Source organism: Arvicanthis niloticus, chromosome 6, assembly GCF_011762505.2.
Source record: "Arvicanthis niloticus isolate mArvNil1 chromosome 6, mArvNil1.pat.X, whole genome shotgun sequence".
Classification (NCBI taxonomy): Eukaryota; Metazoa; Chordata; class Mammalia; order Rodentia; family Muridae; genus Arvicanthis; species Arvicanthis niloticus.
In genome coordinates, this window is record NC_047663.1 from 17,833,297 (window position 1) to 18,121,654 (window position 288,358).

Genomic DNA, 288,358 nt, shown 5'->3' on the forward strand with positions numbered 1-288,358 from the left:
CTCCCAACAGACTAAGATCACTCAGGGCAATCAAGAAGAGTTTTCAGAGTTTGTTGCTAGCCTCCTGGAGGCAGCTGAGAAGTCCTTGGGACCTGGCCAGGGAGAAAATAAACTTCTCCAATAGCTTGCTTATGAGAATGCTAACTCTGCCTGTAGGACTGCCCTTCGAGGAGAATATAAAAATAAAGATTTAGATGAGATGATCCATATTTGCAAGGATGTAGATCCCTTTGCTCAGAAGGTCTCACACACCATCAATCTGGCTGTAGGAGCAGCCACTAGTGGTGGAGCGACCGGATCCGCTAGTTTCAGATGTGGTCAACTGGGTCATTTTGCTAAACAGTGCCCTCAGGGTAGACCCATGGCTCAGCCCCCACCTCAACTGAGGGGAGAGCTTCCACTTCCAACGACCCCTTGCCCTCGCTGCAAGCGAGGCAAACACTGGGCTAATACCTGCCGTTCCAAAACTGATATTCTGGGCAACCCCCTCCCTCCCCTTCAGGGAAACGGGATGTGGGGCCAGCCCCAAACCCCTCAGCCAGTCTCCTTCCTGCCAGCCTTGGGGAACAGCCAGGCAGGGCCACACCAAACCCTCCATCAACAGCTCCCAAACCAGCCTCAGCCCTCCATAAGGCTACCCCAGGGAGCACAGGATTGGACCTCTGTGCCTCCTCCAATACAATATTAGAAGCTGGAGGAGGAGTTCAGATAATCCCTACTGGTGTTTTTGCCCCCACCCCCCAACCCAGACTTACTATCTTATCTTGGGCAGAGTGTCTGCCACACTCCAAGGCATTACCATCTTCCCTTCAATTGTTGATAACGACTACTCTGGAGAAATTAAAGTGTTGGCCACTAGTTCCAGAGGGCCCCTTCACATCCGCCAGGGACAGCGCCTTGCATAGGCCCTCCCCCTTCCGCTGGACACCTCAACACCCTCCTTGGGCCCATCCCGGGGTGCTTCTACCCCAGGGTCCTCTGATGTCTATTGGGTCCAAAGACTCTCACAAGATCGCCCACAGCTAAAACTTAAACTCAATGGCAAAACTTTTGAGGGCATTCTTGATTCAGGAGCGGACTCCACAGTTATCTCACAGGCCTTCTGGCCCCCCTCTTGGCCCTGTCAGCCTTCTTTAACCCACCTTCAGGGCATTGGCCAGTCCACCAACACCCTTCAAAGCTCCCAATTGCTCACTTGGGAGGATCCTGAGGGCAATACTGGACATGTTAGACCATTCATTCTACCTGGCCTCTCTATAAACTTATGGGGTTGAGATATATTGAGTCAAATGGGAGTCCTTATGTTTAGCCCCTCTGCGGCTGTCACCCACCAGATGCTGGACCAGGATTTATCCCTGGACAAGGCTTGTGCAGACGCAACCAAGGGATCCCCACCCCAATTGCTGTTACACCAAAGACCTCACGCTCAGGACTAGGTTATGATTCAAATTTTTCTTAAGGGCCATTGCTCCTCTTGCACGCCAGGCAGATAAAATCACCTGGAAGTCAGATTTCCCTGTCTGGATCGATCAATGGCCCCTCCCCCAACATAAACTTTCAGCGGCCATGCAGTTAGTGCAGGAACAATTAGATGCTGGCCACATTGAACCCTCCATCTCCCCTTGGAATACACCCATTTTGTGATACAAAAGAAAGGAGGCAGATGGAGACTGCTCCAGGACCTCAGAGAAATTAATAAGACTATGGTTCCAATGGGAGCCCTCCAGCCTGGCCTCCCCTCCCCCGTGGCAATACCTAAGGGTTACAACAAGATGGTTATTGATTTGAAAGATTGTTTTTTCTGTATCTCCCTACATCTAGAGGATAGTAGGTGCTTTGCCTTTAGCCTCTCCATTGTTAATTGCATTGGGCCATCTCCACGATTTCAGTGGAGGGTCCTGCCTCAAGGCATGGCCAATAGTCCCACCCTTTGCCAAAAGTTTGTGGCCCAGGCCATTGACCCTTTTTGCCTTAAATACCCTGAGCTGTATATTGTCCACTATATGGATGACATCCTTTTGGCTGGCCTTGATGAGACCACCTTGCTCAGGGTTGGCCAGGAGTTGGTAACTGCCCTTCAAGACCTCGGGTTACAGATTGCTCCCGAGAAGGTCCAGCTACAGCCCCCACATTTATTCTTGGGTTTTGAACTTTACCCCTTTAAGGTTCTTTCTCAAAAAATTGAACTCAGAAAAGATTCCTTACAAACATTTAATGACTTTCAACGCCTTTTGGGGGACATAAATTGGTTAGTCCCTATCTAAAATTAACAACTGGAGAGCTCAAGCCTCTATTTGATATTCTTCAAGGAGACTCTGACCCTTCCTCCCCCCTCCCCCCCCTGTGCCTTAATCCCTGAGGCCACCTCCGCCCTTAAGCTTGTGGAGAAAGCCATTCAACAACAGACTGTTACCTATTATTCTCCTACCTCCCTCTTGTGGCTATTGGTTCTTCCCACCGTGTTTGCCCCCACGGGACTGTTATGGCAGACTAAACCTTTGTATTGGCTTCATTTGCCCGCCACCCCTCCTAAAGTACTACCTGTTTATCCCTCCTTGGTGGCACAAATCATAAGGATGGGAAGAGAAACCTCCCTGAGACTCTTTGGTAAAGACCCTGACCTTGTCAGCGTTCCCTACGATGCTGCCCAAGTCTGATGGCTACTCTAGACCTCTGACAAATGGGCCGTTAACTGTATTTCCTTTCAGGGAAAGATAGACAACCACTATCCCTCTGACAAACTCATACAGTTCCTTGAACATCAAGCGGTGGTCTTCCCTAAAATGACTAAGAATTCCCCCATTCCTCAAGCACCATTGATCTTTACAGATGGATCCTCCTGTGGGGTTGCAGCTTTTAATATAGGTGGGCAGGTTTCTAAGTTTCAGACCAAATTTTTCTCAGCACAGTTGGTAGAATTGGTTGCTGTTATTCAAGTTTTTAAGATTCTTCCAGATTGTGCTTTTAATCTTTTTACTGATAGTGCATATCTGGCTCAATCAGTACCTTTGTTAGAGACAAAGGTATTATATGGCCGCCTACCAATGCTTCCCCCCTCTTTTCTGAGCTCCAAGAGATAATTTTAGCTAGATCCCATCCATTCTTTGTGGGTCACATACCTGCCCACTCTGGTCTTCCTGGACCCCTGAGCTAGGGAAATGACCTCGTTGACAGGGCCACCCGAGGGTCTCCATCCAGCCTGGTGATCTTGGCCCTACCCTCTGATCCTATACAACAAGCACAAAAGGCCCACCAACTACATCATCTAAATGCCCAGACCCTCCGACAGATGTTCTCTATTACCCAAGAACAGGCACGCCAGATAGTGCGTCAGTGTCAAGGATGTCTCACCCTCCTACATCTGGGTCTCACCCCAGGAGAGATATGGCAAATGGATGTTACTCACTTTGCCCCTTTTGGCAAGCTTAAGTATATACATGTTTCTATCGATACCTTCACTGGTTTTCTCTGCGCCTCACTTCAATCTGAAGAAGCTACCAAAAATGTTATTAGTCATATGATTTCTTGCCTTGCCTTTATGCCCATACCTAAGATGATCAAGACTGATAACGGCCCTGGATATACCAGTACCTCCTTCAAACAGTTTTGTGCCCAGCTCAACATTAAACATGTTACTGGTATCCCATATAAACCCCAAGGACAGGGCATTGTAGAAAGGTCACATCAGACCTTAAAGAATATGCTCTTAAAATTATAACATTCAGGGGCATTTTATACCCCCAAAAGGGGAATCATAAAATCTTGTTAAATCATGTATTATTCTTTCTCAATTTTTTGACCCTTGATGAAAGAGGAAAGTCTGCAGCAGACAGATTTTGGCACCCTACTACAGCAGACTCCTATGCCAAAGCCATGTGGAAAGATCCATTGACATACAAATGGAACGGTCCTGACCCAGTCCTTATCTGGGGGAAAGGACACGCGTGCATATATGATTCCAAGGAACAAAACGCCAGATGGCTACCAGAAAGACTGGTGAAATTGGCTAACTCCACCCCAGGGATACCCCCTGAGAATGGTTCTTAACTGTGCTTCCTTTCAGAAAAATGCATCCAGTCGCTTTGCTCCTCCTGCTCACGCTCCAGATTTACCCGACTGTGAGTATTAAGCCCCAACATTCCCTATACCAGATTTATAATTTTACTTGGGTCATAATAAACCAAGCAGGAGACATTGTTAATTCCAGCTCTTCTCTTGGAACTCAGCCTTCATGGCCCTCTCTAGAGGTGAACCTTTGTGCTCTTGCTCTGGGAGCCAGTGCAGACTGGGGAACCCCCTCCCATTATTGGCCCCAAAGTCGGCCAGTTGATACAAATAACCCCAACTATGATGGCCACCTTACAGGATGTAACTCCTATGACAGGAGAGTCTCCTTGACGAATGATCTGTGTGGCCTCTATGTATGCCCTGGGCCCTCCCACCACGATTGTTCTCAAAATTATAAATGTGGCTATGGCTCTGATTATTATTGTGCATCCTGGGGCTGTGAAACCACGGGAGATGCATATTGGAGACCCCATTCCTCCTGGGATTATATCACCCTAAGGAGAAAGTTTCTATCTACATATATACAGAAGAAACTAGGTATCACAACCGGCCGACCATTAAAATCCCAGTGTGAGTCCAAGTGGTGTGTCCCTCTTCTTATATCCTTTACGGAAAAAGGAAAAAATAAAGACTGGATGGGCCATGGATATGAGTTGGGCCTACGTCTGAGAGAGTGCACGACCTGGTCACCCAGCTGCTCGGACCCGGGACTCACCTTTAAAATCAAACTCCTTAAGAGCATCCCTAATAAAAATGTTGCTGCTGTGGGACCTAACCCCGCCCTACAGCGCCCACTACCACCAGCTAATTCCGCTCCCAAACATACGGTCATCATTCCGGCCATCTCACCTCTCTCCACCTCCCCCCAGCCTACCCTATTTCAACCCACCATGCCTGCAGGCCCCCCAGCTCTGCTGATCTTATTGTTTCACTGGTAAATGCCTCCCTTGAAGCTATTCATAATACCAGTGAACATCAGTATCAAGAGTGTTGGATTTGTTTTTCACCTACTCCTCCTTTTTTATGAAGGAATAGTCGTTTTTACCCCCCTCCTTTTCCGATAATAGCAATTTGTTATTGTGGGCTACTTCACCTGAGGGAGGTCTCACTCTTAGTTTCATCTCGGGCATAGGCCTCTGCCTTTTGGGGCCCTCCATGCTTCCCCCCCCCCCCCGAGATCTAGTTCCTGTCTGCAACCAGATATTGATTTTAAATAATACCTTTTAATATACCATAGCACCCAATGGTACCTATTTTGCCTGTGCCACTGGATTGACACCACATATCTCTAATTCTGAATTTTTAAAAACCAGAGACTATTGTGTGGTTGTTACCATCCTCCCCCGATTTTTCATTCATGATCCCGAATCCTTTCTTAATATTTTAGATCGGGGCCCCTCCCTTAAGATCAAATGTGAGCCTTTGACAGCCCTTACACTGTCCGTCATATTAGGAATCAGCGCTGTTGGCGCAGGAACCGGCATTGCCTCCCTAATCACCTCTAATAATCATTATGCCCATCTTCAGTCTCTCATTGATAAAGATTTAAATAATTTGAGAAAAGGAATACAAGACCTCAAGGACTCTGTGGCCTCATTCTCTGAGGTGGTTCTACAGAACCGCAGAGGACTAGATCTAGTCTTCCTAAAAGATGGAGGTCTGTGTGTGGCACTTAAAGAAGAATGCTGTTTTTATTCTGATAAGACTGGCCTTGTCCAAAATAGTTTAAACAAGGTCAAAAAGAATTTAGAAGAAAGAGAGTCAGAGAACAACAAGAATCATGGTACCAAAATTGGTTCTCTACTTCACCTTGGCTTACCACCCTATTACCCAATTTATTAGGACCCCTTGTTGGTATTTTATTGCTTTTGTCTTTTGGCCCTTGGGCCTTTAATTGTCTTACAAGTTTTGATAAGAACCAGATTGATGCTGCCATCAAACCTGTTGGAGTCCATTATCATCAGCTGAAGACCGAGGACAACCCCGAAGTGTTGTTGCTGGGATTTGAACTCAGGACCTCTGGAAGAGCAGTCAGTGCTCTTAACTGCTGAGCCATCTCTCCAGCCAGTCCAAAGACCTTCCAAGTCTGTGTGACCTGGATGGAATATAGACACTCCACTTAGCACACACTTTAATTCCAAACAATGACTCCTAATTGAGGGACAGACAAAGTGATGAATCAAAGACTTGATAGAATTAGTTATAGATAGGATACGCCCAAATCTCAGGAGAACAGCACAGGGAAAGTGAAGGCGGTTCAGTCATTTCGGTCAGTCATTGGGAGTCAGCACAGTGAGTGCAGTGCAGTTGAGTTTGTGAGTTCATGCAGTTCAGAGCAGGTCAGCAGAGGCCGTTGAAGCCAGAGAATAAGAAGCCAGAAGATTAGAACAAATTGCCAGAGTTAGTTTGAAGCCAAGCAGAGTAAATTTAGTGAGAAGCTTAGAGAAACCAGATTGAACCTGTCAGCTTGCGGAAGAGTTTGAGCCAGAACAGTCGAGTTGAACCAGCCAGCCAGAGTTCAGAAAGAACTAGAAAGGGTGAGCTTACTCAACAATAAGCCTCCAAGAAGACAATTCTATCAGGTGGACAAAAGAGATACTTACAGGCTTCTGCTTCCCTTTAGCTTGATCTCACCTCATTGGACTGATAGCTTTTGCTCGGGTTTTTTTTTTTTTTTTTTTTCCTTTCTGTCTTCCACTCCGCCTCATACACTGGTAGACAGATTGATGGGTCTCTGTGACCACTGAGGCTAGCAGAATAACAACCCAAAGTAGGCAAGAAGGCAACTCAGTTCAGTATGACTAAATAGCTGGTGTTGGCTTAAACTTCTGGAATCTGACTCTGAGTCGTTTATTTTAGGCACATTTAAGCACAGCACAATTTGGTGACAACTTTTTTTTTGATGATAATTAACTCAATCTCACGTACAATAAAGCATACAAAACTTTACATGTGACACTTTCCATAAAGTCAATCTACAGACTGACTGAGAAAAACAAGCTTATGATTAGGGTCTTGGGGAGAATCTAGTGCAGTTACACAGATATTGCAAGAGTCGCCAGCCTTCTGGGTGGATAAAAGGTTAATGCATTCCTCCCTTTGAAGGCATAGCCCACATATTTAACACGAGTGCTTGTTTGTGATCGCAATGCCCTTGGCGCCTCCTGGAAAGCACCTCATTCAGTTTTCAGTTTACTAGATCATAGCAGGTGCTCAACTATTGTTTTCACAAAGAACCATGTGCTGCAGATGGACAGAAACCTAACAGCTGATGTCAGGTGACCACTAATGGCTGGGATTCTTGAAGCACTGGGTAAGTTGTGCTATAACCCAGGAGTAAATAGAATCACTCTACTTGTGTGCTTTTACTCCAGCACTACTGAATAGCTATCTCTGTGTAATAATATCTTAATCTCTCTCTCTCTCTCTCTCTCTCTCTCTCTCTCTCTCTCTCTCTCTCTCTCTCTCTCAGATCCACCTGTTCCTGCCTCCTGAATGCTGGAATTAAAGGCGTGCACCATCATGCCAAGTTGCACAATGGTCTCTTAATTAAATCCATGACAGCAGGGATAGAGGAAATGATAAACATGATATTATAAAGGAAAGTAAATACAAATGAATGGGCTTTATCATGCATAATTCAGAAACACATCTTTTCATTTCTTTCTATACATACCTATGTGCATTGTGTACGTGGAGACCAGAGGTCAACACGGTGTGTCTTCTTCAACTGTTCTACACCTTATTGAGACAGAGTCTTTCTGGAGCTCACTGATTCAGCTAGACTGACTGGCTAGTGAGTCCCAAGACTCCTGGCTCCACTTCCTGGTGCTTGATGCCTGCATAGCAAGCACTTGACAGACTGAGCCATCTCCTTATGCTTTAACCCATAAGACACTACATCATGCCAGGATCCTTTCTTTATGCTAATAGTTTTTTTTTTTTTTTTTAAGCAAAAGTGCCTGGCAGTGATGGCGCACACCTTTAATCCCAGCACTTGGGAGGCAGAGAGGTAGGTGGATTCCTGAGTTCGAGGCCAGCCTGGTCTACAGAGTGAGTTCCAGGACAGCCAGGGCTACACAGTCTCGAAAAACCAAAATCGAAAAAACCCAAAAGCATTTATTATTGCTGGACAGTGGTGGTGCATGCCTTTAATCCTAGTGCTTAGGAGGCAGAGGCAGGTGTATGTGGGGTGTGTGTATGCTGTTTGAGGCCAGCCTTGTCTACAGAGTGAGATCCAGGACAGCCAAGGCTACATGGAGAAACCTGAGAGAGAGAGACAGAGAGAGAGAGAGAGAGAGAGAGAGAGAGAGATTGGCCTTGGGCCATGTCTGTGAGGCATTTCTTTGCTGCTCCTTGACGTCTTAGGTCCTAGCCTACAGTAGGCAGTGCCATCCCTTGGAAGGTGGGCCTGGGCTATATAGGAAAGGCAAGCAGGTCAGCAGTGTTCTATGATCTCTGCTTTAGTTCCTGGCTCTAGGTTTCTACCATGAGCTCTGGCTTCCCCGGATGACGGACTGTGTGTAACATGTATTCCAAATAAACCCTTTCCTCCCCATGCTGCCTTTGGTCATGGTGTTTATCACAGCAACAGAGAAAAACAAACTAGGATGCAATGTAAACATGAAGTGAACACTCAATAATTCATTCTTCATGAATTTTTCATGAAATATTTATAAAATATTTTAAAAGGATCAACTCTTGCAAGTTGTCTTCTGATTGCTACACATGCTCTGTGATACCCTCATGCCTGGATCCACACACATAAATATTACACACACACACATACCCCACATACCACACATACCCCCACATACACCACATACACATACCACACATACAACCTCCCATATCACACACATATGCACCCCACATATACCCCACATACACACATACAACCCACACACACACACATAAACAGTTTAAGAAATGTCTAGTGTACTGGAGAGAGTGCTGCAGAAGAGTGTTGCTGTTCAATTATGAGGAACTGAATTCAAATCTCTAGCTGTTGTGCTCGGTGTCTGTGACCCAGTGCTGTGGGGGCAGAGACAGCAGGATTATTTGGGTCTGCTGTCCACCAGCCTAACCCAAGGCTCAGTATGAGATTCTGTATCAAGGGAGAACAAAGCTGACAATAAGAGGACAGAATACATATTCTTATAATGTGTACACCACACACAATTAATTAGAATTAAAACATTTCTGTAGCCCAGGCTAGCCTCGAACTCACTCTGTAGACCAGGCCAGGCTAGCCCCAAACTTAGAGATCCACCTGTCTCTGAGTGATGTAATTAAAGGCATGTACCACCACACACAGCTGGCCTTGTCTCAAAATAAACAAAAACAAACAATCACACAAAAAGAGCTGCAAAAACACAAAGAACTATTACATTTTGAGAGCTAATGATCACATGACACATGGCTATAGTCTCAGTTCTTGGAAGCCAAGACAGTAGAATCACAATCTTGAGCAGTAAAATTATGTCCAGAGGCCAGCCTGGGCTAGCCTAGATTCTTTCAAAACAAAACAAAGAAACAACGATAAAACAAACAAATTGGACTTGATCGATGGCTCTGTGGCTAAGGGCACTGGCTGCTTAGTAAAGGACCCATCATCCTCTGATCCCCGTGTTGAGTGACTCACAATCACCTGTAACTCCAGCTCCAAGAGATCAGGGGCCCTTCTCTAACCTTCTAGGGAATCCATATTCAAGTGTGAATATCCACACAGACACAGACACAGAACCAAAGACTAAAACAAATCTTTAAAAGAAAATAACATAAAACCAGATCCTCTTTTCTTGCTCAGAGATCACTGATATCATGAAAGGCATAAGGACCATGAAGTACATGACCAGCCATCCAGTTCAGAGACAACAAATGATTGTCTATGTTCCTAATCTTAGGGAGACAACAGTGCCAAACACAGAACTTTGGGAAAAACTGGGCAAAATGTTAAAAACAAAACAAATAAACACCAGATGTTACCTCTGAATTTAGATCCAGATCCCATTTTTGTGGTGAAAAGGCAACTGGCTTCTAAGTTATTTTATGATTCCTTGGCTTATGCAAATACAAATGAAGCTCGTAAGATATGGTCCTGTAGGAGAAGAAAAAGACCTCAAGAAAACAACAAAAGGAACCTAAGGACAGAGTGAACTAGAAGAGGAACTAGAAGAGCCAACAGTGAAACTGGCAAAGGGGAACTGGAGAGTGAGTGACCGGAGGGAGGGGAGGGGAGATACTGGGGTGACCTCACCTGCTCAGTGATGGTCCATTTCCTTTCTGTTTTGCTTTTATGTCTTTCTTCCCCCCCCCCCCCCTTTTTTCAACTCTTTGAAAATTTCCACATACATTGCTGTTTTGCCTACGTGCGTGTCTGTATGAGAATGTCAGATACCCTAGAACTGGAGGTACGTACAGACAGTTGTGAGCTGCCGCGTGGGTGCTGTGACTTGAACCCGAGTGCTCTGGAAGAGCGGCAGTGCTCATAACTGCTGAGCCATCTCCCCAGCCCCACGTTTTCCATTTAAAAAAAAAATTATTTATTTTTATTTTTTTATTTAAGTGCATTGTGTGCGTGCATGAGTTTTTATACACACCACAGGTATGCAGGTCCCCCACGTAGGCTAGAGGAACTGGAATTATGGGTGTTTGTGAGCCACCTGATGTGAGTGCTGGCAACTGAAATCTGCCCCTCTGCAAGAACACTAAGTTCGTTTTAACTGCCCATCCAGCTTTCTAGCCCCAAGACAGTGCAAATTTCTAAGGAGGGGACTAATAAAATTTACACACACACACGTACACGTGCACACACGTGCATACACACACACCACAAAACAGAGAAAAGTTATGGGGCACTCTGTTAGAGTTTCCTGTTCCGTAGTCCTGCTGGTTTGTGTGGAAAGCATGTCTCGAATTCAGGGCTGGCTTCTCAGTCCCACAGACAACACATCTTATGTACCCCGTCTGAGTTTTGCCAAACTCCTATCCATTACAGATCTTTTAAATTTTGTTCTTATGGACTAGACTATCACAAGTCTGTATGGAAGTGGGACACTAACTGTCCTATTCCTTTGCTAGGTCTTTCTTCACTGGCCCATCAGATTTAGCAATTAAGGGCACTGGTTGTTTTTGCTGATGACTCGAGTTCAATTCCCTGCACTCACATCATAGTTATAATATTCTGTTATCCCAGTTTCTGGGAATCTGAGGCCCTCTTCTGGTCTCCATAGGCACATATGGTACAGACATACATGCAGGTAAACCACCCATACACATAACATAATAAAATATTTTTTTAAAATTTAAAAGACTTATCTTTATTTCCTGCCTGCCTACAGGTCTGTGCAACATGTGCCTGGTGCCTGTGGAGGCCAGAAGGGACTTCAGATCCCCTATAACTGGAGTTACAGACAGTTGTGAGCTGCTACTACGTGGTTGCTAGGAACTGAACCCAGGTCGTCTGCAGAAGCAACCAGTGCTTTCAAGTGCTGAGTATCTCTGGCCCCAAAGCAATTTTGAAGTGGAAACTTAAGGGTTCTTTGGTCAGATGGTATTTTGCTGGGGCAAACATATGAAAGGAACATTTAGCTGAAGCAGACACAGGAGAGGATGTTCTGCTAAAGCAAGCACATGAAAGGACACGTGATGAAGGATTCTTCGCTAATGACACCCATGTATTGGTCTTGCTTACATTGTGTACATGAGCTATATTCATTAGCACTCCATAGAGAGAAAAGCACCAAAAAACTTCTGATGGTGTGCTGCACTTCCCTGGACTCAGGCTGATTGGCAGAGTGATGTCAGCTGAGGCAGACTCACTGTTGAGGCAAGACCGGTGTGGAGGACACATGATATTTGGAGGGTATAAATATGACTTGACCAATAGTAGAGGTGGCTGAGCTAGGCTTGCTGGTATAGCTAGCTGTGCAATGCTTGTTGGTCTCGAGTCTTCTCTGATCTTTGCTTCCCTGAGAGAGGCACATACCTTGTCCATTTTTCAATAGGGGTTTTTAAATTTTTAAAAATTTATTTTTATTGTTAAACATAACACGTAAAAATGTATGACTTGTTTGTATGTTTCTTTTTAATTAGATCTTTCTGGGGTGGAGGAGTGTTGAGACAAGGTTTCTCCCTGTCACCCTGACTGTCCTCGAACTCACAGAGATCTGCTTGCCTCTGCCTCCCCAGTGCTGGGTGGGATTAAGGCTTGTGCCACCACTGCCCAGCTTAATTAAAAAAATTTGTTTATCAGTGTGTGTGCACGATTAGCCCACCTCTGGAGGTTAGGAGACAACTTTGGGTTGGATGTCTCCTGTCACCCTCAAGTGGGCTCTAGGGATTGGACTCGGGTTGCTAAACTCAGCTCCTGAAGGTTTTCCACACAAGTGCTATAGCCTCCACTCATACACGGTAATGATAAAAGCAAGCAAGCAAGCAAGCAAGCAAACAAACAAATAAAACAAAACCATAATTTAAAGCTGGGTGCTAGGGAAGTTGATGAAGGAAGGTCACTCGGATCTGAGCCAGCTGGGACTATGTAATGAATTCCTAACTAACCTAAGTTACTTATGAAGAGCTTGTCTCAAAACAAACAAACAACAGCAAACCTCAAACCAAAATCAAACAAACCCCCAAACAACAACCAAATGCCAAAATCAACCAACCAACCAAATCAAACTAAACCAAACCAAACAGGATAGCCCAACAAAACCCACAATTTACCACGCTATGGTCAGACAGCTGAGATTTTTCCAGTTGGAGGCTGTGGGGCACACTGCTTCTGTGAATATTCTTGTAGGCAACACTGCTAACATGACTCTGTATTTTTTATAAAGCTAGTAGTGGGGCTGCTGGCCCCGGAGTATGTGCAGCTTCACTTTCATGAGATTGTATCCCAGTTTTCTAAGGGGGCCCTTCTGGCAGCGACAGGGGTTGGTGGTCTTTAGTCATTAGCATCGACTTGTGCACTGCCTTTGAGAATTAGTCTCTCCTGATTAGAGCAGCCTCCTCATCCCACTGAGTGAGTTTACAAGGCTTTTAAAGAGATAGTGGTCTTCCTTCCCAGAGGAATGGAAAAACATAATTGGAAAAAAAAATGGAATAGTCTAACTTTGAAATTTTTAAGTGAGAAACAAGAGTTAAGGTAAACATTATTATTATTTTATTATTATTCATCGAACTTGCTGTCTTGCATAACATTAATACAGATAATCATCGATGAATTTTTATGGACTGGCCCCCGGAACATAAGATGCCCCAAAAATATGATAAAAATGATATTTAAGCATTGAGTGTGTTGTCTGTATCAGGCTTTTTTTTTTTTTTCAACACTAGAGAGGAGATGTGGGACCTCATGCTTGCTAGCTAAATGCTGTACTCCTGAACTAAATAATTTATCTCTTTGGGATTTTAAAACCCCATTGCAAACAGGACAGTGGTGGTGCACGCCTTAATCCCAACTTTGGGGAGGTGGAAGCAGGCGGATCTCTGTGAGTTTGAGGCCAGCCTGGTCTACAGAGTGAGTTCCAGGACAGCCAGGACTACACAGAGGAAACTCTGTCTTGAAAAAATAAAATAACTAAAGAAACAACAACGACAACAAAAATCCAAATGAAAAATACCCAAACCCATTACATGTATTACATAACTTAATCCTCATACTGGCCCTAACAGGAAATCACCACCACCACTGCCGCTGCCATCATCATCATCATCATCATCATTATTGACCTTCCCATTTCTGGACAAGGTTCTCCAGACTTGCCAGGAATTTTCAATGTAGATGAGGATACCCTCCTTCCTCCACCTCCCAGTACAGAGATTATAGGCAAATGTCACCATCTTTGACTCTTTTTATGTGGGGTTTCTGACAAAGCTTCACTCTGAAGTCCATTCTAGCCTGAAACTCACTAGGTAGACAAGACTCATCTTAAATTTGGAGTTATCCTTCTGTCTCCAGAGTGCTAAGATTACAGATGTGAGCCACCATACCTGATTTAGAAGTGAGCAAAGAAGTAAGGGAGCACGTATGTATGCGTGTATGTGTGGGTGTGTTAGTTCTGGGGACTGAACCTAGGTATACTCGGCCACTCAGTACTAAACCAGTAAATTAAAAAAAAAAAGTTTTATTTAGTTTTATTTTATGTGTATGAGTTTGTGCCTACATGTAGGTATGTGCATGCCTGTGGAAGTCAGGCAAAGGCATCAGATCCCCTGGAACTGGAGTTACAGATGATAGTGAGCCACCACGTGGGTGCTGGAGATTGAACCCAGGTCCTCTGCAGGAACAGCTGCTACTTAAACCACAGAGGCACCTCGCTATTCCCTGCTCTGCTCCACTTTGTAGACAGCAGTCAGGCAGCTGCACAGATGATGATCTAAGAAGAATTAACCAACTGAGGAAATATTGACAGAGAACTTTTTATTTTTATCTTAAAAGTTATTTCAGACATGTGAATTATATTTACATCACTTCCATCCCTATGTTCAATTCCTTCTGTCCATCCCTTACGTCCATCCTTCCTCCAATTCTTTCTGTGTTCCTTCTTAATTCCTCTCGGATTCACAACCTCCTCTGTAATTAAAAGGCAGGATCAAGAATAAGGCAAGATAAAGACAGGTCTTGCTATGTAGCCCAAGGTAGTTTCCAATTGGGATCTTCCTGTGTCAGCCTCTCAAGTCCTGGGATTTCAACACCACCATACCTGGCTCAGGTTATCGTTATTCTTGGGAATTAATGACATCCCATGGAAGCCTCTATTTCCTCATGGTTATAGATCTGCAACATGCCTGGTGTCCTGTCTCCCTCGGTCCTTGGGCATGCTAGAAAACCTCCTCCTGAGCCGCTCCCCCAGCCCTTTCTTTTTGTTTGCAGAAAGACAAGATGCACATACATCCTTTCTTCAGCTCTCATCTGTTACCATGTTTCTTTGTGTCACACGGATGTCAGACATCTGTGGGTTGGAGTGGGAGACAGAAAGTATTTGGAGGCAGGGGAGAGAAGACATAGAAGGAGGAGCCACTGTGTGTGGAGGTTGGGGAGGATAATTTTTGTTTGTTTGTTTGTGTTTGTTTTTTGTTTTTTTTTTTGTTTTTTTCTTATTCAGATTTTCTAAGATTTATATATTTTTAACTGATACATACATGCCACAATTTTACATATTAATGCAGTAATGGGATGTTTATGTACATTGTATATATTTGTGCATGTTTGAATTGGATTAACTATTTCTATCACCCCAAGCATTTATTTTTTAAGTTAAATATTTTATTTATTCACAGTACAGATGTCATCCTCTTTCTCCATTTCCCCTCTCTAGAACCCCCTATCCTATACCCTCTCTTTCTTTATGAGGATAATTTTTTTACATTAGGTTGTACGTGTGTTTCTGTGGTCCACAGAGTAGGAATTTCATGAAGTTTTGCTCTAATGTAAGAGAATATGTACATTTCCTCCAACTGTGAATGGAGACAACAAACCCTAGTAGTTTTAGCAGAACTCATGGCTCTGTCATCTAATATGTTATAGTTTCACAGTGTATGACAGTTGTTTCAGGTTTTTCTTTTAAAAAAAGACTCAATTATTATATTAATCATTCAATTAATTATTACTTATTTTTAAAAGCACCTATATTGCTATATATACTTTTAGAAATATTTTTGAAAACTTGGTTCTTTTTGTAACAGCTTTCTGGGTTCTTGGTTAATGGCCATTCATGGCATGCTTGTCCTAAAACTGTATTTTAGGGGCTGGAGAGATAGCTTGACATTTGCTTGCTCTTTCATGGGACAAAGGTTTGGTTTCCAGCACCCACACAGGGGCTCCAGCAGTTGTAATTTTAGTTACTTCAGGGCTCAGGGCTCTCTTCTGGTCTGCAAGGCACCAGGCCTGCACATCGTGAGCTTTATGTACATGCAGGTAGAACGCTCACACACATAAAAATAAACATTTTATAAAACATTATATTTTAGCATAAGCAGTGTTCTCTGTAGCCCAGATGATCCTCTAGAGTAAATCTGGTCTGCTTCTTCTGGTTTCCTATATGCATTTAATATGATGGAAAACATTCTGGGAAAGAGAGTCCTTATGTGTCACTAAGACTGATTTATGGATATTTTCTTTTTAGTTCTGTCACATGTCTACCATGGCCTAAAGGCGGTCCTTTAAGTGTGACCTCAAGACCTAAGGCTCTCTCATAGTTTTGGTATTCTGTTTTGCAATAGACGCTTGCTTCTCTGCCTTCATGCTGTTTCGCCATTATTTTAGCTGTTTTTTTTGTTTATTTTTTGTTTTCGATTTGAGAAAGTCAATCGTTTAGTTCGTTGACTCTTCATCTGTGGATTGTTTAGTCTCTCCTGTGTTTTCTCAGAACACAATCACTTATTTCTGGTATTTGAAACTAAACAAATTAAAAAGTAAGGCTCCCCAGCATATGTGGATGTTGTCCTGGTTTTCTTAGATGACCATTTAGTTCCTGATTCAAAATTAAAAAAAAAAAAAAAAAATTTTTTTTTAAAAATAGTCTCTTTGTAGCCCAAGCTGGCTCTTGAATAATTTTCTACATTAGTCTCTTGTGCTAGAATCACAAGTGTATGGCACCATGCTCTGTTAATATTATTTTAGTTGGAATGTTTATGGATGGCACGAAAATCAGTATCTATAAAGGATGTGCCTGAGATATTAAGTCTTCCTCTTCCTTGGTCTGCTGAGAACTCCGTGTCATCCCAGGAGGCAACTACTGTTACCACCTCTGAGAGTGATTTTTAACTCAGCTTTCTCTCAAATCCCTTCCTGGTCTGCGAGATGTATGGCCTTTCCAGGCCCTCAGGACCTCAAATCTGGTTGATTTTAAAAATAAACATTTATATATGTGTATATTTTATGTATATATACAAAATCTCTCCCTATGGCCTTCCCGGCCGGGTTCTCATCACATCGCTTCCTGGATGAAGAACCTGGAAGGGTGAGGTGAGGGGCAGGGGTTGGGGGTGACAGAGAAGAGGACCTGAGGGACTGAGGCCAGGGGTTGAGTGGTGGACTGCGGTGAAGCACTGTAGGGATTCCTATTCTTATTTCTCCCACTAGGCCCCCTTCCAGCTCTGTCCAGCCCAAGCCTTTCCTTTCCTAGGGCCGAGACAGAGACACAGAGAGATACAGAGACAGAGACGCCGAGGCACCAGCATCTCTCTCCCCCCCCATCCCGCCCCACAGCTCTGACGGACGTCCACTCTCAGCCAATGGTGCTCGCGAATTGCCCTCAGCGAGCCAATGGGAGACAGAGGAGGGCGGAAGCTTGCCCGCCCCCCACTCTAGGCTTGGTTGAGCCGTGCAGGTAGGTCTGGGGCCGGGGGAGCTGCCGTTGGCACTGCTGCCCTGGGGGGTGGGGGCGCCGCGGGTCGGGGTGATGGTGGCGCAGAGTGGCGCGTCTCCGCCCGTGGACGCCGCGGGGGTCGCCGCCGCGGGGCGGCGGGAGGTTGAGGGGTCGCGGGAGCGGGCGCCGCCGAGGGCCCTGAAGGCGGCCGGTCTGAGGACGCGGGGACGCGTGTGGGGCGCGGGGACCCCCGGCCGGCGCCCACCCTCAAGGCCTCGGCCTCGGGCCGTGGGCCGCGGCTTGCCGGACGACGGGTGGCCACAGGGCCGGGGGGGGGGGCGCCGAGCAGAGCCCGGGGGCGCCAGGCCGAGCGAGGTGGGACGGACCGTGGCGGGCAGGACGGGAAGCGGCATCCCGCGGGCCGCCCCCTCCTGAGGCGAGTCGGTCAACGGCCACGGGCTCCGGGTAGCGAGCCCGGGGCACCGCCGCCCCCTCCTAACAATGGGGACCGGGCCGGAGGAGTCGTGGGCCGCGGGGGTGGGGGAGGCTCCGGGACGAGGGTCCGAGGCGGGGGAGGGGCGCGGACTCGAGCCCGCTGGGATCTCGGCCCCGCGGTCCGGTAGAACTGGGGGTCGCATCTCGGGTGGGGTGGGGGGGCGCCCAGGCTTGCCTGAGAGTTGGGTCAAAAGTCAACTCCTCCCGTCCCCACCCCCCAAATCCAATGAGCGCTAGGCAAAGTGATGCCAAGTGTCCCTAACCGAAGTGACAAACGTGGAGACAGCAAACCCACTCCAGAGCTTTATTTTTAAAACGGGGACGTCGACTCTGATTTTAAGAAATTATTTTTAAAGAGGTGAGTGTGTTATTTTTGTGTTTCTACTCGGGCAAGCCTCCATTTTAAGTGAAGCAGTAACTGGTTAAGCTGGAATTTTCATTCAGGCCTAGGACCTAAGACTCCTTTACAAGGGGTCATTTAGTCCATCCTGAGTTTCTGCAAACTTAACACCCTCCATCTTCAAAATTAATTCCTCTGGTCTGCCTTTAAAAATCTCTGGAAAAAAAAAATCACTGGAAAAGAAGTGTCTTTTCTTTTTGCTTGTAGTGCTTCAGTGAGGAATAGATGTTACTTATTTTTTAAATGTAGTATCAGCTCTGAAACAATTTTAAGAAAAGTTAAAATATTGAAATTGTCAGAGAGGTTTTTTAGTTTACTAAATAAAATAGTTGTACATCTTTTTAGATAGTTAATCATTTTCAGTGGTGTTTATAAATTACTTGAGATTTTAATTTTCTGAATCTTTGATAAGTAATTTTCAGTTAAGATTTTATATTTTCTTTGATGTAAAATACATTTCTACACACATAGAGATATGCATATGCCCTTTACAAAGGGAATTTTATATTGTACCTTTTTTGGGGTGGGGGTGGGGCAGGTTGAGACCATCTCAGTAAGTAGCTCTTACCTGGCCCAGAAGTCACTATGTATACCAGGCTGGTGTTGGACTCACAGATAACAGCCTGCCTCAGCCTCCTCTGAGTGCTAGGATTAAAGAGCACCACACCCAGCACTTGCACACTTTTTAGGCAACTAGTATTGAACATCCTTCCCAGATAGAATAAGCTGTTTACATATGCTATACTATTTTTCCATCTAAATAAAAAAAATTCTTCCTTTTCAGGTCTTCCTACTTCCTTACCCGAGGTAGCTGGGGAATTACTTAGTCTCCTCCTGCTTATTTCTGAGTTGTCTGAACTATCCTGACACTATGTATGCTATTTGGATGCCTCTTAAGGTAAGATTTGCTTTTTTTGCCTTTTTTATTTTGTCATTTTGTATTTGTATTTTAGAATCAAGAATATTTGTTCACTTGCTTGTGTTTTGAGTCAGGGCCTCAGAGTCCAAGCTGCCCTGGAACTTTGTAGGTTGCCGAGCACGGCCTTAACTTTATGAATTTGCTGCCTCTACATTCATTCCAAATGCTAAGATTATAGGTGTTTGCCACTATGTCTAGATCTGTCTAGAATGTTCTTGAATTTGTTACTCTTCCATTACCTTACAGGATACTCCTCCTCAGAACTATTAGCTTCTTAGGGTTTATGTTATTGCTGTTCCATTGTTGCTATTCAGATATTAATGAAATTCTTAAACTATTCTCATTATAAGGATGAGTTTTACTTTTTACTTTATTATAGCTTACATACTTTTTATAAAATTTTGTTCTAAACCTGGTAGAATCTAAACCTCAGATTTTGAGGTCCATTTTCAAACAGGTACTTCAGAGTCATATGAACTTGGGTGTGCCCCACTTTTGCAAATCAGTAGCTGATTCATGTGTTACAAAAGATGTGTCATTAACCATTTGTTTACTCTGACATTTCATATAGTATATTAAGGATATGTGTATAATTTTCAAATGTTCCGCTGCTCCTCAGGCCAATTCGTGAGTCCTTAAACTATTTTTTTTTTCAACAGGTGGCCATTGTGCCCTTTCCTTTCACAGGGTGCACTTCATTTGGGCAATGTGGACATGTGACCATATGATAAAAAATGATAGTTGTTCTTTAAATCTCTTGTGATTCTTTCTGTTCAGAGATGGCTAAAGAACTCTCTCTCCAGTAGGACTGTGAAAAGTGAGGAGGTGAGAGGAAGGGCCAAGACATGATCAATAGTGAAGTCTCTGTCAGCCTTGCCTTCCTTGATAGTTAGATAATGGTGTAGCTAAGATTGTGTTGTGGTGATTCCAGCATAGCATAGTGGGTGAATCAGAACAGTACAGTCTGTGTAACCTAAATATTTGGACTTCTGAGAAATCTTTAGGTAATGTAGACCGAATCTTATCCTCATTATGTTCTGGCTGCTATTGTTGGATAATGGGTGCTTATATTAATATGAAGGGATCCAAAGTAACACATTTTTTTCCCCAGCCTTTTCCTCACAGTACATTTGGAAGGGTTGAATGGAGAAACACAGCCAGAAGTTCTGAGTGCCTAGGAACTGGAGGACCTTGTATAATTGTTTCCACTTGTTAACAGTTGTTTTGTGCCAGGACTTACTGGCCTTTATGATCAAGTTTTCTTGGTTTTAAGGTATTAGATATATTGAGGCATACTTTTTAAAGATAATGTATAGTGTTTAAGGTTTTACTTCTAATTCTTGGCAAATCTGGGATATTATAATACTGTAACTTCTATTATTGGACCAGAGTCCTTTGGCATGGTAGGAATACACACCAAAAGTCTGTCTTAGCGTGTATGTGAATTATCTGTTAACTACTTGAGAATGTAGTTATATGGCTGTATAGTTTTGTGTTCCTACGAATCGTTTGATTGGTGTAAAAATGTGCAAAGTCTAAAGTTTGTTGTTTTGAGATAGAATCTTACTATGTAGCCTAAACTGGCCTAGAACTCAAATGAGTCAGGTTCCCAAAATGTTGGGATTATAGGCATATGTCATGAATAATTTTTCCTTCACATTTTCTGCCCATTTTTATACTTAAGAACATTTCAAAATTACAGTGTTTAATTTGGGAGAAATGGAATTTTTTTTCTGTATTTTCATCAGTTTGGAGTTGTCTGTCAGTTATCTAATCTTATCTTTCTTTCCTTTTCTTTTCTTTTCTTTTCTTTTCTTTCTTTTCTTTCTTTCTATCTACCTATCTTGGGTTTTTCTAGACAGGGTTTCTTTGTGTAGTCCTGGCTGTCTTAGAACTCACATCCAGAGATCCAACTGCTTCTCTGCCTCCCAAGTGCTGGGAGGCAGCAGGTTTTTATTTTTTGGAGCCAGAGTCTTACTCTGTAGCTCTAACTGGCCTAGAACTCAGAGATCCACCTGCCTCTGCCTTTCAAGTTCTGGAATTAAGGACATGCACCACCATGTCTGGTGGGAAATAATTTAAAAAAATAAAAACGATTTTTAATTTTATTTATGTATGTGTCTGGTATGTTTGTGCCACATTTATGGGGGTATCCCTGAAGGCCAGAAGTGGATGTCAGATCTGGAGCTGCAGTTACAGGTGGTTGTGAGTGCTGGGTATCAAACTTGAGTCCTCTGTAAGAGCAGTAGGTGCTCTTGACTGCTGCTGTATCTCTCGATACTGAAGAAATTTTTTAAAAAGATTTATTCATTTTATGTATATGAATACACTGTAGCTGTCTCAGACTCACCAGAAACGGCCGTTGGATTTCATTATGGTTGTGAGCCACTGTGTGGATGTTGGGAATTGAACTCAGGATCTCTGGAAGAGCAGTTGGCTCTTAACCACTGAGCCATCTCTCCAGCTCCTGGAATTTTTTTTTCTTTTTTTAAAGATAGGGTATCATATAGCTCAAGCTGGCTTCAAACTCATGATATAGCTGAGTATGACCTTTAACTCCCCCTACCTCCACCTCCTGAGTGCTGGGATTAAAGATACATATGAGCTACCATACCATGCCTGGTTATTAACATGGTGCTAGTGAGCCCAACCCAGCATCTCCTGTACCCTAGGTAGCATCTTTCCAATTGAGCTACATTCTAGTCCTGAGGGTTGCACCCCTCCCACCCCCTGGCCCAGGTTCCTGGTATATAACTATGGCAACTATGGCTGCTTGGAACTCACTAGGTAGACCATACTGGTCTTGAACGCATGGTGATTCTCTTGTCTCAGTCTCTTGATCATTGAGATCATTAGCATTCCTGGCCAGTGATTTGAGTTTATTGATGTTATCTTTTTAGGAGAGAACTGTAAGGCCAAGCACTAAAAAACTTAGGTTAGGTGTGGTAGGTAGTACACATGTTTAATAACAACACTTGGGAGGCAGAGGCAGAGGCAGAGGCAGAGGCAGAGGCAGGCAGGTCTTTTGTGAATTTAAGGCCAGCCTGGTCTATGTAGTGAGTTCCAGGTCAGCTAGGGCGACATAGCAACATCTTGTTTCAAAAGTCAAAAAACCAGCTAACAAAAAGAATGTTTGTTATGTAGTACAGTATATAATGTGATGGCTGATCCTGTTATTAGGCCATTTCTTTTTTTTTTTTTTGGTTTAGATTTTTTTTTTTTTTTTTTTTTGGTTTTTGGTTTTTCGAGACAGGGTTTCTCTGTATAGCCCTGGCTGTCCTGAAGCTCACTCTGTAGACCAGGCTGGCCTCAAACTCAGGCCATTTCTTGATAGTCTTTGCCAGTTGTCTTTGTAGATGTTTTCCTTTTTTTGCTCCCAAAAGTTAACTGCCTTGCCTTGATTCTCTTGTCTCATTCTGTCTAGGAGCTCAGAGTCTGCAGTAAGTTGTAAATCACTTACTGTTTGTATGCTGATGAGTTGCAAATATGTGTTTTCTGATCTCCAATTACAATTACTTCTTTGATATTTCCCATTAGGTATCTCTTTATATTTTAATTTTAAAAAATCAGTGTATGTTGTATTAGATACCATTATGACATATTGGAACAAAGTGGACTCTTAAAAAGTTCTCATTACTTCGGCAAGTCCAACCTCTTCCTGTCTTCATACCCTGATGATGGTACCATTATCCATTCAGTCACTCAGATCAGGGGTTGGGAAGGCCTCCAGAGCATTTATTGTGCCATCTTAACCACAACTTTATTTTTTTAAGCATGAAGCTTATGTTTGAATTATTCATTTTAAGTTGCTAATTATATTGTGTATGTGTGTGCATGTGCACACCTGCCATAGTGCACATAGGGAGGTCAGAGGACAACTTTTAGGGATCAGATCAGTTCTCTATTTTCACCATGTGGGTCCCCATGATTGAACCTGGGTTGTCAGCTTGGCAGCAAACACCTTTACCTGTTGAGCCTATTACCTTCTTTATAAATGCTTTCCTGCTCATTTTCACGTCCCTTCTGAGTTCAGAGCATCACCTTCTTGCCTGCATGACATTTGAGTCACCTCCTCATTCTCTTTACCTTCTCTCCAAGCTTCTTGTAAATGTAGATCTTATTGAATGATTATATCCTTTATTATTATTATTATTATATTGTGGCTCTTTTAGCTTTTGAGGTACATTGTAGTTGCTTTATCCAAGCACCCATGCTCTGATAGCCTGGCCTCCAATCATTTTACACTCATCTGTGTAATGTGTTGGCAGTTTCTTTTGTGTACTCTGTACCTGCCCTCTGGGCCTTCACAGGGGTGGTTATCTTTATTAAAGGGCTTTTACTATCTTCTGGGAACTTATTCCTTTTCCCGTTGTTTTTAATGTTTGTGTGTGTCTGTGAATGTATGCCATGTGTGTGAATGGAGGCCAGGAGAAGGTATCAGTTCCTTTGAAGAGCTCTGTGAGACATGCACAGTAGGTGTTAACTAAATGGATCTTAGCCACTGAGCCATCTCTCTAGCTGTCTCCTATTTCTTAGTAACGGTTATCACCATAATATTAACAACAACAGAAACTACCACTGAATGTATCCTGAGGACCTCTGGTCCTCAGTGTGTGCAGTGCCTGTCGTGCTGTGGGTGTTCATGCCTAGGACATCTAATGCTGAGTGGTCACTAGTTCGTTTCTCTTGCACTTTGCGTAGCCCCTAAGTTCTCTGGGATCAAAGGCTGTCTCTTGTTATTTTTTTTTTTTTAATTTTTATTTCTTATATTTAGTGTTTGGAATGGATTGTCTTAGGACGTTGCTAGACTTGGGACTTCCCTCTTTATAATTTTTGAGACAGTCTTACTCTGTAGCCCAATGTTGGCTTGGATTTCACTCTGTAGCTCATGCTGGTTCCTTAATTTGTGATGATCCTCCCACTTCAGTCTTCCAAAACACAATGAAATCTGCATCTCTAGGAGAGTATCAGTGGAAAAGCTGAATTGTAATATCTGTTTGCCAGTCGTACTCTTTGAAAGTAAGCAAAGTTTGGTTTGATTAATAAGCAGCTTTTGAAGGAGGGTAGGCAGTAGTTACAGTTACATTCTTGTGGTACTGAGGACCAGGACCCCTCTCCTTTATACTTTTCTCCCGTGTTGAACCTATGACTTCACTATGCTGGCATACACTCTAATATTGAGCTACATCCCAGCCTCTTCCTTGTATTTGCTTTTGGTGACAATTCAGTCAATTTTAAAAGGTAACCAGAATGTTTTCATATTATTAAAAAGTAGAGAAATTAATAATGTGGACCTGTAACATACCGTAACCCAAGCGATGTATTTAGTAGGGAACTGCTACAGTTGTTGTTCTTACATAATAATGAGTGATTTCTGCCCTTCTCTTCTCCAGAACATGTTAAGTATAGAAGTTTAGAAACAAAGAGCTTTCTCTTATCTGTGTGTTTGTAGCAGTCATTGTATCCATTTATCTACCTCTTGATTATGGTTATATTTGACCAGCAGAGGGAGCCAAAGTTACTTATGTGGTTTTATCACAACTGATTTAAGTTCAAGAGAAAAAAAGCTTTCATAAAGAACATAATGAAAGTTCACAAAAAGAAAACATAAACCACCAAGAAGCATATGAAAAACACTTTTATTTTGATAACTAATCAAAGATATGTAAAGTAAATGATTTCACTTATCAGATTGTGAAATGAACTGTCATAGGCTGGCCTTAAACTCAGATTAGTCTGTCTCCGCCTCCTTAGTGCTGGTGTGTGTGCCACTACAACCTGGCAAGAGTAAATATTTTTAATGTCTTAAATACATGGGTAGTGAAAAAACTCAGGCTACAGAACTACTGTATTGTTGTAGCCCTTTGGTGCTGTGACTTGAATACAGAGATATTTATTTTACTTTTAAAGATTTATTTTTATTTATATATGTCATATATGTGTGCAGTGCCCAAGAAGGGCAGAAGAGGGTGAATCCCCTGGAACTGGAGCTGTAGATGGTTGTAAGCCACTTGAAAGGGTACTTAGAACTGAACTTGGGTCCTTTGGAAGAGCAACAAACACTGTTAACTGATTAGCCATCCCTCGTTTCTATTTATTTTTTGTAACAGGGTCTCACTATGTGGCTATGGTGGGCCTGGAATTCTATGTTGACCATACTGGCCTTGAACTCACAGAGAAGTGTTTGCCTTTGCCTTCCAAGTCCTGAGATTAAAGGCATGCTCCACCACTCCCTGGTGAAATTAATTAATTAGAGACACAATCTTACTATGTAGCTCTGGCTATTCTGTAACTCACAGAGCTCTCCTATCACTACCTCCTTAGTGCTTGGAATTGAAGGCATGAGCTAACAGGTCTGGCTGAAATTTTTTTGAAGACTAAAACAATTTTTTAGGTGTGTTTATTTTTCTTGAGTATGAATCTTTTGCCTGCATGGCTGTATATGACCACCATACTGAGTGCCCCAGAGGTCAGCAGAAGGTGTTAGATCCCTAGAAACTAGAGGTACAGATAGTTGTGGGGTACCATGTGGGTGCTGGGTCCCCTGTAAGTATAAGAGCAACAAGTGTTCTTAACTGCTGAGACATCTCTCTAGCTCTTGAATATTGTTTTGATTTTTTTTTTCTTGAGATAATTTCTCACTGTGTGGCCTTTGGCTGCCTGGAACTCTGAATAAACTAGGTAGGGCTTGATGATTTTGCTTGTGCCCTGCCAGGTGCTGATATTACAGTTACTCACCTTCATGTCTGCTTTTTGGAGGATGGTTTTTTTTTTTTTTTTTGGTTTTACGAGACAGGGTTTCTCTGTATAGCCTTGGCCGACCTGGAACTCACTCTGTAGACCAGGCTGGCCTCGAACTCAGAAATCCGCCTGCCTCTGCCTCCCAAGTGCTGGGATTAAAGGCGTGTGCTGCCACCACCACCACACAAAAATCTTATATATTTTTCCTTATTTCTTCTGCTTCCTCTTTCTCCCCTCCCCTCCCCTCCCCTCCCCTCCCCTCCCCTCCCCTCCCCTCCCCTCCCCTCCCCTCCCCTCCCCTCCCCTCCCCTCCCCTCCCCTCCCCTCCCCTCCCCTTTCCAAGACAAGGTTTCTTTATGTAGCCTTGGCTATCCTGGAACTCACTCTAGAAACCAGGCTGTCCTCCAACTGACAGAGATGCGCCCGCTTTTTCCTCCCACATACTGGGATTAAAGGGTGTGTGCCACCTTGCCGGGCTAGAGTTGTATCAAGTTTGTCATCGAAGCACACATAGATAGTATTTGCATACTTCTCAGAGAGTTTGTGTAGGCTGGTGTGTGATTTCTCCTTTTTGAGCTTCAGGGTCTTTTCCTTGTTAGTGTGTCTCTGATCCCATCTCTGTAAGAGATTTGCTGTTTGTTGAGTAGATAGAAGTTTACATTGACATTTTTGTTCAGCTAGTGTTTTGAGTAGCTAAATATGTAGAGTTGAACAAAGGTTTGGGTAAATGGTGCTGAAGCAAACAGATTCTTGTTTGTCTACCTGTTACTTACAGAAGGTCATTTCTCCTATATGACCATCTGTTGCAGTGAGATTTTAGCTACTCTGCTTTATACTCCCAGTGGTTTGTGCTTCTAGCCTTCTGCCCAGGGAATCTTTGGGTCCTTAAATGAAAGACACATACACATTAGCTTATTTTTGATATGCTGTCTAGCTCAGAAGCTGGGCACTTCCAATCCTCTGCCTGCTTACCAGAATTCTTACATGGCTCGTTTGCTCTTTTTCCTTTAGCTCTAAAGCTGAACAGTCTCCAAGCACATCATGGTGATCCTCTCTCCCCCCTGCATCCTAGCCCATGCAATGCTAAGGGTCCAGCCCCGTTTCCCTTTGTCCAGCCATTGGCCACTGGCATCTTTATTGATCAACCAAAAACCAGTTGGGGACAAGGACCTTTAGCATTTGGACACACAGATTCCTGATTGAATCAAAACATTACAACTAGTCTCCTACATCAGCTAGTATGTTTTCCTGAGCAGTCTTATAATTGATACTTTAAATGGCTGTCTGACATTTGGTATATTTGTTTGGGAGCATCTTGCATATTTAATGATGAGTTTGGTTTACTGTCAGTGATTTATGTGCTTTAAAGAATAATTGAGAAATAGTTTTCCTCCCATATAATTTCCCTAGTAAATATTGAAGTAAATAAAAGTTGCATGGTAGCTATTTGTTGCTTTGATCACTGTTAATAATCAGTTATTAAATCCATTTACCAAATGACCGTTCTGTCATTTAGTAACTTTGCATTTTCCTTCTTTTTTTTTTGGCTTTTTTTTTTTTTTTGGTTTTTCGAGACAGGGTTTCTCTGTGTATCCCTGGCTGTCCTGGAACTCACTCTGTAGACCAGGCTGGTCTCGAACTCAGAAATCCACCTGCCTCTGCCTCCCAAGTGCTGGGATTAAAGGCGTGTGCCACCACTGCCCAGTGTAACTTTGTATTTTCTTGTAAGCTCTTTTTTTTTTTTTTTTTTTTTAAAAAGACAGTGTCTTGAATCCAGGCTGTCCTGGAACTCAGTTTATATCCCTCCCAGGCTAACTTTGATTGCTTAGCAGTCTTCTGCGTGGTGGGAATGAGGAGCTGAGGCAGCAAACCTAGCTTTTGGGATTGCTGAGTGAGTCTCAGGGCTCCCTGGACAGCTTTCTTGTAATGCTTTCTCTCATTTGTAATTTTTTTTTTTCCATTTTGAGAAAAGTAGTTTTTCTCCACTCTCTTATCACTTACTGAGCTGCTTTGCAATTTAAGATAGTTTTGGTTGAGCACCTAAATTTTGTGATCTCTTGCTTTCAGTAAAATATTTTAAAGTCTATCTCTGCTTTATAGTGCAAATCTATTTAAGTAAAAAATCATAATTTTATATAACTAAAGTCTTGATTGAGGATTATATGTTTTCTTAAATTAGGTGGCAATTTTTAGTTGTTTTTCATGTATATACTGGAGATAATTATGTTTTTATTTATGCTACTAGTGCTCGTGTGTGTGTGTGTGTGTGTGTGTGTGTGTGTGTTTGAGCACAGGTGAGTGTATGATTATGTGAGTAAGGGTGTACACATTGTATTAGCATGTGTAGGTCAAAGGACAACTTTAGATACCAGTCTTTACCGTCTACCTTGCTTGAGACAGGACCTCTCTCTTGCTTTTTTTGTGGTTGTTCTCTGCTGTGTATACCAGTCTCCTGTCTCTGCCTCCTATCTCACAGTGGGAGTGCTGGTGTTACAGATCCAGCGCACTGTGCCTGACTCTGGGAACTAGGACTTAGGTCTCCACACTTTTATATTGAGTGCTTTAATTACTGAGCCCAACCCATACACATTAACTTCTGATTGTAATTCAAAAGGTCTTGTCTGTCTGTCTGTCTGTCTGTCTTAGGGGGCTTCCCTAATATTTTTGTAGAAAACAGTATTATTTAAAATTTATATAATTTCTCCAAAATTTTGTGCTGTTAAATATGTGGAATATTGAATCTCACTTCATTATTGTTATTATTGTACTTTCTGTATTTCCAAATCAGCAAACTTTAGTGTTAAAAGCTTTTGTTGCTCTTGTAGAGGACTAAGGTTTGATTCCCAGCAACTGTAGGGTGGCTCATAGCCATCTGTAAATCCAGTCCTAGGGGATACAGCTCCTTTTCTGACCTCAACAAGCACCAGATATTCAGTGTACATATATCCATGCAGGCAAAACATTCATACAAACAAAAGAAAGGAAAAGAAAAAGAAGCTTTGATTCAAACTAATAAAAGCTTTCAGCTCATATAGGAGGACATTTAGAAAATAAAGTCATTTGTCAAAAAAAAAAAAAAAATCACATGGGTATTTCAGGTATAGATATATAACTTGAAGTGTCATCCAGCATTGCCTTAGTCCAGTGATCTATTAAACTCCAGTGACCTGTCCTAATCATGTCAGACTATATATATGCAGAACAAGCACTGTTGATTTATAGATGAAAAAGATAAAATGATTAGAATGGCTTGGAAGTGAGCTGACTGATGGTCATACTCTCTTTTTTAGAACACACTCTCCTTCATGCTCATACTTTAGAGTGAGAACATCTTTATGTCCTGGATTTGGTAACAAGAATGCTCAATACTTTCTCTTTGAGTAGAGTTTTGCCAACTATATCTATAGTCTTTAAGCAGTGTATAATACTGTTGCTTTTGTTTAAGCTTTTAAAATAATAGTACATTCCAGTCCTAAGTCCCTGAAGATAATTCTTCCACTAATAGGATTTTGTGTTCCTTAAACTCTAACTCACTAAACTGTGTTCTAAACTCTTAGAAATTATTATTCTGGTAGATGACTGATTATATCTGTGACATTCGGGGTCTTCTTATTTCATTCTCTTAGGATTAATTTAGAGTAGCTTAAATTTGAAGGAAACCTAAGTTTCCCATACATGTTCTACTGGCAATGAAGTTGCATGCAGGCAGATTAGTGTGCTTAGGTAATTTCTCAAGGAGAAATTAAAGGGCAAAAGTATGGCTTGCCTTCTGACATTTCACAAGTGGTACATTGTTTTGCAAAGTGAAATTATTTAGAAATTAAATATTATTTTAGTTTCATCATTTAAAACACATTTACCTATTTATTTACTTACTGACTTTTTAAAGATAGGCTTTCCCTTTGTAATTTTGGCTGTTCTGGAACTTACTGTGTAAACCAGTCTCACCTCAAATCAGAGATCCACCTACCTCGTCTGGGATTAAAGGTGTACACTGCCACATCTGGCAACAGATTTAATTTTTTTTTAGGATTATTTTATGTATATAAAATAATATATATATAATATATACACTGTAGCTGCTTCCAGACACACCAGCAGAGGGCATCAGATCCCATTACAGATAGTTATGAGCCACCATGTGGTTGCTGGGAATTGAACTCAGGACCTCTGGAAGAGCAGTCAGTGCTCTTAACTACTGAGCCATTTCTCCAGCCCAGCAAATTTAATTTTTAAAAAAGTATTTTATGTATATGAGTGTTTTGCCTGCATGTGTCTGAACCACATGTGTGCCTGGTGCCCACAGAGGTAAGAGGACATGTTCCAGGGATCCACTTCTGAAATTGAACTTACAGGTGGGCTGCCATGTCCACCCCGTATTTGAGGGTTCAGGATGTTTTTCATTCTTGCATAGCAAGCACTTTAGCCACCGAACTACCTCGCCAGTAGAAATAAAATTACTATTAGTATATTGACCTGACATACCCTTATGGAATTTATCAGTGCCAATACGTTGTGATTCCCTCAATGTTTTTTGATATTTTGTTTTTTTCAGACAGGGTCTCTCTCACATTCTGGGCTAGACTCAGACTCCTAATCCTTTTGCTTCCACCTCTCAAATACTGGGACTACAGGCATGTACCAACCCAGCTCTATTTAATATTCTCTATATATAAGATTATAGACTCTGCAAATAAAAGATTTATTTTTTTTCTTTCTATCAGATATTTTTATTTTTTCTTGACTATTCACACAGCCTAGAACTTTAGTACAATGATGACTATAAATGGTGATAGTTAGTTGTACGCACTTGTTTTGGTCTTTTACTTTTTTATTTTTCATTTTATTTATTTATTTATTTATTGGTTTTTCTTTTTTTCTTTTTTTTTTTTTCTTTTTTTTTTTTTTTTTTTTTTTTGGTTTTTCGAGACAGGGTTTCTCTGTGTAGTCCTGGCTATCCTGGAACTCACTTTGTAGACCAGGCTGGCCTCCAACTCAGAAATCCGCCTGTCTCTGCCTCCCAAGTGCTGGGATTAAAGGCGTGTGCCACCACCGCCCGGCTGGTCTTTTATTTTTTTTTTTTTTATTTTTTCCAGATAGGATTTTTTTGTGTAGCTTGGCTGTCCTGGAACTCATTTTTAGACCAGGTTGTCCTCAGTCTCAGAGATCTAACTGCCTCTGATTTTTGAGTGCTGGGATCAAAAGTGTGCTCTGCTAACAGCCTTGTTCCAACCTTGATCTTAAAGAGCAGTCTTTTTTCTGTCAAGATTTTGAATCTGGTCATGCCTGGCTTTAATCCTAGTACTTGGAAAGCAGAGGCTAATGGAGTTCAAGCCTAGTCTCCATAGTAAGTTCCAGATGAGCCAGGACTACTGTGAGACCCTGCCCTCTGAAACCTTCCAAGAAAAAAGAGTGAGTTTGGTGAATCTAGATCCTGACATTCAGAATCTGAAGTAGGAAGATAGCTACAAATTCAAAGCTAGTCTAAGCTATATAGTAAATCTTCAAAAAAGAAATCTTAGCTGTGAATTATTCATACCATTTAATCAGGTTGAAGAAATTTCCTCCAATTTCTAAGTTAAATGATTTTTTATTAAAATTTGCCAACTGCTTTTTAAAAATGCCTAGATGGTCACCTGAGTATTTTTAGTTAAAAAGGTTTTTAAAGATTCTTATTGGTATGGGTGCTTGCCTGCACAGGTCATGTGTTTGCATGTGTGCAGTGCCTGGGGAGGCCAGAAGAGGGCGCTGGGTCACCTAGAACTGGACTTGTAGAAGATTTTAATCCTTCATGTGCCAGTGCTCTTAACTGCTAAGCAAGCCATCTCTCCAGCTCTGGCTATGTGGTTTTGTTCTCTAATAACATTGTGTATAACAACAGACTTTCAGCTGTTAAACTAATTTGGAATAAAAACTTTAGCAACTGTAATCCTTTCTGTATGTTTCTGGATTCATTTTTGATTTATTGAGGATTTTTTATAACTATATCAAAGAATATTGATCTATATAATTTTATCATGAGATTTTTGTCTGGTTTTGGTATCAGAGTAATAATGGCTCCAATTGAGATGTGTCTAATTGCCTAACTACTCAATGAAGATAAAATAGTTAAAGGTATAACTAATGTTTAAAAGCCTGTTACAGAATGAAGAAGCTTAGAAATATCTCCTAGGTCAACAGCAAAGACTGAGAATGAAAAAGGCACAATTCAATACAATTAGATTAGGTCACAAATTTTTTCTTTTTGAGACCTTTTGCTTATTTTGAGACATTTAGGGTAGAAATAACAAGTCTGACATTTAGATCTCTGTTGCTTACGTGGCTCTCTTAACTTTTCCTTTTACTTGGGGTACTTGCATTGCTACCTCTTGCTGTTTATGCTTTTAAGTAACACCTAATTTTAGACATCCTGTGATAATTTAGGCAGTCTTCAGAAAAAGTGTCACAAGAATTGGAAGCATAAGCCTACTAAAATTTACTAATTGATCTTTGGCAATTATTAGCTTTGATTTTTTTTTTTTCTTCTCCTTTTTCCTTTGAGACATGGTTTCTCTGTGTAGCCTTGTCTGTCCTGGAACTCAATCTGTAGACCAGGCTAGTGCTTTGTTCCCCCCCCCCCCCCCCATTTAAAATAACATTGGAGGGCTGGAGAGATGCTCAGTGGTTAAGAGCACTGGCTGCTCTTCCAATCCTGAGTTCAATTCCCAGCAACCACATGGTGGCTCACAACCATCTATAATGTGATCTGATGCCCTCTTATGGCATGTAGGTATACATGCAGATAGAGCACTCATATACATAAAATCAATAAATAAATCTAAAAAAATAACATTGATAATAATGTTTTTTGTGTGTGTGTACCATGTAGCTTCTAATCATCTCCTGCCTGCCCCTCCCCCGTACCTCTCTCTGGAGCTTAATAAATGTTTATAGATGAAAGAAAATGAATAATAGAACTTTAATGTCATGTCCATTTTTAGTGACATTTAAAGTAGAATGGGGGGTTGTAGAGAAATTTTAATCCAGCAACATGGCTGCTCTGACAAGGGATTACATTCAAAGACCTAGGTCTGTGTGAGCTGACTGGAATGTAGACATACCCTTAGTACAATCCTTTAATCCCAAACAATGTAGTTAAAATACGTTTGTAGAGGGGAGAACCCATGTTTGGAAGGTTCTGTCTAATTTGACGGCAGTTCAGGCAGTTCTGTTAAGTTGAGTTGAGGCAATGCAATGGAGTTCAGATGAGTTCAGCAGCTGAGTTTGGTTGAGTTCAGTTCAGAGCCAGTTTTATTGGGATGGATTTACAAAGACAGGTTGCAGGTGAATACATAACAAGCCACAGAATGAGAAGGAGACTATAACAGATTACCAGAGTTAGTGTGAAGCCAAGCAGAGAAATTCATTCAGAAGCTAATAAGAAAAGCTAGTTTGAATCTCCAAGCCGTCAGCCTGGAGAGTAGTTTGGGCCAGAACAGCTGAGTTGAGACAGTCATCCAGAGTTCAGAAACAACTAGAAAGGGTGAGCTTATTTAGCAGTAAGCGTCTGAGACAACAATTAAGTTTAGTGAATACAAGTTACATTCAGTGGTGGCGGCACACGCCTTTAATCCCAGCACCTGGGAGGCAGAGGCAGGTGGATTTCTGAGTTCGAGGCTAGCCTGGTCTACAGAGTGAGTTCCAGGATAGCCAGGACTACACAGAGAAACCCTGTCTTGAAAAAAAAAAAACCAAAAAAAAAAAAAAAAAAAAATGTTACATTGATGGGATATATAGCATGGTTGTTAGTTGACTGTGTATTAGCATGTTTGAGACTTTGGGTTCAGTCTTCAGTAAATCCCCCAAAATGTTTTAGTTAAAAATATAGGTATTGTTATAAAACTCTGATTCTGTGGGTCTAAATATTAGTTAACAAGGCTTTATTTTAATTTTAATTTTTTTTTTTTTTTAAATTTGCTCTGTTTCTCTGGCTGTCCTGGAACTTGTTATGTAGACCAGGCTGGCCTAGAGCTCACAGATCATCTATTTCTGTCTCCTAAGTGCTTAAAGGTGTGCCACTATGCTCTGCTGGACAAGGTCATATTTTGATAATACTACCATAGATATTCCAGAATTATGAGGGTTTTTTTTTTTTTCCCCTCTCCCTTTCTTTTGGCACAATTTTGTTTGTGCCTAGGCTGGCCCAAAATTCACTATATTATCCAGGCTGTCCATGAACTCATGATTCTTCTGTCTTACTCTCCCCAATACTAGGATTACAGGTATGTAGTATCATGCCTAGTATAGAGTATTTATACTTTTTAAAAATTATTTTAGATTTACTTACTTTGGACAAAATGTTTTGCTTGCATATATGTATATGCATACCTGTTGCCTTGCAAAGGTCAAGAGGGTGTTAGATCCTGTAGCTGGCATTATGGATGATTGTGAGGCATTATATGGGTGCTGGGAATCAAACCTAGGTCCTCTGCAGCCATGTCTGAGCCTGTCTTTCCTTTTTAAAGTAGGGTCTAGCTGTGTGGATGAGGCTGCCTCTATTTGAGATCCTCCCACCTCCTGAGTAGCTGGGACTATAAACAAAATAACAGCATGCTTGACTTTCCTTTTTCTTTACCACAGAAAATAATTTCAATTAGATATTATATGGTTTTTATTATGTGCTTGAATTTAGTTCATTTGGGATAATTTTTGTTAAATTTGTGTTTTTTAATGTCTTAATATGATTGCAGGAATTAGATTGGGATACTGTTGATAATGATACTGAATTCTGTTTTTGTTTTTTGGTTTTTTTGTTTGTTTGTTTGTTTTTTGAGACAGGGTTTCTCTATGTAGCTCTGGCTGTCCTGGAACTTACTCTACTCTGTAGACCAGGCTGGCCTCGAACTCAGAAATCCACCTGCCTCTGCCTCCCAAGTGCTGGGATTTAAAGGTGCCTATCATCATGCCTAGCCTTTTTGTTAAGTAGCTTCAGACATTTATTTTATCACTGTATGTTCTTATGTATACACAGAACCCCCAAATCAATGGCTTAAGAAAGAAGAGTAGCTCAGTGGGTATTGTACAAGCACAAAGACCTAAGGTTGAACACCCAGCACCTGCATAAAAAACAATGCAGTGTGTGTCTGGGGTCAAAAACAGGCAGATCTAGGAGTTTGGTGGCTAGGCAGCCTAGCCAAAATGGGTGAACTTCAGGTTCAATGATAGATCTGTCTCAAAAAATAAGTGTAAAGTATTGGGCAGTGATGACACACACCTTTAATCCCAGCACTTGGGAGGCAGAGGCAGGTGTATCTCTTGAGTTTGAGGCCAGCTTCATCTACAGAGTGAGTTTCAGGACAGCCAGGGCTACACAGAGAAACAGTGTTTCGAAAAACAATTTGGGGGTGGGGGGTATAAAGCAATAGAGGAGTATACCTGAGGTTTTCCTCTGGTGTCCTTATGGTTATGTGCATTTGCATGTATAACAGTGCTCCCCCCCCACCCCCCCACACACACAGTGGGTGCTGGGGAAATAATGGACCTCTCCATTGGAAGGAACAGCTGTGTCATCTTTCAAAATCCCTAGGTCTTCTCTGCCATCAGAGCACAGTTTCATGTATCCTATGCTGGCCTTCAACTCTCTATGTAGAAGATGACTCCTTCAGGGCCTGTTGTGTCTGGTGTAGATGTATGTAGTGACAGGAATTGGCTGGGATTTTGTACATGTAGGGTAAGCAGTCTGCCAATGACGGAGTCACCCTTTCTAGCCCAGACTGGCCTCAAATTCAGGATTTATCTGCATTTGACGCCTCAATAAACTGAGATTATAGTGTGCCATTATGGTGGCTTGGGTTGAATTTTAATGCTATCTTTTGAATTATTCCAAGTTATTTCTAGTTTTAGAAGTATGTTTAGAGTTAGCCTTTTGAATGTTACTGTTTTGATGTTTTTGCTAACAGCTAATTTATGAAGTTGCTTTAGAATTAACTTTTTTCTTTCTTAATATTAGATCATTTCTATGGTGAGAGAGAATAAAATTATTTTTATTCTGAAATTTTTCTATAGAAATTTATAGAATGTTTTTGGAAACAGGTTCTCATGGATACATACTCTTAAAATAAGAGAAATTAATCTTTATGTTACTATCTTAAAGTATGAGAAACCTAATTTCACCTGGCTTAAATAAGCAAATGTTTTGTTGTTTTGTTTATAGCTGGAATTGCAGGTGTCAGAATTAGTTGTTATGATGTAACTGTCATCAAGACTCTTGACAGCAATCCATTCTGCCTGCTTTGATGCTGATGGCCTCTTAAAGAAATAAAGTATTTTAATATTTTAAACTACTAGTGTCAATTTTGGGTGGTGCTAATTTTTTTGTTTGTCCATCTCGTATTAAGACGAATGGTTTCTTTTTGGTTCTTTCGGAGTTTTCCTAGGTAGCTTCCACTCTTACATCATGCTCAGTCCTAACTAATCTCTAGTAAAAATATTTGGCCAGGATAGAATGGATATTGGACACATCAACTATGACTGTTCTAAAAGATTATAAATATGGATTTTTTTTTTGTTTGTTTGTTTGAAACAAGATCTCACTATGTAGTGCTGGATGGTTTGGAACTCACTATGTAGACCAGGCTGGCCTGGTAATTTGTGGGTAATCCTCCTGCTTTTGCAACCCAAATGCTGTGATCATAGATATGTGCTACTTTGTTTTTGTTTGCTTGTGTGTTTGTTTTTTGAGGCAGGATTGCTCTGTAGACCAGGCTGGCTTCAAACTCAGACATCTGCCTCTGCCTCCCAAGTGCTGGGTGGGATCAGCATCATGAACCATCAAGCTCATCTTTGTGTGCATGTTTTTTTGTTTTTTTAAAGATTTATTTATTTTATATATGTGAATATACTCTTGTTGTCTTCAGACACACCAGAAGAGGGCATCAGATCCCATTGCAGATGGTTGTCAGCCACCATGTGGTTGCTGGGAATTGAACTCAGGACCTCTGGAAGAGCAGTCAGTGCTCTTAACTGCTGAGCCATCTCTCCAGCCCTTGTGTACATGTCTTAATCAGCCTTATCATGCATTTTTTCTCTGGGGGATTTTGTTTTTTCTGTATTTTAGCATCCCCCAACTCTGTGTTCCATGTGTCTTGTCTTCCCTCTGTACCTTGTGTACCAGCAAGCATATGGATTTTATATGACTCTAGCTGGCCTTGAAAGTCTATGTGTTGATGTATATATAGCTGAGGATGACCCTAAATGCACCTCAGAATTGATGGAATTTGAGGAGTTGTCATCAAGCCTGTCTCTGGAGGAGGTTTTTAAAAAGAAATGTATTCCTTTTTTTGTGTGTGTTTAGCGGTGCATGCCTTTAGTCCCAGCATTCAGGAGGCAGGGGCAGTCTGAGCTCAGAGTTCAAGGCCAGCATGGTCTACAGGGAGAGTTCCAGGACAGCCAGAAGCCTTGTCTTGTGTACATGAGAAGCCTTGTCTTGTGTATAAATTTTTGTCTGTAGTTGCTTACCTTGAAGCAGTTGTTCATAAACTTGGGACTTAGTTTCATTGTTGTTTTTTGTTTTTGTATTTTTATTGTTTATTATTGGACTGGTTATACTGAGGTTCAGGAACTCTGGATTGTCTTGCTTTTCCCACCCCCAATTAAATGCTGGAATTGGATGCATATACCAATGTGCTTGAGTTAGGTAGTGAAGTTTTTGTTGGCGGTTGTGGGTTTGTCTTTTTTTTGAGACAGGGTCTTTGTACCCAGCTGTCCTGGAACTCAGAATGTAGAACAGGCTGGTTTTGAATTTAGAGTTCTCCTCCTTTCGTAGTGCTGAAATTATAAAGGCATGTAGCACTGTGACTGGCTAGACAGTCAAGATTTTAAGAGTTGGGACCATAATAAGATTATGATATAAAGAATTTTGTTCACTAATATTTAAGAATACATTGCAGAAAGCTTTGCCTTATTTTTATTCAGCTAATTTAGATTTTGTAATCTTCAGATTAGGGCTCTAGTCCACCATCTGTTGGCCCTGTAATTATATATAAACATCCTCCATGGCATTCCTATTTATGTGGATATATATGTATGTGCTCTCTCTCTCTCTCTCTCTCTCTCTCTCTCTCTCTCTCTCTCCCTCTCCCTCTCCCTCTCCCTCTCCCTCTCCCTCTCCCTCTCCCTCTCTCCCTCTCTCTCCCCTGTATTCTAAGTTAAAAAGCCCAAACTATTGATCTTTTTTTGGATGCATATGTAAATATGTATACATCTATCAGTTTATCCTTGTGTAATTTGACTCCATGGTGTCTCCTGCACTTGATATTTGAGAACCAAGATCATGTTTGAGAGTGTAATTTTAAAAATGCAGATGGAAACTCGAGAGAAATATATAGATGCAGATGTTGCAGAAACCTGGTGAGTTAGAGACTTTGTGGGCTAATGAATACTGTTCTATAACAATAGTGTTTGAGGAGCTGAAGTGACACATAACACCGGATACTGGTTTTGGTAAACCACACAAAGTATTGAGCATTTTGCATCTTCCTTTTTGGTAGACTTTACCCTTCTCATCTACTGTGTTTGGTGATTTAGTTGTTGGAACAAGTTTTATGCTATTTGATTTTGGTGAGTCCTAATAAATCTTTTGACATCGTTACCTTTAAAGGGTGGTGGATTTGTACAGTGTAATGTGGCACTTTACATTATATTAAGTTTTTTAAATCCAGAAAATGTTCTCTTAAATTACACCTTATTTGGGAGGAAGGAATCGATATCATGCTGACACACTATCAGTCAAGAGTAATAAGGTGCCACCACTTTTAAGTCAACGCTGGTAGGAACATGACAGGTTTGCTTTTGTTGATGTTCATTGTTAAACTTTTAGCGGGTCAGTGAACTTTAATTTGGTGGTAGGCAGGAAGCATAAATATTATTGTGTAATGAATGCGTTTTTGCCTATTTTGGCGGCTCTGACAAACCAAGAAGCCCAAAACAAGACGCGGGCTTAACGAAAACTACAGTTCCCAGCGGGCCCGGCGCTGGTGGGCCATCACTTCCCCTCTAGCTCCCAGCTACCCCTGCCCGGGCTAGCCCCGAGTCGGTCCTAGCTCGCGCTTGCGCAATGGCGTCCCCTTATTTTTTGGTTTGGCGGCTGCAGAGCGTGGCGCTAGGGCTAGCAGCCAGCCGTGTGCTGCAGTGTACAGAGCAGGGTGTAGGACAAAGGGCGGGTGGCAGGGACCGCGTCACTGGTCAGGGAGCTTCCTGCCCGCCTCAGAACACGGTTGGCCCTGGGTAGTGTGGCCGCAGCGGCTTCTGCATTCACTGCACACACAGTTCTTCGCTCACGTCCTCTAGCTCGGCTGTGCCAGTCCGCCCTCCCCACATACCGGCGCGCGGCAGCGCCAGCCCCAGAGCCGAGGGAATTTGACGGCGTCAGCGCCTCAGGTTAGCCTCACCTCGATCGAAGCGAGGGCCCCGCGCCGCTTGCCGCAGTGCCGCGTGTCGCTGCCGCACGTATCAGGAACCAGGCGCCGGTTTCCGCAAACAGAGGCGCAGAAGCAGCGGCCGCGGCGAGGAGCCATGACTGAGGCGGCGGCAGCCGCGCCTCCTGGCAGCCCGCGGGGGCGGCGAGGCGGGCGCCCCCTGGCGGCGCGCCGGGGCGGAGCGGCCCGCCGCAGCCGCAGCCGGCGGAGGCGCTGCTGTCCCTCCTCCCCGTGTCCCCGGCACTCGCCCGCTCGCTTGCTCGCTCCATTCTCCCTCCGCTTCAGATTAAAGGGGGGGAGGGAAAAGGAGCTCGGCCGCCATTTTCCCAGTGCCGCCGCCGCCACCGCCACCGCTCGCCGAGCCGGCGGGAGAACCGAGCGCCTTAGCGAAGCCGACTCGTCTCGCCGCGGCGGCTTGGGGGGCGGCCGAAGTGCGCTCCCCGGCCGGGAAGAAGCGCCCGGGGTGGCGGTCGGGGTGCGGGCGCGGGCTGCAGACGGCGGCGCTTGTTTGTGCGGGGCGGGGGGGGCAGCTTTACCCTCTGCCCCCGCCCGCCCGCCGGGGCTGCGGTCCCCGGCGGTGCCCAGGCCGGGTCGGAACGGAGGAAGGCCGGAGAAAGGACCCGAAAGAGAAGAAAAAGCAGCCGCTCCCCGCCGCCGCCTTCCCCTCCCCCTCCGCCTCGCCCCCCCGCCCGGAAAGTCAGGGCGGCTCCGGGCGCCGGGGGGGAGGAGAGCGGCGGGCCGGGCCGGAGCTGCCGCCGCGCGCCCCCGCCCGCAGGTCCTCGGCGCCCAGGCCGGGGGGCTGTTTGCAAACTGCGCCCATTTTGTGGGGCCGAATCCGCCCGGGCTACGCTCCTCCATCACGTGGTAGGTGCTGCTGCTGCTCCTTTCCTCCTCCTCCCGCTGCCCTTTCTCCTTCTCCTCGCTCTCCCTGTGGCTCCCATTTCTCCCTCTCTTTGTTAGTTGTAACTAGAAAGGCAGGGCAGGGGAAGAAAAAATCCCCGGAACTTTAAATGGCCTCTCCGGGCTTCCCCGCTGCGGGTCCGGGCTGGGAGTCGCCCCAAGGGCGGGGGTGTGCGGGGGCCCTTCCCCACCAGCTGCCGCCTCGTTCGCTGGGCTTTCCTTTGGCGTTCTATTTAAAAAGGCGGCCTGGAGAACATGGTTTATTTCCGAAAAAAAAAAAAAAAAAAGGCCAAAAACAAACTCTTGCTCTCGCCTTGAACTTCTCTTGACTGCAAAAGGTCTTTCTTTGCTCAAACACATCTTGCATGTCTGTCTCACGGTTTGTATCACAACTCTGATTGTTAACATTTTTTTGTTGCTTAAATATTGAGGTCATTTGCGTTTTCGGATCTAGTCTCAGGCAGCTCTTTTTTTCAACTAAAGAGGAAGAGGCATTTATTTGCTTTTAAGTGAGTTGGAATCTTACTATTGGGGGGCCTGTTTTCCGACTGACGGCCTTTGATTCTCAGCAAATAGTTTATAATTGTTTTCCGTATTGTAAACAATCCTACTCCCATGTTTTACCTAGAAATCCTTTTGTTTTCCAATGTTGGAATCCCAATGTGGATTTTTAGAGAAACTCGTTACTTAACTATTGCTTATTGATTGCCTTAGGGGAAAAGGGGTGACATGATGGCGCCACTTTAAATTGCTCTTTCCTCCGCCTGTTTTTTCCTCCTTTATCCTGGAGGTCACTGGAGCATTTTCCGTGACCTATTAATAAAACCGCACTTGAGGGTGTTAGTTGTACAACTCTTAGGGGTTAGAATTTGGTACCTTAAGGTTCGAGAGACCCGAATCCTGCAGTCCCCAAAGTTAAGAGAAATCTCGCTAGTTCTCCAACCTAGCTTCCCTCCCCTCCATTCACAATCCTGGTGTTGCCATATCCTTCGTCACGTGGCTAGCAATCATTGTGGGGTTTTTGTTTGTTTGTTTTTTTTGGGGGGGGGTTGTATGTTAATATTTTAAATTGTAGCCAAGTAAGTGTCCCGCTGCCCATCGGAGAGATCACAATGCTTGAGGGTTGGGTTTTTTTTTCTTTTTGATACATTCGGAGAACATTTTAAAATAAACGATAAAATTACATAATCCTCGCCTTGCATAATCATGATATAGTTACAGAACTTCTTCTCAAAAGTACTTTTAAGTAAGGAAAATTGTTATATTAAAATGATTTCTATTTCTTAGAATGGTCTGTAGCTTATATTTCCCACTCCACCTCCCGTTTTTGTTTTTAAGGTCATTTAAAGTACCATTATTTACAAAAGCATGAAGTGGGCGTGTTTCCTTTCCCCCTCTTCTATGGGCTGTACTTGGTTTCTTCTCGTATACTCTTACCAATTTAGAAATTTTCAATTAACTGCAGCTGTTGTCAGTTGAGACTTTTTTTCTTCTAACAGTGGATACTTTTGATGTGTTTCTCTGTTGCATTTTTGATAGAGAAGTTTTTAATTCTAGTTTTTGAACCTTCTTACTTGGTTGTTTATTATAACTTCTTGTAAATATTAACTATAAAACGCTAGAGTACATTTTGTCTATTTCTAGATAAGTTACTAGCTTCAAAAAGTAAATATGAAATGTAATTCTTGGGTATGATTGATCTGTTTTCTACTGCCATGTATGTTATCAATGGCTTGGACCATTTTCTTTGCTAACAGTTACATCATGTCATGTGATAGGTGCAGTGTGATGTGTTGCTCTAAAAATATAGCAAGGTAAAAATGCTCATCCTTTGGAAATTTAAAAACTGTATTGTAAGTATTCTGTAACGACTCTTAATCATGGAATTCTGAATTAGATTTCCACTAGTGTTTAGCCAACCAAGTATACAGTTCTTTTGACCTTTAGAATATTTGATGTGATTTGTTAGTGACCTCAGAATTTGAGGTGGTTTGACATTATTTTAGAAGTGTGATCCACTTGGAACCATTAGCAATCATAAAGATTCTTAAAATCTTTATTCTGATAAAGGTAGTTGTCATTTAACTTGTATGTGAAGTAAATATTTATGATTTGTTTCTGTAAACAATTAAGTCATCAGTTATATACAGATTTTGAGATAAACTGGAAGTTTAGTTTTCCCACCTATAGGAATCTGGAAATATTGGGTTGCTGCATCTTTCCTGAAAACCTAATTCAGACCATTAGGGTCTGATTTCCATGTTCACATAATATTAAATCTGCAAAGCACTCTTTGATTTTTAAATAATTTACACTCCGGTCAAGGAAAATTCTGGAAGCTAGAAAACAGTTTAATTTATTTGAACTTTTAAGGTGGGAAGAAAGAATATTGTATTTTTTTCTCCTTCAAATACTATCAGTATCTTTTTTTCTTTAGTATTGCTACACTGTAATCAGTGTTTCTAAATAGTATAGCCTTTGGATTTTGACCAAATCTAGTTTGACCACAGATTTTAATTACTTTTAAAGTGAGCAGATTTTAGATTTGCTATGTTTGATATGAGCTATTTTATGTGATCTACAAACAAAGCTTTTGTGGTTAGTGATGCCTGTTTTCAAAGGTATTTTAGTATTGAGTAGTTGTAGCTGTGAGTAAAATTGTTTCCTTATTTTAGAAAAATAATTTTTCAAAATGCTCTTTAAAACATTAACCTATACCATACAGAGGAAGCTTTGGGTTTAAATAATGTGTTTTCCTATTCAGCTTCTTTGGGTGGAAGGTTCCTAGGACTCATCTTTCCCACCACCTTTTTTGGTGAGGCAATTAAGACATAAATGAAAGTGACTTTCTGGAAAAATTCGTGTGGGGTGTGTGTGTATTTATTTAATTGTATTGCCTCTAGTTCCAAGACCTGTCTATTTCTTGATCTGGATGGAAAGAAATAGTGTAGATTAAGTATGTGGTAGTGATAACTAGCAGTTATCTCTGGTTATTTCTATGACCCACAATTCTCTTCTCAATCTATATATAACACTCAGAAGATAGTACTTTCTATCTCTTCTGGCAACCTTGAGATGTTGATGCCCTCTACAGTACTTTACTAATCTCTGTTGTTTTTTTGTTGTTGTTCACCTCAGTTTTTGAGCTTACATTTTGAGAAATGGAAGTACCAAGAAGAGTCCTACTTTGTATGAATTACCACACTCTGGTAGTAATGTTTTTGCACAACTTTTAGTGTCTGTAAACTAGTATGGAGTTTATTGGGTTTGAAACTATATGTCTGTTCAGGTTGAAAAATTATTTTTCCTGTAGACTTTTTTTTTTTTTAAAGAAAAACAACAAAAGAAGCCATTTATTTGTTTGTTTATTTGTTTATTTATTTATTTATTTATTCTTTAAGATAAAGGGAAATGGTCCCAATCTTATTTGCACTAGACAGCAGGCCAGGTGTTGAGGGCATTTTATTTGAGACACCTGCACTGTACTCCATAAAGAGAGCAAGAAAAGGACATTAATGTAAAATATTCCTGAGACCAGAACAGCCTAACCCATGAATGAAGGAGCGTATTTAAAATAAAGAAAAGAGTACAAAGACAAGTTGTTTAAAACTCAGCAGTGAAGAAATGCTCTGGTGGTTGTTTCTGTGTAGTCACAGGTCTGGCTTTTGTATATAGGCTATTGGAAAACCTTAGCTAGATAATAGTAGTGATTTACCAAAAAGCTTGGACTCCAATAGATTTTTTTTTCTTTAAGCTTTTTCTAATTTTTGGTAGGATAAAGGTGAAGCCAAAATGTAAAGTTACGGAAACCAACTTTCCCAAATTAGAGAGCATAGCTGGTGAATGAAAAACAAACTTGGAAGCCAATTGCAGTGGTGCGCAACTTTAATCTCAGTATGGGCAGTGGATCTGAGTTTGAGGCCTACATGGTCTATGTTGTAAGTTCCAGGACAGTCCAGGACTACATAGTGAGAAAAACAAACTTAATTTAATGATTGTATATGGAGATTTTAATGAACGTTATAAACTTTTATGAACCAAATGAGGTTTTTTTTTTTTTCATGATTGAAGGGGATGTTTTAAGGGTTTTTTTTCCAGATTTTCAAAAATGTGTATTTATTAGTTATTTGTATGTATGTCTGTCTACCAGTGAGTATGTAAGAGTGAATGCAGATGCCCAAGGAGGCCAGAGGCATCAGATCTCCTGCAGCAAGAGTTATGGGGGTAGTTGTGAGCTGCGTGATATGGGTGCTGGGAACTGTAAGTGCTCTTAATGGCTGAACTGTCTCTTCCCCCTTTAAACTTTAATCTTCTGTTGGCTACCACAGTTTTGGCAAAATGCTAATTGTTTAATAAAAGTCGCATCTTATTTGTGGTGCTGAGCTATAATGGCAAACCTTAGTTTTTCAAAACATGGTCTATTAGGCAGTCCTCCAATGCGTACCAGTAATTTAAGAACCTTTCATCAGCCTCTTGGGTGGTGGGGTTATACAGTGTTATACAACATCCCCTACATAAAAATTATTTTCCACAAATCTTTTTTTTTTTTTTTTTAAGATTTCAAGCTTAGCTTCATAGAATTTTAGCATTTGAATGACTTCCTTTTTTTTTTTTTTTTTTTTTTTTTTTTTTTTTCCGAGACAGGGTTTTTCTGTGTAGCCTTGGCTGTCCTGGACTCACTTTGTAGACCAGGCTGGCCTCGAACTCAGAAATCCGCCTGCCTCTGCCTCCCAAGTGCTGGGATTAAAGGCGTGCGCCCGGCTGTTTGAATGACTTTTACCACAGAATTATTTATACAATTACTGGCTCTGAATTTGTTCTTTTTAAATTCTAGTTCTAGGACTTTGTATTTAATTTTTTTTCTCTTAATTGAGTCAGAGAATGCAAAGTTGAGCTAAGTTGAGTATAATTTTTGTTACTGTACGTTGTTACTTGAATCAGAAATCCAAACAGAGATTTTAGTTGTAAATTTAAATATAGTAGATTTTGTTCTTGTTTAGAAAAAAAAGGGGGGGAGGCATGAACTTGACCTTACCTTTTAGCTTCTTTTCAGCAGTTTAAGGTCACACCTGGTTAAATTCAGTTGGAGGGGAAATGTTGAGGAATAACAAGATTGAGTAACAATTTTATTAACGGATACCCAAGTTTTCTCATTCCTTACTTACTTACTGTTTGGCCTTTATTGACTACTTGTTAGTACTAGAGGGTGTGAAAAGGATTAGGACTGATTAGTTTCTGAGTTTTTAGCGCTTATTAGTGCAGAGATTTGAGAGAGAGAGAGAGAGAGAGAGAGAGAGAGAGAGAGAGAGGAGGGGGGGAGGGGGGGAGGGATAGTCTAGATTAGTAGAATGCTTGCTTAGCACTTGTGAGCCCTGGGTAGGATCTCTAGACATGCGCACATGCACATACACTCAAAAAGAAATATTTAAGTCTTGAGAGTTTCACTAAGCTGTTTATATGTGGAGATTAGGGACTATATAAAGACCTTAAATATATTGCATATATATACTTGTACTCTTTGTAGTTGGTAATTTATTCCATACTATCTAGTCTTGAGCTTCTCAATAGAACAAAAGAATGCTATTAGTATTAACCTTTAACATTCCTCTGGCATTGAAAAAAATTTTAATTATTCAATTTAAAGGGGAAAAGTAGTTTTTAGTAGGATTTCTGGAATTTAACTGTGAATCCTGAAGAGCATTTCTTTTTGAATGGCTTGGGTTCTTCAAGATGTTTTAAATTTTAGGATTGTTCAAAGCCACTAGATTTGTTGGAGATAAACGTTCTGTGTTTTTTGTATCTGAACTTAAGACTGGTAAGGAATTTGAATTCACAATAGGGTACAAATAGACAAACAATGTTAATAGTTTGATTATATAATCATCCTTCAAAAAAATTACATCTGGGGCGATAGCTCGGGGGGTTAAGAGTATTTCCTGTTTTTGCAGTAGCCTGGAGTTTGGTTCTTAGCATACATGTCAGTCGACTGGCCTTAATACCACCAGTCCAGCTCCAGGGAATCCAGTGCCTTTTGGCTTCTGTAAGCGTGCACAGACAAATACTAAAAATTCTCACATTCCTTTCTCTCTCTTTCTCTCTCTCTGTCTTATACACAAATTGGCTCAAACTTCTTAGAGGGCTTTATATTTTTAAAATTTAAGCTATTTTTTAAAATTACAATTTTTTTTTTCTGGCTTTTTGAGACAGGGTTTCTCTGTATAGCCTTGGCTGTCCTGGAACTCACTCTGTAGACCAGGCTGGATTCTAACTCAGAAATCCGCCTACCTCTGCCTCCCAGGTGCTGGGATTAAAGGCGTGTGCCACCACCGCCTGGCTAAAGTTACAATTCTTAAGTGAAAAGAGTAAGTATATATCTGTGTATCCATGAAAATACTTCTTTTGGGTAGATTCCTAGTTGCTAGATAACATTTTGAGTTATTGCATTTAAGATTTGATAGACATTGCCTTCACAGTATAATAGTTAAAATAGGTCAAAAATTGTCCAAATGATTGTGAAGCATATTTCTAAATCCAGCATTTAGGAGACAAAGGCAGGCAGATCTCTTTAGTTCCAGGCCAACAAGGGCTATACAGTGAAACCTTATCTTAAGTTTTCAAGTTATGGTACAGGAATTTGGCTATGTGAATGAATGGAGCTTGGGATTGATAAGGTTTACCCTGTATTCAGTTGGTAAAGACTTTAGATTGTGTCTCCTCATGATCAGACATTCCCGTTAACTTTCTCCTAGTGGATCTGCATCTGATTCATCCAGTGTAAAAGCTTGTAATTGACTGTTGGCACTGTGCTCCTTATAGAAAATAGATTTAACACAAACCATACTGTCTATTTAAGAAATGTTTAGCATAAGGAATGATGGGCTGAAATCCATGAGTTTCTGTTATACTGGTTGTAGGCAAGTGAGTGCCAAGGTAGTACAGATTATGAGGCTAGATTATGAACGATAACTAAGCCTGGAAGGAATGAGGCACACTTGCATGACCTTGTAATTTAAAGCTAAACTTTGAAATAGTAGAATGGGTAAAGATAGAGGAGGATGGAAGAACCCAGAATTTTACGTATTCTAGTGAGTGTAGTGAAGGCAGAGTATAGAGAGCTTCAGATGTTGAATGCTAAGGGAGTAGATAAGGAATTTGAAATTTATTCTTAGTCTAAGCATCACACAATCAGATTTGATTTTCCTCCTTCCCTCCATTCTTGCCTTTGATGTAGTCAGTATGGTAGTAGTGGCAAGACTGGAGGCTTGTCCAGACTGGATGGAAGAAGGAAGAGCTAGAGATTATTACTACTAATTAATGCCTTAATTATCATGGTACATAATGAGGTTCTGAAGTTAGGCAGAGGCACTAAAAATATTTTGAATGTGCTAGTCATTCTGTCCACTGAGCACCTTCCGACTTGGCTTTTAAAAATTGAGAGTATCCTGCACGGCTTCAGGATGGAGTTGCTTTTTGACCCACCTATTTAGCTCAAGTAACACTGGGAAAGCTCAGGGAAAGTTGGCTAGGCATACTCCATCTCCATTGCAGTACTTTCAGATTCTAGAGCCTGTGAGTTGGTTACTCAGTGTCTGCATAAAGTGGATGGGGAGTAGGTTGTACCCACTCTCATAATCACTCAGGTTGTCTTCTCTTTTGGAAACCCTTCAGACAAAACACACAGAACTGTCTTCACACTTAGTTTTTATCTTATGGCATTAGTGAGATTGTACAAATTTGTAATCTTTCTATGGTTTGATGTTAGTAGACATATGAGGTGTTTTTGTTAGAAGATTAACCACTGATTTACATCACAATTTATTTACATGGAATATTTATTGATGTGCAGAAATTGGTTTTTTGTTTGGTGATTTTGGGGGGGGATAGGAGTCTTGCTTGCATGAGCTTTCTACTTTGTTTTTCGAGATGGGGGTTTTTTGTTTTTTGGGTTTGGGGTTTTGTTTTGTTTTGTTTGAGACAGGGTTTCTCTGTATAACCCTGGCTGTCCTGGAACTCACTCTGTAGACCAGGCTGGCCTCGAAATCTGACTGCCTCTGCCTCCCAAGTGCTGGGATTAAATTTGTGCGCCACCACCGCCCGTCTTGAGCTTTCTACTTAAGACCTATTTCTTCTGTAAAGCCTATGCTAACTACTTCTCTACTTGTGTCTTTCTTTACTGGTCTTGTTATCCTTTGTGTTTTGATTGATATATGAATTTTAATAAATATATTTGAGATAATAGATCATTTGGTGTTCTCATTGATTTTCCTCTAAAGACTAAAATTAAAGTTTTAATGTTAGAGCTAAGACCCTTCCATGTTAACCTAGCCTTGAACTCTGCCTAATATAATAGTTTTAAGCTTGAGCCTGGGGCTAGAGATGGCTCAGCTGTTAAAAGCACTTCCTGTTCTTTCTAAGGATCAGAGCTTGGTTCCTAGCTTCTACATGAGGCTGCTCACAACTGTCTGGAACTTCAACTCCATTGGATATGGCCTCCTTAGACCTACAAACTCATAGGCATACCCTTAGTTATACAAAATGGATAAAAATAATTCTTTAAAAAGTACAACATTTTGCTTCTGCAACATAGTAGTTGTGTGACCTTGGGCAAAATTACTTATCTTGGAACATTAAGTTTTCCTCATAAGGACAATAGGACTTACTTAACAATGTTTCTTTGAAGATTAAATAAGAATATAGGTAAAACAGACATTGGCATAGTAAATGACATTTAATGTTAGTAAACAGCAGTTTAACATTTTGCATTTGTGTGTGTGTGTGTGTGTGTGTGTGTGTGTAGGGGGGTGGGGGGGAATTATGTACCATGGTATAAAGGCGTGCATGTCCCTGGGTGTGAAAGTCAGATGATTTCTTGTGAAAGTTGGGTTTCTCCTTCCACTGTTTGGACTCCAGGGTTAAAACTGAGTCTTCTGTCCTGCCTCATGAGCAACATGTAGTAACCTATCCTCCAGTCAAGATACCCTTAGGAATTATGAAATAGTCTCAGTTAGGAGGCTCAGTCATTTTAGGAAACTGTTAAGGTGGTCCGATCCACTTTTAAAAAATACTTTGTTGCCCTTCTCTAGCACATCCCACATTATATATGGACTCATTTTTATGTTTAAAGTACCACAAGGTGTTGATGCTTTTAATCCCAGCACTCAGAAGGCAGACCCAGGTGGATCTCTGTGTTCAAGGCCAGCCTGGTCTACAAATCCAGTTTCAGGACTTTCAGGGCTACATAGAGAAAACTCTGTCTTGAAAAACTATACTGTGCTGTAGATTCCAGTTACTTGATCACAGATTACTTTGTAGTTCCCCTCTTCCTGAAGCTGTAATACACCATCTGATTTATCCCAGCTGCTCTTTGGATCATCTCCCAAGTTCTCTTTTTGTCAGTTGATTACATTTTCTTTTAACAAAACTAGTTTGTATTTGAAGGCCTGTTTTGAGGAAACTCTTAACTATCTCCATGATGGTACTTAATGATTATCATATCTAGATAAAGTTGGTAAGATTGTAAAAGAAGAAAACTTAACAAGGAATTTTGCTTTTCTTAGAGTTAATAAATTGGCAGTTGGGGAACATTTGGATAATTTGGAGTTGAATGCAACTGACTTTAAGTACATCATATAGTTTAAGCAGAAAGAATAAGAATCTGAATAGCCAGAGAAAATGTTGTGAAACTGCTAGAGATGTAGAAGTTTGGGACTAAAAGGGCTTTCTAGCTTCATGATACCTTGGTATATACTTGCCTTATATTACTTGTAAGTTTAATTTTGAAGAATTTGAACTTGTGGGAAAAACAATGTAGCAACTTGGAGAGTATGGAAATGAGGCAATTAGGAACTAAAGTAGCAGTCAGGAAGCTGTTAGGATTATCTAGGTGTGAGTTGGGGAGGACTTGGACTGTACTGGTAGGGTTAGTAATAAACAGGATATCCCAAACCCGAGCCTGAGAAATAAATGGAAAAATTGGATCATAAAGGTAAAGTTAGGATGGATAAGAGAGATTTCTCTGTATGTTGTCTTTTAAAATATTATATTTTTGTATATATGGTGTATTTGACTTTTATGTAGGCTCAGCCTCTTCATATTTCTGGTTTAAGCTCTGAAAGAGTATTTTGCTTTGATGACAGTTTTAGAGAGGTTTTCATTGCATTGTTGTAGTCATGTATTCATTAGTTCTTGCTCTTTTTTTTCCCTCTTTTTAACTTGTAATCCTTTTGTGCAACTGGTCTCTGTAGAGCTCAGGTCACATTTTAGAGACTTAATGATATGTAGTTGTCTCAAGCCTGAGTAAATGCTGGCCATTCATGATCACACATCAAACTACCTTCCCACCTTTAAAAAATGCCTTTTCTATTAATATGGTATATATTTAACATTTTTCTTTTTATATTAGCTGTATTAGTATGTCCTGTGGTTTCCTAGAGCCATTTTCTTCATGTCATTTTTTTTTTCTAACTAGAAAGGAGCATCACCATTCTCTTGTCCTTGTCTCTCATACTGATGTTTTAAATAATGTTGTTATAGCTCAGTTGATACTTGCCAACTTTTTGTATATGCTTTTTTAACCTTCTTGCACTTAAAAAAGGTGTCTCCCTCCCCTCGCCCCCATGGTGAGAAAGCTCTATTAACAGACACCCCATTAGGGACAGTAGGAGGGTTTTTTTCTTATTTGATTTTTGCTTTTGTTTTCAATATAAGTATTGTTGATTGTAACACTTGGCTTATTGGCTAACCAGATGGCCTTAACCCTTTAACTTGGTTCTCAGCAGTCTAATTTTTTTTTTTTCAGGGTACAGGTTAAGTCTTGTGCACCTGAGTTACTAACTATGGAATTGTGAGGAATAAAAGTGAGGGGTTTATTCATGTGTAGGTTCTGACTTAACAGTGCTCAGAAGAGCAGTGGGAAGAGATTCTTATTTATTTCTTTCAAAACATCTTAAGGAGTTGTGGTTTTGCTTTGCTGTCATTGGGGGTGCACTTGACTTTCCTGATGTATTTTTTTTCTTTCAGGGAAGGCACTACTGTTTATCTTTATTTATCTATCTATCTATCTATCTATCTATCAAATTGGAGATTCCCTTAGATACTATGCAACATACAGAATTGCCCTTTGATCCCCACTGTGATTAAAAAATTTCCAACCAAGGTGTTAGCAATGCGATGGTTGAGAAATCGCCCTCTGGGTATATGTTTTTGTTTTCCAAGTGCCACTTATATTAAGGAGTTTACCCTTGAAACTGTCACAATTAAGAATAATAGAATCACAACAAAGAATTCATGTGGTTGCACTCACTATCTAGTCTTACATTCATCAGAATGATGGTATGTGGAATCAGTAGTCTTTTGTTTTCATTTATTTTTCGAGACAGGGTTTCTCTGTGTGGACCTCACTGTCCTAGAACTATTTGTAGACAAGGCTGGGCTGGAACTCACAGAGATCGATCGACCTGTGTGCCTCCTGAGTGCTGGGATTACAAGTGTGTGCCTCCACCACCTGTATTATTAGGAGTTTTAATAGAAAAAGTTATTTAATATGATGTGCTGTGTGAAGCTTTCTAAATTTTTTTCTATTGAAACTGTGTGTGTGTGTGTGTGTGTGTGTGTGTGTGTGTGTGTGTGTACACATAGAAGTACGCCACAATATACGTGTAGAGGCCAGGGGAATAATTCATAGGAGTGTGTTCTTTCCTTTCATCATGTGGGTTCTGCGATCAAGTTCAGGTGGTCAGGATTGGTGCCCACTCCTTAACTGGCTGAACCACTTGTCTGTCTCTAAAATACTGCTTTGGAATTGAGAAACTATTACCCAGCTCTCTTTTCTATAGCTAAAAGACCTTGATTTGGTGAGTCTTTTCTTTTGTATCTACAAGCTTGTTTCACAAGATGAACCTGTGACAACAGGTACTGCATAGTTTTTTGTTTTTGCTTTTTTTTCTGAGACAGGGTCTCATTGCATAGCTTTGGCTGGCCTGGAATAGCGAGCTTCCTGCCTCTGCCTCCCGAGTGGCGGGATCACAGGCATGTATCACAATGCCCAGCTGAGCCATCTGTTCTTGACAGATTGTATTCTAGGTTAGCTAAAAATGAACACACATCAGACTAGAATTCCTTATTCTGTGTATATAATTTGAGTATTATTTAGCTCCATCAGTAAATTTGAAAATATAATCTCAACCCTAAACTTATTGCCCTGGTTGCTATAAATATTAAAATTAATTATAGCTTTTAAATTTTTTCTTTAAATTCTTTAAAGAAAGGTGATTTATCATAAGCTTAAAGTTTGACTTAAATTTTTTTGTTTGTTTGTTTGTTTTTTTTTTGTTTTTCAAGACAGGGTTTCTCTGTATAGCCCTGGCTGTCCTGGAACTCACTCTGTAGACCAGGCTGTCCTCAGAAATCTGCCTGCCTCTGCCTCCCAAGTGCTGGGATTAAAGGCGTGTGCCACCACCGTTGGCTTGACTTAAATTTTTGAAACGTTGACTTATATATGAATATTTTGCCTACATATATGTCTGTGCCCCCACAGGGATGACTGATATGTGCGGAGGTCAGAATAGGGTACTGGATCTCGTGGAGCTGGAATAACAGATGATTGTGAGATGTGGTGCTGGGAATCAAAACAGCGAGTCCTGGAAAAAACAGTACTCTTAACCACTGAGAGCCATCTTTCTAGTCCCAAGTTTGACAGGCTTTCTTTGTTTTATTTATTAGAGGACTTCTGGTCCCTTTTTCCTCTTTAAAAAAAAATTATTTTTGTATGTGTGCCACAGTGTGCATGTGGAGTACAGTCTTGTAGAATTTGTTTTTTCCATCCACCATTACATTTATTGGTTCTGGGAATGAACCTTGATCAATGCCTCTGAGATATCTTTTGGTTTTAAATTTTTAAATAAGATTTATTTATGTATATGGACGATCTATCTGCATGTATACCTTTGTGCCAGCAGAGGATATAGATAGATGATGGTGAGCTACCATGTGGTTGCTGGGAATTGAACTCAGGACCTCTGGAAGAGCAGCCAGTGCTCTTAACTGCTGAGACACCTCTCCAGCCCTAGTTTTAAATTGTTAAGTGATGCTTTTGAAGATTTATAAAACTGATATTACTCTGATTGTTTCATTGACATTCTGTTCATTGTTGAATTTAAGAAAGTGTATTATGGTTGCTGGGCATAGTAGCCTTTAACGACCTTAATTCCAGTACTTGGGAGGCAGAGGCAGACAGAGCTCTGAGTTCAAGGCCAACCAGAGCGACATAGGGAGATCCTGTCTTGATGTACTTTGGGCTCTTAAAACATTTTCCTCCTTGGCTTCTCTCTCCCTTTTACTGACAAGTGTAATTCCTTTTTATGGTGTGGGCATTACAAACTCTTACTTCCTACCTTATTAAACAAAAGGAGCCCCTACATTATCTAACAGTTTTTTGTGTATTAAAAGATTTTCTATCAGTAAATATAGATATGCAATGTTATTCTATGTTGTATATATTGTTATGAATAGTTCATAATTTAAATTCTTAGTCATTTAGTTTGTTTTACTTTTAAATTTTAATTTTGGTGTCTGGAGAGCTAGCTTCTGGTTAAGAATACTTGTTATTCTTGCAGAAGACATGGGTTAGGTTTCCCAGCCACCTTCATGGTGCCTCATATAGCCACCTATATTCCAGTGCCAGAGAATCTGATATCCTGTTCTGACTTCTGAGAGCATTAGACATGCCTGTGGTGCACAGACATGCAGCAAAACCTGTATACTCATAGAAAAGTTTTTAAAGATTAGTTTATTTTTTGAGGAAAGTTCTTATGGAGCCCAGACTGGGCTTAGACTTTCTTTGTAATAGAGGTTGTCCTTGAACTCCTGATCCTCCTGGTTCTATTAAGTGCTGGGATTACTGATCTATGCCACTATATCTTGTTTTCCTTTTACAAGCCACATTATGAAGTAGTTGGGTTTTATTTATTTATTTATTTATTTATTTATTTTGTAGATACACTTCTAAAAGAAACGAGAGTCTTTAATTGAGTTGTTGTTTTATGGCAGTTGTAAATAATGAAGCAAATCTGATGAGCACTACATCCGCGTTTTGGTGTTTTTTTCTTCCTATGTGTGCTAGTCCCTAGTACAATTAATAAAATCCATAATCTTTACTATTTCATCAAGAATATCTTTTAAAAATCAACTAATAATTAATTTTGTGATTCATGCTATAGCTTATGTGTAGAAATCAGGACAACTTGAAAGAATTGGTCGAACCCAGGTGGTCAGGTGATGGCAGACATCTTTACTTGCTGGGCCATATAATAGGCCCAAGGTTCAAGTGAGGAATACTGTGACTAATATTGTTTGGTGCTATTGTCTGGGTTCTAAGATACCAGTAGTTTTCCTTATCTTTGTTTTTGTACCCTCATTACAAATGTTAACATAGGTAAAGGGCAGAACCAGTGGAGATAGCTCAGTGGGCTTAAGATACTTACTGGCTTGTTCTGTTGCTTTGTCCTACATTGGTACAATGAGAGAAGCAAGTCTTGCACATTGCCCTGACTTCACATGTGTGCCGTGGCGCGCATACACGCACACACGCATACACGCACACGCACACACACACACCCAAAAATAAATATAATTTTTTAAAAAGGAAAATGATGTTCTTAGTATTAGTGTAAAAGTATTGACCTTCATAGTGGTCATTGAAGACTGGTGAGATGGCTTAGTAGATAAAAGTGCTTGTAAGCCTTTTCAGAAGACCTGAATTCTATGTCCCGAGTCTACTGTGGAAGGAAAGAACCATTTTCTTTGATGTTATTCTTTGATGTCACACACATACATGCACTACCACAACCACCACCCCTACCAGCTACCAAATAATTTGGGGAGGGCAATTTTTGAGATCTCCATGGGTGCAAGAGATCATGCTTTTAGGGATAGTTGGTATAGTTCTTTATATAGGTTTCCCTTTGTTTCCAGACCCAAATAGATGAATCAGGAATGAAGAAGAAGCAGTTAATTGAGGTATGTCAATGATGGGTTAGGGTTTAAGAAAATGAGGCAGGATGAGAAAGTCAATTCTGAGGTTTCAAGGGCTAGAGGATTAGAAAGTTAATTAATGCAGCTCAGAAAACTTTTTTTCTGAGAGTTAGTGGTCCTCATGCTAGTAGTTGTTGCTAAGGAAGTGAATGGAGAAGGCAAAAGGAAAAGATGTTGGGCTATACCAGCATTTTAGGACCACAAGGAAGAAAATAGAATAGTTCAAGGATATCAGGATAAAAAATTTCAAGGAAGTCCACACTACCTATTGCTTGGGGAAAAGTCAGAATAGGACTGTTAGTGGTAGCTTTCCTAGAGTGATGAGGTAGAATCTAAATTCTAGAAAGTGAAGAGTGTAAAGGCAACTGTAACTATTGTTTTGAAGTGCTTTGGGGTAGGGGGAAGTCTGGGAGTTATGTTGGACTCTTAAAGACACAGATTTACTCTGAAAATAAAGAGCCCAGTAGAAAAGATATGTGCTGAATGAAAGAAATTTGGTGTTACAGCATAAAGTAGTTAGCCAGGTAATACAATATAAATTTGTAAGGAAGAAACTGATGAAAACTAGATTCCTGGGCCCAAAAATGACACCCATTACACTCAGCATAAACTTTTTTATGAGAATAAAATTTTTATTCTTCTATTTCTAGGTATTCATTTTAGGGCCATATTCAATCCAGTAATATAACATTTAAAGAGTTGTATCCCCCCAGTCCTCCCTCCCCAACAGGGTTGTTTCATGTAGCCCTGGCTACATTCTCTCTGTAGACCAAGCTGACAAGAGATAAGTCTCCCTCTGCCTCTCAAGTGCTGGGATTAAAGGTGTGTACCACCAACTGCCAGGCAAAGAGGTTTTCTTTTAAATAAAGTAATTATAACCATTTTTGATTATTTCAAAATGAGACTTCTGTTTTGGCACTATTCAATCTGTAGTTAACAAGTGACATGAAGGGTAAAATTATTTTCTTGTGAAGGGATTGTGTTCCTCTTCTCCTAGGTAAAAGATATCTCCAGGCTCCAGAATGGTTCCTCAGTTATTCTCCTCTTTTTTGGAGGCAGAGTTTGGACAAAAGCCTCATGTGGTGTTTGTGTTGAAAATGTGTGTTGTTTTTAAATGTGCTTGTATTTCTGACTTCCTTTTTTTCTCTTTCAGTGTGTTCTCAGGGGAGGCAGTAAGGGGCCCTGGAGCTGGCCTCAGCACTGGGAGAGGCTGGACTTCCTGTCTCTCTGTGCTGAATGGCTGCGATGGCGCCCGCTCTCACTGACGCAGCAGCTGAAGCACACCACATCCGGTTCAAACTGGCTCCCCCATCCTCCACCTTGTCCCCTGGCAGTGCCGAAAATAACGGCAACGCCAATATTCTTATTTCTGCCAACGGAACCAAAAGAAAAGCCATTGCTGCAGAGGATCCCAGTCTAGACTTCCGCAATAATCCTACCAAGGAAGACTTGGGAAAGCTGCAACCATTGGTGGCATCTTACCTCTGCTCTGATGTAACATCTGTTCCCTCAAAAGAGTCTTTGAAATTGCAAGGCGTTTTCAGCAAGCAGACAGTCCTTAAGTCTCATCCTCTTTTATCTCAGTCCTATGAACTCCGAGCTGAGCTGTTGGGGAGACAGCCAGTTTTGGAGTTTTCCTTAGAAAATCTTAGAACCATGAATACAAGTGGTCAGACAGCTCTGCCACAAGCGCCTGTAAATGGATTGGCTAAGAAATTGACTAAAAGTTCAACACATTCAGATCATGACAATTCCAGTTCCCTCAATGGGGGAAAAAGGTCTCTCACTTCATCATCTCTGCAAGGTGGTGAGGTGGCGGGATCTGACTCTGGGAACTTGAAGGGGGGTATGACCAATTGCACTCTTCCACATAGAAGCCTTGATATACAACACACAACTCTATATAGCAATAATAGCACTGCAAACAAATCTTCTGTTAATTCCATGGACCAGCCGGCACTTCAAGGAAGCAGTAGGTTATCACCTAGTGCAGACTCCAGCTCTAACTTGACAAATGTGAAGTTAGAAGTCAAAAAGTCTCCTCTGTCTTCCATTCTTTTCAGTGCTTTAGACTCTGATACAAGGATAACAGCTTTACTGAGGCGGCAGGCTGATATTGAGATACGTGCCCGTAGGTTACAGAAGCGATTACAGGTTGTGCAAGCCAAGCAGGTGGAGAGACATTTACAGCACCAACTGGGTGGATTTTTGGAGAAGACATTGAGTAAACTGCCAAATTTGGAATCCTTAAGGTCCCGGAGCCAGTTGATGTTGACCCGAAAGGCTGAAGCTGCCTTGAGAAAAGCTGCCAGTGAGACTGCCACTTCAGAAGGACTTAGCAACTTTTTGAAAAGTGATTCAATTTCAGAAGAATTGGAGAGATTTACAGCTAGTGGCATAGCCAACCTGAGGTGCAGTGAGCAAGCATTTGATTCGGATGTCACAGACAGTAGTTCCGGAGGGGAGTCTGACATTGAAGAGGAAGAACTGACTCGAGCTGATCCTGAGCAATGCCATGTGCCCCTGTGAGTAGAACACGTATGATGATGCAGTCATTCCTGAAAAATGTGGGACAAGATTTAAATAAAGCCCCATTTTGTAAAGAATATGATTCTTGTATATTGACAACTAGGCTGCGCTAATCTTTTCCTAGTTTTAGGTAAGTAAAAGCATATACCTGAATTGGAGAAATGGAAGGTATTTCTGCTATAGTATTGTGTTACTGTGTGCTAAAAGTTTTCCTTTTTAAGACTTAGTGAAAAGAAGCTAGAAAAAAAATAACTGAATACATTGCTTTTGAAGCTTCAGGACATTTTAAGCTGTAATATGTAACTTGACATTTTGTTGTTTCTGGGATATAGGGACAAGCATTGATTTAGTTAAATTGATTGAAATTTGTAGTGCTTTCTGTTTAACTTTCAGCATAACTGTCTGTCATTTTAATACAAAATTTCCTTTCTGTTGGAAAACAGCTATAACATCATAGAGAAGGCATCCATGACCATGAAGAGTTTTAACAGTTTCTCCCTCTCAATAAGTAGGCAATCATTTCTAGTGGGTAACAGCTGGTTGTCTTGTAATTTAATTTTAATTCTGACACTTTTAATAGGTAATAGTGTCAGGTCCCACATTAGGGAAGCCATGGTCATCAAGATTGCCCTTCAGTGCTACTTCAGATGCCAGTTGCAAACCCCAGATATGTGTGTTTCTTATTACTTGGCTATAAGTCAATATTCCCATAGTTTGGCTTTCATATTTGGTTTGCCTGAGCAAATCAGTACAGTACTCGGAAACACTGCCTTAATGTTTACAAGTTTTTGTTACAAATATTTCAAAGGAAAAAGATGCATACATGTATGTTGGTGAGATGTGAGGAAGAGACACTGCTTTCTAGGAACTTTAATTTGTCTAGCCATCCAGAAATCTTCTCAAGTCTGTCTTTTTTTATTTTTACTGGGAACTTTGGTTATATAGGTATGAGATCATATTACTTTGTCATTCGTGATAATTTTTATTTTCTTTCATCTCTGTTTCGGGTATGAGATTGAAAATTCCAATGGTCTAAACCCACCTTAGTCTTTTTGGTGACTAACACTCATATTGAAATTACCTCTGAAGTCATTATTTCAGCTATCTATCAATGAAAAAGAAGTTTGATGCTAGAAGATAGGCAAAGGCCAATATGTATTTCATAGTATCCTATTCTAAGGACTGGTTAGAAATCAGAATATTTTAAACATTGCCTTTTTATGTAAATGCACCTTTTACTTCTTAATGTAAGCTGTGTGTATACACAAGTATGTATTTTTAAAAGTTAGATTCATCATTTTTTGTTTCAGAATTTTTTTTTCCCCTTTCTTAGATTTTATTATTAAAAGTGTATGTGTGTGCCTGGTGCCTGTAGAGGTCAGAAGACAATGTGGGGTCTCCTGGAATTGGTGTTAACAGACAAGTTATAAGCTGCTGTGTGTGTGCTGGGAAACAAATCTTGGCTCTTGTTCTTACTTTATGAAACCCGTGTGATTATGGAGTTTAGGCCTGCCTTTAACTCACAGTTATCCTGCCTCAGTCTTCTGAGGATTACAGGTGTGTACCATCATGTCAGCTTTTGTTTTTGAATTCAGCAAATAACTATTTTGTATAAAGTTTTACTGCTTTCTAAATCTGTTGGTTTTGTAAGGTAATACATTAGCTCAGGATGACATACTACTCTTACCCTTTCTTTTCTTTCTTTTTTTGGGAGATGGGGGTGAGTTCTGGGGTTTCCCTATGTAGCCCTTGAAGTTCTGGAACTTTGTAGACCAAGCTGACCTCAAACTCATATCCATCTGCCTCCCAAGTGCTGGGATTAAAGACATGTGCCTCCACCACCCACCTGGGTTTACTTTTTCCTTTGGCCCTACATTCATGTATTTGTAGATGAATTAAGTAATCTACCATTGCTGTTTATCTGTTAGGTTTGTGAGAACAGGAACAAAGACTTGGGGAAAATGGACTTGATATTTGAAAGTAGATCTACCTTTTTTGCTAGAGATGTGTAGTCTGGCTTACTAGACAAGGCTAAATACATAGAGATGCTTAAAGACAGGTTTTTTTCTGGGGGCTGGAGCGATGGCTCAACAGTTAAGGGTTGCTCTTCCAGAGGTCCTGAGTTCAATTCCCTCAACCACATGGTTGCTCACAACCATCTGTAATGGGATCTGATGCCCTCTTCTGGCATGCAGGTGTATGTGCAGATACAGCATTCATGTACATTAAATAAATAAAAACTTAAAAATTTTCCTTTATGCTAAGAAAAAGCTGATTCATTTTTATTGGAGAGTTTGCTTGTTTAGACGGCTGTGCTTTTAGTTGGTGAATTACCTACTATGCTAAGTTTGTTTATATTATCCACATGGATAATACTATATATATGACAGGAAACTTTGAAGAAGGACCAAGTAATTTTTGCCTCCATGCCTGGCTTCCAACATTTTTTTAAAAGATATAACAGACACTGAATTTAAAACATGGTAAATCATGTGAACCTTGTTTATTCAGTAAAATGGCATGCCAGCTGGCGGTGGCATACAATTTCAGGGCCAGCCTCGTCTACATTGTAAGTTCCAGGCCAGCCAGTCAGGGCTACATAGACCCTGTCATGTTTCCAAAATTTAAAAACAGGCGCCTGAATCTATATGCTTAATGTGTTCAGGATATAATGTATTGAAAACATTTCTGTGTTTTTGACATTTTAAGGGTGTTTTAATCCAGTGTGAAATTTCATTCATTGGGCTGAAAATATAGTGGATGAGCACTTTTGTAGCGTTCACAAAGGCCTTAGGTTTAATCCCAAACTCCTACATAAACAAACTTCAACCAAAACAAAATCAACAACCCTCAAACAACAACAACAAAGATACTCTCAAAGAGAACTTAATCTATAGGATAATCTAGTTATTGAGATACTTACCAGCTTCTGTTGGTTGGAGTTTTGTAAGAGTGTACTATTTGGTGCAGTGAGGGAGATGGGGTTCTTTTACTTTTACCCTGAGTGCTGATATAACAGGTGATTGCTACCATACCTTACAAGGTTCTGGAAACAAACATAGGGCTTGCTGCATGAGAGACAAGTACACAATACCAGTTGAGTAATCTTTATAAAGCTCAGTCTTGGCTTCATGCTGTTTTTCTGTTCTTGTTTTATGCTTTAGTTTTGGGCTTAGTTTATACTAACTTGTATTTTATTGGCTCTTGAAGCCTATTTTGAATCAGTTACCCCAAAATAAACATGATGTTGTGCACCTCAGTGACAGTAAAATACTTTTTTGAATTTTGGATGTTCTTTATTATAAAGGAACTTCTTCTGTAAAAGGATGGATTTCTAAAGTTTTGTAGATTTTTGTTTGTTTTTTAGGGTACTCTGAAATGCTGTATCTTATAGTTGCTTCTTTAAATTAAAGATGCAGAGATGCTACCAAAAGTGGCAGTCAGATTGTTTTGTTACTTTCGTATACTTTTATTTCTACAGCAATGGGGAAGGAAAAAAAAATCAGCCAGTAAGTGGTCATCTCTGATAAATCCTCTGTTGGGTAGAGGTGCTAATTGTGAATATGAGCAAAAGACATTGTACAAATTCTCAAAGAACTGAAAAACAACACACACACATATGCTGGCTATAGGACTAAGTATGACTACTTAAAAAAAAATAGTCCATTGAAGTTACTGTTTCTCGATATTTGGGTTGGTCAGCATCTTAAATTTAATGCTTCTTCCTTTTCTATGATCTGTGTGAGCAAAGATACTCCCTCCCCAGTTCTTTCCCGCTTTATTTCTGAATAGGCAGCAGGTGTGAGGCTTGTGGGATTCTGAAGGAAGTCAGGTAAAGGGAATTTGGAGAGGGGTTAGCTGCTGCACATGGAGCTGCTACCTGTTTCTGTAACTTTTGACTGGTTTTCATTCTCTAAAAGTAGAAAGTAATTTTACTGAGTTAGGGCTGTCATGTATTTTTTCTGAATGCACATGTGTGGAACTCTGCAGGTGAATAAATTAAGCCTTACTTGAAGGAATTCTTGTGAGAGGAGAATAAAATACCATGAGACAAAGTGAAACTTAAGTGTCCAGTACATAATTTAAGGTAAACACTGGGTGATGAAATGAAATAGGAAGAGATTTTAGCAGAAAGGTGGAATTGGAAAAAAGTGGATATTATAACCATGAACAGTAGTTCAGATTTTGATAGGCAGATACTTGGAGAAAGTTGGAATTGTGGTCTATAGAGATTGAGCAATACAGGCAGGTGGTACAACACACATTGGAGAGACAGTTAAAAGTTAGAGGAAAGGAGGTAAATTCTAGGTAGGTGTTCTACTACTCACCACACCCCCTGCCCCAGCCTCCAGGATCTTTTTAGATAGTATTTTATGTTTCCTGGTTTAGTCTTCCATGTGCTTAGAGCTGACAATATGTTTTACAAGCATGTGCTTGCAGCTTATGAAAGTGTATTCCTAAAATGGGCATGAGGAACACAGGTCTATAATGCCAGCATTTGGGAGCCATGATCTTTTCCAGCTGGGTGTGATGGCACAGGCCTTTAATCCTAATACTTGGAAATCAGAGGCAGGTGGATCTCTAGGCCAGCTTACTCTACATAGTGAATTCCAGGACAGCCTGGACTACGTGGAATAGTGTTTTTCAACTTTGCTGATGCCACAGCCCTTTAATGTGGTAATTCCCAACCATAAAATTATTTTTGTTGCTATTTCATAATTGTAAATTTACTACTGTTATAAATCTTAGTGTAAATATCTCTGTTTTCCAATGGTCTTGAGTGTTTCCTGTGAAAGGGTCATTCAATCCCCAAAGGGTTGCATCCCACAGGTTGAGAAACCACTGACAGAGACCCTGTCTCAAAAAGGAAAGTTTCTTCTTACATAAAGAGTTTGAAAGGTATGAAGGTACATTGAAGAATATCCTGATTGGTTTCCATCTACTTTATCATTTCACTGCCAGTTATGTTTGATTAACATCTGACGTTTTATTTTTGCAAGCATCAGAAAAATGGATGAAGTAGGGTTTATTTTCTTAGCATTTCGTGAAATTATTTCTAAAGAGAGTAGCATGGTGGAAGAAATTCTTGACCACTGTTAAAAATGTTATTATCTTTCTAGGCTTGAGTATCTAAGCACTTACAGATTACAACTTTTTTTATTATTATTATTACTGCTAACTTGTTTTGTAATTATTGGACCAGATTACCTGACTGGGAAAGGCTGTCTTCATTGTTAGACAGAAATTGCCCTCAGATGTGTATGCTGAGGGGCCAGGTTACCTAACTCTCAGCACTTAAATCTCTAAGTAGGGAGTCAGCCTGAGCCTAGGGGAATCAGTGGCAGAGCTGGAGTAAGCTTTTTGTTTTTCTCATGAGGCAGCAAGCTCAGCATGTGTGTTTATATAGTAACTATTTTGTGTGGGTGTGTGTTCACCTGCAGAAATAATATTTCTGAGTAAAATGCATTTTTGAGTGGACTAGTTTAGTGGGGTACAGTAAGAATAAAGAAAGATTGTTACCAGATAAAAATCCTTTTCACTAGTGAAGTTGCTTGTTGGAATGATAGATTTTCCCTAATGAAAACTAACATTTATCTTTCACTTCTCAAAAAAAAAAAAAAAAGCAAAATAATAAAATGGGGTTTTTGGTCTTATTTATCTATTAGTAAGTACATATTTTAATACTTTAAAATTGTATGTGTGTGGGTATTAATTATGAATATGAATACAATGCTTGCAGAGAAAAGAACACGATTGGACCCCAGGACCTGGAGTTGCGGGCAGTTCTTAGCAGCCCAATGTGGCTGCTGGAGACTGAACATGGAGCAGCAGTGACCACTGTTTTAACTGCTGAGCTCTCCAGCTCTCCCCACCTTTTGTTGTTTTTATTTTTGCAACAGTGTCTGGTCTTTCCATGTAGTTCTGTCTGTTCTGGAAGTCTTTGTGTAGACCAAACTGGCCTCAAAATTCAGTTTCTGTCTGTGCTGGTATCAGACAGAGGTTTAGGTTACCAATTCCAAATCCACCTTCATTTTAAACAATAAGGTTTTTTTTCCTCTCCCAGAAATAGTTATTTTTTAAAAGTCTGATAGATACCTAAGGCCCTTAGCTTGATTCCCTAGTACTAAAAAAATAAAAATAAAAGTAAAACTGTGACATTGTAAGATTGATATATGTAGAACAAATAAGGTATATAAAGCCATCTGATCCAGCTTTACCAACATATATTCATATATTGCTTTTAGACATATGAAGTTAGCATAGTTGACGCCTTTATTGACTCATTTGCCTTTTATAAATTTTTAGCCTGGGGATGAAAAAGCTTGGTGTCTTCCCCCAGTCCAGGATTTATATATAGCTGTCCAGTTGGGTGAAAATGTTTTTTCTTTTTAAACTGACAACTCTCCCAAGAGATTCTTTCCTTCCCAAAAAGTGTTCTTTCAGCACATTCTGTACACAATGGACTTTGCAAGATCCTTATTCAAAAAGCTGGGAGGACAGGCCAGCTTAAGATTCATCTGTTTCTGCCTCTGTGTATATGAAATTCATATGCAAGTACATTCAGGCATTCAAAGAAGTAATTTGGCTTGTAAGGGTAAGTAAAAGGGCTAATTTTGTATTTGTAGAAATTTTGTTTAATATAGTCAATGATTTTTCTCCATATAAAAGAATACTTAAGACTTTGTTGAAATGATAACTTGTCAGAAAGTGGGTCCTCAATTCTAGAGACACAATGTGACTTAGAAGAATTTAAGGTAAATGTGCAGTCCCAATGATCGTGCATGCGTATTGTTTTGATTTTCAGACAGTGTCTCTGTCCTGGAATGGGAATTAAAGGTGTGTGCCACTCTACCTGGCCCTATAGTTTTTATGAGCTTTTTTTATTTATATGAACGTGTGTTCCCTGGACATATATCTGTACCACACATGTGGCTGTGGAGGTCAGAAGAGAATGGCTGCTGTAACTGATGGTTGTGAGCTGACATGTAGTTGCTTGGAATTGAACTTGGATCCTCTGGAAGAGCAACACATACTCCTAACCACTAAGCTTTCTCCGTAGTCCCTCTGTAATTTTATATTTTATTAAGTATGAGGCTTATTTCTATAAATGTCTAAATCAGTGTTAATTATAATTATATAATTTTTTGTGGTTTGCTCTTAAGTACAAATCAAATGTCTCTTATTTATTTTTTGAGATGATATAAGCTCTGATTGGTCTGAAATTTACTGTGTAGATCAGGCTGCCTCAGATTCCCAGAGATCTGCCTACCTCTACCTTCAATTGCTTGGATTAAATTGGTGTGACAACCTCTCCTCCCCCCACCCCCAGCTCTGGTTTTTTGTTTGTTTGTTTGTTTGTTTGTTTGTTTGCTTTTGGTGTTTTGGTTTGGTTTTGGTTTTGGGTTTGTTGGTTTGTTTTGGTGTGTGTGTATTTGTGTGTGTGTGTTTGACAGCATCTTAGATACAGACCAGGCTAGCTAGCCTTCAAGTGGTTATGTAGCTAAGGGTGATCTTGAACTTCTGATCGTCTGCCTCAGCTCCCAAGTCCTGTGATTACACTACCACATCTGCTTCATCTCTAACTTCACCCATGAAAAATTACTAAATTTATGGAAAGCTAAGGCATAGGATGTCTTTTGAAATGTTGCATAAGCTCAAGTCCAGTCCCTTCAATAGATAAATCCTTCCAGGTGGTTCAGAGGAGTTGTCTTAGTTATCTTAGTAGTTAATCTGAATATGTCATCTTAAGGTTAGTTACAATGTCCCTTAGGCCATTCCAGAAGAGGAGTTCAGAATTTTCTTAGCAAAAGACTAAATAATTTTAATAACTTTCAATGGACTCTAATTACTTGGAGACTAGCTTTTCAGCAGCAGTTAATCCATAGTAACTTTGCTTTCAAAGAGAGGAAACACTCTGAGAAGTAAGGAATGATGAAAATATGCAAGAATGGAAATTTTGGTTCTTGTCTTTTGGGATTTTATGAATTTTTATCACTTCCAACATAGTAGGAAAAGACATGTTGGATAGACATTGTGTGCTGGGTACTAGGTACATGTTATGGGCATTTTATATAGTGTGTTGTTACTTTATCTTTTGAGAAGGCTATATGTAGCCCTGGCTCTCCTAGAACTCTGTAATGCTAGGATTAAAGGTGTGCACCACTATGCTCTGTAGAAATTTATATAGTTTGGGCAATAAATATTGGGATCTTAGAGGAGCAGGGATGCATTAGTGTTGTACAAAAATCAACAGCCATGTTGGTCTAGAAATGTCAAACTTAATTTTTTTCTATTTGTACATGGGTAACAGATGGTATTAAATATGTATGGTTTCACCTACATATATTTTAATGTAGACGCTAATAAAGTCTCAAAATTAAAATTGCATAAATTAAAATAGCAAAAAATAACTGTTTGCCAACGATAAAAAGTTGAAAGTAGACAATAAGGTTGGAAGGGTAGGCTGGGGTGATGCTATTTTTGATTGTACATTTGAATTTTATTTAAAGAATGGTAAAGAACCAGGTAAGTGTTAAGATGATCTAGGTGTTCAGGAAGGACTCATTTATTGCTGTTTTGAGTTGGGTAAGTTGGTGGCTTTCTGATTGGTGGCACTAAAAGTAGTGCAAAGTGGCCGAGAGGCTAATATGGTAGCTCTGCTTCGGATAAAGGCTTTACATTGGAATGTAAAAGATGATGGTGCATGCATAAGATTGCTATCCTGGACAATTTGAGTGATGATATAGGGGGCATAAATAAAATCATCATTTGTGGGTAAGAATCTTGAGAAACATTAGGTGACTTTCCTGTTAGAGATTATTAACATTAAGCCTCATGGTTGTTAATATCTTTCCTTGATTAAATACACTTGGTATCATGACTGGATTTTGGTTCTTAGAAAACTGACAGAATACTGACAGAAATAGGGAAGGTGGTGGCAAGAAAAGATGTTGGTGTTTAAAGAGGATCAAATGGTTTTGAAAACTAAAAGCTTGTTCAAATATGCTATAGAGAAAGTGTCAGAATCCTGTGGTTAATGATGCATTTATCTTAGTGCTTTTCACAATCTAATCTCACAATAATGAGTGCCTTCTGAGTGGTTTTGTACATCACTTCTGAGTGGTTTGAAGCACATCAGATACGGATATCTTTTTAGGTTTGTAGAATAGAGAACAAAGGAATAAATGAAAAGAAAGTTAATGTGACTGTTAGGTCTGTTGCTTATTTGACTTAAAGCTTGTTTTCTTAGAGCCATTTTAGATGGAGGTGGAGAGGTGGTTTTGTATATATATGTGTATATATACATATAAGTATATATATCTTTAAAATAGGGATTCACTGGTAGCTACAATGACCTTGAATTTAGTTGTGCTTTGGCCTCTTAGCTGCTGAGATTACAGATGTGTGGCTGGCTACCTGGCAAGACTTGTTTGATACCTAGTTGACAACAGAAAGGGTTTCTAAAACTAGTTTTGCCTTGATCCTGTATACTTTTTTTTTCTTCTCAATAGGATCTCTTCTGGCTGGCCTGGAACTATCAGTAGACCAGTTGGCCTTTACCCTCCCACCAGAGCTCTTCCTCCCTACTTCTTTTTTTTTTTAATGAAAAATTGTATAAAATTATTGTGTAGATGAAAATGAAAAGCTAAATAGCTGCTCATTAGCTCCTAAGCCAAGGGCAACATTTTAACAAAGCACAAAAGCATTCTTTAGGAAGATAGTTTTACTATTTAGCTCTTTTCAAAGTTCTTTAAAGAAAATGTGTGTATGTATGTGTGTATACATTTACGTGTTATGCACATTGGAAGCTAGAGGTTTACAATGATATCTTCATTGTTTCTCTGCCTTACCTATTTTTTCACTGAAGTACAGTGATAGTATGCTGGGTAGAAAGTCTGGCTGACAAAATTCAGAGAGCCTCCAGTCTTCTCCTTCCTGGTGTTACAGGCGTGAGCTCTGCTGTGCCTAGCTTTTTGCATGTACTGGGGATTCTGAGATTGTTAATGCTTCCTTGGAAAGTACTTTACTGGCTGAGTCATCTTCCTAGAGCCCCTTTTCAAACTCCAGACAAAAAATTTGAGGAATTTACTAACATTTCCAGCTACTGCATTAACAAATTCGTTATGATAGAAAAGAAAGTTGTGGTGCTGGAGACATAGCTCCACAGTTAAGAGCACTTTCTACTTTTGCAGAAGACCTGGGTTCAGGTCTCACAACACCCATGTGGTGGGTCACAACTATCAGTAATTCTAGTTTCAGGGAACCCAACACCCTCTTCTGACTTCTCAGCTACCAGGTATGAACTGAATGCAGGTCCTAACCCACCATCAAGAACTATTCGACAGTTGCTGGAGGAGAGGCAGTCATTATCGTTAGTTGTGTGCCACTGGTGATCTCACCTCTAAATGTGATTGTTGTTTATCTCAAGACCTCTATTGGGATTAAACATATTTGTTTCACTTTGTATACATTTACAGTTGGTGATGTAAAGGGAATTTTAGTTCAGAAAACAAGAAAAACCACCTTTAAAATAATTTTGTACTTCAAGTTTAAGTCTTGTAAAGAAAACCATTGGTACCTCAATAGCTTCATGCATTTTCTAGTTTTATGAATATGAAGAAGTAGTTAGTGATCTTGAAGCACTGTGAATTTTTAGGAATTCTTAAACTGGGCTTAGACTTAAACCTGTCAGTGAGCGCCATTTCCTGATGTGCTATCTGATGTTCCTAGATGAGCCACCTCACCATATCCCAACCTGCTCTTTTCCTAAAGATTCACTTTTTTTGTGGTCTACCGGCCATGTTGTTATTTTATGGAACACTTGTACGTCAAAAGGTGTTGAGTAATTGTTAGTTAAGAAAATAGGTATATTGGTAGTGATCAGTGATGTTGAATCACTGTTAGTAAGAGTATGTTGTTAGTGACTTAGGAGTGAGTGTTGCTGGGTCTTTTATTTTCCTTCTGTTTTTTCTTCGTTCCTCTCCCAGAGCCACACATATTACACATATATCATCCCTGAGTTACAAAATTACACATTTTGAACAATTGTGCATTCTAACCTTTGTATCTAGATACTAATCTGTACAGTATTAAAGCAAATACTTTCTTTTTTTTTTTTTTTAACAAAAAACATAGATAAAACCTAATTTGAACTTTTTACTCTTGAGTAATCATCAAAGTATCATAATAGGGCTGGAGAGATGACTCAGGTTAAAGATACAAATAACAAGTCATTTCAAATTTTAGTCTATACCATTTACCATCTGACCACAGTTATTCTCATAAGTGGTCCTCAAAACAGCCTCAAAAACTCAGCCAGTGTCACTCAGCAGCTTTGTTTTATGCGTATGAATGCTTTTCCTGCTTGTATGTCTATATTACATGGATACAGTGTTTGAGGAAGTCAGAAGAGGTCATAGGAACTCTTGGAACTAGAGTTAACACCCAATTGTGAATGGGTGTTTGGAACTGAATTGGGCATCCAGTGCTCTTAACTGTTGAGGCTCTGATGAACATGTTTAATAACCAAGCCCTCTAGATGAGTCTGATGCAAGACCAAATTTTAAAAACCCATCTTTTTAAGGCAAAAGAAGGGGATACCATTTATATCTTTTGTGTTATTTAAAACTCTTAAGTTCAGAAGGAAGAGTATTGTAGGTTTCCCTGTTTCTGTAAAGGTGAGGATCATTCTTCATCTCTTAGGAAACAAAGTTAATAAGCCATCATCAAAACAAGATAGAATGGTATCAATGGAAAAAATGTGTGGCTTGCCGCTTAAATTGTCCTTCCTTGTGCTTAATTCACGCTCTCTTAATTTTTTGAGGTTTGATTGTTTTTATTATCTTTGTGTATGGGTGTTTTGCCTGATTATACGTGTACCATATACATGTAGTGCCCACAGACACGAGAAAGAATGTGGGGTGCTCTGGAACCACTATGTGGTGCTGGGACTCAGTTCCTCCAGAAGAGCAGCAGATAGAGTTAGTACTCATAACCAAACTGAGCCATGAACAGCCCCAACAACAAATTTTCATTCCCACACTGGTTCAAATTCTATCAGAGAAAGAATTTACACTGTGATACTTAATATTTCTGGTGTTTGGGCAGTTGAAATATTTAAAAAGGATTATGTAGATGGGACTGGGGCTTAAGATGTATATGCACTATACTAGACTGTATTTCACCTATATTCCTTTTAGATCAATCATAAGTGAGAAAAACCCTTCATGTTTGTAAAAATGGCCTTATTGAAATGAATTTCTATATAGTTCATTGGCCTCTCTTTTGTTTTGTTTGAGACAGTATAGCCCAGGCTGTAAGTTGTCAAAAGTTGACTAAAAGACAAAACTATTTGCTTATGTCCAAAACCCCTGTCCTCTAGCTCTCAATCCTGAGTCCCAGGGATAGCACTTAGATTGTCAGGCTTGGTGACAAGGACCTTTACTTGTTATCTTACTGACTCCCAGTTCTTATTCACTTGTCACTCACTCACTTACTTGGAGAGACAGCCTAGCCTAAAACTCAGGATTCTTTTGCCTATTCTCTTGGGTATTGGAATTACAGGCATGTGCTACCATATTAGGTTGATTATTATGTTTTAAAATTAATGTGGACTAATAATTCGTGTTTTATTTTACCTTTCAAAGATAATAGGGGCCAGCAAGGTGGCTCAATGGGTAAAGGCATTTACCTAAGGGTAAACAAATTGTCCTTTGATCTCAACACACATCTTCACATCCCTCTGCCTTAGCAAATAAATGTTTAACACTCATACAGTTTATTTTTATTTACAAAGTTGTATAACTCTATCAAACTGCCTACTTCTAGAAGATTTTTCACTATTTATAAATAAACATTATATTCCAATAAGCAAAACATTGTTCTTTCTCCATTTCCCTTGGGCCATGATTGATTTTCTGTCTGAATAGGTTTGCTTCTAGACATTTTACAGAAATGGAATCATGATACTGTCCTTTGGTGCATAGTTATTTCCCTTTGTGATGGTTCTTTTAACAGTTATGAATTATATTGCTTATATTAGTACTTAATTATTTACTACTTTTTTGTGGTTTGAGACAGGGTCTCATTGTATGGCCTTGACTGATCTGGAACTCGATATGTAAACCAATCTGGCCACAATCAAAGAGCTCTGCCTACCCCTGCCTCCTGAATGCTGGGATTAAAGGCATGTGTTACCAGCTATTTATCCAGCTATTTAATACTTTTTGATCCAAGAGCACTCCAGTATGTGGTTCTGCCACATTTTGTTTGTTCATCTTTTGATGTGCTTTGGCTTATTTCCACCTTTGTCTATATAAACAATATTGCTATGAAAATTCATGTACAGGTTTTTTTATTTTGAACATGTTTCAGATAAACTAAAGCTTAGACCTAGAAGTACAATTATGAGTCATAGAGTAACTTGTGTTTAACTTTTAAAAGCTGTTTTCTGAAGTTGTTCTATCATTTTATATTCTGATTAGCTGTGAATGTGGATTCCAGTCTCTGCTGCACACCCCTTTCCACGACTTGGTCAATGTTTGCTATGCTAGTGGCTCTGAAGAGGTTAGTACAGAGTAGGATGTTTAGACCAAGACAAAACAGCCTAACCAGATTTCTAAAGGTGATGCTCAGTACTCAGCAAAACTTTACTGTAGTTCATCTGTTTTTTCTTGTCCTTTTTGCCTAACCTAAGGTCATGAGAAATTTGTGCTTTATGCTTTCTTCCAGGAAGTTTGGAGTTTAATATTTTTCACTTATCTAGGTCTGTGATTGATGTTGAGTCTGGTGTGTATATATTAAAAATACTTCTTTTGCAAGTGTTTCAGAGTAGAAATGTTAAATCTTGTTAAATGTTAATAAAACTGTTGAGGCATAAATTGAGAGTGGTTGTATGAGCCTTATATTTTAAGGAAACCCTTATCAACAAAATTGGCTATTTCCTAGGACTACCTCAAAATGAAGGAAAAATTCTGATTTTTTTTTTTTTAATATTGCTTTCTTAAATGTGTTGCAGACTCTATGTGTATCGTCAACTCAAGACCTTACTTATCTTGCTTAAGCGGATTCATTTAAGTTACTATGGGAGATTTTTTTTACCTGAATACTTTTTAAAAATTGAATCCATTTTTATTGTGTTTTGGGCAGTGTTTTCTAAGAATCATTTCCATCGGAGAGTTAGTTCACAAAGTCAAAAGTGATGTATACAGGACAGAGGAAAAGGAAGGAAGTTCAGAATACCTATTCTTAGTATTATGATTTTAAGAGGTAGAGCGTGTGTGCATGAGTGGAGGGTAGAAGACAGCTTTGTGGAGTTATGTTATCAGGTTTGTATTTTAGGCTCTTTACTCACTGAGCTCTGTCAGCAGCCCAGGGTTTATGTTTTTATTACACATGTTAAACGTACACATTTTTACAGGTGGAAAAATATGTACTAGATACATGACTTAGAAAGGTTAAACAGTTTATTAACTTGCTGAAAACAAGAACAAAGCCAGAATCTGTGGATCTCTTATACTCAGCAGTAAACATTAAGCAATTCATTGAGTGGTTGGTATGTGCACTTGGAGAAATGTTGAGTGGCACATGTGAAAGTGATAGAAAAAATAATATTATAAACTATAAAATGAGTAACTTTGACTTGAGGGAAATAGGAATTTTTAATTTAATAAGAACAAGTATTTTGGTATGATATATAAAACATATTAAGCATTTATACACTTCTTTGCTCATGAATGCATTTGAAACTTGGTTACAAAAATGTGGCCAAAGCCATACTGGTCTGAATAAGAGCAAGACAGTTTTCACTTGGTATCCCATAGAGAATTGGAGTCCAGGACACCCCCAACCCCCAGGATACTCATCTGTCTTTTCATAGATGGCATAAGCTTAATGTATGTTCAGTATGTATTTCTTCTTCTATAGTTGAACTAAACAGTCATCTTTAGATAATAACTAATGCAATGTAAGTAAGTTATGTTACTTGTAAGTAGTTATCTTGCATTACTTGGGCAGTAATGACAGAATGTTTTATGTTCAGCATATTCATGATTCTTTTTTCCCTGGATGTTTTATTTTTGTCTTAAAAAAAAAAAAAAAACTTTGAGGGACAGTTTTATTAAGGGTTGAAAATAAAACAAGTGAGGTGAGGTAGAAATTGCAGCAGTTATCAGGAAAAGAGTTGGAGAAAGTCCTGCCTTTTAAGTTAGTCGTGAAACAGACAGAGCTTATTAAGAATAAGAAAGGGGCGGTGGTGGCGCACACCTTTAATCCCAGCACTTGGAAGGCAGAGACAGGCGGATTTCTGAGTTCTAGGCCAGCCTGGTCTACAGAGTGAGTTCTAGGACAGCCAGGACTACACAGAGAAACCCTGTCTCAAAAAACCGAAAAAAAATAAGAAAGGGTTACTATGAGTGCAAGCGAGCCTAGTGAACTGTATAAAGACTCCTTCCTCCAGAACCCTCTCTGAATATTGTGAATTTATGTTAAATATGTTAAATCTGTGGATGCAGAAGCCATGAAATAAGAAATGGGTCATATGGTGACTTGACTCTATTAATACTAGTGTTTTCATTTACTAATGTATAGCTATTTGTTGTCCTTTGTTATCTGTGGTGTTCTGTGATTTGAGACTACTGTATAAAGTAGTACTTACTTTACATTTCTGTGTTTTCCTTAATGATGAATTGATACTGATCTCATCGAAATCACAAAGCTTTGGTGAATGAATAAATTTAATTTAAAAAAAGCCCAAGACTTAAAATAATTATAGTTATAATATTCTTTAGTGTTCTTTCTTTCTTTCTTTCTTTCTCTCTCTCTCTCTCTCTTTCTTTCTTTGATTGATTGTGTGTGTGTGTGTGTGTGTGTGTGTGTGTGTGTGTGTGTGTGTGTGTGGTGTTTTTGTTGTTGTTATTTGGTTTGGTTTTGGTGGTGTTTTAGATTTCCAAGATGTGGTCTCTCTGTATAGCCTTGGTTAATCTGGAACTGCCTCTAGATCAGGCTGACTATTAACTCACAGAGATCTGCCTCTTGAGTGCTGGGATTAAAGGCCTTAAGTCAGTCAAGTGAAATTTAAGGTTTAATAAATTTTTATCAGCATTCCTAATCAGGGCTAAAATTTGTGTATCTTCCATATCTATAACTTTTGTCTGCTAAAAAGTTATGCGTTCTTGGTTTATGGATCTGAAAGTACATGTTTATTTGCATATATGGGAACAATATTCTGTTTGTTGCCGATTTATGTTATAAAAATACAGCCTGAAGCGAGGTCAGTTTTTTTAATAACTGATTGTTCTCATTAAAGGACAGCTACAGAAACCTGGGAACTGATTATGTATTTTTCACCAAAGGATGTTTTGTTTCTTGTGAAAGTTTTTCTAAAACAAGAAAGTGAAAGTTTCATCAAGGAGTAGGGGTGGTGAGCTGGCTTTTTTTTTCCCCATTAAATATTTAGTGCTAGCTATATTTGTGCTGCAAAGTTTCACTGAAAAATGCCAGATCAGATAATGAAAGAAGTTAAATGTAAACTGGTGGCATTGGCACTTGCCTTAATCCCAGCACACTGGAGATGGGTGGATGGATCCCTCTGAGTTCTATCAAGGTCAGCCTGGTCTGCAGAGTGAGTTCCAGATCAGCCAGGATTACACAGAGAAATTCTGTCTCAAACCCCACTTCCAGAAAAGGGAAAAGGAAGAAAACTTATTGCTAAGTAATGTTTTGACTATTTGATAATATTGGTGGCAAGGAGGACTAGTGAATTTAAAAAAAATATATATATATATATAAGAGGGAGAAGTCAAATATGTTAGTGCTCCCCTGTAAAGGCTAGAGGATTTTGAGTTGGAGGCCAGCCAGACCTATAGTGAGACCCTGCCGTAAAAATGTCCAGAAGAATTTGGGAGGATCTGATGCTCTCATCTGTCTTTCACAGGCACCAGGCACACATGTGGTACATGTGTGTAGGTGCTCACTTATACACACACAAAAAAAGACATCTTTTTAAATGGGTTCCATCCTCCAGACCTGCTAAAATAAAAAGCAAAAGATTAGAAAATTCTATCTTAAAATTCGAATCGTTTATATGAAGATTACTGTGGATTATTTTCTTAAACTGTATCCTATATAACTAGCATATCTGGTTATAACCCAGAAGGAAAATAAAATTCCTAGTTCGTTCTCTCTCTCTCTCTCTCTCTCTCTCTCTCTCTCTCTCTCTCTCTCTCTCTCTCCTCCCTCCCTCCCTCCCTCCCTTCCTTTTTTCTTCCTTTCATTTGCTTCTTTGTTTGTTTTAATTTAGGTACTATCTCATACAACCTGAGCTGTCCTCAAACTCATCAAGTAGCTTGGGATGGCTCTGAACCCATGATCCTTCTGCCTCCACCTCCCAAGTTGTTAGGATTGCAATGTGCCCTGCTTCTTAACTTTTAACATTGATTAAAACATCTCATAGACTGTGGTGGAGGGTAACTGTTAAACTGTTAAAGACAGTTTAATTTGAAATCCTAGTCATTAGGGAACGGGAGAAGAATCATGATACGATATCAGCCTGATCTACATAGAGAAGTCCTGTCAAGAAAAACAGCAGAAATAAAAAAAAAAAATGAGTAATATATAATTGTGAGGCGTGTGTATGAGTTTTTTCTGTGACTCTCAGAATGTCTTAAGTCAAACCTGTGGATTCCTGGTTGGTTTTTTTTTTTTTTTTTTTAAACTCCCCAGCCTCTTACTGTTCCCTTTGATGTGTTGTGGTAGAAAATACAAACATATAAATAGAACCATGTTAAGAACCCCTGTGTGTGCTTGACCTAGTTATTCCAAGTATCAGCCTAAATAATCCAAATGCCAAATCCAGAGAACTTAATATTTCACTCAGTATTTTAGAATGTATCTATAAAACATAAAGCTACTTAGCTGGGCCCCTCTCCCTTCCCACATTCCTCCTCCTACTTCTTTTTCTTTCTTTTTCTATCCCCCTTCCTCCCTCTCCTTTTCCCCTCCATTCTCTAGCCTCCTCTCTCTTTCTTTCTACACCATTCAACAGGGTCACTACTTAACCCAGACTGACACTTGAAGCAGCAAGCTTACCTTCTAGAATACTGGAATTACAGGCTTGTGCCACCACACCCAGTTGTTTTTGTTTTGGTATCTAGCATTAAGATGGATGTGGAGGAAAAGGTGGGACATTGATCAGTGAGAGCTTTATTAACTTGGAGTTGAAAGGTAAACATATTCATGTTCAGAATCAAATGTTATCAGCTGTTGTAGAAGAAAGATCCCTCATTATTATCACTGAGTTTTTATAAATTTGGAACAACTGAATTAATAAACTAATAACTATGAAAGTACCAGACTCTTGGCAATAGAGAACTCTTCCTTACATATTAGAGACTGTTTCCTTAAAAATCTTTATGATGGGCACACCTTTAATTCCAGGAACTAGGGAGGCAGAGGCAGGAGGATCAGTAACAGCCTAATCTACATTGCATCCCTCCCCCTCCAAGTGCCTTTCTCATTTCTATTTTTTTTTTTTTATTCTACTATACTGTTTGCTGTCTTTTTTTTTAAAGATTTATTTATTTATTTTATGTATATGAGTATACCATTGCTCTCTTCAGACACACCAGAAGAGAGCATCAGATTCCATTATGGATGGTTGTGAGCCATCATGTGGTTGCTGGGAATTGAACTCAGGACCTCAGGAAGAGTAGTTGGTGCTCCTAACCTCTGAGCCATCTCTCCAGCCCCCCCTCTCCCCTTTTTTTATAATAATGTCATGCTTTCTGTCGAGAACAGTTTATCATCTTTGTTCTTAGTGTTTCTTACAGTTGTAAGTTATGATTGTTTAGTGATGAAATTAATGTTGCTAAGGTAGTAAGTTTGAATACGCTGGATTAGAACAGAGTCCTAGAATGAGAAGTCTTGGCACTTTCAGTACTGTTTGTTCACAGCAGTCCATTTTGTGAAGGGTTTGGGGGTCTATATACTTGATTCAGCTTGAATTTTGGCTTAGCAAACTGATAATTTAACAAAGGTTGACAAATCCTCTCTGAAACTCAGATTTTCATTTATTCACTGGAGCATAGTGAAGATGTTGTGAGGAAGGAAAAAAAAAGTGGTCAACCTATTACAATATTTAAATGTTTATGTGGCAGTTAAGCCTTGATAATTAATCATAAACTGTTACACATGGTATGAATATACATTTCTTTAAAAGCTCATTGATGTGATGAAGGTAGAAAGAAGAAAAACTTGGATATTATTTTACATTTTCTATGCAAAGATTTACTTGGCTGAAGATATAGACTTAGCTGTGTAGTAATAGTAGAGCACCACGGCTAGAATTGGTTTTTAAGAATGTTGCCTTCTAGAATAACAATTCAAGCCAGGCGGTGGTGGCGCATACCTCTAATCCCAGCACTTGGGAGGCAGAGGCAGGCGGATTTCTGAGTTGGAGGCCAGCCTGGTTTACAGAGTGAGTTCCAGGACAGCCAGGGCTACACAGAGAAACCCTGTCTCGAAAAAGCAATTAAAAAAAATAACAATTCAAAAATACAAGGCCAGGGAAAGAATATGTGGAAATATCAATAAAATTGTTTTGTTTCATACATCTCTTACTCTGTAGCCCTGACTGGCCTCAAACTCATGATCCTCCTGTTTGTATCTCCACAGTGCTGTGTTACTATGCCCAAAATTTTATTTGGTTCTTGTGTTTGTTTGTTTTTGTTTTTTGTTTTTTGTTTTTTGAGACAGGGTTTCTCTGTGTAGTCCTGGCTGTCCTGGAACTCACTTTGTAGACCAGGCTGGCCTCCAACTCAGAAATCCGCCTGCCTCAGCCTCCCTAGTGCTGGGATTAAAGGCATGTGCCACCACCGCCCAGCCCAAAATTACTTTTTGCTGTAGGTGTTCAAGGATCTTAACAGTCATAAGCCACATTTGCCATCGTATCTGGCTTTAAGCCAAGGCTTTTTATTTGTCCTCCCTAATGCCTATTCAGATTACTGTGATAAGACTTTTACCTAAATCTTCTAATTTATTGACATGAGTTGGTAGTTTTTGCATGCACATTGGATGACTGGAAAGCATTTAAGAAAAAAAAATTATAGGTATTACCTTCAGTTAGAATTCTGGTCCATTGACTGGCCTGAGGTTGGTCTCCAGCATTGTATTTAAATGTGGGTGTTTTGCTTGCATAAATGTCCGTAGTACGCATGCCTAGTGCTCAAGGCCAGAATGAGGGCTTTGGATCCTCTGAAACTGGAATTGAGCCAGTGCTCTTAATCCCTGAGCTATCTCTCTAGGGAGCCTTCCTCTCCACTCAGCATTCTTGTTTTTCAAATTTACTTAATGCTGTGAGATAGCTTAATAAAATCCTTGCTTTACAAGCATTATGAGCTGAGTCTGGATTCCTAGAAACTATGGTTTTGTTTTGTTTTTTTTTTAAACATTTGTAATCTCAGCAGCAGGTGTGTGGGAGGTAGAAACAGCGCTAAAGCTCACTGGCCAGCACACCTAGCTTTCTGGGTGAAGTTCTGGACTTTTCTTGGACCAAAAGCTGGAAGAAGCCTGAGGAACAGCCAAGCTTGTCCTTTGACCTCCACATGTTCACTGTATAGATCACTGAGAGCCAAGGATCTCTAGTTTTACTTGGTAATCTAATCTAGGTCTCTCCATTCAAGCAATCACGTCATGGGTTGCAGGGTTTATGAAGATAGTTGGTTGGTTGTTAAGTAAATATGAGTTTGATTCCTAGAATCCATTGAAAAACATGTTGTGGCACGCTGGTCTGCACTTGCAATCCCATAATAGGGTGAGGAGAGCCGAGAGTCCTTAGAATCCAGCCAGCCAGACTAGTTTAATCAGCACATTTCATGCTAATGAGAGAGGGATCTTGTCTCAAAAAAAAAAAAAAGAACCCCGAGGTGATTGACACCTGAGAAATGGCATATTAAGTTGGTCTCTGGCTCTGTGTACATTAACAAAGAATACACTTACTTAGAATGCACTTACATATGTGGAGAATATTGTAATCTTGTAGCAAAGCACTGGTGGTTAAATTCTGTGATTTCTTTTTATAAATGAACGGTTTTTAAAATTATTTATTATCTTTATGTGTGTCTTTTGCGTGTACTTATATCTGCGTACCATGTATATCTGCAATGCTCTCAAAGTCCAGAAGATTATGGTGGATCTCCTAGAACTGTAGTTAGCTATCAGCTGCCATATAGGTGCTGGCAATCCAATCCAAGTCGTTCTGAAGCAGCCATTGCTCTCAATCATGGAGCCATTTCTCCAGCTCCATAAATGACATACATATATATATATATATATTTTTTTTCCACTTTCAAGCATATGAGTATGCCCAGTAGGCTCAGGTACTTGTATATATTTACCTCCTCTTAAACTTGTGAATGTTTAACATCCTGATCTCTTTTCCTCCCAAAGTGCTTAATTTCCACACTTAATACCTTAATATTTTCTCACCAAAATAATTGCATCATTTTAGTTTGGTTGGGAACTGTTTATTCATTGAGCTAGAACATATTGTGTACATTTTCTGTTAGTGAGACAGGTATTAGGGTCATCTGTGTGTGGCCTTCTCCGTTTCTTGTGTTCTAGTCCACTGATGAATGTTGCTGACTCTTCCCTTAAAATTACATTCTCAATTCAAATGACACTCTGCATTTTGGTTTCTCTCACCCTATTTTTGTCTTACTGCTTAAAATGTAGTTACTGTGAGTGTAACAAAGCCTACGATAAAGATCCCATGAGAAGGCCTGTCTTTTGGACTCTGTCAATGTGGCCAGACCATATAAACACAAAGTTTAATGTGTTTCCTAAAGATTCTGATACAGGCAGGAGGAACCAGAGCAAGTAGGAACTTTATGAGCTATGTAAGGATGCAGAAAAGGGGGTTTTAGTTATCTCTGAAGTAGTTCCTGTGTGTGTAGAATTGTGATCTCTTATGCTCTTCACAAGCAGCTGGCTTTGGGAAGTTGAGAATTTACAGAGAATGGTATATACACCTTTGACTTTTAAAGACTTTGTTGCCATTTTGAAAGTAATGAACATGTATTTTCCAGGCAATTTTGCGTTTTTCTGCCTTCTTTTCCTCTCAGTTTGAACCATGGAACCTATTTCCATTTTTGGCAAAGGAAGATTCTTTAGATAGTGCAGTTAGGTTTCTATTCAGAAAACCTCTTGAGCTGTGATTGAATACCTGTCCTTAGTGTAATGGTGAGGGGAGAACATGACCTTTTGAACTCACTTGCAAGAAAAGATATTTTGTTAAATATGTTTGTTTGGGGTAAAGAGATGGCTCAGTGGTTAGGAGCACTGGCTGAGTCAAGTTGAATTTCCAGCAACTATTTGATGGCTCACAACCATCTATAATGAAATCTGATGACCTCTTCTGGAGTGTAGGTATACATGCAGGCAGAATACTATATACATAATAAATAACTAAATCATATATATAAATTTGTCTCTTTCCATTATGCTATCATGTTGTCTAATCTCTGAATAGGTCCACTAAGTAAACTGACTAGAGTAGTTACAAATTAACTCAGGTAAAGGTTTTCACTGTACAATATTGGTGACCTAAGTTCAGTCCCTGGAACCCATGGCATAGAGAACCAGTTGTCATTTGTCATCTGACCTTCACATGTGCACCTACACTATCACACTTATTATCTATACACAATCATAAATTAAAAATTAAGACAATGTCACTGAAATTCCTGTTGTTTCTGTTTGATTTTTTGTAATTCATTTTGTTAGAATATATAACCAGATACATTTTAACATTTTTTCCTATTCATCAAAGCAACTAAATACCCAAGGGTGGTTGGTGTACTCAGCTGTCTCATAAAGGACTATGGAAGACTCAAGTAAACTCATAAATTTGAGAAATTTTTTAAAAATATTTTCAGCCGGGCAGTGGTGGCACACGCCTTTAATCCCAGCACTTGGGAGGCAGAGGCAGGCAGATTTCTGAGTTCGAGGCCAGCATGGTCTACAGAGTGAGTTCCAGGACAGCCAGGGCTACACAGAGAAACCCTGTCTCGAAAAACCAAAATAAATAAATAAATAAATAAATAAATAAATAAATAAATGTGTGTGTGTGTGTGTGTGTGTATTCAGATTTTAACCACCTTTTTATTTGTTCCAGTAGTCTACTGATAGTACTTTTTGATCTTATTTAGAATCCAATTCATACTGAGTATATTTTAGCATGTAGACTGTTAAATCTGAAGCTGACTTTCTGCATGCACTGACTAGATATATGTTTATTGAGGTAATTTCATTTCCAATAGTGAGTTTCCTTAAAACATTATATTTACTTTGTTAGATTGTTAGAAAGAATAGAAAATAATGTATGTCAAGTACCAGGCTCTTTAAGCTTTGTTGAGTATTACCTACTTTTAGTATTACTAACACCAATGTAAAATGTATTCCTCTCTTACCATCATTGTGGAGTTTTAAAAGCTTGAGAACTAAACTGAAATGGGTAGTAGTGATAGCAAGAATTGATCACTAAAGACAACTATATGGATCTGAAATGTTGAAATTACTGTTTTAGCTACTTTGTTGTTGCTGGTTTTTTTCCAGACAGGGCTCTGGCTGTGTATTTCTGGCTGACCTCAACTCTTTCTAAGTGCTAGGTTTACAGATGTGTATTTCTATGTCCAGGTTTATTATTTGGTTATTTTTTTTTCTTTGAGGGGAGGTGTTTGACCTTTTTAACTTAAAAAAAAAAAGTACATTTATTTAGTTGTTAGGTGACTGACTGCCTCGGAACATATGTAAAGGTCAGCGGACAGCTTGTGGGAATGTGTTCTTCTATTTTACCATGTGGGTTCTGGGTCTCAAGCTCAGAACGTCTAGCTTGCCAGCAAGTACTTGTACTGCTGAAGCCATGTCAGTGGCCTACTTTTTTCTTTAAACTATCTTTTCCTAATCATTTAGAGCATTCATATAAGAGGAGTTAGACTCACCATGGTGGTGCAAGCCTTTAATCCTAGCATTTGGAGGCTAGCCTGGCCTACATTGCACATTTCAGGCCTACCAGAAATATATAATAAAAGGCTATGTTTAAAAAAAATAATGAAGGATTGTTACTTGTGAGGGACCACCCTTCTGCTGACCTTCATTCTCAACCACAAGGATTGGTTCTGTTGGGATAGGTAATGGTTTCTAAATTATCTAAATTATGTCATCCTAAAGAATCATTATTCCTTACTTATTAGTTCAACAAATTACTGAGTGCTTATTTTTGAAGGCCAGACATTTTTCATTTGCTGAGAAAACAGCATATAAATACTGCCCTGTATTTTCTTGTGGGAGGGTTTCTCAAGATAATACGTATAGTCATATATTATGTATGATAAACACTTTAGTGAAAAGTAAAGCAGAAAAAGGAGATATACAGAGGATAGGAACAAAGGTACTGTAGTGGTACGTAGGATAGTTTGAGCCTAAATATGAACATACTGTTTGTATAAAGATGAACAATCACCCCATGGAGACACAGGGAAGGTGTTTCTAGCAAAAGAAACAACAGGTGCCAAAATGTCAGAGATAGATATAGATCCTCTAAGTAGTATTCTCAGGAGCATGCAAGCCAGTAAGGGGAAATAGAAGGTAAAGTCAGAGGCATAAAGGGAGACTGAGCCTGTATGTATGTTGTTTAAGGATTATAGCTGTTACTCTAAGGCAGTGGTTATGACCCCCAACCATAAAATTATTTTTGTTGCTACTTCAGAACTGTAATTTTGCTACCGTTATGAATTGTTGTTATATGTGAGTCTCTGTTTTCCAATGGTCTTAGGTGACCTCTGTGAAAGAGTAGTTCAGCCCCCAAAAGAGAGTTGAGACCCACTGCTCTGAGGGGTGGAAAGAAAGTAGCTGCTTTCTTGAGCTGATGTAGTTTGAAAGGAATGCTTCACTGCTGTAAGATGGGGCGAGGAGGGCAGATGAAGATTAGGTGATGATTATAAGATTCTAGTGAGAAAAATAATGGCTGCTTGGGCCAGGTAGGTGATTGTGGAGTTTGTGTGTGTGTGTGTGTGTGTGTGTGTGTGTGTGTGTGTGTGTGTGTGAGAATTAGCATAACAATTAGTTTGCTATCCTCTCACAGCAGCTTAAGAAGGATTTGTTATCATTAAAAGGAAAAAATGACTTCTGGTTTCAGAAATTAGTTAGGAAATGTCTTTCTTCTTTCTGTACTGAAGTAGGAAATGTAGAATTCTTCGTCAGGGCAGGAAAGTTCATATTCCTATGATAAAGATACTGAGCTGCTAAGACACCATTCTCTGGAGTTGTTTTTTGTTTGTTTCTTTTTGTTTTGGTTTTTTTTTTTTTTTTTTTGGAAGAGGGGTAACATATTACACAGTTTTGATGAATGCATGTCATCATGTTTTTCAAAATAAAGAGAACCGAAGTGTAAATTGTGGACCTGTTTGTCACAATGAGTATTAGTATATTATTTGTGACAAATCTATCACAACAATGCATAGTGTGGGTTTTTTTGGGAGGAAGGGGGCTTGTTTTGTTTGTTTGTTTGTTTCTAGACATGGTTTCTCTGTGTAGCCCTGGGTGTCCTAAAACTCTGCAGACCATGCTTGTCTTGAACTTAGAAATCCACCTGCTTTCTGCCTCCCAATTGCTGGGATTCGAGGTTTGCAGTGACAGCGCCCAACTACCTAATTATTTTATAATTTAGTTTAATCCTTAGTCTGAATTAATTATTGACCCTCTTCATAGCATATTTCTCAAAAGTTCTGTGGAGTATGTGGCTATATTAATACCCACTCAGTAAAGGGCTCATAAAAACAGTGGCATGTAAGAAGTAGAATTTTAGTGATAACTGGTTTGGAAGTATAGTTTGATTTTGTTGTTGTTGTTGTTCAATCACTCATACATTCCAAGATGTTTGAGCTGTATGCATCAATCACCAATGGTCCCTATGAAAAGTTCCTTTAACTGGATAAGACTGGTCTGAAACTTGGGCTTCCAAGTACTGGAACTACAGCCATGTAGCACTATGCCAGGCTTTGACTTTGCATTCACGCCTTTCTTTGTGAAGATTGAATTTTAGTCAAATGGAATATGCCTGAAGTACAATGATTGTGCTTGGAATAAAAGTTCTATTGGAAAAAAAAAATTAGCCTTGAAATGGCAAAATGGTTAAACATGGGAAACACTTGGTGTGCAGTCCTCACAGCTTGAGGATCTATTTAGGTATCTATCTCCCTTCTCTCTCTCTCTCTCTCTCTCTCTCTCTCTCTCTCTCTCCTCTCCTCTCCTCTCCTCTCCTCTCCTCTCCTCTCCTCTCCTCCTCTTCTTCCTCCTCTCTCTCTCTCTCTCTCTCTCTCTCTCTCTCTCTCTCTCTCTCTCTCTCTCATTTCCTGGAACTTGATTTGTAGATCATGCTGACCTCAAACTCACAGAGATCCACCTACCTTTGCCTCCCGAGTGCAAGGATTAAAGGTGTGCACCAGGAAGCCCAGCTCTGTTTTATTTTATTTGGAGACAGAATCCTGTTAAGGAACTCTGGCTGGCCCTTGAACTTGCTGTGTAGACCAGACTAGCCTCAAACTCACAAAGGTAATCTCTGTTCCCTGGATCCTGTAGTGAAAAGAGAAATGTTATTCATGCATGCCTCATTTTATTGAAAACCATTCCAAACTATTACAAAAGAGATCACTATTGCTTAAGACTAGTAATAATCCAGCTCTGCTTTAAGCTTCTCAACCAGCCAGAATTTTTTGACACTACAGATCAGCCTGGGCAGCTGGAACTTCTCATCTATTCTTAGGTTCTTAGGATGGCTTTGTGTGAAATGAAATGGTTAAATGATTCACGGTGTCATGTTCTTCTTGTCAGTTCACCATGATTTTCACTGGTTTTATCTGCCAGACTATGTAATCTTGGTAAACTTATTCCTGGGTTGACTGATCATCTATATGTTATGTTTTAATTAAGAGCAGAAGTTAATTTATTTTAATTTTATATATAATCAGAGTCAACTCTGGACTGTTCATTGTGTTCTAATGAAATGTCTGCTCTCTTTTTTAGGGACATATGTTTTATTTGTATTTGTTCATAATGGGTGTGAGTGTATGGATGTGTAGAGGGCATGTGTCAATATTGGGGATCTTCTATTTACCTTTTATTTAGTGTTTTGCTTACTTGTTTTGGGGGAGATAGGGTCTCACTTTGTAGCTCTGGCTAGCCTGTACATAGAATGTATTGTTTTAAACTCGTGGGGGGGGGGGGTTGTTTGTTTGTTTGTTTTTAGTTATACTTTATTTTATACAAGGAGTTATGCATGGTTTGCAATGTGTCCTATGGATATAATCTCTAGCACTTTGACTGTAGCAGATTTATTTATTATCTTTGTAGTTTCAAATATTAGGCTATCCAGAGATGTCAAAAAAAAAATTGTTCCTTAAAGTTTACAACTGAGGATAAAAAAGTAAAGAGCCATCATCTAATTGTGGAATTACAATGTCATCAAGGCTATAAGACACATTTTTATTGTGTAGCCATAAACTGAAATTTCCACTTGTCCTCCTGCCTCCTGGGTACTGGGATTATAGGCATTAAACTACCATGTCTGGCCTGACACACACTTGTTTAAATATATGTTAACAGTAATGACTAAGAGTAACAAGTAAGATGGGTAACAGTAGGAAGTGAGAATACAGCAAGAAAACATTAGAAAAATTGTGTTTACACCTCAACATTTGGAAGTTCAATTCTTCAAGAGAACTGCCAGACAATCGGTAAGGTTCAGGATGTGATACTTTACATTTACAGTGTGTGCATGGTATGCATGTGCACAGATGCAAATGGGTGCAGGAGGTATCTCACTTGTTGTTTTGAAGCAATATCTTACTTCTGTAACCCTGTTTGCTAGTATAGTATAGGCTGATCTCAAATTTATGAAAGTCCTCTTGATTCAACCTTTTAAGTGTTTGTATTACAAATGGGCCCCTTTCATTCTCTTCTCTCTCAGGTTGGCATCTTTAAACAGTATTCTATTTTTTTAAAAAATGAAACAAAAAAACAACAACAACAAAACAGCCGGGCAGTGGTGGCGCACGTCTTTAATCCCAGCACTTGGGAGGCAGAGGCAGGCAGATTTCTGAGTTGGAGGCCAGCCTGGTCTACAGAGTGAGTTCCAGGACAGCCAGGGCTATACAGAGAAACCTTGTCTTAAAAAAAAAAAAAAGAAAAGAAAAAAGAAAAAAGAAAGAAAAAAAAAACTTTGAGCTGGAGAGATGGCTCAGCAGTTAAGAGCACTGACTTCTCTCCCAGAGGTCCTGAGTTCAGTTCCCAGCAGCATGTTGGCTCACAACCATCTGTAATGGAATTCAATGCCCTTTTCTGGTATGTCTAAAGACAGCCACAGTGTGTACTCACATTCAGAAAATACATAAATCTTTAAAAAAAAAAAAAAAAAAAAGCCCAGCTGAGTATAATTATGTCCTAGTTTTATAAACATTTGTAGGTTTACACATGTAGAAAAGAGACAGTTTGACTTTCAGAAGAGTCAGTAATTATCCATATATGGTCTGTTATGTTTCACCTATTTCCCTTAGCCTTTATTGCAATATTGCATTTTAAAATACATATTTCATGCGTTTTATTTTATTCTGCCTGTATATATGCTAACATGTATTCTTTATAAGGAACAGTGGTTTGTTTGGTTGAAAGTACACTCTTTTCCCACTAAAATTATTTCATTACATAGTGTAATAAGTGGCCTGCATTCAGCCCTTGTTTTCATTATATGTATTACATATACATTTCTGTGTATGTGACAGTGGATTTATTCCGAAGAGGATCCAGAAAATGTCTTATACACACTATGTTTTTCTGTTCTGTTTTTTAAACCTTGTTTAAATTTGTAATACTTCTCCTAACACTACTTCATTTACCCTATACTCCACGTTCTGAATTTGCTTGTGTCCCTGTGGGGTTACCACACTTTGTTCTACTTTGTTCTAGAGATTTGATTATTGGTTTCAGAGTGGCAAGAATACTTTGTGGTGAGATTATGTTAAATGTCTTTTATTGTGATGTTCAGGCTCATCATTAGATTAGGTTAAGGTGCAAGTTTACCCAATGTAAGTAAGGCCTTTATGTTTTCAAAGGTTGATGTGTGTGCATGGTGGGTGCATTTGAGTGTACACGAAAGGTGCAGAACAGAGGGCAGTTTAGGTAGGTGTCATTCTCAGAAACTATTTTGAGACAAAGGGTGTCTCAGCCTTGCTTGGGCAGTTAAGAACCTTGGACTCTACTTCTGCTCTCAGTGCTGGAATTATATGCTTATCAACATATATACTAAAGATGGAACCCAGATCCTCAGGCTTACAAGGCAAGTAGTGCTTTACTAACTGAACTATTTTTTCCCAAGCCCCTCCCTCCCTCCCCCCCCTCTCTCTCCCTCCCTCCCTCCCTCCCCCCCTCTCCCCCCCTCCCTCCCTCCCCCCCTCTCCCCCTCTCTCTCCCTCCCTCCCTCCCTCCCTCTCCCCCCCCCTTGTTTTTTGGGTCATGTTTCTTCTGTCTACCCCCAGCCCCACCTTTTACTCCTCCCCTTTAATCCCCCCCCCCAAAAAAAAAAAAAACAAAAAAAACCAAGGTTTCTCTTTTTATCCCTGGCTGTCCTGAGACTCAGTATTTTTCAGAAATTTGCCTGTGTCTGCTTTCTAAGTGCTGAGATTAAAGGTGTGTATCACCATGCTTCACCCAAGCCTTCTTTTCAAAACTTATTTTGGTTGGAGATGCAGAGATGGCTCTGCAATGAAGAGCACTTGTTCTTGCAGAGGATCAGTGTTCAGTTTCCAGCACTCACGTAGCTCACAGCTGCCTATAACTCTGGTTACAGAGATCTAGTGCCTGGCTTCCTTGGGTACCATGTACACATGTGGTCCACATATGTCCATACAGACAAAACATCCATATACATAAAATAAAAGTAAGGCCGGACGGTGGTGCCGCACGCCTTTAATCCCAGCACTTGGGAGGCAGAGGCAGGTAGGTGGATTTCTGAGTTTGAGGCCAGCCTGGTCTACAGAGTGGGTTCCAGGACAGCCAGGGCTATACAGAGAAACCCTGTCTCGAAAAACCAAGAAAAAAAGAAAAAAAAAAAAAGAAAATTTTCTTTTGGAGTCTTGCTCCAAAAAGTAGTACTCCAAAGGCGTATATGCTTTCTGCCTCAGCTTTATGAAAATTATATGAACTCAGGGTCTTTAAAAAATGGAGATACTTTATGTTGATAGGGTAGTTAGTAGATCTTTTTATTTGATGAAATGTGTTGTGATTAATGGAGGATGCTTAACATACTGAATGGAAATGAGGCTACAAATAAGTATACTCTGTTTTGTGTATATGCAAAAATGTTCAAAGTAGATAAAAAGTCCTTTTTGCAGGAGCTGGAGAAATAACTCAGCAGTTAAGAGTGCTTCCTGCTCTCTGTAGGTCCAAATTTGGTTCACAGTTATATTTGGTAGGTTCCATCCACTTTTAACTTCAGCTCTAAGGGAATCTGATACCCTCTGGTTCTCCTTGGACACCTACACATACATGATAATTTAGGTGCTTGGCCTTGAAAAAAATGTAAAATACTGGAGTTATGGATGGTTATAAGCCATCCTGTGGTTGCTGGGGATTGAACTCAGGTATTCTCAAAGTAAAACCAGTGAAACTGGCTAAACAAGCTAAGCAGCTGCTAAGCAAGCCATCTCTTCAACCCCACCAACATACACATACACTTACTTTTCCAACTCCCAAGATTTCAAGACAAGATTTCTCTGAGTAGCCCTGGCAGTCTTAGAACTCTCTGTAGTCCTCATGGAGGTCTACCTATCTCTGGTTCCTTGGTGCTGGTATTAAAGACACGGGCCCTCACCAGTTTGTTTGCTGGTTTTTTTTTTTGTTTTGTTTTTTTTTTTTGTTTGTTTGTTTGTTTTTTTTAATGTTCATTATGTTTTGCCTGTATGTATGTCTGTGTGAGGGTTTTAAAAGATTTATTTTATGTGTTTGAATGTGTACTTGAATGTTTCTTTGTCTGTGCACCACTTGTGTGCCTGGTGCCCCTGGAGGTCAGAAGAACCTTGAACTGTCACTCCGACCCCAATGTTGTGCTGATATAGGGGCCAGGATATTTTAGGCTTTATCATTCCAGGACAGAAATTACTAAAATTTTTTTGTGATTCCACTTTAGATCTTAATAGTATTTCCGAGCAGAAGCCAGCATATTTGAGAAGTACATAGATGAATGCCTTCTGTGCTGTTACTACTGTTATTTAGCATCATCTCCGCCAATAGTGAAAGGCAAATAATAAAGATAGTGTGATGGGTTAAACAATAGTTGTATTATTTTCCCCAAAGAGCTCTTGCTGTTTTTAGAGAGGTCTAGAATTCCGATTTCCAGCACCCACATTGGGCAACTCAAAATGTTCTGTAACTCAAGCTCCAAGGACTCAGATGCCTTCTAACTTCCACTGGTCCCTACAACCATGTGTGTATGCATACACGAATGCACATAAATCTACAATTTAGAGATAAGGTTACACTATGTAGAATGCATGTGCTTTTCCTTGTGTAGAGGCATTAAATGTTAAGTCAGTATAACAACACTTTGAAGTTAGGTAGTACCACTATTTTATCAAGGAAGAAACAGGTTTAAAATAGAGAGAAGGAAACGTTCTGTATTGTTTATAATCATACCTCTGACTTTATTTCTGACGGTTATTTTTTTTGCTTCAGTTCTGCTCTTCCTTGAAGTGCTTCTTCTCTCAAATTTTCATTTTTTTATGAGAAATACTTTTTGCCAGTGTGGTATACTCCAATATGAGCCAAGCAATTGAGAGGGTCACAGGAAGTTTAAGGCCAACTTTGGTATTATAGCAACATCCTTTCTCAAAAACCAAAAACAGAAGAGATGTCACACGCACACTGACCAGCCTGTCAGTCAGTTCCTGCTTTTTTTCCCCAGGTACTCTGGAGGCTATGGCAGGAGGTTGCAAATTCAAGGGCTACCAAGGTTAGGATTAAGGAATCAAGATCTTTCTCAAGACATAAAAATGGGAATTGTGACAGAACAGTTGCTTAAGATATATGGTTCTAGATTCATTACCCAATATTGAGGAAGAAGAGGAAAAGGTAATTCTTCCACAGGCACATGTATTGAAAGGGTGACCCTCAACTCGTGGTGATGTTTGTTCTAGAAACTATAGGAGGAAGAGTCACATAAAGGACATATAGTCGAGGCAGTACCTTGTCCTGACCCTTTCCTGTGTCTAGTCTCTTGACTTGCTGCCAATAAGCAAACAGCTCCTTTCTATCACAGTGTTGTACTGGGACACACTGCTTTGTTACATGCCCAGAAACAAGCCATCTACAATGAACTCAGAAAGAGCATGATACAGTATCTAGTGTTAAGCTAAGTATTTGTCACAGCAGTGAGAAGCCTAGCTAAGAAAGTTACCTTTAAGCAGCTGTCCTCAAAACCACTGTGATAGACTGCTACTCTATGTTGTGTAGGAGCTAAATGGTTTAAATAAAAGTACTTTTATTTTGTATAAAAAAGTATTTTGTCCAAAATAGGAAATACTAGGGTCCTATGTAACAAACACCTTAATTCATTCATTTCAAATAGATTTATATAAGTTCTCTCAAATTGTTTTAATAGTTGCAGCCTGGGTTTTCAAATAATCCTATTGAGGTGCCTCATTTCTTAACTGAACCAGCTCTGTAAGAGAGAGTTATTTGTTGGTAAGACTCCTTTTAACAGTTCATTTAGTGATACACACACATACATTTCTCTTTGTTTCTTCCCTTCTTTGTTAGATTCTAAGTTGAGTTTGATATTAAATAGGCAGTGAAGTAGTATTTTAGAGATTAGGTTACAATTACAACAGAATGTTTAGTTCATCTGAAAATTTTTATAATTTTACTGTATGAATATTTTGCCTACATATATGTATGTGCATCTTGTACATGCTTGGAGCCCTTAAAAATATACATGGAAGGCATTGGATTCCCCTGGAAGTTGTATTACAAGTGGTTTTGAGCCACCATTTGAATGCTGGGGATCAAACTCAGGCTCTCTGCAGAACAAGTTTTTTTGGGTGATGAAGTATAGTAGTTAAAAATAAGGTTACTGGACTAGGAAAGTGACTTAAGTAAGTAAAACATTTGCCATATACGTGTGAGAACTTGAATTCAGATTCCAGAATCATCGTAACAGAGGCCTGTAATACCCTGCAGGGAGATGGCCAGTGGAGACAGGAAAGTCTTAGGCTAGCATTCTCGTCTGGGTTTTGTAATAATGAACAAGAGACCTTTTCAAATATGGGTGAAGGCAAGGACCAACTAACTTCCAAATTGTCCTCAGACCTTTAAGTATGTTCTATGGCACACACAAGTAAAGTCAGTGGAACTGTATTTTTTGGGTTGAATGCAGATTTTTACCTGTGTCTCTGGAAAAATGACTTAATCTTTTGGTGCCTCATATTCTCTACTCCCTTAGATGTTGTAATTATTCAACAATGAAAATACATTTGCTGGTATTAAAATAATGAAACCCTTAGGATGTTTTGCAGCAGTACTTTCTTAACAGCCCTTACTGTCTACATCAGTAGTTTTCAACCTGTGGGTTGAGACCCCTTTGGGGGTACCAGATAATTCTGCATATGAGATACTTACATTATGATTTATAAGTGGTAAAATTTCAGTTATAAAGTAGCAAATGAATAATTTCATGGTTGGGGTCACCACAACATATGAGGAACTAACTGTATTAAAGAATCACAGCATTAGGAAAGTTGAGAACCACTGGTCTATGTGAGGTGTAGAAAAAATAGTTTAACCTTGAAAGTGGGAAGTAGGTACAGATTCTGAGAGCATGTAGATTCTTAACGCAGTCAAGAAACTTAATCTAGAAATATTTCTGTATTTAGTTTAGAGCAGTGATTTTTTTTTTTTCCACTTGATCATGAGGATTGAACTTGATTGCTTAAAAATACCAACTTTTCTAGCATCCCACAGAAATTCCTGTATCCTTCCTTAGGTTTAACTCTCACCATTAATTAAATTGTTGGTCTTATAGATGTTAAGGATGTTAACTGCAGTTGACCCATGGCTAGCTCAGATGAAGAATCATTACTTTTAAAAATGTCTCTTGATCATCATTTAGGAAACTAATAAAAATTATGGGACTTTGCTTCAGAGATCCTGAAGGGAGAAACTTGGATTGGAGACCAACAGCTAGCTTTTAGCAAACATAACAGACTTAAAGTTAGATTTTGTAAAGGGTTTCTAATTCATATTACATCAGTGAATAAGATAAAAATGAGTTAGTCTTTCACAAAAGGAATGGTTTTCAAACCACAGATTCTACTCAGATTTGAAGCAATCAGCTGCTGCTTTATTCTAATCAAGAGCTTTGCAGGTACATTTGGAATACCTTGTCTTTGTAATAATTTCTAGTTGAGAGTACTTGAGAAACTGAGGCAGGAGAATTGTCACAAGTTTGAAGCCAACTTGAGTGATATAGTTTAAAAGCATCTGCTCCCATTCTACTCCCCCAAAAATCTGCTAAAATGCTTGCAGTCATTTGAGATACGATTAACATCTGTGGAAGCTAAAGAACACTTAGGTACAAGTAAATAACAGAAACTATGTAAGTGAAATCTAAGTTTGAGATCTTTGCTTTTTCTGTAGGAGTTTAAAAAACTGTGTGTAGGCCTGGAGAAGATGGTTCTGCAGTTAAAAGCATTGGCTGCTTTTACAGACCATCTAGGTTCAATTCCTAGCACCCAATGACAGCTCACAACTTCATTTCCAAGGAATCTGACACCCTCTCTGACTCTGCTGAGCATCAGGCACTCGTGTGGTGTATAAACATACACACAGGCAGGAACAAGCTATCTTCTTTGTCAGATTATTCTTGGTTGAATTTTTGATGTGGGAACACTTTTGTTCATTTCTTTTGATAAATTTATGTTCTTCAGAAGAAATACTGTTTATAGCAGCTAAGTTTCTCTGAAACTTAGCAGGTGGCAGGATTGGTTTTTTGTTGGTTTGTTTGGTTTTTAACTTTTTCAATTTAACAAGCAAAAATAACGTTTTCTTATGTGTGCACAGAGGCCAAAACAGGAGGATGCTTACATTGTTTCATAAAGTTTAAACATGGATGATACAGCTCTATCTGGTCTAGTCCTGCTTAGGTGTCCAGCATCTCTTTTGAGTATACAGTTCCCACCACCCTAGCTCTAGACCACTTAACTAAAATATGTATTTCTCTTAAAAGATAGTTCTTTCTCCCCCATTCCCCATGTAGGTTCTAGTTTATATTTTGAATCATAAATAACATAGTCTTTTTAGATTCCCAAATCTAAATCTAGTATCATAGTTAGAAATTCTAACATTTCATATTATTATCTCTCTTCTACTACTCAAAAAACTATAAACATTTGTCTAAACTAGAAATTTAAATATAATAAAACATGGTTCTTACATCTCTATCATCTAGAATCAACCTTCATAAATAAGTATTTGCTAATGACCATGAGGGAATTGAAAGTGTATTAACTTTTTAACTGAATAATCTGTCAACATATAACACCAGAGATAATCTGGTAAAACAGACAAAAGTTAAATGTTGAATTATGCCTGGAGACAGATCTATGTATCAGGAGTATAAAACCTATAAGACAGGTAGGTTTTCTGTGGCTACAAACTCTTCTAGTAAGCTGTAACTTAGTAGAAGGAAAAAAGAGAATAAGCTAAGAGAAAATTTTTATCAAAGGTGCTTTCTTTCCTCTGTCTTGTATTTATTCTAAACTTGAAGATTATTTTATACTAGATGAGTTGGTTCTTTCCCATTCACCCATGTCTTGTTCCTCATCCTATAAATTTGAGTGATTAATGTTACTGAGGTTGTAGTTAAATTTTTACCATTTAGGGTGGAACTCTGTTTGTTTGTTTGTTGTTTGTTTGTTTGTTTGTTTGTTTTTTCAAGACAGGGTTTCTCAGTGTAGCCCTGGCTATCCTGGAACTCACTCTGTAGAAAACTCAGAAATCTGCCTGCCTCTGCCTCCCAAGTGCTGGGATTAAAGGTGTGTGTCACCACCGCCCGGCAGGGTGGAACTCTTAAATGATTATAAAGCCCAAGGATTAAGAAAGTCAATAGGTGACTGAAAACATGTTTCTTAAATTTGTCTTAGAAATTTCTTTTCATCTCATTCTTTCACCACTTTCTCTTTTGTACCTTTGATGATAGGGAATTGAAACCCAAGGTTATAGTTATTGCATGTTCTTATCTAAAATACACACTGTGCACTGATAGTTGGATTTCATCATTTTATGAATAATATAACTATGAGGCAGATACTGTTGTTGTTTCCAAAGGTCAATTTACATGTCTAGGATCATAAAAAGGGAAAAGTAGTAACATTGCTTGAACATTATAGTCCTTTATTTTATACTGCTTTTGTTGTTGGGGTGGGTTTTTCTTTTTGTTGTTGTTGTTGTATTTTGTTTTTTTTGTTGTTGTTGTTTTTGAGACAGGGTTTTACTATAGCTCTGCCTGTCTGTCCTGGGGCTCACTAAGTACACTGTAGTGCCCTGGAATTGGAATTCACCTGGCTGATTTTGATTTTTTTGTTTGTTTGCTTTCCCTTGGAGTTAGTGACTGAGAATTTCCTTTTCTTGTCGCTTAGTAAATCTCTTACTGAAATACTAGTAGCTGTATTGTCTCCATGCTCTGGGACAGCCTTAGTTTTACTTACTTTTTTCTTTTGTTTTTATGACTCTAAACAAGATTTAAGAATTTAAGTATTTCAAGCTCTTTTCTTGCATTCTTGGAAGTAGTATATAGCCCTTTGAAATAACTTACCTGCCAGTTATTGGTTGAGTATAGCCCTGTTTTTTGTAGTTTGTTATAAAGTAATTTTACTTTGGATTTTTTAATAGAGCCTTTTTGTTGTTGTTGTTGTTGTTGAAGGAAAGAACTGGAGACAGGATTGAAATCAGGGATTTAAAAACACAAAAACCAGAAATAACACCTTAAAGGCCTTCTGGCATAGTCATTGTTTCTTTAATGAGATTAAGAGGTATTTTCCCCCTAGCTCAAAGAAGAGAAATACACAGATATGTTCTCTTTGTTTTTATTTTTATTATGTTATGTTTATGAGTATTTTCCCTGCTTGTGCCTCTGTGTACCACATAGGAGCCTGATACCTGTGGATGTAGTAAGCCCTCCATGTCTCCGTGTGTGTGCTGAGAATTGAAACAAGTATGCTCTTTACCACCGAGGCAACTCTCTAGTCCCCATTCAGCTCTGTTCTTGGATTTACTAAATTTTCCATTTTGAATAAAACTAGAAGACTTAGAAATAACACTAGGGACAGGTGTTTGCAGTGTAGTTCATAATCTGGGTTTTGTTACATTTAGATATAGTAGTAACTTGCTATAGATTATCTCAGATAAAAGTATCTGCTATTGTGTATTGCTCTGCTGGTTTGGGCAGTGCTGGTAAACACTGAAGAGGGGGTATATGAAAGTTCATAGTTTGGATACAGTAATCATTTAGGATGTATGGCCTACTAATGAATTGAGTGAACTGGGTAATACAGCAAATTTTCACTTTTCTGAGCAGAAATCAAATCACTTAGCACTTTCTGTTTTAAAGTGTTCTTGCTACCCCAGCAACAGAGGCAAGCCAGTCTTTTCCGAATTGGAGACTAGCTTGATCTACATCACATGTTTCAGGACAACCAAGGCTACACGTCTCTGGGTAAAAGTATGTGTTGGAAGATACCATGCCTTTTATTAAGCAGCCTAAGCTGTCTTGAGATATATGATCTTCCTATTTGACACTTTAATTTTAGCAAAATTAATGGTGGTCATCACTGAGTCAAATGATTGGAGCCGTTTTCTGCTATGGTACAGTAGGATAGATTATATCATTGATGCCTTTCAGAATCCACTATATTTTTTTTTACTACAACAGAAGGACTCTGAGTCTCACATTAAGAGAGATGATTCTGGTTATTATTCCTTCTAAGAAAATATTTTTACCACTGACAGTACCATTGAAGATGATTTCAGGATACTAAAGGAACCTCAGAGTAAGAACGAAAAGCAAAAAAGTATTCCCTTTTTTATTTGACACATTAGTGAAGCATTGAGTTGAAACTTGCATTTTCAATAAGAACAGGTACTGTTCAGCATATTATTTTAGAATGATTATAGTTTATTTTTATGATTTTTTTTCTTTAGATATTATGTATTGATTTGGGTAAAATATCCTTAGTTCTAGGTATATAGTAATCTGCTAAATCTCTGAAAACTATTAAATAGATGGTCTGTTAACCAAAAAGAAACCTATTAATATTATGTATAAACCAGAACTAGCATTTAGTTAGCTCTATTTAAATGTGGTTTTCTTACAGTATCTTCTCAGACTTTAAAAAGTGGTTTTTTTTTTTTTTCCTCTAACCCACTTGACAGTAAATAAGAAAAAAATTGTTAAACTGTCTAAGCTCAGAGATAGCAAATAAACTTTATCTTTCTTTGGGCAGTTTCAAGTGATTGGTGTTCTGGGGTAGTTTGCTGAGTTTATAAGCTGAATTCAGGGTCATTTTCAGAGACTCCCTGAATTTTTAATCCTCCAACTCTAACACTGACCTTGAATCCCTTGCATGTCAGTTAGCTCCAAGCATAATTTTATACATTCTTATTGACCGGTAATGGTAACAGTCCTTTTTGTGGTGGTGGTGTTTCTGTGTTTAAATTTTCATGTTTTCCCATTTTAACACAGTTTGTTTACCTGCACTATCGTTTACACTTAATTTTTACTTTATGTAAATTTTCTTATTGTTTTCTGAGATATGGTTAGGTTGACACAGTGCTCTAGTTAATTATATTTGTATTACTGTAGGAATATCTTAAGAAATAAACTAATTTATTTGTCTTCTAAAACAGAATTCGATTATATAATGAACCTGTTTTCCTTGTCCGCCCGTAAAAGTATGTTCTCAGAAGCATTTCTTTGTGATTGGGCATGAACATTTTTTTTAACCTAGCCAAATTGCTTCTTAAAAGTGGTTAAAACAGTTTTTACAGTTACCAGCAATTTGAAATAGGTTATGTTTTTTACTAATTTATCCTTTTATGGTATTTTTCCTCCTCTGTATGAAAGACTTAATGTGTTTATATATTTGAGTTTTTCTTGCTGAATTCAATATTTCTATTATGGTAATCTTAAACCATATCTGTTATGTTCTGTTATTTAGTCCTTTTAAAAGGAATTCTTGTGTTTTAAATACAGGAGCTCACTCTGTAGGCTAGACAGCCCTCAGTCTATCTCTCAGCTTCACAGAAGTGGGGTTACAGTTGTGAGCCAGATACTGAATCTTTAGTATGCTTGATTCAGACATTCTCTACTAACAAGTGTTTGTTTTTTAACTTTATTCATTTGGTCATTTGTTATATGCTGAAATTTTAATTGAGTTTCTGTGTTTTATTTGAAAATTCTTCCTGGTCTAGATCTCACATACTTGCATTAACTGTAAGGTTGAAGCAAATTGAAAAGCCAGAAAAATGCCAGTGAGACAAAACAAAAAAAAGAAGTAATTTTTAATTTTGTTCGTATAAAGAGCTGACAATTCATGTATCCAGTTATAAATTTTGAGTCTTTATCATGTTCTGTTGGTCTTCTGTTCATCTTATACTGGCTTAATTATTACCACTTTATATATGTCTTAATATCTGGTTATTCAAGTTTATATTATACTTTTCTGGATTTCTGTTCTTGGCTTCCAATTAAAAGTAGTTGAGAGGTGTTAGAGAGGCGGCACTGTGATTAAGAACACAGGACCTGGTTTTGGTTCCCAACACCCACATGGTAGGGATCCAACTCCCTCTGCTGGCCTCCAAGAGCACCAGGCATGCACACTATGTGTAGACATACACGCAGGCAAACATCCATATACATAAAATAATAAAACTTAAATTCCCACCCCTTTTCCCCAAAAAGAAGTAGACAGTGTAGCACACACCTATAATTCTGCACTGGGGAAATGGAGGCTGGATGATGAGGAATTCAAGGCCAACCTGAGGTACATGAGACCTTGCCTCTAAGCAGCAGCAGCAATAACAAAAACCCAAATTTAATTGAGATTAGAAACAAATATTCTTAGCTGTATTTGAGAATCACAATACTAAAAAGTATATTCTGTAATTTATATAGATTATTTATGACTTTCTGATTTTATCTGGAAAAATTCTGTAGTTTTAGCTTGTTATGATGCTTGCTAAGAAAATGAAGGTTTCTACTATGCTGTAAAGTTTTATATTTTGATCTTTATTCAGAAACTACCGAATTTCCATACTTGTAATCATTCTTAATTCTTCTAGGATTAAAAAATAAATATATTGTTAAGCCAGTCTTGTTGGTATATACCTTTAATCCCAGCAGTAGAGAATCAGAGGCAGATGGATCTCTGAGTTCCAGAACAGCCAGAGCTACATAACATAGTGAGGTCCTCCCTCAAAATAGATAAGTATAAATAGATAAATAGAAAGAAGATGGATAGATAGATGGATGGATCAACAGATAGACACACAGACACAAAAGTACTGTTAAAATACTATTTTAACAAAGAAAATACCTTTTGTCTCCTGAGAATCTAACTCAGTTTCAGAAGAACATTGTCACAGTATCAGGTAAAATTAACACCTCTAGTTAGGCAACTTTGGAAGGAAATTGAATGAAGTGACTTACCCCATGTCTTCTATGGATTGTGTACTTTGTCTTTTTGTGTGTCTTTACATGATAGTCCATCTGTATAAGAACCTACCCCCACTGGAATAGATGTTAGTATTGTTCCTGGATTTCACTTGGTTTATTTCTTTGTAGGAAACGCAGGTCTGAATGGAGATGGGCTGCAGACCGAGCAGCTATTGTCAGCCGCTGGAACTGGCTTCAGGCCCATGTTTCCGACTTGGAATATCGAATTCGTCAGCAAACAGATATTTACAAACAGATACGTGCTAATAAGGTAAGGAATACGTTTTTGGTGTATTCTAATCAGTTTAAAAGTTGCCATTATCCCCTCCTCTCATCCCTTCCCATTCTTGCAATAACTCTTTAACTATGTCAAGATAAATGGGTTAATGGTTCAGTATAATAGTTTGATGTAAGAGTCTGATGGTACTAGTGTAGCTCAAAAAAACAGTAGAATATAACCCCGTTGACATGTTTAGAAAAAAATATCTGGGCCAGTATGAGAAAAAGAAACTATATAATATATTAACAGACTGTATTATTTATTTTAATTTGAGAAAGGCATATCTACTATTTCATTTTGCTTATTTCATTAGACATTCTCTATTATTGATAAGCTTCTTTGAAGAAAATTTTTAATTAAAAGGCTATCAAACTTAGACATAACATAGATGATAGAAATATTATTTTCTTTGTTCTGTTTGAAAGGACTGATAATTACCTTGACAGTGACATTGAACAGTTTGGTTTTTTTGTTTGTTTGTTTGTTTGTTTGGTTGGTTGGTTGGTTGGTTGGTTTTTTTGAAAAGTCATTTTTGAAACATGGTTTTTTGTTTTTTTGTTTTTTATTTGACTTGAGGAAAATTACACATAGGAAGCAAACCCTTAAACTGCTAGGTGCTTACTATCTACATACAGTGGTCTTTGGTGGGATATACTAGAGAAGAAAAATTCTACTTTCATGGTACTTAAGTTCCTACAAAACATGTTTTATAAATGGTTTGTGATTGGGGACTCCAGAGAACCAACTTAGGTCAACAGGCTTGGTGGCAAGCACCCAGACCAGCAAAATTGTCTTCTTTCATAAGTCTCATGCAAACATTTCAGAGCTCAAGATACAGACTGGAGAAATGGCTCAGTGGTAAAGAGTGCTTTCTGCTCATCTTGAGGAGCATTTATGTTGTACTTCACAACTGCCTGTCACTATAGCTCTAAGTTTGATGCCCTTTGGCCTCTGAGATTATTTATATAAGTGATGTGCACACATTAATAAAACAGATAGTTGTGGTTTGAGCTGCATGACTGATGCATAGTTTTAGATAAAGCCCAATGTTCTTAAAAAGGCCATAGATGTCATCTTCAGTGCCTCTGAAAGTCTTAATAGGTGGACCTGATAGCTCATAGTTATATAATCAATGTATTTAGGAGGCAGAGGCAGGTGCATTGCCCTGAGTTCAAGGCATGGCCTTAATAAAAGAATTACAATGTGAACAGTATTACTTTCCAATACTTTGTCATTCTGTAGTTAGTTTTTTAAAAACGGGCAGTTGACAAAATTTAATACACAGGGAGCTGGAGAGATGGCTCAGTGGTTAAGAGCACTAACTGCTCTTCCAAAGGATCTGGGTTCAATTCCTAGCACCTACTTGGCAGCTCACAACAGTTTAAAAAAAAAAAAAAAAAAAGTTCTACACAGTCTCCTTTTACATAGTCATTTAAAATGTGTGTGTGTGCATGAGTATGCACATGCCTCCACAAATGTGCAGGCCGGAACAACACTGAGTTCCTCAGATGATGCCCATCTTTTCTTTTTTTCTTTTGATACAATAGTCACTGGTAATTGTCCTAGAGCTGGCCAAGCAAGCCAAAGCCCCAGGGGCTGCCTATCCCTGCCATTCTAGTGTCTCTAGAAATGGAAGGCTGCGCCACTATCTTGATTTACTTTGAGGAAACTTTTGGAAAGCATGTAGAACAAAGAAAGGTATGTTTAGAATATTCTAGGCAACCCCTTTTACCCCCACATCAAAAGTTAATCCAATATAAAGTTTTGAGATGTGTGTATGTATGTGTATATAATATACATGCTATATATTATATATATTTATTAAGCTACCTTTTCCATGTAGGCACATAACAATTTTATACATTGTCATCTTGTATATATATCATGCATATTTCCCTATCATATAAAAAGTATTTTCAACTTTAGCTATCACTTTGTTGCTGTTGTTATTAACTGTGACATACTTGTTCAGATTCTCCATGCTGTTCTTGGATATGCCTCCCAGTGACTTGAGGCTGAGAGAGATAGCTTAGATAAGAGCCAAGTTCTTACTAGGCTAGTCAAATGCTTTAATGTAGTTCTTTTTAGAGCATTTAAAAAAAAAATACTTCTGTTTAAATGATGTCATGAGGAATGCTGTAATGAAATATTTTTACCTGATTAAAAAACACTAATTTATATGCTTTTGTTTGTTTGTAAATAAGTAGTTTATACTGGCCTTGAACTTCTGGTCCTTATACTTTTAGATATATACTTCTAGAATTACAGGTGTGCAGTATTTTGCCCAACATTTGTACTTAATAGTTTCCTTTTTTAGATTTATTTTTATTATTTTATGCATATGTACACCTCATTGCGTGCCTGATGCCTACAGAGATCAGAAGACATTGTCATATCCTTTTTAACTAGAGTTGTAGCTGTTTTTGAGCTACCGTGTGGATGCTTGGAACCAAACACAGGTCCTCCAAAGAGTAGCAGTACTCATTTTACTCATGTATATATATAACACGTATGCTTGTGTGAGAGTGTCATATTAGACACAGTTATGAGGGTCCATGTGAGTACTGTGAAATGTCCCCAAGTCTCTCAAAGAGTAGCCAGTGCTCTACCTCTCCAACCCCTGTTCTGAAAATATCACAAATTGAATAGCTTAGAACCATGAGCACAAGTTTTTTCAAAGTTCTGGAGGCTAGAAATTGGAATATCAGAGTATTCACCAGGCCATTCTCTGTCATAGAATAATTTCTTGCCCTTTCCTAACTTATGGTTACCGCTGACAGTCCTTGGCTTTCTTTGGCTTGTAGCTACATCACTGATTGCTGTCTGTCTTCACATGGCTAATTATTCTATATTCAAATTTTCCTAGTAAAATACAGCTGTTTGGGGACTGGAGTTAATTGAAAGAGTAAAGGCACTTGCCATACATGCCTGGTGTACTGTGTCTGACTCTCAGAATCATGTGAAGTTTATAGGGGAGAGTCAACCAGAGATTTGTCCTATCCTTTAAGTATGGCATGTCCAGTAAGCATGTTAAAAATTTAAAAATTCAATAACTAAAAATACACATAGGATATTATATTTATGGTCCACACTAAAGGGTGTGTCTTCACTTGATGTCATCTGCAGAGAGCCTACTTTGAAATAACTGCACAGCCTCAGGTTCTTGGCATGAATTTTTGTGGGGTACTCTGAACTCAGCTTAGCAGATAAGTCTTAAAACTTAGTCCAGTGATATGTTAATGTGAAGTTGATTTTTATATAGCACTGTAATAATAGAGTACTTTTTTTGGAAAAAGTGTGCTAGGCCTTTTTCTACTAATTTTAATATTATCCCCATTTGTTTTAATTAATTAGTTTGGTTCAGAGCATTGAATTCCTGACCTTTACATGTCCTGGACAAGCACTAATACTGTGCTATCTATCCATGTTCTCACTAATTTACCCAGGCCGTTGAGTTGTAAATTTGTCTTTGGGTAGGAGATTAGGGGACATGGAAGTATTTGTCGTGGGTTAGCATCAATTTTCTTATATTTTTGGGCAGACAATTAGAAAGCTCTCTCCCTTCCTTCACATCTCTTTTAGCTCAAACTTGTTTCCACTTACTGTGTAACCAAAGATGACTTTAAATTTTTCTCCTGTCTCTGCCTCTCAAGTATTCACATTAAGGTTGTCTGCTATATAATATTTGACTTTTAGTTTTCCTTTTTAAGGTGGTTATATGTTTAGGTTTTAGATGGTCTTTCACTTATGTAGCACACGTTAGCCTGGAAGTCAGCCATGTACCCCAGGTTATCCTCAAACTTGGAGTTCTCTCTGCCTCCGTCTGTCTCTGTAGTCACTGGGATTATAAAAGTGTGCGTTACCACTCCTGATTTACTTTGCTATGTGTTGATGTTACCTCCCGATGCCTCTTCTCTTCCCTTTGAGGGTTTCTCTGAGGGTTTCTCTGTGTAGCCCTGACTGTCCTGGTATTTATTCTGTAGACCAGACAGCCCTCATATTTACAAAGATCTGCATGTGTCTGCCTTCCAAGTGCTGGGAGTTACCTTTCTTAAAAGTGATCTATTACAGGGGCTGGTGAGACACTCAACAATTAAGCTTCCTAGATTTTTGGTTCCCAGCACCGACATAGGAGCCCATAGCCACCTCTAACTCCAGTCCCGAGGCATCAGATGCCTCCCCAAGGCATTGGACTCAAGTGGTGCATAGGCATAGAATCAAGCAGAGCCCAGCGATATACACACAATAAAAATAAATAAATTTTAACAATTATTAAAAGTTTTCACATAATCTATTCCAAAAAAAAAAAAAAAGGAATCATTTGAGGACTGCTTTTGTTATTGTTGTTGGCTTTTTTTTTTCCACCCCTGGGGAGTTCCAGGGTCCAGATACCAATTTCTGTTCTATTAAAGTTAGCTGTTACCAAAAGTCCCTTTTGGAAATAAGTTGGGGTTTTGTTTTGTTTTTTGTTTTGTTTTGTTTTTTGTGGTTCTTTGACAAAAGTACTACTTCTAGTATAGCCTCCTACTCTTCTGGTCTTGTTATTTTTGTTTTGGGAACAGTCTGGCCTTTAACTTGTAGCAAAGGAGGACCTTGAACTCCTTATTTTCTTGCTTCTACCTCCTGAGTGCAGCCCCAATTACTGTTTGTATTGCACTCAGGGTCTCATGCTTGCTTATGTTTTTGTTTGGATTTTCCTAGGTCAGATAGTTGGCTCCTTCTCCCTCTTTTTTATAAGATGCTTTTTTTTTTTTTTTTTTTTTCCTTCTTCTTAAAAAGGAAAGGTTCCATAGAGAAGTGCTAAGACCTCTTTAGGTGAAATACTCTTTAGAGAAGCTAGGATAGGAAATTTACAGCAACAATGTAGAGGTTCATGTATGTTCATCTAAGCTTCAGAGTCAAATCTCTGGTTAGACATTGATAACAGACAGATAAATTTAAACAATCTTTAAATATTTTCTTTTTAATACGTTCTTTTGTTCTTTTCATTATTACTTTTTTTTTTTTTTTTTTTGTGGAACATATGTATTGAAATTTTACTTTAATCCCAGGCAGAGAAAGGCAGGGCTGATCTTTTGAGTTTGAGGCCAGTTTGGTCTGCAGCGTGAGTTCCAAGACAGCCAGTGCTACATAGAAAAACTGTCTTGGTGGGAAAAGAAAAAATTAAAAACATTGAAATCTGGATACAGAAAAAACTAACTAAACCAGGCATGGTAGTTTAGGCCTGTTCTAGTACTTAAAGAGGCTGAGAAACAAAAATTGCCTCAGATTTGAGGCCATCCTGGTCTATGCATGAACACATGTATACACACACATACACCAATTTTAATAAGATGGAAGAAAGGTATACTTTTATTTTCAAACTGTAAACCAATTGAGCTTCCTATTTTATCTGTGTTATTAGGTGTCACGGACAACTTTGTCTCATCTATCTTGGTTCTTGAGAGTTGAGTTTGTAGTGGATTCTGATTTGTCTTAATTTGAGTAGGGAAGCTTGAGCTTCTCAGGAGTGATACAGTGGAGTGGGTCTAAGAGAAGAGACAGTCTTTAAAAGCAGGACTTAACCTAGATGGTTATGATGTTGCATACCTTTAATCCGCACCCTCTGAAGGCCTGACATAGGAGGAGGATTATGATTTTTGAACCAGCATAGTCTGTTTCAAAGCCTTGTCTTGATTTGACTATTGATCACTACTCCAAATACTTCAGCCTCATGAGAATTTCATCTGTTTGTTTTCTGAGTTGGGTCTCTTATATCCCAAATTGGCCTTGAGCTGGACTCCTAATGATTTTGTCTACTCCTTCTGAGTTCCAACATTGCCAGTTTAGATGGAAAATTTTCAGAAACAGTGCACAAGAACACTGCTTTTTACAAAAAGTTTTTGTTTTTAAATGGTAAGGTTTAAGAGGTCAATTTTATGCTTACAAATTAAGAAAGAAAATATTTTCAAGATTTTGTTTTCTTGAGACAGTTATATTATAGGCCAGAAAAGTGACCTTGAATCTGTAGCCCTCCTCTTTCCTCATTTTCCTCAATGCTGTGATGTTGGGTATGAGGTACCAAATTTATTAAATTTGAAAGCTATTCTTTATACATACCCTTATGGTAATAATGTTTTCAAATATCTGTTTTTGTGATTTTATAATGGACTTTTTCATGTATTAGAGATTGAACTTAGAGACCCTTACACTAAGAATAGACTACGCCACTGAACTGTATTGTTAGTGTATTGCGCATATGATTTTTGAACTAATAAAAATTTTCATTATCAACCTAGTATGGAATTCTATTTCTCCCATGAGTTACTGGCCTCTCTTTTTTTTTTTTTTCCCTTAGGAGTTTTTACTTTTTATCTAGTGTGTCCCTAGTCCCATTCTAGTATATTAGATACTTCTCTTCCAGGGAGAATACAGGGGGGCTTTTTTTTTTTTTTCTTAAAATTTCTTTCTTTCTTTCTTTCTTTCTTTCTTTCTTTCTTTCTTTCTTTCTTTCTTTCTTTCGCTCTATCTATCTATCTAAATATATGTGAATGCACTGTTGCTATCTTCAGACACACCAAAAGTGAGAATTAAACTCAGGACATCTGCAAAAGTATTTAGTGCTCTTAATGGCTGAGACATCTCTCCAGCCCAGTTTAGTAATTCTTTATACGCATATAACTGAAATCCTTCCATTAGTGATGTTAATCTAATAAAGTATACTTTATAATGTATCATATGTACAATAACATATCTGAATTGGATAAGATTCCTAGGTCTGAATAAAAAGAGTGGCATATAAGGTGAGGTAGAGTGAAAAAGAAATTGGATGTGTGTGTCCAAATCTGTCTTTTTACATTTTATTTATTAATGAGTGTTTACACACATATGCTGCAGAGAAAACTTGTAGGCAAAAAGTTCATGGAGTCAGCTTTCCGACTCCACTGTGGATATTATGGGGCAGAGTAGCAAGCTCCTCTACTTACTGAGCCGTCTCTCTGCCTCAGTTTTGAATCCTAACATTCTACTCAAATTGTGCTACTCCTCAGCTTTATTGACGGGGTTAGAATCCAGGGCTTTGGCTGAGTGAAGGTGCTCACTTTTAAACCCTTACTCTGGGTGCAGGGTGGGGCAGACACAGGTGGATCTCTGAGTTTGAGGACAGTCAGGGCTACACAGAGAGACCCTGTCTTGAAAAACAAAACAAGCAAAAAAGAATCCAAGGCCTTGCACAGACGAGTACAAGTACTGTAATGATGCTGCTTTTCGGGCTAGTTTTGAGCCATAGGATAAGGGAAAGGCCTCTGGTTAGCAAACTCTGAGCCTTGACCTCTGAGCCTCGACCAATGTGAGATTAATTCTGAAACTTGATAGTTTATACTACTCACACTGTTTTTCTACTCTTTGTCCTACAGGGGTTGATAGTCCTTGGGGAGGCACCTTTCCCAGATCATACAGCAGACTTACTTTCACTTAGTTCTGAGGTGAAGACAGATCATGGGAGAGATAAATTGGTAAGTATAAAAGATAGAAAAGGGGGAAAGAAAAAGGGTAGCTATTAATAGGTCAAGAAACTACAGCCACATAGAGTTATAGAGTAGTGGTTGGATCAGGGCACATACCTAACACGCTCATACAGTTTTAATAAGATAACTTTCCCGGACCAATATAATTAGAGATTGGGGGTCAGGGGAGGAAGCAGGCTCTTAAACATGTTGAAGCAAAGGGGACAGCCACATTTTGCACAAGACAGACAGAGAGAATAAAGTTTGGAGACAGAGGGCTTGTCTGTTATGCACAAAGTTCTGGTTCAGTCCTTAGCACTACATAAGCCAGGTGTGGTAGTGCTCACCTGTAGTCCCAGTGCTTGGGAGTAATATCAGAATATTGGCCATGTTTTTGCTACGTAGTAAGTGTGAGTCAAGGTTAGAAAAATGAAACCCTGTCTCAAACATTTAAAAAAATAAAAACCATTAAAAGTTGGATTAGGAGTGTTTAGTCCTCAATGGGACATCTGTGTTGCACCTCCCCCAACACCCACCCCCCCAAAGGCTCATGGATCCTTGGGGAAGAAGAGCCAGAGATGGTGGGTAGCAACTAGGAAACCAGTCTTCCAGTCACAGTGGGGCAATTGCACTTGTAAACTTAAAGCGGTTATGACAGTATGCACAAGACATGTACAAACAAAATACCAGCATAGAAAGGAGAGTTTGTCACAAAATCTACCCCTAGCCAAGGAGCTACTGCCCACTAATAGCTGCTGAGAGGGAGTTATTTTTTTCCAGTGGAAGGCCAAATATACAGGAGTATATAGGCAACACAATTAGATTTTGGGGGTTGGGGGGGAAGGTGTCTTATTTGTGTGTGTAGAGAAGGGAAGAGATGAAACAAGTGTGTGTGTAAGTATGACCAAAACACATTGTACCCAAAAAAATGAAAAAAAGGAAAAGAAAAAATTTTGGATTAGAGACTTTTACCACAGAAATACCAAAAAATGCTTTTGTGAGTGATTTTTATTTCATAATGAGAATTTTAAAAGTCTTAATAATCTTTAACATATACTTCTAGCTCAAATCTTCTTTATCCTTTTTCCTTTCTCTTGGCACAATTTCATTCTGGATTCTAAAAATACCCCCCCCCCCCCTTTTTTTTTTTTTCCACTTTTCAGTTTTTCCTTTAAAAGGTACTAGCTTTGAAGTTTCAGTGACTTCGAAACTTCAGACGTCCTTAATGTTAATGGAGTTGTTTGTTTGTTTTGTTTGTTTGTTGCTGTGTTTTCTAAGAGATAAACAAAGTTTTGTTTGTTGGTGGTGTTTTTGTTTTGTTGTTGTTGTTGTAAGTGAAAATAGGGAGTTTGCTTTATCTGCAATCAAAAGGGTTTGCTATTTATTTTCTGTTATTAGTGTTAACTCTTAATTTGGAGGAAGCCAGTAAGAGTTTAGGTAGAGATGTTTGAATCCTGGAAAAGGTCTTTATCTAGCTCTGCTTAGTTTGGTTCTGTTTGCTGGTGTTGAGACTGGGTCTTACAACTTTTCTCAGGCTGCCTTTGAATTCTGTTACTTTTTCTGTTGCTGTGATCAGATAACCTGATGAAAAGAGTGTTCACAGTTCTAGGAGACAATAGGTCATGGTAGGGAAGTCAGGAAGCTTTTGAGTAACTAGTTACATATCAACAGTCAAGAAGCCAGGAGGTATAAATGCTGGCACTCAGCAAGTTTTCTCCTTTTTGTAATCTAGGACCATATTTCAGGGAATAGAGACACGAGTTAGCCTGATTTATATGATTCCTCATACATAGGCCTATCCAGTCCCCGAGAAACCATATCTTTAAGGATGGAGAAATGGCTTTGTGGTTAGGACACAAGCTGCTCTTCCAATCAGTTCCCAGCATCTGTATGGTGGCTCACAACTACCTATAACTCTATTCTTAGGGGATCTGCTGCCTTCTAGTCTCTGCAGGCAGTGCATGCACGTGGCATACAGACATGGAAGTAAGACGCCTATACACATAAAATAAAAATGATTAAATATTAATACTAAAATAGAGAAGGGCAAAAACAAGATAAACAATAAAAATCAAAAGTAAAGTCTGTCTTTTGGAAAGATAGAAGAAAAGGTAAAAATTGCTAACATGAATAAGGACTATCATTACAGATTTCACAAATAACTATTTTATAAACATATTAATACTACTTTAGCTACATAGATGAAATATTCAAATTCTTTAAGAGATACAGATTACTGAAACTCACCAAATACGGTCATTCCTGGTTATCCTTTGATCTTCCCTTCTTATACCCATCCCCATCTCAGTCTCTAATAAAGATAGTAATGTTTGCATATAACTTATAAGTACTTGTCTTTTGTCTCTTAAATAACATTTAGATTCTAATACATAACATACATTATATCTAACTACATTGTACTTTTGGGAGTATCACAACCCCGAAAGTCTGAGAGTGTTTACTACAGATATGTTTGTCTATTTTCTGTTTATTTTGTATAGACTCACTCTGTAGCCGTGGCATTTGTGAGTACATTGAGCCAGTTATAAATACTTATAGTTTTCAGACCTTAAAATTAATTTGGGAAGTCCAGCATACCTAAAATCAGATGGAAAAAAAGTAGAAGGAAAATTTTTTATTGCTGCTATTCTTTCTCAACATAGAAACAAACAAATAAAAAAACCCTCAATAGCATAGTAGCAAATCAAATGAATGCTTATAATAGCACGTATCATAAACAACAAAATGGTTTCTATTGATGTATCAGTAGAGTTGGAGGCCAACTAAAGCAATATGATAGCCTATTTTAGAAAACAAACCAGGCCTCGAGTGACGGCTCATTCAGGAAGAATACTTGCCATTGAGCCTGATGACCTGAATTCAGTTCTTGAGATTCACATGGTGGAAGGAAAGAAAATCCCCACGGGTTATCTTATGGCTTCCACATATGTACCATTGTGATGTGCTATCCTACAAATAAATGGAATTTAAAATGTTTACAAAAATAAAATTGTCAGTGAACTGTGACTAGAAGCATACTTCCTCAGAATATCTGTTATTTCATGTTAATGCTACTTGGTAAAACAGTGCATTTTCGCCTGTGTAGAAGAAGAAACTTGCAAAGGCATTGTATTTTGTCTTGCAAAGGCATTGTATTTTGTCATAGGTAGAATATAAAGCATTCAAATTAGAAAAGACAAAAGCAAAATTGACTTTTGAAAACTTTTTATGAAGAAGCCATTAGACCTTATGTATGTAAAAGTTTTAAGAGAAAAGATCAATGTATTAAATTAATTTGCATTTCAGTTTATTGACAGCAAGTCATTGAATAATTTACCATCAAGAAAACATAAACCTGGGTGGTGGTAGTACATGCTTTTATTTCCAGCACTCAAGAGACAGAGGCAGGCAGAACTCTGATGCTGAGCTAGAGCCACCCAAAGAAACTTAAAAAAAAAAAAAAAGAAAAAGAAAAGAAACAGAGAGAGACATAAAGCTGAGTGTATGATAGTACAGATGTGTAATAACATCACATGGTAGGTTGGAACAGAAGTTCATGAGTTCAAGATCAGTTTTGACTACAGTCAGGCTACCTGGGATACATGAGACTTACAAATTTAAAAAAAAATAAGTGGAATAGAGAGAATGGCACATGTGTGTAGTCAATTACTTTTATCAAATGTTAGGATAATTCACTGGGAATGTGGATGTGGTTCACTGGTAGAATGCTTATCTAAACTTGGTGTGAGTCCCTGAGTTTGATAACTTCATTAAAAACAAGACTAGAATGCTGGACAGTGGTGGCTCACACCTTTAATCCCAGCACTTGGGAGGCAGAGGCAGGTGGATTTCTGAGTTCAAGGTCAGCCTGGTCTACAGAGTGAGTTCCAGGACATTCATGACTAAACAGAGAAACCCTGTTTTGAAAAACAAGACTAGAATACTTGAAAATATGGAATATTCTAAAGAAGGATTTCACATACCTATATCACAAGGTTTTCATTAAGAAAATAAAGGGTTGGGCCTCAAAAGATGGCTCACTGATTAAGGGTACTTACTGATTAAGATGGCTTACATTCCCCCCTTCCAACTTCAGTTCCAGAGGATCTAAAGCCCTCTGGCTTCTACAGCCACCTACACAGTATGATACAGATTAACATTATGCAGGCACCTATAATGACTAAATCTTTCAAAAAACAATTTACTATTACATCAGGTAATTTATGTTCATGTATAATCACCCTTATTTGAAGAAATCTGTAATGAAATTTTACAAATTGTTTTGAGACGGGGTATAGCTGTGTAGGCAAGTTAAGCATCAGATTCTGAGTCCCACTACTTCAGCCTTCAAAGATTACAAGAACTACGGTGACATTCAGTAATGTTCTTTTCATTCAATTTATTTATTTAGCATGATGAAGTGTATGTTTTCTTGTTTATTTTCCATCTTTTATATTGAGCCTCTCATTATTGCCCAGACTTTGTCAATTCAGCTTGTCTAGCTAGACAGCTTGCTCTGGGGCTCCCTTGTTTCTGCTCCCTAGCTCTGGGATTATAGGATTGCCACTCTATCCCATGATTAATGTAAGCACTGGGGATCTAAACTAAAGTCTTCATTCTTGCTTGGCAAGTGTTTTACACATTGAACCTACTATCTGCACAGCTCTTGATTTGGTTATTCATTTCAGAATAACTCCATTACCATTAATCTTATTTTATATGGGTTTAGATTCAGTTGATTGCATTACCTTAGTTATGGCATTGTGAGCCCCCTCATTGGCTCCTGTGGCATGTTTTCTTTTTTACTTATTTATCTTAGCTTTTTGTTTTGAGGTAGTATGTGACTAAGCTGTGCTGGCTGGCCTTGGAAAACAATGTCTAGAGACCAAGATCTGGTGGCACTGGTTATAGTCATTGCTGACTGTGTCATTGGTTATAAGATTTCCCAATAGATGTAACCAGGAAACCCAACTGCTGTTGTTCATACATCTGTAACACATCTATTTTTAGTTCATTGTCTCCTCATTTGTATGTTTTAAAACTCATGAGTTGAAACAACCCCAGCAATACTAGAAAGGGCTTTGGAAAAATCAAGAGTTTGAGACTAGGACCTAGAGAGAGATAACTCAGTAGTTAAGAGCACTTGTTGCTCTTGCAGAGGACTTGCATGCAGTTCTCATCACCTACATCATGGCTCACAACCTGTGTAACTATATGCCTTTCTTATGAGGATATCAGGCACACATGTGATTCATTCACACACACACACACTCACACACACACACACACACACACACACACACACACACAGGCAAAATACTCATTCGCATAAAATAATCTAAAGAAGAAAAAAATAAGATTGAGACCAGTCTGGCTACATTGTGAAATTTTGTCTCAACAAACCAACCCTTGAACTGCTAACAGTTAATCATAATAGTTTTCACTTTGTAATTGATAGTTATTTGTTTTTGTTTTGATACTTGGTATTGCTTTCCAAGGCTGACCTCCAGCTCACAGCAGTCCTCTTAACCTGTGTCCTGAGTGCTATAGCTAGGAAGATGTGGTGTGCCACCACATTTAGTTGTGCTGTATTCAATTATGTGTTCAATAGAATACCTATGTAAAGAGAGTTTTATGATTACCAGCTCATATGAGAAGCAAATTCACTAACCTAGAATACAGTGTTCATGTACAGAATGTTAAAGCTATTATATGGTCCAAACTGCTTTCTGAAATTTTAGGTTTGGTTTTCTTTTCCTTCTGGGTTTGTCGGTTTGCCTGTTTCTTTGGTGGGGTTTTGTTTTGTTTTGTTTTGACACAAAGTGGCTGTCTTAGAACTCACTGTGTAGATAGGCTGGCCTAGAACTCTCAAAGATCTGCCTGCCTCTGTCTCGGAGTGCTGGGATTAAAGGCATGTACCACCATACCTTGCCTTCTTTACGTCCTTTTTGGTGGTTTGGTGGTTTGTGTGTGTGTGTGTGTGTGTGTGTGTGTGTGTGTGTGTGTGTGTGTGTGTGTGAGAGAGAGAGAGAGAGAGAGAGAGAGAGAGAGAGAGAGAGAGAGAAACATTGTATTCTACTTCTCATAATCACTCACAAAATGGTTGAAGGGTCTTTTGGGGGAATGAGGGGTTAAGAAACAATAATATGGTTCTAAAAGATAGACTCCATTTTCCTCTTTCTTTTTAGCTCCTTTTCCGTCTACTAGTAACTTTTTGGGTTATGTTTTTATTGTTTTTTTTTTTGTACACAAATAGGTATTTGTATACTTTAGTTGATGAAATGTGTATGTTTGTTGTTGCTTTGAGATCTAGATGAGCCTAGAAACTCAGTTGTAGCTGAGAATGACCATGGCTGGAGGACTAGGGATTCATAAGCATCCTTTACTACCTCACATCTTGTCTCTAAAAACAATAAAAATCTTCCATGTGTAAATATTGTTTAAATGACTATTCAGTCCTAAATTCAAGTTGAGAATTTTGTTTAATAAAAACATTTCTTTTAAGTATTGGTAAATAATGTCATTAAAGTATTATATATTTGTTATCTTTTTCCTTTCTATATTCATCCTACTTTAAAGAAATTGTATGAAAAACAGCTGAACTACTAAGTATTAATTTTATTTCTCGGAAGAGAAGTATGCTAGAGATGTAAGCTCTTCAGTAGTTGAGGATAACAATATTCTTACCTTTGGTTAGTCATGAATAATTTTTTTCCTTGCAATCACTAGAAAACACCATGGTGTTTTGGCCTGACAAAGGTTTGGGGGTGGAGTTCAAGGGATAGATAACCATTGACTGACTGGTCCTTTTAAGTAAGTTGGGCTGTACATGACAAAGTTAAGCAATTAGGATTTACAAGATGGTTTGCAGTTGCTATTTACTTAGGTTATATATATTTGTAACAATGTATATAAATATAAATTCTGTTTTTGGTTTATTGGACTTAAACAACATTATTCCTTTTGAAATTTTGAAAATAGTAATTCAGGGGACATAAACCCATAGCTCAGTTGTTAACATCATGTAAAACAGACATGGTGCTACATACCTGCTGCTATCACTACACTGTAAGGGATCAGAAGCTCAAGGTCATTCTCAGCTAGATAAAGAGGCCAGCCAAGAATACATGTCTCGTCTCGTTAATCAACCCACAAAAAGTAAAGTGCAGAGAGGTGTGTGACCTCATTTTAGAATATGCTTAAACTGATACCAGATAAGTAACTCAGTGGGTGTGGAATTTTTATAGTCTTTGATTTCCATTTAGGATAATATCCTGGCTAATGTGCTAGTTTGTAGGAATGACTGGTGCACCTTATATGTAGCAAAGAGTATTGTTTCACCTGAAACTGTTTTCACCTAAAACTATCTTGAGTATCAGATAACTCAGCTGGTTTACCACTTGATACTTGGTACAAAAGTTCAGTTCCCCTGCACCTACATAAAGTTGGGGAGAACCAAATTTGCAAAGTTGTCTTACAACCTTCACATACAAGCAAGGGCACCATACACAGACCCAAAATAGTATTTTAAAGAACAAAAACCCTAAACTATGCTAAGTGTCATTGAGACAATGGGGGCTTTGAGCTAAGAAGTGATTCATGAGAATGTAAAACTAAATTCCTGTTACCCAGTTTGCCTTGTAATTTTAATGTTTGTCAGGGAATAACTAACCCAAACTAAACTCTTATATGTTTTAGCTAAACAAAAATTATGTATATAAGAAAATGATATTTCAAGAAAATATGGTACGGTGCTAATTGGGTTACTGGTTTTGTTTTCTTATTGTTTTGGCCACACCAACCTTGAATTCCAAGCAATCCTCTCTTAACTTTCCAGATGATGAGATTCTAAGTTCATATAAACAAACTTCTCAGGACACTGGTTCTCAGATCCTTCCTTGTCCCCCACCCCCAATAAAACCTCTACTTAATATGATTGTTCTAGTTACATTTTTTAGGCAAGCACTCTACCACTGAGCTAAATCCCCAACCCCCAATATGATTGTTCTAAAAGGCTTTTTGTCAAATTTCTTTAGTTTGGCTAACAGGGTAAATTATTAATTCCAGTGTCTACTTTTTTTTCACTATGTTAATTATTTTATACCTTATACCTGATTCTTTGAATAAAAGAAAATTTACAGTATTCCTTATTATCTCTAATTCTCACAATTACTCCAAAAGGACTTTATGGTCCTGCTTTAGACAAAAGAGGATTATGAGTGCATTTTGTCTGCCACCTTAACTTCTCTCTAACTGTGAGCTATATAAATCCTTAGAGTTGATCTGAATATTTAAAAAAAAAAAACTCATGGAAGCTTCATTGATAATACCTACTCTCTGGGTAACTAAGTCTAAATATTTGGCTCTTTTTATACTTTCTTTTCTTTTTCTAAGATAAGGTCTTACTTAGTATGTAACCCTGGCTGGTCTGAAGTCTGCTCATAGGGGCTGTCGTGGCACACGCCTTTAATCCCAAAAGAGCCAGACAAATCTGAGTTCAAGAACAGCCAGGCTACACAGAGAAACCGTGTGTCCAAAAACCAAAGAAAGGAAGGAAGGAGAAAAAGAAAAGTGTGTGCTCCCACATACAGCTTCTTTTTATACTTTATTGGGGGTGTGGAAGATGTGAATATGTTTAAGGAACTGTGGGTGACTACATACATATTTCACATATAAATAATAAAATAATTGAAAATGTACTTTCCTTTGTGAAAATTAAAATCCATATTAAAGAATAACATTCTGAATTTCATTGCTGATATTTTATAACAACACCTGTCTCTTATATCAGAGAAAAACAGTTTTGTATTTAAATATACCTGTAGATATGAAAATTAAAAGTAGCTGCTGAGCAGAAAGTTGCTGTGAGTGGTAAGATTACTTGTGATTTTACTTCCTTTCCCTTTAGGGAAGATTCTTTCTGTAATTAATTTTTGTAAATGTGTTTTGTAATAAGATTTTTGTTACGAATGGTAACTGTTGGGGCCCAAGAGTCACCCCACAAACCACATAAACACTGATCTCAGTTAGACAGGGATGGTTTATTGACCATACACGCTAAGACTGATTGATTGATCAGCACAGTAATTCAGAATTCAAGGCTAAGACTATGACCCCAAACATCTTTTTTTGTCAGCTTATAAAGGGTAAAACCGCAGAATTTACAGTGAGCTCATCACAAAGGTACAGGAAGTGATCCCTGGTTGTGGGCTGTAACTGAAGCCATTTTAGACATACTAGTTTATGTTGACCTTTAATTTGATAGGTCCTACATAAAGCTTTGTGGAATGTCTTAAGATTAACAAACCTCACTCAACAGTATGTGATCAGCATGATATTGCTCTGAGTCAAGTTATTTTCTGTCAGTGACTAGGGAGCATATTACAGCAACAGTATAAAATAACTGACAGGGATGGAACAAAATGGCTGCAGCTAGGCTAGAGAGGCAGGCCTCAACAGTACCATTTATCCTGCCAAGTGTCTTCACAGTTAAAAGTCTTATGTGCTGGGCTAGGCATGGTGGCAAACACTTTTTTGTTTGTTTGTTTTGTTTTGTTTTGTTTTGTTTTTTCGAGACAGGGTTTCTCTGTATAGCCTTGGCTGTCCTGGAACTCACTCTGTAGACCAGGCTGGCCTCGAACTCAGAAATCCACCTGCCTCTGCCTCCCAAGTGCTGGGATTAAAGGCATGCGCCACCACCGCCTGGCTTTCATTCTCTCTTCTAAGGAAACTTTAATCAAATGGAGAATCATTTTGGTAACTTATTCAACATTCAGACACACAAATTCAGAATTTTATGCTGAAACATTTTTTAAATTTTATATTATTTCTGAGACCAGATTCTTACTATATAATCCAAACTGGGCTCCAGTTCCTATGTAATCCAGGCTAACCTGTGGCTTGAAATCCTCCTACTTGTACCTCACACCACCATGCGTGGCTATGTTTTAAGTGGATGTGAAATTACCTATTTTTACATACCCACAAAACAGTCACACATCCTCTGCTTAATACTAACCTAAACCCTCAATTTTTCTCATTTTTCATGGTGCCCCACCCCATATTTGGGGTTTAGAGAGTAGGATTGGGTGGTAGAGTTAGGGTTTCACATAGCTGAGAATGTCCTTGGTCCTCTTGCCCCTTACAAATGCTGTGCAGGCCTGGGCTGTCAATTCCCATGACTGTTTCTTGCTATAGTAAATCTTCACAAGCATTTCAGAGACTATTTGGGCTTATCTGGTGTTCTGTTATTGTGACCTGGTTTGACTGTGTAGTTCGGTATGGCTTGACCTTGATATTTCTTCCTCTGCTTCCTAGGTGCTTGGATTACAGGCTTGTGTCACCATGTAAGCCTATATTACACAATTGTAAAGGAAATTTTAAAATAGTTCTTCTCTAATACATGTTTTTATGTATATTTTTAAATCACAATTACTTATGTGCATGGGTGTTTTGTTTGTATGCATATTTGTTTGCCACATGTGATAACGTACTCACAGAGACAAGAAGAATGTGTCACATCCCTTATAACCATACAAGACTCTTATGGAACCTCAAGTCCTATAGAAGAGCAACCAGTGCTTCCTCATGTTGTGGTGACCCCCAAACATAAAATTATTTTTGTGGTTGTTTCATAACTGTAACTTTGCTACTATTTTGAATCATAATGTAAATATCTTTTTTCCAGTGGTTTTAAGGGCGACCCCTGTGAAAGAGTTGTTTGACCCCCAAAGGGCTCTCAGCCTACAGGTTGAAAAACACTGGGTTAGGATAAACTAATCCATAGCACTGGGGTGGGGGGGACACTGCTACTGTGGATCATTGACCTATTAAGTGCATCTTAGTAATTACAAAAAATTCAGAATAACCCAGACCTATTTCTTAGTGTAAGGAATCTGAAACTGCAATCACCGTCTTTATGTGGTTTTATTGCAACTCCAGAATCAATGATTAGCTGCATTCCTGTCTTTATTGCCTATAATTCAAAGATATGATTGACACTCAAGACTCACTCACTCCTCTAACATCCGATTGTTTCTAATATTCGAAAGGGTCTCATGTAGCCCAACCTACAATTGATGTCTTGTTTCTCCTGCCTTTACCTCCCAAATGGTGGGATTATCACCATACTCTTAGGTCTCTTTCCTCTTTTGAGGTATATATAACCTGTAAATCGAAATTTTGTTTTATATTTAATGGAGTTTCCTTAAATAGCTTCCTTATTTTGATATTAAATACATATTTGATTTGTATAAAGGTAGTTGTTAGTCTAGCATGCACAAGGTTCTGGGTTTGATCCATAGAACCAGATAGAAAATAAAACAGTAGCACATGATTACATTCATTTGAAATTTGTATGTATGTGTGCAGGTGGGGGCATATGTGTATACATGTAAGTACTGAGGCAGGAAGCAACATCAGATGTCCTAATGGCTACCTTTTTTTTTTTTTTTTTAAAGATAGTATTCTCAATGGATTGGGCACTCACTGCTTCAGCCAGGCTAACTAAACAGCATGCTCCAAGAATCTACCTGTCTGTCTGTCCAACTGTATTCACACTAACCAAATTTCTAGTGTGCGATTTAAAATTTTTTTGTTTATATAAGTATTCTTCCTCCATTAAGTTTTGTGCTCCACATATGTTTCTATTACTTATGGAGACCAAAAGAGGGCATAGGATCCTCTGGAACTGGAGTTACAGATGGCTGTGAGCTGATACATGGGTGTTGGGAATCAAACCTCAGTCCTCAAGAAGAATGTTCTGAACCATCTCTCTAAGCCCTTTTTTTTTTTTTTTTTTTTTTCCCACTTGTGTGTATGTTTGTGTCTTAAGTGTGTTTTTGCACACCAGTGCAGTGCCCACAGAGGTCAGAAGAGGGAGTCAAATTCAAATCTCTTGGATCTTTACACAAGATACCGGTGCTAGGAACCAAACTGCAAGAGTAGTAAACAGCCTTTGTTTGATTTTGTTTTTTGAGTTAGTGTTTTACTGTGTAGCACTGGCTGTCCTAGAACTCACTCTGTAGCCCAGGATGGCCTCGAACTCAAAAGAGATCACCTCCTTCCACCTTGTAAGTGCTGTGATTAAAGGTGTGGGTCTTCAGTCTCTGCACTCAACTTTTTTATGTAAGCTACTTGAGCTTAGTGTTTGTTCAGGGATCTGAACTCAGGTTATCATGTGTTTGGCCAGCACTTTACTAACCAATCCATCTCCCCAGCCATCATTTGAGATTTTAATTTAGTTTTCTGTCAAAAAATAATATGTGCAAGCTGAGTAGTAGCAGTGGTCCCAGCACTCAGGAGGCAGAGACAGGTGGATCTTTGAGTTTAAGGCCAGCCTGGTGTACTCAAGTTCCAGGACAGACAGGGCTACATAGAGACACCCTGTCTCGGTGGGGAAAAAAGTGTGTGTGTGTGTGTGTGTGTGTGTGTGTGTGTGTCCATCCATCGATCCATCCCCCACACAGAGCTATTTTAAAATAAAATATAACTGAGAACCCTAGATCTGTGCTACAGCACTTGTCAGACATTCTCTGGGTACTGGGTTTGGTTCCCAGCACCATGATATAAAATAACAGTTTTTGAAAAAGATATTTTTATATTACAGTAGCTGAATTTAATGATACTGAAATTTCCTTTTGGCTCTTTTGATTGTTACTGTACTTGATTATTACTTATTTACCCTTTTTGGAAGAGTCATGTTACTCTTTAATTGTTTTTGCTAAACTTTTTTGGTTTCTCGAGACAGGGTTTCTCTGTGTAGCCCTGGCTGTCCTGGAACTCATTCTGTAGACCAGGCTGGCCTCGAACTCAGAAATTCGCCTGCCTCTGCCTCCCGAGTGCTGGGATTAAAGGCGTGCGCCACCACTGCCCAGCTAAACTTTTTTTTGTTTTATAAAATTATGTTGAGGTCCTTCCTCTGTTAGAATGTATGTATGTGCTACTTGTAATCTGGTAAACATTGGGGTTCCTTTTTCCTCCAGAGCTAATTCTCTTAATTACTTTATTCCCATCATAGTTTGGTTTGGTTTTGAAGTTCACTGTCAGAAATTTTAGTGAAGTGGTGATGATGCTGGGATAAATAGAGTTTTTGTTTGCTATTTGTTTTATTTTGAGACAGGGTTTCTCTGTGTAGCTTTGGCTGTCTTGGAACTCATTCTGTAGACCAGGGTGGCCTTAATCTCAGAGATCTGCCTGCCTCTGCCTCCCAAGTGCCGGGATTAAAGAGGTGCACTACCACCACCTGGCTCTGCTGAGATAAATGTTAATGTGTCTTATCTCTTTTCTTTACTCAGATTGAGTCTGTTTCTCAGCCATCAGAAAACCATGGTATCCCTGTTAGTCATATTACAGAGTCGTTGTCTACCAAGTCATGTGGAGCACTGAGACCTGTCAATGGAGTTGTTAACAGGTAATGTTTTATCTCTTCTACTTCTCACACTAATACTCTTACAAATGTTGACTTTGGAGCCCCTAGTTATTCCCAACCAAGACTGGAAAAACCCTACCACTCATTCATACTTTGTATGTTTAATACTATGCCAGGTGTACTTTACTTAGTATGTTCATGTAATCCCTTGTACCTACCATTGTCCACAAGGGACTGGCCAGGAATATAAGTCCTACAAATTATTTAAAGGTTCTTGATAAGTTCCCTAAACATGTGAATAAAATATATATTATTCTTAGAATTTATTATTCATAGAACTGTCTTTAAGACTGTTTATATTTGCAAAATTGTTTTCTTACCAATCATGATTTCTATAGCTTTTGTTAGTCATATTTGTGTTATGGAAGAAAAACTAAGGATGAAAAATTGACCTTTGTGCCTTGCAGACATAATAATTACTGTGCACCAACAGCCTCATGACTAAGCATTACCAAAGTATTACACACTTAGATTAATGTGCATTGTTATCCAGAGTTGACCTGCTTCTATAGAAGGCCTGTGAACATTTGAAAGTCATGAGATGGAACTTACATTACAGGCTTTGTTTTCTTTGTATTCTGAAAAGTAAGTGTCTTCCTCCCCTTTTGTAGTCTTCAGCCTGTCCTGGCAGACCAAGTTCCAGGTGACAGCTCTGATGCTGAGGAACAGTTACATAAAAAGCAAAGGCTGAATTTAGTTTCTTCATCGACCGATAGCACGTGTGTCGCAGCCCGAACTCGACCTGTACTGAGCTGTAAGAAACGGAGGCTTGTTAGGCCCAGCAGCATTGTTCCTCTTTCTAAGAAGGTGGGTACTCAGAGAATCATTCTGTTCTCAACTTCACTGCCATTTACCCAATACTTCCAAAGTTGGCTAGCCCCCAAGTTTTCCTGTGAGCCTCCAAAAAATACTGAGTCCTAAACCTGCTTCCCAGAGCTATGTTTGGTTGCTTTGAAGTTAAAATAAAAATCCCTTTCCTTTTTTCTTTTTTTTTTTTTTTTAAGTTTTGAGTTAGCATGCCATGTTTAATGTGATAGTTTCTTTTTTTCTTTTCTTTTTTTTTTTATTTTTTATTTTATTTTGTTTTGGTTTGGTTTTTGGTTTTTGGTTTTTTCGAGACAGGGTTTCTCTGTGTAGCTCTGGCTGTCCTGGAACTCACTCTGTAGACCAGGCTGGCCTCGAACTCAGAAATCCACCTGCCTCTGCCTCCCAAGTGCTGGGATTAAAGGCGTGCGCCACCACCGCCCGGCCTAATGTGATAGTTTCATATGTATCATTGTACTTTGTTTATACGAAGGTCATAAACCATGTGATAGGCAGATGTTGAGAACCTGCACTCTGCCTCAACGCTTTGGGGGCTAAGTGCTCTGGTCAAGAGAGAGAGTGGGGCTCTTGGGGCAAGAATGGAGACAAGACAGAGTGTGATCAAGTCTCTTACCAAGTCTCTTTTATTGAAGGGAATTCTGAGATATTTATACGCTTTTGCCACGTGCCTTGTAGGCGCGTGGATACCACGTGCCTTGCAGGTGTTGATACGACGTAAGCCTTACAGGCGTCTATGACGTGGATAGCACGTGCGCCTTGCAGACTTGGATACCATGTGCGCCTTGCAGCTAGGGGCAGTAAACAGCAACACAAAATATGTGGGATATCAGAGTGTGCTTCAGCTGTTGTAGGCTATTGAAAACCAAATCTCTTATCAGGGTATATGGTTCCAGATGGCTGTAAAGATAATCTAGCCGCTTTCTGCTAAAAGTCGGCTCCCAATAGGCAGATATAATAACTTTTGGCTTGAGTTTTTAAGCAAATTGAAAAGTTTAAATTCTGCCATGAACACTTTGAAGGGGAATACATTTGTCATCTCCACTGTTTTCACTGAAATTGGAAGTGTTAGCCTGGTATGGTGTGGTACACCTGCATAATCCCAACACATGACAAGTAGTGGAGGAATCAGGAGTTAGAGATCGGGCTTGACTAGAAATTAGATAATAAATTTGAAGGCATTCAGGGTTATAGAAAGCTCTGTCTTAAGTAAGCCAACAAAAACAACAGCCAGATGTGGAGCAATAAGCTGTCTCTGAGCCATCTCTGGCTTCCCCTTCCACATGTTCATTTTGAGACAAGATCTCTTGTAGACCAGGATGATCTACACTCCTGCCTTACATCCTGTGTACAGGTATGAACTACCAGGCTTGACTCTTGCTTATGAAATTATTGGTTTGTTTTGATACAAGGTTTCACTGTGTAAACCAAGCTGGCCTGAACTCCTGATCCTCTGTCTTAGATGGAAAGATCACAAGTATACACTACCACACCCACACTTTGCCAGAAGTGACAGTGGCAGTTGGTGAAGGTTTAGTGCTTTTTTTGTAAGAATTTGTTTTAATGTGCTTGTTTTCCCTGAGTGTGCCATGTGCCATGTGTATTGCCTGGTGGGGTCAATATTTAAGGAGTTTGGCTGTGCTGCAGTGAGTGTATGGGCACAAAGTGCACTTGGGCTTTTGGAGGTTTTGTTTGCTTGCTTGTTGCTGTTTTTTTGTGGGGAGGGTATAGGTCACACGGGTTGGAGGCAGAGGATGAACTGGGACCTTCTAATTCACTGGAAATTGAATGGAATTAAGGCTCATTTAAAGATGCAATAGTATGTATGATTCTTACATTTGTAGTAGACTCTTGTTTTTATATAAAAATATTATTGCATACTAAAGCCAAAAAAAAATGTTTTAATGTGTTTATTTGGCCTGAGTGTTTGTATGTCTATCATGTATGTGGCATAGTACCCTCAGATTAGCAAAGGATGTTGGATCTCCTGGGGCTTGGGTTATAGATGGTTATAAACCACCAGGTTCACTACCAGTTCAGCAAGGAGCTGAACATACTCTTAGCTGCTGAGCCATCTGTCCAGCTACAGAGACTTGCTTTTAAAAAAGAATCTTCATTAGAATATCTTTTCTTAGTTCTTCTTCATTCCTCCCTTCTTCCTTTGTTCTTTGCTTCTTTGTGTTTTGAGACAGAGTCTCTGTTAACCAGCCTGGTCTTTATCTCCTATGCCTCTTGCCTATACCTCCTGAGAGTCAGCCATATGCCAGCTTGCCCAGCTTTCAGTACAGTTTCTAAATTACCAGAGAAAATGGAGATGATTTCAAAATTGTGATGAATTTTTGATTGCTTATTTTTTGAATAGCAGAGTTTATTTTATTTTGAAATTTATGAAATCGATGTAATATATGTTGGAGTACCTAGCTGGTTCAGTTACTAGGATAAGTGGTTTTTTTTTTTTTTCTTTATGAATCCTTTGTTCTTACACATTAACTCTTTTGTAAAATACTTGTTGAACTTTGGTGAGTTAAGTCTATTCTAGGTATTGATGATACAATACTAGGTACAAAATTTCTTATTCATGAAATAACCTAATTACTAGTGACAGAAACAAATGAAAAAATAAATTACCCAGTTTATCCTGTAGTTGGTGTGGGAAGGTGCAGCAGGGTGGGATAGAGTGTTGGGGACCTCAGATAAAGGAGAGGTATGACTGTGGGTTCTTAATACTTCAAAGTATAGAGCTATGAAAACAAAGAAAAAATGAACCAAGAATGACTAAGAAAGGAAAAAATCCACCAAAGTATAGTGTGATAGAGGGTCTCTAAGAGAAAGGTGTTGTGATTGTCCAGGTCAGAAGCTGTTGACAAATGAAGTAGGATGAAAACAATGACTTCAGGAGAGAACAAGACCAAAAGAACTGAGGTTATTTAAAAGAATATATTTTCAGCAAGTTGGAAAGAGGTCTCAGTGGTTAAGAACATATACTGTTCTTAAAGAGGATCCAGGTTGTGTGTTTTTGTTTTGTTTTGTTTTGTTTTGTTTTTCGAGACAGGGTTTCTCTGTGTAGTCCTGGCTGTCCTGGAACTCACTCTGTAGGCCAGGCTGGCCTGGAACTCAGAAATCCACCTGCCTCTGCCTCCCAAGTGCTGGGATTAAAGGCGTGCGCCACCAAATGTAATAGGTCTTAATGGTAGTTCTGTAGAACTACCTAGGTCTCTGGAAAAGCAGCAAGCTTTTGTTTTCTGAAAGTCTTTTATGGTGAGATGTTTTGGTTGGTTGGTTGGTTGGTTGGTTGGTTGGTTGGTTGGTTGGTTGGTTGGTTGGTTTGGTTTTTATGTTTTGTTTAAGCTTTAGAGTTTGTTTGTTTGTTTGTTTGTTTAAGACACAGACCCGCTGAAAGTCTTTTATGGTGAGATGTTTTGGTTGGTTGGTTGGTTGGTTGGTTGGTTGGTTGGTTTGGTTTTTATGTTTTGTTTAAGCTTTAGAGTTTGTTTGTTTGTTTGTTTAAGACACAGACCCGCATCCCTAATTAACTGGGTAGGATGGTAATTCTATCATCAAATAGTAATTAATGATGCCCACATAGAATATCATATTCAGTTAGTATCTTTTTCTCTCAGCAGCATCTACCATTGCAACGTATTAAAATTTTCCCCTTTAGTTTACCCAATAGCATCTTTAGGATACTTAGTCCCAGCGTTTGGATGGTTGGGTGGTAAGGTGGTAGAGGTAGCAGCATTAGGAGTTTTAGGGTAAACCTTGACTCTGAGTTATTGTTCACATTTTCATAAAAGGAGAAAACATAATAACTATAAGCCAGAAAGGTGCACATACTATTCTCTACCACTCGGAGAATAAGAAGGGATTCTTGGTGTTTAAGGCCAATCTGAGAAACAGTACAATCTTGCCTCATGCTTTGGCAAATGGCAGACTTGTTCTTTGTAACACAAGATTGTAAGAATTCCATATTAGACATCTCAGCTTTTTCTCTCAAAGCTTAAGAATCTAAAAAAAGAAAAATCTTTACATAATTAGGTCTTTAGAGGACTTAAATTTATTCATTTAACTCTGTCTTGTCCTTACGTATATAAAGGAAATTTAAAGAAAATAATTTATCCTTGGAATTAGTGTAACATAGAAGTTATAATGGAAACATTAAACATACATAATTTATTTTCATTATATAGTCAGAAGTTGTGTTTTGTTTTTTGAAGGTAGAGGACAGTTAGAGATCCACGTGCTTGCCAATAAAAGCATATACACCACCATGTTTATCAGAGACAAATTGTCAGTTTTGTTTTGCTTTTCACAGGTTCACCGGAATGTCCGCTCTGGCTGTGATGTGAATCCCTCTTGTGCACTGTGTGGTTCAGGCAGTGTGAACACCATGCCTCCTGAAATACAGTATGAAGCACCTCTGTTGGAGCGTCTCTCCCAGTTGGACTCATGTGTTCACCCTGTGCTTGCATTTCCAGATGGTAAGAAAGACAACAGAGTTTACTAATCAATGATCTAAAAGGGTTCCAGGTGAAAGAAAACCAGTGAGATCAGATATTTAATATCACTCAACTTTCTGTCAACAAAAACTTGTCAGAGGTAAACCTCCTGTCTCAGCCTACTATTTCCATCAAATTTCTTATCTATTAACTTTTTGGGTGTTTATTGGAGTTTCCCCTCTGCATTTAGAATTTTTTAGTGTGATGGCTATTCTGTGGCACTGTGTTTTTGTGTTTTCTCATCAGTTTGTAGAGTTTTTGGAATCAAAATCAACTGCCGTTCTTTGTCTTGTTGTGTCTTCCACCTTCCGCATATTTTAGGCACTCTATTACATTTGTCTAGATAAGAAATTGAGCTGGGGGTTAGAAAGATGGCTCAGACATTAAGAGTACTGACTGCTTTTCCAGAGGTCCTGAGTTTAATTCCCAGGAACCACATGGTGGCTCACAACCATCTGTAGTGGGATCTGACACCCTCCTCTGGTGCGTCTGAAGACAGCTGCAGTGTACTCATATAAAAATAAATAAATCTAAAAGAAAGAAAAGCTTTTAGACCCTATGGTACAGTCCTGCAATCCTAGCTATTAAGGGGAGGCTAAGACAGGAGACCTGCTGGTTACTTAGATTCTGTCTTAAAATTAAAAAAGGCAGATGTGGTGGTGCACACTTAAGAATCACAACACCTGGGAGAGAGAAGTGGGGAAGTTGCCATGCATTGAGGCCCACCTGATTGACATAACAAGTTCTGTACTGTAGTCAAACTTCAAATAACTGTGAAAGAAATTGAAATTAAAGGGGTGGGGGCATTCACCATAAATCCCAGCACTCAAAAACTAAGGCAAATAGACCTCTGTGAGTTCTAGGCTGACCAAGGCTACATACATAGTGAGGTCCACATCTCTTTTTGGTTTTTCAAGAGGGTTTCTCTGCGTAACAGCCACTTTGTAAATCAGGCTGGCCTTGAACTCACAGAGATCTGCCTGCCTCTGCCTCCTGAGTTCTAGAATTAAAGGACCAGCGAGACCTCATCTCTTTCTTTTTTTAATTAAACAAAAGGCCATAAGAGGAAAGGAAAGAGGCTTAGCAAGTAAAGGCACAGCCCACACAGGAGTGCTGGGATGACAGATGGATGCCACCACAGCCTTTCTAAGGAACAAGGATCATACCTGGTGGCACACACCTTTACTGGCTACTTAGAGGCAGGTGGCAGAAGGTGTATTTCGAGTTTGAGGCCAGCCTGGTCTATAGAGAAACCCCGTCTCATAGCAACCCAAAAAGGTAAAAATAGGACTGGTCTTGTATTGTAGCTAGTTGGTAGAGTTCTTGCTTATTAGCATGTGTAAAATCGTGTGTTTAACTCCAATATGGAAAAATATATTTAAGTAGTTCTATGAAGACTTTTTTATCTCTAGCTGTAGAAGATGAGGGATTAGGGTGAGAATATTTATTAGTATTGCAGCAGGAGAGCCTTTATTTTCTTATCACCTAATTTCAGTAATCAGTTTAGTTCCTACCTAGAGATATATAGCCTTGTGTGCTCTTTGGGGAAACAAGGTCTGATGAGAGCACCACCTGGTGGCTGGAAAGATCTATGCTGTTGTAAGACACTGACAGCCTGAGTACTTGAGGGTATATGACTTCCCAGCAGGAAGAAGTGAGCATTGCAAAACACCAAGACAGCAGGCTTGAGAAAATGGTGGAAAATAACAAGCAGAATCCTTCAGCGAATTCAGAATATCAGAACTTGGTGAACTAAAGACTCAGTTTTTCAGTCACTTTTTAATTTTCTTTAAGGAAGTAGTTAGTTGTTTGAGATGGAGTTGGTAATCAGTTTATATTTTCCTTTATGTGATAAAGCACTACACCTTAAATAATAGCATGTTAATCTTATGTAAATGAATATGAGACATGTTAAAGCTGAATGAGTCTCTTGTGATTTTTTTACATTTTTTTTTAAAGAGTATCAAAATGTGTATCCATGCAGACCTCAGACTAGTAATCGTCCCTCATACCTTACCCTCCAAAGTGCAGGGTTATATACATGCAAGCTACATGTCCATGATCTTAAAATATTTCATCCCTTTGTTCAGGCCTTCTAGTCTGTCCAGTTTGTTCTAATTTTCAGTAAATGTTTTTAAACCAAGAGCTTTGTGTATATGGGCAAACACTCTTTTTTGGTTTTTCAAGACAGGGTTTCTCTGTGTAGCCCTGGGGGCAAACACCCTTAACACTGAGCTACAGCCCCAGCCTATGTTCAGATTTTTGGCTTTTTCCATTTCATTAGAATAATACCATTCAGTTGTATACCTACTCAGACCAACAGTACCTTAAGAACTTGTGTTGTCCACTGATTGGGGAAGTTAACAGGATCTTGTTCATTTTTTTATAAAAGTGATTAAAAGAAAATACAGTACCTTCTGTATTTGTGAATCTGTTTTGTAGTTTGTTTTGTGATAAGGTCTCACTATATGTAACTTTAGCTAGCCTTAAACTTGCAGCAGTTCTTCTTTTCCTACCTCCCAAATCCTGGGATTTAGAGGCACACACCGTCATGCCCAGTTGTTGGGTATGTTTATTTTAGGGATTAGGATAGGTGAATCTTTTCCCCTTGTCAGCTCACCCTTCCGTTTGTTTATCTTCTATCCCTCACTCCCTTTTTTTTTTTATGTGCTAGAAATCAAACCCAGGACATTGCATATCCTAGAAAAGTGTTCTGCAACTGGACTACAGCCCTGATGCTCATTTTGTGTTTAAAAAAAAAAAATCTATAAGCTCTCTGGACCCTTGTGGTCTTTCTATGTATGGCCCTAGCGTCCAGGAACTCTCTATAGACCAGACTGGCCAAACTAGTGGAAGATCTAGATGCCAGCCAGCCTCTCCCTCTCAAGGGCTGAGGTTTAAGGTGTGTGCTGCTGCCACCACCAGCTTGTGCTTTTTTGGTTGTTTGGGGTTGTTGGTTGGTTGGTTGGTTGGTTGGTTTTAAGACCATATCTGATCTCTTTCTAATTTTGACTGAGAATAAGTCATTTTCAGTACTCAGTTTTGCTACTAGTTTCACAGTACTGAGAGGGAACTAGGCCCCAGATTGTTGTCAGTAGTTGGTAATAAGAGCTTTTATACTACTTCAGTATGTTTTTTTGTTTTTTTGTTTTTTTTTTTTTAATCTCCTAAAGGAAGCTGGAGAAATGGGTCAGTGGTTAAAAGCCATTGCTGTTCTTACAGAGGACCCAGGATTCAGTTCCCAGCACCCACATAGTAGCTCACAACCATTTATAACTTGACCTTTGGGAGTTTGGACACCCTCTTTCAGTTTTCAAAGATACCAGGTGCATACATGGTACAGATAACAGCTATAAATTTTCTTAAAATTCATTGGTAGAGTTAAAAATGCATCTGGGATTTTATGCTTGGGATTTAGCTCAGTTGGTCTAGTGCTTGCCTAGTATGAATGAAGCCTTTAATGCCAGCACTTGGGAAGCAAAGGCAGTCGGATATCTCTTGATTTTAGGCCAGCCAAGGCTATACAGTTAGAAAACTATAGCTATATAACAAGGCTATAAAACTCTTGTCTCAAACAAACAAAAAATACAGAGTTTGGGTTCTCCCTTTTGGGAACTCTCTTTCGGGTTCTCCCTATCTTCACACCCACGCAGCTTCATGTTCTTTCTCTCTAAAAAAGAATGAAAGAAAAATCAAAACAAACCAATAAGGCAAAAATGACAGAAGAAAATCAAAATAGAATATAAAAATATGAAGTCCAGCTTGGCAGTGGTGTTGCAGCTTATCTCTGCGTTTGAGGACAGCTGGGGCTACATAGAGAAGCCATGTCTTGAAAAACAAACACACAAAAAAAAATGTGAAGTACATTTTGTGTTGGCCAAACTCCTCTTGGCCATGGGGCCTGCCTTGGAGTGCAGTTGATACACCTAATAACACTCCATTAGAGAATACTAATTTTTCCTTTTACAGCAGGTATCAGTTGCAGAGAGCTTTTTGTTAAGGAGTGTAATTTTGTGTCTGCTTCCACTTCCCAATTGTGCAGTTTGTGTGGTTTGAACGTCTGTTGGTCTTATGCATATTGTCTCAGTCTCCATGAGTTCATATGTATGTCGATTGGTTCTGTGGTCCAATTTTGTCTGGAAGATGCTGTTTACTTGAAATTGCCTACTACCTCTGGCACTTAGAATCTTTATACACTCTCTATCATAGATCTTTAAGGGGAAAGAGTTTGATTAAAATATCCCATTTAGGGCTAAGTGCCCGTCTCTCACCCTTTAAGGACAGAGGAGCCCAGTAATTAGGCTCTTGGACTGACCTGCAGTGTTTTATTTTTCTTACAGATGTTCCCACAAGCCTGCACTTCCAGAGCATGCTGAAGTCTCAGTGGCAAAACAAGCCTTTTGACAAGATCAAACCTACCAAAAAGTTTTCTCTTAAGCACAGAGCAGCCATGCCATGCAGTCTATCAGATCCAGTTCGTAAAGACAGACACAAGTTGGTCAACTCCTTCCTTACAACAGCCAGTAAGTTTCCAGGAACTGAGGGGTCCTGTGGAATTAGTATTGCTACAGTTTTTACCTCTTGTATTTTTTGGTTTTCTGTGCCAGTATTCTGGAATTGGGAAAAGCATTTAGTTATTTAATACAAATTCGGCTCACAGCTTACCCTGTCCAATTGTTTTGGATGCTTTCTGATAGACTTTGGAAGCTATTTCAAACAGGCAGGATCTTAAATGTTGAGTGAACAGCCAGGAGCAATATGATGTGGGCAGGTTACCTTCTGAAACCTGGTGTTAACATTTCTATTTGTGACTCCCTGTCCCTGTCTATAAGGTTGGGTCCCAGACTACCCTGCTGCCCTGAGTATATAACCTAAGGAGAATGGAGGAGCTCAGAACTCAAACAAGATTTGAGTAAATGTATTTCACAGCTCTTTTTTGTTCCCCTCTTCAGAGCTGCCCCATCACCAAACACGGCCTGACAGGACCCACAGGCAGCACTTAGACGATGTGGGGGCTGTGCCCATGGTGGAGCGAGTGACAGCTCCAAAAGCAGAGCGCTTGCTCCACCTACCGCCATCTGTGCATGACCCAACCCACAGCAAAATGAGATTGCGAGATCACTCATCAGAGAGAAGTGAAGGTACGGCCAGGCCCGGCACCTCTACCTGCATTGGCACTTGCTCAGAGCTTTCTGGGACAGCCCAAGCTTCTCTTAAATCCCCTAACCCAAGGTTTGTCCATCACTTTCTAGAAAGACATAGCAGGGCTCACTATTGCTTCTGGATGCAGGTCACTTCTTATTGCTACAACATCCGCCCAGTCCCCTATTTCCCATCAGCTAGTTTGCTGCAGCTTTTTTAATCCTGTAGGCTTAAAAAAAGCATTTTTTGCCTTTAGTGTGTATTGCTGGCATTCCTAACATGTTAGAAGTTGAACTGGTTAGCCATTTAGCCATGTATTTCTCTCTTTTCTGTTGATTTTCTTCAGTGTTGAAGCATCACACAGATATGAGCAGTTCCAGCTACTTGACAGCTACCCACCATCCATCGCATAGCCCCCTCGTGAGACAGCTGTCCACCTCATCAGACACCTCCACACCCCCCAGCTCTAACTCACAAGTTGGAGCCAGCACATCTGTAAGTACCTGAGTGGAGGTGATAGGACATTTTCCCGATTACAGGGCACTCATAGTGGCTCTAGAGACCAATGTAGATACTTGGCCCCCTGCTAAGTTTTCTCAGATTTGTGTTTCATAGTAAGAGTGGATCTCTGCAAAGTCATGGGTAGACAGTTGCTATAGAGGCCAGGGTAGTGGTGGTGATGATGATGGGTTTAGTTGGTTGATTGTTGAGCAGAATACTTGGACCTTATTCATAGTTGGCATGGTCTGACCTACAACACTGAGTTTAGAGACAGGTTTTTCTGAAGGTGCTCTTTGACTCTTTGGGATCTGGTTTCACCCAGAACTTGTATACCATGGCACCCTAATCTTTTTAGGCCAGGAATTGAACATGAGAAGAAGCGTGAAGAAGAGCTATTTTTAGATATTCAAGACTACAATTTTCTTATTTCTGCTATTGATGCATGGCAAGTAGGATGCTAAGAATGAACAAGGGAAAAAGTAGCGTCAATGCTTTTTCAGGTATACAGAGCAGAAGTATGCAGCAGGCTACTGTGGCCATATTTATACTTAGTATATGCATAGTGGGCCGTTGAAGGCATACTCCCTACTTTCTACACTATCAAATCCCATTCAGGGAGTTATTTGCATAGCCATTCCATACATAGTCTCATTAAAGATATCCAACCATCTTTTATATGGTAATTACAATAACAAGTGTTAATTGTACTTGTAATAATAAAATCTGTTGCTGTGATAAACACTTGCACTACTGGTCTTGATGGTACACGTCTGTAATTCTAACATTCAAGAGGCTGAAGCAAAAGGATCAATAGATATACATGCTATCCCATTTAAATCTGTACTTTGATAAATAGATAGCATTATGAATCCTGATTTTTGTGGACATGAAAACTAAGACTTGCCAAGGGTGAGTGTGTTTTATAAGGTGAGGAAGTTTGAGGGTGTGATTGTGATTCAAACCCTTGTAGTCTGACTACAAGATCAGCCCTCTCACCAGTACATCATCACATAGCCTTGGCCTGAGATGGGGTGTTACAGAATCTGAGAGCTCACAAAATGTGCTCACTGAGCTCCTGGAATCAGGTACAAATTCATTCACATTGTTCTTTGGTCTTACAGATCTCTGCCTCTTCCAAATACCCTTCTTCCTTCACCTTCTCCTCTCACAGACTTTGTCTGAATAGGTGTATAGTATTCCTCACACACTCCACCAGACACTAGCCAAGGGTTTCACTTAATCAGATAGAGAAAAGAGTAATGAGAGTAATTCTCATTTAAAAAAACAAAAACCAAAAAAACCCACAAACTCCAAGGTCGAGGACTTGCTAAACCAATTTGTTTGTTTATTTATTTATTTATTTTAAATCTGTCAGCCCTGATGAGTCTGGAGAGTGATGACCTAGACCTTAAACCATTTAGAATTAAATTTACTAAATACCTATTTTATGCATAGCATGCTAATGTTTAGGACCCCAACCCTTTTTTAACAAGGTTCCTCTATGTAGTCCTATAGCTCACTGGCTCAAAATTCACAGAAATCCTCCTGCCTCTGCTTCCCCAGTGCTGGGGTTAAAGACATTTGCCACCACACCCAGCTCCTTTGGGTTCTTACTGCCTCATTTATTCAGGCAATCACGGTTTTTTGAATAGTAAGCAGAGTGATATGCCAGATTTAATTTGATAAGCAAGGTGGTAACAAGACAAGGGGATTCAAGGTAGGGGCTTTTAAGGTATTTGTAGCTGTGCTTCACAGGGATCATTGCCTGTGTTAAAGTTATCTTAATGGTCTTTAAACAAATTGTGATTGTTTTATGTGCATCTTGAAATCCAGTGGATTTTAAAAAATACTTAGAAAAATTTAAAAGTCAGACATAGTAGCAGTTAGGGTGAAACTGAACAGGAGGGATGTGAGTGATCCAGCTCAGGCTGCATAGTAAACCCACCGGAGAGACAACGTAAACTAGAGGGGAAAGACCAGATTCTTCCTGTTTCTTTCTGTTGTGAATGAGTGCTACCAGATTGGGGTGTAGAAGCAGAGGGTGCAGGCCAGAGGCCTGAGAAATCTGAAGGAAATACGAACCTCTTTCTAGCAGGAGCTTCATTCTTGACTAAGAGAGGAAAAGCTGTCTCTCCCAAGGCGCCTTCAAGATACATTTCTTGTGTGAATCATAGAACTTGAGCCAAGATATGACAGTAACAGAAGCCTTTGGGTCACTAATGCTCACTTGTAGAACTCAGCTGAATAAAACGTCCAAAAGTCTCAACCATTTTAGTTAAGCTATGACCTAAAATTTGTGAGGTCAGTGACTGTCTAGTCTTACTGATATAGTAAAAATTTTAAAATACGATGGTCTGAAATCATTCACATGACACCATCTGAAATTTAGTATTCTTACAGTGTCCTAACATAATGAAATGAATAGATTAGCTCACCTTCCAGGGAGATACAATAGTTGGCCAGGGGTGGTAGCTTATCTTTCTCACTAACCCCTCCCTGTGGGCTGACCACACTTGGTGGTTTGGGTATGTATGACCTCTTGGGTGTTTCCAGCTGTATTGTTGCCATGACAACATATTTGTCATCCCACTGTTTCCCTATGGCCTCTTACAGCTCAGTTAACAGGCTGTTTCAGGATAAGGTATTTGCTCTCTGGGCAGAAGCAGCTAATAGAGTTTTTCTTCTTTTAGGAGACTCAATCATTGGGCTCTCTGCTGTATTCACTCTGTCTGGGTTTTTTTTGTTTTTTTGTTTTTTTGTTTTTTTGTTTTTTTTTTTTTAAAGACAGGGTCTTTCTATGTAGCTCTGGCTTTCCTAGAACTTGCTGTGTAAACCAGGCTAACCTTGAACTCACAAAGATCTGTCTACATCTGCCCCCTCAAGTGCTGGGATTAAAGATGTGCAGCACTATACCTGACTTTATTCATTCTTAGTTTCTTATCTATCATAGATGCCCAACTCTGCTTCTGCTGTTGGACCCTTGAAAGTATTATTTCCTCAAAGATTTAATGTTCTCACTTACTGTGGAAACACATCCTTTTAGGGTAGGGGGTGGGGGGTTGGAGCTGTAGTCAGATCCTTCTTCAATTTCCTTCCACTCTTCTCTTTCCCCAAAATAATAGAAAGATGAGAGTTATGTGAGGGCTGAGAAGGTGGTTGGTACAGACTTAGCTGAGGAGTTGAAATCTTCAAGAGGAAGGTGTTTTCATGGCAGCTAAGGTAAGATGGTTTGTTAAAGTGGGCTTACTCTTTGAGCCTCTTTTCTGGTAAAAGAATTCAGTGCTTTTAATCTAACTAGTCACCATTATTCCAAGAGCATTTCTTAACCACAGAGCCATCACCTCTCCAGCTCTAAAACAAGGATTTTAGATTTTAAAAGAGAAATGTTAAAGCCAGGCAGTAGTGGCACATACCTTTAACTTGGGGGGGGGGTAGAGGCAGCTGGGTCTCTGAGTTTGAACTAAGCCTGGTCTCTAGAGTGAGTTAGTTCCGGTACAACTAGGGCTATATAGAGAAACTCCGTCTCAAAAACAAACAAAAAATGGAGTTAGTAGAATGAAGTAATAGGAACTTCACCACCACCACCAAATTGCCTTAAAATCTAGGATACCCACTTATAAAAATCTAGCAATTCTATTTCCACATGAATCCATGAAGGAGTAGGATGGTCAGGAAGAGTGCCTTGTGAATGGGAATACTCCTTGGGGCTGCCATGGATGGACACAGACACAGACACATGCTATACACACATGTGCACCCCAAGAACTCTGCTCCCAGAGACAATCTGTTTAGATATACATTTGTTGCTTTGGTGGCCACTGCCACCCAAGGACCTGTGTTCATGGTCATTCTGTCATATGACTGATGGTTTTAAATCTGTAGCATTGTACCTCCCTTGAAACTTAAACTTTTGTCTTACAGCAGCCAGTGAGGAGGAGAAGGGGAGAGAGCTCATTTGATATTAACAACATCGTCATCCCAATGTCTGTTGCTGCAACAACTCGTGTTGAGAAACTACAGTACAAAGAAATCCTTACTCCAAGGTATAAAGAAGCCCTGTTTACTCAGCAGCTCCTCCTCTCTTCTGTATTCCCTTCTCTTCTGACTACACAGTCCATAGAGTTGTTTTTTTAAAAGAAGGATCTGGGGTCAGGCATGATGGTCCATCTGGGTTCTCCAGAGTGCACTGTGGGCTATAGGTCTGTACTTTATTTCTAGAAACAACAATGAGAAGAGGAGTCAAAAGACATGGCAGCTCATGGCTTTAATTCCAGACCTTAGGAATTCTCGGAATTTGAGACTTGTGGGGGGAGGGGGGAGTTGTTGTTTTCATTGGGAGTAGCTTCTTAGTCTTAGCAGTTGAGAAACTGAGATAGATAGATTGCCATGTGCCTGCTTGGACTACATAGTGAAAGACTGTGTTTCAAAAAAGCAAGAACAAATATGGGGTGGGGGTGCCTGATAGGAATAAAATCATTTCTGTTACCATCTTTTAATCCATTGTATGAATCCACCAACCCAAAGGTCAGACCTACCAAATTTCTTATAATGTTTATTTCATTTATAAGCCTCTGTAGGAAAGTTCAAAGATTATGTTCTTTCTGTATGATATGAATCAACTAATACTAAATGCTGTTTATTTACAATTGAGCTTGACAGTCTTATCAGCCTGACCTCTAACAGCTGCTGCTTCTGTGTTTCTGTTTCTGGCCTTTGTGGGTATTTGCATGTGTTGCTTCATTTAGAGGTAGGAACATCATAGCCTGCCTACAATCCTGTGATTTTTTTTTTTTTTCTTCCTGTTTGCAGCTGGCGAGAGGTTGATCTTCAGTCTCTGAAGGGGAGTCCTGATGAAGAGAATGAGGAGGTAATACCATATTTATACTGTCTTAGAGGAACATGCACACCCACCCCAACTATGGGTTCATACACTCGATGCCTTAAGACATAAGGGTTTTCAAATGCAAGCTCGTCATATTCTTGGTTTTGACTAACAACATCTGCAATGGTGTGAGACTGACTTTAGAATTATTCTGCTGATTTATAACCTTAGCTTCCTGGAGATGAGAGATTGATAAAACTGCTTTGTTGCAGATCGAGGACCTATCAGATGCAGCCTTTGCCGCCCTGCATGCCAAATGTGAGGAGATGGAAAGGGCGAGGTGGCTGTGGACCACCAGTGTGCCACCCCAGCGTCGGGGTAGCAGGTAATGGGTGGGCGAGGGTTCCCAGTATCTACTAAGACAGGGAGGATGATAGCCTCGGAAAGTATGTTTAAAGGCCTACTGGTTGTCATAGTGATTTAGCCATAAGGAGTTTAGAAGGCCTCAAAAGTTGATCCTCTCTTGGTGGGGACTGGTTTTACAATCTTAACTCTAGATGACTCAATGAGTTAGAAATGCATGCCCTCCAGATCTCATGGACCATTTTCTTGAGAGTAGTGGGAGACCACCTATTTTTCTTTGATGTGTTTTCAAAACCTAAACTAGTCCCTATTGTGAATTCACTGGGCAGGGCTGACAGTTGCTCCTGGCTCTTAGATGTCATGTTGTAGGCCTACCTGTGTAGGTAAAAGCAGAAGCAAGTACAGTTGAGGGATCTTAAAAAAGTACCATTGCTGTCCGTTCAGTTTGTATTAATTGCTTTGGTGTAGATGTCTTTTTTTTTTTTTTTTTAATAACCCCTCTTACTACCCCCACCCCCAAAAAGAAGCAGAAGAAGTACCTATGACCATGTCCTCACTTACTCATTGGTGTATTTCTTGGATCATAGGTCTTACAGGTCATCAGACGGCCGAACCACCCCTCAGTTGGGCAGTGCCAACCCTTCCACCCCACAGCCTGCCTCCCCTGATGTCAGTAGTAGCCACTCTCTGTCAGAGTTCTCCCATGGTCAATCTCCTAGGAGTCCCATTAGCCCAGAACTGCACTCAGCCCCTCTCACCCCTGTGGCTCGGGACAGTCTGCGACACCTGGCCAGTGAAGACACCCGATGCTCCACACCAGAGCTGGGGCTAGATGAACAGGTGAGGGGATTTCTCCTTTGAATGGGGGGAGGGCAAGATACGAGGTAGAACTGGGAGGGGGCAGCATGTGTGGAAGATAGTTTTGCTCTCCATTGTTTTAAAATGAAGTGTGGTTAGTCACTATTCCTATGGTACCCCACCTTGGGAGGAGTCTCCCTAAACTTCTCCCCAATAATACTGGATAGACTAGTCATAGATTGCAGGCTACAAGTTTGAGGTCAGGGCCTTGGCGCTGGAAATTGTTCATTACCAGATCATCTTGTCTGTCCACAGTCAGTCCAGCCATGGGAACGACGGACCTTCCCTCTGGCCTACAGTCCCCAAGCAGAATGTGACGAGCAGCTGGATGCACAGGACACAGCAGCCCGCTGCACTCGCCGCACCTCAGGCAGCAAGACTGGCCGGGAGACAGAGGTGGCACCCACCTCGCCTCCTGTTGTCCCCCTCAAGAGTCGGCATCTGGCAGCAACAGTTGCAGCTCAGCGCCCAACTCACAGATGAGCGGGAAATGAGACTCTCTACAGACTCACTGCTATTGGCATTAAAGCTTCAGAAATCTCTGCGTTTGATATTCAAACATCATATGCTGGAAATTTTCACAGTTTTTAGTGAATTTAAGGAATTTAGATCCTCTTTTGGTTGGTTTGGTTTTGTTGTTTGTTTTCTTGTTCTGTTTTCATGTCACACCTGAGCACTTCCTCCAGTTGGCAGACAAGTTCAGGAAAACACCCTGCTGGCCTGGTCCTGCATATCCTCTGCACTGTTGGATCACTGGACTTCCAATGTTAGATGATCACCCCTCTCCCCTGCACCTGTGGGGTAGGGTGGACCAGCCACATTGCAGCAGGTAGAAAGCTCCAGATCAGCACAGCCTCCTTAGATTAGGGTGAGATAGAGCAAGAGCAGTATGGGCTCTTTCCTTCACTCCAATCTGTGGCTTGGCTTAGCTCTGTTTGATCACCCTCTCTTTGGTCTTCTAGGATGGAGCACCCTTCCAGCCAGCCTCTGCTCTGTTGGCTAGCTATTATCACTGAGCTCTGGGCCAGCAGGATAGCTGGCTTCACCTTGTCACCTGAACCTTGAAAGCCCATTTTCAGTTTCATCTGCATTTGGTCGTCCGTCTTGGCTCCTTGACTGCAGTGCCCTTAGCTGCAGCTGCTCAGGTCACCCTGCCCTACCTTCCCCATTTTTTTCTTCCTCCGTGCCCTCACACAGATACGGTAGTCCTTCCAATCAGAGCTTCTATGACCCATTCCCACTCCCCTACAAACTAGGAAGTCCGTGGATTATGCATCATCACTTCTGTATCATGTTTTCACTGAGTAGTTCACATGTCGTGTCTCTTTCACATCAGTCACTTAGACTCTCCCTTTTCCCGCACCCCTTGCCTGTGGAACGCTGTCCGGTCCTAGCTGTGGTTTCCATCATTCCCCATGAACCTCCTGTTAGCCTTGTGCCTGTCTTATGTATAATCACATCACCAAAAAAAAGGGGAGGGGGAAAGGAATTTTCTTTTTCTGCCATTTTATAATCGTACAAAAATAGTAGGCAGACTGCTTAATGGTTGGGGTTTTTTCACAATTTTCAACATTAGTGATTTTTTTCTTTCTGTTTGCAAGTTAAAAGGTTTGTCATTGTTTCTTTAAACAACAATAATGCACCGTATCCCTATGCATAAAGTGCTTCTTCTATTTATAAGGTTGAAAATTCTGAATAACCCTTTTAGCATTGTAAAAAACAAAAACAAAACAAAAAAAAACCAAAAAAGACAAAAATTTAAAAAAACTTGTATTTTGTAAATATTTTCTTTTTCCTGCTTTGAGCTGTGTAATGGCAGCAAACATGTAGCTGTCTTTGTTCTATAGAAATGCTTTTCTTCAGAGAAGCTGATCTTTGTTAATGTCTTGATTCTGTTTGCAAAGCACAGACTAGTGCTTAAAAAAAAAGGAAGAAAAAATGAAAAAAATAATAATAAAAAAAGATACAGAAAGTTGCGTCAGGCTTTTCTTGATATACTGGACTGTGTGTCTGACAGGGCCCCACAGAGTGCTGGGGCTGCATTGCTGAGCCCTGGCAGTCTCTCGGTCAGTCCTGGAACACTGGATGCATGATGTGATCGACCAGTTCCCTAAGGTAAGAAGTACCTTCTGCTACTGAGTGAAAACAGTTGATTCATTTTCTCATTCCTTCCTCTGAGGTCAGGAGGGTAGAATTTCAGATTCTGTCCAGTGGGGATTTTTACTTCTTACCAGTCAGACTTTGAGGTGTAGCAATCAATGAAAGTATATAGTTTGCATACATTTTTCTTGACATCTGGGAGAGACTACAGCTACTTATAAAGAGGCTAAGGACCCAATTCTTTTGTACAGGACCAGTGAGCAAGTGCTCCTTCTCCAAGAGTCAGAGCTATGACTTTCTTTCCCGCATTTAGGCAGGAAATGCCTATATGCGTTAAGATACAGTAGACTAAAGCAGCTGTCTGCAGAAGCTAGGCACATTGCAGGGAACCGAGAAAGACAAATGTTTTAAAATTGGAAATCTAAGGATTATGACCTTGATATAATTACCAAAGAACTCAGGAATAAGGGAGATGGCTCAGTGAAGTGCAGGATGAGACCCTGATTTGAATCTGTAGTTCATTTCCATCCTATGTGAGATGGGAGACCCAAGGTGGTGCTCTGGCCACATGCCATGGCACTCAAGAAATTGGGGCTGAGGATGGGCAATTGCTTTGTTGGTAGAATGCTTGCCTAAGTGCATGAGGAAGGACCCTGCACCTCATTAACAGCATGGTACACCCCCTATAATCCCAGCACTCAGGAGGATCAAGGCCAGTTTGGGCTGCATGAGAGAGACCCTGTCTCAAGAAAATATGGGTTGTCTTGTCTTTTTTCCTTTGTAATATTGTGAGCAAGAAGCTGCCCTACCTCTGGAATCGTACTATAATTCAAGGACTATTTCTACTAGAGATACTATTACTAGAAATACTCCTTGATTCATAGTAAGATCCCAAGGTACAAAGGCAGCAGTTCGATTGTGTACGCATGTTGGGGTTCGCAGCTGATTGCCTTGAGTCCTATACTACACTTAAGTTCCAGAAATAATCTCATACATCCCACACCGTACTTCAGTTGCATGAACTATCGCAGACTTTAGGAGCTCTTGAATGCTGCCTTGTAAGTTCAGCCACAGAGTACTGATTATCTCAGGGTAGTACGCCAGCAGCAGAATGTGAGAATGAGCCAAGAAAGCTCTCTCCACTGTCTGCCTTTTACTTTGGTTTCCTGATCTGAATTTTCTAAGTGGGGAATGAACTTGTAAACTATTGTTTTCTTGTACTTGGAACTCATGACCAGAGATTTTGTTTAACCAGAGTAATAACTTTATTTCCAAATTCACTTTTACAGCAACAGTCAGTGTAAATCATTTGTTAAACACAATACACTATATGGACATTCACGGACAGGAAGCTAAGCTAAGATGATTCGTGTCCCTCCCCCCACCCTCAAAATCACCAAAGAAATCATGGGACTTGTAAGCACTGGAGATCATGCCCAGCACAGTAACTGCACAGGCTACAGTCCATCGGGAGGGTGAGATTGAGATACTGCCCAAAGTAACCCTTTCAGAAGCCAGAGAAGTTTGAGGGCTCATAAAGCCACAGACCTATAGTTGATTACCACCTCCACCCTCATCCACACTTACTTACTTTCCTGGAGAACAGGCGAGGATAAAGGAAGTGGTCTTGGCCACTGCTAGTAGTGTAGGCTATGGATCTGAAGTCGATCCAGAGGTGATACTGATGTGCCAGTGGATTAGAGGGAAGGAAGCCAGGGGTTTGAGGAGGCATTGACTGGGCTCTGGATACCACAAGAATGCAGCAGGCAAGAGCAGTTCATAGATTTCCTACACAAACCTGAGAGCTGCACCTGGCTGGGAAGGCAGGGACCTAGCTGGCTGCCTTGCCTGTCCACGGGACAAACCTCCAAGTTCTAGCCTCATGGCACCTCTTCTCTCTAGCAAGTGGTCAAAATCATGAATGGGGTTACAAGATGGCTTAATGGCTAAACTCCAAGACTTCCCTTTGCCCATGTGGATTATCTTAACATGTTCCTCCTCCCACCCCTTCCCCCCACAACACAAGCAATCTCAAATGGGATACACTCTTATCATTGAAGTCAGTTTAAATGAAACTATTGATAAAGTGAATTAAGAGCTTGGAGGAACCAGGCAAATTGTATACCCTATCTAGCCAACCCAAGAACATTGGCTCTGGAGTGGAGAGGCATGGAAAAGACAGACAGGTGCCAGGGCCGTGGGGGATTGTCCTCATTGAAGTAACAAGCCAGAATCCCTTTGTAAACTGCCTCTCAGCATGGACCAGATCACTCCATGATTTGGGGGCTTACTGCCCTACAAGAGAATGGCAGAGTACCCCACCCTGCATTCAAGGACAGGAACTTCAGCATGGGTAAATGGATGCAAGAGAGAAAACCACAACAGGTAACCATAATGAAGGTAACCATCAAACCACACTTCCTTTTCCTCCATTGGACTCTTCACTTCTATGGACAGCTAAAGTCCATCAGCAGTAGGGAGCCCTGAGCACACAGTTCTTTAGTGGGAAACGATGGCTGCCTCCTCCTATTCTCCACATTGTCCTTAACTATACCCAAGCCAGAAGTGGCCGACCTGGGCCTGAGATTCCTAATCTTCAAAGGCCTAGTCCCTGCAACTGTAGAAAGTCATGCAAGGTCGGGGGGCAGCGGGCTGACACCTTAGAAACAAAGGGAGTCTCCTAAGATGTTCCATTCATCAGTGGGGTAGTCCATCCCAAACCCTATGGTGAAGAGGCCAAAGCTTGGAGCGGCCCAAGCACATCTACTGGAGAGTCATGGAATGTCTAGGGCCACAGCTCTCCCTGCTGGTACTGGTGTCCTTTTCTCTTGTGATACAGGAGTTCTTAGATGTCTTTCAGGGCTGCTGTGAGACTTGAAAGTTGTGATTAGAGAAGACCATCTTCACTCTACAAAACAGGCCAGCCACAAGCTCTCCCTGATGGAGCCTGCTGCCTCTAGCTGGTCCTGTGCTTCAGGCCTTGGTCAATGTCATAGACCTCCAATGTCACAATCCAGTGTCTGTGAGGTCCCAGATGCAGAAGAAACCCTTCAAAACATGGGATGTCCCAGCAGGGAAGCACTGCACTGTCCTGGAGCCAAGTCAGGAAGGAGACAAGTGATATCCAGGCCCTCCGTACCCTGTGGTGGGCTAGAACCTTTTGACAAATATTTCAAGATACATGCGTCCTTTTTTTTTTCTTTTTTTTTTTTTTCTTTTTCTTTCTTTTCTTTCACTATCATAGTCACTCTGGTGAACCCAGACAAACAGACAAATCCAACTACAGGGTGCAGACAGGAAAGAAAGGGCTGCATCTACGGAGATGGCTGGCTGCTGGAGCAGGGCAGGCAGCACCGTTTCCATGGGGCCAGAGGAAAAACATTTCAATCAAGGGGTATGTTCCCCAAACTGGGGTATGGAGACTGAGTACGTGCATGGGGACTTAATGGTGGCTGAGCTCTGGGAGGCTAGCAATCACAACCTGGGGTGGAAGCAGACGATGGGAGAAGTGTGGCCCTGCCCTGGGACTCTTCACTGTTCATACTGATGCCAGGACATTGGTACCTGACTTGGCTGCCTCCAGTTCAACACAAGAAGGAGTCAGGCCTAGGAGGCAACCACTAAAGTAAAAAAAAAGCAGAGGTGCCCAGGGTCATCCAGGCACATCCTGGCTTCCATCCAGGATGGGAAGTGATGGAGCGAGCAAAACAGGACTGTAAGGTTCCTTGTGGGAGGCACACTGGTTGGATTCGTGGAACGTAGGACTATAGACTGAGGCCCAAATCTTTGCCTTCCCTGGACCCCAACCCCTAGTGTAGAGCAGGTATTGCCTATCTCTACCCAGGGGCCAGGGATGGAGCTGGAGGAGGCTGAGCACTCAGGACAGTGAGACATGATGTATGGGATGGCAGTGACTGGCTCTCATGGTGGACGTAGGCATGATAGGACAGGTAGAAGGGAAACAGTGGCTGTGTGAGGAATGGAAGGCCTGGGACCCATATCCCAGAATATCACCCCCATCCCTCACACTGCAGAAATGCCAGAGGACCAGGCTTGAGAACAGGCAGATGTCCCCCAAGAGGCACAAGTCCTTACAAAGAACTGGTTAGCCCTGAAGTCCCAGGTCTGTATGGTGGCCAAAATCATGGCTGTAGTTCCAAACTTCAGAACTCAGTAAAGCAGGTTTTCCTGTGTGAGCAAAGGGAAGGAAGCTCCTCAGCTCAGGACCCCCCACCCTGCAGGGAGGGAGGAAGAAGCCAGTGCCCTGGGATGTCAAGATCAGCCTTCAGAGAACCAATCTATAAGGTGCCACCTTCTGGCTGGCCTTCCTTCTGCCCACTGCCCCTTCAGAAGGGGCACACCCACCCACCCACTGTACCCCACAGTGCTTTATCAAGCAAGCATTTGTGCAAGCCAAGACTGCTGCAGGCAGCTGGGGCTATCTTTGCTTCCCGAGCTACTTGACAAGGAGCCAATGTCCCCTCCTCCAACCTGTCTTTCTCACCTCTCTCCCCTGACTCTCCTAGGCCACCCATCTCTCAGCCTTTGCTGTTCAGTCCTCACTCACACCCACACAAAGTTCACACCACCTGCCTAAGGCTCCACGAGCACACCAAAGTCTCAAATCTTTCATTGCTGCCACTGTCCCTGACGCCCCTAGGATGGGGCTGTGGGCAATTAGTTGCCCTAGTCCCTCAGCCGCTCCCCAGAAGCAGTCTCCAGAGCCTCCTTCACCCTCTAATACACAGGGAGGGAGGGTAGGGTGGGGGGGGGAGGAAATCAATTAGCAATTGCCCAAGGAAATGTTGGGGGTTTTTGGCCATGTCTTTACATTTTTTTTTCCTTAAAAATATTTTATTACTAGCCCACAAATCAATTTGGAAAGATGAAATTTACTTTTTTACCATCACTGATTTTGAAGTCCCGAGCCAAAGCCGAGCCACAAAAGCAGGTTAGGTGACAAGCCAGTTAGCCCGTCTATGAGGAGCAGCGGGGAGGGCAGAGGGCGAGGGGCCAGATCATTCTTTTTTTTTTTTTTTTCCACACTCTCACGATCTCTCTTCTCTCCATGATTATTGACTGCCCCAGGGGCCTGATCACAAACCCTGCTTGGCCAAGGAAGCAGACACTTCATCGGCTAGTGTGGCAAGCTGTGGTGAGTCCGCCAGGTCAATGCTGCCTGTGGAGGACACATTGCTGAGGTGCCGTGGAGATGTGTCCCCAGACACCACAGGTGACTTGTACACGATTTCTGCTCCGTGGTCTGTCTTGGCTTTGGCATTCTCCCTGAAGGTCAGCTTGTGGGTTTCAATCTGCAAGAAGTATAGGGTGAGATTAATGATAAAGCTCTATACCAGAGTTAGTCTGTGGTGGGAGGAAAAATTCATTCATTCATTCATTCATTCATCCATTCATTTGTTCATTTTGTTTTTGTTTTGTTTGAAAGTGATGTCTAATTTAGGGGCAGACAAAGTGACGAATCAGAGGAAGATTTGACAGAATGAGTTAGAGACAGGATATGCCCAACTCTCACAGGAAGAGAGAGGGAGGAGAGAGAACTAAAAAGAGCAGAGGAAGAGAGAGGGAGGAGGCAGTTTTGCCAGGGGAGTTTTACAGAAACAGGTTCAAGAGAGAACAAGCTTAAGACAGACTGCTAAAGTTAGTTTAAGGTCAAGCAGGGCAATTCAATGAGAATCGGAAAGATGTCAGTTTGAATAAGTCACCTTTGGAGAGTAGTTTTGAGCCAGAATAGCTTGAGTTGAATCAGCCAACCAGAGTTCAGAAAGAAAAAGAGTGAGCTTATTCAGCAGTAAATCTCAGAGGTTGAAAACACTCTATAGCTAGATTAGATTGTATGGAGACTAGAAGCTGCCAGTTAGCAGACTGAGGCAGTAAGCCTATGAGATAACAATTACTACAGGAGAATAAAAGTTTCTTCACATAACTGATGGGATTAAAGTAATATGCTACCACACCTGGCTGTATGTCTAATCTTTTGATGTGTGTGTGTGTGTGTGTGTGTCCCTAGAACATGTAAAGAGATCAGAGGACACCTTGTGGGCATTGGTCCTCTCCTTTTAACATCTGGGTCCGGGGAACCAAACTCAGGGCGTCAAGCTTGACTGCAAGCACCTTTACCCACTGAGCAATCTCATTGGAGTGGCTTGTTTTTTTGAAGCAAGATATTACTATTAATCCCAGGCTGGCAAGGAACTAGCTGTCCCTCAGTCTCTCAATTGCTGGGATTACAGGTGTGTGCCACAAGGTTCAGGCTTAATATTTTGCTATTCCACAGAGTGCTTCTTCATGCCAATGGCTATACCACTGCGGTATCTTCTGCATCAGATCTATCTACTCTCTGTTGATGGAAGTGGAGGCTCTTCCATTTTTTTTCAAGTTACAAATAATGCTCAGTATGAAAAACCTTGAGTGACTTCACACATCATTTTACATGTTGTGTTTAAGCGTATCCTACAAATGTAATGGCTATCTATCTATCTATCTATCATCATCATCAGTGCTGCAGGTAGAACCCACAGCCTCAAGCATGCTAAGCACATGCTCTAACTGTAAATGTATTGTCAGATATAATTGTATCAGGTTTTCTGCCTCAGTCTGCTAACCTAGGCCTAGTCCTGGAAGCATCTAGCCCCTGTACAATCTATCTACTCCAGGCCTAGAGTGTTTTCAGCCTCTGAGACTTACTGCTGAATAAGCTCACCCTTTCTGAACTCTGGCTGATTCAACTCAGCTGTTCTGGCTGAAGCTCCTCTTCAAACTGACTTATTCAATTTGACTTTTCTCTTGGCCTCTCCTGAATTGCTCTTCTTGGCCTCAAACAAACTCTAGCAATCTGTTCTAATCTTCTAGCTCCTTCTCATTCTTTGGCTCATTCTATCTTCAACTGAGTGTAGCTTGTTCTTTCTCTCTCTCTGTCTCTCTCTGTCTCTCTCTGTCTCTCTCTGTCTCTCTCTCTCTCTCTCTCTCTCTCTCTCTCTCTCTCTCTCTCTCTCTCTCTCTCTCTCTCTCTCTCTCCCCAACCTGTCTCTGTACAACTGTCCTGGTGAAGCTGCCTCCTTCCTCTCTGCACTGCCCTAAGTAGCTTCCCTTTTCTCTCCCCGAATTGAGCATATCCGAATCTCTGATTCATTCCGTCAGATCTTTCTCTGATTTGTCACTTTCTCTATCCCTCAATTAGAAGTCACTTTCAAACATGGGTGTTTCCTTCTACAAACTAACTTTATCTTTACCGTTAGGGATTAAAGGTGTATGCTAAGGGCTGGGCCACACCATAACTAGAAACAGGTTTTTTTCAGTAGAGATCATAATTTTGGGGTTCACAGTGTGATCAAATATCCTGCAGCACTCTACTGTTGCTTCACATCGCCAGCTCCGGACTCTGATTTGCTAGATTATTGCCATCTTGCTGCTAACAGCATAAAAGAAGCCACAAAGAAGAAGGCTTGCTGTACAGCCACTGATGCCAGTGGCTGCCCCCTCACACCCTTTACCATAAATTACTAAGGTATTTTTAAGTGGCAGTTGCCGGCACATGTGCTAGAAGGTATGATACCAAGAAGCCCTTCTTAAGAAATGATGTCATAGGGCTGGGGAAGTGGGTAGGAAGGAGTGCTTGCTCTGCAAACCCAAAGGCCTGAGTTTGAATCCTTGGCACCCAAGTAAAAGAGCAAAGCATGGCTGTACATGCCTGTAGCCTGTAACCTCAGCAATGAGGGATGCAACCCGGTACATTCCAGGAGCTCACTGATAGCCAGCTTAGCAAAAACAGCAAGCTTCTGGCTCAGTGAGAGATCCTGTCTCAAGAGTGAAAGGGGCAGGCGGTGGTGGACACGCCTTTAATCCCAGCACTTGGGAGGCAGAGGCAGGCGGATTTCTGAGTTCGAGGCCAGCCTGGTCTACAGAGTGAGTTCCAGGACAGCCAGGGCTATACAGAGAAACCCTGTCTCGAAAAACAACAAGAAGAAGAGTGAAAGGGGAAGACACCTGATGTTCTGCTCTGGCCTCTGTATGTATGTGCATGGGTGTGCTCACCTGTATACTCATGTGCATGTAACACACACACACACACACACACGCACACAGGATGAGTGGGGGTGTGGAACAATGCCATAACCAAGAGTCCAAAAGAAGTAGAAAGCATGAAGTGGCAGTCTGAGGCACGACCCAGGGCTCTATGCATGCTGGACAACCTCTCTGCCAGCTGGTCCATAGCCTCAGTCAGCATCACTACTTTGCTCTGGCTCTCTGGTAACTAGTGGGAAAGATATGCCTTTGGTCTTCTGACTTGTTCTTGGTACACCAAGGTGAGGATGAGAAGCTATCTCCAGATAGTCCATAGACGACCCTCTAGGATAACCCTCCTAATGCTGTGAGCCTTTAATACAGTTCATCAAGCTGTGGTGAACACCGCCCCCCCCCGGAATAAAATTATGTCGTTGTCACTTCATAACTGTAATCTTGCTACTGTTATGAATCATGATGCAAATATCTGACATGCAGGATATGATAATGCTACCTCCAAAGGGGATAGGACCCACAGGTTGAGGTCCTCATCCACTCTGTTAACCCTCTTCCCCCTGTAAGACCCCCTGCTTGGCCCCCCTACCTTCTTATTCCCTCCTCCAGGGACGTGGGTGATATTATCCAAGGAGCCAATCTTCGACTGGACTCTGTCCTTGAAGTCCAGCTTCTCTGATTTTACTTCCACCTGGCCACCTCCTGGAACACAACCCACATGAGCCTCTTGCCATCTTCTGTGGTCTGGGGGACTTAGCACATGTTAAGTGAGCTCGAAGCCTACTGAGCAAAATGCACGGGGCTGCTGGAGACTGGATTTTTAAAAAGTAGATCAGGTGTCACCATTCAGGAGGGGAACATCTGAAGACATGCACATTCTGACTCCAACACAGGCTGGACCAGTGATCAAAAGAACAGCCCATCCTCTGAGAGATGCCAGGGCTCTACTTTATCTACAAAGAGGCTTAGTCACAGGAAGCCCTTGGTAGGGCTTGCAAACTACCTGCCTCTTCTCTCATCGAGAAGGTGCACATAGGCTATTTACCCTGCAGAATCCTCCTCCTGAGGTCATTCAGTGGTACATGAAGCTTGGCCAAGAGAAGGCATGCTAATTTTTAAACTGGATGCCTTCCAGCTGTGGAGATTTACTTAGAACATTCTGTGAGCCACAGCCCCTCAAAACCTTGGACTCAAACTGCCTGTCAAATGGACAATGAGGAGAGAGACCCTAAACTCCCCCTTTGGCTCATGTCACCACACCAGGGCGTAGCAGGAGAGGGGGTGGCCTGTACTGTTTTCCCGGGAAGAGTGCTTTCTTTGAACAATGTTACAGCGAAGATAAGACAACAGCCCAGAAGGCCTGATATTATAGCTGGTGCAGTTGAAGTGTCCCCCATGCTGGCTGGGACAAGGCTGAGATGTTCACAGAGCCAGCCTTTGGGGGACCCTAATCAGACCCATGGCTGGTCCTTTTATACAGACTTTTCTGGTCAGCCACAGGATGGGATCTGAAACCAGTTCCTCCTGTCTAGGCTGACGAGCAGGGACAGACCCAGGTCCCAGGCCACACAGCACTTCCACATTTAACATTCACTGCCCAGGTTGGTCTATTCTAGGAAGCATCCACCAGCCCAGCCAGCACTGCTGCCCCAATGCCTGCCTTCAAGTGCTACCTGGCTTGTGATGAATGTTCCCTAGTGAGCCACACTTGGAGGTCACCTTGCTCAGGTCCACTGGCTTGTAGACTATTTGCACCTGCAGGTCAGAGAAGATGGGAGAAAGACAGAGGATAAAGGGGGTGATGTTATTAGGGGTGTGACACAGCGTGATGCCGATGGGTCCCTTATCAGTGGCTCCCACCAGCCTCTGAATACACCCCACTCGGGATGGAAAATATGCTCCCAAAATCCAGTCAACCCACATTCCCCAGGGACCTGGGTTCCCACCAAGTAGCTGTGGGACCTAAATCTTCAATCCAAGAAACACAAGACACTCTCATGGAAAAGCAGAGATGCCTGTGGTCCTTGTATGTGACCACGGTATCTATGTAGCGGATATTTAAATATAAAAACATAAGTCATTTTATTGATGAGAGACCAATGATACCCAGTGGAGGAAGAAGTGATGGGCCTACACAGCCCTGTGTCTTCTCCTCAGAAGGGACTCAGAAGAGAAGCCAATGAGGATGGGCGTGCTTCACTCAGGAAGCTCCCATGGTCCTGGACCACCAGTCAACAAACAGAATCCAGACAGCTCTATGACTCAGGGTAAGAGCCGGTTGGTGTCTGGACACATAGTCTCCTGAACACTTCAGCCTCTACTGAGAAGAGCAAAGCGACACCAACAGAAGGCAGACACACAGCAGAAACCACAGCTTCAGTGAGTGTCTCAGCAAGCGTGAGTGAGCAGACAGGACACACAAGGAAACCTGCCAGCCTAAGGGTCCTTCATGTGGCCCAGCTGCAATGCCTGCTCTGACAAATGACAGTTGCTTCCTGACAGGACACCCTGAAGGAGACCACCCAGGCAGACGGGGATCCTCGAAGACAGCCTGTGGTTTTACAGCTTGGATAGCAGGTCACTAGCTGCCACTTGCAGAGTCCTATGCATCTCCCATATAGACCAGGGTCATTCCAGGGGTGAGGAGACTCATCTCCTGTCCCGGGAGAGGGGTGCCTCGTGTTCAAGGATCAATAAAGCAAGGTGGTTTCTACCGAGGTCTCAATGGACAAATTCCTCTTGTTTCCATGGCTAGTTGTACTGATGGTGTTTTGTGGTGTGTGTGTGTGTGTGTGTGTGTGTGTGTGTGTGTGTGTTTTCTGCTAATGAACCTGATGAGGGCCCTGGGCCTGTGGTGTCAGCCTGCCCCTGCAGAGGGTGGGTAAGGAGCAGATAATCCCAAGGACTTTTCTGCAAACAGATCCAGAGGACAGTAGGAATTCTGGGGCAGGTGATGATGGGGGAAGCCAAGCAACTCCAAGAAGGAACAGAAATGGTACAGGGACCAGGGCCTCCCTCTCTTCCCTCTGGCCCAGGTAGAGTCATTAGTCAGTTCCAGGGAATGTGTCAGGGGGGTAGGAGATGTTGGGAGCTCGAATGGCCAAAGAAAGGTATGTACTGTGTGGGGAGTGGGGGAGCATCTGAGTGGGGTTCTAGATCTCAGGGAGCAGCCCTGGAGAGGAGGCCACAGCCCAGCTAGGAGGTGGAGAGAGAGAAGAAGCAGCTTGTCTTCTACAGACACCCTAGAGAGAGCCAGGAACAAGCTAGATGTTCAGCCAGGGATGCTACAACCCAAATGCCAGAGGCTATAGCCACCAGCCCCCCTCCCTAGGAGAACTTTCTATACAGGTCCATCCTGTAGTCAACAGTGACCACAGGCCACAGACCAGGCTATCTTGTGACTCTATATAAGGTCATAGGCTAGCTCTAAGGCTGCCAAATTGCAGTACCCATTAGAAAGTTCCTTGATATCCTAGATATTGTGTAGCCTCATCAGACAACCAACATGTGGCTGGAGCTGCTCTGAGCCGGCTGCTTCATCCGCCCTCTGCAGCTCTTGGGAGCCAGAACCCTCAGCCCTGGCAATAAACCAGACATGAGCAAAACCAGACATTTCTGGCTTTCCTCCCCAACCTCAGCAGGCCTGAGCTGGGAAGCTAAAGTATCCTAACTTTATAGGGCCCAGGAACAAGGACAGTGATCTTAAAGACCACCTCTTCCGGCAACCCATCTCTCTCTATACACTGAGAAGGCATCAGACAGGGCAGTAACTACAGAGTAGCCGACAGCCCCACCTTTCCTTAAGAAGCAAAACAAGTATGGGAGGTGGGGTGGCAGGACCGGGGAGTGGAGGACAGAGGAAAAGGCAGACACAGTGAGTAAGTGAGTGAGTACGCGTGAGAAGGCAGTAGCCACAGGGCCAGCACTTGCTGCTCTGGGGCCAAAGGTCCAAGAGTCAGAAGGCAGGGCAGGTGTCAGGGCCGGAGGCAGAAGCACATTGCAAGAATAAACCCTGTGGGCTAGGCACTTTCCGGAAAGAGAGCTCATCCTTGCATTCCAGCATTCACAAGGTAGAGCCAGCAGCTCCTTCAGAGAGCACAGGCCCGTCCAGGGACTGACCCAGAACAGGGGAGGGGGAGCTGGCAGGGAGAAACCTGAGGCCACTTCACATACCCTGCCCTGTTGGCACAGGCCACCCAAGAGGACAAGGGAGTCCCTAAGCCCATCGAGGGAGCTAAGAGCATCTCGCTGGGACTCGCTGAGGACGTGCTGGGTCCCCAGTGTTTAAAGGAGGACATATTAAAAACCCTTTCTCTGGCAAATAATGCAGGCAATGTCACCTGTCACCTCTGGGTTAGGCTCTTTGCAGCCAGAGTCCCTGGGCTGGGGGGAGGGGAGTGCTAAATTTAACTGAGAGGCTTGGGGACTGTTTCCTCTCTTCGAAGATGAAGGAGACCCAGATGAAAAACCGAGGTGGCTAGGAGCCTTCTGGACCTTGACATGAAACAGGAAGTCCTAGTGTCCAGTGGGATCATATGGACCATCCCCCCACAGCAGAAACTGCCCAGAGATGAGGGAAGAGGCGTCAGCCCAGGTCACGGGTGTCAATGTCTTCAGCCCCATTTCCAATATCTGCGGGGCTTCTAGGAACACATACAGGTACCGTGGGGGACCCAGCTTCTCAGAGAAGGGCCAGCTGGAGCCGGATGCTATCCGTATTCTGCTGGACCATCCATGGAACAGGGTGGGGAGTCTGGGGACAGCAGACACAGTGTGGGGACACAGGAGGTCCTGAGCCTGCGATGATTTATTCTATGCAATGTCTCACAAGGACACACTCATGACACTTGTCTCAGCAAAGGCTGCAGCACACCTCATGGAGAGTGCGACCGTACTCACACTGCCTCCGCCCGGGACGTGTTTGATATTGTCCTTCGAGCCACACTTGGACTGGACGTTGCTAAGATCCAGCTTCTTATTAATTATCTGCACCTTTGATAGCCAAAAAAAAGAATGAGAGACGACCACACCCGGAGCACCGCCCCCTGACCTGTGGGCTGCTGGGGAGAGCCAGGTCTGAGCCCTTCCTCGGGACTCAGAAGCTGCCAGGGACAGAAATCACAAAAGGGACCTGTAAGAGAACGTGGCTGGGAAAGGGCTAACAGCTGGGAGGCCACCAGGTTGGGTGGAGTGACAACTGTAAACAGGGAGTCCCCTGTGTCAAGTGATCAGAAGAAAAAACAACAAAAATCCAAACAGACACACCAGTGCAAGGCACCTTAACACAAAGAACCTCCATGAGGCTGGAGAGTTGGAAGGTTAGAGGTTCCAAGACAAATTACCTTGAGCTGAGCTGGTGAGATGGCTCAGTGAAGGTAAAGACACTTGCCACAAGACCCCCCATGCGTTGTCTCCTGACTTCTGTATGCGGTGGCACGCACATACAATACATAGTTACTTTGTCTCCTGACTTCTGTATGCGGTGGCACGCACATACAATACATAGTTACTTTGTCTCCTGACTTCTGTATGCGGTGGCACGCACATACAATACATAGTTACTTTAAACTATCCTGGGCTACTTTTAGCTTTTTTTTTTTTTAATGATGTTTTGAGACAGGGTCTCTCTAGCCCTGATTGTGATGAAACTCAGTAGACCAGGCTAGCCTTGAATTTACAGAAATCCATCTGCCTCTACCTTTGAAGCAATGGAATCAATATTCATTCATTCATTAACTCACTCATTTATTCAGAGACAGGGTTTCTCTGGATGTCCTGGAACCCCCCTTTATAGACCAGGCTGACCTCTTGCCTCTGACTCCCACATGCTGGGATTAAAGGTGTGTGCCACCACTGCCCAGTTGAGTTTTAAAAATCTTTAAAAATCCGGGTAGTGTTGTCTCACATCTTTAATCCCAGTACTTGGGAGGAAGAAGCAGGCAGACCTCTTCACTTAAGGCCAGCCTGGTCTATAGAGCAAGAGATAAACAGAAACCTGTGGACAAAGTCAGCTTGCTTCCTTGCTGGGGGTATTTAGCAGTGCTTGGCTCTCACCCTCGAGGTGAGTTCCAGGCAGGGGCATATGTTTCCTGGTTGAGGGCATGGGCTGGCACTATAAACGTCTCCTTGTGAACCTCACTCCACTGCTGGTCTTGGATAGCCATATAGCCTTTCTGTGCCTTAGTTTCCCCACCAGTGCTGCTCTCATCAATTCCTTGGGATAGTGCCCCCTCTACTACGTGTGTGGGGTGTGTTGTGTGTGTTTGGTTTTCTTATTCTTTTTTTTCTTTCTTTTGAGACAAGGGTCTCATGTAGCTCAGGCTAGCCCAGGTTATCCTCAAACCTGCAATGTAGCCAGGATAACTTTGCATTCTTTAGCCTCCGCCTTGGCCTCTCAGGGCTCAGATGACTGACAGGTGAGTACCACCATGGTCAGCTTTACTCATACCTTTCCCTAATAAACCCCTAAAGCAGATTTGTCTGCTTAAAAAAGGGATAGAAAGCCAAGGGTCTATGTCTGCCATCCCTGCCTGTCTGAGGCAGGGGAATATGCTCTTAGTTCAAGGTTACTCTGAATTACATATGTAGTGAGTTCCAGGCCAGCCTGAGCCATAGAGTGAGACCTGTATAAAAATAAAAATGAAAAGAAAACAAGAATGGAAGCAGTTTAGATAGAATCAGAGAACAAGCCAGGCGCTCTGGTGGCACACGCCTGTAATCCTAGCACTCGGGAGGTATGCATGAACTCTGTGAGTTTGGGGCCAGCCTGGTCTACAGGGCTAGTTCCAGAGTAGCTAGGGCTTTGCAAAGAAACCCAGTCTTGAAAAACCAAAATAATCATATAGTAATAATAATAATAACAAAAACAATAACAACAAAAAACCAATAATAATAAAATAAACAAGAGGATGATGTTATGATAAAGGGAAGTCACTGAGATATGCAAACAGCGATGTTACATCCAGCACTGCGCTTCCTGGAAGCCAATGGGAAAAAGGAAACGAGATTGATTACGTAACTCATGATTTGACAAAGAAAACCTAAAGGTTTTTGGGGGAAGATGACTGTTTGCTAGACACAAATTAATCAGAGGACATTATGCAGATGCACATGGTCTGTAACATACACAGAGACCCCGCCCTCTGTGTGTGTGTGTGTGTGTGTGTGTGTGTGTGTGTGTGTGTGTGTGTTTTTCTTATTCTAACCCCACAGGAACGGAAACCAGCGTTTGTGGGGTTTGGCACTAGACAGGTATTTACAAAGCAGACGTGGATTACTGCTGGTGTCATGTCGAGCCAAAGCTTTTACTAACACTCAGGTTCAGAGGGGAGAACAGAGTGGTGGTAGGCGCTGGGAAACTGGAGCCCTGAAATGCCGGTTCTCAGCAACCACAGCATGGACCGTGGTGTTGGGCTTCGGCTCTGACCGGACACTGGAAATATCCTGGAGGGAAAGGAGGATGTTTTCATCTGAGGGCCTTCTATGCAGGAGGGAAGTGTTTGTGGGCAGGGAGTGGTCCTGAGAAGCTCGCTGGACCTGAGATCCCAAAGTCGTGTCAAACCTTAGGTGGACTTTGTTCTGTCTCTGCTTGGGTTCAGAACTCTCAGGGGACCCTTTCTTGGTCCCAAGCCTCTAGTTCAAGGAGCTCCCAGGCTGCTGGTACTAGCTGGGCTGGGCCTCACTTGGACAATGGGCCAGGGCATCACCCCATGTGGAAAATGAAGCTGGTGTGGTCAGCTGAGGCCCCCAGAAAGCCTTTCTTTAGAGTCCAAGTGATTTACTCAGAGATGGATGCAGAGAGCCTGCCTGTATCCAGTCTGGCCAACCCTTGAAAGGCAGGTACCAGAGGTCAGGCACTGTGATGGCTGCCTTTCAACGGAGGTAGTGGCTGGGGACAGAGCTCAGTTAGAGGATTTCCCCAGAATGCATAAGGCTCTGGGTTTAAGAGCTCACACTGTATAAGATTGGATGTGGTGATGCAAGTACTTGGAGACAGGACTATCAGAAGTTCAAGGCCACTGTCAACCACCTGACTTTCAGATCAGCTTGGAATGAGTGAGCCCCTGTCTCTTTTTTTTTTTTTTTTAATGGTCTTAAGATATTTATTGTCATGGTGGAAAATGGATGAAGCGATACCCTGGTATTCTCAGGGCAGGCCTGAGGTTAAATCCCGTCTTTTTTTTTAAGGCTTTTTTTTTCTGTGTCAGTGAATATGTTGCATTTAAGATACTTGCAACTACCACCCCTACACACACACACACACACACACACACAAAATGTTAACATATTTTAAAAACTTTTTCATATCTCTGTATAATCAGTGGTGAAGAAGAAGAATAGGCAGACAGAAACAAAAAGAAATGAGCAGAGATGAGAAGATAGAAAAAGACCACCGGTTAGGGAAAAAGATTACTCAGAAAATCGCAATACACTTGCAGGAAAGGAAGCTACAACTGTGGGTGGGTCAAGAATGCAGGCCACTGTCTACAGCGCTCCACCGCCATCTTGTGGTCACCTGTGATACTACAACCCCTGCGCTCCCAGTCTCTTGGGAGACTCGCAGGTTATGTCCTGTGTGAACCTGGAAATCTTCAGAGGACCTCCCCATCTGCTCAGTCAACCAGGGGGACAGTAACCAAAAACTGGTTAGGAAAGAAGTGAAATTTCTTCCTGTTTTATTTTTATTTTTTTGTGAGACAGCCCTGGCTATCCTAGAATTCACTTTGTAGACTGGGCTGGCCTTGAACTCAGAGAGATCTGCCTACCTCTGCCTGGCATTAAAGGTGTGCACCAGGGACTGATGAGATGGCTCAGCTGTTAAGAGCACTGACTGCTCTTCGTGGAGGTCATGAGTTCAAATCCCAGCAACTACATGGTGGCTCACAACCATCTGTAATGAGATCTGAAGCCCCCATAATTATGGAGTGTCTGAAGACAGTAACAGTGTACTTACATATAATAAACAAACAAACAAACCTTTAAAAAAATAAAGAAAGGTGTGCACCACCTTGAATTCCTGATTCTCTTATCTCTACCTCCTAAATTATGGGATTACTGGTTGGAGCCACCATTATTATTTCTTCCTCTTCCTATTCTTTTTTGTTTGTTTGTTTGTTTTTTGTTGTTTTTGTTTTTGGTTTTTTTTTTTTTTTTTTTTTTTTTTTTTTTTTTTTTTTTTTTTTTTTCGAGACAGGGTTTCTCTGTGTAACTCTGACTGTCCTGGAACTCACTCTGTAGACCAGGCTGGCCTCAAACTCAGAAATCCGCCTGCCTCTGCCTCCCAAGTGCTGGGATTAAAGGCATGCGCCACCACTGCCCGGCCACATTACAAGATTCTTAACAGTGGCAAAGTTACAGTTATGAAATAGAAATGAAAGCAATTTTATGGTTGAGGGTCACCACAGCACGAGGAAGGGTATTAGAGTCACTGTATGAGGAAGGGTGAGAAATGAGAACCTCTCTCTGCTTCAGAGGCAGGATATGAGATCTCACAACAGATCACTGGACAGTAGATTTTTCTTTTCCCTTTCTTTTTAATTTTTGTTTTGTTTGGTTTTTGTTTTTATTTGTTTGTTTAGAGAATGTCTTGATACATGTCTTCCTGCCTGGACTGGAATTTGCTACACTTAGAACATGCTGTTCTTGAACTCACAGCAAGTCCTCCTGGGGTTACAGACCTGTTCTATCACGCCCAGCTCCAGTGAGTTATTTTTAAAAACATGTTTTAAACACTGGTCTTACTGTGAACTCCCCGATCTCTCCTCTCTGACACTGCACAGGGCGGGGTCAACTCTGGATGGGCATGGAAGGCCCAGGGCTGGCCCAGCTGTGTCTGAGATGAGGAGGCACATTTCCTAATCAATGATCTTCATGTGGAGCCCAGGCTGGGCATCCTCCTTGGTCCAACCTGAGGTTGGTAGGATAACATGCGTCACTACCGTCTGGCTTAGCTTGATGGAAAATCTAAATGGCTCTCTGGACACTCAATGTCTGTAGAGTCCCCTGCAGTCCCTTCTTCAATGTAAACACAACTCCAGAGGGGTCTGTGTTCTTCTCTTCGGTATCTTTTTTTAAATTAAATTACATTTATTTATTTGTGCAGATGTGAGTACATGCTTGTGACACAGTGTGTGATGGTCATCAGAGGAAAACCTGTTGGAGTCCAAACTGAGGACCAAACTCAGGTGGTCAGGTTTGGTGGCCAGTGCCTTTAACTGTTGAGCTGTCTCACTGAGTCCAGGGTACTTTTTAAGACTGATTTTTTTATTTGTGAATCTGTGTGTGTGTGTGTGTGTGTGTGTGTGTGTGTATGTGCATGCATGCATATGTGTGTGAGCATGGCTGTGTGTGTGTGTGTGTGTTTGCATGTGTGTATGTACATGCATGTGTGTGTGTGTGCGCATGCACGGCTGTGTGTGAATGCCTAAGGAGAAAGTGTAAGGTAATGTGGAGCTGGAGTTACAAACAGGTGTGAGCAGCTGGGAACCGAGAACAGAACTCTGGCTAAGAGCAAAAGCTCTTGACTTCTTATCCATCTCTCCAGTCCTGTTTTATATATTTATTGTGGGGGGAGGTGGGTGCCTGGAGGTCAGAAGACAGCTTGCAACAACGTGAGCCCTGGGCATTGAACTCAGTCGCCAGTCTTGGCAGCAGGCGCCTTTAACTCACTGAGGAATCTCACTAGGCCCTGGCTATTTTTAAAAATCTTCTTCTCCTCCTCCTCCTCTTCTTCCTCTTCTTCCTCTTCCTCCTCCTCCTCCTCCTCCTCCTCCTCCTCCTCCTCCTCCTCCTCCTCCTCCTCCTCCTCTTCCTCCTCCTCCTCAAAGACATAGCTTCATAATAACCCAGGCTATCCTTGAATTCTTCCTGTAGTGGAGGTCGGCCTTGATTTTCTGATCCTCCTGCTTCCATCTCTGTAGCTCTGTGACTATGGGTTTGCTCTACCAGGAGGTGTTTATCTGGTGCTGGGGATTGAACCCAGGGCCTCATGCATGCTAGGCACACACTCTACTCCATATCTCTGGCCCTATTCTTCAGACTCTTTTTTGAATTTTGCCTTTCATGGCCAATAATTATTTTGAGATAGGGCCTCATTAAACAAACATTTCAGGGACCCAAGATGTCAGCTCAGCTCTCAGTCATCAGTGGCTGTTACAAGTCCTGTCCATCAACCTGGAATAAACGGCTTATCCTAGCTTCTGGAGGCAGTGATGCGCTCTTTGCTTGCAGGGCTGAAAGCTTGTTCAGACAACCCTCTTGTCTTCTGTTCCATGGCTCTGTTATGTCTGAAGTCCCAAGGCAAGTCACTTTGTCTCCTCTGTAGCCAACAGCCAGTCATCATAACCCAGCACTGCTCCTTAGATGAGGCTAGCCAAGCCCTTTTCTTCTTTGGAACATTGCAGAACTCCCTGTTCAGGCCAGTTCCTGGTACTAATTTGAAAGAACTGCCCAACCTGGTAAGCCACCCTGCCATCGGCCGACAAGGCAGCCGCTCACACTGCAGGTTCTACTGAGTCCTTGATGAGATCCAGCAACCCTGTTCCAGGAGGGCTCAATACCCTTGGGGCTTCACGGGCTCCCTTCAGTTACCACATATCAGGAAGTTTAGGGGGAACTTCCCAGGGCAGAGGTGAGGGAAGAGCATTCGAGGTGGATGGCAGGCCCCTGCAGATCAGAACAAACCAGGCAAGAACCAGAGGTTCCTACGCAGTAGGCAGCAGAGGTGACACTGAGAAGCCCAGATTGGGGTCGGCAGAGTCATGAAGGTCACTGGACACAGTGCTGGAGGAGTCCAGGACCAGAACAAACAGGAACAGGATGATGCCTCAAGGAAGGAGTGGCACAGAGGGGACAGGAGCCTGGCAGTGGCTGAGACTGGGGTGGCATCTGAGATGGTGGAAAGAGAAGAGGTGGCTGCGTCTGCCTCGGGGTCTTGGGCTTGCAGGTACTGTGTGCCCTCAACAACCCTGATGGGTCTGCTTTCTAGTCGGGTGCTTGGTCTGGGAAGGAAGGTGAAAGAGCCTGTGTTTCACAGATTCTGGGCAACTCTAGTTCCTGACATTTGGGACTCTGATTGTCACAAGGGTCCTGAGATGCAGCTTCCAGGAGGTGACTTGTTTTTGACATTTTTAATTTCTTGTGCGTGTGCGTGCGTGCGTACGTGCGTGCATGCATGGAGTGTGTGTGTGTGTGTGTGTGTGTGTGTGTGTATCAGAGGATAACCTGCAGGAGTCAGTCCTTTTTCTACCCAAGTGGGTTCTGGAGATCAAGCTCAGACCATCAGGCTTGATGGCATGTATCCTCACCCTCTGAGCCATCTTTGCTGGCCGTGACAGTCATTTTTGAAATGTGGATAAGGACTGGAAGTCTGGAGACCATGAAGCCAAGCGGTAGTTGCTGGCCAGAGTCTCCACATGGCTTCAGAGTCACTCTGCTGGGGCCCTGACCAGGTTGTGGGAGTCCCATGAACTTTTACTTCTATAAACCACGTGTAAGCCACAGTGGGGACACTGGGGATCATCAGCATCCTCAGAGCTGCTGCCACAGAGAGAGGAACTTTTCCCCTCCCTCCAGCATCCCTGGCAATGCAGGTGAGTGATAAGTAAGCCGCTGTCACAGTTTCCTCCACAGAGGGGCCTTTTCGAAGGCCGGGTTCAGAGGTGGGAACAGCACTCTTGGAAGGCTGCTGGCCGAGGCATTCTGAATGTACATTCTCTTCTACCTGCTGGTCCTCTTTCTTGGGGAGAGTGCAGCTCCACACCCACAGGTCCATCCTGTCAGTGGGGGTGTGGGCAGCTACTGATTGCTGCTGGAGTAACTCACTGGCCTAGGGCCAAGAAGGTGCTGATGGCCACCGAGTCCCTGTTGCTACAAGTCATTGTGACCTTGTTGTTCATCTTCCTCAGAGGTGAGCATGCGGCTCTGTGGGTTTTTCTCGTCTTCCTCCTCTTCTCCTTCCTCCTCCTCTTCTTCTTTCAGGCAGGGTCTCCTACATAGCTGTGGCTAGTTTGGAGATCATTGTATAGACCAGGCTGGCCTGGAACTCACACACCACAGATCTACCTGACTCTGTCTCCCGAGTGCTGCGGTTAAGGGCTCGTGTAATCATGCAACTTGTCTCTTTGAGGCAAGGTCTTGTCACACAGCTCATTAGCTTAGAACTTGTGTTCCTCCCAGATGCCATGCCCTGCACCCTTCTGAAGGAGGCAGGTAGTATCTTTGGGGGTAGGAGAACACAGGTGACTCTGAGAGGAGTTAATAGAACCTAGGACCAATGCAAAGGTCCAAGCCAATACCCAGTGATGTCAGGGAAGAGATAGCATTTAACCCAGATGCTGCACAAACCCCACTGTGCAGAGCCAACAGGAGTGTCTAGGGTTCCCCCAACAAAGCACGGGGTTTAGACAAGGTGCCTACAGGGGCTGCAGCCAGCATCCCTCTAGTGACCAGCCCCAACCAAATTCATCAGTAGGGAGAGTGTCCACTCTTCTGACGGAGGATAAACACTGGCCCTAAACTCTGAGGTGTTCCTTTAGCGCCTTCAGAGGAGTGTTGGCCCACAAGTACCCAGCCCAAAAGACAAGAGAGAAGACTGAGCAATGGTTCACAGCTTCACACCTCACATTTGCCTCCCCTCAGTCCAGTGCTGGGTGCAGAGGTGACTTATTGTGTGTTCCCTCATTTATATGTTGATACCCCAACTTCACGTGACTGTTTAGAGATAAGGCCTTTAAGGCAGTGTTGAAATGAGGTCAGTTGTAGGGTGACCCTAATCCCATGGGGCTAGTGTCTTCTAAGATGAGGCCGGGACTCATGGAGAGACTGCAAGGGGTGCAGAGGAGGACTCTGGAGACACTTGGGGGGAGGGGTCATGCCTGCTGACACCCACATAATCTCTCTCTGTTGCAGATTCCAGAACCCACCCTGAGAATATGTCAGTCAGCCTGAGCAACTCTCAGAAAGAAAGCAAGGAAGGAGGGGCCTCAGGGTGGGGGTGTGTGTGTCAGAGGTCTAGAATTTCATGACAGCTGTAGAACCAGCTGCTCGTATTAAAACCTTGATTTTCCCCAGAACCAAGGCTGAAAGCCAAAGCCAACAAGGGCGGCACCCAGCAAAAATCCATAGGCCACGTAGGTGGGTCTCCGTAGACAAGTGGCTGTCACCTGTCCAACCAGAGAGGCTAAAGAGAAGAAGGGAGGAGCCAGTGCTTTGGTGGCCTGCGTGCTGCGGGGGTGGGGTGGGGGTGGGAGCTACCCGCCTGGGTTGGCTTCCTGCAAGGCTGACCACGCCCTTACCTTGCCGCCTCCGGGCTGGTGCTTCAGGTTCTCAGTGGAGCCAATCTTGGACCTGACATTCTTTAGGTCTGGCATGGGCACAGGGGCAGTCTGCAGGCGGCTCTTACTGGCAGACGGTGACTTAGGCGGAGTGCGGACCACTGCCACCTTCTTGGGCTCTCGGGTGGGCGGCGTTGGTAGGGATGGGGTGCGGGAGCGACTGCCGGGGGTTCCAGGAGAGCCGGGGCTGCTGTAGCCGCTTCGTTCTCCAGATTTTGGTGGTTCACCTGGAGCGTGGGGAGAGAGGAAGAGACTGAGGTCACGTGGGCGAGTGGGAGATGGGGCGATGTCTGCAAAGTCCCGGAGGCCACTGGACTGGGCGCCCACTGCCAGGATCCAGAGGGGGATCTGGGAGAAGACCATGGTGACCATTTGTAGAGAACCATCGCTCCTGCCCTGTCACGTAGATACAATGGCAGCTATTTCTCAATAAAGCAACTGAATTCTCATCAGTGCCCCAATATATGACACCTCCTCCCAGGGGTGGTCCAACTCTCCCCAATCCCTGAGGTGTCCTGAATCAGGAGATAGGTTCTAGCTAGCTGTGTGTCACTCCCCTTAGAAAAGAAGTGATTGGGTGCCATTCCACAAACACTTCTGCCTTTCCTTTCTCTTAACTGAGGGGTGGTGCAATGACCGGGCCCCACTGGCAGTCTTCAGACTGGGATCCCCTGACCCTTCCCCCACACATCCAGAGCTCCTCTAATTGGGGCTGCAGAAGAGTGCAGGAATCACCCGCCCAGAGCATTCTGCACAAGCCACACCCCACATTGCTGAAGCACAGAATGGCCTCCCCTTGCACCTTTCTAAATACATCCGCTTCCAGGAAAGCTGCCTGGACTTCTCACCAGACTCTGTCCCACCCTGCATCATTCTCTTCTGCTTGCTTCCTGGACCGACAGTCACCTCAGTCCCCTCGGCATGTCAGTCACACCGAGAGTTCACTGAGTCACCACACCCCATGGGTTTTTTTGCTTTGTGTTTGAAAACCATTAGCCGGGCCGGTGGTGGCACCCGCCTTTAGTCCCAGCACTTGGGAGGCAGAGACAGGTGGATTTCTGAGTTCGAGGCCAGCCTGGTCTACAGAGTGAGTTCCAGGACAGCCAGGGCTACACAGAGAAACCCTGTCTCAAAAAAAAAAAAAAAAAAAAAAAAAAAAAAAAAAAAAAAAAAAAAAGAAAGAAAGAAAGAAAAGAAAAAGAAAAGAAAAAGAGAAAGAGAAAGAAAGAAAGAAAACCATTGATGTTCTTAGCAGGAGGTAGGACTTGCGGTATGCAAATTTAGCCGCCCTCAAAGCAGCAGCATTCAGCTCCAGTCTCCCACTTCTCAGGAAGCTCGGGGGTATGAAGAGTTGCTGCTGCTCTGGGCTTAGCTCTGCCTCCATGTCCCCAGGGATACAGGGTAGTAGTGTCCTGTGTTCCTTCCCTGACACTTGCAAAATAACCTTGGTTGAGCCAGTGACCCATCTACGCTTGTATCCTCATCTGAAAGATGGGGGTTCAGAGTCCTCAAGATTTTGCTAAGAGAAGGGTATGTGGGGGTTAGAGAGATCGCTCGGCAGTAAGAGCACTGGCTGGTCATCCAGAGGACTCGGGTTCTATCCTCAGCACCCACATGGTGGCTCTGAACTGTCTGTAACTCCAGTTCCAGGGGATGTGAAACCTCTGTCTGGCTTCTGTGGGCATCTGGTAAAACACCGTACGCGTAAAATAAAAATAAATCAATCTTTAGGACAGGTGAGGCAGAGAGGTCACAAAGGGTCTGGCACAGCATCTGTTAGCTGCCTGAGCACTCGCTAAATGCAGAAAAAGTTAGGCGTGGTGACATGTTTCTATAGTTCCAGTTGTTTGGGAGGCTGAAGCAGGATTATTGGAGCTAAGAGACCAGCCTTGGCAAATAGAGCAAGATGCTTTTTTTTTTTTTTTTTTTTTTTTTTTTTTGACAGGGTTTTGGTGTGTAGCCCTGGTTGACTTGGAACTCATTCTGTAGACCAGGCTGATGTCAAACTCAAAGATCCATTTGCCTCTGCCACTCAAATGCTGGGATTAAAGGCACGCACCACCACTGCCAGATGTGAAGCCATTTCTTGACAAACAAACCAAAAATCTCAGACCAGCAAAACCCTCTGTCTATCGGTGACACGTCCCTACTGGGACTTAGGTTAGAGACCAAACCTCCCACAGTCCCAAAAGTCTCCAGACAGGTGCTCCCCATCCACAAACAGCCCTAGTTCCCGAAGTAAATCTGAACACACAGGATGTAGTCCATAAATGCCCCAGTGCAAACCGAACTTGAGAAGTAGGTTCGAGACTGGGCCTCTCTGGGCTGAAGCAGTACTCCCTCCCAGCTTTGCAGACAAGCACTAGGGCGGTACACACACCAAGAGGTTCTGCCCACCCATTCCGGGCAATGGACCCAGAATTACCTCTCTCAGATTTTGCCCCTGAAGGGGGTAGTTTTCTCTGCGGTTGCTTGGAAGCTTAAAAAGAAAAAAAAAAAAAAATCCACAGACAGCTTCATTATAATCAGGCTCACAGGAGTCTCTGTGAGTACTTCAGGTGGTAGCATCTGGCTGGTCCCCCTAGCATAAGAGACAAGCCGGGACAGATGCCAGGACCAGTGAGAAGAAGTAGCCAATCAGCATGGAGCCACCTAAGCACAGGCAAGCCTGGAAGAGCCCCTGCTCCAGGCAGCACAGGGTTAAGGGAGAAGTGTCAGAAGAGAAACCCACTAACACATCACTAATGTTCCTAGATCATCAGTGCATGAGAAACACACACCCCAGAGCCACAGCTACTTAGGGAAAACACAGCCCAACTCTCAGGCAACACCCTTCACAATGCCAAGCAGAAGCATGCAGCGGGCAATATGGGCTGCCTCTGCCAAGAGAACAGGGTCACCAAGAGTTAGGCCAGACACAGAGATGCATGGGCTTCCTGGGCACCACCAGGGAGCAATGCAGGCCAGGCAACAGAGTCACACAGCATCCAAAACCCTTTTGGGAGCAGGTCCTCGGGGCTTCTATTCCTGCTTTTTCTACTGGACGTGAAACAGCCCCACTGTAGCCTGGCCGGCTTCTCAATGCCAAGTGGCTTTTGTTCACAGGAGGCCGGAGCAATGACCACAGCATGCCATCTCTCAGCTAAGACCCTTGGGCTTTACTAGAAGGTTCCTAACACCCCAGCTGTGTGAGGTTGGAGAACCTCCCCCCCCACCCCCGATTTCCTGCCCAGACTACTGATCCTCCAAAGAGGTGGGGGACCTGATAACTCTTTATGCTGGGGCTGCCTCCCCAGAGCCGTGGATTAAAGGTCATGCTCCTTTCCCGGAACTTATTAATCACGTGACTGCATTTTCCTCATGCTTGTAAAATGAGCAAGATTTCTTCCCTGATTAAAAGGTGAGGGCTTGTTAACCACCTCAGACAATTGTCAAAGGATTAAAAAGAAGACACGCACTCTAGAGTTCAGCAAATCACAAGGGTTAGTCGGCGCCAGGGGTTACTAACTGTCGGTGGCCTCCTGAGGCAAGGGTTATACCTTCTGGAAGCTTCTGGATTAAGACTCCAGAGAGCATTCTCACCTGACCCGGGAGGAGTCTTTGGGCTGGGCGTGGTCTTGGCTGGGATCCTGGTGGCGTTGGAAGTACCTTTCTGGCCTGGAGTGGCTGCTCCCCGAGGTGTGGCCGTCTTCGCCCCCGTTTTGCCATCAGCGCCCTGTAAACGGAACCAGGGTGGAAGGTTTTCACCACTGGGAAAGGTGACCGTCACCAAGGAAAAGTCAGCCCAACCCTCCCACCTTGACTGAAGAAGGTGACGGTGGACATAGATGCCGGGAAGTTCTGGTACAAGTCTTGAGGGTTTGTGGAGCTCACAGCCCACAGTTCACCTGCAGGCCAAGCACCAGGATCCTCCTAGACAAATGGTGAGCTAGCCTGTGTTATAAAATGACAGTACTGCCCGAAGCAAGAGCAGGGTCAGGGTAGATTGGTGGGCTGACCCTGGAAGACCACACCTGGTGGATGGACACCCATTTTCCAGACTCTTAATTATAGATGTAACTGACCGATGGAGGCTGGGTTCACCAGAGGTCCTTGGGGACCCACATGTGCTTCACGCCTCAGCAGAAGGCACAAACGGCCAAACCATATCTTTTTCTGCTCTCTCCACAGCCCCTGGGGGCTTGGTGACTCCTTAGGTGTGACTCGAACCCTTGGCCATGAACACTGGCTGAAAGCTGGGAGCCAGAGGCGGAGCAGACACAGTCAGCTGACTGTGAGTGGTTAAGTGTCTGATGGTCAGTGGACAACCATCAGACGTGGCATGAACCACACAAAAAAAACCATGTGAGCCACAGACTTGGGAGGAAGGAAGGAGAGGCAGAACTACTGGGATGGCCATGCAACCCACCACGAGGCGTGGTCAGTTACCATAAGAACTCCAGACACAGCTGAGGCTTTTTCTTTATTATTTATCTATTTACTTTTAAGAGGAAGAGTCTTTCTATATATTACTGGTCATCTAGGCAATTGCAGTGACTCCCCTGCCTCTTACTCCAGGGCGCTGAAATTATGAGCATCACCACACCTGGCTTTTTTTTTTTTTATTTCTCAAGCTAGAGTAAGCTCACTCACTGTAGCTCCAGGCTAGCCTGGAGCTCACTCAGTAGCTCAAGCTAGCTTCAGCCTTACAGGAATCCCGTTCAGTGCTGGAATTGGTTATAGGCCTCAGGTACCAAGCTCAGCTCAGAGCCTTAATTTACAAACTGGAATGGATTCCCTTGGTTATCTTGGTGATAACCTTGCTGTCTCCAGGGAAGACAGAGGTAAAAAGTACAGCTCCAAGTCCCCCGTGCTCTCCCTGTCCCTTCAACAGTGTAGCCTATGAGTTTAGCTGAAGAAAGCAAGTGAACACCACGGTACAGCAGCCTGGGTTTTGCCAAAGGTGGTTTCCTTACCTTGAGTTTCATCTGCTTTGTTCCAGGACTGCCATTTCGGGGTGTGACAGAAGAGACGTGTTTAGGAGAGGTGGCTGGCTCAGGGCACACGGCAGGGCTGGAGGGTTTGATCAAAGGGTCTGAGCTACCAGGAGTGGGGCGTGTGGGGCTAAGGCAGGGCCTATTGCTCGGGGTTTTAGCACAGGAAGGTGTGGATGTCTTAAACATAAACATAAACATAAATAAAATCAAAATGAAAGTCAGCACACGGGGGATGGAAACAAAGGGAAAAAAGGATAAACAAAATCTAAACACAAAGAAGGCGAGTCACTCAAAGTAGCCCTCTCCACCGCCCTTCCAGTAAGAAAGGACTGCGACTCCGTCCCCTTCAGCACCAGGTCACCATCAGGTACACACATGCCACACAGCTGACATGGGATGGACATAATTAAAATCACATAGCGTAGAACTAAGAGAGATGCTGAAGCAAGGTAGACGTGCGGGTATATTCTTTCTCTAGCAATCGGACCTTGTTGTAGCTCCAACTTGGAGAACACTGGCCTAAAAGGGCTTCCCACCTTCCTAAGCACATGGAGACCATCAGAAAAAAGGCAGCAAGATTTTCTCAAGAAAGAATGTTAATGTGTCATGGGTCAGAGGCTCAACCTCAGGGGAAGCACTTGTGCAGGCTCACTGATAGCCACCCTCTCTCTCTACTATGCCAACAAAATCCTAATACTCCAAGGAGGATTGTGCCAGAGTCAACCAAAAGCTTCTATCAGATGTAGCCAAGGACACACACACACACACACACACACACACACACACACCACATGCCACACTTACATACACACCATGTGCCACATATACCTGCAAATATACATACATACATACATACATACATACATACATACATACACATGCATCCGTGAGCACATGTGCTCACACATATACGCGTGCACGAACACACACACACATGCACATGCATATACACACATACTTTCTGATTAAACAAAGACTCAAATATAATTAATGCCATTGATGGAATCTGGATCTGGCCAAAATTAACTTTAGAATGTTCCACTTAAGGAAATAGGTGTCTGTGTGCTGGATGTCTTCTGAGAAGGATCTAGCCAAAAGGCGGAAGGCTGACACCACGGTTGCCTCTGGGCACTCTGACTGGGAAGTACGGCCCTGGTGTAGTGCAGGGTGTGAGACCAGACTGTTGGAAATAAAGAACTGAGAGGCCAACCTGGTGGTAGTGGTGCTTGCCTTTAATTCCAGCTCTTAGGAGGCAGAGGCAGGTGGATTTCTGAATTTGAGGTCAGCCTGGTCTACAGAGCAAGTTCTAGGACATCCAGGGCTGCACAGAACAACCTTGTTTCAAAAAAACCAAAGGGGTGGGGGGACAGAACATAGAGGCCAAGTGCAGGCAGTTCTGGAGTCATGACCAGAGACTCTACTGTGTTTCCTCATTCTCTCAAACTTCCCACTGAAGGGGTCAGGGCCAAATCTGTGTCACCAGCACTAGGAGGAGCGTCCAAGGGGCAAACTCTCTGGGGCTGTTTTCACAGGAGGAAAGCTAGGGTGGGTACCGGAGCCCCTTGTTCCCTAGCTGGGCAAGACCCCTCTCTCTACTGGAAGCTTCCTCTACCCAGCCTAGGTTTGGCCACATGCTATCCTGTGAGTCAGTCCAGGGCAGGGACTATGTACTGTGTGTACACATGAATGAATACATGCATGTTTGTGCAAGCATGAGGTCAGGACTCTGAGTCCCTCACTCTGGAACTCAATGAGCATCTTGACTGACAAGCTGCTGTCACTCTTGCTTCAAGAAGTGGGGCGGAGCTAAGTCCCTGCACAAGACTCAGCTGCCTGTCTCCTGAGCACTATGTCAGGAAGCCCTAATGAGCACAGAACAGGCTCTTCAGGGAGTGGTCCCCAACCTCTGCCTCCAGACTCTACTAGCTAGCACCATCCACACCTGGAGACTTAGTGGGAGCTCTGGCACCAATGACAGGCCAGACGCTCTAGGCACCACCATAGGAACTGTCCAGTTGATCCAATCTGGGCTGCGGTGGGGTTTTCCAGGAAAATAGCACTGCACATACAACCTCAGGGCTTTCTAAGACAGAAAGGTGTGAAGGGAGAGGGTGACAGATGAAACACTGAAGACAGGCAGGGCTTGGGAGGCTGGTCTGTGGCAAGCAGGCTGCTTACCCTGAACCACACTTTCTAACCCATGCTTTTCCAGAGTTCCTTTAAAGGAGGCTCTGCTAATTCAGAACCCAAGGCAGCCCCACACACAACCCAGCAACCGAGGCCACCTGCGTATTCTCCCTAGACACAGCTCCGGCTGTTCCTCCTTCCTCAGCTTGCTTCCTCTCCTGTTTGCCTCCTAGCTCTTCTCTGTGAGAGCACACCCAGAATCCTCCCTGCCTTTGTCTGGCAATTACTTCTTTCCTTGCTCACGGCTCTGTGGACCCCAGTGGATGCTGTGTATATTAACCTGAGCCTAGATCTCTAGTGGTAAGAGTCAGAAGTGCAAACTCCCAACTTTACACACACCTTCATCTCAAGTGTGAGGGACCAGCAGGAGGTTGGTGTTGGGGAGGAACCGAGTACAGCTGACCACGCTTCCCTGTGTTAACTATCAAGACAGAAACACAGCCTTTGTAAAAAAGCAACGGCCTTGAAATGATAGTTTTACTCTAGTGACAAACACTCTCCACACGTTATAGTGAGAGCAAACGCAGGCAGGAAGCAGTGCCTTTTGGCAGATGAGACTGGCCGGTCAGTAGCTTACCTTGGCTTTCTTCTCATCGTTTCCAGTCCTGTCTTTGCTTACACTGGCCACTCGAGCTGGTAAAATACAAAATGAGAGAGCACGTGAGGCCCCGGGCTTACGGTTCACAGGAACACCAGAGTTCAGGGGTGGTGGAATGAGTTCCCTTTGGTTGAAACAGGCTGATTTTTCTTAGTCCTCAAATGCTTGAGGTCTCCCACCATTAGTATCACACAGCACACAGGGCCATTGCTCAGAGCGGCCTGGTGAGAGGGGAAGCAGGCTGGCCGAGGGTGGGGACATGCAGAGGAATGCGGCAGGTGCTGTTAGAGGTGCAGCTTGACACAGGGCTGTGGGGAGCTCAGTCTCCTCATTGTCAACCCCACTGAGTGCTGAGCCATTTAAATGCCCTAAGACAGTAGATGGGGATAGTTCAGCCTAGCTCCAGGCTACAGCTCAATCCTTGGGTCAGGGTGGTGGATTTCTTTTACTGTGGCCAGGCTTGGCCTTGCTTTCCTGTGAGGTCCCCACTTACTCTCTAGGGCCTCAAGGCCCAATTGGAGCCAACTCTATTTTCCTGACCAGTCCTAGGAAGGATTCTTAGATCCACCTTCTTGGCCATCTGATGCTGACCACCCCAAGCCCCATCCCAGGTCATCTGCTACCAGAATAGATGAGCCCAGTGAGGATATCTTCATCTTTGTTGTGGAATATACCCCAGAGCATCTTACTAAACAGGGACCTTCCACAGCAGCCTCGGCTGCTTTCGAAGGAGCCCTTCCTATTCTGAGCCAGCCCTGGGGGCACCTTGCCACTACCGGAGCCTTCAAATGCCGCACATGCTGCTCACAGAAACTCATCCGAGTCAACCTGAGGCTCCCTGCAGGTGGATGAAGGCTGGACTTACAGAGTGAGCAGTGCTGACTCTCCAACCCAGAGGTCTCCCTGTTTTACTGTGGAGGAATCACCTGGGGCAGAGCAGGCAGACTCCAGGTGCACCAAGGCTGTGTGTGCAACCAACAGGCAACCAAGACTCTGCAATGCAATAGGAGTTTTGTGCATTCCTTCCTCTGTCAACCCTGTGTGTCTGTTTCGGACACACGGCTGGCTGTCCCAGTCCATTTCTGACTCAGGGAAAGACCACCATTTCCTGGAGGCTAGACTGTCACTAACCACAAAAGCTGCAACTGCAACTGTTCCCAGGCTCAGTGACAGCAGAACACCTGGCTGTCTGAGGAATTCCCAAGCCTAGGGTGCAAGCAGTCCCTGGACATGCTTCTGTGCAGAGTTCCCGCCTTTGCATCTGTATTGCAGTGTATCTAATAAACTCGGCCACCATTCTGTGTTGGCCAACTCCCTCACTGAGGTAACCTGCCTATCACTGTCGCTTCACTGGAGTAACTGCCAATCACCCTGCTAGATCAGCACTTCCTGCATCCAGATAGGACTCAACAAGCCCTGTTCCGGGAGATGTTAGCGGGTGGCATCAATTACATTTGTGGAATCCAGAGGACGCCTCCTCCTTAGAAGGTCCCTGTGCACAGCACAGCAAGAGGCCTGACGAGCCCGCAACAGTGGAAGTGGTTGAGCTCTGCTAGGCCTGTTTGTTTATTTTTCTCTTCTAAATTCACTGTGCCATGGAACTACGCCCTCCCTGCCCCTTATCCCAGACACGCCCACTGACATCTGGAGGACAAGAATGCGATAGAACGTTACTTCAGAGAACAACTGGGGCACTCATTTGTCCTCCTTTGTCTTGGATTTTGAAACAAGACATAGGCTTCCCCTCCCTCTGCCTTAGCTTTTATTTTAAGACAGGATCTTATGTGGTGGGGTCTTGTATTGAACCCTTGATCCCCGTCTTCTTTGTTTTGAGTACAGTGCTGATTAAAGGCATGTGGCACCATGCACAGATTCTTTTACTGGGAATTGAACTCAGGACCTCTGGAAGAGCAGTCAGTGCTCTTAACTGCTGAGCCATCTCTCCAGCCTGCACAGATTCTTTTAAAATATATGATCTTGCTACGTAGCCCAGGCTAGCCTTGAACTCACTATGTAGTCCAGGTTGGCTTCAAACTTGCAGTGCTCCTTTTGTCTTAGCCTCTGGAGCGCTAGGGTGGCAGGCTGTGCCACCACCCCGACAGGCTCTTTCATTGATGATATATTGGGGTGTTTCCTATAAGTAGGGTCTAATCAATAGTTAAAAGATGATTTTGACTCCGAGCTTAAGAGGTATCAGTTTCTGGGTCCTGAAGTTAATCCTGAAATGTCAAGTAGTTTATTCTTACATTTATTTATTTATTTATTTATTGTATAAGAAGACATGAGTGTGTGTGTGTGTGTGTGTGTGTGTGTGTGTGTGTGTGTGTATGTGTGTGTGACATACATGCCTTCACACATGTACGGAAGTCGGAGAACAACCGAGAACTGAATCCTACAGCTGTCCTCTAATCTCTATATGCACGTGGCATGTCCTTGCACCGTGTGGGTCTTCGGGATGGAACTTAGATCATTAGGTTTGGTGGTAAGTAGCTTTACCCACTGAGCCATCTCAAAGGCCCAAATGCCAAGTATCCTAGAATCTTAAAGCCATGAATGTCCCTGCCATTCTGCAAGCTCCAAAGTGCTCCAGAAGGGGTTCCACACAGGGACCCTGCCTGTCCCTGACTGAGAGGAGGGTCACTTTGGAGCTGGAAGATGCTTTATGTGACAATCAGGACAGGGCCATTAGCTACCTCCACCTTTCAAATGTGACAAGCTGTCTCTTGATGAGAGCATCAGAAGACAGGCAGGTGGACTTAGTGTCTCTGCACCAGGAGGACACACTCCAGCCTCTTCCGGAAGACGATGTGGGTAGGACCCACAGCAAGAGTGTGCCTTTCAGAGCAGACCTAACTGGATAAGGAACTTGGCTCCATCTATTACTTAATCGAGAGGTCTAGCACAAGGTCAATTTACTGCTCCAAGGCTCAGTTTCCTCATCTGCAAAGTGGGTCTAATTAAGCCTACTTCAGCGTGCTGGGAATGTTCCAGATTGTGAATGTCAATATACATCATATGCCCTCAAAAATGAGTGACACTGTTACCCGATAACTCTGTGCAGTGTGCCTACCACTCTCCCGTGGGCTGGTGGGCCGTGGGTGGAGGATGCATCAAGTGGCAAAGAACAGATCGGGGCAGAAAGCACAGGTGTTGGTGACATGCACAATGGCGAGGGCAAGCGTGAAAGGAACAAGAGCTACCAGAGGTTGAGGGCAGGGGCTGGGGAGGGGACTTCGGCCCAGGCGTGGGTTTAGTGGTTATCCTGGAATCTCAGGGTGCAGGAGTCAAGGCCAGAAGCTCGTGACAGTGTCCACAGCCTGGAGGGTACCAGGGGAGGAGTGAGGGAGCTTAAACTACAGACCTTTAAGTTGAGGAACCCGACTGACTGGCCTTCCTGGCAGGCTGGCTGCAGGTTGCTTGTCAGGTGGTTCCAGAAGGCTAGCCTCTTTGGTGCCCTTTCCCACAGAGGGGCCCTGGGCCTTTTGCTCCTCTCCAGGGGCCCCCACCACTGTAGCCCCTTCCAAATCCTGTTCCTTCGGCGTGCTGGCTTTGATTTCCACGTGGAACGTGAACTCAGGAGCAGCCTCATGCCCTTCATCCATGGGCCCCATGCCAGGCCCTTCCGGCTGCGTGGCCTGGGTTTCTGAGGAGACTTTGGAGAGGAAATCAGCAGGAAGTGGGATGGAACCCTCAGCTGGGAACCCAGACATACTAGTGGTCTCCCGGGAGACAGAGACGGAGCCGGCCTGAGGGGCTGCCCTGCCAGGGGTCAGGGAGGCCTGGGAGGGAGGGGAGTCCTGGGAGGGAGGGGAGTCCTGGGGTGATTCATCCACGGTGGTATCTTCATCCACGTCTTCCTCACTCCCCAGCCTGTCTTGGCCCCAGCCTTCCTTCTGAGGCGGCCCTTGCTGCAGCAGCTCAGAGGCTGGGTGGCTTTTCTCTACGTCCTCAGGTCTTGTTCCTGAAGGTTGGCATGTAGCCTCTCTGAGGCCTTGTGGCAGGAGGGGAGCCCCAGACATGCTAGGCACCTGTTGGCGGGTCCAGTCTGAGATCCCTGAATCTGGGGCCTGGCCTTCACGATGCCCTGGTTCGACAAGCAAACTTTGTGAGAAAATCTTGACCTTCTCCGGTTCTGTGTGGAGATACCCAGCAGAGGGAGGTTTCAGAATGGGCAGGCCCTCCTGAACAGGTTCTGGTCCCTGATTCTGGATGGGCTCCTGAGGACCAGGTAGTGGAGGAGGGGCTGGACATGTGGGGTGCTTCAGGGGATAGCAATTGATCATCAAGCCCGGAGCATCTGACTGTTTTTCACCTAGAGGTGGCAGTGAGATCCCAGAAACTTCTGTGCTCAGTCCAAGCTGGACTTGAACACCATGCTCCTGCTTACAACCCTCCCAGGCATCTCTGCGGGCTGGGAACTCTCACCTCCTCGGAGACTGAAGAGGTAGTGGTGGCAAACGCTTATCAAGCGTAAAGATATTGTTTAAAGGGTACCATAGTACTTGCCATAAGAAAAGACCCCTCAAAGGTACTGAGACTCCCCTAACAGAGACAGGAACCTGTCTTAGACCCAGCTCATTGCTTTTGCTTATTTGGAATAAATGCTCTCTTGGTCTGTCTGCTTCTAGCTTGCTGTAACACCCTCTCTGGGCTTCAGTTTTTTTTTTTTTTTGTCTGTAAAACGGAGACTTGGTCTTGGTGATCTCTGAGGTCCCTCTAGTGTTTGGCTGGTTCAGAGCCTGCTGGCATCTCTGAGGCTGTCCAGTATGTAATTATGGGTCACCTACCATTCATAGAACCCAATCCTCCAGAAGATTCTGGGCTCCAGATGGCCTTGGCTGGGTTATGACAGTGGCCTGTCACTCCTGGCTCTGTCTAGCTCTGTCTCTATCAGTCTCTGCCTGTCTTTCTCTTCTCTCTGAGCAGGTAAAACCAGCAGGTGCCATAAATCACCCAGCCTTTAGCCCTGCTCTGACAGATTTGAAAAACGTGCTATGACCAAATGGACGGAGCCTTGGTTAAGAGGCCCATCTTACGATTCCTGTACATGGAACAGCAGCACATTTATAGCTCTGTGGTCATCCTTCATGGCCTGCCTTTTGCCTCAGGTGAGGCAGGAGCACTGGGACTCCGATTACTCACCCGGCATACTGTCCAACAACTCAGCGAATCTAAGCTATTGTTTTTTTTTTTTTTTTTCCCTGAATCAGTCAAGTGATATCCATGTGAAACCCTCTCTAGGGTAGTTGACTGTGCACTGAGGATGCTGAGGATGGGGTGGGGAGTCCACTTTGAGGTCCTTAATAAGCATCCTCTGGTTCTGTTTGATTGCTTGCTTGTGATAGCATCTCCTGAACCTGAGGCTGGCCTTAAACTCACAATGTGGCCAAGGATGACCTTGAATTCCTGATCCTCCTACCTGTACTTCCAGGTGCAGAGATTACAGGCATGTGCCGCCACACTTACATAACTGAATTTTCTGAACATCCTACCTGGTCCCCACAAAATATCTCAATCATCTCCCCAATTTTCTTTAACAAAACCAATAATCATAAAGGCCCTGAGGATATGGGGTGGGAAGGAGAGGGGAGAACATGTATACCTGCACATGTGTGTAACTCTGGACATACATAAGTAATACATATGCTATATCTCTGTCTTTAACACTGAGACTCGGCAAGGCTGGCTCACCAACAAGGGACCCAATTCTGCCTCGGCCCCTCCTTCCTTGTGGCAGGTTGAGTTCAGTTACATTCAATATGGTCCCAGAATCAAGGCTGTCACATGGCAGCTGATCAACGAATGTATTCCACATACACCAGCTAGTGTTTGGGGGAAAAACACCAATTTCTGCTCCTTCTCAGGTAACTTATTGAGGCCTTTGATCTGTTTCAAGAAGAAACCCTCATGGGTTTGGGCTACTAAGAACCAGCTGGCTCACAGGCCAGAGGCCAAGCCAGCTATGGGCCATGATGCCATCCAATGGATTTGGGCCTCTACTACCTTCAAGAAAATGCTCCATAGGCTGGGCGGTGGTAGGCACTTGGGAGGCAGAGGCAGGCGTATCTCTGAGTTCAAAGCTAGCCCTGGTTTTACAGAGAGAGTTCCAGGACAATCATCGATACACAGAAAAATGCTGTCTTAAAAACAAACAAACAGGACTGGAGAGATGGCTCAGTAGTTAAGAGCGCTGGCTGCTCTTCCAGAGGTCCTGAGTTCAATTCCCAGCAACCACATGGTGGCTCTCAACCATCTGTAATGAGATCTTGGGCCCTCTTCTGGTGTGCAGGTATAAATGCAGATACTTATATATTTAAAAAATTCCTTAAAAAGAAAACAAACAAACAAGAAACCAACCTCCACCCCTCAAAAAATAACAACAACAAACCCCCCAAAAACTAAAGAAAAGACTCCCTAGAAATTGCTTTAGACTGGGGTGTCTTATAGTCTGATATACTGTACTATCTTCAAAGACTCCATTTAAGTTGAAACAAGACTGCAAACACACACAGTAAACACACACAGTAAACACACACAGCAAACACACACAGCAAACACACACAGTCACACAGCAAACACACACAGTAAACACACACAGCAAACACACACAGTAAACACACACAGCAAACATACATACTTTGCTGTGTGTGCAAACTGGTGAGGAACCTAACCATAGTTAAACTCATAGAAGGAGGAGCTGGGCCGGGAGGGTCATCTACATGGCTCTCAGATTACTGTAAAGTACTCAGTAAATGTGAAGCAGGGGCCAGAACGCAGCTCGGTTATTGGAATGCTTGCCTGGCACACAGGAAGCTCTGAGTTTGAACCACAAAAACTGGGTGTGGTGGCACATACCTGTAACCTCAGCATTCTGAAGGTGGAAGTAGAAGGGTCAAAGGTCAAGGTCATCCTTGGATACAAAATGGAAGCCAGCTTGGGCTGGGGGGGGGCAATCTTATCTCAAGACAAAACCCTTATTTAAATACTGGGAGTGGTGGAGGGGCAGAAGGAAAGTAAGTCTCAGGTAAACTCTGGACCATGACCAAATGTCTCCCTCAAGTCCTCCTCATCACCTAAAGGGTGACAAACTCTGCTAGAGGTCAATGGGTCAGAGCCCTTCCTGGCAGCCAGCACGGCTAAACAAAAAACAAACCTCTTATCACTTTATTGAGTAAAGCTCCCCTGCCATCCAGAAGCCTGGCTGCTAAACAGGACACTCTCAAGTTCATTATCCAGAAGAATGAAAGAAAACAAAGCCACCTCATGCCTATGTCAGAGATCTCCATTTCCTAAGACTCTAAAGTTAAAAGAAAAAGTTTTTTTTAAAAAGTATATCTGTAGCCAGGCATACCCCTTTAATCCCAGCACTTGGGAGGCAGAGGCAGGTGGATTTCTGAGTTCAAGGCCAGCCTGGTCTACAGAGTGAGTTCCAGGACAGCCAGGGATGCACAGAGAAACCCTGTCTGGAAAAACGGGAAAAAAAAGAATCTATCTGTGACACACAGCTTCAGAAAGCTGCTTGACTTGAACACAACAATTTAGTTTCTGAGAAGAAATTTATAATAAGGTGTGAAGACGGCAGAGAAGAAAGCTTGGTGGTGATGTGATTGACAGGCCAGAGTGGGGACCCTGTGGGAGCATCACCCACTGGGCTCATTCCCAGGCTAGGCAAGACCTGTTTCCTTCAGGACCCGCCACATCCTGGGAAGGAACCATCCCGGTTCCTTCTCAGGATGGTAATAGAAAACTCTGTGTCTACAGAGCCCAGCTTTGAACAGGCAACTCCCTCAGTTCTCCTGGACTTGTACATTAGGACCCAGGGCTAAGATGTCTTTTCAAGGCGGAGCCCACTGAGTGCCCCCCTCCCAATCTCTGAGTTCTAGAGTGGATTTGGGCCACTAACCTTGAGTCACGTGCCCAGCGGCTTGGTCCTCCAGGTTCGGGGTGTCTCCGATGCCTGCTTCTTCAGCTGGTCCGAGGCAGCAAAGGGAGAGGACAGATGGGAGACTGTTATTTCTTGCTGCAACCTAGGCTCCTGTGTTCCTCACATGAAATGTGTGCAGATGTGCATCCTGCAGGGCCAGCTGCAGTGCTTTGCTCCTCTGCCATGGCCATGGCTAGGGACAGTGGTGACAAGATAAGCCTAAACAAAGTCCACAGCGCTCACATACCTTCCAGGGGACCGCGACCTAGGAGGAAGAGCTTTTCCATAGGAGTCCAGGGTCCTGCTGCCTTGCCTGGTTCCACAAAGATGCCAGGACTTAGGGGGTCAGAGACGAGTCACAATGACACTGCCTGCCCTGGACAGCACTTTAGAAGGCCTGGGATTCAGGGAGACACTGTGCTTGATGGTGTGTACCCAGGAGCCACTACTTGTCCGGCCTCTCTGAGCCTCGATTTCCTTAGTGGGACCTTAAGAAGGGTCACGGGTTTATCTCGTAGGAGGACGGTGAGGGCCTGGTGACGTGGAGGAGGTGCCCCAAGCTGCTACGCTTCTTTCTTTAAAACCTGCCGCACATCACGCCTAAAACCAGCACTACCTGGCTGGAGTGAGTCCAACAGGGCCAATGGACAGCTTTTGGGGACCTTTGGGTTCTATTTAAGAAGCCAACAATTACCTTAAACATAGAAGGCTGAGGAAGCTCCCGACCACATGAGCAGGACCCAAGCCAGTTAAGCATTAATCTCAAGAACAAGGGGAAATCAGGGCCCTGCAATGGGAACACACACACTAGTCTAGAGGAGGGCGGGTTATAAAGTTAGCCAGCCCGTGCTGACCTCAAGGCCTTGAGGCACACCAGAGGCTGCTGCCTTCCAGAGACATTCACACAATGCCAGCTGGGCCATCAGACTTGTCTCTAGACTCAGTTGGTCAGTCTCTGCAAACCAGCGCATTTGCCACGGCGAGCACAAGGAAAGAGCCTAGAGTCACTGCGTGTCACATGTGGCCAGAAGAGTCACTGCGTGTCACATGTGGCCAGATGGCTATACGAGGTGGGGCCACAGGGAAGTGGCAGTGAATTTAGAAGCTCTCCACCCACTGGGTTATCAGCTCAGACACATCTAGGTCTCTTGTGCTGCTTTTCTGGTGACAGTTCCTTGTCAGATAACACAGCTCTGGCTGGCTGTGCACCTGTGCACCGTGTCAACGGCCGGGAAGGCAAAGTCCACATGAGGATTTGGTCTGAGCAAGGTTAAGGAAATGGAAGACAGACTCAGAGCGACAGCAGAGCTAACTAAGCAGTCATGGAGTCCTTAGCATACACAAAGAGGCATTCTGGAACTCCACCACTGCCCCGGCACTGAGAGAGTCTATTCATCTATCTTCCAGGCTAACGCAGTATTGTGATATCCTTCCTGCCCCTGGTGTGAGGGAGAAATGGTGGGGGGGTGGTAACATGTCTGAGCTCAGCAAGGGGAATGGGGAAATCAAAAATCTCAAGGGGCAAGGCAGAAGGCACTGCAGGAATTGGTATCTCTACTGGCTTTGAATATTCCCAGGGGAGTGTTTCCAGGGAGGCACAAGGTTCCCTGCTCTCTAGGGAGACAGGCCTCCCAAGGTAGACAGCCACACAGCATCCTGTGAGCAGATTTACTGAGCTCCAAGAAGTAGCAAACATTGTGTTCAAGAAAGTACAAGGTGAGGCCCTAACTCCATCCACAGCTGGGAACCTTATCAGCTCTAAACCTACCAAGTGGTGAGTGGCCTGGGGCTGGAGTGGCTCCACAGAGTCTTTCTATGCAGCCCATATCGGCTTTGCACTCACTATGTAACTCAGCAGGTCTTGAACTCTTGATCCTTCCAGCTTAGCCTACCAAATGCTACCAAATGCTACCAAATGCTACAATAACAGTCACATGCTGGCATGTGTAGCTTGGCCCCATGGTCTTGAATGCACCACCCAGGGAGACCCTTGGCTTCTGTTCCCACTGGCTTGGGAGCTGCTGAACGGCACTCAGGGTCCTGCCTGAAACACAACAGGATAGGGAAGGGCTGGCCCTTCTATTGTGGCCGAGCAAAGTTGCCTTGTAAGTCGGCCAGCAGGTTATGTCAGAAAATGTCAGCCAAGGTTGCTGGCATTTTCACCATGGAATTGTGGGCACAGGTCAGAGATGGCATTGGGACATCTTAGATCATGCCTAATGGGCCACTAGTGGGAATGAGTCATCTTCCACAGATGTGATGTGCTAGCTGGGTCCCTGAGAGGAGGGAGGTTGCATCCTCCAGAATTCGATGCAGAGAAATCCATCTTTACAAAAGTAGGAGCTAGGAACTGAAAAGGGAGAACCTGGAAGGATTCGAGAAAGGTCTCTGTAAGAGCTAATCTGCACAGTCAACTTGACTAGATCTACAATCACGTAGGGGCTGTTGCTGTCCACTTGTGGCTATGTCTGAAGATACATATAGACAGGATTAGCTGAAGGGAAGACCTATCTTGAATGTGGGTGGTACCATCCCGTGGGCTGGGGGTTGGGGCAGTAATGAACAAACACAGAGGAAGGAAGGAGAAATCACACCCAACGCTACCCTCCCCTCGGCTCTATATCCACCAAGAGCTTCCTTCACCACAGGCAGCTACCACAACTCTCTGTCCAAGGCCACAGGACCAAACAACAGCTACGAACCCTCTGAGTCATCTCTCTCAGGTGTCTGGACATTCAAGAGATGTTCCATGAGAGAAAGGGTAGCCTCTAAACTCCTGCCGAGATGCCAAGCAGCCACTGCCTCCTCCTACCCACCTGCCCCACACTAGCTCAGAGCAGCGGCTGGTTTAGAACAAGGCTGTGGGCCTGACTGACACATCAGACTGGCCCTCTGGCTGAGCATGTATAAGCTGTGAGGTTTTCTTCCCCTTCATCACACTCACTTTATAGCATGGTGGGGAATGCCCTGGGAATCATGCATGTTAAACCAGGCACTCCATCAAGTAAGTGAGACACAAATCGGCCTTTGCTGCCTGTTTTGAGACCATGAAGACTATAAAGCATTTCTGATTGCCCAGGAGAGGTGGGAAAGTCTAGAGTTTTCATCCCAGATAGAGGACAAACTTCTTGAATGACAAAACTTTGAGGGGCTGGAGAGATGGCTAAATGGCTAAGAGCACTGACTGCTCTTCCAAAGGTTCTGAGTTCAATTCCCAGCAACCACATGGTGGCTCACAACCATCTGTAATGAGATCCGATGCCCTCTTCTGGTGTGTCTGAAGACAGCTACATTGTACGTATTTACATAAAATAAATAAATCTTTTCTTTCTTTCTTTCTTTCTTTTTTTTTTTTTGGTTTATTTGTTTTTTTCGAGACAGGGTTTCTCTGTGTAGTCCTGGCTATCCTGGAACTCACTCTGTAGACCAAACTGGCCTTGAACTCAGAAATCCACCTGCCTCTGCCTCCCAAGTGCTGGGATTAAAGGCGTGCGCCACCACCGCCCGGCAAATAAATAAATCTTAAAAAAAAAAAAAAACTTTGAAAAAATAGCCAGAGACAAAAAGAATCATGTGACCCATGGCCTCACCCTGTAAGGTGTCCTATGGCTTCAAGCGTTCTTCATGCTCAAGGCTGAGGCAGGCCTTTTAATAACATCTAACCATCTGTCTCAGAAGCCATTACTGCCAGACAATCACTTTGCAAAGCAGAAAGACGTTTTGAAAGCCGGGGTGTTGCTGCACTGGGCATTCCTGGGGGATGCGCGAGAGAAGGCTTGCTTGCTATAGGCTCCTGGGGTGCTTGCTCTTCATTGTCAACTTGCTGGAGTTGGAACCACCTAGGAGACACACCTCTGGGCGCGTCTTCCAGGGTATTCACAGAAAGATTTAACTGAGGAGGGAAGACCTACCCTGAATATGGGTGTCACCATCCCATGAGCTGGGGTCCTGAGGAAAAAGGAGAAAGCCAGCTAAGCACTAGTGTTCAGTGCTGTCTGCTTCCTGACTGCAGATATGACCGCCATGGAGCCTTCCCTGTCACAGGGAGTCCATCCCCTCAAACCAAGGGCCCTAACAGACCTTCCTTAAGTTGCCTTAGTCAGACATTTGGTCACCGTAAGGAAAGGAGTGACTGGCACAGCTGCAGAGGCCTTCCTCAGGAAGGGGCATTCCCATCTCTGCTGCGGTGATCAGGAATCTCTCAGTAGGTAACTGGGCGACTCGGGTTCATCCTGCTAACTGCTGGAGTTTGAGCCTATGGAGGACGGCACAAAGGGAAGGGTACCGGGGCTCTGGGCTGTGCTGATTTTTGCCCAGGGCCCTCGCACAGGATGATTTAAGAAAGACTAGGTGCACTGGAGCCCAGGGCTCGCTCTCTGTTGCTTCGCTGTCTGACTAATCCCTCAGGTCCGCACAGGTGGAGCAGACTACATAGACAGAGTTGGAAGGCAGCACAGCCCTAAAGATGGATGTGAGGTCACACTTCAGAACTCCAGTGCCATCCCATTAGACCTTCAAAAGGATCCAGTTATGTAGTCACTGTAGCATGCTTGCTGCTCCTGGGGATAAACTGTCCTCTAAAGGTGACCTGCTACTTTATTGGAACTGGAGAAAGTGTGAGGAAGGCAGAAAACCTTCCATAGAGAACCCTGTTGAGAACCTTTCTAACAGGCACATTGTCAGGTGGGGCCAGCAGGAATCAGGACGCTATAGCCTTGAGGGAAGCAGTTAGACCCCACGGCAGCCACTGCTAAGTAGCCAAAATCCCCTGGAGCCAGGGCCACTTACTCATCTGCTGCACCTCGCTATGAGGATGACCTGTCCAAGGCAGGTCAGCTGGGCGCTGGCAGCCCAGGGCTCACCCTCACCTGTGGTTCCTTCTGGGATCTCCGTGTGGGGCTGAGCAGCGGCCTGCTTGTCGGGAGCTCTCTCATCCACTAGGGGCGCAGTCACGTCTGGAAACCACCAATAATCACCCTTCTGCTTATGCAGGAGCAGTGCAGGGAGGGGGCCTGCCAGCCACATGCAAGAAAAGCCAGCACAAAGCAGAACCACAGTCCTCCTGCCCTTCTCCCCAGGAAGCACACTAACAGTACCCCCTGCCTAGGAAGCCTATAGAGGGGTCCTGGAAGTACTACAAGGGACACAGCCAGACTCCTGGGGGTTGAAATCCCGAAGGCAGCTGTGTGAGCCTCACTGCAATGAGGATGGGACTCAGGGCAGCGGGCAGCGTGAAGAAGCTGAGAAAGAGACAGCCTGGAGTTTTCTGTGGGGCTTTGAATAAGCCTTCTGTCATCTCAGCCTTTGTTTCCACATGTATAGAACAAGAGTGCCATCTCTAGGTGACCTTTAAAACTTCTACTACTTCTAACTCCCTGCCCCCAACCTCTCCACCTCCAATTAAAAGGCACAGAGTTCCTTATGTGGCAACAACCAGGCCGGATCCAGTTTCCTTGATGAGGCAAGAGATAGAGATCACAGGCCAGGAACTGAGGATATCTTTTCAAGGCAAGCACTTTAGCTCCTCCAAAACCCTCGGCCTCTCCACCAGGTATTCGAGGCACACCCAAGGAGTGGCTGGTTTCAAGGGATTCCCGGAATTCCTCACAGCTAGTCCACAAAAGCTATTTTCATTATGATCTGGTGCAGATAAAACAGCTAGCAGAGTACAGCCCCCGCTGTCTGCCTCCTTCCCTGAGGGTGAGGGAGGCATGTGGGAGCCCACGCATGTACAGGTCCAGACTGCATGAGTGGGTTGTTTCTTCCTGGACAATGGTGACAGAGTATTGAAAGCCACGTTTGGGAAGCCGGCACCACTTTGGCTCCAAGGTTTTCTCAGGGTGGCTGACAGCTTGCAGAACTGTTCTAACAGGATGAGCAGGAAGTGTCTTGCATTACCGGTTTTCAGAAGGGCAAAGGAAATCTGGCCAGGCTAAGGGCCATGCCACCTGCATTCTCCAGGGATGAGCCAGCATGCTGAACAACTGGCAGGAGCTTGACAGCCATGTTCTGGATTTATCCAAAGGCAGATGCTGGGGAGATGTCTTGGCTAAATTCTCATTCTGTAACAGAACTCCCAAGCCACATTCAGGGCTGCAGAAGGGGCTCAGTGTGGAAGCTCCAACCTCCTTGGAAGGCTGGAGAGATGGAAGGACAGATGCTATGGATGATTAGTTAAAAGCCATTCTCCATACCCCCTTTTCTTGATCTCTTCTACGTTTGGGAAGCCGGCACCACTTTGGCTCCAAGGTTGTAAAGCAAGGTGGGGACAGTCTTCCAGCCCACGGTGGCTAGAGACCCGGGTCTGGCCAATGGATGAAAGCAGAAACTTCCAGGAGGAAGTTATAATAGAAAGCTCTTGATTTAATTCTGGCAGCACATCTGGCTTCCAGGTCCTTTTGGCAACTTTGTTTTGCACTGTTTTTGATTGCTTTGTTTTTAATTTCATTCATTCATCACTCTTCTTCTTCCTCCTCCTCTTCCTCCTCCTCTTCTTCTCATTATTTGTTCTTTTTTTTTTTTTTTTCGAGACAAAGAGTTTCTCTGTGTATCTCTGGCTGTCCTGGAACTCACTCTGTAGACCAGGCTGGCCTCGAACTCAGAAATCCGCCTGCCTCTGCCTCCCAAGTGCTGGGATTAAAGGCGTGCGCCACCACCTCTTCTCATTATTATTATTATTATTATTATTATTATTATTATTATTATTATTAGACAGGGTTTCTCTGTGTAGCCCTGACTGTCCTGGAATCTGCTCTGTAGACCAGGCTGGCCTCACAATCAGTGATCCCTCTGCCTCTGCCTTCCAAGGGCTGGGATCAAAGGCGTGCGCCACCACCTCTTGTCTTTCAATCATTATTATGGAACATGTGCATGATATGTCTCTGTGGACACATGCCATCGCAATGTGTGGAAACTTAAAAGGACAACTTTGTGGAGTCGGTTCTCCCCTTTCTCCTTTACAAAAGTTCTGGGGATTGAACTCAGGTCCCCGGGCTTGCCTGGTACACGCCTGTGTCCTCTGAGCCAGCTCACCAGCCATGGTTCTTGTTCCAAGACAGATAATGGCGTTTGGGAGTGCAGCCATCCTTCAACAACGAAACAACAGTCCAACCACTTAGGATGGCAGAAGACAAATACAGAAGCACATGAATGGCATTCGGGAGCTGTGCCCATGTCCGGGTATCTTATGATTGCAAGGCAAAAAGCCTCTTCAGTTGGTAGAGCTTTTGGGTTCCAGAAGCCAAAAGTGGTAGTATAACTAACCCACATGGGAAGCAAGACAGCCGACCAGGGAGCACTTCAGGAAAAAGACAAGGAGCTTCACGACAACCCAGACACCACGTATCTGGAGTGAACAGATAGGAAACGTGCTCCAAGAGATGAAACATACTCAGTGCCCAAAGTCTAGAGCCCAAGAAATGAAGACGCCATGCCAAACCGGCTCCTAACAGATGAGCAGGGAGAAGTCTGACCTGGCCCCCTCCTCAGCCAAATTCTGGGCCTTGAATCCTTCAAAGAAAAGTAAGGTGGAGGCTTCTGAGGGGGTCATGGAGGGTAGCAGATACAGGATGGAAACCCTATTGAGCCATGTGTGAGCGCCACTGTGCCACACAGACCAGCTTCTCCAAGCATGGACCATCGGGGCAACACACATGATAGTGATGCTCAAGGCGCACACTGTTGAGCCAGGCATAGAAACAGGTCCCAGCGCCCACTGTTCTGCAAAGCACTGAGCAAGCGCATCTCAGCCAACAGGATAGGAAGCAAGGAGCGCAACCTTGCTTGCGCTAGGGAGGGTGGCACACAATGCGCAGCCGCAGCCACAGTGCATAGCGCGCAGCTGGGAGGGGAAGCTCAAAGCAAGGTAAGCATAAGATGAAGGGAGTGGTGGGAGTAGAGAGGCCCCACCTTCAGCAGTTGGAGTGCTCTTAGCATCGGAGGTCTCCGACCCCGGTTCCTCCGATCCATCATCGGCGGGGTGCTGTGGGGTAGGTTCTGGAACATATACAGTGAGTCCTCAGACCTCGAGTGGAACCTTAGAGTTGTGTCCTATTGAGCTGCAATCTCTTTACTGTGGGTATTGTAGCTTGATGATCAAATCATGAAGGGACCAGCACCCCCAACACAACTATGTTCCACTCTTGGGGTCCCTGAATGAGGATGTGGTTGAGACAGGGTTTCTCTGTGTAGACCTGGCTGTCCTGGAACTCACTCAGTAGACCATGCTGGCCCTGAACTCACAGAGATCAGCTCGTCTCTGCCTCCTGTTTGCAGGGATTAAAGACGTGCAACACCACTGTCTGGCTTGAAGATGTAACTTTTAATCACCCAGGTTCAGCTGAGGCAAAGGCCCTTATAGTGACAACCTGACAATGGATCTGGAAAGCCTGCTCCTGCTTGAGCAGAAAGCCCTCTCTTGTCTTCCTTTCAGCCTTCAGCTCCTCATCGCTCAGCTCAGTGAACTCATTAGCCTCACTTTCATGCCTGTATTGGCTGAAGGAATTTCTTTGCTAACGCCCCTAGACTTTTGTTAGCACGGTTGTGCTGGAAGCAGGTGTAACACTCTTTACCCAGCATGTGAGACTCACAGTGGGAAGGTGGCTATTCTGGTGGTGTTTACTTCACCTTGTGTGGTGGTTTGAATTTGCTTGGTCCAGGGAGTGGCTATTAGGAGGTGTGGCCTTGGAGTGGGTGTGGCCTTGTTGGAGGAAGTGAGTCACTGTGGGGGGTGGGCTTTGAGAGACCCTCCTAGCTGCTTTCCAGTCAGTCTTTCTGTTTGCTTTTGGAAGGAGATGTAGAACTCTCAGCTGTTCCAGAGCTGTGACTGTCTGGACGCTGCTATGCTTCTCACCATGATGATAATGGACTGAACCTCGGAACCTGTAAATCAACCCCAATTAAATGCTGTCCTTTCTAAGAGTTGCCTTGGTCATGGTGTCTCTTCACAACTATGGGAACCCTAACTAAGACATCTTGGTTGAAGAGCTTTCAGGGTAGCTCTGTGTATCAGTAAGAATGTATGAGGTTTGTTTTTCTTTATTTTTTGTTACGGTGCAGATGTTTACTGGGATTCTTCAGAGGTTCCAAGCGCCAGCTGCCCATTGTATCAAAGGGACAAATGGGTTCTGGCCATGGGGGGAAGTCCAGTATCACCCCATGTTCCACAACAGATTAACACCCCAAGTGGTGGTTTGAATGAAAGTGGCCCCATAGGGAGTTGCACAATCAGGAGGTGTGGCCTTGTTGGAGTGGGTGTGGCTTTATTGGAGGAAGACTGTTACTGCCAGGCAGGCTCTGAGGTCTGGCCAGTGTGTCAGTGTCATTTCTTGCTACTTTCTGATCCAGATGTAGAACTCTCAGCTACCTCTCCAGCACCATGTCTGCCTGCGTGCCACCATGCTTCCCACCATAATAAAACTTCTGAACTGTCAGTCCCAATTAAATGCTTCCTTTTATAAGAGTTGCTGTAGTCATGGTGTCTCTTCACAGAAATAAAACCCTATCTAACACCCACTGCCTGGCAGAGAGGGGCCCCACCTGGAGCCCATTCCGTCTGTTGTTTTTGACAACAGAATTCTGATAGAATTCAGGACAGAGCTGTGCCGATGTAGGAGGCTACATCTTTCTTACTCGTGAGACCCCTTGAAGATGGAAGCCATATACTCATGAGGGCTGTTTTTCTCAACCATGTGAAGAGCGAGAACCATTCTCAGGTACAGCGTGTGTGGGGCTGGACACACATAGGTGAGAGGCGATTGGCCTGAGGGCCATGCTGTAACACAAGAAATGGGCCTTGGGATGGGTGTGGGGATAATGCTTTTAATGCCAGCACTCAGGAGGCAGGCAGATCCATAATTTTGAGGCTAGCCAGGGCTACATAGTGAGTTCTAGGATAGTTAGGGCTATGTAGAGAGACTGTCTTTCAAACAAACAAACAAATAAACAAACAAGCACCTCTCCGTCCTTGGTGATGACTGGACAAAGCAGGGAGCATGCTCAAGTCACAAAGCTGCTAGGATTGTGTCAAGGAGGTCTAGATTAGATGGGATGGTGTGAGATCCTCAGGGCGCTACAGAAAGTCATTTAAAGTCTGGTCAGGGCCATGACAAATCAATGGGCGGGGAGCACTGAGCATGGCTGGTACTTGCTAGGTGGCAGTGTGGCTGGGACATTCAGTGGAGACGAAGGCTGTCCCCTTGGGCAACAGTGAGATTCTGGGCTTCTAGGGTGGTGGAGGGGCAGCTGGTTCTATGTACAAAGCAGAACAGAGAGCAGAAAGGTAAACGGGATTGAAGTATACACCTCCCAGTCTCCTTCAGAGCACAGTCAAAGAAGGGCCCTTTTCATATTTTCTTTTGTTTTATCACAGTGTCTCATGTCTTCTAGGCTGGCCTCAAACTCACTATGGATTCCCATCCCCCTCAGTTACATTATCCTTGGAGGGAGAGAAGAGGGAGAAGCAGCCCCCTTCGAAGGCCTGGAAAGTGTTGCACATCAGCACCTTTTAATTCGAGAGCCTGTGTGACCACTGCCCCGACTCCACAGGCTTTCTGTTGCGTCTACTCGTATAGCCCAGTGTCTAGCATCCACGCAGACACTGTGAATTCAGCGTGTAGTCTCTCGTCATTATTCAAAACAGTCTTGTGTCACTCACTTAACTGAGCTGTTGTTGCTACTGTGATATCTCCTGCCAACTCAAAGCTGTCATTCCACGCCTACAAACAGCTCATCCTATACCCTCGGGAGCAAGACTTGATTTGATGAGAATCTCTTAGGTGTCTTTGGCTTCTTTGGGGAGCACAGTTCTAGGTAGGACAGGACACTTCTGTTTTTACAGCATCTTCTAAGGATCAGCAATTTCCATTCTCTCTCTCTCTCTCTCTCTCTCTCTCTCTCTCTCTCTCTCTCTCTCTGTCTCTCTCTGCCCCCTCGTGTGTGTGTGTGTGTGTGTGTGTGTGTGTGGCCCTGAGCACTCCCACAGCTTCTGCACACATGCACACAGTGAGATGGACAACCAGTGAGTTTGAAGGAGTTTGAAAGAGTTTGAGGCCAAATTAACATAGGCGGAAGACTACATTATAGACTCTGCAGAGGCCGATGCAGTTTTAATTAATTAAACTAAATCTGAGAAGTGCTTTAAAAATTTACATCCGTTATTTATATTTATGCATATGTATGTAAATCTATGAATGCAATGTAGGTGTAGGGTGTCAGTTTCCCAACACTGGAGTTAACAGATTCTGTGGGCTGACTGACGTGGGTGCTGGGAACCAAAGTCAGGTCCCCTAGAAGAGCAGCAAGTGCTCTTAACCACTGAGCCATCTCGCTAGTCCTAAGACACTCTGAGACAGGATCTCTCTGTGTAGTCCTGGCTGAATTCAAACTCACTCTACAAACCAGGTTGGCTTTGAACTTGCAGCAATCCCCCTGCCACTGCTTCTTGAATGCTGGAATTACTGGACAGTGGCGACATGCCTTACCCAACCTGATGCAGTTTATTAATGAGGATATACTCAGAATCCCAGAGTAACATACTCTTGCCTGACAGAGTCCAGATGGCCAGGTTTGTATAGCTAAGAACTCAAAGAGGCTCCTGTAGAGCTGAGAGTAACAACCTCTCCCCCACTTTGTCACGCTGTCTGTGGAGTTCAATATTCAATACCCTCACATTTTTACTTTTCTTAGTCCATTCGAATTAATGAGACATCCCTCTCCTGACACTCTAGTGCTCTAAGGTAGGAACAACTCCTTTAAAATCTAGGATTTGAACCCCTCTTGCCAGCCCCTGCTGAGGCAAACACAGACTGGGTTCCACTGCCTGCCCACTGACCTTTTAAGCCATGGTCTATGTCTCCTTCTTGGTCTTGGAGCACAGTGTAATCTCCGGCATGGTCTTCCATTGTGTCAAACTCCTGGCGGGGTTCAGCCATACTGGTTCAAAGCCTGGAGGTAAAAAGGCAATGGAGTGGGTTACAGGTGGGATGCTGAGTCCAATGATCTGACTTCTTAGGGTAGTGGAGTTGGGGACAAGGAGCAAGCCACCCCTCCCTGCAAGTCACAGTAGGAAAGCCTCAGTTTCCTGACTTCCCATCCAGGAAAACTGATGCCCATGCTCACTGAGTGTTCAGCATCCCCACTAAAGCAGGTGACACTTCTGTCTCTTGTCATCTCATTAGCTCATATCTGAAACCACACAGAGTGCTGAGAAGTGCTGTTGACTTGTACATTGTTCAGTGGCTATGGGGGGAAGTGACTGAGGGCCTCTCTCCTCAGGACAGGAGGCTAGAAGGAAGAGAGTGGCACCTTCGTTCTGTGAATGCCAGCTGACTATGGCCAGGACTATGGAACCCAGGGCCCTGTGCATGCTGGGCTTGTATCTTTACGGAGGTAGTGCCCTGCCTTGCATCTAGACAGGAAGATCTGCCAGCATCCTCCTCCAGCCCCTGCATGTCCACCCAGGCAGTGACAAATGGAGTCACTTGCAGGGCATAGCAGCATCTGGAGGAGGATGAAGCGGCTGGTTTGGACTCTGCTCACCGGCAGGGACAGCACCAAAGAGGTATTCTAAGGTGAACTTGGCAGCAATGTGCAGGATTAATGGGAGTGTACGAGTGTCTGCTGGCATGGGGGTGACAACCATGTCCAGGGGGAGAGTTCAAAGGCCAGAACTAGATGTGGGTAAAGGAGAAAGGGAGACGTGGGCTTCGGAAGTGTGGCTTAGAAACTGGTAGGTTGACTTTCAAAGTCAGAGTGCAGTTAGGCAGGGCATTACAATCCACAAGTATACTAAAGGCAGGGGCAAGGATGGCTGGGCAAAGAGGGGTAAGCTGAAGGGACACTATGGGGACAGCACAACGGGGTCCTTCTGTTTGCTGAAGAGCACTGCTTGAGAGAAGACGCCCTTCCCCAAGGCTGCACTTTCCTAACTGGTGATTCAATTCACGTTGCTTTGATTTGTTTATACTGCTGTGATAAATCACCATGCCCAAGACAGACTCAGAGAAGAAAAGGTTGATTTCATCTTACAACTCCCAGGTCACACACATCATAGAGGGAAGTCAGGGCAGGAACGGAAGCAGAGGCCACGGAGGACCGCCTCCAACTGGCTTGCTCTTCATGGCTTGCTCAGCCTGCTTTCTTATACAAGTCAAGACCACCTGCCCAGAGGTGGCACTGCACACAGTAGGCCAGGCCCACCCATGCCAACCATCAATCAAGAAAACACCCCCACAGACTTGCCCTCAGGCACTCTGATGGAGGCATTTTACCATTAGACATTCTTCTTCTCCGATATCAAGTTGAAAAACAAAGCAAAACACAAACAACTGGGAATCTTTTAATTTAACAAGCTCTAGGGGATTTTTTTTTCTACTACCAGCTCTGGCTTCCATTAAAATTATAATTTTTTTCATGGGTGTTTGTTTTTATGGTTTTTTTGTTTGTTTTTTAATGAAGCTACTTTTAATACTTTGAGGTGTGTCCCACAGAAATAAAATGCACTAGGAGGGGTAAACACCACCACACCTCGCCCCCCGAAGGAAGGAAGCACAAAAGGAACCCGCTGCAGACGCAGGGCAAAGGGAATGCCATCGGTGCTGGGACCTGTGAGCATTACAAGAAGAAACTGAGCATGTCAGGACTGGCTCAGGCACCCAGGCCAAGGGCCGGAGAGTTGGACACGAATCCAGAAAGCTACCTGGGTTCCTCCTCCCCGTTTGTCTTTTTCTGCTTCTGCTGTAGGTCCTCTGCTTGTGGGCAGGAGCCCATCTTCCCCGTGCTTTCCCTGAACCAAGTCGCTCTGCTTCTTCTTGTTCTACCTGTCGGCAAGCTCGCGCTGGTTACCACGAGTCATGGAGACAGCGGCAACTCCAACCTGCCTGCATTGTGTCTAGGTTTGTTTTTTGGAGACAGGGTTTCTCAGTGTAATATAGCTCTGCTATCCTGGAACTCATTTTGTAGATCAGGAGATTTTTTTTTTTTTTTTTAATATAGAGGTATTACACTTATCATCATCATCTTTAATTTTTGGTGTGTGCCTGTGTTCAGTGCAGGTCAGAGATCTATTTTAGGTGTTACTCCTCAGTCAACACCTAAACTCACTCTGTAGACCAGGCTGGCCTCGAACTCACAGTGACCCACCTGCCTCTGCCTCCTGAGTGCTGGGACTAAAGGCGTGCACCAGAGCCACCTGGCATGTATCATCTCTTCAGTCAGTGTGTGTGAGGGCGCACATGCGCACTTGTGTGTGTGAATTCTACTTATGTGTGCTTAGGTGTCTCAGTATGATATGGTGGAGGTGAGAGGCCAACCTTGGGAGTCTGTCTTCTTTCTCCACATTATTTGAGACAGTCTCTTGCTTTCTTCCAGCTGTGCATAGCTGGCTAAGTCCTCTCAGCCATTTTCAGTTCCCTTCTCCCAGTGTGCCTGCTGTAGGAGCACCCTGATTACAGACACATGTGCTCTTTGTGTGGTTTCTGGGGATTTGAACTCAGGTCCTGATGCTTGTGCTGCAAGCACTTTATGCACTAAACCATCTCCTCAGCCCTTCATTTTACTTTTGAGACCCAAGTGAGCCTCAAACTCTCATTCCTCCTCACCAAACCCGTCTTTTCTCCAGCATATTTTCTTTTTCTTTTTAAAATTGTTTTATGTGCACTGGTGTTTTGCCTGCCTGTATGTCTGTGTGAAAGGGTCAGATCCCCTGGAACTGGAATTACAGATACTTATGAGCCGCCATGTGGGTAATGGGAGTTGAATCTGAGTCCTCTGGAAGAGCAGCCAGTGTTCTTAACTGCTGAGCCATCTCTCCGGCCCTTTCTCCGGTATATTTTTTTATACTCTCCAAATAATAATAACAATATTAGCAAGAATCCCTGCACAGTGACCTCTCTATATTCTCCCACTCAAGTACTCATCAGTCCTGACCCTGTGTAGATTCCAAGATCAGATGAGATCACCCACATCCAGGGTGGTGTAGCCATGGACATCCTGCATTCTCAACGTGGAGTCTTGCTTGCTTTCCACGTTGGAGTGTCTCCAGCTGTTTCTAGAAGTTTCCATACCTTCCAACTCGGGAGAGCCAAGAATCACTCAAGCATTTGGGTGATGCTCTGCACTTTGCCGGTTGGGGATAGTGGTCCAGGGTGTGTCTGACTGACTAGTTGTCTCACTAAACCCATGCACACACACCACGATCCAGGCCATGACCTGGTTCCTAATGATCACTCTGCCCCTGCACACATCCCACTCTCGGTCAGGGCTAGAGGTCCAGACACACTCCCCAGAAGCAAGCAGGATGAATTACAGAGTCTGTGCAGAAATTAAATCAGCCTTAAAAACACAGGCTACTATTTACTATGTAAAATAAATAAACTGTGGACATCTCAAGGGTCACTATTTTCCTTTGTGGGGGACGGGGAAAACTGTATAAGGAGGGAAAGTCCCCAGTCCTGGGAGGGAAGGTGCTGTTAGGATCCTGCTCCATCTTTATACCCCACATGGCTGGGCTTGGTTGGTCAGCTGGGGTTTCAGGACCTAGGAGCCAAGCCAAACCGAGGATGGAGCTCCATGGTAGAACACTAGCTAGCGTGTACAAGGCCCTGTGTTCCTTTTTCAGTGTAGGGAAGGCAGAAGAAAGAGGGAAGAGGAAGTAAGGGTGGGTGATGAGAAAAGAAAAGAATGTTCTGGAACATCCTTGGGGGTCCACTAGAACAAACCCCAGAAAGAACAGATCCCTGGAGAGCAAGGACTGACACCTTCTCCAGCCTTAGGACCCACTCTGATGACACAGGAGTGGAAGAGGCCCATGGGACACCTGCCTGGGCTGGTGCTTCAGAGCCCCAACACCTGGCACCAGGAAGTATTTACCTGCCAAAGAGGGGAGTTGTTGGCAGTGCTCCTCATAGGCCCTTCGGGAGTCCTTGCAGGCTCCTTTTAGATACATATATCGATTGATATTACTATTGTCACCTTAACAGAGGTATTTCCCAGACCTTTGGAGGCCCAGGGGTGTGCAGATGAATCCCCAGGCCCTTTTGTCCCTGAAGAGCAGTGGCTTCCCAGGCTTAAAGACATCGACCCTTCTGTCTTCTGTACAGCCCATTTACCACCTCAAGTGGCCCTCTAAGGTGTCAAGAGGTGGACAAGGGAACCCTAAGCAACTGGCTACCTTGCTTACCTCTCTGAAACCCTCCTGGGGCCCTGCTTGCTCTCATGAATTTGTCTGCTTCTTCCCTTGGCTACTTTCCATGGCAGAGCCTCTGAGCTCATCGTAAACCTTTACAGTGGGCAGGAGAAGAATCCTGATGGGCAAGCAGCCACAGGGACTTGACAGGCTTGAGAGACATTTCAGTCTACTGAGGACATGACTGATGCCCTCTGCCTTCCAACCGTGCTACCCCTGGGAGCAAGGTTCCCAGTGGTGCTGGGGTCTGGGGAGTGAGTGATTCCCCACCTGGTTCTTCAACTTGCAGGAGAAATCTACAAATACCAATTAGCAATTCCCTTCAGGCTTCCGAAGGAAGCTCTGGTCTCTACTAGCTCCCAGATCTTCCAACCTTCTTCCCAAGGGAGACAGGAACCTCCTTGGACTGCAGACTGCCCTATTTTGGGGGCGTTTCTTGCTTGAGATGGAGCTACAGTAGGCTTCCTTCATGGCATGGGTCTTGCGTGCGCCTGGCAAAACAGTTTAGTAACCAGCACTTGAGTTTCTGGAAAGCTCCTTCGGTAAGGGAGGGGCCTCAACACCCTTAGGTAGTTGGGTAATTAAATACAGTGGCTTCTAAACTCCAGCCCCTGCAGTTTACAGGATCATGTCTGAAGTACAACCACGCCAGAAGGAATGATTAGTACCTTCTCATATCTGTGGAACCAGGCTCAGAGATGTTGAGTAACCCGCGTAGCTAGGGCAAGCAGAGTTCGAACTCAGGTCTTTTGCCATGAAAACCCATTTCTAAGCTACTGTGCCACATGGCTCGCTGCATTTCCCACAAGCCACCATTCCTTTGTAAAAGGGCAGTAAAAGGGGAATTCAGGGAAAGCCAGAGTGAGTCTGGTCTGGGGTCTGTGATTCAGCGCTGCAGGCGCCTGTGAGAGCGGGATCCAGCAGCTTCCTGGGTGGGGGGTGGGGGAGTGGGGTGGGGTGCTCCTGGCAGCGCCGAGTGGGGTTTTCTGCTGCGCTCAGGCCTCGCTAGGGGGCGCCAGACGCCAGACCGGGATCAGCTCGGACACTGGCGCTGTGACTCAGCGGATCTGCCACAGCCAGGTTGCTGTTCCTAAGGAAGGAGGGCTCGCCCTCACCAGCCTCGGGTTAAAAACCTAAACTGGCCTCGGATAAGAGGAAGGGCTGCATTGCTTTGTGAATGTATTGAAACATCCATTTACAGCATGTTAATTATGTCCATAAAGTGGTTTTTGTTTTTTTGTTTTTTCTTTTAACAACAACAACAACAACAACAACAACAACAACAACAACAACAACAACAACAACAACATCATCCTAACTGGGAGTAGTTACAGATATCTTTAACCCCAGCTTAAGCAGGCGGATCTCTGAGAGTTCGAGGCCAGCTGGGGCTACCTACCTACCTACCTACCTGCCTACAAATATATGTGTCTCAACAAACAACCCCATCGCCCCAAAGGAACCCACTAAATAAAAAAATAGATAGCAGGCAGATTTAGTAAAAAGCAAGTAGAGATAGAGTTTCCAAATTACCTCCCAATGGACGTTGCTCTCAAGAGTTATTTTTGACCATATGACTAGCAAGGCCAACTGGGAGTACATAGTAAGACCTGGTCTCAAAAAATCAAGGGCTGAGCTGAGCGGTGGGGGTTCATGCCTTTAGTCCCAGCACTTGGGAGGCAGAAGCAGGTGGGTCTCTTGATTTTGAGGCCAGCCTGGTCCACGGAGAGTTTCAGGACAGCCAGGGCTATACAGAGAGAAACCCTGTCTGGAAGAAAAAAAAAAATCAAAGGCTAAACAAACCAAAGGCTCAGAGGTTAAGAACACTTGTTACTCTTGCAGAGGACCCAGGTTTTGTTCCCAGCACCTACCTGGTGGTTCACAACCACGCCCAATGCTGCTTTCTGATTTCTGTGGGCACAGGCATGCATGTGCACAATACATGCATGCAGGTAAAACACCCTTCCACATAAAGTAGAGCAAAGTAGAGCAATCTTTAAAAAGAGGCTTTTTTTTTTTTTTTTTTTTTTTTTTTTCCTGTACACTGTATCTCTCTCCTTTGCTTCTGTTCTGTTTCGAATCTGTCAGGGTCTGTAGGCAGGAAGCAGGATTCTCCTAAGGGCAGAAACCAGGTTTCAAGTGGTTCCTGGTATTGGTTTATTTAATTGCTACAACAGTTGGTCACTGTGCTTGCTTCCATAAGTGGCTTAGAAAGATTAATTTGTGAAGCCGTAAAGAAAGTATCCAGGAGAGCCAGGGTTCAAAACCCAGCACTTGGGAGATGGAGGGAATTCCAGGCTAACCTCGGCTACATGTCAAGTTTGAGGCCAGCCTAGGTTACTTGAGTTAGATGCCAGCTAAGGATTGTGAGCACACTGGCTCAACCAAAGGAAATGTCTCGATTCCTCCGAGGTCCTTCTCCTTGTGCTCTAGATGCAAACGCCTGTGGTCCAGCTCCTGCACTTTTCCATACAAAGGCTGCTGAAGCAGCACGCAGTCTTGCCACCACTGGAGCCAAGGCATGGAGGAAAGCCCTCCTGTCAGGACACAGAGGAGCCGGGGATCAGGATGCAACTAAAGACAAGATCATCCTCCAAGACTTAAAGGCCCCCTTGTGGCCAGGTCCTGGCAGCTCAGAAGTTACATTTCCTTTTGGATGTCATCACGTGTCTCTCTAACAAGGCAGGTGAGGTGCTCTGCAAGGCTGACCTCTGAGCTCATGGTCATATCATATTGCAGTTTACCACAGAACATTCTAGAACGGAGCAATAACAGACCCAAGTGTCAAGCAGAACGGCCAAATTAAATGTAAGAAAATTGAGCATAACCAGAGGAGACTCACTTCGGTGAGGATCTGGAATGACCCTGGGTCTCTATCAAAAGAGAAAAATCAGCATTTGTGTGAAAAGAGGAAGGGAAGTAGCTTCAGAGAGGAGGTAGCGCTGCTGTGTGCACACATATGTCATGGCTGATGTCAGCTGGCTGCTGTCCACCAGTGTAGAAAAGTCATACATTGTGCTGGAGAGGACAGTTCTGGTATTTTTTGTTTGTTTGTTTGTTTGTTTTGAGACAGGGTTTCTCTGTGTAGCCCTGGCTGTCCTGGAACTCACTCTGTAGGCCAGACTGGCTTCGAACTCAGAAATCTGCCTGCCTCTACCTCCCAAGTGCTGGGATTAAAGGCGTGCACCACTGCCCGGCAAATTCTGGTGTTTTTTAAACATCTTGCTATATAGCCCAGGCTAGCTTTGAACTCATGATCTTTCTGCTTGACCCTCCCTCCCTTCCAACCATCTCCACCCCTTGCTAGGGATTAGAGGTGTGTACTACTATGCCTAGCTACAGTTCTGGTTTTAAGTAAGGGTTTCTGGGGATTTTGTTTGCTTGCTTGGACTAAAAAGCTTTGTTTGATATGGCCAAACAATTCAGCCTTAAAGATGGGGCATGCCAGTAATCCCAGCACTTGAGAGGCAGAGGCAGGCAGATATCTGAGTTCAAGACAAATAAGATCTACGTAGTGAGACCCTGTCTCAACTCTTCCTTCCCAAAAAATAGAGATAAAGGTTGCAATGCCCCTGGGGCTTTAGCTTTCTTTACTTTCCCTTTCTGAGCTGTTTGTTTGTTTGTGTGTTTAGTTTAGTGTAATTGCTCTGTCATTGACACATTCCCCAGACCCAAGTACTTTTGGGGCAGGAGCTGTCATGTGACATATCCTAATGTTGGTAGAGGTGGGTTGCTGAGCCTCTGTCTGGTTCAAGAGCCACCAGTGTCCCTGTCACCACTTTTGAGTCTACCTTAGTCCTCTGAACTCAGAGACCCAGATGGATAAGGGGAGCTTTTAAATCCTCCAGTCCATTTCTCCCTTGTCTTTTGAGACAATGTCTTACATGTAGGCTAGGTTGGCCTTGAACTACCAATCCTCCTGTCTCAATCTCCCAAGTGCTGGTATTACAGGCAAGAGCTACCACACTTCCTTTACAGCCTCCCTCTTTGTAAGCCATGTGTATTTTCCTTAAGAGCAAATAATTCTATAGCCGAGTACTAATACAAGTTTTCTATTCTATCCTTAAATCACCCTGCCTTCAGTCTGACACTGGGTGGGGTTTGTCTAACTGCAGACCTACGCAGCCACGTTGTGCATGGAGAGGTCAGAGGACAACCTCAGGTCAGTCCTCACCTTGTGGTTTGCCGTTGCAGATGTCACGTTAGCTTATGGAGAGTCTCCTGTCTCTGCCTCCTGACTCACGGGGTTTATAGACACTCAATGTGACAGTATCCGTCTTTACACAGGGATTCCAATTTAGGTTCTTATGCTTGACCTCAAGTGCTAATTTACCCACAGAACCTTCTCCTCAGCCGGAATCTGTCTTTCTGGAGGCACCTGGAAGCACACAGCCTCATCTTCACAGCAGGGCTTTGGGAGGCTCACAGGAGAGCCCAGGGGACCCCCTTTGTTCCCTTTGAACCAGGTTCCCCTGAAGCCAGACCTCAGGGTCAGAGATGCCCTCTTTGTATCAAGCCTCTCTGCACTGGAACAGGATGGCCCCAACCTCCTCCTGCTTCCTCCCAGAATGCAGCAGGTGAATTGGTGGCCGACTCTACAACTTTGTGGCTTTGGGTTCTAAATCACCCTGAGGGAGATTCTTGGTTCACATCTCTCCCTAGACTTGTCTAGATAGAATTCTAGCCTGGAGTCAAAACCCAGGTTTAAGTCAGCTGGAAAACTCACTACAGGAGAGATGTTGAGGCCACCTGCCCTATCCAAACTGCAGGGTGGCTGTGAGTGTCACTAAAATACTGCATGTGGAAGGTGGCACGTTAGTGGCTGCACTGTGGTAACCTGAAAAGACCTGTCACTGTGACACATAGACACCCAATAAGGAGACTTAAAAGAACATAGAGAATAAGGATTGTCCAGGAGAGGCATTCAGGGATAACCTGAGCTCTACCTAGATAGAGGTAAGAGAAGGCATCCAGGGACAGGGTGGGTCAGTTGGAGGGGAGGGCAAGGGCAAGTGGGGGACTTCTGGGATGGTTTCAGCAGAGGGGGAATAAAGGACAACCCCAGGGGAAGGTTGGGGTGCTGGTCCCTCGCTCCTAGTGCAGTCCTTGGGTGAGCACAGGGAAGATGAGACAGATCTGGGGGGACAAACTGAGCCTGGAACTTTCCACCGGAGAGTCTCAGCTTGCTGGGGACTTGCCCACAAGCAGTGGGGGAGACAGGAGTTTGAAAGGCCACAGGGAACAGGCCAAAACTGGCTCTCTTTTGTGAAGACATTTCATTAGATGGGGACAACAAGGAAGCCGGGGAAGGAAAAGGAAAATTGGGGGAGGGAAGGTGGCAATTTTTTAGATGTCTTCATTCCTATTTTTTGAGTCTGAGAGCATGTCTTGAGGGGCAGGGGGGAGGGGCCAGTGTCAGGAACCAGGGCTAAGGAGCAGGTTGTCTCTCTGTAATGAATGACCTGAACTTGGTGTTGTCTTGGATGGACAGAAAATAAACAGTGTTCACAAACACACAGAAGAAATGACACCCTGGGTCAAGGACGAGGAGGTTTGAATTTTCTCTTCAGTGGAGGGGTGGGGGCAGGGTATTACTATGTAGCCCAGGTTGGCTTTGAACACTTGATCCTCTTCCTGAGCTTCTCAGAGTGCTCAGAGTACAGATGTGTGCAGAGTACAGATGTGTGCAGAGTACAGATGTGTACAGAGTACAGATGTGTACAGAGTACAGATGTGTGCAGAGTACAGATGTGTACAGAGTACAGATGTGTGCAGAGTACAGATGTGTACAGAGTACAGATGTGTGCCACCACATCCAGTTGCCCCACCCCCTTCTTCTATGTGGTGGCATCAGGAAGGGAATTCACAACAAGGCAGGGCATACTCTGGCTTGGCTGCCTTGATCCTTCATTACTAGCTGTGTGAGCCTGGGTCACAATCAACCTCTTTGATCCTCAGTTGTCCAGAAGATGTGGGGGTTAACAATTAATACATATGTTTTAAAAGCTACATAAGGGCCATCTCCGGGAATTATCATTAAAGCTTTATGGGTGCATCTAAACCTTTATGGGATAGTTGTATTTTCAGACCAAATAGCTTCTCAGGGTAAATGCCCCAACTCATCTTAGATCCTCACAGGGACCAGGTTTGCCCTAGGTTGTGTTATAACAATACTCTCCCCGAAGCTGCCCTTGCAGAAGCCCCTGGAGCGCTATAGAATTGGGAGCCTACCAGGGGAGAAATACCCGTTAGCAATAGAACTGCCAGCTCTCTCTAAAGGCTCTTGTTTGAAAATACCCAGGGCACGTGGTGCCCCTTGGCCCTCCCGATGAAGCCTCCGGCCAGGCAGGGCAGATGGCGGACCCAGTGAGATCATCCCCTGGTCCCGTGACACCCTGGGGACCATGCCAAAACCCTGTCCTGGCACACCCTTCGTGAAGCCAACCGCTTTGTAGGAGGGGTGAGGGGCCTACAAAGGCCCCTTCAAGAGCAAAGAGCAACAGTAGAAATTATTCATGAATATCACTTTTATAGAGAACGTGTCAGTGAATGGAGACAAAAACCCTCAGGCTGCAGGAAGAACAGGCATTTCTTCAAAAGTATTGTAGGGAGATGTCCCCTTGGGAGACACCCCCTTTATAGACACCCCCTCAGGAGACGCCCCTTGTGATCGCATGTTTTCCTCACTGTAGCGTTTTCAAACATCTGCCGTGTTGACATCCGTTAAAGAGCAATAAACACACTCTCGTTTGAGCAAAACAGAATATGCTCACACCCGAGTCCAGCCCACTGAGGATGGACTGGCACTGCAGACCTGGACCACTTAGAGTGGACACGGCAGGAATCTAGGTCAGGGAGAGGCAGGAAAAGGAGGCCCAGGCACACATTTAGGTTCTGCGCCTCAAGAACACACTGCTGAAGCAGCAGCCTTGCTGGACGCCAAATGTCTACCATGCAGCAGAAAGACCCAAAGAAAGCCTGGATGGGAGTCATGTCCAGAAACAGGGAGGCTGGTGGGAGGGGGAGCGGGATTCAGGGAAAGATGGGGAAGAAGGGAGAACCTAGGCTCATAGCAGGAAATGAAGTTCTCCTTGGAAAATTAAAAATGACAGAACACTTCACTGTGGAAGAGAGAGGGAGAGAGTGCATTAGTGCATGCACATACACGCACACATAAGTATTTGTGTGTGTGAGAGAGAGCACATATGTACATGAGTATGTGTATGGGTGCATGTGTGTGTATGTGTGTGTATGTACTGTGTGCATAAGTACACAAGCACGTATGTTGGTGTGTGTATGTGTGCACACATGTGTGCATGGGTATGTATGGTTGTGCTATGTGCACATGTACATATCAAGAGAGGAAAATGGTCAGTGAGAACTAGAATCATGCTGCTTGCCTCCTCTGGGTTTTTGAGTGTCTCAGGAGTCACCAGCAAAACCATACACAGGTGGGTGTGGTGGGTCCATGATTATAATATTTGGCACTTGGGAAATTGTAGCAGAATTATTACATGTGCAAGGCTAGCCTGGGCTATACACCAAGATTCTATCTCAAAAAATAAAGCAGAGGAAAAAAGAAGAGGAACCAGAGGTTGTTTTCAAAAGTTACATAAGGGCCAGATGTGGCAGCTCATGACTAATCCCAGCAATGAGGTGGGACAGACATGGAGGCAGGTCTGTGAGTTCAAGGCCAGCCTGGTCCCTGTTCTACAACGTGAATTTCAGGCCAGTCAGGATAACATAGTGAGACTCTGTCTAAAAGCAAAACATCAATTTAACAACAAAATACACCAAATCAAAATTTGCATAAGAGGTGTAAAATTAAATTTCTTTTTTTTTGGCCGTGTCTAAAAATAGAGATGCCCTTTGAGCCTGGGTACCAGCTAGGACTCCCAGCTGGCCTGGAGAGTCTGTTGCTGGTTGGCCTTGGCATCTCTGTCTCCAGTCTCCCAGCAGGAACCTCAGGATCCATAGGGTAAACAGTTCATCCAAGGAATGGCTTGTACACAGAGTTCCCTGCTGTCACTCTGGTTTTGGATTAAATCATGTCACTAGGGAAATTTTGTCTGCATTAAACTGTCAAGGTGGCTTGCCCATTGTTTGTACAATCTCAGGATTGTTATTGGAGGTGGGATAAAAATATCCCAAAAGACAGGGAAGTGGTGGAATTCAGGTTGTCACCTACCAGGAAGCAGAGGGTATAGGACAAAGGCACTATCAGAGGGCATCTTCTAGGGCTGATGGGCCACAAGACTTGCAGACCAACCATCCCTCCATGGAGAGGGACAGGCCGCATGCTGGGTTAACACATTAAAGCAGAGTGTTCATGAACAGAAAAGGGCAGGAGGTCATGGACAAGGAGACCAGATGGCTACCAGGGAAGGTGCTGGGGCAAAGAGTGGGTTTCATAAGAATCCCCTGCCCTCCAAGGTTGGGAGTGCAGAGGAAGCTGAGGGACACCAGAAACAGATCTGCCATTATAATCTCTTTGGAAGAATTCCATAGTTGGTCTCTCTGGTCCTGTCTCCTTCCCTGGAGGACTGAGCTAGAATCTAACAATCTGGAGACACTGGCAGCAATCAGTGATTTTCTTGTCTTCCACTCGACACTAGTCAGGTCATCAGTGTCACACCATGCTCCTGGTTTCACACTGGCGGTACACATTTTGGGTGGAGACAACTGAGTGAATTATTTTGGAACTACTACTGGAAACCTCTCAATACCTGTGCATGGGGCAGGCACCTCATGAATGAGTGGGAGAGTGGAATAGTGGCTACTCACAGTGCTCTCCACACTCCCCTCCCATGTCTGGATTCTAGGCCTGCATGTGCTAACATACAAGCTTTACTGAGGTGGGAGAGAGAGGCAGGCGGTTGGGAAAGAGTGACCGGAAAGAAAATATATTGGAAGGGCCCAGATTGGAGAGGCATGAGGCACAAAGAACGATGAAAGTCTGCCCCCACTTCAGGGGACAGCTCCCTAAGGACTACAGGGAAGTCGGAGATGTGCTGGGTCTTTGGGCTAGACATTAACAGAGAGCACCACTCCCAAGTTTGGGTCCTGAGACTGCTGGGGAAGCCAACAGTCCAGTAGAATCCAGATGCTTTTGGCAACTCTGGGTGACAAAGGACAGGTGTGGTGAGTACTGGAGCCCCCTACAGGACCAGTCCTGACCAATGCTCCAGGCGGGTCTTGGGGCAAGAATTTATCAGGTTGCATAATGAAGGCTTGGGGGGGGGGGGCGTGTTGTGAGCACAGGGAAAAGGGGAGGAGAATGGTGGAGGGAAGATCAGAGCAGAGGCAGCTACCCAAGGGAGTCTGCCTGGCTGCTGGGAGGAGGGGAGGGTCTGAGGAGGGACAAGGCCAAGCACAGCTTCAGCTGCTGACCTTCTGCCAGAGGTCACCCATGAGGCTGGGATGCAGGCAGCTCGCTTGTAGAGACAGAGCCAAGTGCTTGCCCTTGCTTTTCCCTATGGTTAACCCACAAGGTTAAACTCAAAGGAGAAAAGCTCAAGATGGCCTCAGGTCCAGGGTCCACCTTCCCTGTGGGAAGGAAAGCAGATGTCATTGTGACGAGGCTACACAGATGTGGGAAGTGGCCCAGCCAGTGAGTGGCAAAGGGAAAATAAGAAGTTGGCTTTTTCTCTTGGGCTGTGCCAAGTCCGGGCCAACAGCTTTCCATGTTTCTGAGAAGTGTGTGCTGTAACCTCACGGTTGCGAGGGGGCTGCCTGGAGCCGAAGACAGAAGGTTGTGAGCTACCTGACAGGATGCTGGGATCTGAACCTGGGTCCTCTAGAAGAGCAGACGACGCTCCTAACTGCTAGGCCATCTCTCCTTCACACACACACACACACACACACACACACACACACACACACACACCACTTCTCTAAGACTTAGGATATAGCTCAGTGTGTACAGTGCCTATTATAAGATGTTCAAATCCCTGGGCTGGACCCCAAGAGCTGCACAAACTGGATCTGATGACATAGACCTGTATCTCAGAGTTTGGAGAGGCAGGGGTGTCAAGTGTGAGGTCATCACTGACTTCATAGCAAATCTGAAGTCAATCTTGGATACAGGAGCTTCTCTCTCTCTCAAAATAAAATTAAATAAAAAAAAGGAAGGAAGGAAGAAAATAATTCGCTGTTTAAAGTTAAAAAGTTAATAAAAAAGCAAAGCTGTACCTTGGGGTATGGTTTAGTGCTTGCTAAATGCAGACGCTTCACTGCCCTTTACAGTGATTTATTAGCAATCCAGCTGTGATTTACAAAAGCAGAGAGTGGTCCTGTGGTGGCTCATGCTTGTACCTCCAACACAGGAAGCTGAGGCAGGAGGATTGGCCACAAGTTCCAGGCTGGGGATATCGAGTGAGACCCTATATCAAAAATACAAACAAGCTGGGCATGGTACAGCTTTAATCCTGGCAATCAGGTAGGCAGATCTCTGTGAGTCCCAGGCTAGTAGCCTGGCCTACAGAGTGAGTTCCAGGACAGGCAGGACTATACAGAGAAACCCTGTCTTGAAAAACAAAAATGCCGGGTGGTGGTGGCGCATGCCTTTAATCCCAGCACTTGGGAGGCAGAGGCAGGCGGATTTCTGAGTTCGAGGCCAGCCTGGTCTACAGAGTGAGTTCCAGGACAGCCAGGACTACACAGAGAAACCCTGTCTCAAAAAACAAACAAACAAAAGAAAAACAAAACCAAAACAAACAAACAAAAGTCAGAATAAAACAAGGCTTCACATTATCAGGGATACATGAATAGACACTTGCGGGTTTTCTTTTTCTCTTTGCAGTGGTAGGGACTGAACTCGGGGCCTCAGATAATGCTAGGCAAGTGCTCTAACAGAGTCATATCCCCAGGCCCCACCCCTTAAAGACAAAATCTTGCTTTGCAGACCAGGTAGATCTTAAACTCACGGCAATCCTCTTGTTTCAGTGTCCCAAGCACTGGACTTACAGGCACGTGTAAGCATGTCACCAAGGCGAACTTCCTTCTTGTCTACGTTATTTTACAGGGAGGTGAGGTGTTGAGACAGGGCTGGTTTATAGCCCTGGCTGACATGGAACTCACTGTGTAGATCAGGCTGGCCTCAAACGTTTGTTGAGCCTTTTACCTCTACCTCCTATGTGCTGGGATTAAAGGCAAGGGTCACCACATCTTGACTAACATTTACTTAAAATTTTTATGTATTTTATTTGATTTTGTTTGGAGACAGGGTCTCACTCTGTAGCTCTGGGCTGGCCTGGAACTTATTATGTAGGCCAGGCTAGCCTTGAACTCACAGAGATCCTCCTGTCCTTGCCTCATAAGTTTGAGAGTAAACGGATACACAACCATACCCAGCCATTTACTCACAATTAAAAAAACAAAAGGACAAAAACCTCTTGGCTTGGTGAAATACACAAGAGTCATTAAAGTAACGGTTTCTTCTCTGGCCATTGCTACAAACACCTCAAACCAGGGTTACTTTTGTAAATAATATAGAGAAGTGGGCTATTAAAGCAAAGGTTAGCTCCAGGCATCTACTGAGTGGAGATGTGGCAGTTCTGTAGGATTCTGTGCATTAAAGGGCAACTCTCCCTCAGTACCCAGCAGCTCTGTTTGCAGTGGTCCCCAGGAGAATGAAGAGAGATGCTCCTAGCTCATCAAATACCTGCTTATGGCCAATGCCCAGTCCTCTAGACACTGCCTCACACAGCAGCCACAGAGAATTCTAGAAGGCAACACTCGGCAGTGTGAGAGTTGGTCATGGCCCCCAGGATCAGGATATGAAACCCAAGCAGAGTCTGTGGAGGGTGATACTCCTGGCAGGCTTTGGCCACCTCTTGGTCCCTGAAACAGAAGCAGCAGCCAGCGCGTGGTCCCTGCAGCCGTGACCTACTTCCCTGGTCTGTTGGCAGGGACCAGACAGCTGTGACAAAGCAGAAATAGGTGCATTTGGAATTACTGTGGGCTCGTTCCCAGACAATAGTTATCACATTCTGGGGATGAAAGTCATAGATAGAACATCTAATCTTGGGAATCAAACAGTTATCGGGGGTGGGAGGTATTAAAATGCAGGCTGTGGCTGAAAGATCTGGGTTTAAATTTTTTTTCCTTATTTTGTTTTTTTGAGACCAGTTTTCTCTGTGTAGCCCAAGCTGTCCTGGAACTCTGGAACTCACTTTGTAGATCTGGCTGCCTCTGCCTCCCGAGTGCTGGAACTAAAGGCCTGAGCCACCATGGCCAGCTTTCTGGCTCTTTTTTTTGTTTTGTTTTTGTTTTTAAATAAATATAATTTTATTGTAATGAACTCAAAATTTAAAAAAAAATAATGAAGCTGAGTTCAAAATCTGGGTTTTTTTTTTTTAAAGAAAACAAATACAATTTTATTGTAATGAATTCACAAATAAAAACACCATGAAGCTGAATTTAAATTCTATTTTTTGATGTGCTGGCCATGTGATCTTGGGTGAGTGACACAACCATTCTGAGCCTCAGTTTCCTGCTTTGTGACATATGCTGGGGTGAGGCAAAGTCTAAAAACCTGGGAGCACCTCACCTCCCTCTTCTTTAGTTTCCTCTCTCTGCCTCTCTCTTCTATCTATCTATCTATCTATCTATCTATCTATCTATCTATCTATCTTACATGTTTATCTATATGTTTATCTATTCATGTATCTATGTAGGCACATGCCATGGCAAAGCATGTGACGGTCAGAGGAAAACTAGGAGTCACTTCTGTCCCTCCACCATATGGGGTCTGGAGCTTGAACTCAAGTTGTCAGCTTGGTGGCAAGTGTCTTTGTCCACTGAGCCATCTCACTATCCCCTCTTTTAGTCTTTAGCAACAAGACAAATTCTACAGGTGCGTAAACCCCTCCTCAGAGCACCAGACCCCATCTAGAGGGGCTTAGCTTGGTAGAGGTGGCCACATCATGGTCAAGATGCCTGGGAGCCTGAACTCCAGGGATCAATTAACAGCAAACAATGACCAGGCAATCTATACTTGAGAATTAGGGGACCGATTGCAGGTGGGGAGACTAACAAGGAAAGAGAGAAGGTTTAAGTAGGATTAAAAAACAATGAGGTTTTGGTTTTGCTTTGGGGCGTGGGTAATATTTATTGAGCTCTCCCTGTATTTTCCTAAGTAGGTCATAAGCCTGGACAGGTTGAGAGAAAAGTTCCCTGGGGAGTGATATTCATGTTGTGACCCAAAGGATGTGGACGAGTTCTCAAGGAAAGGGAGACTGGAGGAGGGGACAGTCCAGGCTAGAACAGGAAGCTGCAGGAAGATGCAGCAGGCTGTGCAGGACGCAGAGCCACTGCAACTTGGGACTTGCTGGTTACTGAGGCATCTACCTGGTTTTGCTGATAACTACAGGTGGTTTTGGGAGAAAGGCAAAGTCCAGGTCTCTATGGATTCTTGTGAAGAGGGTGACCATGTTGGAAATGTCAAGGACACCTCAGCAAACATCCATCTGGCGCTGGGCCTTGTGGTGCAGGCCTGTCATCCCAGCTACTGTAGCCCAGGCAGAAGGATCAAAAGTTCAAGCCTCCCTAGGCTATATCAGGAGTCCAAGAACAGCTTGGGGAATTTACTGAGACCTTGTTTTAAATTAAAATAATAAAAAGGACTAGAGATGCAGCTCAATGGTAGAGCGCCTGCCTGCCTGCCTGCCTGCCTGCCTGCCATGTGTAAGGCCCTGGTTCAAGTCCAGTACAGAAAGCAAAAACAAAACAAAACAAAACAACCACAAAAAATCCCAAATTAGACCAAGCTGGGAACAGAAGAAGGCTAAGAATGAATGAAGGAGACTCCAGTTTCACTTTGTTATGAAGATCAAGATTGCTTGCTGACCTAACTTATTCTTTAACTATTAACACCTTTGGGATTTTAATTGTGTGTGTGTGTGTGCGCGCACACACACGTGTCCCACGGCACATGCGTGGAGGTCACAGGACACCTTTCAGGAGTTGGCTTTCTTAGTCCACCTTGGGTTCTGAGGATGGAACCCAGGACATGACATTTGGGTTTGCATTTGTATGGTAATAACACTGGACCATCTCGCCAACCCCAGGAGAGTTATTAAGTTATTAAGTTTAATATATACTAGCAGGGAGGCCCTGGAGGAGAACATAGAAATAGAAAAGGGGAAAAGAAACCTAAGCAAACATTGTGAGGTGGGGGAGAGGTGGTGCAAGGCAATGGGCGGGGTCTGAGACTGGGCGTGGGAGGCTGGGCCACTGCAGGGCATGGAGGAGCAGGCTGTTGAGGCATGAACTTCACCCAGTGTACTTTGCTGAGTCGCACGTCTCAGCCACAGACCAGGACCTCCCACCCCACAGGTCAGTGGAGCGAAACATCTGTCCCCTGGAAGTGTGGACATTGGACAGCCACAGCCCAAGAGTTCCCCCTCCCAAACACCCAATGAATTAAACTGACAAATTATTACTGTGGGCTCAAAGTATATTTCCATTGTAGAAAAAGGGCAGAGGGCTGGCTGGTTCTCCTTCCCCCACATATTCATTCTGGAAAGTTTCAAACCTACAGAAAAGTTACTTAAATAATACAATAAACACCAGAGGCCCAAGATCCAGCCTTACCTACTGCTAAGAGGACCATACTGCAGCTATCTCTATTTAGGTATATATTTATATAAAGCTATCTATATAATAAAGTGCATATGTGCAGGCATGAATATTTATATTCATATTTTTCCCTGAAGTATGTGAGGACCAGCTGCTTATATATCCCTAAGAAACTTCCTGAGGGAGGGGTAGCGATGTTCAGTCTGAGACTGGGCAAGGCACAGAGAAAATGTAGACAAGTTTCCCTTCAAAGAATGAGTCTACTGCCTACAGAGCCTTTAAGCCAATCACATGATAGTACCACAGGGTAAGTGTCCTAGGCCAGGCATGGTGGTGAATGCCTTTAATCCCAGCACTTGGGAAGCAGAGACAGGTGGATCTCTGTGAATTCGAGGCCAACTTGATCTACAGAGTGAGTTCCAGATAGCCAAGGCTACACAGAGAGACCCTGCCTCAAAAACAAATAAACAAAACCTCAAATACTTTTTGTCTGTCTGTCTGTCTGTCTATCTATCTATCTATCTATCTATCTATCTATCTATCTATCTATCTACAGGCCAGAAGAGGGCAACATTCTCTTTCATTCTCAGCCTGTTCCTTTGAGGCAGAGTCTCTCCCTGAGCCTGGCACCCACATTTTCTAGGCTAGGCTGGAAGCTAGCAAGCCCTGTAGATCCTCCTATCCCCATTCTCCCAAGTGCTGGGGTAATGACATGCTCGGGATGCCCAGTTGGTTACTTGAGTGCTGGGATCCCACCTCTAGTCTTTGTGATTGTGCAGTATGTGTTCTTAACCGCCGAGCCATCTCTCCACAGAGTCTCTGAAATCTAAAACTTTTTGATGCTCCAAAAATTCAGATTTCTGAGAATTTTGTATTTAGGGCTTTGAGATTAGGGATATTTAACTACTACATCTAAACAAATACTCCCAAACCTCCTGCAACATCCCCCTTCAATCTAAAACACTCCTAGTTTCAAGCATTTCAGGCAATCTTTGGGGATGAGCTCAAGCTGGGTGGATCCATGATCCAACCTTCATGGACTGGTTTGCATTTTGTTTGTTTGGAGACAGGGTCTCTCTATGTAGCTCTCATTGGCTCTGAATGTAAATCCTCTTGCCTTAGCTAAACTATATGTTGGGGTTACAGACAAAATGACTGACGGGTGTGTTATTCTCTAAAAGATCTTTTTCAACCTATTTAATATTAGGAGACATGATCTTACTCTTATGTAGGTTGGTCCAAAAACAACTCTTAAGGTCAAGTGATCCTCCTGCCTTAGCTTATGGAATAGCTGGCCCTACAGATGTACACCATTGGACAGTCTTTTTTTTTTTTTTTTTTTGGTTTTCAAGACAGGGTTTCTCTGTGTAGCCCTGGCTGTCCTGGAACTCACCCTGTAGACCAGGGTGGCCTTGAACTCAGAAATCCGCCTGCCTCTGCCTCCCAAGTGCTGGCATTAAAGGCGTGCGCCACCACTGCCTGGCCAACCATTGGACAGTCTTAACTCTAGTTTTAAACTCCATATTTAAGAAGTGACAGGTGCCTATATTATGAAGTATAGAGATAGAATTGCTCGCTACCAATGGAGACATTCCAATTAACCTTTCCACCCATTTCCTTTTTCCTCTGTTTGTTTGTTTGTTGAGACAGGATCTTACCATGTAGCCTAAGCTGAACTTGAACCTGCCTTGACCTTCCTGCCTCAGTCTCCCACGTACAGAGATTACAGACATACACAACCACACTCAGACTTTCCCATACATTTTGAAACAATTTAGATTGCACTGATGGGCTGGAGAGATGGCTCAGCATTAAGAGGCCTTATAGCTCTTGCAGTGGATCTAGGTTTTGTTTCCAGTATCCATACAGTGGCTAATAACCATCTGCAATCCAGTTCCAAGGGATCTGCTGCCCCTTTCTGTCTCCCGTGGGCACACATGTGGTGCACATACATACATGCAGGCAAATGCTTAGACATAAAATAAAACTAAATACATCTTTAAAAAAAAATTCCAGGGCTGGAGAGATGTTTCAGCAGTTAAGAGTGCTCTTCCAGAGGTCCTGAGTTCAATTCCCAGCAACCACATGGTAGCTCACAACCATCTGTAATGGGATCCGATGGCCTCTTGTGGTGTGTCTGAAGAAAGCGACAGTGTACTCACATACAATAAATAAATAAAATCTTTTTAAAAATTCCACAGACACAATTTTTTTTAGTGCACTACACTACATATTTATCTCCTAGAGCAGAGGTTTGGGGGCCGCATATTAGACATCCTGCACGTCAGATGTTTACGTTACAATTCATGACAGTAACAAAATTATAGTTATGATGTAGCAAAAAATATTTTATGGTTGGGGTTCACCACAGCATGGGGAGCTGTATTAAAGGGTCACAGCATTAGGAAGTTGAGACCCACTGTGCTAGAGGGTGGAATTGTAGCTTGTCTGAGATTCTCTATTGTTAACAACAGCTCAACAAACATCTTCATCTCTAAACCATTGTTTGTCCCCCATTTGCTGAGACAGGGCTTTTCCATGTAGCCCAGGCTGGCCTACAACTCGGGACCGTCCTGCTTGAGCCTGCACAGTGCTGGGATGGCAGGCATGTGATAGTAACCCCTTTTTCCCTCACTATGTCCTAAGGACAGATTTCTGGAAGTGGTATTTAGCACCAGAGAGCAGCAGTCTTTTAAAAGGCTCTCTGTGTATCCTGCCCCAAATGCCTTCCTTACAAATGCCCTCTCTCCTGCACTATATAGGCACCCGCTGCACCTGCTTGAGCAAATGCTACCTTTGAAGCAGAGAAAGCCTAAGATGACTGAGCAGAAGGAGTGGTCCTGGAGTATAGAACCGTCTTCTTATGGAAACCCAGGGGGAGGAGGTTCATGGACCACTGACCCCATTCTGCCTAGCTCTCAAGCCCTTAAGAAATGCCTGCAGCATGACTCTGCATCTTGCCACCATTCTGTCTGACACAGAAGGCAAGAGGAAGAAAGTAAGGTGGAACAGACCATGGAGTTGGGGAGAGTGCAGGAAACAAGCCCGCATCCACCCATGCTCAGGCATCAAGGGCTCTTCCTTACAAGACAAGTCTCAATCCCAGTTAGCTCCCAATACAGCTGCAGAGAGGCCACGGGAGGGACAGAGTAGGCATGCATTCATCCACTCTCTCTTCACTGCCCGGCGAACAGCATCTTTATAAGGATGGAGTGAGAATCCTGAGGCAATACTGCGCTTCTGATGACCAGTGGCCTTGCTCCTCTGCCAGGAGCTGGCTCCAGCTAGAGAGAAGCAGCAGTGTCCTGTGTCCGTGGTTTGCAGGGTGAAGCACTACCATTCCATTGGGATGGTGTCCTGGCATCACCATGTTATGGTTTGTATATGCTCAGCCCAGGGAGTGGCACTATTAGAAGGTGTGGTCTTGTTGGAGTAGGTGTGTCACTGTGGGTGTGGGCTTTAAGACCCTCATCCTAGCTGCCTGTATCCTGCAGTATCCTGCTAGCAGCCTTCAGATGAAGATGTAGAAGTCTCAGCTCCTCCTGTACCATTCCTGCCTGATGCCTCCTGTACCATGTTCCCGCCTTGATGATATTGGCCTAACCTCTGAACCTGTAAGCCAGCCCCAATGAAATGTTATCCTTATAAGAGTTGCCTTGGTCATGGTGTTTGTTCACAGCAGTAAACCCTAAGACAGAAATTGGTACCAGCATAGTGAGGTATCCCTGGGACAACCTGACCATGTCTGGGGGAGGACTGTGGAAGGACTCTGGAGCTTTGAGCTAGAAGAGCCATTGGGATGTTAGGAGCTCTGTGGGATGTTCTGATGGAGCTTGGAAGATAATGTTGAGAACAGCAGAAGATGGAGACCTGGCTTGTGAAATTTCAGAGGGAAGATTAAAGACTCTTATCAGGGCTGTTGCTATTTTGATTGTAAAGAATTCTTTGGTTTTGGTTAGCTGGGGCTGAAGAATCAGCTGTGATTAACACAATAACAGAACTACTAAAGGAAACCTTTGTGTTACTGGGACAATTGATGCTGAAGTGCTCTCTTCACAGTAAGTCCAAATCAGACAAACACCCCAGGATCATGTTAATTTCTCTAGCTTAGTTGCCAATGTTTGACAAGAAGGATCTCTCTCTCTCTCTCTCTCTCTCTCTCTCTCTCTCTCTCTCTCTCTCCCCCTCTCTCTCCCTCTCTCTCCCTCTCTCTCTCCAGATGATTTCACTTGGTATCTCTGGCTAACCTAGAATTCACAATGTAGCCCTTTCACTCACAGAGATCCTCCTGCCTCTGCCTCCCAAGTACTGGGATTAAAGATGTGTGCCACCACACTTGTTGACAAGAGGGATCTTTGATGACAGCAAAATTTCTTTAAAATTTTTATATAACATTTTAGTGTGTGTGTGTGTGTGTGTGTGTGTGTGTGTGTGTGTGTGTACACATGGGCAGGGTGCACAAGTGGAGGTCAGAGGGTAATTTTTGGGAGTTGTTTCTCTCCTTCTACTGTGTAGATTGTGAACCCAGGCTGTCTGACTTGGCAGCAGGTGACATTACCCTCTGAACCACCTTGCTAGCCCAAATGGAGTAGTTTCCAACTGATCTTGAAAAATTAGGATGATCTGGCCACTCTGGGCTTCATTATCTTCAGATTATTGGTGGCAGCGTGGGAGAGGGACCTATAGTAGCAACTGCAAGGGGCACTAGGTGACATGATGCTCCATTGAGCTTGTTATATTCTGTCTCTTGGTTAGTAAGAAGTGTGCTGTCCCTTTAATTCCAGCTCTTGGGAGGCTGAGGCAGGTGGATCTCTGAGTTCAAGGCTAGCCTGGTCTACAGAGGAAGTTCTAAGATAGCCAAAGCTACACAGGAAAAACCTGTCTTGAAAAAGTAAAAGAAGAAGAGGAGGAGGAAGAAGAGGAGGAGGAAGAAGAGGAAGAGGAGGAAGACAAGGAAGAGGAAGAGGATGGAGAAGGAGGAGGAGGAGGAGGAAGAGGAAGAGGAAGTGTGCTGCCACCTACTATTGTAAACACTCTGTAGTACCCTCAGCCTCCCCCCCAGGCTGCTAAGCCTCTCCAGGGAAAGCAGTCCTGCCCTGTAGTTTGGGAACTGGGCCTCTTGGCTCTCAAAGCCTGTGTGCAGGGAAAGAATGTTAGGCAGCCACTGGACTCTGGTTGGGTTTGTTTGAGAACACGCTCATACTGGCTGTCAGGGCCTCAAGCCAGGTATGGAGTTTGTCGACAAGGACAATTGCTTCTGGAAGGTCCCTACCACTGGCTCTGTGCCAGGCTTTCCACAGGTAAGGGATACCCTAAAGGAATACTCTTTCCTGATGGAAATCCAGGTGTAGTGTCACATGTCTATAATCCAGCACTTGGGAGATGGAGGCAGGAGTTCAAGGCTAACCCTGTCTACATGAGATCCAGTCTCAAACCAAAACAACAAAGAGATGGCTTGAGTCTTAGGAACACTTGTTAGGTTTGCAGAGAACCAGGTTTGATTCCCAGCACTGACATGGTGGCTCACAACAATCCCTACCTCCAGTTCCAAGGTTTTCCATGTCTTCCTCTGACCTCCGCAGGCACTATGCATGAGTGTGGTGCAGACATCTATGTGTGTAAAACACCTAAAATAAATAAATCTAAAGGTTTTTTTTTTTTTTTTTTTAGATTAAAAAAACCCCGAACAATGGAGAAGTTCATAAGGGTCTTGATCCAAAATTTTCAGTTCCTAACCCAACTATTAGGACAAATAAAGGGATATTATCAGCAAAGTTTCACTTAAAAGTCTGTGGAAGGAAACAGTAAAAATGTCCTCAGTCAGATTTCCCTGGATTTGTGTTGAACTGTGTCTTTGTCCCGCTATGTGGCAAATCTGTGTGATGTTTGCAGCAACTTGTGCAGTTAGGTGGTGCTAGACAGTGCTGAGGGCCAGGCAGGCTTCAGCTGCACACCAGTCAGTGTCTAGAACCCGTCTGTCTTCTGCTCATCTCACCTGGACCAAATAGCAGGGCTCTGCAGATGTGCCTCAGTGTCCTCTGTGAAGCCTTGTGGATTTCAGATGTGTCCTCTGTAGCCTGCAGATGACGGGTATGTGTGGTGTGTTTGTGGGATTCCAGTGCACGGGAAGGCATCCACATGGCTACCCTACTCCCATCGGATGGCTGCAGTCTGGCCTCCTTGGAGGACTGGAAAGGGTCAAAGGGTAATGCTAGGCCACTAGTAAGTGGGCGCTGGGTTGGGAGACCAGACACAGAGTCCAGAGCAAGGAGGGGAGCAGCGCTCTTAGGAAAGGACACAGGAAAAAGGCCAAGCAGCCCCTGCACTGCCCAGTGGGGATGCTGTGTGCTAAGGGCCATGGGAAAGTTATCTAGTCACTTTGAACTTTGATTTCCTTAAGGAGAAAACCAGAAAGACTCTGCAAACATGCTGGCACAAACTCATTATGCCGAGGAAATGAACTGCAGCAGGAACGTACCATCTGTCTCATGCTCAGTGGTCACACCCACATCTCCAAATAGGAATTCCAAAAATGGAAGACCTGCGACCTGTACCACATGGGTGACCAGCCCAGGGGTCTGAGCCTGAAGGATTCTGGGAAGAGCATCATTCCCTGCACCTGTGCAGGAAGCCTGCAGCCCATCTGGAAGGTTCCCCCATCCGAGGCTGCCAGGTGCTCAGTTAGCCTGCCAAGGCTGATAACAGAGTGTACTTGCTATAGACTTTGAGAACGCTGAGGTACCACATCGTCTCAGCCCCTTTAACTCAGCTGAGGATTAAACCCCACCAAGCTCAGGAATGGGGCAGGTGGGGAGTCAGAGGAAGCAGGGGTGATGTGGGCAGGCGGGGACTCTGAAGTAGTCCTGCTCATTGTGATGAGCTGCCTGGGAAAGGACTGCACAGGGACAGGGTGTGGTATCAGCACCCAGGAAGGTAGGAGATGGAGACAGGCAGCATCCATTTCCTTCCCTTCCAAACAGGAAGTGCCACCGGCCCTGGAGTGGCCTGGAGCATGCAATGAAGTCATCTATGTGAAAGCACCAAGAGAAAAAATAGCGGTGGGGCTATTTTTAATATACGGATTTGGAATTATAAAACAGATAGCTTCATCTATGGAGTCACATGACATGCATAGCGGTGGGGCTATTTTTAATATACGGATTTGGAATTATAAAACAGATAGCTTCATCTATGGAGTCACATGACATGCAGTCCCCAGTGGGTAGTGTAGATTGTCCCCATCTATGTTAAGGTAGGGACTTAAACACACTAGCTGATTCTTCTTGCTCACCTATCCTATCCATCTTTACCTCTACAAGAACATTTGGTTCTCAGGTTCAACTACATAATATGTTGTATGTGTGTTTTACCCATGTATGTTATGCTTCTAAGCTATTTTGTTGTTTTGAGACAGTCTCTCTCTACCTTGTAGCCCTAGCTGTCCTAGAACTCACTATATAGACCAGGCTGGCCTCGAACTCACAGAGGTCCACCTGCCTCTGCCTCCCAAGTGCTGGGATTAAAGGTGTGCAACCATGTCCAGCTGATCCTCAGCTATTCTATCCCTATGGTTTATCTGGAAGGTTCTGTGTGAGGCTGGCAGGGGCCTGGTGCAACAGCTTCCCTGATTCTCTGTGACATAAGATGCTTAGTTCAGACCAGAACTTCTTCCCAGGCATGTCACTCAGGTCACCTCCATTTGCAGGGGTAGATTTAAAAGAACAGTCTTCGTAGCAGGCCTTGAACTTTTTGAGGGGAGTCCAGAGTGTTATCTGGGACAGGGTCTTTTTGTGTTTCCCAGGTTGATCCTGAATTTACAATCCTAACTTAGCTTCCCAAGTCTAGAATTACAGGTGTGACCACTAATCAATCCAGCTAAGATGCTTTGAACAGATATATGCTCTCTTTGAGGTGAGCTGGTACATCCTTTATGCACACATTTATCTTTTTAACAGAGCAATGCATACACTGGGGGGAAAAGAATGGAGAGTAGAAAGAGTGGCAATGGCCTCTCCTGTGTCCCACTCACAATTGTCCCCCACAGAGGCTGCTGTTGAAACTGAGTTCTGTCTCTCTTGAGTTCCGTTTCTCTTTTTGAGTTCCAGTTCTCCTTAGTTTTGTTTCTCCTACTGAGTTCTGCCTCTCCTTCTGAGGTCCGTGTCTTCTGAGTTCTTGAACTCCGTGTCTCCTAAGTTCAGTCTCTCCTGAGTTCTGGCTCTCCTGAGTATGGCTTTATAGACTGCATGTGCCTTTCTTTACTAAGTAATGGTACAGCCATGCCTACCTTGTTCTCCAAGGAACCATGCATTGAACCCTGAATGTACTGGCTGCTTTTGTGTGTCAACTTGACATAATCTGGAGTTATCACAGAGAAAGGAGCCTCCCTGGAGGAAATGCCTCCATGATATCCAACTGTAAGGCATTTTCTCAATTAGTGATCAAGGGTGGGAGGGTTCATTGTGGGTGGTGCCATCCTTGGGCTGGTATCCTTGGTTTTATAAGAAAGCAGGCTGAGCAAGCCAGGGGAAGCTAGCCAGTAACTAACATTCCTCCATGGCCTCTGCATCAGCTCCTGCTGTCTGACCTGCTTGAGTTCCTGTCCTGACTTCCTTTGGTGATGAACAGCAATGTGGAAGTGTAAGCTGAATAAACCCTTTCCTCCCCAACTTGCTTCTTGGTCATGATGTTTCGTTTGTTTCTATTCCTATGGAAACCTTGGCTAAGATACTGAATCTACAACTGCAAGCAGGGACACACTGCCTTTCTTTAAGGACCACTTTTTTAGGTAGTTCCTCTCCAACTGTCACATGACTAGCTGACTCCCTACATGTTACCTTTGCTCACACAGGAAGGATGAATTCTAAGAGTGTGAGGCTCTGTCAAAGGCTGTGGCCTGGCTGATAAGCTGCAGTCACTGCTATCTGGTGAAGAGTGAGGACGTCTCCCCACATGGACCAGCACCTGTTCTAGGTGAGAACAACTTCATGTTCATTCTCCTCTTCTGCTCTTTCTCCCACGAAGTACATTTTCTCTTCCATAAGCCCTTGGTATTTGGAGAGCAACCCTGGGGTCTTAGAACTATGGCCTATTCTGAATGATCCCAGAGCCCTTATGGGTCCAGAACTGTGGATTCTCTGAGTGTGGGCAACAGCCCATGTGTGAAAGACAATGATAGAAAGAAACCTTTATTGATCTGGCCTGTGCTCACCTGGATGCTGGCTTGGAAGGAGGCCTCCTTACCCAAGAAAACGAGTCCAGTGCTTCTCAGTGTGTGGTGTGACAGGAAACAATGGAAGCATGTTGATCTGCTTTCCTTGAAGGTTCTTCTGGCAATCTGGACCCATCAGCATCTTCTGACATCTTCTAGGACTGTCTCCATGTCCTCTCATTTAGCAGGGCCTTACTACCCACTACTGAAAGGCTAGGAAGTCCCACAGGCTGTGAATTTCCCAGGGACAGCTCAGGCGGCAGAGGCACAGTGCAGAAGCTAGGGATGGTGGTGTAAGCCTGTAAACTCAATTCTTGAGAGGCTGAGGCAGGAGGATCGCCACAGGTTTGAGGCCAGATGGGATACAGATTGAGTTCAAGACCAGCCTGAGTTACAGAGTGATACTATGTCTCAAAATTAATTAATTAATTAAAATAAACCAAAGTGTCAGTGGGACTGTATCTCCCTAGGGCTGAGAGCAAAGGCCCTTGCTTGCCTCTTCAGTGCTACCAGCTATCCTTAGCTAGTGGGCACATCACACTGGGATCTGCCTCTAGCACCACACTGCATTCTCCACTGTATGTTCTGCAGCTTCCCACCCCCAGGGATTGAACTTAGGACCTCATGCATGCCAGGCAAGTGCCCTGCCCCTGAGCCACAGCTTGCCTTTCCCTGTTTCTGTTCTAAAAGCACCAGGATAATCCAGCATCCCCTCTTCATTATAGGACCCTTAATGTAATCCCAGCTGCAAAGACTGTTTTAGCAAATAAGGGCTCAGGCTTTTGGGATTAGGACCAAATACCTTTAGGGGACATTCTGTAGCCTCCTACTCCTATAAGGTTTTTTTTTTTTTTTTTTTTTTTTTTTTTTTTTTTTTTTTTTTTTTTTTCAAATTCAACTTGGATATCCTGGGAGTTTTTTTCATAGATTATATTTTTAGTTATGTGTATGTGTGTGAGGGGGTAGGATATGTGCACAGGAGTGCAGGGCCCATAGAGGCCAGAAGAGGGTATTGGATTCCCCTGGAGTTGAAGTTACAGGACATGGGAGCTGGGCACTGAACTCGGATCCTCTAGAATAGCAGTAAGATTTCTTAACCAGTGAGCCATCTCTCCAGCTCTTGGACACCCTGTGTTCTATTTTGACAATTCCAGTTGTTTAAAAAATTTTTTATTTACTTACTTAATATATGAGTATCTTGCCTGCATGTACCTGTGTGTACCATGTGTATACCTCATGCCTTTGGAGGTGAGCAGAAGGCATTGTATCCTCTGGGACTAAGTTATAGACAGTGGTAAGCCACTGTGTGTGTGTTCATTGGGAATGAAACCCAGGCCCTTTGGAAGAGCACCCAGTGCCCTTCTGAGCCATCTCTCCAAACCTAATTTGACAATTCTAACATCTCTATCTGGAAATGCAACTCTAGGAGTCAGCTGGAGTGACAGTGACCCACGGCACAGACCCTACCCTGTTCACAGTCACTGAAGTGGGATTTGTGGCTTGTGGTGCCATTCCAGGGTTAAGGGGAACTTAAAGGAACCTGACTTAACTTTTAAAAAGACAACTGTAGCCAAGCCTGGTGTACAAAGCAAGTTCCAGGACAGCCACAGCTAAACAGAGAAACCTTGTCTCAAAAAACAAACAAAAAACCTCAAAGACAGTTGTAACACACACACACACACACACACACACACACACACACACACACACACCATGCACATGTTTCTACTGTTAGCATGCCAACTCCAGATGCAGAACTGGAACTACTCCCCAGGAGGTAGAGAGATGAGCGTATAGACCTATCATAGACCTATGTACATTGTTCTTCCCTGGGCACCGCTTTCATTCATACGACGTTCATTCCTGAATCTGTTATCCTATTTATCCATCCATTACGTGGTGACTAGCACTCACTCTGTGCCCTGAAGAATGCCAGAGCCTAGGGACGCATGGGGTAGAACTTCCTTCAACATACTGGGTGAACTAAGAAGCCTGTTCCCCAGGGAGGCTTAAAACAGTGGAGTGAGATACTATCACTGGAATTACACACAACGAGAAAGGAGAGAAATCAATTTGATTTGAAATAGACAGACACTCATTAATTTACCAATTATCCTCAAGTTCTTTTTCCTATTTTTAGACTTTAGTTTCAGGGGGGAAAAAATAACTTGCATCTGAAGATGAGTTACTTAACTGGCTTGGTTAACCTGGTGCGGCTCTTTTCTCTTCCGGTGTCTTCTGGATCCCTGGAGATGTATATGGGTCAGCTTGGGCCTTGGTCTCAGCTTCCTTGGACCACCCCAGCCGCAGCAGTCACATGCTTCCCAGGCCAGTCTGTTGAGCCCCGCAGGCTCCGCCCACTCCTCTTCAGCTCCACGGGGCCGCCGGGACTTTTCTCACCTATCCCCCACTGCACCAGTATGAGAACACTGCACCCACAAATTACACCTACGCCCAGACACATCTTATGTTATGAAATGGTTCCTGCCTGCCTGGCTGACTTTCTGCATTGGTCAGAGATCTGAGCGTTTGTACCATACACTAAGTAAAGACACAGATTGCTTTTCTCCTTTAAAGTAAAAACTAAAACTGTGCTACATGAGATGCGGCTCTTTTCCTCCTTTGGGTCTTCTTGTTGAGCCCCGCAGGCTCCGCCCACTCGTCTTGAGCCCTGCTTTTGTTTTTGAGACAGGTTCTTACTATGTCTCTCTGGCTTTGAACTCAGATCTGCTTGCCGCTGCCTCCCGGGTGCTGGAATTAAAAGTGTGTACCGCCATGGCCTACTTCTGTGCCTGCTTCTGATCTCAAACACCCACGACTTAAAATGACTCGTCTTTTCTAAAGTCATCCAAATCACACCAATTTTAGTAAATTCAGAAAGGTTTTTCTCAAGTGTTCATTGAAAGTTTGGGACCTACTAGGGGGCAGGTTGTGAGTGAGACCTCATTGTTGGGAATCACCGTGAAGACAATCCTAAGTCTTATATGGTATGGCCTTTGGCAATGAGATCCCCAAATATAAGTAAGTGTAGCCTTCTATGGATTATCTAGTGGACCACTGAGACAGATACCCTTGTACCTGCTGCAACACACATAAGGGATGTCACAGACACCCACTCTGCAGCTCCATAGGACCCACTAAGTGGGACTGTGCTCTCCAGGAACTGTGCCTTTTAGTTATGGTACTTTTTTTTTTTTTTTTTAATTATTTTTATTTATTTAATGTATATGAGTGATCTATCTGCATGTGCACCTGCATGCCAGAAGAGGGCATCAGACCCCATTATAGATGGTTATGTGTCACCATGTGGTTGCTGGGAATTGAACTCAGGACCTTTGAAAGAGAGGGACCACTCTCCCTCTGTCCTATCAACCCACCGTTTTCCCTAGCAGCAGAAGATGCCTTTGTCTCTCATCCAGGGAAACTGTCCCCTTTAAATAACTCTCCCCCATGGAGACACTCTTCCCTGAGTGTGTTTTATTTACACACTTATCCCCCAGCCTCTGATCATTGGGAACCTCCTGACACTGTGGTGGGTGTGAATGTTTTCCCATGCTTTCTGTGAGCTGGAAGATTTTAAGAGAGTGGAGTTTGTTCAGGGTGGACCTGTCCATGATGCTAAATTTGGTTTTGCCGTCATAGGTCACATGAAGTAGCAGCCTGGTTTAGAGACTTGCTTTCAGGTTAAAATAATTTCTTCAGGCTCATGTTACAAGTGATCTATTCATGTGGGCGTGCTTCCCAGATTCTTACCACTATAGACTCTGGCTCCCTCTGGCTCCTGGGGGGGGGGGGTGCTGGCAGAGAGCATGGAGCCTTGTGGAGGAGGCCCAAGGGCTCTGACATGGAGTAGACCTGGGTTTAATATACCATCTGGCTCTTTCCTAAGCTCCAAAATTTCTTTGCTCCTCTGCAAAATGACCCAGCCTCATGGGGGAAATGAGGACCAAGGTACAGTTTTTAGTAAAATAAATGCAACTAGTAATTGCTGTGTCCTGTGTATCTTCCTTCAGATAAGCGGGTCTGGATCACGGGGGAGACTGGCTGATTGGCTGGTTTGAAGTAGAACAGACAGCAATCAAGTATCTCACAGAAAATGTGATTTTTATTTTTAGGTGTTCAGAGCAGTGGGACTGTGGATCAGCAGGGAAAGGCTCGCCTTCTTTAAACAGGTCAGGCTCCCCCAGCACCAGGCTGCCTAGACTATGAGCACACGGGCCGGGGCCGTATTCACCCAGACTGTGCTAGCAGGTACATCCTCTAAATCCCAGCACCCCGGAGGCTGAGACAGGAGGTTTGCCATGAGTTTAAAGTTCACTTGGACTATCCAGGGAGATTCAGGTCAGCCTAGGCTCCAGAGCGAGACCCTGTCTTAAAACAAAAACCCAAACAAAACAGGAACATTCTGAACCAGCTTTGATTGCTGGTTGGGTGACTGCGCATGCACCAGAAGGGCAGGGTGCCGGCGTATGCACCACAGCGGCAGGAGCACCCAGTGCTGCACAGTCTCTGCTCTCAGAGGACAGATAACCTGGGCGGGGGCGGGGAGAGACAGGAATTGCACACAAATCAAGACAAGAGGACGGCAGCTAGACATAAACTACTACAGTAGAAATGCGCAGGGAGAGAAGTGTGTGGGGCTCCTGGATCTAGTGTACACAGGTGGGGACAGTTCAGAGGGGACAGAGACTGCCGAGTCTATACAGTTGAGGAGGGCTCTACCTGCACAGTGCCATGGTGGATGAGAGAAGTAAGTGGGTGCCATCTGTGAGGGAGATACAGCAGCTGGCTGGCAGTAAGAAGTAAAAAATCCAGGGTCTGGGTGGGGCATGAGGGTAGGCTTGGTTTAGCAGGTGACAGAGAACATGACTGGGATTTGTGGGTGGACATGGACACGACAGACAACATGTTGCTCTGGGAGAGTTTGGCAATGGAACTCAAACTGCGTCGAGCATAACTTTAGAACTCACTCTAGGGATTATACTTGTTTCTGTAATGATGCCAGGGTAAGGTCTACACTCATGGTGGAGTCAGCAAAAGTAGAGCTGGAGAGGCAAAGCTGGGCGGGCAATGTTGGCAGGAAACCAACAGGTCCGCTCCAGGATGCGGAGGGAGAGCTTAAGACTGCCGTTCACCACTCAGGGGCCGGGAAAAGGGAAGGTTTCAACAACCCAAGCGGGAAGGGGAAGGATCAGATGGTAACGGGTTGCCGGGCGGTGGTGGCACATGCCTTTAATCCCAGCACTTGGGAGGCAGAGGCAGGCGGATTTCTGAGTTCTAGGCCAGCCTGGTCTACAGAGTGAGCTCCAGGACAGCCAGGGCTACACAGAGAAATCCTGTCTCGAAAAACAAAAAACAAACAAACAAACAAAAAAAGATGGTAACGGGTCTAAGGAGCAGGGATGCGGGGTCGGTAGACACTGAAGCCCTCCGAGGCCCCTGGCAGGATGGGGTTACACACTGGACCTACAGATTTCCCACCAGCCCCATTCTTCAGAACCCTTCCATTCAGGCAGCAGATGTAGCTCTGTGATAGAACACACGAAGGAAGCCCTGAGTTCGATCCCCAGTGCTGGGGGTGGGAGGACAGAGACAAAAGAAAACTTCCATTCACAGGGCTAAGCCAATGAACTTCAGCCCAGCTGCGGCTCAATTAAAGCCATTCAGTTAATGAGCCACAAAAGTATCACGTTATCAGAGTCAAGGTCTGGCTCTAATTTGCTCTGGCCTTGTGCTACCATGGACTGGCAGGGAGAATCCACCCTGGGAAAATTTACAATGTGAGGTTCTGTATCAAGTCTGTATCAATTAGGAAAACGCTGAAAATTCCATAAAAATGGGAATGCTCCCAGGAAATTCCATTCAAGGGTCACAACTCGAGATCAAGAGGAAGTCCCAGCTCCTTTCTAAAGAGGTCTAGAAATCATTTGAGGTCACCCCACCCACTGTCCTGCACCCTGACTTGGGGTCTCCTTCTCTCTACACTGGGGACAGACTGGACTGTGGCCGCCTGTTCATCCTTTTGGGCACAGGCCTATGCTGACCTAGTGTTCACCACAGAGGACCAGCTGCCCCTGGCTGGCTGGAAACAGGAGCAAGCTGGAAACAGCAGCTGTGCCATTTCAGGCTGCACTCAGCCCACTAGGGACCTCTGATCAGGGAGCTGTAGCTGTTCCCAGGGCACAGCCCCTCGCTGTGCACTGACTTCTGAGCTACCCCAAGGATTTCTCATGGACTGTTTCATTCCAGTCTGTGAGTAGCCAGTGGAAACTGAGGCTGAGGCCTTACCATCCGCTCCATTCCAAAGGGAGACTGCATCATTTACATTTTGCAGATGAAGGCCAGAGGCCTAGGAATTCTCCATCTTTGCCAAAAATCTCTTATTGACCAATGGGAGACTGGTAATTAAATTCAGGATGCAGCAGTGGGTGATGACCAAGACCACACTGTGAGCAGCTCACTGGCTTCTGTAGTTCAGTCTTGTCAGCAACAAATGATGGATCAAGTCTTACATCTTATTCTAAGCCTAGGTCCTGACTATCAACTTACAGCACAAATCCTGCTTATCAGAAGAAATAGTTTTCTGAAACTCTCATCAGCCATTACGTTCTGGCTTGTGCTTGTTAATAATATTTTATGATACCAAAGGCAGGACATGTATTTAACGTACTCAGCCCTTATTAGCACTCTGCAGGGAACAGTGCATCCATGACTAGTCTTTTCCCAGGCACAGCTGATGGAGGGAGGAAGGGAGGGAGGGAGGAAGGGGGAGGGAGGAGGGAGGAGGGAGGAGGGAGGAGGGAGGGACGGACTTTGGAGTCAGCTCTGACTCCAAAGGAGGAGCTCACCCCAGCACTGAGCCACCTGGGTGGCATATCATTCCCAAGAGGCTTATTGGAGGAGAATATTCAACCAGCTTAAAGAAGGTCCTGCACAGTGTGTGAAGATCTTTCCAAGTTTAAGTGGATTTAGGGATTTTTATTTTCTTTTTCAAAGTCCATCCTCTTGAGCTGGCTGCATAGGGGTGGGGCAGAGACTGAACCACTGTACTCAGAGCAGATTGAGGCCATGTAGTATTTCCTGTGTTCTTCTGGAAAAAGACTAGGCAGGAAGTAGGCTGGTGATACCCTCAAATGCTGTCTTAGTCTTCTAGGCAATGGGCAGCTTTGAAAGAGACCTGTTCCTATTTGTCCAGGCTGTGGTTTTTCATCGTGCCCTAGAGGCATCTGGTGGTTACTCTGTCTTACTCACACTGCCAACTTTTCTTCTGACGATTAACATAAATTTACCTAAATTCTGATGCACTGCCAATATCAAAGTTAAAATGTGACCAGGTTTTCAGCAAGCTCAACATAAAAATCCCAGACATACAATAGTCAATATTCACATTTATGGCTGTGTAACCAAAGAATCTTTAAGTCCAACCTTCTCTTAGAACTGAGCTCATCGGCAAACCTCTTTTGAGGTAAGGTCACTGGGGAAGGATAAGGTAAGACAAATAGTTTGGGGGGACATAAGTGTCCCTGAGGCTCAGTGGAGGGTGGCCCAGTGGCTACAGTGCCTTCCACACATACATGAAGAGTGAAGTTCAGATCCCTAGTGCCCTCATGAAAACCAGCTGTGTCAGCATATCTCCGTAACACTAATACTGGATGTGCCTGTGCCTGTGCATGTGCGTGTGTGCGTGCGCGTGCGTGTGTGTGTGTGTGACAGGTGGATCCTATTGGCTAGTCACACTAATGAAAATATGGAGCTCTGTAAGGTGTGGAGGGGCTGGTGAGGTAGCTCAGTAGGTAAAGAGCCCTGCCTGCTGTTCCATAGGAGCCGGTACAACTCCCAGCACCCACACGGCAGCTCAAAGCCATCTGTAACTCCCAGGTAATCTGATGTCTCTTTTGACATCTACAGGCATCAGGGACACACATGGCATACAGACATGCATGCAGGCAAACACTTATAAATATAAAATAATAAAATAAAAGTTAAAAATAAGGTGTGGTACCAAAGTGGGAAACACCCCACCTCAGCCAGTGGCTTCCATACACTCACACACAGACAAGCACATGTCGCACAACACAGACACACACACACACACACACACACACACACAGAGACAGACACAGACATACACACACAGAGACACACACACATAGACACAGACAGACACACACACAGACATATACACACAGACAGACACAGACATACACACAGACATACACACACACAGACATACACACACACAGACATACACACACACAGAGACAGACAGACAGATACACACACACACACACACACACACACACACACACACCTCCTGAACTGCTGTGTAAATGAATAGTAGGCTAGATTTGATAGAGAACAATTTTGAGGGTTTTTGTTAGTTTGCTTTGCTTCATTTGTTTTGGCTTGTTAAGCCCCCTCAAAGTTTGTTTACACATAGTTTGAAGCCCTCTGATGGAAGAGCTGTCCTGGAGGAGGCACCCTTCTGTGAGTCTTCCCAGCATTCCCTGCTTATCATCTTATGCTGGCTGCAGACTATTCAACAGGCAGTTATGGACCCAGAGGTTTTCTGACATCCTTGGTGTACCGGGGAGGAAGACATCAAGATCAAAGTACATCCCTGTATCTTTTGTGGCACAGCTGTGGCATAGGTACCAGGACAGCATCACCTACTCTTACTGGGAAAACAACACTGAGCCACAGGCTGAAGGAGAAGGAACACCAGGGACCAGAGATCATGGATGCTCCTCTTCTCCTTGATGCCAGGAAGTGGAAGGGCCACAGATGAAGTGCCATCACCAGTGACTACAGATTCACTTCCTGTGGATTTCAAACTTTCTTTATGTTGTTGGACCTTGAATAAAACTTTTTCCTGAGAGGAGTTTAAATTTGTGTCTGATGTGTATTCTGGGGTCCTTAAAGACAGGCAAAAGGTGGGCAGGCAGGAGTACACCCGCCTTTAACTTAACACAGATGTCTCACTGGTAGATGCCTTCCTGGCCTCTTGTAGGAGAAATGAAAGACCTCCTGAAGGCTGGGATCCACAGGGCCTGTCTGCAGCCAGGGCCACCTCTTGCCACAACCACGTTCCTGCTCAGGGTCATCTGGGCTTGTTCAGAAGCCCATTTGCTATACTAATCAGGTAACTCGAACCATCATGTGGCTATTATATCTTGCTATAACACTTGCATTACTTATATAAGTTCAAGCTAGAGGCTGGGGAGAGTGTTGGAAGCATGAGGAATCACACTGCCTCACTGGCTTGTATGTGGGTGCTGGGGATCCGAACTCAGGTCTTTATGTTATGTGGCAAGCACTTTATCTCCCAAGCCACCTCCCACCAAGCCTTAGGAACGCTTATTTTAGATTCTCAACACCAATGATGCTATCTGTAACACCAGCATTGTGAGCTCCAACAGGGACAGGGCATCCCAGAAGTCATGAGCCAGCCAGTCTAGTCAATTGCTTAGCTCTGGATTCAATGAGAGATGTTGTCTCAAGAATCAATAGGGGGCTGGAGAAATGGCTCAGTGGTTAGGAGCACTGGCTGCTCTTCTACAGGACCTAGGTTTGAGTTCCAGTAGCAACATGGCAGCTCTCACACATGTATAAGTCCAGTCCCAGAGGATCCAGCACCCTCTTCTGGCCTCTGTGGCCACCAGGCATATACATGATGCGCACACTCACAGGTAAACCAAACACACATACACACAAAAATAAAATAATAAAATAAAAATGTTAATAAATAAATAAGGTGGATGGCACTGTATAGACAACCTGATGTTTTGTCTTCCGGCCTCCACCTGATGTACACATGCACACAGCATGTATACACATACACTACAGGAGCATGCACATACATGCACACACAGATAAGACTTTTCTCCCCCCAAAAGTATAAGTAGGTCTAGTGAGATGACCAACCAAGAAAAGTGCTTGGTCCCAAACCCGAGGACCTGAGTTTGAGTTCTGGGACCCAGACGTTGGAAGGAGAGAACTGACCCTCACAAATTGTTCTGTGAACTCCACATGTGAACTGTGGCATGCATGCACATACACATACACACACATTAAGTAAAGTGCTGAGGTGTGGTCTGCTGCTATGTATTGTAATGTTAAATACTGGCCCTAGTTGCCCCCAGGGAGGAGGAGAATCTCAAGTAGACCCAAGTGATGCTATGTAACCTTGCCCCACAAATTATCCCTGACTGGGGAATAAAGATGCCTACAGCCTATACAGCTGGGCAGAAGATGCATGGGGTTTTTGTTCCCAGGCTGGGGGCCTGAGGCAGGGACCACCAGGAGAGGAAGAAGGTGGAGAGAAGAGGGGATGCCATGGGGTAGGTGACTCATGAAAACAAGGCTGGCTGGCCAGTTGGAGTTAAGAGCAGCCCAGATGGAACATGGGGAGTTAGAACGCGGGGTCATGGCTAGGGAAGTAGATGTTAATAGTTTAGAGTGGTTATCTGCCCAGCTGTAGGACTGGTTAAGGCTTATTATAAATATAAAAGCTTTGTGTCGTTTATCTAGGAACTGAATGATCTGAGGTGGGATAGAAACCCCTGATTGACAGTAAATACACACACACACACACACACACACACACACACACACACACACACACACAGATAAATCAATTAAACAAAACTGAAAGCGATTCCTAAAAATGATTAAAAACTGCTCTAGTATGACCTTGATTCCACAGCGAGGAGGCTTCTTGAGCTTGCAGTGTTGGATCACACACTACTCTGTTTATCGGGGACTTGGAATTCCCAGGTTTCATTTCTCAGGAGTGTGGATTCCTTAACATTTGTCTCTCTTGACACTGACAGCCATGAAGGCCACTCACCCGGGCTACTGACTTCTGCAGGAAGGGAGCCACTTTGCAGTCTCACCCCCAGGCACTGCCTTCCCTTACTGTCATTACTTCTCAGTCGCCAGTAGTCATTTTTATTCAATGAGTAAACCAGAAGACCTTTGGCCCTAACACACTGAGCCAGGTCACCCTTTCCATGAGGGAGAGAGCCAGCGGGTGTGTAGAGACGGCTGGCGTGGGGAGTATGCAGTCTAATCCTGGCATGGAGCAGGTTTCAGGAAGGAAGCAGACAGAAGCAGGACAGCAGATAAGTCCCCGTACTTGCAGTGGCAAGAGTTCTGTGTGTACACTTAAACATTGGGTGTGTGTGATCTTGGAGATCCACTTCCGCCCAAACAACAATGCCTGGTTCCAGAGGATCTGGGCTTGGTTCCTACTTGGTGTGATTTATCTGCTGCAGTGTGTTCCAACACCAGTGGCCCAAAAATACTTCCATATGTTATCACAAGCATCTATCTAAAGGATATTGTTAAGGATGCCATTTACTGACCAGTCACATGCCAGGCCACAGTAAGCACCACATTTCCTCATTTAAACTCCTAGACAACCTTCTGGATGGGCACCATTATACCCCAGGCCACGTATAAATATATATATATTCTTAAAAAGCCTACCAAGTGGCTAAGCTCCACCATAGGTTGGATTGTTGGGAAGCTGGGACTGGCATCCAAGGACTCTAAACCAAATGACCTCTAAACGCCCTCTGTGCTGGGCACCTGCTCTCCAGGCACTTACACTTTCCTGACTTGCTCAGGTGAGATATACATTTCCTGGGGTTTTCTATTGAGAAGCTGACTGGTCTCAGTGAGAGTCTGCTGGCACATGAGCGAAGAGAAAAGGTTAAGATACCAGCCTGGAAGTCCCTTGAGGTGTCATTTTGCAGAAGCCCATTCTATCCACACGACTAGAGAACAATCTGGAATGCCACAGCTAGCTGGGGTGACCTCAACATTGCCTCTCCATGCTCCCTGGGAGCCCTAGAGGCAGAAGTCTAGCAAGCGGAGACAGGGAAGGAATTATTGGCTGGCAACCGCTTTGGCACGGCGACAGTAGTGAAGCAAATGTGTCCCATTCCTGGCACTGGCAGGCTAGGAGGGAGGCCTGCTCACTTCGGCTGCCTCACCTCTCAGGGACAGCAGCAGTGAGCCCACAGCCGAAGCAGTCTCAGTGGCACAGTGGCACACAGAAATAATGCAAATGCACTTTGGAGACTGGCCAGGCAGCAAGCACAGCCTCCAAGGCCCAGGTTGCCCACAGAGACTTGGGATGCTTGCAGTGAGGACTTATGCTCACAATTCCACATATATCCACGGTTTCAGGGCTGGGCCCCAGCCATGGGTGCCAATACTCAAGCTCTGGGAGGGACAGAATCTAAGACAGGAATCTGACATCCCCCAAAGCTCAGTAATTTATTTCACCCCAGCCAGAGCTGAATCCAACTGATCTTCCAGCCCCCCACCCCCGCTGTGTGTGTGTGTGTGTGTGTGTGTGTTATACACATACTTGTATGTAGGTTGACATTATTTTGTGTCTTCCTGTATCACTTTCCACCTTATTTTTAGAGACAAAGTTTCTCGGTGATCCAGAGGTTGTGAATTTGGCTAAGCTTTCTGGAAAGTGAGTTTCAGGGACCCTCCTGTTTCCACCCCCTGCTCAGCACTGGTTTAACAGATGCATGCAGCAGAACATGTAAGGGCTAGAGCTCTACACTCAGGAAGGTCCTCATGCTAGCAGACAGGCATTTTAACAGCTGAGCCATTTTCCCTGCCCTTGATCCCCCAATCTTAATTAACAGTTGTATCTGAGCCAATCAAATCTGGCTGCCCCTTTCCACAACAGATGAGCGGAGAATCCCTCAGTCAGGTGGGGGGTTAAGGCTTCTGGGAAAGATTTGCTCTACATTTGATAAGCAGAGTAGCAAGGTGGAGGGCAATTTTTTGTTCTAGATGTCCAAATCAGACACCAAGGACTCGAATCCACACCTCTGTAACTTATTCTAGCCTGTGATCCAATCAGACTCTTGCAAAAGAACTGGGGGGTTGGAAGGCCTGACTAGGTTCCCAGGCTATCCCACAAAGCTCTATTAAATCTCATAGCTGTGTGTCCTGTGCTGTGCATCCTTAGTTGGTTCTGAAATCCCTCTGGGCTTCAGCTGGCTTCCCTATGTGTTCGAGGGTAACAGTTACTACCATTCAGTGAGATTCCTGTGAGGACTATATAAGGTCCTCCTGCAGCATGCAGCACTCCTAGAAGACAGGCACTAGGTATAATTGAGATAAAAGTGCCAGAGAAACACTCTTTCTACAGCAGGGCTTCTCTATGCTAGTGCCAGTGCCATTTGGCAACTGTCCTGTAATGTCTAACAGCATTTCTGGCCTTGCCCCACAAGATGCCCCCAACACACACCACTTTCCAGACATTTCAACAACCCCAGTGAGGACCATGGTTTTCCAGGAAAAGACCCAAGTCTCAGTAGCCTTATGAAGCCCCATTTAGGGGCCAGGGGCGTTTCTCCTTCCCACCTGAGCAGGTAACCCTAACTCCTGTGTGCAGAGTAATCAGATAAGTGTCTCTACAGAGATGAGAGAGTGAGGTTCCCCCTCTCCATCCCAGTCACTTGCAGCAGGAACATGGCCACCCCCACAGGTGGGCTTGTGGAGTGTGATAGCCCCCTCTAGGCTCTTCATCCCCCTTTCACCAACAAAGGGCAGGTGAGCCACCTGTGGACGCTCTGGGGCCTGAGGCAGAGCAAGGAGGGACAGCAGATCACAGGCAGCTGTGTGGGCCCCAACTGGACATATAGACAAAATAGACTGGACTTGTCCCCAGGCTTCCCAGATGCTGTGAGCTTGAATTTGCACCCCTCTCTACGCTCTCTTTTTATCCACTGTCAAACAATGACAGGCTGGACACCCATTATATTAGGTATTTAAAAACATTCTTTTGAAGTGATTCGTTTTCAAGAGGGGACCAAGGAAGAGCTTAACTAAATAAATATAAGAAAAGGCATAGTGGGAAAGGTTCCTATATTCAACTGAGAAAAGCAATGTATGTTCATACACACAGCCAGGAAGTCACAAAAGCCTTATACAGCATGCTCGAGGGAGACAGAATGAAACACAAGTCCTTAACATTTTCAACAAATGAACTGCACGTGTTGATGTTTAGAAGGGAGGAGGAAAAGTCAGTGTACACAAAGGGCACCCCAGTCCTGTCCTATCCCCAGGCCGATCTAGCCCTCCAAGGGTGAGTGGGCCAGAGAGCTTGCTCAGTACAAGGGCTCATTTTCCCAGTGGGAACAAGCCGGACCTTACCTCAATCCAACCAAGTTTTCTTCTTGCAATTCCTGGGCACTATCTGTTTCCTTTGTTCCTCTCTGGGGAACAGAGCCTGACACTAGAAGCCACTTAAAAACCACACCCTTCCACCAACATGCAATTGTGTAGACAGGGTCTGTGCAGGGGCAGAGAGACAGGCACACCGTGGGCTGTCATTCATCTTTTTAAAAAAATCCAGTCAAGCTAAGGAATATTCAAATCATCCAAAGGTGAACCCCAAAGCCAAGCCCGATTACTGCTATAGCTATACACATCTGCCGGTGAAGCAAACGGTGCAGAATAGATCAGCTGTCATTACAGCGGGCCTGGCAGCTGGGGGAGGGACGAGCACATATCTGGATAGCCATTTGTTTAGAGAAGCTTTCCAAATGGCGAGTGGGCAAGCAATTCTTATGTGGCAAACACAAGCAGTAGCATCGAACCCAAGATGACATCTCAGAACTGTAATCACAGAATTAACTTAGGATGGCTTCATACTTCTTTTCCTCCTATGAGACCTGACAGTTGAAGGGATGGGGTACGAACCTTGCAAAATTCGGGCAGTCTTGTGGAGCAGGGAACTGAACCAAACGTGGCCTGGCTAGTTTGTCCCTGACCCTGTCATCCACCCAATGCTAACCAGCCAGACTCGGGATTACAATTTCTTGAACGCCAGGGGGTGACTAGGGCCTCCTGGATATAAAAGGGATCACCCACCCGCGGAGGATAGTGGGTGAAATCTTGGCTCTTGAACCCTTTCAGATGAGCCCAGGCTGGCTCAGCGCTCCACAGCACAAACTTCTAGCTTCTGAGGAAAATGAAGCTGGCTTGTTAAAGCAAGGGCAGAGGCAGCAATGGAGCCTCTCAAACTCTGCAGAAGGATCGTACAGCTGCCCCAACGATCTTTCAGTAACATCTCGGGCCTTGGCCAGCACAGTACCTCACTCGATCCCTCAACACAGTGCAAAATGGGAGCGAGTTCGAAGACGCGTGGTCTGAGCTTTGTTTCTGCACTGGGTGAAATGTTCTCTCTCCGATCCCCCGATCCCCCTCCCGCTGATTTCCCACCTACAGAACGGTGACACCTTTGCCCAGCGGGCCGCTATAGACAGCCTCCCTCCCAGGCTTCCCTTTTCCGCGTCCACCCCAAGAGCCTGGCTTCTTCCAGATTAAGAATCCTGCTCTCAGCAGCCTGTTGTGAGGCTGGGTAGTATTTGATTTTTCAGATGCTCATGAAATTTCTGCCGGGCGGGCCCAGCCACGACGCCACAGCCTCAGGCCACGGTTTGACCGAGAGGGCGTTCCACCCCCAGCCCGAGACGTTCTCAGAAATGCACATCAATCTGGGCAGCGACGTGGGCAATTCGGCCCTTAAGAAGCTCGTCGGTCTCAAAACTGCTCGCCCGCACCAGTATTCAGCGGTAGAATTAACCAGAAAACCTCGAAGACTGAGTTTACTGTACGGTGGGGAGGCTTGGACCTGTTTGCTTTTTATCCCTCTCTGGTTTCAAGGGCTGTTGTAAATGTGGACTTTTAAGTGAAAGTCCCTCATTTAAATAATACTAATAAAATAATATCAGTCAGTACGCGTATAATAAAATACATTAGAGGCATCTCTCTGGATGGCTATGGTTGCCAGCGCCAAGAGAATGATGCTCGCATCAGAGATGAGGGGCTCCTTCCTCGCATCTTCAGGCTCTATCAGACCACCCCAGGGTTCTGAATCTCCACGGAGTAAGGGGCTGGGGTAACGCCCAGAGGTTCCTCCTCTGGCTGGTGTGGTTCCTATGGCAACCCTTAACCCCCTCTCTGTGGGTTGGGAGGGATGGGTGTGGCCGCAGCACCCCAAGGGATCTCATACCCTCTCCTCACACTCTCCCACCGGGAAAGGCAACAGGGTTCAAAGGTGGTGGTGGGGGACGGGGAGTCAAGATTGCCGAATCTCCCCATTTGCGAGGGTTAGCTAGCTCCCCAAGATGTGAAACACTGATGGGGTGTGGTCCTCAGGACGGCCTGGGTGTGGGGAGGGATGTGCTTCCTCTGAGGACTCCTGCACACGAGAGTCTATCTCGAATCCCACCCATGTGGCTCTGGGCCAAATTGGGGAGAGGGCTACGCGGGGTCACGTCCGTTCCATGCGTGCCCCCGCAAGTCTGTAGATCCAACAAAGGGTCTGAAATGAGTGGCGGAAAAAAAAAAAAAAAAAAAAAAAGGATGGAGTTGCTCCGAGCGCGTAGGCAAATAAATATCCTCGTCGAATGAAAGCTCCCCGCCTCCCCCCGCCCCCTAAAAAAAAAAACAGGGCTGGGAGCGCAGATCCTAAATCACACGACGAACAAAGCAGCGGGCTCCCCTAGGTGACCTCAGGTGAACGCTCGGGTGCGCACCGCTGCAGAAGCAAAACGCCAAGGTTTCCGTGTTCATCACCCCCTGCTCCTTAACATGGGTCCAAGCCGGGGCCTCCAAAGCCCGGCCACAGCTCTTGGCATGCTACGATAGAGACGTGACTCGCCGCAAAAAGATGGCACCTCGCGTTCAGAGAGGCGGAAAAAAAACCGGAGGAGGGGTGGCAGCGGGAGGAGACACATCCTACTCCCCCCTCCTCGCCCACCCAGGTCCACACCCACTGCCGCAGTGAGGGGCGAGCCCTGCGCGCCAGCCCGCGCCTCCGGCAGGGAGCGCACGTGCCGGGAGCCTAGCACAGAACGCAGAGAAAGAATCGCGCCCTGAAATGCACCTGCAGCCCTCGCACTGGTCTGTGCCTGGCTGCGACGCTGCGCGCCCTCGAACGGGGAGCCGCTGCCGGCCAGTCCGCTGACACCGCGAGGCCAGGTGACCCCTGCCTCTTGGAACTCCCACATTGGGATCCGCGCACTACCTTCTCTCGGGCAAGGCGCTGCCCCTGTCACTGTACCAAGCGCGCGCAGGGGGAAGGGCGGCTAAAGTGACAGCGCCTGGACCCCTCCCCATCCTCCCGATTCCTCCCAGCCCCCAAATGTCCCCTGCCGGCTTCTGAAGGAGGAAAAGGGGAGGGGGCGGGCTACCGCTTTAAATCAGGGCCAGTGAAGGCCGTGTCAGAATCACTGTCAGGGAGGTGGAGGAGAGGCACGAAGGCAGTCATCTTTTCTAGAACCCGATCCACACCTTCCTTAGGGCTGATGGAAAGCAGGGGCAGAGAAATCCGATTTCAGGTTCGGTTTCGGGGGTCGTCGTTGGACCCCCATACACTCACACAGACCTACGCCCATTGCGGCAAAAGGCTGAGATCCAGATTACAGAACAACCCCTTCCCTAGGTCACCGTCATCCGCGCCCCACCCTGCGGGCACAGCCCTCCCTCCCCCCCCCCATTTGCGCGGAGCCGATGGTGCGGACCCCAGCACTCATAGATACATGCATTCGCCCGCGTGCATGCATCTCTTGCACGCGTTCCTTCCCAGCTCCCCAGCGCCCAGGGCGCAGAGAGGCCCCCGCCGTTGCGCCTGACTGATGCCCAGCGCCCTAAATCCATCTTTGGGGCGAGGGGCGGCAGGAGGATGGCGCACAGGGGCAGAAGGGGACTGGATTTCGGAGCTGTGGCGCTTACCTGATAATCGACAGAAGGCGAGGACAGAAGAGGACAGCGGAGAAGATGGTTGTGGCGGTGGCGGTGGCGGTGGCGGCGGCGGCGGCGGCGGCAGAAGGTGGGCGGTGGCGGCGGCGCTGCTGCTGGTGCTGGAGCTGGTGGGTGGCGGAGACTGCGAGCGCGCGCGCGGCCGAGAGAGCGCGTTCCCGAGGCCGGCGGGCAGCGCAGGCGCGAGCCACGGGAGCGCGAACCTACCCAGGGGAGGGGCGGGCCTCGAGGCCTGTGTGCGCACCTCCCCTTCTGGCCGTCAGGGGGCGCACATGAGCGCCCCACAGCCCTCCCCTCTCCGCGCCGCCCGGCTCGCCCCTATCCGTGCTTCCCTTCCCGGGTCCCGCCACGCCTCGGGCCGCGGTGTTGACCGCCGCGCGCACGCGCGTTCCGTGGCGCACGCGCACCCCGGCCTCCGGGGGCTGCAGCCTTTGTCTAGTCCAGAGGTCTCCTCCCTCTGTCCCCGCAGGGTCCAGGCAGAGCGTTGTGCCGGTCGTCTCTGCTTTTCAGTTCACCCTCGCTGGCGCGCTAGGCGGTACCCCGTGGACCCCAAGTGCTACGGGCAACTCGAGTCTCCCAAAATGTGGCCTTCCAGATAGAGCGCACTTTCCCAGGGGCAGCTGTTTGCTTGCTTTCCTTCCACCTCTTTTTGTTAATGGCCAACGTGAATGATTTCCTTGACAAATCCTCTTGAAACAGATTAAGTTGATCGTAATACACTTTAGAGTTTTTGTGAAAAAAAATTTTTTTTTAAATCAAGAAGCATTCAGACCCATTAGGTATCTTAACTGTGACCTTGGGGAAGAAAATCTTAAAATAGGTAAATTCTAATCATGTTTACCATACTGCAAGGCATTTTCACGGAGTTATTTTTAACTCGTTTATTGAGACACCTTTGTACAGCTTGAGAGCTGAATTTTTAAGGTGCCTGCTGGGGATGGCCACCTGCTGGATGTCAGGCTTCCGGTTGAAACTGGCCATTAGTTCTTCTTCCAGCCACCTAGGCGTGGGCTGTGGCCCTAGCTTAATTTCTTAGCGCCCCAACGCTCGATTCTCTTGGACAGCTGGAGCCTGTTCAAATACAAGGGAGAGGCAGGCACCTACCTCTTGCCAAAGAGACAAAAACTTGTCTTGAAGCTTTAATTTGCATGCCTTATTTTCTTTATTTTTCAAGGCAGGTTCTATGTTGCCCTGGCTGGCTTAGGGCTCACAGAGAGCCATCTGCCTGCCTCAGCCTCCAGAGTGCTGAGATTAAAGGTGTACACTGCTGTCTCAGCTATTGTTTTACAAACTCCAATGTAGTACCTGCGCAGTGTGTTGGCTCACATCTGTAAATCCCAGCATTCACACAGGCTGAGACATGAGTTCAAGATCAGCCTGGGCTATATAATGGAGTCCAAGCCAGCCTGGATTACAGGGTGAAAGTGGGTCGCAAAGCAAACACACACACACACACACACACACACACACACACACACACACACACACACACCTGGGATGGAGAGCTCGCTCAGTGGTTAAGAGCATTTGCTGTACTTGCAGAGGGCCAGGATCCCCAGCATCCACATCATAGCTCACAATGGTAACTCCATATCCAGGAGATCCCACACCCTTTTTCAGACCCTCAGGGCACCAGGCACACCTATGGTACACATACATAAATACACACAAGGAAAACACTCATAAAAAATAAGGTTTGGGGACTGGTGAGATGACTTAGTGGTTAAGAGCACTGACTGCTCTTCTGAAGGTTATGAGTTCAATTCCCAGCAACCACATAGTGGCTTATAACCATCTGTAGTGGGATCTGATGCCTTCTTCTGGTGTGTCTGAAGACAGCTATAGTGTACTTGTGTACATAAAATAAATGAGTAATTCCTTTAAAAAGAAAATAAATTACCCCATTTGCATCATTGCAGAATAATTCAGTAATTAAGCTCATATGAAAAAAAAAAGGTTTGTGGTGCTAGAAAATTGAACTCAGGACCTCTGGAAGAACAGTCAGTGCCCTTAACCACTGAGACATCTCTCCAACCACAGGGGCTCTGAACTTTTAGGTCTGGCCTTGCTCTTCTTCCAACCACCACCACCCTGCTTCAAGACTCCTACCTCAGTTCTGGACATCTAGGAGCTTAGTGGTCTTCCTGCTCACAGTTTCCCCCTCTCAGTCCAGCTGTACTCCTGGTCAGATCAATTTTCAGCCGTAATCCTTTCAGTCATGGCAGTCTCTTGCTCAAAGATGTCTACCAGCTTTCAACAGGTGCACTTAAACTCTATGGCTAGCATCTGGTCCTCCCTGCCTTGAGCAGAACTCCCGTCCATTCTGCTTTTATGGGTCATCTACTCTGTGACTGAGGCTGCTGAGTCTGCTCCACTAGATCTCCTTTCCACATCTGTACTCTGGGTCTATCCTTTGCCTATAAGGTCCTTGCTCTTAGTCCTGCCCAGGAATACCCTACCTAAGCTTCAAACTGAAGGTTAGATTCTACCAAAGCCTCCGCTCACCCCAAGTAGAGCAGATATTTCTGGTCTCTATAAGGAACTTAGCTAAATTATTTCAGAGGAGAGGAGTAGAATTAGTATTTATCTTTCTGGATTGGCATTTTATTATTGTTTCCAATAGTTGCCTTTTCCCTATGGGGGTATAGCATACCCTTGCTGGATACTAGCTATGTGATGCACACATGTCCAAACAGAAACACAAGGCACTGCAAGTTTGTATCTTTGACTCTTCTTTTCTACTACCAGAAAGACATACTGCCTGGTGCTGCTCCCGCAGCCCGGATTCTGGAGAAAAAGGCCTAAGGAAGTACATATACCATAAACAAAAAAATTACAATTTTTTTTTTGTAGGACCTGCCAATATTTTGGGAGCTGGTTGTTAGCTTGACAAAGCTGACTATGGCAATTTAATGTGTGTGTGTTTCTTATACAGTAACAAATTGCACTCACTAAATGATAAATTGTATTTATGTCATTATCATTTTCAAGGTCAATGCTTTTGTTACACTTTACCTTCTTAGTATATGTCATTAGTACTCATCAAAGTGACACTCCTCCACATTTAAGTTATCCTTATGAGCCCCTAATATAGAGTATGACTGAGAACTGTCAAGGACCTAATGACCCTGCAGTCTCCTGATACTGAAGGGTCACATTTGCCTGCACTAAACGGAGGTAATGAATACTAGAGAGTCTTAAGCAAATCTGTCCTTTAAATGTGTGCGATGTGAAGTTGAGTGTTCATTCCAGATAATTTGATCACTGTGGGTAGCTAATGGCTCACTAATGCAGGCCAAGAAAATGTATCCCCTCTCATCCCTCTGCCCCTCCCTCTTGCTGAAATAGAAAGCTCATGGCCTCTTGGGTCCAGCATAAGCCCACACATGGAGGACCATAGAAGGCAGATTGGCACCAGGGAATGGAAACAGACAGAGGCAGCAGGCTGTGGGTTCGATTTTAGCCATCATGTATGAGGTTAGACAAATTCATTACTGTCCTCTGGCTTCAAGTCCCTTATTGAATAGTCTCCGATGGAGTTAGAGCCCAGATCAATAGAGTCTGGAAGGTGTGCCACCAAATGTATTTACAAAATAAGCTGATGCAATGGAACACATGGATCCTACCTGTGATGGTTTTAACCTGATTGCAGGAGCACAGGTAGGTATTCCAGGTTGGGGCACACAAGCTCTCCCTCCTTGGGAGATTATGGGACCAGACTCCTTCCATTTTGTGTTACGGCCATTTCTTAGGTTCTTGTTTTTTGGGGGTTGGGGGGAATAAGGCTAGATTATCACTTAGGGGTCCACTGCACTAAGCGGGGTTGTGTATAGAGGTGGACTCACTTTACTCAGTCATCTCCAACTGAAAGATCAATAAATGTAGGAAAAATGTGGGGTCTGGAAGAAGAGGATAAAGGATTTCAGTAAACGCAGGGTCAGCCTTATATATTCTATGCTAGGGGATAAAAGGACTCTGGGAAAATGAAAACAGACCTTGAACTCTGTTATGGAACTGTATGTGTTCCATAAATATATTGGAAGACCATGGAGGACAGGAGGGTGGAAAGTTACTAGGGAAAGATAAATCAATTTTCTGAAGCAGTTGCTAAGAATGGCGTTCCTAATCCTTCTGTATCAGAGGGTGGTTCACCCGTTTTACACCATGTAACCCTTTGACATCTCAGGAAACCTCTTCCCAGAAGAATATTTTTAAATGCATGAAGTAAAATATGTACAATTACAGGCCAGAGCTAGCCCAGTAGTTAAACTGCTTACTGTTCTTACAGAGGACCCAGGTTTGGTTCCCAGCACCCACACTAGGTGACTCACAACTGCTTGTAGCTCCAATTCTAGGGGATCTGATGCTCTCTGGCCCCCACAAACACCTGCATGCGTGCGGTACACATAAACTCATGTAGGCACACACACATACACATAAGTACAAAGAAATAAATATTCAATATAATTGTGAACAATTACAAAGCAGAGATTTTTATGTATGGTTATCAGAACGTTAAATACTGTGCTACAGTGTGTGGGGACATGAAGATGCACTGCCCATATCTTCCATATGCTCCAGTGGTGAAGCGCTCTCTTCAGACAGGCCCCAAGCTGTTCAGGCCTCCAGGGGTGGCCTCGGTCACAAAAGTCCCCTGCTTCAAGTGGACATGGTGACACGTACCTGCAATTCCAATACTCATGGGGTAGAGACAGAGGAATCAGAACTTCAAAGTCATCTCAGGCTTATTGAGTAAGTTTGGGCCCAGCCTGGGGTACATGAACCCTATCTCAAAAACGAACAAATAAACAAATAAAACAATAAGTAAATGCTCCTGTCCTCGGCAACCCTATATTCAATGACTGATGACATAAGCGAATACATGGATCCTTTTTGGCCCTGCGAGAAACACTCATTATGAATCATTTTAACGTTAGAGTAAGCTCTACCAGGTTGTTCCACGGTGAGTGGAGGCTCAGTTTTTTTTCCTATTCCCAGCTTGGGCAGGTGTTCATGGAACATTCTAATAAAACATTCTGTATCCCAGACTCACTTAGGACCCTCGACCCAGGGCCACTGGTGTTGGGAATGGTCCAAGAAAGTAAAAGGTAAGCTGATGGTTAGAGTTAGTTAGTGAGGACCCTGTTACCCGTGGTCATTTGAGCACAGTCAGCCCAGCACAGGCAGCAGTGTAGTTGTTAATGTCATCGGACATGGTGTGTAGTATATTTGGGTTGGCAGGTCAGGTGTCTAGAACAGTGACAGGCTCCACACTGGGTGGGGTTTGCTCAGGTCGGCTGAGTGGCACTAAGGGCCGAGCTTCCCAGCATGGTTGGCAATGGCAACCTTTCTTCCTTGGAAAGGAAGGCATTGTAGGTGATGCTCCCAGAACATTTGGATTTCCAGATCCCTTGGACAGCCCGGAGCCTGCAGGAACACCCTCGTCCATCTCTTTGGGGAGAAAATGCAGACTTTCCCCTAGGCTAACATGTAACTTCAAACAGAATGTCTTGTGAGAGTTCCCCCCCACTCTCTCCTGGCATAAATACAAACTAAATAAAAACAAGCATTAAGTCACAGCATAAATCGGTCACATATGACAATCTAATGAGTGATAGAAGGGAACATGCCCTAAAGGACCTGCATATAACCAGTATGTACCAGCATGAGGGACGTGGGGTCATGGACTTCTTTTTATAATTTTTAATTATATGTATGTCTGTGTGGGGGTATGGGTATGTGCCTGCAGGTGCCTGCAGAGGCCAGGGGAATTGAATCCCTCTAGAGCTGGAGTCACAAGTGATTGTGAGCTACCCTGAGTGGACGCAGTACACACTTTTAACGACTGAGCCATCTCTCCAGCCCCAGACCACATTCTTATAGAGTGGGTCTGATAAGACCCAGAACAGCAGAGGGCAGATGTGGCTCATTGCTGTGGAAGCACAAGATTAACATTACTTGGTTTGATGCAACCTGTGTTTATCTCCAGGGGATCCAAGCCACACGGCTGGTGACCCTCAGCCATCTAGCATACAGCTTCTCTAAGTTTTTGAGAAATGTACTTCTGTGCTAAGTTGTAAATAGACAAGGAAACCAGACCTGATGATACATGTCTAGAATACCAGGTCTTAGGAGGTAGAGTCAGGAGCATCAAAAATTCATGGTTATACTAGGCTCCATAGTGAGTTCAAAGCCGACGTAGCTACATGAGACCATATATTTTAAAAAATAAATAAACAAAGGATAATTAGTACTAGCTATCTTAAAGGGTACATGTTATTATCTTCATTTTATCTCCATCTAGATAGTGGTTCTGACTCATTAGATAGACATGGAGCCTTGTCCTAGGGTTGGCTGGCAGGAGTCCCTTGGGTCCTGTGATGGTTTGAGTAGGTATGGCCCCCATAGACTCATGTGTCTGAATGCTTTGTCTACAGGGAGTGGCACTATTAGGAGGTGTGGCCTTACTGGAGTAGGTGTGGCCTTGTTGGAGGAAGTGTGTCACTGTGGAGGCGGGCTTTGAGGTCTCCTATGCTCAGGCTACGTCCAGTGTGACACAGTCTCCTTTTGATGGGGATCAAGATGTAGAACTCTCAGCTCCTTCTCCAGCACACGGCTGCTGCCTGAGTGCCACCATGCTTCCCACTGCGACGATAATGGACTAAACTTCGGAAACTGTACGCCAGCCCCAATTAAATGTCATCCTTTAGAAGAGTTGCCCTGGTCATGGTGTCTGTTCACAGCAATAAAACCCTAACTAGGACAGGTCTGTAAGCCTGATTCTCATGGTTCCCATGTAAAAAAAATTCAGATTGATATACTCGAGAGTTGAGCATCTCTGCCACATCCCTGGTTAACACACCACACACACACACACACACACACACACACATACACACACGAATGTTGGCTTGTGGAATGAAACTATAACAGTTGGGAAGTCCCTACCCTTCTGCACTCTATGGCAGCCTACTAAGTGAGAAGCAAATGGGAGAGCTGAGGAGATTTATGCTCCCCTCAGGGATATGGAGGAGGCAGGGGTGGGGTTCCTTTGCAGTCTTATTTACTCACCACTCTGGATCACAAAGCACAGGATCTGAGATGACACCGAGCTCTGACAGGCTCAGTGGAGCAGCAGCCCGAGAGCCTGAGGAGCCAGAGGCGCTGTCTTTGCTGGGAGTCATTAATAGTTTCAGAATACATGTTGTATGGCTGTTGTGAATTTATCCCATCCTCTCCCTGTCTGAAAAGATCTCAAACGTTTGCAACTCTGATTGTACTATATTTTCCAGCCTGTGCTAAAATATAGTCTATAGAAGTTTTTTTTCTATTATTATTATTACTGTTATTACTATTATTATTGTTATTATTATTATTAAAGTTTTAGTCTTTGTAATCCTGGCTGACTTAGAATTCATGATGTAGACCAGGCTGGCCCAAATTTATAGCAATTCTCCTGCTTTTGTTTCCTAAGTTCTGGGATTGCAGGTGCACACTGCTCTGGCTGGGTGTCTTTCAGTTTATTGCTCTCGTCTCCAAGGCCTTCATCACCTGTTCAGTGCTTATGGCGCTGGGCTCCTTTAGTGGCTCATCTTAGTGGGGAGTCTGTGTTTAGGCTTTGCTAAGCAATGCCCTGGAGTGAGCATGCAGAAGGCAGAGGCTCCCCCCCCACCCCCTAACCCCCTCTGGTTCTGGTGTGGCTGGTGTTTGCTTCTTCTTATAGGATGCCAGGGGTACCCTAAGCACTGCTGCACACCCAGCGCCTGGTGTCTTTCCGGAGTGTGAGGGCATGTGTACTGACTGGACTTGGCACTGCTGAGAATCCAGCTTCTGAGCTGTCTGCTTTTGTGGTGCACTCACCCTGCCTGCTTTGGCCGGCCTGGAGCAGTGTCTCTTGGGACTTTCTCTACCCAGATACTGCCCACCCCAGGCTTCACCCTGCCCTAATGTAGGCAGGCTCCTGAGAATGACCTTGGACGTCTGATCCTCCATCTTCCAAGTGCTATGATTACAGGCAGGAGCTAAACGGCAACAATGACTAAATGATATAAGAAACTGAGCCTGGGGCCTTGTGAACGCTAAGCAAGCATCTCCCAGCCTAGCTATTCCTCCAGCCTGGAAAGATGCGCTGTGTGTTGTGCATATATTTATTTATGTGCTCGTGTGTGTGTGTGTGTGTGTGTGTGTGTGTGTGTGTGTGTGTGTGTGTAAGAGAGAGAATATGTGTGTGTGTGTGAGTGAGTATGTGTGTGTGTGTGTGAAAGAGAGAGAATGTGTGTGTGTGAGTATGTGTGTGTGTGTGAGAGTATGAAAGAGAGAGAGAATATGTATGTGTGTGAGTATGTGTGTATGTGTGTGTGAGAGTGTGAAAGAGAGAGAATATGTGTGTGTGTAAAAGAGAGAGAATATGTGTGTGTGAAAGAGAGAGAATATGTGTGTGTGTGAGTGAGTATGTGTGTGAGAGAGTGTGTGTGAGAGTGTAAGTGTGTATGACTCATCCACACACCTGGGTGGGTATATGTGTCCACGGGCACATGGACAGAGGCGAGAGCAGGCTGTTAGGTGGTTTCATCTGTCACTTTCCACCTTGCTGCCTTGAGAGAAGGTCTCTCACTGAACAGGAAGCTTGCTGTCTTGGGTAGGCTGGCTGGCTATTGAGCTTCTCAGAAGCCACCTGACTTTGCCACGCAATGCGCTGGTACAGACACACCCAACCATGCCAGTCTTTTTATGTCAATGCAGGAGATTCAAACTCAGGTCCTTGGGTTTGCAGAGAAAGCATACTTACTTGCTGAGACATCTCCTAGTATCCTAAAGTGAAACTCCAGTGTATAAAATTATTTTTTAAAATACTGTATAAAATTCCCTCAAGCTTTCTATATGTGGTGTTTATAAAACATAAATGAATTTTGAGTTTCAGCTTGGCTCCCATCCCTAAGGCATCTTATTATTATGACTGTACAAATATTCCCAAACCAAAAGAACCTGAAACTGATACACTCTGGCCTCAAGAATTTTGGATAAAGAACGCACAGTTTGTTTCCCATTGATAAAGGGAGAAGGACATGTAGACATACTCTCTAGAGTTTGGAGATAGCATATTCCATACCAGGGGAAGCGGTTTTGATCAATACCCCATCCACATCAAAGACTGTCAGGGTTACATGGATCTTCAAGAAGAAAGGACTCTGCAGCAGGAACATCAGCTGTTTAATTTTGTGTTGTCAACATCACGGGGTCTGTGAGGCTAGAAGTACACACCATGACAGGGTATTGTGTGGTGCTTGTACTGTGTCCCAGAGTGAGAATCACTATGTCAGTGCCAGCCCTTGATATCTCAGAGCAAGACTGTGCCACCAGCAGCAGGGCAGGGCATGTATATCTTTTTGAGAAACAACTGGCATGCTGTTGAGCGCTGGTGAAAACTCAGTGTCTGATTGTGAAATAGCAAATGACCTACTTATATCTCGTTAGCTGGGTTTTGTCAGACCAGCCAAATCACAAGTATAGACCGGTTGAGGCCCAGTCATTGAAAGATGCACGTGTTGCTGCTGAGCTGGGTGCTGAGCGGGAGCAGAGGGCACAGGCCATTGCACGTGATGCTTCTTGCATCCCTCCTTTCCACCCACCACATCCCGGCCCCTTGCACATATCTGTGGCTACATTAGAGTCCCATTCATCCAGCTGATGGATATATGGGGTGAGTTGGCTCAGTATATGGGTACTACAGCTAAAAGCGATGGGAAGTAGATTATAGGTTAACTAAAGAGTATCATCTTGGGAGACAGTGACAAGGGAAACTCTTCCCAAAGTTTATGGCTGTACTGGCTGGTTTTGTGTGTCAACTTGACCCAAGCTGGAGTTGTCACAGAGAAAGGAGCCTTCCTTGAGAAAATGCCTCCATGAGATCCAACTGTAAGGCATTTTCTCAATTAGTGATCAAGGGTGGGAGGGTTCATTGTGGATGGTGCCATCCCCGGGCTGATATCCTTGGTTCTATAAGAAAGCAGACTGAGCAAGCCAGGGGAAGCTAGCCAGTAACTAACATCCCTCCATGGCCTCTGCATCAGCTCCTGCTTCCTGACCTGCTTGAGTTCCAATCCTGACTTCCTTTGGTGATGAACAGCAATGTGGAAGTGTAAGCTGAATAAACCCTTTTCTCCTCAACTTGCTTCTTGGTCATGATGTTTGTGCAGGAATAGAAACCCCGACTAAGACAATGGCTCAACCATTTTGCCTGGGCAGTGAGGTTGAAGGGTAGTTGGCTCTGTGAGATGGCTCAGTGGGTGCTTCCTGCTGAGCCTGACTACCTGAGTTCTATACCCAGGAACTTTATAGTGGAAGGAGAGAAATGACCCCCAAAAGTTGTCCTCTGACCTCCACACATGCATCTTGTCAGCCATGCTCTCTCTCTCTCTCTCTCTCTCTCTCTCTCTCTCTCTCTCTCTCTCACACACACACACACACACACTTGAGTCTATGTAATCTTTTTAAAAAGGGGTTTAAGATTAGAAGATGTACACACTCAAGGCCTGAGCAGTCGATCACAGATCACAGACTGGTGACAAGGAGCACTTTGGAGCATGTTGAGGTCAGAGGTTATGGGCTGGAGTCCCGACTGAACAAAAAAGGAGACAGTGAGCCGAGTTTGCACATTCCTCTCCCTGTTTTCTGACTCTGATGCCTCAGGCTCTTGCTTCCAAACCTTCTGTGTCCATGATACATTCATTGTAAACGCTCCAGTGGTATTGACTCAGTCTTCCCTCAGGCTTGCCTACTATCAGGTGTTTTTTCAGGAGAGAAGCTGCTAGTACACCTGGTTCCTCTTTATCCATGTGTGTGCTGTTGATCGTATGTCGGGAGTTAGCCGAGGGCACCCTGTACTGCACCCTTAGCCTTCAGTGTTCTGAGAAAAGACAATAGAGCCCAGGCTGACCTCACACTCTTCACTCTCCTGTCTCTCAAGTGCAGGAATATGCCGTTAGGCCCAGCACCGGGACACTTCTTGGTCCATCCTTGCCCAGCTGATACTGTTGAAGGACAGGTGCAGCAACCGAGCCTGAGAAGGTAGATACTTTAATAAATTACTACAAGTGTGTGTCTTACAGTAGAGAAGATGCTTCATCTTATAGTTCCAGAAGCTACAGTGGGTCACGTGGACCTTCTCCTGGCAGGTCTAGAGGACACTCCGCTTCTGTGGCTTTTCAGCTTTGGAATGGCCTGAGTTCAAGGCACATGACCTCTAGCCAGAATGGCACCAGTCTAGTCTCTGCTCTTGTCATGATGTCTCCTCACTAGACACTACAGTCTCCCTCTTCTACTTGTCTAGACCCTATGACTACATTAGACCATCCATACAACACAGAAAAACATCCCACTGCCCACTTTAAGCTTGATATTATTTTGTTGTTGTTTTTCTCTAAGACAGAATCTCACAATAGCTAAGGCTGGCTTCCAGCCCCAAATTACATATAACCATGGATAGTGGTTATATTTCAACAAGTTTGGCTGAAATGTAAAATTTTAATGATGAATGTAGCATTAACAGTACTTGTGACTACTATTATAATAAACAATGACAATTATATTACTTTATTACAGAGGGCCTTGTGTCCAACTAAATACCAGGAAACCCTGGAGAAGAGCCCAGAAGCTTCGAAGAAGCCATCTCACTTGCTAATTCCAATTAAGAATAAGCAGTCTTTCTCTTTGAATGTTTCCTGAAAACACATCTCAAAAGGCACCTTTTCTGAGACTGATGACAGCTTTCAAAACCTGCTTTCCTTTATTTCTGTTTTTTTGTGTTCAGAGGCCCACGTTCAGGAAGTGTTTAGACAGTCTAAAATGCATTCTGTGCATTTGATCTGCCTAATTGCTAGCGGAAGCTGTGACAAGAGACCTGACAGCCCTCCCTCAAAGCTAGCTGGAGAAATCCCAGTGGGTGAGGATGCTTTGGGGCACACACATAGCCTTGGCTCAAGAAGCAAAAGGTCAGGTTCTCTGGGTCCAATCTCTTCCTTCTAAGTTAGTTGAAATGTGATGTTGTATCTTTAATCCCAACACTCAGGAGGCAGAGGCAGGTTGATCCCTGAGTTGGAGGCCAGCCTGGTCTACAAGACAGAAACATCTTGAGAAACCAAAGACACAAAGAAAAAAGTTTAAAAGTGAAAGAAAGAAAGAAAAAAAAAAGGTCATCCCCTCATGGGCTCATTTGTAAGTATCCCAATGTACAAAGTAAGGTGGATTTGGACCCTAAATTTTTTATTTGCTCCTCACTGATCATGGGATGAACTGAAAGTCCCTGGCCACTGTGACATTTCTGGAATCATTCCCCACATTCCCTTAGGTGTCTGCTGATGCCAGTCTCCGCACATCAGAGACTGCAGAGGAAGATGCTGGTTACAGTACTGTAATTTCCATCCATCCAGGAGTTGAGGGTGATCCTGGTGAATGAGTCTGACCTACTTGGCTTTACCTTGATGCTGAATATCTCTGCCACTCCTTTGCTCAAAGGGAGAGCCCCAAATTCAGAACTCACTGAAGATGAGCAGAAATCATCACTCTCTAGCACTTGCAAAGTTCCCTCTCCTTGGAAGAAGTCATTAGAATTCTAAAATGTATTAACACCTAAGAGTCTGCAAGTCCCGTGATCTGAAGGCTGTCATTTGCATTATTTTATAAGCTGTTCTCTATTCAGGTAAAAAGCTTTGGTTTTCTGCTTTTTTAGACAGGCTCTCGGGTATCCTACTGTCTTAGTTAGGGTGTTACTGCTGTGAACAGACACCATGACCAAGGCAACTCTTATAAGGACATTTAATTGGGGTTAGCTTACAGGTTCAGAGGTTCAGTCCATTGTCATAAAGGCAGGAACAGGCATGGTGCAGGAGGAGCTGAGAGTTCTACATCTTCATCTGAAGGCTGCTAGGAGAATACTGACTTCCAAACAGCTAGGGTGAGGGTCTTAAGCCCATGCCCACAGTGACACACCTACTCCAACAGGGCCACACCTTCTAATAGTGCCACTCCTTAAACCAAGCATACACAAACCATCACACCAGGCTAGCCTGGAATTTACCAAGTAGGCAAGGGTGCCCTTGATCTCCTGACCTTCCTGCCTCCTCCTTACAAATGCTCCTTCTATAGGTCTGCACCACGGCAGCACTCCTTTCTCAAGGACAACCACTGTAATTACACAGCGTTTGGGTTTTTCCTCCTAGAGAAGCAGGCTGCTCATCCATCATCCTTCAGTAAACATGATCCTGTCTCCACAGTTCAGTAAACACAGCAGTGATTCAGCCCTCTAGCTGCTCAGCGCAATGAGTCGGTGCTCTGTTAACCTTTATTCATCTTTAAAAAAAAATATCTAAAATTAGCTGACTCGGGAGGGTTTCAACTGGATATGGTTAGACCGAGTAAGAAGACCTCAGGCTGGACATAGTGGCACATGCCTGTAACCCCAAGCACTTGGGAGGTACAAGTAGAAGGATGGCAAATTCAGGGCTAGCCTGGGCTACATAAAAGACCCTGTCTCAAATTATCAGCATCCATCAGGGGTGAGGTCTGGGGGAGAACAGGCTGAGCATGATGGTTTTAGGCTTATATGACACTGTCTCATGCAGTCCTAGGATGGTGGTATATGTTCTGATGGCTGGTTTCCATTGTCAACCTGATGGGATTTATGTTTGCATATCTGTGTGGTGTGCACATGTGTGGAGGCCAGAGATCAAATACGTGTCATTCCTTAGGAGGTGTCCTTCTTGGGTTTTGAGATAAGAATCCCTTCCTAGGACCCGGGGCTTGATGATTAAGCTACCCTGTCTGGCCGTTGTGCTTTGTGATTACAGGAAAAATGTGACCAGGTCTGGTTTGCTACCGTGATGTCTCCACCAAGATGCATTGTACCTCAAATTGTTAGCCAGAACAAACCCTTCCTTAAGTTTCTTTGTCGGGTATTTTGTTAACAGCAACAGAAAAGAAAACCCAGACTAGTACACATGTCATTACACATTTGTCACATCCTTAGTGTACACCATAAAGAGTAAGTCCTGGTATGGACTGTGGGCTTTGGTTGATAGTGTCATTTGGAGAGTGATATGTGTGCCTCTCTATTCAGGCTGTGCACAATGGACAAGATGCTATGTATAGTTGGGGACCCATGAGGTCTCTGTAATTGCTACTCGATTCTGCTGTAGACTTAAAATTGTTCTAAAAACCAATAAGGTCTAATTTTAAATGAAAAGGCAAAGGCTAGGAATGTCGAGTGCTTACCTAGCTTTCACGGAGTCCCGGGTTCGATCCCTAGTACTGCTGATGTGTAAGTCCAGTATTCAGGACATAGAGGCAGGAGGATTAGAAGTTCAAAGTCATTCTGGGCTGCATTGGAAGTTTGAGGTTGGCCTGGGCTACATGAGATCCTCTCTCAACTTAAACTTAAACAACATTTGTATGAACTCCCCCCCCCCAAATTAATTAGGGATCAGATACCATCTGGGCAGTGTGAAATGGTTGGATTCAAACTACCCTGAGTAGCTTGAAAAATCAACTTCTAGTCCCATAGGGTGCTCTGCTGTGACAAAGTCCCCGGTGTATTCAGGAGTCAGGAAGGAGGTTTTTGCCTCCAGGGGATTGGCTTCTATTTCATCCATGTCTGTGAGAGAAACTCTCTGTGGCTTAAAACAGTAAATGAAACCTATTGCAGTATTATGCAGTGTTTCAAATCCATCACTGCTCTGGGAGAGCCCTGGGCATCAGCTGCCCAACCATTTATGTCTCTCTGTGCATGGAAATTTCTGTAGCTTCATCCTGCCAGCTGGGCAGATATGGGGGTGGGGGTGAGGCGTTGCAGTTCTGACAGCTAATGTCAGTTTCTTCCACCTGGGGGTGTGTGGAGCAATGGAGCTGGCAGCTGGGGCAGTAGAGAGAAGCCCCTGGACTTGGAGATGCACCGCAGGGGGCTGATTCTGTTAACCCAGTCTGGCTTGCCTTGCATAAAGAATGAATATCAAGTCACTGTGATTGATATCCTTGGCCTAATGCAGGATCTGGAATACTGTTTTATAATGTGATTTCCTGTAGCTGTAGCCTTTAATTCACTGGTATCTCTAGATCCATTCTTGCTTCCCTTTCATCTTTCTGGAAACTCTAGGAGCGTCCAACTGCCAGCCTGTAAACTGAATGCCCCTGTCCGTGGTAGCTATGTATGCGACATAACATTCATAAATTTACTGAAAATGTTAAGAGATTTTTCTTGTACATGTTTTTGAACTTATTCATAAGAACATCACATTGAAACGTCATAAGGTTAGACACTTCTAAGGGGTTATGGGCAGTACTTGGCATCTATAGGTTCCTGTTTAGTTTTTTTCAATATAGTCAATTAGAAGAGATTATCTTTATTTTTATTTATTTTTACTTTTTAAAGATTTATTTTTATTGATATGAGTACACTGTAGCTAGCTGTCTTCAGACACACCAGAAGAGGGTATCGGATCCCATTACAAATGGTTGTGAGCCACCATATGATTGCTGGGAGTTGAATACAGGATTCAGGAAGAAGAGTCAGTGCTCTTAACTGCTGAGCCATCTCTTTAGCCCTTGTTTTATTTTTTAGTTATGCATATATGTGTACATGTGCATATGTGTATGGGTACACGTGAGTGCAGTTGCCCATGGAGGCCAGAAGAGGGCATCATAGCTCCTGAAATTTGAATAATAGGTAAGTACCACTTACCCACCAATATGGGCACAGGGAATTCAGCTCAGGTTTTGTTTTTTTTTTTTTACCACTTACCCACCAATATGGGCACAGGGAATTCAGCTCAGGTTTTGTTTTGTTTTTTTTTCCCACTAGATGACGCGGGAGACGGGAGAGACGGGGTGGGGGGTGGGGGGTGGGGGGGGGACTCGAACCGGCGCACCAAGAGATGGGGCGCCCTCTGCGGGCGGGAGCCTTAAGGGCCGAGCCACCGGCGGTTCGCTTCAGCTCAGGTCTTCTGCAAAAGAACTGTATGGTTTTAACTGCTAAATCAGCTATCTTGCCTCAGTAGGTTTTGTTTGTTTGTTTGGGTTTTATTCAATGATAGGGTTTCAAATAGATTGGCCTTGCCTCACTATGTAGCCAAGGATGACCTTGAACTCACGATCCATCCACTTGTGTCCACTTCCAGAGTGCTAGATTTATAGATGTAACCTTTCAGGATCAAATGTCACTGCCTGTGTGCCACTGGGAATGATGCTGGGACTCAGAGCCTCATGCACAGCTAGGCAAGCATGCTACTCCCTCAACTGAATGCATCTCCTGTGCTAATTCCCAAAACTGTGCTTGCAGGAAGAATCCAGAAATGAAGGAGCCAGTAGGATATTCCTGAATGATAGGTTCTGGGGTACACCACAGCCTGGGAACCCAGAAAACTCTTAGTGAAGCTGAAGCTGGAAAGCAACCACCACATAGAAGCTGAAAAGTACAGTCTGTACTTATTCAGGGACACATTTGGAGGAGGTGAGTGGGTCACTCTCTGCTGTTTAACTAAAGGCCTGAGTTATTGTTTAGATGGAGCAGCTTTTAATTAAACCCCTCAAACTCCCTGCCAAGGCCACTGACAAGCTTTATTGGATTCTGAAATAAAGCAGGTGGATCTAAGTGCTGAGGGTGAGGTCTTCTCTTCTTTCTTTTTTCCTGATCACAACTGAACTCTCAGTCAGAGCGATCGTGATATGGCTGAGATGGTGATGGTGGCTTTGGGGTGAGTTTTGGTTACAACAAAATCAACACATGTGCACACATGCATGCCTATGAGTGCACACACAAACGCACGCATGCACAGCCTCCATCACTGTTAGACACAAATGTTCTTTTCTCTGTGTATGTTACCACCACCACCTACTCCTCATTTCCCCTTGTCTTAGTTAAGGTTTTATTGCTGTGAACAGACACCATGACCAAGGCAACTCTTATAAGGACAACATTTAATTGGGTCTGGTTTACAGGTTCAGAGGTTCAGTCCATTATCATCAAGGTGGGAGCATGGCAGCATCCAGGCAGGCATGGTGCAGGAGGACCTGGGAGTTCTACATCTTCATCTGAAGGCTGCTGGAAAAATACTGACTTCCAGGCAGCTAGAACAGGGTATTAAAGCCCACACCCATAGTGACGCACCTGCTCCAACAAGACCATACCTACTAACAGTGCTGCTCCCTGGGCCGAACATATACAAACCATAACACTCCTCCTCTGAGACCGAGTCCCATGTAGCCCAAGCTGGTCTTGAACTTGAGATGTAGTGTGACCTTGAACTTCTGATCCTTTTGTTTCCACCTCTAGAGTTTTGAGATTATAACTATGTACCACCATGCCAACTTCCATGCATTGCTAGATGTTGAACCCAGGGCTTTCTGCATTCTAGGCAAGCACTCTACCAAGTGAGCTATATCCTTAGTCCCCCTCCTTCTTGAGACAGGATCGTACTTGGTAGCTGAGGCTAGTCTCAAACTCACTATGTGACCCAACCTGGCCTTGAACTCAAGAACTTTTGATTTTAGCTTCCCAAGAGCTAGGATTACACACATGCACTATTGTGTTTGCCTCTGTGGTGGCTTGCTTTTTACTTAGGTTACACATCACAGTTTACCACTGAGAGAAACCAAGTCAGGAACCCAAAGGCAGGAGCTGAAGCAGAGGGCATGGAGGAGTGCTGCTTCCTGACTTGCTCCTCATGGCTTGCTTAGCCTGATTTCTTTCTTTTTTTTTTTGAATAAAGATTTTATTTATTTTATATATATGATGGGTACATTGTAGCTATCTTCAGACACACAAGAAGAGGGCATCAGATCCCGTTACAGATGGTTGTGAGCCACCATGTGGTTGCTGGGAATTGAACTCGGGACCTCTGTAAGAGCAGTCAGTGCTCTTAACCGCTGAGCTGTCTCTCCAGCCCTCAGCCTGATTTCTTACACCTTTAAAGACCACTTGCCCAGGGGTGGTACTTCCCCCGGGGACCTGCCCCCCCCTCAATTGTTAATCAAGAAAATGCACTACAGCCTTGCCTATAGGCAGATCTTATGAGAGCATTTTCTCAGTTGAGAGTTCCTCTTCTTAAATGACTCTGGCCTATGTCAAGTTGATGTAAAACTAACCAGCTTCCTTTCCAACTAACTAACTAACTACCTTTCTCCACGCCGCCTCCCCCCCCCACCCCCCGTCCCCAGCTTCCCTGCTCTGGGGTTACTTCACCCCTTGTATTGCCTAGGCTCAATGGGTAGAGTGCCTATCTGAGGCATCAAAGGACCTGGGTTTGGTTCTCTAACACTTCTTAAATGGGTACATGGCCACACAGGCCTTCTGTCCAGCAGGAAGACTAGGAACTCAAGGTCACCTCAGCCTGAGCAGCTCTTGGCCCACGAGAGCCACAGGAGAGACCCTGCCTCAAATCCGTTAGAATGGAAAAGTTAAGTGGATTGATATCTTCACGTGTGTGTGTGTGTGTGTGTGTGTGTGTGTGTGTGTGTCTGTGTCTGTGTCTGTGTATTTCTGGGTCGGGGAGAAACTAAAATGGGCTCAAAGTAAACAATTCCAGAAGCTTTGAATTGATTTCCAAAATTGTTCCATTAAATCCTGTCAATTTACAGATAGGGAAACTGAGGTCCAATGAGGGAGGCCCAGGATATATTCAGTGGTGGTAGTATATTTTAAACTCATGTAGGGGTGATCTCTTGTGTACTGTGTAAAAGCAGCACCTGTCAATAAAAATCTGATGGCCAGTAAGCTGAGGGAGGATTAGAAGGTGGGACATCCATCAGGGAAACAGAGGAACCCAGGGAGATCGTCAGGTGCAGGAGGAATCACCACCAGGACTTGGAGGAAGTGGGACATATGAAACTGAGGAGAGGTAACCAGCCTTGTGGCCGACATAGAGTAGCATACATGGTTAGTTGAGCTACAAGCTAGTTGGGGAACAAGCCTAGCTTAAGGCCTAGGCATTATTTCATAAATAATCCTCTGTGTCATTCAGGAACTGGGGTAGACATAGTAAAAAAAAAAAAAAAACAGTTACAAACTCAGGCATTAGTGTTCTCAGGCCTGGCTCCTTCTTCTGTCCAGCTGAACTTGGTTTCTGTAAACTAGAAGGTTCTAGCCAAATGGTAGAGGTTGTTTGTCTCCAGGAGGTCTGGCAACGCCTGCAGATACATTGGCTGTCCTGATAGAAAGGCCACAGGTGACCAGGGATCAGAGGTATGACCTCATTCACTTTGGTGAGTCCCTGCTGTGGTTTGTCTCATAGTCATTCCTGTGAATTCCTGTGGCTTTTCTAATAGGTATCAATCATAATGCAGGATGAACCAGAAGGCAGACATTTTGTTTGCTGTCATTTAAAGGTCTATGGTGGTTTAAGTAAGAACGGCTGCCATAGGCTTGTATATTTGAGTGCTTAGTCACCAGGGAACCAGGGAGTGGCACTGTTTGAAAGGATTAGAAGGATTAGGCGGTGTGGCCTTGTTGGAGGAGGTGAGTTTGAGGTTGCCAAAGCCCAGCCAGGAGCAGTCTGTCCTTCTGCATCCATATCAGCTCTCAGCTACTGCTCCAGTGCCTGCCTGCAGGCCACCATGCTTACCACCATGCTGATAATGGACTATCCTCTGAAACTCTAAGCAAGCCTGCAGTGAGATGTTTCCTTTTCTAAGACTACCTGGTCATAGTGTCTCTTAACAGCGACAGAACAGTGACTAAGATGAAGTTGGTTTTGTTTTGCTTGTCTCCCCCCACCACCCCTGCCCCAGACCATGAACTTTGTGCTATTTCAATGTTGTGTCAGTTTGGATATGAAGTGTCCCCCACTCACCTAGCTGTGGTGCTATTTTGGAAACGTCTAGAAACTTTACGAGGTGGAATCTTCTTGGAGAAAGTAGCTCCCTGGGGATGGATCTTTGGGAATATATTGTCCCTGGCCCTTCCCTGTCATGTTTTCTGCTTTCTGTTCGCCAAGAAGTGAGGAACAGTTTCGAGGCACACACTCCTTCTGCTGAATGATCTACTCAAGTCTGTGGAGCCAAGCCCCCACCAGCAGGACCCTCTCTGAGGCTGTGTGCCCAAACAGATCCTTCCTCCCTTACATTGTCTGTCAGGCATTTTGGTCATAGTGGCAGAAGAATAACTTATAATATAGCATCAGTGGTTTATTTATGTATTTATTTATTTATTTTTGGTTTTTTTTCTTTTTTCTTTTTCTTTCTTTATTTTTGTTTTTTTTTTTTTTTGTTGTTGTTTTTTTGTTGTTGTTGTTTTTTTGTTTTTGTTTTTGTTTTTCAAGACAGGGTTTCTCTGTGTAGCCCTGGCTGTCCTGGAACTCACTTTGTAGACCAGGCTGGCCTCAAACTCAGAAATCCACCTGCCTCTGCCTCCCAAGTGCTGGGATTAAAGGCGTGCGCCACCACCGCCCAGCCAGTGGTTCATTTATAAGTGCATGTATCTTTATTTGAGGGATGGTCCTGTACATGGTTGGATATTTGGCATTATAGCTGTGTCCCTGACCTCTGCAGCACCCCTGTGACACTGGTTACACAGTGAAACACTAGTTCCTGATTCCTATTCAGAGTCTTGCTCATAATGGATGCTTATGAGTCTCTGAGTACTTTGGCACAGTGTCTCCTGAGACACTGTTCCCTGGCCCAGGGTTAGGATGAGATTCCTGCATGCTGTACCCGTGCCCAAGCCTAGGCAGGACAACAGTCCACTGTCCTCCCCTGGAGAACAAACAGAGGCATGGGGTCCTTTTTCAGTGGATCTCTGGTTTTGGGCCATGTTGCTTGACTACTGTGTAGATTAGAGGGTTGTAAGGAGAAGGGGCATCCCCTGTTGGAGTCACTTGATTGCTGTCCCCAGGCCTCCAGGGTTCTCTCCATCTGTTGAGATGATCATGGAAGGTCCAGACCTTCTGCTGATCCCCAGAGGCCATGAGGTTTGTGAACAGAGGACAGTGTTGGGCAAAACCCTTGGGATTTAGGTTTATTTGTTACTACATCATGAATTTGCTTTTTCTGACTGTTACAGCACTCAGACACAGACATCAACTCACATTCAAAAAGAACACCAAATTTAAACCATTGGGAGGAGTTCATTGAAGTGCAGAAGTTTATTTTACCGATCATCTGTCTGTCTACCTACCTACCTACCTACCTACCTACCTACCTACCTACCTACTGTTTCTGTTTTTTGACACAGGGTCTTACTATGTAGCCCTGGCTGTCCTGGAATTCACTCTGTCGACCAGGCTGGCCTTGAGCTCACACAGATCTGCCTGCCTCTGCCTCTTGAGTGCTTGGTTTAAAGGCCTGCACCACCATGCCCAGCTCAAATGCAGAAGACTTTCAAAACCAGTGCATAGAGTTCATTAATAACTACATCACTGAGTAAAAAGCACCAGTAACCAAAAAAAAAAAAGAAACCCCCATATCTTGTGTGTTACGTTTTGGTTGTTTACAGATTCAGGATGGTCACACAGAACATGGGCACAGGGAGTACCCTTCTCTCTCTGCCGCAAGAAGTGGGGCCCTGGCTCCACCGCTCACAGACTGGCTTTTGTGTCCAACAACAATAGCATCTCAGGCCTGCATGCTTTGTTGGCTCATCCACAATAATGTCTTTCTCTTGCCAGTGGCCCTGGTGCTGGGATATGGAATCAAAATTATGAACAGAGGAGAAGAAAGATCACACTAGGTGATTACAGACGTGAGGGAGGCCTTTTAAAAGATAGCAAGGGCGAGAGCCCAGTAGATAAACCAGGTGGAGGTGGTCTGTCAGGTTTTTAAGAATTGCTTTAAGCCTGACTTCTCCAGTGCCGTGAAGTGTTTTGCTTCAGCAACGGGACCCCATGGTGCCTGAAGATAGCACAAGATTTATTTCCACCAGTGATTGGTCACATGTAACAGTGATGCATCTTACATGGAAACACAAAAGACAAAAATTATATGTTCACAGAGTTACAGAAATATCTGACTTTGAGGCTTCAAAAGTCTGGTACAACTGTTATGATGACGATAATGGTGATGATGACTATTAATATGTGTTCGTGCATATGCATGCACGCATGCTCAGGTATGCACACGCCACAGCACACGTGTGGAGTTCAGAGGACAATTCATGTCTATTCTCACGTCAGAATAGACATGAATTAGAGATCCTCTTCACAGCTATGCTCCCCAGGCTGGCTTGCAAACTCCCTGACATTCTCCTGTCTCTATGACCCATCTCTCCATAGGAATTTTCAGGTGTACTATCCCCGTTGGCTATACGTGGCTTCCAGGGATTCAAATTTATATCTTTCATACTTGTGTGACAAGCACTTTACCTCCTAAGTCGTCTCCCCAGTTCTGTACCTCTTGGCTGGTTTGGAAAGAAAGAGTTTATTAGCTCTAAAAAGAATGTAGTCCTTTGAAAAGCCACAGCGTCCTGGGGAGAGGCGAGAATCTGCTCCCTGTCCCTCACAAATGCTGCATTTTCAGGGCGGATCAGCTCTCAACACCTGAAGTGTTAAATCCTGAAGTGCTATCCTTCATCTGGGCTGGTTGCTGAAGAAGCCAGTGTGAGCTTCACAGGGCTACCCAGTGTGATCTGTGAGTCCTGGGTACTTTGGGGGGTGGAGGGAGGGAGAAGGCAGAAAAAGCTGGGCGTTAGAAGAAGAGAGAAGGTCACATGGCACATGGGGTCCTGTCTGCCCATCTTCATCATATGCAACCAGGCTACCAGCCCAATGTGGGATGCTGTAGACAGACACCTATGGCCTGGTTTTCTGGGACCCTTTCTCCTTCTCAAGGACAGGGAGGCCCTTTTACTTTGATGCTCTGAACTTTTTGGCTCCCGAGGACTCCTGCTTGGCTATCCTCTCTCTGGCCATGCAAATGAGCTCATAATTTGTATGTAGTCTATTTCTAAGGTTTTTCTAGATGGAGCTGGAAGAGGCTCTGTCCTCTGCTGGTCACATGGTCAATGAGCCCACATAACTGGAGATATTCCTGCAGCTCAGTGGGCACAGAAAATCCAGGCAAGTGGGTGGCAGGGTTTGAGCCCAGGCTGAGCTTTCCAGCCTTCCTTGTAGTCTGCCTCAAGCCAACTCCTTCCCTTCTGTCCGGCAAAACTGCAGATGGAGGCTCAACTTCAGGTAAGTAGGCAGGAAGACATGTTGGAAGTGTCCAGCATGAGGAGCCTCAGCCACAGGAGCTGTGGTCAAGTTGAGGGGCCACAGGGTGGGGCACCAGAAATACAGCGCTCCAGAGAGAGGGTTCTTAAAGAATGAGTAATCTCATTGATTAGCCAAAGACAAAGGGGGCTGGGGAGATGGTAAAGTGCGTGCTTTCCAAGCAGGAGGGCCTGGGCTCAGATCCCAGCACCTCTGTAAAAAGCCAAGCTCGGTAAAGCTGAAATCGAAACATTAAGGGAGTAGAGATGGGAGCTTCTCCAAGGCTTGCCAGCCATCCAGCCTGACCAAAGGGACGAGCTCCACACTCAGGGAGGGATCTTGTCATGAAAATTAAGGTGGAAAGTGATTAAGGAAGACAGACAATAGAGACCGTGAGAGCCTACACACACACACACACACACACACACACACACAAATTATAAATAAGTAATAAAAAGAAAAAGAGTGAGATAGGATGTGGTGGTTGCCTGGCCCATGGGAAATGAGATTATTAGAAGGTGTGGCCTCGTTGAAGTGGGTGTGGCCTCACCAAAGTGGGTGTGGTCTTGTTGGAGGAAGTGCAGCGATGTGGGGATGGGCTTTGAGGTCCTATGCTTAAGCTCCGCCCAGTGTGTGGAAGGGAGTGTCCTGCTGCTGGTTTTGGATCAAGATCTGCTCCTCCAGCAACATGTCTGCCTGACTTTGTCGCTCGTTCTTGTCCACACTGGGCTGTCTGGACTCTACCCTAAGCTGTGAACAACAGAGCTGATGAACATGTAACTCAAAGCTTGCCAACAGGACTCAAGGACAAGGGTCCTGGGGAAGGATGAGCTGGAGTTCAAGAGGTTGGCCCGTTGAGGGCTGAGCAAGGAGAGGGCAGCCCAGAGTCAAGGAAATGCAATGCAGACATAGTGATGTATTGCTACAATCTCAGAATTTGGGAGGCAGAGGCAGATGGGTCTCTGTGAGATCGAGGCCAGCCTGGTCTACATAGAGAGTTCCAGGTCAGCCAGGGCTGCATATTGAGACCTTGTCACAAACAGTCAAAAACCAAACACCAAACCAAAGTAAAAATCTCAACCAACCAATGATAATAATAATAACAACACTTATCTCTATAATTTGTGCCTGCAACAGGCTGAGTGGAGGTTTGCTTTGAGTTTGAGATCAGTCTTGACAATATAGTTCGACCCTTTCTTAAACAACAACGAAGAGAGAGAAAAAAGGAAGCAAAGGAAGAAAGATCAAAACTAAGAAATTAATGCCATTATTAACTTGGAATTTGATGCAGATGTCCCTAAATTATGTTCTGGTTGTTTCAAGTCTGTTTCTTTCGTTCTTCACAGTCATCTCTTAGTATATTTTCTGACCATCTGTATTTCTTTTGCAAAATGCCTGTTCAGTCTCTTTGCCCATTCCCCCCGCCCCCCTTGGATCGTTTGTCTTTTTTGTGTGAATCTAAGGGCTCTGTAAAAAAAAAAGAAAATTTCCAAGCTCATAAAGCAACCCAGCTAAGAAGAGAGCCCAAGTCTAACCTAACTTGCCATTGCTACCACCCACACCTGTCCAGTTCTTGGCCTTCTGGTTTTCCTTTTTCCTTGTCCTGTGCAGTGTCTCCAGATGTCACGGACTTCATTCTTAACAGTGTCCCTTAAGCACAGCAGACCAGGATTGCTGGGTCCATGTGTCATTCACTACTGTACCCAATGTCCCCAGTGGGCATCTGGTCAGAATTTTGTCTGGATGCAGTTTGCTTTCTAGCTTTCTGGGAAGTCTCTCTCTTGGCAGAGATAAGCTGCACAGAGAGCTTGTTTCTGAGGTCCCAGAACACACCATTTGGCGCATGGTCTCCTTCTTAATTGTGGTCCTGGCACTAGTAAAACCTTCTCTGCCGCCAGAGCGGAAGTTGAAGGAGGGGGCTGTGCATCTTAGAGCACTGGACCTGTAATTCCCAGGATGCCATTCAAGATGCTTAGCTCCCCTTGAGGGCATTATCTCATCCCCTAGCCACAGCCCTGGGACTGGGCAGGAAGTGGTGGGTGTGAGCATTGCTGTGGGCAGGGACAGAAACATCTATCTGTCCGGCTCTGATCCCGGAAACCGAGCCTGGTTTCTTTGAGGTCCTCACTGTGTCTGATATGGGGTTAAGTAAGCACCTTGCCACTGTAGCTCTGCTGAAGATGGAAATGAGACAGGACATCATTTGTTCCCCAGTGGGCGTGTGCTTTTGATGGGGAGAATGGCGTAGTCAGTTGCGTGGCCATCCAGAAGCTGTGAATGAAACCTTATCTGGTTCTTTGCAGATGTAGCCTAAGAACTTGTGAAGGAGTTTGTCCTAGGTCACCCATGTGGCTCTAAATCCAAGCACAGGAGACAGGCAGAGGAAGCCTTGTGACCCAGGGGAGTAGGGTGGGGACAGAGCTCAGTTGGTTGCATCTTTACTTAGCATGCAGGAGTTTCATCTGACCCTGCCGTACCCCCTCGCTCCCTTGCCCCCCCCCCCCCCCCACTTCATAGACAGGATATGATGAAGATGCCGTAATCCCAGCATTGGGAGGGAGAACCAGGGTAACCAGGAATTCAACATCATTCTCAACTATATAGTCAGAGGTATTGGATCCCCACAGCTGGAGTTACAGGTAGTTGTGAGCTTCTCTTCAAGGGTGATGGGAATTGAACACTGGTCCTTTTCAAGACCAGTAGGTGCTCTTAACCAATGAGCTCTCTCTCCATCTTTTTCTTCTCTTTGATGTTTGAGTAAAGGATTTTGAACTTCTTTCCAAGCCTCACCTCACTAAAAAGCTCCCAAGGGATGGGAGGAGGTCACAGGACATAGAAGAAAGAACTTGAGTTTATGCAGTTGTAAGCTATAGGGCCCTGGGGTCACTAGACCCTGAGTGACCCCAGAGCTCTCAAGAGAGCACGCAGCCCTCCTGGTGTCTGCACTTCACACTTCTGATGTGTGTATGTGTATTCTTGTGATGTGTATTCTTTCCAGCCTGAAAGAATAGATTTCTGATGTCTGGAGTCACCAGCTGTCTGTGCAACCACAAGAAACTGGTAGGAGCCAATGATGACATTTAAACTCACCAACAGGGTGTGGTGGTTCACACCTTCAATCTTATTATTTAGGAGGCAGAAGCATTGTGACCTCGAGGCCAGCTTTGTCTACCATGGCCAGCCAAGGTTACACAGTGAGATCGTATTTAAAAACAAAACAAACAAACAAACAAACAAAAACAAAAAAGGAAGAACAAATGAACTAATGAAAGAAAGAAACAAAGAAGCAAAGAACATAAACAAAGCTTGGTTGGGGGACTGTATGTTTTCTAATGAAGACATGCCAGCAGCCTGAGGACCAAGAGGGTTTTTATACAGCAGGAGCCAGGAAGCAGGTAGCTAGTCTAGGCTGGTCATCTCTGTAGGGGAGCAGTCTCAGACTGCCACCATCCGGCATGAGGAAGTTGTTCTATATATTTCTCCACGCACAGTACACTGTCTACATCTGTATTCAGACTAGGTGATGGCATCACCATTCCTGTGGGTTGTCTGAGGCATTGCCTCCCCCGCTTCCTGTGAGCATCCATGACATGGCTGTGCTCATGAGAGCAATTGGCAATACATTCACTTAAGACTTCATCCGTTCTTCACACTTCTCAGTTTCCGGAATGCAAGAAATAGATACCTTGTATCTCTGAGCCTCCCAGCCTACAGAGTGTTGTTAGAGCAGAGCAAAAAGACACACAAGGAGCTTCTGAGGTTCCATATAGGTGACTCTTAGGCCATGTGGGGGTGGAAGGAGGCTGGTGAGTCTTCATTCATCAGCCCCTGTACTCTCATCACCCATCTGACCCATCACCCCTTTGGCTAATTCATTGAAGCCATATCTTAGACCAGCAAGATAGGCTCCTAGCCAAACAACCAAACCCAGGCAATGTGGTTCCTTTTCCAGTCAATGGCAAGTGAAGAAGAGGCTGTCAGCCTCACACATCTGAGCCACCTGGTTGTGTGGAAGCACCACCTGGTTGTGTGGGAGCACCACCTGGTCATATGGGAGCACCACCTGGTCATGTGGGCGCATAACCTGGTCATGTGGGCGCATAACCTGGTCATGTGGGAGTATCACAGACAGAAGAGAAACACCCAGAAGGAGGAGTGAACTGCATATACAAGGCAACAAAGTGGCCATTCAGGGGTACATCAAGTAGGACTAGGGGATGAAGCTCAGTTGTCAGACTTCTTGCTTAGTGTGCGTTCGATCCCTGGCACCTCATAAAACTAGGCAGGTTTGTACACACCAGTTAACCAGGCACTTGTGGAGGAGGCAGGAGGATCAGAAGTTATACCAGCCATATGCTAAGTTTGAGATCAGTCTGGGATGCATTCAACCAAGTCTCAAACAAACCAACAAAACCACAAAACTCAAAACCAGCCAAAGGGAAATAAAAAGTAGAGAAGAGGTTAAAACATTTATTTGCTTCGTGTGTGCGTGGCCTTCGATTTCATCTCCCAGGACAACAGGAAAAATAATTTTTAAAAAAGTCTTTATTATTGCGTGTGTGTGCATGCATGCATGTATGCTGTGTGAGTGTGCCCACAGGCATGACACAGCACACGTGTGTAAGTCAGAGGACAGCTGTGCACCTGTTTTTCTCACTTCACTTTTACATGGGCAATAGAGCTCAAACTTGGGCCTCCAGGCTTGTGTAGCAAGCAGCTTTACATGTTGAGCCATCTTTATAGCCCCAACCCCCCCTTTTTCCTGGCACGGAGGTGCATACCTATAATCCTGGCACTTTTGAAGTAGGGGAAAGCAGTCTGGGCTGTATAGAGAGTTCCAAGACAGGCTCAGTTGTGAGATCCCGTCTAAAAACATTAAGTTTAGTACTGTATTTTGCTATGTTTGGAGTTCGCTTGCTGCTCCTGCAGTAAATAAGACAGGGCATTTGAGGGAAAAGCCAGCCACCCGCTGCCTCCGAGCCTCACATCTCAGAGAGACATCATAATCCACTATCAAAAGTATCTTATGTGTCCATTATTTTGGACAAAGGTAAGAAGATCCTTTGCATCTGGTCTTCAGCCTTGGCCTTTTCGCTTTAACTGCAGAGCCTAGACTTGCTTCCCCATGCCTAAGTTACAGACCTTCCCCCAGAGTGATGGCTGTGTGGTCTTTCCACACGCTGTGACTCATGCAGGACTTGTGTGTCCCTATTATCAAAGGTCTGGCAGGAAACAGACAGCACCCTTCCTGTCTGCATCCCAGGGGCCGAGAGCCTACAGTGAGATGTGCATCGGGACGTCTTTTGTCTTTGCTCCTCTGTAGTCCATAGTAGTTCTTGGGTTTGGATTGTTTGCTCATACATTATATAACCACTTCCCATACCATGCCTCTAGACTGGGCTCAACAAACTGCTGACCTGTCCTACCATCTGCTTTTATAAAACTTGTCAGAGCACAGCCATGTTTATCTACTTTTCTAGGATAAGATATTCTAACTCATGTACTATCTTGTGGTTTCTGTGACTCAGGAATCAGGTGGTAGATCAGCTGGGTCCTCTATCAAGCGTCTCACCAGGCTGAAATCACGGTTGCCACGTGGCCTGTGATCCCAAGATGTTCATAGTCTCCTAAGCTTTATTTTATATGTATGGTTGTTTTGCCTACATGTATGTCTATGTGCTGTGTGAGTGCTTGGTCTACTACAGAGCCTTGAAGAAGATACTATATCCAGGAACTGGAGTCACAGATGGTTGTGGGCCACCATGTAGATGCTGGAACTTGAGCCTAGGACCTTTGAAAGGACAGTCAATGTACTTAACCATGAAGCTGTCTCTCCTTCTCTGCCTCTAAACTCTCTTTAAAGACCAGGCATTCCCAGGACAATCTTTGCTTTGCTTTGCTTTGCTTCTTCACTCAAAGTCAGTGGACTAAGCCTGTGAAGTCTGTGAAATGTCTTCACTTTGCACATAGTGTGATATGGCCACTGGGAAGGAACCATTTCATAGGCACAGATTCTGCCTTGCATGGAGAGAAATACTAGTCCAGCAGCATGAGTCCAAGCTCTGGCAAGGATCACATTTAAAGACCTTCTAGGTCTTTTTGATCTAGCTGAGTAACTCACCTTTAACCTCTGGCTGGAATACAGACACAGCCCTAGTATACACCTTTAATCCCAAACAATGAAGGTAAAGTTAGTTTGTAGAAGGAAGCAGACATGTTTGAAAGTGATGTCTAATTGAGGGGCAGACTAACAAATCAGAGGAAGATTTGACAGAACGAGTGTCCTGGCCAGCAGGGCATTAAACAGGGGTCTGGGGAGGTCACCTGAAAGAGAAAGTGGAGAAAACAGGCCAATGCAAAGAATGGCGATCTGTCTATAGGCTGATCAAACAGTGATTTTTACTTTTTCACACAGGGGTTATATACACGAAAAGGCAGGATGTGGGGAAGGGGATGACTCAGGAGCGTAGCTGTTCAGGGGGAATACAGATATCTTCCAGAACAGAGTGTCAGCTGGGTGAAGGTTCAGGGGACAGTTTACTATGACTCTGCCTATGATTCACTTGTCCTAATCTAAGTTGGTACTATCCACCAAGGCTGCCTATCTACAAGGTCTATGACTAAAGCCTCTTAACTATCCACCAAAGCTGCTTGTTTACAATAGCTTCTAGCCATGTTTCAGTGGTTTTCCACAGAGACCTGAGACTTTGTGTTAGCAGGCTGACTTAGGCCTACCTATGGCTGATTTTAGACCTTCAGTGTATAAGCAAAGCTGCCCTTGACAAATGAGTTATATAGAATACGCCCAATTCATACAAGAACAGCACAGGGAAGAGGCTACTGCAGAGCAGACAGAGAGGGTGGGGGAGGGAGGGAGGGAGGTAGGGTGGATGTATGGCAATTTTACAGAGACAGGTTGCAAAGAGAACAAGCTAGACACAGGTGAAGATAAAACAAGCCAGAAAATGAGAAGGAGCCAGCCAGGTGTGTACAAACCTGCCTGGTTTAACAGGCAGAATTTTAACAGATTGCAAACGTTAGTATGAAGCCAAGTAGAGCAATTTGGTCAGAAGCCAAGAGAAGCTGGATTGAATCAGTCATCTTGGAGAGGAGTTTTGAGCCACAACAGCTGAGTTGAACCAGCCAGCGAAAGTTCAGAAAGAGCTAGAAGACAATTACGTCTGGTGAATAAAAGTTACTTTTACACTTGTGTCCAAGGGAGATCTTTACATGGGTCAAGAATCCTGGTATGGTGACAGGGTATGTGTCTGCCTTGCTGCTGGGGTGCCCAGAGCATCACCGGTATGTCGCTCAGGGTGGGGTGGGCAGAACACAGTCCCAGGACACAGTTCATAATGAGGGTCCTCTGTCTGTTTTCCCAGGAGGGAAACAACTGAGTCTGGGACGATTGCTATGGTTCCCAGTCTCCTGTGTACCCAGTTGGGAACTGGGGTTTTCCCCTGTCCATGCTTCCCTTCAGAGCATCCACACCTCAGGCAGAAAGGGAAAGGCAGAGCCTGGGAGGAACCCAATTTGGTTCCAAGTGACTGCTGAGAGTACAGAGGGGCTGGGAGAGAGAAGGCCTTCTTCCAGGAATTTAGGTGTGGCTGTTTACAGTGGAGGTCTCCCCTGTACCACTACAGTGAACCTTGAAGAAGAGATGGTTCTTACTTGTCCAAACTGCTTTATTGGATAGTGCATGTGAATGCACGCATACCTTACTCAGGGTGAGCCAGGGATTAAATACTTCTTGCAGGAAGGATACCCAGGAAGGGAAGCTCATTGGCTGAACACTGGGGGCTTATCCAGATACCTCATTAGTATGGAGAACTCCAGGTAGAGGCAACTGTGGGGGCTTAGAATCCCCCAGACAAGGTCAGAGAAGGAGAAAACCTGTTAACAAGGGAATCTCCCATATTTCAATCTTAATTAGCAGAGTTTTCCCACAGTATGGGCGTCACTGGGAATTCTGCTTGTTCTGTTTGCCTGGTCTTTGTTATCTGTTGAGTACAGTACACATTACACCCACAGGCTTCAGCAGAAAAAACACAACCTAATGTATTTACTGTCTGGTTCTTTCCAGTAAGAGCTGGTCAGCCTCTGCTCTAAAGTAAGGATGGTTCCATTCTGGTGACCATAGAATCATATGTTGGGCTGCAACTTAGTTCAAGTTTTAGACTCAGCAGAGCCTGATCTGGCCTGAAAATATGTATGGTAAATAAGATTTCCACCAAGGCTGAGGCTGCTGGATCAATGACCACAGCTGGGGAATTGCTATGTGCATGGATCACGGGGCGGGGGGGGGGCGGGGGGGCGGGGGGGCGGGGGGGGCTGGAGCCTCCTTCGCAGTATCTGACCTTGCTCTGCTTGGCCTCACTTCAGCCTCAGCTGGTGAACCACAGGTTCACAGGAGTCAACACACACACACACACACACACACACACACACACACCCCCAACACACACCACACACAAACCACACTCACAGACACACACTCACAGACTCACACACTCATACACTCACACTCACAGACACACACAGTCACACACACACACACTCACATACACACACACTTACATACACACACACTCACATACATACACATACAACACACACTCAGATATGCATACACACACACACACTCACCCCCCAACACACACACCACACTCACACACGCACACTCACACAGTCACACACACACTCACATACACACACACTCACATACATACACACATAACACACACACACACACACACACACACACACACACACAGAGCCTTCTATTTTAATACACCTTAAACAATGCAATGGCTGGGCCACTCCCTAACTTCCACGTTGCTAACGCCTCCCCTCTGGTACTTCTGAGTTATTACTTACTAAAATCTGTATTCCATCTTTGTTACTCTAGACCCAGTGCCCCACCCTCAGGGCCACTCTTCTCCATCTCTTACATGATTGGCATGCTCTCTCTTCTGTAGCTCTCAAGCCTGGATCTTATTCCTTTCCTAGCATGGCGATTCTCTCCTTTCTTCTTTTTCTCCTTTCCTTTGCCCATGAATCCTAAAGTCCCAACTCTGTTTTCCTGCCCAGCCATTGGTTGCTACAACTTTATTGGCCAATCAGAACCAACTGGGGGCAGGAACCCTTAGCATCTTACATATGGATTCTTGTGCAATTTGGGAACCTAATTAACATAATCCAAGCATTGAACCAAATCCACAACAGTCAAGCTTAAAACCTGGCTAAATGGTAAATCAAAGCCAGGCCATAATAATCCTCTCTTGACGTCCTGAGTGGTGGATTAAATAAACTCCATTGCTCTTGGTGGTGACCTCTAGGCTAAGATGCAGGGATGTAAAGTCAGGGCCAATGCTCCCATGGGCCAAAGGCAACACAAGAGGGTCGACTAGCTCAGTGAGGGCAGAGAAGGAAGTGGAGACACGCTGAAGGCACAGCGTAGGATGGCTGAAGGCTTTCATAGGCCTGTTCTCAGGAGCCCAGCCCAGCTGTTGATCCTGGTTTTGTCTCTGTCTATCTCCTTGGCTATTTTGCTTGAGTTTCTTTGATGAAATTTCTACTTGTTGAAGACAAAAAGACTCTTTATTCTTTATTTTCAATATATTATTATTATTATTATTATTATTATTATTATTGTTATTACCAGTAGTAGTATTTTGCATATGTATGATGTATAAGGAGGCACATGCACCACGGAGAACATATAAGTTCTGGAATCAGGCTCAGCTCAGCAGATTTGCACCAACTGAGAAACGGAGTATTTCACTGGCCTGACTTTTTTATTTTTTAAGAAAGATTCTTACTGCATAGCTCAGGTTAACCTTAAATTGGATATCCTTCTGACTTTACCTTCCAAATGCTGGGATTACCAACTTGTGCCTCCACAAGACAGCCTCCAAAGGGTCAGAATACACTTGTCCAGCTATATATGGTGGCACACACCTGTTAATTCTAGCTCCTAGGAAACTGAGTTCTGAAGGATGATTTGAGCCCAGATGTTGGAGGCCAGCGTGGGCAGCAGTCTCGAATCTTTATAGAAAGGGGTGGAGTGGGTATGGAGATGTGTCTCAGTGATAGAGTGCTTGTATGTGCAAAATCCTGAGTTCAAGAATAGTCAAGCAAGGCGGTGCACACCTATAATCCCAGAACCCTGGAGTGTAAAGGCAGAAGCAGGAGGATCAAAAGTTCAAAGTCTTCTTTGTTTTGGTGAGACCCGCTCAGTCAATGATCCTGTCCAAATTTTCTCTCCAGGACCCCGGACAGCACCCAGCGCTGGCCGACTGGCAAACGCGGGTATCACGGTTCAGCGAAGATTCAGTGTGGGAACCGGACAAAGTTCTGGGTCAGTGGAGCAGCAGAGCGTATGTGTGTCTGGAGGGTGAACATGTAAGACCCACATAAGAATCACCTAGGTGCTCAGGGGCTCCTGGGAGGTAGATTTGGCCATGGTAAGAGACTGATCCTGGAGGCCTTAAACCCCAGGCTGAGGGGTGAGGATTTGGGCAGGCATTGACAGATGTGACAGACAGCTGTATTATTTTCTTTAACAAGGATTCTAATGGTGGAGGGGATGGGATGCACCTAAAAACATGCTTTACCTTGTTGTTTTGAGACAGGTTCTCACTATGTAGTCCTGAGTGGTGTGGAGGAGCTTGCTCTGTAGATCAGGCTGTCCTTGAACCCACAGAGATCTGTCTGCCTCTGCCTTCCAGGTACTGGGGTTAAGGGTGTGCACCAGCATTTTAAAGAATCGAACAGATAATTGCATGTGCTTATGAGGTCTGTATGATGTCTAGATGCACACATATGATGTGTACAGGATCAGTTTGGAGTGATTAGCAGCAAATTTAACACTGACAGGATCATTTTACCATGATGAGGACATTTCAGGATTTGTCTTGCTTTTTGGAAAAATGCAACCTATTAGTAATTACCCTCAGTGCCAGAGAATACCATCTGTAACTTGATACCTATGGTTCAACCTCTCTCCAGGGCCCCTCCTTTCTTCCATCTTTAACAATGGAAGGGGTAGGATAGATCCCAGAGAGTTTCCCAGGGTAGGGCTTGCAGGAGACAGAAACTGACTACATACTCTAAGCTATGGAATAAGGACCATTCCTTTAACATACCAGAATTTGAAATAAAAGTCCAGCCTCACAGGAGCTTCAGGAAATTGATACAACTTTCCCTCGTGCCAGGTGAGCAGAACTGCTGCCGGGGACGATTTCTATCTCTTCTGTGGTTTAGCTCATGAAAAGAGAATCCACACACACCATTTGAAAAGTAATTTATTTAAAGTACATCATGAGCTCTAAAGACTTTCGCATCCCCAGGTCTCTGGAAATAAAACCATCAGATCCATCTTACAAAAATTGTCTGGTACTGTGGTTTACAGTAACCTGATTCAAAACGGGCAAACTATTTGAACAAATATTCCTTCAAAGAAGATTTGCAAGTGGCTATAAGTACAGATAAAATTCTGAGAGTCACCGGCCCTAGAGTCTAGAGAGTCTAGGCCCTGAAACAGACAGCGCCTTGCACCATGGCTTGCTGGGCGACCCTGAGCAGGCTGCTTTCTCTCTCTGTCCACAGCTCTGGAAAGTTCTGGAGGGCCACTGCACACCATGATTTATAAACTGTCCTCTAGTCAAGTCTTATGGTTGGGGTCCTCCTAGGAGGGGCCAGGAGTGGGGCTTGGGCTTTCTAGATTTTCTCACATCAGGAAGCATCCCAGAGGAGAGTTCCTGGACCAGAGGTACAAAGATACAGCATGCACTTGAAAATGCTGCATGGGGTCTCTCACTTGGAATCCTGGTGCTCTAGAGGCTGAAGCAGGAGGATCCCCCATTCGAGGCTAATCTGAACTATACACTGAGATCCTGTCTCAATCAACAGCAACGCTGGTAGGAGGTTTATTTAGAAACGAAATTGACTACCACAACAGACTAGTCCCTGTGAGTTTGGAGATACACATGGTAGGACGGATGCTGGTGGTGGCCTTGTGGAGATGCCTACCTCTTAAGAATGCCAGTTCACTGTGGTCTGTAGGTGAGACCCATATGTGGCCTGTAAGCATCTTTAGTGTTTGGGATCTTCTTGAGGCCATGCTGTAGCTACTTCCTCTCAGAACCAGAATGCCTTTCACTTTCTCACAAATCAGATCCTAAAGGGTCAATCCTGGACCACTGGGGACACCAACTCTCTAAAGAGATATCTCACCCGATGGAATTATTCTAGAACCTGCCTGCACTTATCATGTCGACCAGCAGGTGGCAGCACAGGAACATGCAAACATCAGCAGTGACAGATAAAAAGCAGCAATGGTCTGACTGTTCTGGTAACCCACCGCAACGCCTCCTCCTGGTAGCAACACCGTCCACAAAAGCAGACACCGGGCAAGCTCGGTATTGTCTTGGAAACCTGCTAACCTGGATGGTGTATGACACGCCGCCTGTCATTCTCAGCGGTCCTAAGCATGTACGAGTGTTAGCTGTGTGTCTGTGGTGCCTCATCTAATGCAAAGCACAGGTAGGTGTCATCAGTCCAGCTCACAGATGGGAAAGCGGGCTCAGAGGGAAGATCCCACGCATCCAAAGCCTCATGTTAATAAAAGTAGTGCTGGACTTTATGATCAGTTCCCAGAGACTTGGGCGCAGCTATGTCCTCCCTCGCTGGGGAGGTGCCTGACAAGTCATACCTCAGCAGGTACAAACCTCTCACTGAGAATGCAGGGCTGGTGGTGTCCATGTCTACCGAGGAGAATGAGGTTAGGAAGCAAAGGGCCCAGAGTTTTGATTCCACATGTGGGGCTGGGAGGTGGGAGCTCTGATTCCAGCCCCTTTCCTGCAGTATGACCATGGGTGGGCCCTGACATTTCTGGGCTTTCCTTTACTCTGGTAAGCAAGAGCATCCCACAGGTCCTTGCTGGCTCTCTGCCAGGGAATCTAGACTTCTAACACCAAACCCATTAAAAGGAATGAGTCCAAGACCTATGGAGTACTTACTGGGATTAAATGAGGTCCCCGGGAGATGAGAACCCAGCCTCATCATGGACACAGGCTCTTGCCCTGGTTCCTCCTTAAGTTTTACAGGCTGGACTCTCGTGGAAGCAGAGGTCTGATGGGGCCAGGAGCCTACATCTAAGGAAGTGGGAGTAGGCTGCAGCCGGGGAATCCATCAGATGTGATCCAGGCCTGACCCAAGCTAGCCAAGAGTCTGAGTAAAGGCCACTGTTAGAGGAGGCCCCACAGAGTGGCTAAGCCCTGGTGTCACAGTGGTCATTAGCCTGTTCTCCATGTGCCAGGCATTGGTGACCCCTGTCCTGACAACCTTGGAGCCTCCACCTGTTCCTGAGCTAGGGATGGCCTAGTGAGGAAGGGTCAGCTCTGAGGGGAACAGGTTAGAGCCTTTGTGTATGGATATATGTGTGGTAAGATGTGTACCAAGGGATGTGTGCTTGGTACAGGTGTGTGTGTGTGTGTGTGTGTGTCTGTCTGTCTGTCTGTCTGTCTATCCATGCACATACAGTGTAGTATACATGTATGCTGTGCATGCATCTATATAAGCACATAGTGTAGGGGGAACATTTGCTTGTGTGTGTGTGTGTGTGTGTGTGTGTGTGCGCGCGCGCGCGCGCGCGCAGTATCCTGTGTCTGTTTTTCCAGTAGCCAGTGGAAGCTGCCAGCTCTAAGCTGCTCTGGAAGGGTGTGGCTCAGTCCAGCTACTTAGGCCAATCGCTAGGAAGTAGACTTGCAAAGTGAGGCAGGGCAGGCACAGAGAAGGAGGCCTCTGGGTAGAGGCGGACAGAGTCCTTCAAGAGCAGCAACCGCAGAACTGAGGTTTCTGACTGTGCTGAGTGCAGGGCTCACTCCCAGGTGGTTTAACACCTAACACAGATGCCAGGCCACAGTATTATTTTGTTTTTTTTTTTTTTAGTGGGCAAAAATATTTTATGTCTGCCTAGTCCCAGCTAGCAAGGGGAAACATTATGTAGCCCATAATTGACTGACACCGATTTCTTGAGCATCTCGGTGTCATAATATTCGAGAGCAATGGTTCTCAACTAGAGGGTCACGACCCCTTTGGGGATCAGACAACCTATTTGCAACCCAGGGGTTGCAAATCCGATATCTTGCATATCAGGTATGTACATTATGATTCATAGTAGCAGCAAGATGACAGTAGCAACAAAAATAATTTTATGGCTGAAATGTGTCTTAGGGTTTCTATTGCTGTGACAAAACACGAGGACCAAAAAGCAAGGTGGGGAGGAAAGGGTTTATTCAGCTTACATTTCCACATTGCTGTTCATCACCAAAGGAAGTCAGGACAAAGCAGAATTCAAACAGGGCAGGAACCGGGAGCAGGAGCTGATGCAGAGGCCATGGAGGAGCCCTGCTTACTGGCTTGTTCCACGTGGCTTTCTTATAGACCCCAGGACCACCAGCCCAGGGATGACATGTCTTACAATAGGCTGGGCCCTCCTATTTCATAATTGATCAGTATTTGAGAAAAATGCCTTACAGCCTCTCAGGGGTCATGTCCCCGACCAGGGCTTTTTCCTCTCTGAATGACTTGTGTTAAGTTGACACAGAACTAGCCAGTACAACTGACCCCTGGTCAACTTGACACACTAACACATTTTTTTAGCTATTTATTTTTAGTTTTGTGTTTTGCCTGCATATGTATCTATGTGAGGGTGTCAGATCCTCTGGAACTGGAGTTATAAACAGTTGTGAGCTGTCTTGTGGGTGCTGGGAATTGAACTCAGGTCCTCTGGAGGAATATCCATTGCTCTTAACCACTGATCCATCTCTACAGCCCAACAACATATCACCACAACCTTTCTTTTCTTATTCACCCCAAGATCTCACATTAAAAACATAAATAACTTAAAAAGTCCCACAGTCTTTACAAACTTAAACACATTAAATTTTCAGTCCCTTTAAAATAGCCAATTTCTTTTAAAATTCAAAGTCTTCTAAAATTTAAAGTTTACTGGAGTTGTGGGCTCCAGTAAAATAATAATAATAATAATAATAACAAAATAAATCAAGTGCTTTACCTCAAGAGGGAAAAATCAGGGCACACTCACAAGCAAATCAAAACAAAATCAAACTCCAACTCTCCAATGTCTGGACCTCTCACTATTTTCTGGGCTTCTCCAAAGGGCTTGGGTCACTTCTCCAGCTCTGCCCTCTGCAGCATGCACAGCCGGTCTTCTAGGCTCTGGCTGGCTCCACTCCACTGCTGCTGCTGCTCTTGGTGATCATCCCATGGTACTGGCATCTCCAAAACACCGGGGTCCTCTGCTGCAACTGGGCTGCACTTTCACCAATATCCTCTCATAGGCCCTCTTCATGGTGCCAAGCCTTAGCTCTGCATGACCCCTTCAGTCCTGGGCCTTCAAATGACACTGAGGCTGCACCTCCACCAGTGGCCTCTTCTGGCCTCTCAGAGTGCCAAGCCTCAGCTACTCTCCAATGTTCTTCAGGCCTTCAAAACCAGTCTTGGGTGGCTCTTACACTACCAAGCTTGGCTGCCAGGATGAGGTACAACCTTGGCCAGTTCTTGGGAAGTAGGATTTGAGCCAGCCTCCCCAAGGCATCAATCAGTTTCATCCATGCCCTGTACTCTAAAACAGTGGTTCTCTACCTTCCTAATACAGTTCTTCATGTTGTGATGACCCTGTACTGTCTGGTTTTGTGTGTCAACTTGACACAAGCTAGAGGCCATTAGACAGAAAGGCGCTTGCTGTGCTCTCAGGAAACACTTCCCAGAAGATTTCACCTCAATGACGCTGGTTGACCAGAATGACAGACTCATAATTCAAAATACCAAACAGCCATAATAGAGTCTTTAAATTTCCCTCTAAAACGTCACAAGCCAGGCCTCCTTCTCCCGCACTACTCCCACCATTCTTGTCCTCTAAGCTCCTGACAAACATCCCGCTGAGCTCTTAACACTCAATAACTTTCTCTCCCAAAGTTCCACAGTCCTTCCAAAATCCCACAAAGCCATGGTCAGGTCAGGTCTGTCACAGAAATATCTCATTCCTGGTACAAACCTCTGTCTTAGTTTCTATTGCTGTGACGAAACACCATGACCAAAAAGCAAGGTGGGGAGGAAAGGGTTTATTTAGCGCACACTTCCACATTGCTGCTCATCACCAAAGGAAGTCAGGACAAAACAGAACTCAAACAGGGCAGGGACCTGGAGGCAGGAGCGGATACAGTGGGCGCGGAGGGATGCTGCTCACTGGCTTGCTCCACATTGCTGGCTCAACCTGCTTTCTTATAGAACCCAGGACCACCAAGCCCAGGGATAGCATGTCCCGAAATGGGCTGGACTCGTCCCCATTGATGTCTAATGGGGACGAGTCCAGTTGGATCTCATGGAGGTATTTCCTCAATTGAAGCGCCTGTCTGATGGCTCTAGCTTGTGTCAAGTTGACACACAAAACCAGTCAGTACAGGGTCATCACAACATGAAGAACTGTATTAGGAAGGTAGAGAACCACTGTTTTAGAGTACAAGGCATGGATAAAACTGATTGATGGCTTGGGGAGGCTGGCTCAAATCTTACTTCCCAACGATTGGCCAGTAGAGCTGAACAGAGCCTGCGGCTCTGGGGATAGCCTCGTGGGTGTAGGGCCCTGGCAGGGGCGTTAGTGTATGAGGAGCTGCCTGGAAGTACAAGCCAAGGCAGGGGCTTGGGCACCACCGTGGGTTCTGTACCTGGAATTCTGGTCTATGTCCTCCCAGCAGCTAGCCCGGATGCATAGAGGGACCAGGACTCAAGTCTCTAGAGGCTCAGCCTGAGGCAGAGGTGGGAGCCCTTCAAACCCACAGGTGCCTACTTCCACTCAGGGACCTTAGGTCAGAATATGGGGCTCAAGAGCTTTTCTTTTGCAGATGTGCCCCCAGCTGAGTGCCTGAAATGCCACTGAGCTTATGTGTCTGAGTTTAAACACCCCAAGCTGCAATACATATGCGGAGTCATTGCCCAGAGCTGTTTGCGGTAAGCAGAATCGCTGTGGTATAGTCTTGACAGAAAAAAAGACCCAGGCCCTCTCCTGTCCCTTCCCATCTGTTCTGGTGCTGAGCAGCTTAGCAGGGAATCTAGATCACATTGCAGGTCACACTCAGGCCTTAGCTTGGGATCCCAGGAAGGATGCTCAGGAGAGTCCTAGGAGGCAGAGAGGCCCAGGCCCTGGGGAGATTCCTAGGAGTGAGGGCAGAGAGCAGGGTGGGAAGGAAGAGCCAGCTTCTAGTGAGTTCTGGAGCTTAGGTTGTTCATACCAAATCTTTCTCAGGCATCCTGCGGGGCAGGTGTAGGTAGGGGGCTGCACCCAGGGGAGCTGGGTGTTAGCAGACAGGAGTGGTTGTCTAGTGAGGAGCTAAGATTTGCATTGGAGATGTCTGGGATGCTGGGATCTACTACATGCTAGGTTAACTCCCGAACAGGCTTGTTCTCCGAATCCCTGTGGATACTGTGTCGACCCAACCATGTGTACTAAGCACGTTCAGATCTAAGAGCTGTTCCTGCTTACCTGGACTCTGGCAAACGAGGGGGAGGGTAGTTGCCTTGTCCAGAGCCTTCCTGAGGCTCTGCTCCTTGAAGGGTCCTGTCAGCACCATCATTGTCACACCTGTTGTGGCTGGCGTCTATAGAGCATTCTGCTGTACACACCCAGAGAGAAAGCTTGCTGCCCGCCTCCAACTCAGGACTGAAGGGGCTGAGGCCTGAGCTCCATCCATCCGGCCCTTCCTCTAGAGCCTGGCAGGGGTGCAGCCTGCCCCATGGGCCCAGTGACGCAGACCCACAGTGGGGAGGCCGCCTGGGCTGGGGATGAGCCAGGTCCTATGGCGGCCCCTCTGTCCAGGCCAGATGGCCACTGGCGGCAGCGGGTGGGTCTGCCAACGTCTCAGGTCAGAGTCCTGGCTCTACCGCTTCACCCCATCCTGTCCCGCTGGGTCTGTAGCCACTGTTTGCTGAGATGTGTTTCCTCCCTGTAAGTGGGGCTTTGAGGAGCTTGTTCACTCTGACCAAACTCCAAGAAAGAGGCCTAGGCAATCGGATCTCTCCTCACGGAGAATCACCATCTTCTACAGTTCAACTGACATTAGTGCCTAGTTCATTCCCTTCTTCCTTCCTTCCTTCCTTCCTTCCTTCCTTCCTTCCTTCCTTCCTTCCTTCCTTTCTTCCTCCAGCAAACAGAAACCAAATACCTATGACATGCCAGACTCTGCCCTTGCCTTGAAAACATAACTATTGAGCAAGGGGCACAGGCAGGTCCTCACCCTCACAAAGCCAAATTCCATTGCAAAGGGTAAGAAAACCAGAGTAACAGGGCTTTATTGATGCAAACGAGGCCAGAGCATTTCAGGAAGGAGGGGACAGAGCCTGTAGCTCCTCCTCCCTGTGAGGCACTGGTCACCCGACAGATACCTCTTTCAGACCTATTGATAGTCTCCAGTATTGCCCATCCTATGCTACAGATAAGCAATCGGAGCAGGGGGAGCATCGGCCTCCACTAAGTGATCTGCTCTAAGTAGGTGTGGGGCTGAGATTTCCGGCTCCTTGACTCTTGCCCCTTTCCAGCATTACCTCTTGAGACACGAGCCCCCACTCCCCGACAAGGCCTCCTTCAGAAGGCGTTCCTGTACTCTGTACTCTGGTTGCTCTGGTCAAACCGCTTTTAAGCACACTGTAGGGTCATCCTGTCCATGCCCCTGCTTCCAGAGGACTCAGTTTTATAAGCCACATTTTGTCAATGGGTCTTTCAAGTTCCGCAGAACCCTGCTCATTACGCAGAACCAGCGGGGCCTCACAGAGCCCACGGGACCTGGCTACCTGTAAAACTTCCCACTGAAGCCCCATCTCTCTGCACTCCTGGCTTTAAGTTGTTGCCTGCCCTATACTTGTGCTCTTCTTCTGGATGACAGGACCCTCCTTTTGTGCCTACTACCTCAGGGAACACAGTAGGGGCATATTCAGTGTCTCAGGGACAAGGCCAGGGTTATCTGGGCCTGGAGTGGAGGGGTTTAGCAGGCCCACTTGAACTGAGGTCCAAAGGGAGCCTCATGATTTGCTGGGGATGGAGTCTTTCTGTGACAAGAAAAGCATCCAGCTAGCGGGGAGAGCATGTACAAATGGAGAGGAAGAGGATGTGAAAAGGATCAAGAAGCCATAAGGAGGTGCTGATGTAGGGGATGGGCAAAGTGGGAGGGGTAGCTATGTGTCAAAGTAAGGAACTGGGGCTTTGGTTTGAGGAACCAGGCAGGTAGGGAAAAGGGCAAGTAGCTTCCCAGAGGACACTGGAGGGGCAGATCTTGAGTGGACGTATACAAGTTGTGTCCCTGAGTCCCAATTCTCTCTCTCTGCATAATTTGGAAGTGGTAGCAGCCCACAGGGTCCTCCCCAGTTTTGTACAGACTTATTCTGTGCTACTGTTGTCTTACAACAACTAACAAGCAAAGAGACTCCAGAGGAAGATAGGGAGTTTCTCTAATGCCCAATCTCTTATCCTGTCTTACATTCCCGTGCAGTGTTCTGGAAGCCCTTTGAGAGGTGCAGGTCCGAGGGAACTCTGTTCATAGGGGAGCCTGGGTTGACAAACTCTTCTTCACTTTCAAGCCCTTTCTTTTGTGCAACCCCATCCAGGGCAGGCTGCTATCACGGACCCGAGACTGGGTGCGGATGTGGCCCAACTCAGAGGGGTGTGGGATTGGTGGGATCAGTGGTATCAACATGGCCAGAGGCATCAGCTCCTCTAGGGCCATCGGGGAGCCAGAGGGTAGCTCATCGGGATCCAAGTTGGCGTCACTCCAGCCCTCAGAACTCTCACTGTGGCCCTCTGGACTCGTGGCTTCATCCTCAGATAGGGTGACCATCTCTGCCATGTCATCCCCGGTGTTGCTGTCTAAGTCCCCCGACTCTTCATCAATGGCCTCCTCAAACCTGTTGGTTGTATGGAAATCCTTCAAACTCTCCAGCTTCATCTTGGAGCCTACAGCAGAGGCAATGCATGGTTGTGCCACAGGCTCAGCAGGTATCTTGACTCTGACCTGGCCGGTCCAAAAAAGGGAGAGCTCTTGGCGGCAGGCGGCCACAGCAAGGCTGGTAAGCAGAGTGCTGGACACTAAGTAGAGCAGGGCAGGCTGGCCCATCTGCATGAGGACCATGGCGACAAAGGTGACCAGCAGGCCCACGGCATAGGCCACTGTACAGGCCATATAGTAGACCTGGCGAGATTGGATTTGCACGTCAAAGCGGTGACAGTAGGCCACTAGGAAGCCAGGGACAACAATGTCACCAAAGCCAAGGATGGAGAAGGGCTGGTCACACAATGTCAAGGCTGAGAAGCTCAGCCTGGGCACTTTGAGCACCATAGGTAACCTCTCGCGGCTTGAAGAATCTGCTGGGCCCGATGCCACTTCTACCATAATACTCTCACCGGTCTTGGTGAACAGGGGTGTGATAAAGACAAAGAAGACATCAAATGCCAGCAGGGCCAGCAGGAACGAAGTGCAGTTCTTGAGTGTGGGTAGCCGCACCCGCCTCAGGACAAAAAGGCAGTAGGCGACACCCAAAGTGTCCTGCAGGAGCCATGCCCAACGGTCCTCATTGCGATAGATGACCCAGAGGACAGTCACCATGGCACACAGGCCTGCCAGGAGTAGTAATGGCAACTTTACAGAAGCCCGGTGTCCAGGCAGGACCCACTGGTACTGCCACAGGGGCAGGTAGCGCACTGTGGGTACCAGGCAGCTGTAGAGGCCGGTACTGGCGCCCAGGCCAAAGATCCCAATCATGACGTAGACAAAGCAGTCATAGAAAAAGTACAGTAGAATCATGATGGAGCAGGACATGGTGACCACAGCGCCCGTCATGGCTGGTGTGAAATCCACAGGTGCGTCTTCATAGTCTTCCTCTTCCCAGGCCCGTTGGGACCTCTCAGCTGCCGCGGTTTGTAGTTGATTGTGACCACCAAGCCCCCCTCCTCTTCGGGCCTGGCGCCTCCGCAGCCTGTCTGCTTCCATCAAACCAGCCCAGTAGCCACCTGCAGCAACAGTGCCCACTGCCAGGATGAAGATAATAGCCATGTTATAGTCAATAATGGGCTCTAAGGGAGCATACATGGCTATGTGGACATTGGTGTCACCGTAAGTGTGGCTGAGGATGTCCAACATGTCAGTGTAGCGGAGAACAGCCACTGGGATGGTGAGGGCAGGCCGGGGCTTGCTGGGGTCCTGGGGCTTTGAAGTAGTGTCTGAACACTGTTGGTTGCTGGCCCGGCTCACGATGAGCAACCCATGGGCACCTTGGTCTTGAGCCAGCCAGCCCTTGGCATAGAAGCTACAGTTGCCACGCGTGACCATGGTTGTAGTCTGGTGCAGGGGTCGCTGTCTAGGGGAACTGTCCTGAGCCTGGTGGAAAGAGTCTTCATCCGGACACCATGGTGTCTTGGTGCCATCATGCAAGGGCAGAAGTGGGGCATAGCGCAGGTCCCGGGGGAGGGTGACGTAGTCAGAGCTGTACAGGACACAGTAGTCCTTGCTCCAGTTCTTTGACACGACGTGGACCACGCCGTATTCTCCCCGGGCCTCGGGGCTGAGGAGGAGGAGGAGGAGGAAGAGTGAGCCCATGGGGAGGAGGGAACCCAGGCACGACATCCTCCTCAGCCACCTACTGTGTCCTCCCAAGGAGGCAGCTGCCCACAGCTCTATTACCCTCCCAGGGGGAGGGTGTGGCTCTTTGTCACAGAGCAGCTTGGACTCTTCTCCTGGAAACCAGAGCCACACCTACCTTGTCATAAAGTGAAGTAGAGCACTCTGCGGGACACGGCCCCTCTCAGATCATGTTCTCAACCCTGGCTCCTGCAGGGAGCTCATCTGAGATCTTATCCCTTCCCAGGCCTCAGTAGGGCTAGCCCAGGTAGGTTGAAGTGTGTGTGTGTGGGCTGGAGATTCCAGGCTGGATTTTGGAAACAGCTCTTTGTCTTGCCTCCTGGAAAGCCTAGGCAGTACTGTTTACCTCTGCTTTTGGATTGCTCTCTCTCTCTCTCTCTCTCTCTCTCTCTCTCTCTCTCTCTCTCTCTCTCTCTTTATTGGATGGCTGTGAGTACACCATTGCTGTCTTCAGACACACCAGAAGAGGGCATCAGATCCCATTACAGATGGCTGTGAACCACCATGTGGTTGCCTGGAATTGAACTCAGGACCTCTTGGAAGAGCAGTCAGTGCTCTTAACCACTGAGCCATCTCTCCAGCCTGTTTCTTTCTTTGTTTCTTTGATTGTCTCCTTTCTTTTTCTTTGTTTCTTTCTTTGTTTCCTTCCCTTCCTTCCTTCCCTCCTTCCTTCCTTCTTTCTTTCTTCCCAATAGGATGCTGGCCTTCCTGCTTGGATGGGAAGGTGTCCTGGAACTCAGAAGCCCAGAAACCAAACGGCCCTGAAGAGAGAAGACATCCCAGTGGAAGGACATCCTGAGATACGAGGGCCCAGGAACCACACAGCTTGGAGAGGAGGGAGGCCTCCTCAGCAGAGGTGTTGCAGCTCCCAGGGGAGGGTCTCCCCAGCTGAGCTCAGGAGCCTCAGCCTCCCTCCTTCTCTTCCCTCCTTCTCTTCCCTCCTCTTCATTGCTTCTTGGCTTCTTCTGATGAGAGAGCCACCAGGCAGCAAATAATCTCTTCAAAGAGATTTATTGGGAGGGTCCAGGGTGTGGAGGGATGAATCCAGGAGTGGCTGCCTCTGCTCCTGGGAGGGAGTGGACAGCAGGGAACTGAGCAGACACAGTCTTTATATAGGGTTCCTAAGGGGGGGGGTGGAGCTTTCTAGGACAGAGCTGTTCAGGATGAGGGTTAGTAAGATTTCAAGTTCAGGGATTGGTGGGTTTTCCTGTTCAGATTTTTTTTCAGCTAAAATTAGTATAATCTGGGGAGGGTCCTGTTAAGGGGCTGGAGATGACCTTTGTGACAGTTACAGAGGCTGGGAACACCATTGTGACGGTTAGGGAGGTCTGGGCGGGTGGGCCTGGCTGCTGGAGCTCCTCAGGTGAGGGCCTGGACACTTTCCTGCCTTGGAGGTTTGCAAAGTTTACTAAGTATAAAATGTTTATATTGTTTACGAAGGAGTTCCCTGCTGCTTGGGTGGCATGAGCAGCCAACTCAGGGTCTCATTATGTAGCCCTGGCTGTTCTGGAACTCACTCTGTAGACCAGGCTGGCCTTGAACTCTCAGCAATCTGCCTGCCTCTGCCTCCTGAGTGGTTCCATTTTCTTAATGACTCATGCAAGAGGGCCCAGCCCATTGTGGGTGGTGTTACCTCTGGGATGGCAGTCGTGGGTTCTATAGAAAAGCAGACTGAGAATGCTATAGGGAGCAAGCCAGTAAGTAGCACCCCTCCAGAGCCTCTCCTTCAGCCCCTTTGTTGAGTTTCTGCTTTGGTTTGCCCTGATGATGGACTGTAATCTGTAAATCTTTCCTCCCTAAGTTGTTTTTGGTCATGGCGTTTTACCATAGGAATAGAAACTAAACCAGGACAGTGTGCATATCATATGTGCACAAATGTGTGTAGGTGCATTTGCTATGCATGTTCAGAGGGAGCCAGAGGAGACCACTGGGTGCATCTTCTTCATCATTCTTCCATTCTCTGCCTTTTTCCTTTGAGGCAGGGGCTTGGAGCTAGGCTGGCAGCTAGCAAGCCCCAGTGATCCTGTCTTTCTCTCCCATGGGTCTGAGATGACAGGCGTGTGTGGCCACACCCCATTTTTAAAGATCTGGGTGCTGGGAACCTAAACATAGGTCCTTAAGTTTCCCAGCAAGTACTCTCAGCCACTGAGTTCTCGATACAGCCCCTGGCCTTGTGCCCTTAGCTGCAGAGTAATGAGGATATCACTCCTCTAGGCTCCCGAGTGCCCAGCTCCATGAGGAGCACATACTAAGGGCCAGGGTATCTATCTGGACTTATTGCAAAGCCACAATGTCCACCTAGCTGGAGGCTGGACACTGTCCTTAGATATCAATCCCACTATCCAGAGCTCACCTTGGAGCTTCTTGCCAACCCTGTCCCTTCCTTACAACTTAGGACAAGGACAAGACCATGATGGGAATAATGCCTGAAGGGATGGGGACAAAGTGAAGAGAGTGGGGGTGGGGTCTCTGGACAACTACATAGAGCAGTTATCTAGGATGCTCTATGAGATATGTGACCTTCCACCATAAGCCTTCTGCTTGTCATGGATGTCTTTGTTATAGTGACTTAGCCTTACCTGATACCTCCATATCAGGAGTAGAATTGGCTCAAAGCAGTCTAAGTAGACCAGTCTACAAAGTTCTCATACTAGTTAAACCACTGGGCTTTGATGTCTTATAAATCTTTTGAGGTGGATTCTAGGCTCCCTGCTTATGTTCTGAGGTTGAATGGGGAGCTGAATTTAAAATCAAGAACCAACTCTAGGTACTGGCTGGGCAGATTTCCATCCAAGCTCTGGAGTCCTCTCACAGGCCACCTAAATTATCCTATCCAGTCTTCCTCAGGCCACCCACAAAGGAATGCATTGAAAAATGTGGTTGTCAGGACAACTGGTAAGTGCAGGACCCCTGGAGCCCCTGGGACCAGAAGAGAGGCTGTGGGGAATGGCCAGTGGGCTCCTATGTTCTCATGCTTCTGCTAGCCTGTAGCCAGTCTCTAGTGTCACACAGCTGGCACTGAACTTTCACCTGCAATCCTGTGACACCTCTCTATTGGAGACAAGGTCTGCCATCAGCCACCATCACAGCTTCTTGGTACAGCAGAGACTCTGCTTCAGGATAAGAAGATTCTTGAATAGAAAGCAATGTTCAAAATGTGTGTGATGGGTGAGTGAGTCACAGGATTCACAGTCACAGGATTGATGTGCAGAGCAGTTACAGAGCTTTTTCAAGGTCCCATTTGACTTTAGGAACCAGATTCATGGTCAAGCTGCTAAGAGGTCACAGCCTCTGGTTGACCCATTATCACTGCACATAGCATCTTTTATCACTGCACATAGCATCTGTCACCACTGCACATAGCATCTGTCACCACTGCACATAGCATCTGTCACCAGTGCACATAGCATCTGTCACCACTGCACATAGCATCTGTTACTATTGCACATCAAGGACTGTGGAGGTGATGATGCCGGGAACTAGGTGGGAGGTGGACTCATTGACAAAGCCAATTGAAATGTGAAATCCTTAAAAAAAAAAAATTCTGTACCTTGGTACTGGTGAGATGGCCCACAGACACACATATCCTCCATCACTCTGGTGGTAGTGTGAATAAAAATAGCCCCTCATAGGCTCATGGCCTCAAACTCACCATCTTCCTGCTTCTGCCTCCCTAGTACTTCAGTTAGGTGTGTATCACCGCACCTGGCTCCACACACAGGAGCCACACTTGGTCCCCTGTTGGCAGATCTGTCTGGGAAGATTTAGGAGGTGTGAACTTGTTGGAAGAGCTATGTTACTGGGGGTAGAATTTGAGGTTCCCAAAAGACTAGTGTCAAGCCCAGTGTGCCCACTGCCTAGTGGCTGTGGATCAAGACATGAGCTCTCAGCTGTTTCTTCTCTCTGGGATCAGGGATGTTGGGGGCCGACTTTTAGCAGAAAGCGGCTATCAGCTTTGCAGCCATCTTGAGCCATATACCCTGACATGAGACTTGGATTACAATAGCCTACAACAGCTGAGCACACTCCGATAATCTTGGTTTAGATACCTTGAGATTAAAGGTACGTGAGATTAAAGGTGTGTGAGATTAAAGGTGTGTGAGATTAAAGGTGTGTGACTTAAGAGTATGACTCTAAGTATAGAGATCAGAGTTAGAGACAAGACCTAAGGGCATGATTAAAGGTGTAACTTAGAGGCGTGGCTTAGAAGTAAGACATATAAAAGGCAGAGACAGAATCAGACTGAGATCAGACGAATCAGACACATCAGACATTAGGTAAAGTCTGCCCTCACTCTCGCTCTTGCTGAACCCCGACCCGCAGACCGGAGTGGCAGCCTGGGCTGGGATACAGTGGCCACCCAAACGTGGGTCGGCCCGGGCCTCAACATTTTGCCTGGGCTGCGACATTTTTTGGCCGCCCCAACGTGGGGCTAGTGTGGACCCCAACACAGGGATTCTCTCGGAAACCATAAACAAAATTATATTCTTTCTTTCTTTCTTTCTTTCTTTTATTTATTTATTTTCTTTCTTTCTTTCTTCTTCTTCTTTTTTTTTTTTTAATAAAGAGCTTTGGTCATGGTGTTTTAGCACATCAAGAGAAAAAAGTAAGACAACTACATACATATACACAACACACACACACACACACACACACACACAGTTCCCTTCCTATTTTATTCATTGCATAAATTGCTTGGGCTTCCCTAAATGATGATATGAATCATGTATCTTAAACAACAGAAATGGGGCTGGCGAGTTGGCTCAGCAGGTGCCAGATGCCAACCACGCCTGTCAGCCAGAATTCAATCCAGGATCCACACAGTGGAAGGAAAAGAACCAGCTCTTGAAACTTGTCCTGTGACCCCAACACATGCACCATGGCATAGGTATCCCTTCCCTCGGTACACAGATACACTGTAATTTTAAAAAGAAGCCACTGGAAACGGAGCCAGGTGCAGTGATACATGCCTAGTTGAAGTACTAGGGAGGCAGAAGCAGGAGGATGGTGAGTCTGAGGCCAATTTGGGCTTCAAAGCCAGACCCTGCCATAGCAACAACTCCGCACGCACACACACACACACACACACACACACACACACACACACACGCACCACTACTATCCTCATCTGTGCACTGATCTAGCCCACAATGTGAGTGAAGGTAAGACCAGATCGTGGGATAGGAACCTTCTTGCCAGGTTCTTAGATCTTATTGAAGAGACACAGAAACGATCTCTCTGTTGGCCTTGTGAAGACACTGGGACAGGGGCCCTTTATAATAGATAGGGAGCCATCTCCAGAACCCAAATCAGTGGGCACCTTGGTCTTGGGTGCTGCATTCTGCAAAACTAAGAGGAATCAATGCTTGTTGCCTTAGTATCCTGTACTTACTGTAGCAGCCTGAGCACTGGGGGTCTAGGTAGCATCTTTGCTTCCTCTTCCTAGGCGGTGACCAGCCAGCCTTGGGGCCACCATGGCTTACAGCGAGCCATTCCACTCTGCAGCTGTTGTTACATGGCATTCTCCCTGTCTGTGTCTGTGTCACCAAGGCTTACAGCCCACTCATTCCTAATTTGATTATACTGCAAAGGCCTAGTTTATGCCACACCAATGAGGAGAGATGAAAGGTGTCCCCAGCACCCAGCTCAGATTCTTTGATGAAGTAGAGGCCATTTTTAAAGAACCTTGTAAAGTGGTCAGCAGGCCACATTTTGATTCTGACTTTGTCTTGCCCCTGATTATTCCCGTTTGTCCTGCCAACACCTAATTTGACAGCTTAGTTTTGGTGACTCATTTGTAACTGTGTCTTTCAAAGCATCCAACTGAATTATCATCAAAAGCATTCCCCTTGTTTGCGCCCTTCTGTTTTATGCGTTAACATAGCATTTAATTATATTACAAACAGTAATTACAATGACTGGTGAACTGTCAGAAACACATCAGGAGCCGACACAACTGACTGGCGACTCGCCACGAGCTGGGGAACAGTGCAGGGCTCAGAGAGCCGGCCGCCACTGGCTTCTCTGCCCCCTTCTGAGGAATCTTTATTTCAGAGAGACATGGGGGTGGGATGGGGAGGAGGCTTGGCATGTATAACCATTAGTGGGGCATGTGGCAATGTCACCTCAGAGTGCACCCCTCTAGACCAGTGGTTTTCACCCTTGCTAATGCTGTGACTCGATACAGTTAGTTCCTCATGCTGTGGTGACCCCCAACCATAACATATGTTGCTACTTTGTAACTGTAAATTTGCTATTGTTATGAATCATAACATAAATATCTAGTATGTGACCTTCTAGGGGGCCATGACCCACAGGTGGAGAGCCACTGCTCTAGAGCCAAGCACTTAGTCACTGACCAGACAGACAGCCTTCATGGAAGGCTGCGATCCTTACTAAAGCCCTGTTCCTCACAGGGGGGAGTTTGTTTTAGAGACTAAGGCTAGCACATTTATGGAGTCAACTATTACTAAAAAGCAAACAGCTGGGGCCGGAGAGATGGTTCAGTGGTTAAGAGCACTGACTGCTCTTCCAGAGGTCCTGAGTTTAATTCCCAGAAACCATGTGGTGGCTCACAACCATCTGTAATGGGATCTGATGCCCTCTTCTGGTGTGTCTGGAAACAGCTACATTGTACTCACATATATAAAATAAATCTTAAAACAAAAAGACCCCAAAATCCAGCTGAGGGTGTAGCTCAGTAGGAAGAGAGCCTGTCTAGAGCATGTGAAAGTCTGGGTTCAGTCCCCAGGACTGGACAGACACAGATGTAGTTCTGCATGCCTGTAACCCTAGACATGCAGAACCACATCCTGTAATCAGGAGGTAGAGGCAGGAGGATCAGAAGTTTAAAGTTATCCTTGACATCTTAGCAAGCTTGAGGCCAGCTGGGTTACACGAGATCTTGTCTTAAAACCAATCAACCAACCACAAACTCGGTCACACGAGACGATATGGACAAATTAGAGCCTTCTGCACAGCTGCTTAGGACACTGGTGTGGTCATGTGGCAAGCAGCGTGACAGCTTTAAGTTAGATGGAGAGTTGTTCTAGGAGCTGCCATCCTCCTTGGGGAGGGGGAAGGAGAGGGGAGGGACAGGGAGAGGGGAGGGACATGGGGAGGGGGAAGGAGGAGAAGAGGGGGAGAGGGGGAAGGGGGAGGGGAAAGAAGAAGAGAGGGAAGGGAGATCAGGTTTCCATTCAGGATGACGAAACATTCTGGAAACAGTGTTGTGGGTATATTTTATTGACATGTAATAACTAACCATATTTGTAAGCTGTGATGATATTGACGCCCAGCATTTTATAATCTCAGGTGCAAGGATGTGAGCTTTTATGTCCATGTGCATTTTCTACTATAACGAAAACCAAAAGCAAGAAGGCAGGACGGTGCCCCAGTCTGTTGCACTAGCACCGTCCACAGAATGGGTTTCATTTTGGTCATCAGGACTCTGTTGGCCAGGGGGACCCCAACGAGGTTGATATGTGAGCGCACCATGTTGCTGACTCCACCCGCCTCCACATTCGATCCTTAGGCTAGGGGTTCCCTGACTCACAGAATTCTCTGAACCCTTAACTCTATGTGCCTGGGGTGTTTAGTTCGCTGGGGCTTTGGGAGACCTATTCAGTCCTTGCTGCCCCAGACCCCCCAGAAACCCCGGCCCACCAGCCCTGGAACTGTCCTATGGGTCCTTGGTGCTTTCGTTAGTGCATTCATTGGAGCAGCTGGGGCTCTTTGTTTTCACCACTCTCCAGGTTATAACTGCAGTCTTCTTCATGGCCTCCAGTTACACATTTCTGAGTTGGCAGTGTCACCTGACCCCGCTGCAACCCTCAGCTAAGGTCTGGGCTCTCAGGGGCTCCCCAGGTAGCTTGGGACAAAGTGTCTGCTTCCGTTGGGACCTGGGTCCTAGGTGGCATCTGGAATATTTATCTTCATCCAATCAAGGTAGTGAGGACAGTGGGGACTCTGAAAGTTGGGGAAGGGACTGGGTCCCCAAGACCCTCTCCTGGCCTGGCTCAATGGCCCACACCTTTCCAGCTGGAACAGATCTGGGCCTGGATACTACTTGTGTCTTTGCCACCATCCTAAGAATGAAGGCCAAAGAAGGGACACCCCCATGTTGTCCACCCTAGCTGGGGGGTATCTGTGATATTCCTCAGCCTCCCTTGGGAAGGCCTTGCTCCTGCCCTGTGTCTTTGTCCAATGAGTAATGAGGATGGGTGTCGGGCTCTGTCCAGGACCCCATAGAGAGGCAGAGGAGTGGCTTGCACTCTGGAACTCATGACTTCCCTGAATGCCGAGGGCTTAGCAAAATTCACCTGGTCCAGGTCTTCCTCTACCCTGACCTACAGGATTCACAGGGTTGGCGTGCTAGCAGGAGAGTGGGAAGCCATGGTGAAGTGTGAAGCTGAAACAGGCTGGGACATTGAGGTGGGCAGTCTGAGGCCCATGTTCTGTAGGCTGTTCAGTCAGCTCATCTCTGAATACTGCTTGTCTACTGACTGGGATGCTGAACAATGTCCCCAAAAGGAGGAAGTAGAGGGCCACCTTGCAGTGGGCTCCTGAGGCACTTGGTGGAACACTGGAGCATGTGAGGCTGCCTGGGTTTTCATTCAGCCATGCCTCTGCTGAGTGCGCTCAGAAAGACCTCTTCTCCTCTCTGGGCTCCACTTTCCTCATATGTTAAA

General features: G+C 44.1%; 3 protein-coding genes across 42 annotated transcripts; 1 reads left to right on the forward strand and 2 right to left on the reverse strand.

Moving 5' to 3' along the window:
* Positions 1-17,365: 17,365 nt before the first annotated feature.
* Positions 17,366-138,835, forward strand: Kansl1 (KAT8 regulatory NSL complex subunit 1). Of its 12 annotated transcripts, none has more exons than XM_076935633.1 (17): positions 17,384-17,405; positions 19,064-19,177; positions 55,264-55,308; positions 56,477-57,848; positions 98,792-98,933; positions 106,337-106,435; positions 119,722-119,837; positions 120,467-120,662; positions 124,990-125,155; positions 129,514-129,696; positions 130,126-130,314; positions 130,662-130,810; positions 134,738-134,859; positions 135,626-135,683; positions 135,911-136,023; positions 136,589-136,841; positions 137,115-138,835. In XM_076935633.1, the coding sequence occupies exons 4-17, from the start codon at positions 56,560-56,562 to the stop codon at positions 137,340-137,342; spliced, it is 3,303 nt and encodes a 1,100-aa protein (XP_076791748.1). In that variant the 5' UTR covers positions 17,384-17,405; positions 19,064-19,177; positions 55,264-55,308; positions 56,477-56,559; the 3' UTR covers positions 137,343-138,835. The 12 variants fall into 12 exon arrangements, with proteins under 12 accessions (XP_076791753.1, XP_076791750.1, XP_076791748.1 ...); XM_076935632.1 differs by lacking the exon at positions 17,384-17,405 and adding an exon at positions 18,072-18,237; XM_076935635.1 differs by lacking the exon at positions 55,264-55,308 and having other exon boundaries at positions 17,371-17,405.
* Positions 138,836-140,200: 1,365 nt separating this feature from the next.
* Mapt (microtubule associated protein tau) lies at positions 140,201-234,955 on the reverse strand. Of its 29 annotated transcripts, XM_076935656.1 has the most exons (15): positions 234,764-234,955; positions 188,845-188,957; positions 184,923-185,009; positions 181,883-181,969; positions 176,994-177,059; positions 172,452-173,222; positions 169,070-169,125; positions 166,285-166,482; positions 164,912-165,044; positions 163,755-163,808; positions 161,291-161,556; positions 151,896-151,988; positions 148,670-148,751; positions 147,586-147,698; positions 143,981-144,271 (listed from the first exon to the last, which is right to left on the reverse strand). In XM_076935656.1, exons 2-15 carry the CDS (start codon positions 188,942-188,944, stop codon positions 144,056-144,058), a joined length of 2,322 nt encoding a protein of 773 aa, XP_076791771.1. In that variant the 5' UTR covers positions 188,945-188,957; positions 234,764-234,955; the 3' UTR covers positions 143,981-144,055. The 29 variants fall into 29 exon arrangements, with proteins under 29 accessions (XP_034361063.1, XP_076791771.1, XP_076791755.1 ...); XM_076935640.1 differs by lacking the exon at positions 163,755-163,808 and having other exon boundaries at positions 172,452-173,174; positions 234,764-234,945; XM_034505158.2 differs by lacking the exon at positions 163,755-163,808 and having other exon boundaries at positions 234,764-234,945.
* Positions 234,956-276,556: 41,601 nt separating this feature from the next.
* On the reverse strand, positions 276,557-279,677 carry Sppl2c (signal peptide peptidase like 2C). The gene has a single exon (XM_034507366.2). The coding sequence runs from the start codon at positions 279,651-279,653 to the stop codon at positions 277,572-277,574; it is 2,082 nt and encodes a 693-aa protein (XP_034363257.1). The 5' UTR covers positions 279,654-279,677; the 3' UTR covers positions 276,557-277,571.
* Between the last annotated feature and the right edge of the window lie 8,681 nt (positions 279,678-288,358).

Bases quoted from the DNA above. Each gene is read 5' to 3' on its own strand.
- Kansl1 (XM_076935635.1), top strand. From the start codon at position 56,560: ATGGCTGCGATGGCGCCCGCTCTCACTGACGCAGCAGCTGAAGCACAC. The intron at 130,315-130,661 runs GTACGGCCAGGC...GATTTTCTTCAG, and splicing joins CTCATCAGAGAGAAGTGAAG to TGTTGAAGCATCACACAGAT. The intron at 134,860-135,625 runs GTATAAAGAAGC...TCCTGTTTGCAG, and splicing joins AAAGAAATCCTTACTCCAAG to CTGGCGAGAGGTTGATCTTC.
- Sppl2c (XM_034507366.2), bottom strand. From the start codon at position 279,653: ATGTCGTGCCTGGGTTCCCTCCTCCCCATGGGCTCACTCTTCCTCCTC.
- Mapt (XM_076935656.1), bottom strand. From the start codon at position 188,944: ATGGCTGAACCCCGCCAGGAGTTTGACACAATGGAAGACCATGCCGGA. The intron at 173,223-176,993 runs GTTAGTGGCCCA...ATCTCCACACAG, and splicing joins CGCTGGGCACGTGACTCAAG to AACCGGAGAAGGTCAAGATT. The intron at 144,272-147,585 runs GTAGGGGGGCCA...TACTTCTTGCAG, and splicing joins CTGGAGGAGGGAATAAGAAG to ATTGAAACCCACAAGCTGAC.